Source organism: Podarcis tiliguerta (assembly GCF_965153285.1).
Source record: "Podarcis tiliguerta genome assembly, chromosome: Z".
Classification (NCBI taxonomy): domain Eukaryota; kingdom Metazoa; phylum Chordata; class Lepidosauria; order Squamata; family Lacertidae; genus Podarcis; species Podarcis tiliguerta.
In genome coordinates, this window is record NC_139553.1 from 31,374,920 (window position 1) to 31,615,685 (window position 240,766).

The window sequence follows — 240,766 nt, forward strand, 5'->3', positions numbered from 1 at the left end:
GAAAAATTAACGAATAAACTGAAACTGACACAGGGACATATTGAAGAAGGCGCCTTCACCCAGGTATGGGTCCCCTTTCTCACATACATAGCCCAACAAGACAATGACAAAACTGACCTGTATATTTCAGGAAAATGTAACTTGAAAAAAAGAAACATTGCACATACTTTTGTAAACCAAGAAATCTTTAATAAAAAAGACATTAAAAAATATTTGGTAGGAGAAGAATTACCGAAGGATAAGATGTATGCGATGACAACGGCAAGAATACTACTTGCCCAGGGATGGAAAGAAGAAAGAGCCCCATCGAAAGGAGAATGGATAATGAAGATGATGGACTATGTGGAGATGGCAAGGCGGACCGGGAAAATCAGGCACCAAGAGTTTAACCAATTTACTAAAGAATGACATACTTCTAAAGAATATATTAAAGAACACTGTAATCATTTTAAATGATTACATTTAAAAATGTTGGCAGGATTGACATAGCACTTGTAATTTAAAATAACAAAGGATAAAAATGAAGTACCATAATTTGGATAAATGCAATTAGATGCAGCTTAAAAAGGAAGATAAATTTTGGAAGCCATGGGAGGGGTGGAGGTAAGTCCGGGGGTTCAGGGAACCCCATAAAGGTACTGATATGGACTGTGATGTGATGTAAGCATGTTTGTCTGTCTGTCTGTCTGTCTGTGTGTGTGTAAAAAATGTGTTTTTTTCTTTTTGAAACTTTGAAAATAAAAAATTGAAAAAAGAAAATAATTTTAAAGTGTTTTGAAAAATATATTGAATTTGACATAAGCTCACCCTCGCCATCTAGTGTCACATTTGTATAGTGCACTTAAAACATTGTATATGCATCTGTATAGCCAAGTCTTTAGTCTGTGGCTGTATTTTTGACACCGTTTCCTCTCTTTCCACCAATCAAGGGTGGACCACATGCTTAACATGAGTCAACAGTGTGATGCAGCAGCAGCAACAACAAAGCTAACACTGTTCCAGGCTGCATCAACAGAAGTATAGTGTCCAAATCAAGGGAAGGCATACAAGGGAAGACATACATCAAATTAAATATAACTAGGCAATCTCCTGGAACTTTTTTTGATTTTACTTGTTTAGACCTTATTTTTATTCTAAAGGCGTTTTCGATCGTATAGGCAACCTCCTCTTCTTTCAGTTCTAACCATTTCGCTAGCTCTATTGTCATGTTTTCTTTTATATTCTCATTTGTTTCTTCTCCTACTCCTCTAAATTTTAAATTTAGCTGCTTCTGTTTTGTTTCAATCATCGCTAAATTATCTAAGACTTGGTCTTGATTTCTATTCAGTTCTCCTATTTCATCTTTTATCCTGTCTGTCTCCTTCCTTTGTTCTTTCATATCTTTTTGTATTTTTTTGTTTGTTTCTTCCATGGTCTTTGACCGAACTGTCAAGTCTTTAATTTTATTTGACAGTTCTCCTACTGCTCCCTCTATTTTCTTATCTATCAACTCATGCATCTCTCCTAGCTTTTTCTCCATATGTAATTCACTCTGTTTGAATTCTTCCTTTATTTTTAGCCATAGGATATCTAGGTCTTTAATTTCTTCTTGTTGGGATGCTTTCCTATCTGATGGTGTTCCTCCTATCTTTTTCCCGTTTTTCCCAGACATTTTCTCCTTCTCGACTTTTTTAATTGAGTTTCTTGTAATATTTGTTCTCTCCCCTACAGAGCGCACAATCTTAACCAGTTTTCATTAATTATCAGACAATATATTCAACAGCATTTTCATAAACAATCTAATCCCCCCCCAAAAAAATTTTACCCATAGAGATCAAAAAAGGAACATATAAGGTAGTTCTGTGAATATGACAAATCAAGTTGTTCTCAGTCCCTTTAGGTTCTTACAAAAACACAAAGATGCTATTCCTTCAATATTAGCTTGTAGAATTTCCAACTCCAAATCTAAAGTCCCAAATATCAATTAGTTTCCAAAAAAAAAAAATCAATTAGTTTCCCAAATCAAAATCCCAATTCATAAACTTACAATCTGTAAACTCCAAATTTAGGTAAAGTCCAAGGTAAATTCACAATTAATACAGGTTAATTCGAATTGATTCAGTAGTAATCTTATTAAGAAATTATTATGTATGCAATGAAAAGGGCCTTATATGAAGACCGTTAATAAAATATTAATCTTACAAGGAAGACTTTATGTAAAGTAACCATTAGGAAAATCATAAATTTAGCATATATCTGACTTTTGTTTTAGATAATGGCTTCCTGTTCTTTCTTTTACTTGATCTTCAGGCACTTGGTTAGCTTAATCCAATTCAAATGTTTTATCAAGAGAGGGAATCAATATTTGGAAATCGGTCTAAATAAACTTATTCTGTATCCAGAAAGGGACAAATAGCGCCAACACAGTCCGTAGAGAGAAAAAAATGGATGGGCAAAAATAAAAAATAAGCGTAGTCTTAATGTACGGTCTGGTAGGTTCCAAACAATTAGGCTTCCAAAAAAAGGAAGAGGTAGAGAAAAGAGGGTTGTTTATTTTAAGTTCTAAGTTCTATGCTCTTCAGCCACTTACTGGCTTAATCCAATATTGAGTTATGTTGAAAAGAGACGCAGAGATCCAAAATCAGTCTATCAAATGGAGGGGAGTATATACCCCAGTAATCTTAAATATACCCCTCTATGATTTAATCTGTATATAATTCCATTTCAAAAAGCTCCAACCTTTGAGAGTCTGGGGTATTCAGAGTTTAATCCCATTAGTCAAAGAGAAAAGATAAGTATCCAAACAAAGATATGTATATAGCTCTATAAGTTCAGTTCATGTAGGGTTCCAAGTGACTCAGAAAAAGAAAATGAAGAAGAAGTCAAAAATCTAAGTTCTTTGGGGGGGAGGTTAAAATCCAGAGTTGAAGTTTGAAAAAAAGAGGCAAAAATTTACACTCCTGTTTATCAATTACCAAGCTGTAATATTTAAAGCAAAAAAAACAAAAGGATTTAAAGCAAAAAAAACAAAAAAACAATATGTGAAGATTATTATTTAATATCTATTTTAAAGCCTTTGTGTTTTATTTCGTCTTCTCTCTTCTCCCCTCCTTCCCCCTTATGTTTCGGTATTAAGGATTAAGGCTTCGAAGTATTTCACTCTCTGTAACTACTCTGTTCAGTTCTTTCTCTTATCTTTTAAAGCTCTCCCCAGAAAGAATACAAAGTCTCTAAAGGTCTTCTTCGTTACTTTTATATTATTTAGTTTCCTTTGCCTCACTTACAAGTTGCTGAGGACTTTCACTTTTCTGTTTCTACAGCGGGTGACTAATCACTTCCTTTCTTCACTCTTACGGCTATATATCCTGCGCCATTTTCACTCCGAAAAACGGGTCGGGCTCCTCAATTAAATCCTTTTACATCCAGAGTTCACTTAGTGTATAGTCCAAATTTTTAGCCAAGAATTATTCCAAAAACACTAAGGGTTCTGTTCTTAAAGTTACGGAGGTTTGTCGCTTTTCCAGTGGGAGCTAGAGGCATCGCAACACGGGGTCCACAGAGCTTACCATTCGCGTTTCTCAGTCCCGTTGCTCTCGAGTCCTTTTTTTAAAAAAAAAAAAACCCGAAAAAACGTCGGAACTACTCCAATGCTGCTGGACAGCTTGTCCCTCAAGGGTGCCCCCCTTGAGATTTTGGGGGTCGCAGTGCCCTTGCGTTGCCCCCAAGCCCCTGTGAGGCTCGGAAAAGCCCTTCAGCAGCTTCTCCGCGCTCCCTGCTGCTTGCGATCCAAACTGGAAGTCGCCTTAGGCTAACCGCCTAGAAATTTTCCTACACAAATTAATAGCCCCAGACCAGACTGGATTTGTCCCTGGTCGCAATATAACAGACCCCATCAGGAAACTACTGAACATGATTGCACACAGTGCATGATTGCAACTAAATGTCCACTGACAATTATGTCCATAAACATCCTCAATGCTTTGGACTGCTTAGAGTGGGAATACCTATTAGCAGTACTAACATGAAATTTGGCCCCAATTTCCTGCAAATCCTCAATCAAATATACTCCCAAGCCTCAGCAATATGGAGGACTAACAATTGGTACTCCAATACCATAGCATTCCAAAAAGGCACAAAACAAGGATTCCCACAGTCTCTCTTCTTATTCATCCTGGCTCTGGAACCTTTAGCAATCTGAATCTGAGCAACCACACACATGAAGGGAGTGGAAATAAAAAGTGAAACCTACAAATTAGGACTCTTTGCAGATGACAGCACCAGACCCCATAAACACTTACACCACAAAGAACTCATAACCCAACTACTCTCAGCAGCCAGAAACGTCATAACCAGACACTGGAGAGACCTGTCAGGAGTAAACATGGACCAATGGTACCAAAAACTATGGGAAAATAGTCCTATGTTTTTCTAGCCCTGCTAGAAAAATTAACCAATAAACTGAAACTGATATGGGAACAAGTAGAAGAAGACACTTTCACCCCGGTATGGCTCCCCTTTATCACATACATAGCCCAACAAGACAATGACAAAAATCCACCAAAAGAATACAAATCAATATGGCTAACCTGATCCAAAACACCCACCCACCCCACGAAAACAAAGACCGCCACAGCCAACCACAAATGAACAGCCACACTCTAGGCCAACCTCAACCTCTCTCACCACTAAAGGAAGACAAGCAAACAGCAAAGAACCTGCACAAGCAACGCTGACACAAAACCCCACATATGTTAAGTAAAATAGAATCACCCCACCTCACCCCCACTCATCTTTCCCCTCCTCCACCTCTTTCCCCCTATTCTTCCTAATGTATCAACAAATAGGGGGGGGGGAATGTGTTACGTTGGGGGGGGAATACAAGACAGAGACATTGGACATACCTTTGTAAATCAAGAAAATCTTTACAAAAATACATTTTTTTAAAAAATGAAACTGACCTGTAGAAAATGTAACTTGAAAAAAGAAACATTGCACATACTTTTTTAAACCAAGAAATCGTTAATAAAACAGACATTAAAAAATATTAATAGTTTCGCCACATTTCAGAAACTCAGGAAGAAGGATGGGCGTGTGTGTACTTCCTGACCCTCTGAAGATACCCAGCCTCATGTGCCCAACCCCAGCTGGAAGGCCGGCCTGTCTTAGGACTTCTCAGCCTGGAAGAAGACCCAAAATGCCACCTACCTGGGAGGACCACTGCATTCTGGGTGGCGAAGAATGTCAACTCCATACCGGCCTATGGGAAGAGCAGCTTCATGATGGAACAGGCCATGGCTTGGGAGTTCCCCTCCATCTTCCAGAAGCACTGCATCAGGCGTCTTGGGATACATCCCTGCAAATACAGTCCTGTGAGAAGAACGCCAGGAAACGTTTGGCTAGCACAGAGCCTGTCCTCTAAAGGGAGAGGCAGAACCTAGGGTGCTCAGAGGGTTGGGGCACTTTGGCAAAGTAAAAGAGGAATATTGGAAAAGCTCTAAGGTGGAATCTAGATACACATAAAAAAACCCACTAATAAAACACATACAGTGGTGCCTCGCAAGACGAAAAGAATCCGTTCCGCGAGTCTCTTCGTCTAGCGTTTTTTTTGTCTTGCGAAGCAACCCTATTAGCGGATTAGCGCTATTAGCGGTTTAGCGGCTATTAAAGGCTATTAAAGGCTTAAGGGATTAGCGGATTAGCTGCTAAAAGGCTATTAGCAGCTTAGTGCCTTAGAAAAAGGGGGTGGGGAGCGGGAAAAAATTGCAGCAACTCGCAAGACATTTTCGTCTTGCAAAGCAAGCCCATAGGAAATTTGTTTTCCGAAGCACCTCCAAAAACGGAAAACCCTTCGTCTAGCGGGTTTTCCGTCTTGCGAGGCATTCGTCTTGCGGGGCACCACTGTATTTAAAAAATACCAGAGGCCTTTTTAGGAGAAGAATTACCGAAGGATAAGAAAGTACTGTTTATGTATGCGATGACAATGGCAAGAATACTACTTGCCCAGGGATGGAAAGAAGAAAGGAGAATGGATGAAGATGATGGACTATGCGGAGATGGCAAGGCTGACCGGGAAAATCAGGCACTAAGAGTTTAACAAATTTACTAAAGAATGACATACCTCTAAAGAATATATTAAAGAACACTGTAAACATTTTAAAATGTTGACAGGATTGACAGAGCACTTGTAGTTTAAAATAACAAAGGATAAAAATGAAGTACCATAATTTGGATAAATGCAATTAGATACAGTTTAAAACGGAAGATAAATTTTAGAAGCCAAGGGAGGGGTGCAGGGAAGTCCGGGGGTTCAGGGAACCCCATAAAGGTACTGATATGGACTGTGGTTTAATGTAGGCGTAGGCGTGTGTGTGTGTGTGTGTAAAAAAAAAGTGAAAAAAGAAAAATATATTGAATTTGACATAAGCTCACCCTCGCCATCTACTGTCCCATTTGTATAGTGCACTTAAAACATTGTATATGCATCTGTATAGCCAAGTCTTTAGTCTGTGGCTGTATTTTTGACACCGTTTCCTCTCTTTCCACCAATCAAGGGTGGACCACATGCTTAACACGAGTCAACAGTGTGATGCAGCAACAACAACAACAAAGCTAACACTGTTCTAGGCTGCCTCAACAGAAGTATAGTATCCAGATCAAGGGAAGGAATAGTTTCTTGCTATTCTGCCTTGGTCAGACCACATCTGGAATACTGTGCAATTCTGGCCACCACAATTTAAGAAGGATGTTGACAAGCTGGAACCTGTGCCAAGGAGGCAACCAAGATGATCAAGGGTCTAGAAACCAAGTCTTAGGAGGAACGGTTGAAGCAGCTGGGTATGTCTAGCCTGGAAAAGAGGAGATTTAGAAGAGATATGATAGCCATCTTCAAATAACTCAAGGGCTGTCACATGGAAGATGGCGCGAGGACTCAAACCAATGGCTTCAAGGTACATGAAAGGAGATTAGAACAAAACATCAGGAAGAATTTGCTGAGAGTAAGAGCTCTTTAGACAGTGGGACAGCCTGCTTTGGGAGGTATGTGGGCTCTCCTTGCTTGGAGGTTTGTCAGTAGAGGTTGGGTGGCCGTCTGTCATGGCTGCTTTAGTTGGGATTCCTGCATTGCAGGGGTTGGACTAGATGACCCTTCAGGTTCCTTATAATTCTATGAAATCCCCATCCCCATCTGATGGGTCTGTTGGTATTCACAATCTGCTTTTAACAGTCCTATTCTTAACAAAATGAATAACAGAAAGGGCTTATAGGAGAACCAGGGTGAATATGTCACTCTTCATATGTTTTAAACAACTCCCAGCAGCTCCAGTCAACATGATGGGCCTTGTGGGAGTTGCAGTCTGAAACACTTGGAAGACACAAATTTGGTGAAAGCTGCTGCACAGTGAGGCCTCTGCTCAAAAGAGCATCCCTTCTCTGTCAGAGCCAAGGTGTATCTCATCCAGCACCCTGCTTCCATTAAGGACTAACCTGATCCCCCTGGATGTTCTTAAGTGGCTCCCCAGCAGTTGGTATTCAGAGGTAGACTGCTCCTTCAACAGGAAGTTCTATTTGGCTATTCAAACCACTGACCATTGATAGACTCAACCACACCCAGGTTCTAGAGAAGGCTTCGCCAACCTGGTATAGCCCAAAACATCTCGGGGAGGGGGGTGGCACTATCTTGGCAAAAGTCCAACACAGGGTGTATGTGAAAAAAATGGCATTGTTGCACTTTGAATGGAAAAAATCTAGGAGAAAAGAGGGGAATTATTTTCAAATGGCACCTTTAACCCAACAGAGCAAAACGCTTGCTTTGCCACCAGGTACATAAGGGAATGCAAGCAGGACGTTTTCGTAAGATCAGCCGTATCAATGGAACAACTTGCCTAGGAGGAAAATATGTAGCTTTCAGAACTTTGAAGTTTAGAGGAAAAGAAAGTTAGAGGCAATGGGACCAGAGGTTCTAAAATCCTGCAAGACTTGCAGAAAGTGGGTAGGGAAAGTGGTTTTTCTCCCTCTCTCATAACACCAGAACTCATGCAGGAACCAATGCAGGAAGATTCAGAGCAGATAAGAAGAGTCTACTGGATCTGGCCACTGGCCCCTCTACTCCATCATCCTGTTCACAGTGGCCACCCGGGTGCTCCTTAAGGGAAACCCACAAACAGGACAGGAGCACAAGAGCAACACTCCCCTCCTGCGGTTTGCAGCAGCTGGGATTGAGAAGCACTCCTATCCTGCCCATGCAAGCAGTGCAGCCCTTAAGATTTCTAAAGACTTGCCCCCCTAGTGACAAAGGTTCCTGCTCCTCTGCAGCTGCTCTGGGTTAGCAGTTGGGCTCCAGAAAATAAAGATTTCGAGGAAAACCAAGAACACAACATAAAGAGGAGCTGCGCTGTACCAAATCTGACCACAGGTGCATCCAGAGTTTGGTACTGACTGTGAGGAGCCCACCATAGCATCAGACAAGGGGACATTCCCAACCCTACCCAAGGATTATCCTGTTGAACTTCTGCCTGCACCTCACCTACCCCACAGAAGCTAAAGGCACCAAGGAGGAGGGGATGGGACGTGGGGTGCTCAAGCCAAAAAATGGGGGGGAGCGACCAAGACGCAGCGGCTTTGCGACCTTTTTTTGCGCTGGAGTGCGCGCGGCGCCTGCCGGGCCAACACAACCCACCAACACAACCCACCGCGCCAGGCGCTGCCCTCGCCAACAACGTGCCCAGGGTGCGAAGGGTTCCGCGCGTCAACTCAGCCTGGCCACCAGAGCCAAGCGGGGCTGCGCTTCGCCCCTGCCTGCCCTTGCCAGGAGAAGCTTGGTCGGCAGGCAAATCCCGCTCCCCCACGCTGGCCTGGGACGCGCGGCGGCTAGTCCAAGCCGGGACCTGGCGGCACTCAGGGCGGGACGGGGTTCCCTGCGTGGGGGCGCCCGGCTCCCGCCCCCTAAAAGTTGCGCGCTTCGGACTACCAACCGCCGGCCCAACCGCACACGTCACTGCCCACGTCTATACACACGTGCTCTTCCCATTTTCAGACCCGACTCTTTCCCCAGCCCTGCCTGGAAATACTGCGGGTAGAGTAACCCTGGCCTCACCTCTCACCCCCCGCAAAGCTCTATATCCGCGCAGCAGCCCTGCCTCCTGAAACCAAGGACCCAAGGTCGAGGGCCAACCGGACACATTCCCAAAGCCACAACGAAGTTGCTTGGCTGAGCGAGGCGGCTACCCAACCCCACCACCCGAAATGCCCCCCCCCCCCCGCCCCTATCGCCAGCCAGAATCCTACCTACCCCAGGACTCTCCGGCGTCCCGCAGCACTTGGAAAGGGCAGGGATGCGCTCCGCCCGGATGCTGAGCGGAGCCGCGGCCAGGAGCGCACCCTTCGCCAAGGAGGAGGAGGAGGAGGTGCAGCAGCGAGCGCGCTCCAAGCACCCATTGCCACCCTCCCTCCCGCAGCGCCAGGCAGATGGAAGTAGAGAAGACGCCGAGGACGCCCCAGCTGATAGAAACAGAGATCCGCAGCCCCGCCCCCTGGCCAGTTTAAACTCCAGCGAGTTAAAGGGACTCTGCTTCCCCATTTCACCCCACGGGGACCACACACCCTCCAATAAAGTAAACCCCCTATATCTTGCGAATACACGTGTATTCAAGCTTATAGCCTGGTTCCCCAAGGAAATCCAAAAGTCCCCATGGCCGCCAACTTTTCAGCCTCCTCCAGACCCTGCCTTGAGAGTCGGCTCCCTAACAGGCTCCATTGTTTCCCTTTCTGTCCCTGGAATTGTCACCTGCAGATTTCTTTCTAGCCCTGCGTTTCCCTTAAAGGCACAGGCACACCTGGCAGGCTGAAAGACAGCACGTTAGCGAAGGCTGACTTAAGCATGCAGGTGGGAGCCACAGGCACAGGAAGATACAGGAGCTTTGGCAAAAATCTATAATCTAATATCCAAAGAACATCCAGCGTTTAGGGTGGCGATTCTAGGAAAGACCAGCTGTCCGTCTGGGTCTTCTAACCAGCAGTCACACAAACAAGAATTAAGCCCGTAAAACGTTTCTGTTTCTTATTCACCTCTCTGCCCCCAATCTCAGCTAAATAGGAGCTGACACTACACAGGTGGGAGAAGGTGGCACTCTGCACATTCTCGTAGTCATTGGGACTTTGGGACCCTGGCTGAAATTGGCTTTCAGCACACAATTACAGTGGTCCCTCAGGTTACATACGCTTCAGGTTACAGACTCCACCAACCCAGAAATAGTACCTCGGGTTAAGAACTTTGCTTCAGGATGAGAATAGAAATCGTGCTCTGGCGGCAGCAGGAGGCCTCATTAGCTAAAGTGGTGCTTCAGGTTAAGTACAGCTTCAGGTTAAGAACGGACCTCTGGAATGAATTAAGTACTTAACCGGAGGTACCACTGTACTTGGGAGTAAGTCCCATTGGACTCAACAATAGTAACTGTGGTTTTAGAAAAACTACAGTGTTTAGAGGAGTGGCTGGTTTAGCAGACTTGGCTGCCACTGAGTGCTACAATGTTCCTGGTTTGTTTTCATTGTTGCATTGGTGACCAGCTCAAAGTGAAGAAGCCTCCAAGCCTTGACAGAAACATGCTAGGAGAACCAATGAACTTTGGACACATTACCCACGTTGGAACAAAAGAGGGCAAATTCAGGAACAAATGAATTCCAAAGGAGGCTACAACAACAATAATCCTTCAACTGCAAAGGTGTCAGATGTTTGAATGAGAGAATGAAATGCCAGTTTGGGGATGTGATGCTTTGAAAGCAGCTGGCTGTAAGGAAGAAAACGGCCCGATTTTATTTTATACATTGTTATATTGAGACTCTTAATGTGCTAGTAAGGCTGTGAAATGCTAAATTTAATGCCACCTCTTGTTTCTGTGGAAGCCTATTCATGTTGGAGATTGAATCTTGACATAACCATTTAGCTATAGCATCATGACCACAATTTGTTGTCTAAAAGCAGCATTTAAGATGGTAGCTACATTTTAATGAACAACTCCACTAAAGATGCCTCAGGTTTTGTAGTTCTGCTGGGGGATGGGAGAGATTAGGTTACACTGCTTTAAATTAAGAAATTAAGTGATTCACAAACTTTGGCTCCCATAAAATAAAAACCTTCCAGTAAGAATCTTGAATTAAAAATCAAAAACACAAAACAATAGTAATTGTGAAGCACCAACACTTTCTGAACCCAGGTAAAGGTAAAGGGACTCCTGACCATTAGTCGTGGCTGACTGTGGGGTTGCGGCGCTCATCTCGCTTTATTTGCCGAGGGAGCCGACTATCCACTATCTACTTGCACTATTTATCTACTTGCACTTTGATGTGCTATCAAACTGCTAGGTTGGCAGCAGCAGGGACCGAACAGTGGGAGCTCACCCCCTCATCATGGGGATTAGAACCACCGACCTTCTGATCGGCAAGTTCTAGGCTCTGTGGTTTAACCCACAGAGCCACCTGTGTCCCGTCTCAACCCAGGAAGGGCACTTAAATTCTAAGAATTAACAAAACTGCAATGTTTAAAGTGCCCACTGTTTCCTTGCAAAAGTGGAGGATAGGGAGAGAATCAGAACAGGTAAGGGCCACACTACTTTTCACTCTTTTAATTAATCTGAAGAAGCACAAACTTGAGGAACATCCACTATATAAAATCATGCTTGTCTTCTGAACTTTTGAGAGCTGAACTAAGACATTTTGCTGAGGGAAAAGGAGCGGCCAGTTTCTTCTAGCACACAAGGCAGAAAGCAACAAAGCGCATGGGTAGGCAAACTAAGGCCCGGGGGCCGCATCCGGCCCAATCGCCTTCTAAATCCGGCCTGCGGACAGTCCGGGAATCTCTGCATTTTAACATGAGAACAATGTGTCCTTTTATTAAAAATGCATCTCCGGGTTATTTGTGGGGCATAGGAATTCGTTCCCCACAAAAAATATCGTCCGGCCCCGCACACGGTCTGAGGAACAGTGCTCTCCTGCTCCTTGTCCATAAAACATCTGATAATAAATTAAAATCAGGAACAACCTGTTGCCCCTCTCAGGGCATCTAAAATCAGCTCCCTGAGGCAGCCCTCCTATTCTGATGATCAGGAACCCGCAGGTAATACTCCTGAGCACCTCTATGCCAATAAAACACTCCTCCCCTTCCAGTTCTGCTGCACAGCCATTTAAAGCACCGCTTTCCCCTGAAAAGTAGCAACTTTGCTATTCCTTTTCCTGCAGCATCCCATGCTCCCATTTCTAGGAAGGCCACTTCAACTTCATCTAGCATTCAGTCGCTTTCTTCACTGTCTTCCAAGTGCTCCTGGGCAAGCTCTACAGGCTCGCTGACATCCCTGAGGTCCATAGACTATTTCTGCAAGCTGAACAAGGAGAGGGAATTCCACTACTCTGTCATCCAGTTCAAGCTGAATCACATGGTTTCCATGCTGCCTAGGAGGGGCAAAGTGGCAGAAAACTACCGTATTTTTCGCTCTATAGGACACACTTTTTCCCCTCCAAAAATTAAGGGGGAATGTTTGTACATCCTATGGAGCGAATGCAGCCTCCTTGTGTTTAGCGAAAGCATCGCAAAGCCTCCAAAGCACAGAGGGAGCGCTCCCTCCGCGCTCCGGAGGCTACGCATTGCTTTCACTGAAGCCTGGAGGGACTCCTGGCTTCAGCGAAAGGAACACGAAGCCTTTAGAGCACAGCGGGAACTCGCGCTGCACTCCAAAGGCTTCAGGCCTTCATCCAGCTGCCCTCCGGAGGCTTTGTAGACTGTCCCAGAAGCCTCCTCAGGGCACGGGGATGAAGGCTCCCCGTGCCCTGCGGAGGCTTCGCACGAAGCTAGAACAGCTAGAGGAAGTGCTGCACAGCGCTCCCTCTAGCTATTCTGGCTTTTGAATAGCCCCACGAAGCCTCCGCAGGGCACGGGTATCCCAGCGGCTACCCCAGAAGTCAGAACAGCAAAAGGCTATCCCAGAAGCCAGATCCCTCTTGCTGTTCTGGCTTCTGCGATTCAATTTTTTTTTTAATCTTGTTTCATCTCCCCAAACTAAGTGCGTCCTATTGTCTGGTGCGTCCTATAGAGCGAAGAATACGGTACATAGGCTGCCTCCCAGTGAAGTGCAACTTAAAGCCTAGACAGCAGATCAGCACAAGCCTCATAAACCTCAGAGACTTTACACTGTATTCAACAAATGATTGCTTCTCAGAAATGGGATTGTGAGAGCTGGCACACATACTTGCCATACAGGGGGTGCTGCTGGCTTGATGGTGGTTTTTTTAACTTGGCCGTGCCATGGAGAAGAATGGTTTGGAATGGCAAGCCAATATGCACATTATACCTTGTGGCGCAAAGGTAGCCATCGCATGGAAACACCTTCACGTTGCTCTTTGTGGCTTACATTTTGTGTGCGTCACTTGTAAGTGCTCCAGCCTTCACACTTGGTCAATTCTGTACTGCCCTTACAAATGTTGCTTTCTAGTGCTCTTTTGGTCTAAGAAATCATGGGCTAACTTGATTTCATCAAGGGACTATAATATTAGATGTTTAGAAAGTGGGGGGGGGGAGTGTTTGCAACTGTGATTGTAGTATTCATCTTTTTAAAATATAAACTTTGCAAGTTTTTTCACAGTTTCTGTATGCACATCAGCTATATGTAATAAATAAATCATCATCATCATCTTTATACCCCCCCATTTCGCTGGCTTTCCCAAGGGACTCTGGGGGGCTTACAGCATATCTAAAAACATCCAGCATTAAAGATCTCCTGATTCACGGCTCAGGAGATCGAGAGGGAGAAGAAAGAGAAGGCAGGAAGGGTAACCATGTCAGACCACTAACTCCTCAAAATACAAATGTCTTCCGGATAGATTGCCCATAAACTCCACCTCTTGGTCCAACATGGTTACCTCTTCCATGCTTAGCTAATCTGTTCCTCCTTCTCTCTCTGAATAATACAATGTTACCTTGGGTTAAGAACTTAATTCGTTCTGGAGGTCCGTTCTTAACCTGAAAATGCTCTTAACCTGAGGTACCACTTTAGCTAATGGGGCCTCCTGCGGCGGCTGTGCCGCCACCGCACCATTTCTGTTCTCACTCTGAAGCAAAGTTCTTAACCCAAGGAACTATTTCTGGGTTAGCGGAGTCTGTAACCTGAGGTACTACTGTACTATATGATTTCCATTCAAATGTTTAACTTTAACATTATATATATGTGTGTGTGTGTGTGTGTGTGTGTGTTTAACTTATAACATATAACATACACACTAATATAAGCATCATCAAAATACCAAATAGAAGTATAATCACAGGGTGCCAAGGCAATTTTAAATGTTGGTCATGGTAGTGTTCTATCCTGAAAATATGTCCCACCAATGGATCTACAAAAGAGTTACTCCAGAGATGGAAAAGAAGTATCCTGACGGTACTGGGATACTGGAGCAGAACCTAGCCCCCTGACACACATCGAAGGTGGTGAAGAAATTCATGACAGAGCAGCAAATAGAGGTACTTGATTGGCCAGGGAATTCCCCGGATGTAAATCCTATTGAGAATTTGTGGGCTATATGGAAAAGTCGCCTCTGTGCTGTAGACTGTACGACTATGGAGAAACTCATTCAGGCACTGATTCAAGTGTGGTACAGGGATCCAAAACTCAACAGTAACTGTTCGAAACTAGTAGACTCCATGCCAAACCATGTTCAAATGCTGCTTAAAAATAGCGGAGGTCATATCCATTACTAATGTACGTTTGTGTGAGTTTTGTACAATAAACTACTGTACTAAAGTCATTGTTTCAGTTAATTTGTACACCACATTGTTATGTGTTTAGTAAGACATGGACACACACTAGAACTGTTCACATTATTGAACCTGAAACAGGTCAAACCGCCCTTAATTCAGAGGGCACACATTGTGAGTTCCTGCACTAAAACAGCAGTGTTTGCTGTGATAACCAGATAAATAAATCAAATTGACTTTCAGGTAATACTGACTAGTATAGCCCCTAGGACATTGCTTCTAGCTTTAGGATATTCTACTGATTTTGACCTAGATTGAATATTATTTTTCAAATCAGTACATATTAAATGTTTGGGGGGAATTGAAAGGAAACCCACATCCCGCCCACCTTAGAAGTCCACATTTGGTTAAAAGACAAAGGCCAGGTTAAAAAGGAATTACTCATTTTGCTAAGCTCTCATATTAACAGCTTCACCAAATTTCAGAAACTCAGGAAGAAGGATGGGTGTGTGTGTGTACTTCCTGTCCCTCTGAAGATACCCAGCCTCCTGTGCCTAACCCCATCTGGAAGGCCTTAGGACTTCTCAGCAGAAGCTCCACCTGCCTGGAAGAAGACCCACAATGCCACCTACCTTGGAGGGCCACTGCATTCTGGGTGGCAAGGACAGTGGCGTAGCGTGGGGGGTGCAGGGGGGGCGGCCGCACCGGGCACAACATCTGGGGGGGTAGGGTTAGGGGGCGCAAATCCATGGGGTAGGGGGTGCAAATTACTTGCCTTGCCCCGGGTGCTGACAGCGCACGCTACGCCACTGGGCAAGGAACTTCAACTCCATACTGGCCGATGGGAAGAGCAGCTCTATGATGGAACAGTAATAAGTAGAGTTATTGATGAAGAAAAAGAAATTATTGACCCAAAACAAATCAAAGAAAGATTTATAAAGTACTACAAAAATTTATATAAAGTAGAATTGAAAGAGGAAAAGAAAATCCAAAAATACCTATTAGAAAATAGATTACCAGATAAAGAAGAAGAAGAATATGCTATTTTAAATTCAAATATTGAACATGAATAGATCAAAAAAGTGATTAAAAAAATGAACAATGGGAAATCGCCGGGACCAGACAGAATTTCAGTAACATATTATAAAAAATTAGAGGAAATAATAACACCCAAATTTAAATTAATTATGAATGAAATTTTAGACAAAGGAGAAATACCCAATTTGTGGCAAGAAGCATTGATAACCCTTATCCCAAAGCAAGGTACGGATTTGAGACTTATAAAAAACTACAGGCCAATATCTTTATTAAATATAGATTATGAAATATTTACTGGAGTTCTTGCAAATAGAATGAAAACTCTGCTAAAAAGGATAATTAAAAAAGATCAGGCAGGATTTTTGCCAGCCAGACAAACAAATAAAGGAATATGCTGAAATGAATCCAAGAAATTTCAGTGCTTTTGTTAGACGCTGAAAAGGCATTTGACAGTGTCTCTTGGAAATTTATGATTAAAACCTGCAAAAGTTTAAATTTAGGTAAAAGAATTATGAATGGAATTCAAGCAATTTACAAAAAACAAAGAGCCAAATTAATCCTAAACAACAAAATTACAGAATAATTTGACATTGAGAGAGGGACACGACAGGGATGTCCTCTATTCCCACTCCTATTTATAACAATATTAGAAACTATTAATAGCCCTGAGAAAGGACGAAGAAATAAAGGGCATATCTTGGTACACAGTGTTAAAAAGTAAGAGCATTTGCAGCCGATGTGATTATTACAATTGAAACACCAAAAGAAAGTATAAAAAAGCATTAGAAAGATTGAAAGAATTTGGCGAAGTAGCAGGATTCAAATTGAACAAAGATAAATAAAAATTGATTACAAAAAATATAGGCAAGAAAGGGAAAAAGGAATTAGAGGAAACAACAGCACTAAAAATAGAAAATAAAGTGAACTACTTAGGGATATGGATTACAAATAAAAATATGAATTTATTTAAGGATAAGTATATCAAAAAAATGGAAAGAAATAAAAGGGAGTATGGATAAACGGGGGAAACTAAAATTATCATTCGGAGGAAGAATATCTATGATTAAAATGATGATACTCCCCAAAATTCTATTTTTATTTCAAATGATTCCAATTGTAATAGGAACTAAATATTTTATAAGCTGGCAAAGAGATCTTGCAAATTTTATATGACGGGGGGAAAGGCAAGGATAAAATTAGAAGTAATGACAGGCCCAAAGGAAAGTGGAGGATTCGCAGTGCCAGATTTAAGAAAGTATTTTGAGGCAGTGTGTTGGTGTTGGGTAAAAAAATAATGAAGATAATGAAGTCCTAACACTAGAGGGTAGGGACAAAATATACGGCTGGCATGGCTAATTATTTTATGACAAAAAAGAACCAAAAAAAATATAAATCACATAGTAAGAAAGGCTCTATTGGATGTCTGGGAAAGAACAAAAGGAAAAATTATTGAGAAAACTCCCCAATGGGTTTCACCAGTGGAGGCAACCACAACATTAAAGAGTAATGCAAAAGAGACTTGGCCAACATATAGAGAAATATTAGAAGATGCAGACAGAAATATTAAATTAAAAACTTACGAACAATTACAAACATTTGGAATAAATTGGTTGCAATATTATCAATTAAAAGCAACATATGAAAAAGACATAAGAAAGGGGGGATTTGGAAATAAAACTTCAAAATTAGAAAAGGAAAAATTGCAAAGTGATCAAAAATACTTGCAAAAATGTATAGATTAATAATGAAAACCACCTTAGAACAAGAGACGAAAGGGGAAAACATGTTAAAATGGGAGCATGATTTGGGATATGAGACATACCATATGTGGAAAGATTGAAAACTTTTTGGGAGAAAAACATAAATTTTACTGCGTGTGATTTATTAAGGGAGAATTTCAGAAAAATTCACCACAGATGGTACCTAACCCCTGACAGATTGTCAAAATTAAATAAAAGGAACAACAACAAATGTTGGAAATGTAACAGAACAAAAGGTACGTTATACCACATGTGGTGGACTTGCCCAAAGATTAAAACCTTTTGGGACATGATCCACGACAAAATAAAAAAATTGATAAGGACATTAAGGGGGGGGGGAGGCAGAGGCATATCTATTAGGAATTCTAGATAAAGATATCCCAAAAGATAAAACTAACATTTCTATACGCGACAGCAGCAGCAGGAATTTTGATTGCTAGCTATTGGAAAGAAGACAGCATCCCAACAAAAAGAGAATGGTTGGGGAAACTTTGCAAGTACCTGGAACTAGCAAAACTGATGATGGATATAATAAGGAGAAAACCCAAAGCTATGGTTATGAACCAATGGGAGTTCTTAAATGATTATTTACAAAAACAGGGCTCGACTAAAAAAATCTGGTTGTGCTTAGAATAATCTTGTGGATAATATAAAAAATACAAAGTGAGACATTAAGGAAAGCCAAAGGGAAAATATGAAGAACAGAGGATCTGACAAACGGATTATTAAAAAGGCATGAGGCAAACGGTGGAAGTCTTTTAAAAAAAAACACTTTACTTAAGGTAGATAAGGACAAGATGAAATTATACAATTAAATATAAATATAGATGGGAAACGGCTATGTAAAGTGAATACTTATCTACTTTAAAACATTTTCACCTATGATCTTTTTCTTTTACTTCTTTATTTTTTCTTTGGTTTTTTTTCTGATATCTTATCTTTCATTTCACTCCTTTATTGTGAATAGCATTTTATAGAGGTATATATAACTGTAAATATGAAAAGAGACAAAGTATTCTCTAATTTTTTTTCCTTGGTTATATGTATTTTCTTTTTCTTTTGTATTTTCTTTTGTTGTAAATATGTATGTTTCCTAATTTGTACTTAATAAAATTAAAAATTTAAAAAAAAGAAATTGAAAGCAATGGCAGGCGGAAGGGAGGACACCTGAGAACACCTGTGAAAACATGACCCTCCATGCCAGCTGAGACCAAGGACCAAGAAACTAAACACAAGATAGCCCAATAAAAACCTGCAATTTCTGCAATCTACCCCCCCCCCACTCTTTAACCTTAATCTAATTCTACTGCCTTACTCCACCCACCACCACATTCTAGTTCAGCACAACAATACAAGGTGAGAGACACAGGGCACCAGGACGGGTTGGCAGGGAATCACCCTATATTGTAGATAAGCAAGATGGCTAGCTTAGAAGCAATCACATTAAATGTGAGGGGGTTGGGAAAACCCATCAGAAGACAATGCATCACTTCATATATAAACACCAAAACTGACCATGCCTACCTTAACGGATGAGGAACAGTAATTCAATTTTTTAATTTTTATTCCAGTGGTACCTTTGGTTACATATGCTTCAGGTTACATACGCTTCAGGTTACAGACTCCACTAAACCAGAAATAGTACCTCAGGTTAAGACCTTTGCTTCAGGATCAGAACAGAAATCGTGCTCTGGCAGCAGCAGGGGGCCCCATTAGCTAAAGTGGTGCTTCAGGTTAAGAACAGTTTCAGGTTAAGAACAGACCTCCAGAATGAATTAAGTATTTAACTTGAGGTACCACTGTAAGTACAGATTAGAAAACATACATACTTACAACAAAAGAAAATACAAAAGAAAAAGAAAATACATATAACCAAGGAAAAAAATTAGTGAATACTTTGTCTCTTTTCATATTTACAACTGTTCTTCTGTTCTTCATATTTTCCCTTTGGGTTTCCTTAATGTCTCACTTTGTATTTTTTGTATTACACACAAGATTACTCTAAACACAACCAGATTTTTATACTTGAGCCCTGGTTTTGTAAATAATCATTTAAGAACTCCCATTGCTTCATAACCATAGTTTTGGATTTTCTCCTTATTATATCCATCAGTTATTATTATATCCATCCATATTATTATATCCTTATTATATCCATCAGTTTTGCTAGTTCCAGGTACTTGCAAAGTTTCCCCAACCATTCTCTTTTTGTTGGGATGCTGCCTTTCGTCTCTTGTTCTAAGACGGTTTTCATTCATAATCTATACATTTTTGATAGCATTTTTTGATCGCTTTGCAATATTTCCTTTTCTAATTCAAATCCCCCCTTTTTATGTCTTTTTCATATGTTGCCTTTAATTGATAATATTGTAACCAATTTATTCCAAATGTTTGCAATTGTTCGTAAGTTTTTAATTTAATATTTCCGTCTACATCTTCTAATATTTCCCTATATGTTGGCCGAGTCTCTTTTGCATTACTCTTTAATGTTGTGGTTGCCTCCACTGGTGAAACCCATTGGGGAGTTTTCTCAATAATTTTTCCTTTTGTTCTTTCGCAGACATCCAATAGAGCCTTTCTTACTATGTGATTTGTAAATTTTTTATGTTGTTCTTTTTTGCCATAAAATAAACAGCCATGCCAGCCGTATATTTTGTCCCACCCTCTAGTGTTAGGACTTCATTATCTTTTAATAATATCCATTTTTTTACCCAACATAGGAACAGGAATTGATGGACAGTCCTATCACCCCAGAGGAAATAGATATGGTCCTCAAAAACCTCAACCTACACAAAGCTCCAAGCCCAAATGGCTTTACAGCAGAATTCTATAGGAAATTCAAAGAACCCCTGATGCCCTACATGACCCATCTATTCAATGATATCATAAAAGGGGGGCCCATCCCCAAAACCTGGACCTACTCCAAAATAGTCTCCTTCCCAAAACCACTGAAAGACAGCTCAAAGTAGAATCATACCGCCCAATCTCATTAATAAACCAAGACGACTAGATATTCACATCAAACTTTACGTCCCTAAACATCCTGAGTGCTTTTGATTGCTTAGAGTGGAAATACCCATTAGCAGTACTAACATGAAATTTGGCCCCAATATCCTGCAAATCCCCCAACAAATATACTCCCAAGCCTCAGCAATATGGAAGACTAACAATAGGGATCTAATACTATAGCAATCCAAAAAGGCACAAAACAAGGTTTCCCACTATCTCTCTTCTAATTCATCCTGGCTCTGGAACCTTTAGCAATCTGAATCCGAGCAACCGCAGACATCAAGGGAGTGGAAATAAAAGGCAAAACCTACAAATTTGGACTCTTTGCAGATGACAGCATCAGACTCCATAAACACAGCAGCCTCCTTAATAAGAGAACTCAACACATTTGCAATGGTGTTGGGCCTACAGGTAAATGTGCTTCCCACACCCAAAAAGAACTTGCTAACGTCACCAAGATAAAACGTTGCCACACCAGGTTCAGATACCATGGGGGGAAAGAACCAAAAACCTCAATAAAGTACAGTGGTGCCTCGCAAGACGAAATTAATGCGTTCCGCGAGTCTCTTCGTCTTGCGGTTTTTTCGTCTTACGAAGCATGGCTATTAGCGGCTTAGTGACTTAGCAGCTATTAACGGCTTAGCGGCTTTAAGAAGAAGGAAACAAACTCGCAAGAACTCACAGGACGTTTCATCTTGCGAAGCAAGCCCATAGGGAAATTCGTCTTGCGGAACGACAAAAAACGGAAAACTCTTTTGTCTAGCGAGTTTTTCGTCTTGCGAGGCATTCGTCTTGCGGGGCACCACTGTATACCTCCACAACTACAACCCCTTATTGGCGGCAGATTAACCAAGACCTAAAGAGATGGAACAACATCTACTTCACTCTCTCAGACAAAATAGCCATGATCAAAATGATCACCCTCCCAAAACTAACCTACCTATTCCAAACAAAAAACCAAGAATAAGTCCCAAATACCTGCACCTCCCCTCCTCAAAGGGAGGATGGGGAATCCCTAACACAGAAGCATATTACATTATGCTACATAATCCCATATATAGTAGAAGATGAAACAAAACAGCGGGTACACCTGAAGAGGGACACAATTGAAAATACCGGCACCACAGCATACCCAATTCCAAACAAACTAAGGAAAATTCCCACAATACTTGACAGGTACACACAGACCATGCTTAAAGCATGGAAAGCAGAAATAGGCAAACTGTCCCCAACCCCACTAATTCCCCTGCCACACCACCCATTATTCCATCACACAGCACAAAACCTCCAGATAAAAACCTGTCAAACAAAAGGTTTATATCGCCTAATCAACCTCTATAAAAATAGCAAACCCTTGCCAACACAAGAAATACAAGACAAACTAGAAGACGCCCAAATGCCCTGGTTAACACACCACCAATTACATGCCCTCTTGAATAATCCAGTAGTAAACTCAGCAGCAACCAGGCCCCTGACAACCTTCAAAAACCTCCCCCAAAGCTTCTTATGAGATTAACCCCACTCAGTGGACCAGAACATGGTCTAAACCGTGCTTTCAATCCATATCAAAGAAAAGGAAAGCACTCACTCTGAAACTCACCTACAGGTGGTACCTAACACCAAGAAAATTAGCGCTAATAAGCCCAGGTGATTCACCAAAATGCTGGAGAGGGTGCACCTCCCCAGGCACATACCTCCACATGTGGTGGGAATGCCCCCAAATCCAACTCTTCTGTACGAAAATCATATGAGAAACATGTAAAATAACTAAGCAAGTATTAGAAATCACCCCAGAACTGACCCTACTAAACATCTTCCAAGACAATAATACCCACTTACACCACAAAGAACTCATAACCCACCTACTCTCAGAAGCCAGAAGTATCATAACCAGACACTGGAGAGACCTGTCAGGAATAAGTATGGACCAATGGTACCAAATACTATGGGAAACAGCCTTACTAGAAAAATTAACCAATAAACTGAAACTGACACAGGGACATATTGAAGAAGGCGCCTTCACCCAGGTATGGGTCCCCTTTCTCACATACATAGCCCAACAAGACAATGACAAAACTGACCTGTATATTTCAGGAAAATGTAACTTGAAAAAAGAAACATTGCACATACTTTTGTAAACCAAGAAATCTTTAATAAAAAAGACATTAAAAAATATTTGGTAGGAGAAGAATTACCGAAGGATAAGATGTATGCGATGACAACGGCAAGAATACTACTTGCCCAGGGATGGAAAGAAGAAAGAGCCCCATCGAAAGGAGAATGGATAATGAAGATGATGGACTATGTGGAGATGGCAAGGCTGACCGGGAAAATCAGGCACCAAGAGTTTAACCAATTTACTAAAGAATGACATACTTCTAAAGAATATATTAAAGAACACTGTAATCATTTTAAATGATTACATTTAAAAATGTTGGCAGGATTGACATAGCACTTGTAATTTAAAATAACAAAGGATAAAAATGAAGTACCATAATTTGGATAAATGCAATTAGATGCAGTTTAAAGAGGAAGATAAATTTTGGAAGCCATGGGAGGGATGGAGGTAAGTCCGGGGGTTCAGGGAACCCCATAAAGGTACTGATATGGACTGTGATGTGATGTAAGCATGTTTGTCTGTGTGTGTGTGTGTGTGTGTGTGTGTGTGTGTGAAAAATGTGTTTTTTTCTTTTTGAAACTTTGAAAATAAAAAATTGAAAAAAGAAAATAATTTTAAAGTGTTTTGAAAAATATATTGAATTTGACATAAGCTCACCCTCGCCATCTAGTGTCACATTTGTATAGTGCACTTAAAACATTGTATATGCATCTGTATAGCCAAGTCTTTAGTCTGTGGCTGTATTTTTGACACCGTTTCCTCTCTTTCCACCAATCAAGGGTGGACCACATGCTTAACATGAGTCAACAGTGTGATGCAGCAGCAGCAACAACAAAGCTAACACTGTTCCAGGCTGCATCAACAGAAGTATAGTGTCCAAATCAAGGGAAGGCATACAAGGGAAGACATACATCAAATTAAATATAACTAGGCAATCTCCTGGAACTTTTTTTGATTTTACTTGTTTAGACCTTATTTTTATTCTAAAGGCATTTTCGATCGTATAGGCAACCTCCTCTTCTTTCAGTTCTAACCATTTCGCTAGCTCTTTTGTCATGTTTTCTTTTATATTCTCATTTGTTTCTTCTCCTACTCCTCTAAATTTTAAATTTAGCTGCTTCTGTTTTGTTTCAATCATCGCTAAATTATCTAAGACTTGGTCTTGATTTCTATTCAGTTCTCCTATTTCATCTTTTATCCTGTCTGTCTCCTTCCTTTGTTCTTTCATATCTTTTTGTATTTTTTTGTTTGTTTCTTCCATGGTCTTTGACCGAACTGTCAAGTCTTTAATTTTATTTGACAGTTCTCCTACTGCTCCCTCTATTTTCTTATCTATCAACTCATGCATCTCTCCTAGCTTTTTCTCCATATGTAATTCACTCTGTTTGAATTCTTCCTTTATTTTTAGCCATAGGATATCTAGGTCTTTAATTTCTTCTTGTCGGGATGCTTTCCTATCTGATGGTGTTCCTCCTATCTTTTTCCCGTTTTTCCCAGACATTTTCTCCTTCTCGACTTTTTTAATTGAGTTTCTTGTAATATTTGTTCTCTCCCCTACAGAGCGCACAATCTTAACCAGTTTTCATTAATTATCAGACAATATATTCAACAGCATTTTCATAAACAATCTAATTCCCCCCCAAAAAATTTTACCCATAGAGATAAAAAAAGGAACATATAAGGTAGTTCTGTGAATATGACAAATCAAGTTGTTCTCAGTCCCTTTAGGTTCTTACAAAAACACAAAGATGCTATTCCTTCAATATTAGCTTGTAGAATTTCCGATTCCAAATCTAAAGTCCCAAATATCAATTAGTTTCCCAAAAAAAAATCAATTAGTTTCCCAAATCAAAATCCCAATTCATAAACTTACAATCTGCAAACTCCAAATTTAGGTAAAGTCCAAGGTAAATTCACAATTAATACAGGTTAATTCGAATTGATTCAGTAGTAATCTTATTAAGAAATTATTATTTATGCAATGAAAAGGGCCTTATATGAAGACCGTTAATAAAATATTAATCTTACAAGGAAGACTTTATGTAAAGTAACCATTAGGAAAATCATAAATTTAGCATATATCTGACTTTTGTTTTAGATAATGGCTTCCTGTTCTTTCTTTTACTTGATCTTCAGGCACTTGGTTAGCTTAATCCAATTCAAATGTTTTGTCAAGAGAGGGAATCAATATTTGGAAATCGGTCTAAATAAACTTATTCTGTATCCAGAAAGGGACAAATAGCGCCAACACAGTCCATAGAGGGGGGGAAAATGGATGGGTAAAAATAAAAAATAAAAACTAAAAAATAAGTGTAGTCTCTAATGTATGGTCTGGTAGGTTCCAAACAGTTAGGCCTCCAAAAAAAGGAAGAGGTAGAGAAAAGAGGGTTGTTTATTTTAAGTTCTAAGTTCTATGCTCTTCAGCCACTTACTGGCTTAATCCAATATTGAGTTATGTTGAAAAGAGACGCAGAGATCCAAAATCAGTCTACCAAATGGAGGGGAGTATATACCCCAGTAATCTTAAATATACCCCTCTATGATTTAATCTGTATATAATTCCATTTCAAAAAGCTCCAACCTTTGAGAGTCTGGGGTATTCAGAGTTTAATCCCATCAGTCAAAGAGAAAAGATAAGTATCCAAATAAAGATATGTATATAGCTCTGTAAGTTCAGTTCATGTAGGGTTCCAAGTGACTCAGAAAAAGAAAGTGAAGAAGAAGTCAAAAATCTAAGTTCTTTTGGGGGGGAGGTTAAAATCCAGAGTTGAAGTTTGAAAAAAAGAGGCAAAAATTTACAGTCCTGTTTATCAATTACCAAGCTGTAATACAGGGGATCAGGATTTAAAGCAAAAAAAAAGAAAGAAAGTGAAGATTATTATTTAATATCTATTTTAAAGCCTTTGTGTTTTATTTCGTCTTCTCTCTTCTCCCCTCCTTCCCCCTTATGTTTTGGTATTAAGGATGTGTATGTGAAGCCGGTCTTTGGGTGGGTGTTTGATTTTCGTTGTTGTGTATACTGTGTATATACGGACAATGACAAATAAATTTCTATTAAGGCTTCGAAGTATTTCACTCTTTGTAACCACTCTGTTCAGTTCTTTCTCTTATCTTTTAAAGCTCTCCCCAGAAAGAATACAAAGTCTCTAAAGGTCTTCTTCGTTACTTTTATATTATTTAGTTTCCTTTGCCTCGCTTACAAGTTGCTGAGGACTTTCACTTTTCTGTTTCTACAGCAGGTGACTAATCACTTCCTTTCTTCATTCTTACGGCTATATATCCTGCGCCATTTTCACTCCCAAAAACGGGTCGGGCTCCTCAATTAAATCCTTTTACATACAGAGTTCACTTAGTGTATAGTCCAAATTTTTAGCCAAGAATTATTCCAAAAACACTAAGGGTTCTGTTCTTAAAGTTACGGAGGTATGTCGCTTTTCCAGTGGGAGCTAGAGGCATCGCAACACGGGGTCCGCAGAGCTTACCATTCGCGTTTCTCAGTCCCGTCGCTCTTGAGTCCTTTTTTTAAAAAAACAAAACGAAACGAAAAAACGTCGGAACTACTCCAACACTGCTGGACAGCTTGTCCCTCAAGGGTGCCCCCATTGAGATTTTGGGGGTCGCAGTGCCCTTGCGTTCCCCCCAAGCCCCCATGAGGCTCGGAAAAGCCCTTCAGCGGCTTCTCCGCGCTCCCTGCTGCTTGCGATCCAAACTGGAAGTCGCCTTAGGCTAACCGCCTAGAAATTTTCCTACACAAATTAATAGCCCCAGACCAGACTGGATTTGTCCCTGGTCGCAATATAACAGACCCCATCAGGAAACTACTGAACATGATTGCACACAGTGCATGATTGCAACTAAATGCCCACTGACAATTATGTCCATAAACATCCTCAATGCTTTGGACTGCTTAGAGTGGAAATACCTATTAGCAGTACTAACATGAAATTTGGCCCCAATTTCCTGCAAATCCTCAAACAAATATACTTCCAAGCCTCAGCAATATGGAGGATTAACAGTAGGGACTCCAATACCATAGCATTCCAAAAAGGCACAAAACAAGGATTCCCACTGTCTCTCTTCTTATTCATCCTGGCTCTGGAACCTTTAGAAATCTGAATCTGAGCAGCCACAGACATCAAGGGAGTGGAAATAAAAAGCAAAACCTACAAATTAGGACTCTTTGCAGATGACAGCACCAGACCCCATAAAAACTTACACCACAAAGAAGTCATAACCCAACAACTAAAGTGTTTTGAAAAAATATATTGAATTTACCATAAGCTCACCCTCGCCATCTAGTGTCACATTTGTATAGTGCACTTAAAACATTGTATATGCATCTGTACAGCCAAGTCTTTAGTCTGTGGCTGTATTTTTGACACCGTTTCCTCTCTTTCCACCAATCAAGGGTGGACCACATGCTTAACACGAGTCAACAGTGTGATGCAGCAGCAGCAACAGAAAAGCAAACGCTGTTCTAAGCTGCCTCAACAGACGTATAGTGTCCAGATCAAGGGAAGGAATAGTTCCTTGCTATTCTGCCTTGGTCAGACCACATCTGGAATACTGTGCAATTCTGGCCACCACAATTTAAGAAGGATGTTGACAAGCTGGAACCTGTGCCAAGGAGGCAACCAAGATGATCAAGGGTCTAGAAACCAAGTCTTAGGAGGAACGGTTGAAGCAGCTGGGTATGTCTAGCCTGGAAAAGAGGAGATTTAGAAGAGATATGATAGCCATCTTCAAATAACTCAAGGGCTGTCACATGGAAGATGGAGCGAGCTTGTTTTCTCCTGTTCTGCAGGGTAGGACTCAAACCAATGGCTTCAAGGTACATGAAAGGAGATTCAAACTAAACATCAGGAAGAATTTGCTGGCAGTAAGAGCTGTTTAGACAGTGGGACAGCCTGCTTTGGGAGGTATGTGGGCTCTCCTTGCTTGGAGGTTTTCTCAGTAGAGGTTGGATGGCCGTCTGTCATGGATGCTTTAGTTGGGATTCCTGCATTGCAGGGGGTTGGACTAGATGACCCTTCAGGTCCCTTCTAATTCTATGAAATCCCCATCCCCATCTGATGGGTCTGTTGGTATTCAAAATCTGCTTTTAACAGTCCTATTCTTAACAAAATGAATAACAGAAAGGGCTTATAGGAGAAACATGGTGAATATGGCACTCTTCATATGTTTTGAACAACTCCCAGCAGGTCCAGTCAACATGATGGGCCTTGTGGGAGTTGCAATCTGAAACATCTAAAGGACACAAACTTGGTGAAAGCTGCTGCACAGTGAGGCCTCTGCTCAAAAGAGCATGTCCTCTCTGTCAGAGCCAAGGTGTATCTAGTCCAGCACCCTGCTTCCATCAAGGACTAACCTGATCCCCCTGGATGTTCTTAAGTGGCTCCCCAGCAGTTGGTATTCAGAGGTAGACTGCTCCTTCAACAGGAAGTTCTATTTGGCTATTCAAAGCACTGACCATTGATAGACTCAGCCAAACCCAGGTTCTAGAGAAGGCTTCGCCAACCTGGTATAGCCCAAAACATCTCAGGGGGGGTGGCACTATGTTGGCAAAGGTCCAACACAGGGTGTATGTGAAAAAAATGGCCTTGTTGCACTTTGAATGGAAAAATCTAGGAGAAAAGAGGGGAAATGTTTTCAAATAGCACCTTTAACCCAACAGAGCAAAACGCTTGCTTTGCCGCCAGGTACATAAGGGAATGCAAGCAGGACATTTTCGTAAGATCAGCCGTATCGATGGAACAACTCCCCTAGGAGGAAAATATGCAGCTTTCAGAACTTTGAAGTTTAGAGAAAAAGCAAGTTAGAGGCAATGGAACCAGAGGTTCTAAAATCCTGCAAGACTTGCAGAAAGTGGATAGGAAAAATATTTTTCTCCCTCTCTCATAACACCAGAACTCATGCAGAAACCAATGCAGGAAGATTCAGAGCAGATAAGAAGAGTCTACTGGATCTGGCCACTGGCCCCTCTACTCCATCATCCTGTTCACAGTGGCCACCCGGATGCTCCTTAAAGGAAACCCACAAACAGGACAGGAGCACAAGAGCAACTCTCCCCTCCTGCGGTTTGCAGCAGCTGGGATTGAGAAGCAATCTCGTCCTGCCCATGCAAGCAGTGCAGCCCTTAAGATTTCTAAAGACTTGCGCCCCCTAGTGACAAAGGTTCCTGCTCCTCTGCAGCTGCTCTGGGTCAGCAGTTGGGCTCCAGAAAACAAACATTTCGAGGAAAACCAAGAACACAACATAAAGAGGAGCTGCGCTGTACCAAATCTGACCACAGGTGCATCCAGAGTTCTGTACTGACTGTGAGGAGCCCACCATAGCATCAGACAAGGGGACATTCCCAACCCTACCCAAAGTGGCCAAGGATTATCCTGTGAAACTTCTGCCTGCACCTCACCTTCCCCACAGAAGCTAAAGGCACCAAGGAGGAGGGGATGGGACGTGGGGCGCTCAAGCCAAAAAATGGGGGGGGGGGGGCAAGACAAGCAGCGGCTTTGCGACCTTTTTTTGCGCTTGAGTGCGCGCGACACGGCGCGTGCCAGGCCAACACAATCCACCAACACAACCCACCGCGCCAGGCGCTGCCCTCGCCACCAACGTACCCAGGGCGCGAAGTCTTCCGCGCCTCAACTCAGCCTGGCCGCCAGAGCCAAGCGGGGCTGCGCTTCGCCCCTGCCTGCCCTTGCCAGGAGAAGCTTGGTCGGCAGGCAAATCCCGCTCCCCCACGCTGGCCTGGGACGCGCGGCGGCTAGTCCAAGCCGGGTCCTGGCGGCACTCGGGGCGGGACGGGGTTCCCTGCGTGGGGGCGCCCGGCTCCCGCCCCCTAAAAATCGCGCGCTTGGGACTACCGTCTCCCTGGCCCATGTCCATACACACGTGCTCTCCGCATCTTCAGACCCGACTCTTTCCCCAGCCCTGCCTGGAAATACTGCGGGTAGAGTAACCCTGGCCTCACCCCCCCCCCCCCGGAAAGCTCTATATCCGCGCAGCAGCCCTTCCTTCTAAAACCAAGGACCCAAGATCGAGGGCCAACCAGACACATCCCCAAAGCGACAACGAAGTTGCTTGGCTGAGCGAGGCGGCTCCCCAACCCCACCACCCGCCCCTATGTCCCGCCAGACCCCTACCTACCCCAGGACTCTCCGCCGTCCCGCAGCACTTGGAAAGGGCAGGGATGCGCTCCGCCCGGATGCTGAGCGGAGCCGCGGCCAGGAGCGCACCCTTCGCCAAGGAGGAGGAGGAGGAGGTGCAGCAGCGAGCGCGCTCCAAGCACCCATTGCCACCCTCCCTCCCGCAGCGCCAGGCAGATGGAAGTAGAGAAGACGCCGAGGACGCCCCAGCTGATGGAAACAGAGATCCGCAGCCCCGCCCCCTGGCCAGTTTAAACTCCAGCGAGTTAAAGGGACTCTGCTTCCCCATTTCACCCCCCACAGGGACCACATACCCTCCAATAAAGTAAACCCCCTATATCTTGCGAATACACGTGTATTCAAGCTTATAGCCTGGTTCCCCAAGGAAATCCAAAAGACCCCATGGCCGCCAACTTTTCAGCCTCCTTCAGACCCTGCCTTGAGAGTTGGCTCCCTAACAGGCTCCATTCTTTCCCTTTCTGTCCCTGGAATTGTCACCTGCAGATTTCTTTCTAGCCCTGCATTTCGCTTAAAGGCACAGGCACACCTGGCAGGCTGAAAGACAGCAGGTTAGCGAAGGCTGACTTAAGCATGCAGGTGGGAGCCACAGGCACAGCAGAAAGATACAGGAGCTTTGGCAAAAATCTATAATCTAATTTCCAAAGAACATCCAGCATTTAGGGTGGTGATTCTAGGAAAGACCAGCTGTCCCTCTGGGTCTTCTAACCAGCAGTCAAACAAACAAGAATTAAGCCCGTAAAACTTTCCCGTTTCTTATTCACCTCTCTGCCCCCAATCTCAGCTAAATAGGAGCTGACACTACACAGGTGGGAGAAGGTGGCACTCTGCACATTCTCGTAGTCATTGGGACTTTGGGACCCTGGCTGAAATTGGCTTTCAGCACACAATTACAGTGGTCCCTCAGGTTACATACGCTTCAGGTTACAGACTCCGCTAACCCAGAAATAGTACCTGGGGTTAAGAACTTTGCTTCCGGATGAGAATAGAAATCATGCTCCGGCGGCAGCAGGAGGCCCCATTAGGTAAAGTGGTGCTTCAGGTTAAGAACAGTTTCAGGTTAAGAACGGACCTCTGGAATGAATTAAGTACTTAACCGGAGGTACCACTGTACTTGGGAGTAAGTCCCATTGGACTCAACAATAGTAACTGTGGTTTTAGAAAAACTACAGTGTTTAGAGGAGTGGCTGGTTTAGCAGACTTGGCTGCCACTGAGTGCTACAATGTTCCTGGTTTGTTTTCATTGTTGCATTGGTGACCAGCTCAAAGTGAAGAAGCCTCCAAGCATTGACAGAAACATGCTAGGAGATCAAATGAACTTTGGACACATTACCCATGTTGAAACAAGAGAGGGCAAATTCAGGAACAAATGAATTCCAAAGGAGGCTACAACAACAATAATCCTTCAACTGCAAAGGTGTCAGATGTCTGAATGAGAGAATGAAATGCCAGTTTGGGGATGTGATGCTTTGAAAGCAGCTGGCTGTAAGGAGGAAAACGGCCCGATTTTATTTCATACATTGTTATATTGAGACTACTGATCTGCTAGTAAGGCTGTGAAATGCTAAATTTAATGCCACCTCTTGTTTCTGTGGAAGCCTGTTCATGTTGGAGATTGAATCTTGACATAACCATTCAGCTATAGCATCATGACCACAATTTGTTGTCTAAAAGCAGCATTTAAGATGGTAGCTACATTTTAATGAACAACTCCACTAAAGATGCCTCAGGTTTTGTAGTTCTGCTGGGGGATGGGAGAGACTAGGTTACACTGCTTTGAATTTAGAAAATTGTAGAGTGATTCACAAACTTTGGCTCCCACAAAATAAAAACCTTCCAGTAAGAAACTTCAATTAAAAATCAAAAACAAAAAACAATAGTAATTGTGAAGCTCCAACACTTTCTGAACAAAGGTAAAGGTAAAGGGACCCCTGACCATTAGTCGTGGCCGACTGTGGGGTTGCAGCGCTCATCTCGCTTTATTGGCCGAGGGAGCCGACTTTCCACTATCTACTTGCACTATTTATCTACTTGCACTTTGATGTGCTTTCGAACTGCTAGGTTGGCAGCAGCAGGGACCGAGCAATGGGAGCTCACCCCATCGTGGGGGTTTGAACCACCGACCTTCTGATCTGACTACTCTACACTGCTTTGAATTTAGAAAATTGCAGAGTGATTCACAAACTTTGGCTCCCATAAAATAAAAACCTTCCAGTAAGAATCTTCAATTAAAAATCAAAAGCAAAAAACAATAGTAATTGTGAAGCTCCAACACCTTCTGAACCCAGGAAGGGCACTTAAATTCTAAGAATTAACAAAACTGCAATGTTTAAAGTGTCCACTGTTTCTTTGCAAAAGTGGAGGATAGGGAGAGAATCAGAACAGGTAAGGGCCACACTACTTTTCACTCTTTTAATTAATCTGAAGAAGCACAAACTTGAGGAACATCCACTATTTAAAATCATGCTTGTCTTCTGAACTTTTGAGAGCTGATCTAAGACATTTTGCTGAGGGAAAAGGAGCGGCCAGTTTCTTCTAGCACACAAGGCAGAAAGGAACAAAGCGCATGGGTAGGCAAACTAAGGCCTGGGGGCCGGATCCAGCCCAATCGCCTTCTAAATCCGGCCTGCGGACGGTCCAGAAATCTCTGCATTTTTACATGAGCAGAATGTGTCATTTTATTACAAATGCCTCTCTAGGTTATTTGTGGGGCATAGGAATTCCTTCCCCCCAAAAAAATTTAGTCCAGCCCCCCACAAGGTCTGAGGGACAGTGCTCTCCTGCTCCTTGTCCATAAAACATACAATAATAATAAATTTAAATCACGAACAACCTGTTGCCCCTCTCAGGGCATCTAAAATCAGCTGCCTGAGGCAGCCATCCTATTCTGATGACCAGGAACCCACAGGTAATACTCCTCAGCACCTCTATGCAAATAAAACACTCCTCCCCTTCCACTTCTGCTGCACAGGTGTTTAAAGCACCGCTTTCCCCTGAAAAGTAGCAACCTTGCTATTCCTTTTCCTGCAGCATCCCATGCTCCCATTTCTAGGAAGGCCACTTCAACTTCATCTAGCACTCAGTCACTTTCTTCACTGTCTTCCCAGGGCTCCTGGGCAAGCTCTATGGGCTCGCTGACATCCCTGAGGTCCATAGACTATTCTGCCAACTACAAGGCAGACTATTTCCGCAAGCTGAACAAGGAGAGGGAATTCCACTACTCTGTCATCCAGTTCATGCTGAATCACATGGTTTCCATGCTGCCTAGGAGGGGCCAAGTGGCAGAAAACTACCGTATTTTTCGCTCTATAGGACACACTTTTTCCCCTCCAAAAATTAAGGGGGAATGTTTGTGCGTCCTATGGAGCAAATGTAGGCTTCAGCGAAAGCATTGCAAAGCCTCCAAAGCACAGAGGGAGCGCTCCCTCTAGCTATTCTGGCTTTTGAATATCCCCACGAAGCCTCCGCAGGGCACGGGTATCCCAGCGGCTACCCCAGAACTCAGAACAGCAAAAGGCTATCCCAGAAGCCAGGTCCCTCTTGCTGTTCTGGCTTCTGGGATTCAATTTTTTTTTTTTTATCTTGTTTCATCTCCCCAAACTAAATGCGTCCTATCGTCTGGTGCATCCTATAAAGCGAAGAATACGGTACATAGGCTGCCTCCCAGTGAAGTGCAACTTAAAGCCTAGACAGCAGATCAGCACAAGCCTCATAAACCTCAGAGACTTTACACTGTATTCAACAAATGATTGCTTCTCAGAAATGGGATTGTGAGAGCTGGCACACATAATTGCCATACTGGGGGTGCTGCTGGCTTGATGGTGGTTGTTTTAACTTGGCCGTGCCATGGAGAAGAATGGTTTGGAATGGCAAGCCAATATGCACATTATACCTTGCGGCACAAAGGTAGCCATCTCATGGAAACACCTTCACGTTGCTCTTTGTGGCTTACATTTTGTGTCCGTCACTTGTAAGTGCTCCAGCCTTCACACTTGGCCAATTTGTACTGCCCTTACAAATGTTGCTTTCTAGTGCTCTTTTGGTCTAAGAAATCATGGGCTAACTTGATTTCATCAAGGGACTATAATATTAGATGTTTAGAAAGTGGGGGGGGAGTGTTTGCAACTGTGATTGTAGTATTCATCTTTTAAAAATATGAACTTTGCAAGTTTTTGCACAGTTTCTGTATGCACATGAGCTATATGTAATAAATAAATCATCATCAACATCATCATCTTTATACCCCACCCATTCGGCTGGCTTTCCCAAGGGACTCTGGGGGGCTTACAGCATATCTAAAAACATAAAGCATTAAAAATCCCCTGATACACGGCTCAGGAGATCGAGAGGGAGAAGAAAGAGAAGGCAGGAAGGGTAACCATGTCAGACCACTAACTCCTCGAAATACAAATGTCTTCCGGATAGATTGCCCATAAACTCCACCCTTGGTCCAACTCCTCTTCCAGCAGCTCTTCCATGCTTAGCTAATCTGTTCTCCTTCTCCTTCTCCTTCTCCTTCTCCTTCTCCTTCTCCTTCTCCTTCTCCTTCTCCTTCTCCTTCTCTCTCTGAATAATACAATGTTACCTCGGGTTAAGAACTTAATTTGTTCTGGAGGTCCGTTCTTAAGCTGAAAATGTTCTTAACCTGAGGTACCACTTTAGCTAATGGGGCCTCCTGCGGCGGCTGCACCGCCACCGCACAATTTCTGTTCTCATTCTGAAGCAAAGTTCTTAACCCAAGGAACTATTTCTGGGTTAGCGGAGTCTGTAACCTGAGGAACTACTGTACTATATGATTTCCATTCAAATGTTTAACTTTAACATTATATATATATATATGTGTGTGTGTGTGTGTGTTTAACTTATAACATACACACTAATATAAGCATCATTAAAATACCAAATAGAAGTATAATCACAAGGTGCCAAGCCAATTTTAAATGTTGGTCATGGTAGGGTTCTATCCTGAAAATATGTCCCACCAATGGATCTACAAAAGAGTTACTCCAGAGATGGAAAAGAAGTATCCTGACAGTACTGGGACACTGGAGCAGAACCTAGCCCCCTGACACACATCGAAGGTGGTGAAGAAATTCATGACAGAGCAGCAAATAGAGGTACTTGATTGGCCAGGGAATTCCCCGGATGTAAATCCTATTGAGAATTTGTGGGCTATATGGAAAAATCACCTCTGTGCTGTAGACTGTACGACTATGGAGAAACTCATTCAGGCACTGATTCAAGTGTGGTACAGGGATCCAAAAAGCAACAGTAACTGTTCAAAAATAGTAGACTCCATGCCAAACCATGTTCAAATGCTGCTTAAAAATAGTGGAGGTCATATCCGTTACTAATGTACATCTACTGTACTAAAGTCATTATTTCAATTAATTTGTACACCACATTGTTATGTGTTTAGCAAGACATGGACACACACTAGAACTGTTCACATTACTGAACCATAAACAGGTCAAACCGCCCTTAATTCAGAGGGTGCACAATGTGAGTTCCTGCACTAAAACAGCAGTGTTTGCTGTGATAACCAGATAAATAAATCAAGTTGACTTTCAGGTAATACTGACTAGTATAGCCCCTAGGCCATTGCTTCTAGCTTTAGGATATGCTACTGATTTTGACCTAGATTGAATATTTTTCTTTCAAATGAGTATATAATAAATGTTTGGGGGGAATTGAAAGGAAATCCACATCCCGCCCACCTTAGAAGTCCACATTTGGTTAAAAGACAATGGCCAGGTTAAAAAGGAATTACTCATTTTGCTAAGCTCTCATATTAACAGCTTCACCAAATTTCAGAAACTCAGGAAGAAGGATGGGCATGTGTGTACTTCCTGACCCTCTGAAGATACTCAGCCTCGTGTGCCAACCCCAGCTGGAAGGCCTTAGGACTTCTCAGCAGAAGCTCCACCCTCCTGGAAGAAGACCCACAATGCCACCTACCTTGGAGGGCCACTGCATTCTGGGTGGCAAGGAACTTCAACTCCATACTGGCCGATGGGAAGAGCAGCTCTATGATGGAACAGTAATAAATAGAATTATTGACGAAGAAAAAGAAATTATTGACCCAAAACAAATCAAAGAAAGATTTATAAAGTATTACAAAAATTTATATAAAGTAGAATTGAAAGAGGAAAAGAAAATCCAAAAACACCTATTAGAAAATAGATTACCAGATAAAGAAGAAGAAGAATATGCAATTTTAAATTCAAATATTGAACTTGAATAGATCAAAAAAGTGATTAAAAATATGAAGGATGGGAAATCACCGCGACCAGACAGAATTTCAGTAACATATTATAAAAAATCAGAGGAAATAATAACACCCAAATTTAAATTAATTATGAATGAAATTTTAGACAAAGCAGAAATACCCAATTTGTGGCAAGAAGCATTGATAACCCTTATCCCAAAGCAAGGTACGGATTTGAGACTTATAAAAAACTACAGGCCAATATCTTTATTGAATATAGACTATAAAATATTTACTGGAGTTCTTGCAAATAGAATGAAAACTCTGCTAAAAAGGATAATTAAAAAAGATCAGGCAGGATTTTTGCCAGCCATACAAATAAAGGAATATGCCGAAATGAATCCAAGAAATTTCAATGCTTTTGTTAGACGCTGAAAAGGCATTTGACAGTGTCTCTTGGAAATTTATGATTAAAACCTGCAAAAGTTTAAATTTAGGCAAAAGAATTATGAATGCAATTCAAGCAACTTACAAAAAACAAAGAGCCAAATTAATCCTAAACAACGAAATTACAGAATAATTTGACATCGAGAGAGGGACACGACAGGGATGTCCTTTATCCCCACTCTTATATATAACAATAATAGAAACTCTATTAATAGCCCTGAGAAAGGATGAAGAAATAAAGGGCATATCTTGGTACACAGTGTTACAAAGTAAGAGCATTTGCAGACGATGTGCTTATTACAATCGAAACACCAAATAAAGTATAAAAAAGCATTAGAAAGAATGAAAGAATTTGGCGAATTAGCAGGATTCAAATTGAACAAAGATAAATAAAAATTGATAACAAAAAATATAGGCGAGAAAGGGAAAAGGGAATTAGAGGAAACAACAGCACTAAAAATAGAAAATAAAGTGAACTACTTAGGGATATGGATTACAAATAAAAATATGAATTTATTTAAGGATAATTATATCAAAAAATGGAAAGAAATTAAAGGGAGTATGGATAAATGGGGAAAACTAAAATTATCATTAGGAGGAAGAATATCTATGATTAAAATGATGATACTCCCCAAAATTCTATTTTTATTTCAAACGATTCCAATTGTAATAGGAACTAAATATTTTATAAGCTGGCAAAGACATCTTGCAAATTTTATATGACAGGGGAAAAGGCAAGGATAAAATTAGAAGTAATGACAGGCCCAAAGGAAAGTGGAGGATTCGAAGTGCCAGATTAAAGAAAGTATTTTGAGGCAGCGTGTTGGTGTTGGATAAAAAAATAATGAAGACAAAATATACGGCTGGCATGGCTATTTTATGACAAAAAAGAAGAACATAAAAAAATTATAAATCACATAGTAAGAAAGAAGATGCAGACAGAAATAGTAAATTAAAAAATTACGAACAATTACAAACATTTCGAATAAATTGGTTACAATATTATCAATTAAAAGCAACATATGAAAAAGACATAAGAAAGGGGGGATTTGGAAATAAAACTTCAAAATTAGAAAAGGAAAAATTGCAAAGTGATCAAAAATACTTGCAAAAATGTATAGATTAATAATGAAAACCACCTTAGAACAAGAGACAAAAGGGGAAAACATGTTAAAATGGGAGCACGATTTGGGATATGAGACATACCATATGTGGAAAGATTGAAAACTTTTTGGGAGAAAAACATAAATTTTACTGCGTGTGATTTATTAAGGGAGAATTTCAGAAAAATTCACCACAGATGGTACCTAACCCCTGACAGATTGTCAAAATTAAATAAAAGGAACAACGACAAATGTTGGAAATGTAACAGAACAAAAGGTACGTTATACCACATGTGGTGGACTTGCCCAAAGATTAAAACCTTTTGGGACATGATCCACGACGAAATAAAAAAAATGATAAGGACATCAAACAAACAAAAAGGCAGAGGCATATCTATTAGGAATTCTAGATAAAGATATCCCAAAAGATAAAACTAACAATTCTATACGCGACAGCAGCAGCAGGAATTTTGATTGCTAGCTATTGAAAAGAAGCCAGCATCCCAACAAAAAGAGAATGGTTGGGGAAACTTTGCAAGTACCTGGAACTAGCAAAACAGATGGATATAATAAGGAGAAAACCCAAAACTATGGTTATGAACCAATGGGAGTTCTTAAATGATTATTTACAAAAACAGGGCTCGACTACAAAAATCTGGTTGTGTTTAAAATAATCTTGTGCATAATATAAAAAATACAAAGTGAGACAATAAGGAAAGCCAAAGGGAAAATATGAAGAACAGAGGATCTGACAAACAGATTATTAAAAACGCATGAGGCAAACGGTGGAAGTCTTTTTAAAAAAAACACACTTTACTTAAGGTAGATAAGGACAAGATGAAATTATACAATTAAATATAAATATAGATGGGAAACGGCTATGTAAAGTGAATACTTATCTACTTTAAAACATTTTCACCTATGATCTTTTTCTTTTACTTCTTTATTTTTTCTTTGGTTTTTTTCTGATATCTTATATTTCATTTCACTCCTTTATTGTGAATAGCATTTTATAGAGATATATATAACTGTAAATATGAAAAGAGACAAAGTATTCTCTAATTTTTTTCCTTGGTTATATGTATTTTCTTTTTCTTTTGTATTTTCTTTTGTTGTAAATATGTATGTTTCCTAATTTGTACTTAATAAAATTTAAAATTTAAAAAAAAGAAATTGAAAGCAATGGCAGGCGGAAGGGAGGACACCTGAGGACACCTGTGAAAACATGGCCCTCCATGCCAGCTGAGACCAAGGACCAAGAAACTAAACATCAGATAGCCCAATAAAAACCTGCAATTTCTCCAATCTACCCCCCCCCCACTCTTTAACCTTAATCTAATTCTACTGCCTTACTCCACCCACCAACACATTCTAGTTCAGCGCAACTCCATTGGTTCAATAGACAATACAAGGTGAGAGACACAGGGCAACCCGGACAGGTTGGCAGGGAATCACCCTATATTGTAGATAAGCAAGATGGCTAGCTTAAAAGCAATTACATTAAATGTGAGGGGGTTGGGAAAACCCATCAGAAGACAATGCATCACTTCATATATAAACACCAAAACTGACCATGCCTACCTTAACGGATGAGGAACAGGAATTCATGGACAGTCCTATCACCCCAGAGGAAATAGATATACTCCTCAAAAACCTCAAGCCACACAAAGTTCCAGGCCCAGATGGCTTTACAGCAGAATTCTATTGGAAATTCAAAGAACCCCTGATGCCCTACATGACCTGCCTATTCAATGATATCATAAAATGGGGGCCCTTCCCCAAAACCTGGACCTACTCCAAAATAGTCTCCATCCCCAAAACACTTACAGACAGCCTCAAAGTAGAATCACATCGCCCAATCTCATTAATCAACCAAGACGACAAGATATTCACATCAAACTTGGCTAAACGCCTAAACATTTTCCTACATAAGTTAGTAGCCCCAGACCAGGCTGGCTTCATCCCTGGTAGCAATATAACATACCCCATCAGAAAACTACGGAACATGATTGAACACAGCACGGCAACTAAACGCTCACTGACAATTATGTCCCTAAACATCCTCAATGCTTTGGATTGCTTAGAGTGGAAATACCTATTAGCAGCACTAACATGAAATTTGGCCCCAATATCCTGCAAATCCTCCAACAAATATACTCCCAAGCCTCAGCAATATGGAAGACTAACAATAGGGACTCTAATACCATAGCAATCCAAAATGGCACAAAACAAGGATTCCCACGGTCTTTCTTCTTATTCATCCTGGCTCTGGAACCTTTAGCAATCTGAATCCGAGCAGCCACAGACATCAAGGGAGCGGAAATAAAAGGCAAAACCTACAAATTAGGACTCTTTGCAGATGACAGCACCAGACCCCAGAAACACAGCAACCTCCTTAATCAGAGAACTCAACACATTTGCAATGGTGTTGAGCCTACAGGTAAATTTTGCAAAGTCAGAAGCTATGTGCTTCCCACACCCAAAAAGAACTAGCTAACGTCACCAAGATAAAACTTTGCCACACCAAGTTCAGATACCATGGGGTACAAAGAATCAGAAACCTCAATGAAGTATACCTCCACAGCTACAACCGCTTGTTGGCGGCAAATCAACAACGACCTAAAGAGATGGAACAACATCAACTTCACTCTCTCAGACAAAATAGCCATGATCAAAATGATCACCCTCCCAAAACTAACCTACCTATTCCAAACAAAAAACCAAGAATAAGCCCCAAATACCTGCACCTCCCCTCCTCAGAGGGAGGATGGGGAATCCCCAACACAGAAGCATATTACATTATGCTACATAATCCCATATATAGTAGAAGATGAAACAAAACAGCGGGTACACCTGAAGAGGTACATAATTGAAAATACCGGCACCACAGCATACCCAATTCCAAACAAACTAAGGAAAATTCCCACAATACTTAACAGCTACACACAGACCATGCTTAAAGTATGGAAAGCAGAAATAGGCAAACTGTCCCCAACCCCATCCCCACTAATTCCCCTGGCACACCACCCATTATTCCATCACACAGCACAAAACCTCCAGATAAAAACCTGTCAAACAAAAGGCTTGTATCGCCTAATCAACCTCTATAAAAATAGCAAACCCTTGCCAACACAAGAAATACAAGACAAACTAGAAGACGCCCAAATGCCCTGGTTAACACACCACCAATTACATGCCCTCTTAAACAATCCAGTAGTAAAATCAGCTGCAACTAGGCCCCTGACAACCTTCAAAAACCTCCCCCAAAAACCTCTTATGAGATTAACCCCACTCAGCGGACCAGAACATGGTCTAAACCCTGCTTTAAATCCGTATCAAAGAAAAGGAAAGCACTCACTCTGAAACTCACATACAGGTGGTACCTAACACCAAGGAAATTAGTGCAAATAAGCCCAGGTAATTCACCAAAATGCTGGAGAGGGTGCACCTCCCCAGGCACATACCTCCACATGTGGTGGGAATGCCCCCAAATCCAACTCTTCTGTACGAAAACCATATGAGAAACATGTAAAATAACTAAGCAAGTATTAGAAATCACCCCAGAACTGACCCTACTAAACATCTTCCAAGACAATAATACCCACTTACACCACAAAGAACTCATAACCCACCTACTCTCAGAAGCCAGAAGCATCATAACCAGACACTGGAGAGACCTGTCAGGAATAAATATGGACCAATGGTACCAAATACTATGGGAAACAGCCTTACTAGAAAAATTAACCAATAAACTGAAACTGACACAGGGACATATAGAAGAAGGCGCCTTCACCCAGGTATGGGTCCCCTTTAGCACATACACAGCCCAACAAGACAATGACAAAAATCCACCAACAGAATACAAATCAATATGGCTAACCTGATCCAAAACGCCCACCCACCCCACTCACACATGAAAACAAAGACCACCAGAGTCAACTACAAATGAACAGTAACACCCTAGGCCAACCCCAACCTCTCTCACCACCAAAGGAACACAAGTGAACAGCGGAGAACCCGCACAAGCAACGCTGACACAAAACTCCACATATTTTAAGTAAAATAGAAACATCACCACCCAACCCCACCCCCCACTCATCTTTTTTTCCCCTCCACCTCTTTCCCCCTATTCTTCCAAATGTCTCAACAAAAGGGGGGAAATGTGTTACGTTGGGGGGGGGGGAATACGAGACAGAGACATTGCACATACCTTTGTAAATCAAGAAAATCTTTACTAAAAAAACATTTAAAAAATACAAATGAAACTGACCTGTATATTTCAAGAAAATGTAACTTGAAAAAAGAAACATACTTTTGTAAACCAAGAAATCTTTAATAAAAAAGAAATTAAAAAATATTTGGTAGGAGAAAAATTACCGAAGGATAAGAAAGTACTGTTTATGTATGCGATGACAACGCCAGAATACTACTTGCCCAGGGATGGAAAGAAGAAAGAGCCCCATCGAAAGGAGAATGGATAATGAAGATGATGGACTATGCGGAGATGGCAAGGCGGACCGGGAAAATCAGGCACCAAGAGTTTAACAAATTTACTAAAGAATGACATACCTCTAAAGAATATATTAAAGAACACTGTAATCATTTTAAATGATTACATTTTAAAATGTTGGCAGGATTGACATAGCACTTGTAATTTAAAATAACAAAGGATAAAAATGAAGTACCATAATTTGGATAAATGCAATTAGATGCAGTTTAAAAAGGAAGATAAATTTTGGAAGCCAAGGGAGGGGTGGAGGGAAGTCCGGGGGAACCCCATAAAGGTACTGATATGGACTGTGATGTAATGTAAGCATGTTTGTCTCTGTGTGTGTAAAAATGTGTTTTTTCTTTTTGTAACTTTGAAAATAAAAAATTGAAAAAAGAAAATAATTTTAAAGTGTTTTTAAAAATATATTGAATTTGACATAAGCTCACCCTCGCCATCTACTGTCACATTTGTATAGTGCACTTAAAACATTGTATACGCATCTGTATAGCCAAGTCTTTAGTCTGTGGCTGTATTTTTGACACCGTTTCCTCTCTTTCCACCAATCAAGGGTGGACCACATGCTTAACACGAGTCAACAGTGTGATGCAGCAACAACAACAACAAAGCTAACACTGTTCTAGGCTGCATCAACAGAAGTATAGTGTCCAGATCAAGGGAAGGAATTGTTGTTGTTTAGTCGTTCAGTCGTGTCCGACTCTTCGTGAACCCATGGACCAGAGCACGCCAGGCACTTCTGTCTTCCACTGCCTCCCGCAGTTTGGTCAGATTCATGTTTGTAGCTTCGAGAACACTGTCTAACCATCTCGTCCTCTGTCGTCCTCTTCTCCTTGTGCCCTCCATCTTTCCCAACATCAGGGTCTTTTTCAGGGAGTCTTCTCTTCTCATGAGGTGGCCAAAGTATTGGAGCCTCAGCTTCACGATCTGTCCTTCCAGTGAGCACTCAGGGCTGATTTCCTTAAGAATGGATGCGTTTGATCTTCTTGCAGTCCATGGGACTCTCAAGAGTCTCCTCCAGCACCATAATTCAAAAGCGTCAATTCTTCGGCGATCAACCTTCTTTATGGTCCAGCTCTCACTTCCATACATCACTACTGGGAAAACCATAGCTTTTACTATACGGAGCTTTGTTGGCAAGGTGATGTCTCTACTTTTTAAAATGCTATCTAGGTTTGCCATTGCTTTCCTCCCAAGAAGCAGGCGTCTCTTAATTTCGTGGCTGCTGTCACCATCTGCAGTGATCATGGAGCCCAAGAAAGTAAAATCTCTTACTGCCTCCATTTCCTCCCCTTCTATTTGCCAGGAGGTGATGGAACCAGTGGCCATGATCTTCGTTATTTTGATGTTGAGCTTCAGACCATATTTTGTGCTCTCCTCTTTCACCCTCAATAAAAGGTTTTTTAATTCCTCCTCACTTTCTGCCATCAAGGTTGTGTCATCTGCATATCTGAGGTTGTTGATATTTCTTCCAGCAATCTTAATTCCGGCTAGGGATTCATCCAGACCAGCCTTTCGCATGATGAATTCTGCATATAAGTTAAATAAGCAGGGAGACAAAATATAGCCTTGTCGTACTCCTTTCCCAATTTTGAACCAATCAGTTAAAAAAAAAAATAGTTCCTTGCTATTCTGCCTTGGTCAGACCACACCTGCAATACTGTGCAATTCTGGCCACCACAATTTAAGAAGGATGTTGACAAGCTGGAACCTGTGCCAAGGAGGGCAACCAAGATGATCAAGGGTCTAGAAACCAAGACTTAGGAGGAAGGGTTGAAGCAGCTGGGTATGTCTAGCCTGGAAAAGAGGAGATTTAGAAGAGATATCATAGCCATCTTCAAATATCTCAAGGGCTGTCACATAGAAGATGAAGCAAGCTTGTTTTCTCCTGTTCTGCGGGGTAGGACTCAAACCAATGGCTTCAAGGTACATGAAAGGAGATTCAAACTAAACATCAGGAAGAATTTGCTGACAGTAAGAGCTCTTTAGACCATGGGACAGTCTGCTTTGAGAGGTATGCGGGCTCTCCTTGCTTTTGAATTATGGTGCTGGAGGAGGGGGGCACTATGTTGGCAAAGGTCCAACAAAGGGTGTATGTGAAAAATATGGCATTATTGCACTTTGAATGGAAAAAATCTAGGAGGAAAGAGGGGAATAATTTTCAAATGGCACCTTTAACCCAAGACATTTTCGTCTTGCGAAGCAAGCCCATAGGGAAATTCGTCTTGCGAAGCGCCTCTGAAAACGGAAAACCCTCGCGAGGCATTCGTCTTGCGGGGCACCACTGTACTTAACGCCATGGTTTTCCCAGTAGAGATGTATGGAAGTGAGAGCTGGACCATAAAAAAGGCTGATCGCCGAAGAATTGATGCTTTTGAATTATGGTCCTGGAGGAGACTCTTGAGAGTCCCATGGACTGCAAGAAGATCAAACCTCCCCATTCTGAAGGAAATCAGCCCTGAATGCTCACTGGAAGGACAGATCCTGAAGCTGAGGCTCCAATACTTTGGCCATCTCATGAGAAGAGAAGACTCCCTGGAAAAGACCCTGATGTTGGGAAAGATGGAGGGAACAAGGAGAAGGGGACAACAGAGGATGAGATGGTGGGACAGTATTCTCAAAGCATGAGTTTGACCAAACTGCGGGAGGCAGTGGAAGATAGCAGGGCCTGGCGTGCTGTGGTCCATGGGGTCATGAAGAGTCAGACACAACTAAACAACTAAACAACAACAACCTCAGGTTAAGAACTTAATTCGTTCTGGAGGTCCATTCTTAACCTGAAACTATTCTTAACCTGAGGTACCACTTTAGCCATTGGGGCCTCCTGTTGCCGCTGCTCTGCCACCGTGAAATTTCTGATCTCATCCTGAAGCAAAGTTCTTAACCCAAGGTACTAATTCTGGGTTAGCGGAGTCTGTAACCTGAGGTACTACTGTGCTATATGATTTCCATTCAAACGTTAAACTTTACAATATAAAATACACATTAATATAAGCATCATCAAAATACCAAATAGAAGTAAAATCACAGGGTGCCAAGGCAATTTTAAATGTTGGTCATGGTAGGGCTCTATCCTGAAAATATGTCCCACCAATGGTTCTACGAAAGAGTTACTCCAGAGCTGAAAAAGAAGTATCCTGAGGGTACTGGGATACTGCAGCAGGACCTAGCCCCCTGTCACACATCGAAAGTGGTGAAGAAATTCATGACAGAGCAGCAAATAGAGGTACTTAACTGGCCAGGGAATTCCCCCGACGTAAATCCTATTGAGAGTTCGTGTGCTATATGAAAAAATCGCCTCTGTGCTGTAGACTGTACGACTATGGAGAAACTCATTCAGGCACTGATTCAAGTGTGGTACAGGGATCCAAAAATCAACAGTAACTGTTCAAAAAAAGTAGACTCCATGCCAAACCGTGTTCAAATGCTGCTTAAAAATAGTGGAGGTCATATCCGTTACTAATGTACGTCTATGTGAGTTTTGACATGTATGTGTGAGTTTTGTACAATGAACTACTGTACTAAAGTCATTGTTTCAATTAATTTGTACAGCACATTGTTATATGTTTAGTAAGACATGGACACAACTAGAACTGTTCACATTACTGAACCATAAACAGGTCAAACCCCCCCTTAATTCAGAGGGTGCACAATGTGAGTTCCTGCACTAAAACAGCGGTGTTTCTTGTGATAACAAGATAAATCAAATTGACTTTCAGGTAATACTGTCTAGAATGGCCCCTGGGCCATTGCTTCTACCTTTATGATGCTCTACCGATTTTGACCTAGATTGAGTATTGTTTCAAATCAGTATATATTAACTGTTTGGGGGGAATTGAAAGGAAACCCACATCCTATCATATGAAAATGCATCACTTCATATATAAACACCGACTGACCATGCCCACCTTAATGGATGAGGAATAGGAATTCATGGACAGTCCTATCACCCCAGAGGAAATAGATATGGTCCTCAAAAACCTCAACCCACACAAAGCTCAAAGCCCAGGAGGCTTCACAGCAGAATTCTATAGGAAATTCAAAGAACCCCTGATGCCCAACATGACCCACCTATTCAATGATATCATAAAAGGGGGGCCCTTCCCCAAAACCTGCAGCCACTCCAAAATAATCTCCATCCCAAAACTACTGAAAGACAGCCTCAAAGTAGAATCATACCGCCCAATCTCATTAATAAACCAAGACGACAAGATATTCACATAAAACTTTGCCAAACGCTTAAACATTTTCCTACACAAGTTAGTAGCCCCAGACCAGAATGGCTTCATCCCAGGTCACAATATAACAGACCCCATCAGGAAATTTCGGAACATGATTGAACACAGCACGGCAACTAAACGCCCACAGACAATTATGTCCCTAAATATCCTCAATGCTTTGGATTGCTTGGAGTGGAAATACCTATTAGCAGTACTAACATGAAATTTGGGCCCAATCTCTGTGAAAACAAGGCCCTCTACACCAGCTGAGACCGAGGACCAAGCAGCTAAACGCCAGATGGCTCATGATACCCCAAATAAAAACCTTTAGGACTACATATAGGATATTTTCTGCAATCTACCCCCCCCCCCTTTTTAACCCAAATCTAATTCTAACCCCTTACTCCCCCACCCACCACACTCTAGCTCAGCGCAATTCCATTGGTTTGATAGAGAATACAAGGTGAGAGACACAGGGCAACCCAGACGGGTTGGCAGGGAATCACCCTATATTGTAGATAAGCAAGATGGCTAGCTTAAAAGCAATTACATTAAATGTGAGGGGTTGGGAAACCCCATCAGAAGACAATGCATCACTTCATATATAAACACCAGGACTGACCATGCCTACCTTAACGGATGAGGAACAGGAATTCAATTTTTTAATTTTTATTACAGTGGTACCTTGGGTTACATATGCTTCAGGTTACATACGCTTCAGGTTACAGACTCCACTAGACCAGAAATAGTACCTCAGCTTAAGAACTTTGCTTCAGGATCAGAACAGAAATCGTGCTCTGGCGGCACGGTGGCAGCAGGAGGCTCCATTAGCTAAAGTGGTGCTTCAGGTTAAGAACAGTTTCAGGTTAAGAACAGACCTCCAGAATGAATTAAGTATTTAACCTGAGGTACCACTGTAAGTACAAATTAGAAAACATACATACTTACAACAAAAGAAAATATAAAAGAAAAAGAAAATACATATAACCAAGGAAAAAAATTAGAGAATACTTTGTCTCTTTTCATATTTACAGTTATATATACCTCTATAAAATACTATTCACAATAAAGGAGTGAAATGAAAGATAAGATATCAGAAAAAAACAAAGAAAAAATAAAGAAGAAAAGGATCATAGGTGAAAATTTTTAAAAGTAGATAAGTATTCACTATACATAGCTATTTCCCGTCTATATTTATATTCAATTGTATAATTTCATCTTGTCCTTATCTGCCTTAAAAAGTGGGGTTGTTGTTTTTTTTAAAAAAAGACTTCCACCGTTTGCTTCATGCGTTTTTAATAATCCGTTTATCAGCTCCTCTGTTCTTCATATTTTCCCTTTGGGTTTCCTTAATGTCTCACTTTGTATTTTTTATATTACACACAAGATTACTCTAAACACAACCAGATTTTTATACTTGAGCCCTGGTTTTGTAAATAATCATTTAAGCACTCCCATTGCTTCATAACCATAGTTTTGGGTATTCTCCTTATTATATCCATCAGTTTTGCTAGTTCCAGGTACTTGCAAAGTTTCCCCAACCATTCTCTTTTTGTTGGGATGCTGCCTTCTTTCCAATAGCTAGCAATCAAAATTCTTGCCACTGTTGTCGCATATAGAAATTAGTTAGTTTTATCTTTTGGGATATCTTTATCTAGGATTCCTCTGCCTTTTTTGTGTCTGATGTCTTTATCAATTTTTTTATTTCGCCGTGGATCATGTCCCAAAAGATTTTAATCGTTGGGCTAGTCCACCACCAGCATTTGTTGTTGTTACTTTTATTTATTTTTGACACTCTGTCAGGGGTCAGGTACCATCTGTGGTGAATTTTTCTGAAATTCTCCCTTAAATAAATCACACACAGTAAAATTTATGTTTTTCTCCCAAAAAGATTTCCATCTTTCCACATATGGTATGTCTCATATCCCAAATCATGCTCCCATTTTAACATGTTTTCCCCTTTCGTCTCTTGTTCTAAGGTGGTTTCATTAATAATCTATACATTTTTGCTAGCATTTTTTTATCGCTTTGCAGTATTTCCTTTTCTAATTTTAAAGTTTTATTTTCAAATCCCCCCTTTTTATGTCTTTTTCATATGTTGCCTTTAATTGATAATATTGTAACCAATTTATTCCAAATGTTTGCAATTGTTCGTAAGTTTTTAATTTAATATTTCCGTCTACATCTTCTAATATTTCCCTATATGTTTGCCAAGTCTCTTTTGCATTACTCTTTAATGTTGTGGTTGCCTCCACTGGTGAAACCTATTGGGGAGTTTCCTCAATAATTTTTCTTTTTGTTCTTTTGCAGACATCCAATAGAGCCTTTCTTACTATGTGATTTTTAAATTTTTTATGTTGTTCTTTTTTGTCATAAAATAAACATCCATGCCAGCCGTATATTTTGTCCCAACCCTCCAGTGTTAGGACTTCATTATCTTTTAATAATATCCATTTTTTTACCCAACATAGGAACAGGAATTGATGGACAGTCCTATCGCCCCAGAGGAAATAGATATGGTCCTCAAAAACCTCAACCCACACAAAGCTCCAATCCCAAATGGCTTTACAGCAGAATTCTATAGGAAATTCAAAGAACCCCTGATGCCCTACATGACCTGCCTATTCAATGATATCATAAAAGGGGGGCCCATCCCCAAAACCTGGACCTACTCCAAAATAGTCTCCATCCCAAAACCACTGAAAGACAGCCTCAAAGTAGAATCATACCGCCCAATCTCATTAATAAACCAAGACGACTAGATATTCACATCAAACTGCCAATTACGTCCCTAAACATCCTGAGTGCTTTTGATTGCTTAGAGTGGAAATACCCATTAGCAGTACTAACATGAAATTTGGCCCCAATATCCTGCAAATCCTCCAACAAATATACTCCCAAGCCTCAGCAATATGGAAGACTAACAATAGGGACTAATACTATAGCAATCCAAAAAGGCACAAAACAAGGATTCCCACGGTCTTTCTTCTTATTCATCCTGGCTCTGGAACCTTTAGCAATCTGAATCCGAGCAGCCACAGACATCAAGGGAGCGGAAATAAAAGGCAAAACCTACAAATTAGGACTCTTTGCAGATGACAGCACCAGACCCCATAAACACAGCAACCTCCTTAATCAGAGAACTCAACACATTTGCAATGGTGTTGAGCCTACAGGTAAATTTTGCAAAGTCAGAAGCTATGTGCTTCCCACACCCAAAAAGAACTAGCTAACGTCACCAAGATAAAACTTTGTCACACCAAGTTCAGATACCATGGGGTAAAACAACCAAAAACCTCAATAAGGAATACCTCCACAACTACAACCCCTTATTGGTGGCAGATTAACCAAGACCGAAAGAGATGGAACAACATCAACTTCACTCTCTCAGACAAAATAGCCATGATCAAAATGATCACCCTCCCAAAACTAACCTACCTATTCCAAACAAAAAACCAAGAATAAGCCCCAAATACCTGCACCTCCCCTCCTCAGAGGGAGGATGGGGAATCCCCAACACAGAAGCATATTACATTATGCTACATAATCCCATATATAGTAGAAGATGAAACAAAACAGCGGGTACACCTGAAGAGGGACACAATTTAAAATACTGGCACCACAGCATACCCAATTCCAAACAAACTAAGGAAAATTCCCACAATACTAAACAGCTACACACAGACCATGCTTAAAGCATGGAAAGCAGAAATAGGCAAACTGTCCCCAACCCCATCCCCACTAATTCCCCTGGCACACCACCCATTATTCCATCACACAGCACAAAACCTCCAGATAAAAACCTGTCAAACAAAAGGCTTATATCGCCTTATCAACCTCTATAAAAATAGCAAACCCTTGCCAACACAAGAAATACAAGACAAACTAGAAGACGCCCAAATGCCCTGGTTAACACACCATCCAATTACATGCCCTCTTAAACAATCCAGTAGTAAAATCAGCTGCAACTAGGCCCCTGACAACCTTCAAAAACCTCCCCCAAAGCTTCTTATGAGATTAACCCCACTCAGTGGACCAGAACATGGTCTAAACCGTGCTTTCAATCCATATCAAAGAAAAGGAAAGCACTCACTCTGAAACTCACCTACAGGTGGTACCTAACACCAAGAAAATTAGCGCTAATAAGCCCAGGTGATTCACCAAAATGCTGGAGAGGGTGCACCTCCCCAGGCACATACCTCCACATGTGGTGGGAATGCCCCCAAATCCAACTCTTCTGTACGAAAACCATATGAGAAACATGTAAAATAACTAAGCAAGTATTAGAAATCACCCCAGAACTGACCCTACTAAACATCTTCCAAGACAATAATACCCACTTACACCACAAAGAACTCATAACCCACCTACTCTCAGAAGCCAGAAGCATCATAACCAGACACTGGAGAGACCTGTCAGGAATAAATATGGAACAATGGTACCAAATAGTATGGGAAACAGCCTTACTAGAAAAATTAACCAATAAACTGAAACTGACACAGGGACATATAGAAGAAGGCGCCTTCACCCAGGTATGGGTCCCCTTTATCACATACATAGCCCAACAAGACAATGATAAAATCCACCAACAGAATACAAATCAATATGGCTAACCTGATCCAAAACACTCACCCACCCCACTCACACATGAAAACAAAGACCACCAGAGTCAACTACAAATGAACAGTAACACCCTAGGCCAACCCCAACCTCTCTCACCACCAAAGGAAGACAAGTGAACAGCAGAGAACCCGCACAAGCAACGGTGACACAAAACTCCACATATATTAAGTAAAATAGAAACATCACCACCCAACCCCACCCCCCACTCATCTTTCCCCTCCTCCACCTCTTTCCCCCTATTCTTCCTAATGTCTCAACAAAAGGGGGGGAATGTGTTACGTGGGGGGGGGGATACGAGACAGAGACATTGCACATACCTTTGTAAATCAAGAAAATCTTTACTAAAAAAAATTTAAAAAATACACATGAAACTGACCCGTATGTTTCAAGAAAATGTAACTTGAAAAAAGAAACATTGCACATACTTTTGTAAACCAAGAAATCTTTAATAAAAAAGACATTAAAAAAATTTTGGTAGGAGAAGAATTACTGAAGGCTAAGAAAGAGCCCCATCGAAAGGAGAATGGAGAATGAAGATGATGGACTATGCAGAGATGGCAAGGCAGACCGGGAAAATCAGGCACCAAGAGTTTAACCAATTTACTAAAGAATGACATACCTCTAAAGAATATATTAAAGAACACTGTGAACATTTTAAATGATTACATTTTAAAATGTTGGCAGGATTGACATAGCACTTGTAATTTAAAATAACAAAGGATAAAAATGAAGCACAATAATTTGGATAAATGCAATTAGATGCAGTTTAAAAAGGGAGATAAATTTTGGAAGCCAAGGGAGGGGTGGAGGGAAGTCCGGGGGAACACCATAAAGGTACTGATATGGAGTGTGATGTAATGTAAGCATGTTTGTCTGTGTGTGTGTGTGTGTGTGTGTGTGTGTGTGTAAAAAAATGTGTTTTTTCTTTTTGAAACTTTGAAAATAAAAAATTGAAAAAAAGAAAATAATTTTAAAGTGTTTTGAAAAATATATTGAATTTGACATAAGCTCACCCTCGCCATCTACTGTCACATTTGTATAGTGCACTTAAAACATTGTATACGCATCTGTATAGCCAAGTCTTTAGTCTGTGGCTGTATTTTTGACACCGTTTCCTCTCTTTCCACCAATCAAGGGTGGACCACATGCTTAACACGAGTCAACAGTGTGATGCAGCAACAACAACAAAAAAGCTAACACTGTTCTAAGCTGCCTCAACAGAAGTATAGTGTCCAGATCAAGGGAAGGAATAGTTCCTTGCTATTCTGCCTTGGTCAGACCACATCTGGAATACTGTGCAATTCTGGCCACCACAATTTAAGAAGGATGTTGACAAGCTGGAACCTGTGCCAAGGAGGGCAACCAAGATGATCAAGGGTCTAGAAACCAAGTCTTAGAAGGAACGGTTGATGCAGCTGGGTATGTCTAGCCTGGAAAAGAGGAGATTTAGAAGAGATATCATAGCCATCTTCAAATATCTCAAGGCCTGTCACATGGAAGATGGCGCGAGGACTCAAACCAATGGCTTCAAGGTACATGAAAGGAGATTCAAACTAAACATCAGGAAGAATTTGCTGAGAGTAAGAGCTCTTTAGACAGTGGGACAGCCTGCTTTGGGAGGTATATGGGCTCTCCTTGCTTGGAGGTTTTGTCAGTAGAGGTTGGGTGGCCATCTGTCATGGATGCTTTGATTGGGATTCCTGCATTGGATTCCTGCATTGGATTCCTGGTTGGACTAGATGACCCTTCAGGTCCCTTCTAATTCTATGAAGTCCCCATCTGATGGGTCTGTTGGTATTCAAAATCTGCTTTTAACAAAACGAGTAACAGAAAGGACTTATAGGAGAACCAGGGTGAATATGTCACTCTTCATATGTTTTAAACAACTCCCAGCAGGTCCAGTCAACATGATGGGCCTTGTGGGAATTGCAATCTGAAACATCTAAAGGACACAAACTTGGTGAAAGCTGCTGCACAGTGAGGCCTCTGCTCAAAAGAGCATCCCTTCTCTGTCAGAGCCAAGGTGTATCTAGTCCGGCACCCTGCTTCCATCAAGGACTAACCTGATCCCCTCTGGGTGTTCCTAAGTGGCTCCCCAGCAGTTGGTATTCAGAGGTAGACTGCTCCTTCAACAGGAAGTTCTATTTGGCTATTCAAGCCACTGACCACTGATAGACTCAGCCAAACCCAGGTTCTAGAGAAGGCTTCGCCAACCTGGTACAGCCCAAAACATCTCAGGGGGCACTATGTTGGCAAAGGTCCAACACAGGGTGTATGTGAAAAAAATGGCATTATTGCACTTTGAATGGAAAAAATCTAGGAGAAAAGAGGGGAAATGTTTTCAAATGGCACCTTTAACCCAACAGAGCAAAACGCTTGCTTTGCCGCCAGGTACATAAGGGAATGCAAGCAAGACGTTTTCGTAAGATCAGCCATATCAATGGAACAACTCCCCTAGGAGGAAAATATGCAGCTTTCAGAACTTTGAAGTTTAGAGAAAAAGCAAGTTGGAGGCAATGGAACCAGAGGTTCTAAAATCCTGCAAGACTTGCAGAAAGTGGGTAGGAAAAGTGTTTTTCTCCCTCTCTCATAACACCAGAACTCATGCAGGAACCAATACAGGAAGATTTAGATCGGATAAGAAAGTATTTACAGAAGACATATGAAAGACAACATTAGAAATGTTGGGGATATTTTGGAAAAGTTAGAAGCAATATTAATGTTTATTGTTGCAGAGAAAGCCTTTGACATTGTATCTTGGAGTTTTATGTTACATAATTTAGAGAGTATGGGGATAGGCCATGATTTTTTAAATGATATTAAACCGATCTATCTAGAACAAAGAGCTAAAATTATTGTAAATAATGTGGTTTCAGAGGAAATTAGAATTGAGAAGGGAACCAGGCAAGGGTAACCACTTTCCCCTCTGCTGTTTATTTCAGTCCTGGAGGTCTTGCCAAGTATGATTAGAAAGGATGAACAAGTCAAAGGTATTACAGTAGGTTTGAAACAATATAAATTAAAAGCCTTTGCTGATGATCTAGTCCTGACATTACAAGATCCAGACTCCAGTGCAGTCAAAGCACTGGAGCTGATACAAGAGTTTGGTCAGGTAGCAGGATTCAAATTATACAAGAGCAAGACAGTGGAAGACAGAAATGCCTGGCGTGCTCTGGTCCATGGGGTCACGAAGAGTCGGACACGACTGAACGACTAAACAACAACAAGACCAAAGTAATTGAGAAAAATCTGGATAATTAAGAAAGAAAACTATTACAAGAAAAAACGGGCCTAGATTTTGTGGAAAAAGTTAAATATTTGGCGGTGAACCTGACTGGGAAAAATTTGAATTTATATAAAGATAATTATGAGAAATTATGGAATAAAATTAAAAGAGATTTGGAGATATGGTCAAACCTAAAACTGTCATTAATGGACCGGATTTCCTTGATTAAGATGAATGTGCTGCCAAAGATCCTTTTTTTTGTTTCAAGCCCTCCCAATTATAGATAATGTGAAGTGTTTTAAAGAATGGCAGAAAGCACTATCCAGATTTATCTGGCAGGGGAAGAAATGCAGAATTAAATATAAATTACTTACAGACTTTAAAGAAAGAAGGGGATTTTCCTTGCCAGATTAAAAAAATTATTTTGAAGCTGCTGCACTTTGCTGGATTAAAGAATGGATGCAATTAGAAGACATAGATCTATTAGATTTGGAGGGATTTGACAATGTGTTTGGTTGGAATGCATATTTATGGTATGACAAGGTAAAGGCCCATAATGCATTTAAAAACCATGTAATTAGGAAATTGTTGTATAATGTTTGGACAAAATATAAAGATCTTTTAGAAAGAAAGATGCCCAGATGGCTTTCACCAAGGGAGGCAAAGACCCAGAAAAAACTAAATATGGATACCAAATGATTGAACTATTATGATTTGTTAATAGAAAAAAAAGGTTACAAATTAAAACCATTTGATCAAGTTAAAGATAAGTTAAATTGGTTACCAGATTAATGAATTGTATAAATTGGATAAGAAAAATGGTTTTGCTTTTGAAAAATCTAAGTTGGAGACGGAGTTGTTCGATACAAAAGGTAAAAAATTATATAAAATGTACAAGTTATTGTTGGAGTAGCATACAAAAGATGAACAAGTTAAATCTGTGGTGATAGATTGAGCAAGAGATGTAGGACATAATATAATGTTTGAGGATTGGGAAAGATTGTGGAAGAAAGGGGTCAAGTTCTCTGCATGTACTGTGTTAAAGGATGTACATGAAAATGATGTACAGATGGTATTTGACTCCTGTTAAATTAGCAAACGTATATCATAACTGTGACAATCTATGTTGGAAATGTAAAGAAAAGGAAGGAACCTTTTATCATATGTGGTGGACCTGTCCCAAGGAGAAAGAGTTCTGGGAAAAGATTTATAATGAATTGAAAAAAATGTTGAAATATACATTTATAAAGAAACCAGAGGCCTTCTTGGAATAACAGGTTTGGAATTGCCCAAGAAAGATGTTATTTTTGTATGCCACAACTGCTGCTCGTATTTTGTTAGCTAAAAAGTGGAAAACCCAAGAATTACCAATGATAGAAGAATGGCAGGTGAAGATGATGGATTTTTCGGAGCTAGGCGACCTAACCGGAAGAGTCCGTGACCAGAAGGAGGAGGAGTATCAGGAAGAGTGGATTAAATTTAATGATTACTAAGTTAAATGGGACGCGGGTGGCGCTGTGGGTAAAACCTCAGGGCCTAGGACTTGCCAATCGCAAGGTCGGCGGTTTGAATCCCCGCAGCGGGGTGTGCTCCCGTCGTTCGGTCCCAGCGCCTGCCAACCTAGCAGTTCGAAAGGACCTCCGGGTGCAAGTAGATAAATAGGGACCGCTTACCAGCGGGAAGGTAAATGGCGTTCCGTGTGCTGCGCTGGCTCACCAGATGCAGCTTGTCACGCTGGCCACGTGACCCGGAAGTGTCTGCGGACAGCGCTGGCTCCCGGCCTATAGAGTGAGATGAGCGCACAACCCTAGAGTCTGGCAAGACTGGCCCGAACGGGCAGGGGTACCTTTACCTTTACTAGGTTAAATATGTTAACTTAAATTAACTGAAAACAGCTTGCAGATACTCAGTTAGCTTAGGATTTTATTTATGTTAAGTGATGAATTAATATGTTTAATTTCATAATGTGAAGATCTAAGGATGTTAATGTTTAAGTTAAATTTTATAAGAACTGTGATTTGGAAAACCGTTAAAAGGATATGCAATGAAATCCAACCAAGGGGAAGCGAGGAAGTCACTTAACAATGTTAATAAGTGTAATTTCCAATAAGGCTATGATTTATGTTTCTTTGTCTTATGTGTTTATTTGTTTATAATGTTGTGAAAACCAATTTTAAAAATTTGAAAAAATGGAAAATAAAGTATTTACAGAAGAGAATAAGAAGAGTCTACTGGATCTGGCCACTGGCCCCTCTCCTCCATCATCCTGTTCACAGTGGCCACCCGGGTGCTCCTTAAGGGAAACCCACAAACAGGACAGGAGCACAAGAGCAACTCTCCCCTCCTGCGGTTTGCAGCAGCTGGGATTGAGAAGCACTCCTGTCCTGCCCATGCAAGCAGTGCTGACGGGCAGGGAGGCTTCTTCCCTGTGCATTAGCTCTGCCCATCCACAGAGCAGCCCTGTGTCTTTGGCTGACATCTTGGTGGTCACAGTGGGAACAGGATGCTCAACTAGATGGTCCCCCTTTGGCCTGGTGCAGAAGGCTCTATCTGACATTCCTATACACTGCTGGTGAAGACAAGTTGCACGTGTTGCCTCAGAACATGGTCACTCCAACCCTGCAAGGGAGGGAGAAATATAATGCCAGATGAAAACTCAAACCATCTTAATCAGCACAACAGAAAAGTCCAGGCAGAAAAGTTCTCTATTCCCAGTTCAGTCATAGAGAGCCCAGCAGCAGCCAGATATTGAGAGCCGTGCCACCCAGGAGCACATGCCAGCTTTCTTCCTGGGCACATTTGACAAGGCAGTACATCCCACTGAGCACTGCAGGACTCAATTCCAAGTAAGCATGGACAGGATATGGACAGCATAGCTGCACTGCAGAAAGTCTCTCTCCAGGGTCAGGCAGGCTGCTGCACTTCAAGGACTAAGGAGAACTAAGATGCTGGTGAAAGGCAGCCCTTAAGATTTCTAGAGACTTGTGCCCCCTAGTGGCAAAAGTTCCTGCTCCTCTGCAGCTGCTCTGGGTTAGCAGTTGGGCTCTAGAAAAAAACATTTCTAGGAAAACCAAGAACACAACAAAGAGGACTGTGCTGTACCAAATCTGACCACAGATGCATCCAGAGTTCTGTACTGACTGTGAGGAGCCCACCATCATATCAGACAAGGGGACATTCCCAACCCTACCCAAAGAGGCCAAGGATTATCCTGTGGAACTTCTGCCTGCACCTCACCTACCCCATAGAAGCTGCTATGGCTTCCAACCTTCCATGTGCAGTACCCAAAAACGTTTCCCCCTCTTAGTGTACAGAAAGGCGTGTTGTTTTTTAAAAGGAAAGAAACTATCATAGAGCAGCAGCATAATCCTACACATTTTTGCCAAGGAGTAAACTGCAGCGAGCGCAGCAGGCTTTGCTCCCAAATAAGAAGACATAGGATTCATCTAACATCCATCACAACCAAGGATAACGTAAAAGAACCTCCATGGCCAGAAGAGCTATACCCTACCCAAAGAGCCAGGGATTATCCTGTGGAACTTCTGCCTGCACCTCACCTCACCTACCCCACAGAAGCTAAAGGCACCAAGGAGGAAGGGATGGGACGTGGGGTGCTCAAGCAAAAATTGGGGGGTTGGTTGGGGGAAAACCAAGACGCTTTGCGCGGCTTTGCGTCCTTTTTTTGCGCTGGAGTGCGCGCGGCCAACACAACCCACCGCGCCAGGCGCTGCCCTCGCCACCAACGTGCCCAGGGCGCGAAGGGTTCCGCGCGTCAACTCAGCCTGGCCACCAGAGCCAAGCGGGGCTGCGCTTCGCCCCTGCCTGCCCTTGCCAGGAGAAGCTTGGTCGGCAGGCAAATCCCGCTCCCCCACGCTGGCCTGGGACGCGCGGCGGCTACTCCAAGCCGGGTCCTGGCGGCACTCAGGGCGGGACGGGATTCCCTGCGTGGGGGCGCCTGGCTCCCGCCACCTAAAAATCGCGCGCTTCGGACTACCCTCCCCCGGCCCAACCGCACACGTCACTGCCCACGTCCATACACATGTGCTCTTCGCATTTTCAGACCCGACTCTTTCCCCAGCCCTGCCTGGAAATACTGCGGGTAGAGTAACCCTGGCCTCACCTCTCGCCCCCCGCAAAGCTCTATTTCCGCGCAGCAGCCCTTCCTCCTGAAACCAAGGACCCAAGATCGAGGGCCAACCGGACACATTCCCAAAGCCACAACGAAGTTGCTTGGCTGAGCGAGGCCGCTACCCAACCCCACCACCCGAAATGCCCCCCCCACCTGCCCCTATCGCCAGCCAGAACCCTACCTAACCCAGGACTCTCCGCCGTCCCGCAGCACTTGGAAAAGGGCGCGGATCCTAAAAATCGCGCGCTTCGGACTACCAACCCCCGGGCCAACCCCACACACCACTGCCCATGTGCTTTCACAAGGGCTTTGCCAGGTATCAGCCCCAGGACATAGTAACCATGGGGTCAACAAGCGAATAAGTTCCTTTTCTAAGAAAGCAGACCCCGAGTTCAGCGGTGTTCATACACACGTGCTCTCCGCGGTTTCAGACTCTTTCCCAAGCCCTGTCTGGAAATACTGTGGCTAGAGTAACCCTGGCCCCACTTGTCTCCCGCCCCCCCCCCCCCCGCAAAGCAAATGCTCTATCGCACCCAAGGTTTGGGTGAAGAGCCAGAGGAGAATTTGGGGTCTCTGAAGTTGCGCAGGACTCCGGAGTTGCTCGGCGAAGCAAGGCGGCTGCCCCCCCCCCCTTATCCCCCGCCAGCACCCTACCTACCCCAGGACTCTCCGGCGTCCCGCAGCACTTGGAAAGGGCAGGGATGCGCTCCGCCCGGATGCTGAGCGGAGCCGCGGCCAGGAGCGCACCCTTCGCCAAGGAGGAGGAGGAGGAGGAGGTGCAGCAGCGAGCGCGCTCCAAGCACCCATTGCCACCCTCCCTCCCGCAGCGCCAGGCAGATGGAAGTAGAGAAGACGCCGAGGACGCCCCAGCTGATAGAAACAGAGATCCGCAGCCCCGCCCCCTGGCCAGTTTAAACTCCAGCGAGTTAAAGGGACTCTGCTTCCCCATTTCACCCCCACAGGGACCACACACCCGAATACACGTGTATTCAAGCTTATAGCCTGGTTCCCCAAGGAAATCCAAAAGACCCCATGGCCGCCAACTTTTCAGCCTCCTCCAGACCCTGCCTTGAGGGTCGGCTCCCTAACAGGCTCCACTGTTTCCCTTTCTGTCCCCGGACTTGTCACCTGCAGATTTCTTTCTAGCCCTGCGTTTCCCTTAAAGGCACAGGCACACCTGGCAGGCTGAAAGACAGCAGGTTAGCGAAGGCTGACTTAAGCATGCAGGTGGGAGCCACAGGCACAGAAAGATACAGGAGCTTTGGCAAAAATCTATAGTTAATTTCCAAAGAACATCTGGCGTTTAGGGTGGCAATTCGAGTAAAGACCAGCTGTCCGTCTGGGTCTTCTAACCAGCAGTCAAACAAACAAGAATTAAGCCCGCAAAACTTTTCTGTTTCTTATTCGCCTCTCTGCCCCCAATCTTAGCTAAGTAGGAGCTGACACTACACAGGTGGGAGAAGGTGGCACTCTGCACATTCTCGTAGTCATTGGGACTTTGGGATCCTGGCTGAAATTAGCTGTCAGCACACAATTACTTGGGACTCAACAACAGTAATTGTGCAGTACCAACACGTTCTGAACCCAGGAAGGGCACTTAAAAACTGCAGTGTTTAAAGTGTCCACTGTTTCTTTGCACTAACCTTCCACATCTGCCCGCTAGCCCTGCTTCTCCTCTCAGCTACCCTCTCAGGTAGAGGGCAATGGAGGGGAAGAAGCTGAGAAGTGGGGCCACAAGTGAGCGGAGAAATTTCCCTTCCCTCGGTCTTTCTCTCCAACAGTGCCTGGACGACTTGAACTGATGTGCCGCTTCAACCAGCCTGGAAGGGACCTCGAGAGCACCCGCGAAAAAGTGCCTCAGACAGACACACACAGGGGCTGCTTCGCTCTCCCACGAATAAAAGGTTTCCCGGGTTGTTTCTCCTCACTTTCCTTGACAGCCGGGCGCTGGCGGCCTCTCTTTGGGTCCCTGACTTTGCCCAAGGAAAGGGGGGGAAGTATCCCGTTTCCCCTCCCCACCTCCTCTCTCCCTTCCCCAGAATCAATAACAAGCTGCTCTGAGGTACACTAGTGGCGGGAGCGGGGCGGTGGAGGGAAGAGGAGGGAAGCGCGGTCCTGTTCTCAGATTGGGGACAGCCTCCCACCTCCTTCTCTCAAACCTGTGGAACAACCAGATTCAAATCCTCGCCTCAGCAAACCTTTTAGGCTGCATTTTAATGTTTTAATGTATTTTAATCTTGTTTTTTGAGTTTTATTTCAATCCATTTTTTTTATTGGTTGTTAGCCGCCCTGAGCCGGGCCTTGGATGGGGAGGGCGGGATATAAATAAAATTACGCCCTGAGCCGGGCCTTGGATGGGGAGGGCGGGGCATAAATAAAATTATTATTATTATTATTATTATTATTATTATTATTATTATTATTATTATTATTATTATTATTCCCCTCTTCTCTTCTCCCCTCCCCCCCAAGTTTTTTTTAGGCTAAGAGGCTTTTCCTCATGCCCAAGTCTGAAAATCACCCAGAGGGCTACTGAAATTTCATGTTGGTGTTGCTGAAAGAGGAAAGGTGATGGGGAGTTGTGTGAGGAAGGTGGGGGTGGGGAGAAGGAAGGAAGGAAGGGCCAGTGCCACCGCTGCAAGGACTTCCAGAGGGGGGGGGGTGCCCTTGACTAGGGGAGCGCAATCTGGATGGTTCTGCCAGGTGCACATGATCACATAGTGCTCCACCTGATGACTTGTTTTTCAGCAGTCATCCTGGTTTGCTTACACAGCAATTCGACTATGTCAAATATCTACTATTTGTTCTGATATGTTTGTAGGAGTTACATGACAACGACCTGCATTCATCCTGATTTGCTTGTGGGGTGTTTTCTCATTAGCCATTCATTCATCCCACACTTTCTAGTGAGATTTCCCATCACTTTTCTCACAGAAGAAAAAGACATGTGTATTTTTTGTTTTTTTAAAAACATGAGCTTGTTATTCACACTTTTGCTTGCCCTGTATTTTGACCCTATTTAGTTTATCAGTTTATCTGGGTCTGAGAGCTTTTTTCGTTGTTCCACAGCTGTCTTAGGGGAAAAAAACAATATTATCTGCTGAATCAGAAGGTTGACCAGCAAAATCTGTCTTCAGATTTTCTGCACATCTGATTAAGATCCAATTCAGCAAGTAAGTTCCTATTTTCACAAGGCACAGCCGTGGTGCAATGAGAAAAGGTCTTGGAGTTAATTGCTACACAACATAATCAAAATACAGGTCAAGCAAAAGTGTGGACAAACCCAGAGTGCTTTAATCAAATTCAATTATAGAAAGCTAAAGTTCTAGTACACTCTTAAATCTCTCCTGCATAATACTGACAGTTTGGAGAGACCCCCAGATTCCTGCATCAGTTTTCTATATGTAGAATCTCAGCCATTTGTCAACAGTATTGCGTTAAGGATAAACACAATTCAAATATAACAGAATTATCAGTTGTGAACACACACTCACAAATATAATGAGCCTGTTGCACCAGCCAAATGGCCCATCTAGACTCCATTCACATGGCAGTTCATTCTACTTCCCCAATGTTTCCCTAACAGTATTAGAAACAATGTGGTTAGAGTGTTGGATTTGGACCAGGGAGACCAGGGTTCAAATCCTCACTCAGCCATGATGTTCACTGAGTGACATTGGCCCAGCCATTTCCTCTCAGCCTAACCTACCTCACAGGGTTGTTGTGGGAATTAAATGAGGAGGTGGAGAACTATGTGTGCTATCTTGACCTCCTTGGAGAAAAAAGGTGGGATATAAATGAAATTAAGAAACAAACTACTAATTGTGGCATTCTCTTTGAACTTTAACACAAGGAGAAAGCCAGTTCCAGAAAATAGAAAATAGAGCATGTTTAGCACTCATTTCTGTGTTATTTGATTCTACACAAAAAATCTATTTGCAGCCCCCTTAACAAGGAAAAAAAAATCACATGTGTAAGGTGATGAGATTTGGAACAGTATGTCAGCATACCATTCTTAATTGTTTGCAGGGAGGCCCAACAGTTTTGGGAGAAGGTAGGTCTTGTTTATATATTTCTGGAATGAGAAAGTAAATCATATTTTTCCTTTTAATTTATTCACACTTTGAGTTTTTATTATGTTATTTATCTCTTCATATGCCATTTCCTTGTTTTTCCTTTCCATTTCTTCTCTCTTTTTTATTTTAGTTTGCATGAGAAGCAAGAACTTTTGATGCATAACGGTTTTGGTTACATATTGTCACAACATATTAATAAAAATTATTTTAAAATATATAGAGAAAATATAGATAACACAAAGAGAACATAAATTCAGACAGAAGTGCCAGTGTTGCAATCAGGAAAACTAACACAGCATCACCTACATGTCTGATTGCAACCTAAGAGGACCAGGCCACTTTATGGTGCCGCCACACTTCCACTTGTCCAGTGCTGAGAAAGAACGGGTCTCAGCATTTCCCCCTGATATAGAAAAAATAGGGGTGGTTGGCTTTTGCTGCCCAAATCCCCAAGGGACTGAGTCCCCTAAGTCCATGATCCGTCAGAGATGAATGGATGGTGGCAGGATGCAGTGAAAGCAAGGCAGATCTTTATTTTTCAGTTGCAACAGAGTTTCTTCCCCTCCTAGCAAGGAGGCAAGAGACCCAGAACCCAGAAGAAACATCTCTTTTAAGGGTTTGCATTTTGGCGTGGAGAAGGAGAACCTCCCTCTATAAACAGTCAGAAATTACATCTCACAGAAGGTGGGGTTCCTGTGGCTCAGGCAGGCTGAAGTGTGATATTCTTGAGGATTTAGCAAGTTTTACATAATTCCAGACACAGTTTGGGACGCGGGTGGCACTGTGGTGTAAACCAAACCAAGCTTTGGGCTTGCTGATCAGAAGATCGGCGGTGTGAGCTCCCGTTCTTCAGTCCCAGCTCCTGCCAACCTAGCAGTTCGAAAGCACATCAAAGTGCAAGTAGGTAAATAGGTACTACTCCGGCAGGAAAGTAAACGGCATTTCCATGCACTGCTGTGGTTTTGCCAGAAGCGGCTTAGTCATGCTGGCCACATGACCCGGAAAAACTATCTGCGGACAAATGTCAGCTCCCTTGGCCAGTAAAGCAAGATGAGCGCCGCAACCCCAGCGTCGTTGGAGACTGAGCTTAACTGTCAGGGGTCCTTTACTTTTCTGAGACACAGTTTAAACAAAACATTGGCATTTGATAAGACAGTCAGGATGCCCATCCCTCAATGCGGAGCATCTGGGCAGACAATGACAATACAAAGGAGGTTCATAGATGTAGGAGAGGAATCATTTCAGGAACTTCCCCTGATGTTCTCAGGCAAGGGGAATTAAGGAGGCAGAGGAAATATTTAGAGTCTTTAGGAGAGTCAAGATGGCTTTTGGAATGCTTTCCTGTACTATTTTAGACATGTGGTTCATATACTTATGTATGTGTGTTTACCTTGTGCAGTTATCAACGTTCATTCTATATTTGAAACCTTACAATTCCCATAACACCCCCTTGCCCTGCTCCTTTCCCACGGAAAACCCACTCCAAACAGGAGAAAACGGCTATCCCGCGGAAAACTCAACTGCTCCGACTGAGCGCTAAAGAGTCATTTTCCCCAGAAAGACACATCATTTTGTGCTGTGTTTCTAGGCGCAGGTTCCGTGATATAAAGTGCTGCGTCTGGTATGTTGTTGTTTGTTTTGCCCCAGCGTTTTCCCTGTGAAAACCTTCCCTTTTTGTTCCACCTGGATCTGCGCCTGGAAAGCAAAGTACAGGTAAGGAGTGCGCTGAGCCCAGAGATGGAGCCCAGAGATGGGAACGGCTGCCTCCGCGGTCGCCATGGTTACACGGCCCTTAGCAACGCCTTTTTTTCACTTCCTGTTCCGTCGCCCGGCAACCCTCTGTCGCCATTTCCTGCGGGGCCTAGCACAGGAGAGCTGTCGGTGAAGCCGAAGGAGCCGGGAAGATGCTGTCAGTCCCAGGTACCGGCGGTGGCGGCCTGTCGCCTGGTTTCAGCGGAGGGGAATCCGGGTCGGGATCGGGCGGCGGAGGCGACTTCCTGACCCGCTACCGGCTCGTGTCGGCCAAGCTCCGCCGGCGCTTCCTGCGCAAGCCGAACGTGTCTGAGGCGGCCGAGCAGTTCGCGGCGCTGGCCAGGGAGCTGCGGGCCCAGGAAAGCCTCCCGTACGCGGCCTGGTGCCAGCTAGCGGTGGCGCGCTGCGCCCAGAGCCTCGGGCACGCGCCCGGAGAAGCGGCGGCGCTGGGCGAAGCGGCGCGCCTCTGGCTCAAGCACGAGCGGGAGCTCCGCCTGCGCCAAGGCCCCGGGCTGGGACTGTCTGAACACCTGCCGGCTGCCCAGAGCTGCGTGGCTTTCGGCTCCCGCCTGCGCCTCGACCTGGGCCAGCCCGCGCTGGCAGCCGGGCTTTGGCTCGAGCTGGGCAACGAGTTGCGCTCCGGCGGAGAGCCGGGCCAAGCCGTGCCGGCCCTTCTGCGCGCCGCAGACCTCCTGGCGGTCGCCCAGCTGCCCCTGGAGGCTCTGCGCTGCCTACGCGACGTGGCCTCCTGCCTGCTGCTTTGCCGCGACCACGATGGTGCTTTGGCTGTGCTCACCCAGGCGCAGCTGATGGCTCAGGCCGGCACAGGAACCTCTGCCGGTGGATCGACATCTTCGGCTGCCGCAGCCGCTTCTTCATCCGTTCCGGTCAGCCCGCCGCCGGGAGCCTTCCTCGACGAGCTGCTGCACTGCGAGGTGGCCCGCGTCCTTCTCCTCCTGCTGCTCCAGCCGCCGCCTTCCAAGCTGATGCCCGAGCACGCCAAGACCCTCGAGAAGTACTCCTGGGAGGCCCTGGATGCCTCGCCGGGCTACGTCCCCTCAGAGCTCTTCCTGCTGCTGCAGTCCGCTGTCATGGCTTGCCAAGAGAAAGACCTGGAGGCGCTCAAGGTGCTGCAGAAGGAACTCTGGCCGCTGCTCACTCCCGAGCAGAATCACCTCCTCCATCTGGTGGTACAGGAAATGATCAGTCCCTCAGGTCAGGGGATATGACCAAGGGTACTTTGGTATAGCGTACGGTTCTTAGACGACTCTTTTTCGTTTTTTCACAGAAGTGTTGCAAAGAAGGTTTGCTTTGCTGATGGAAGTGACACTTCAGTCTCTGTCCTCCTAGCTTCCAGCCTGCATTTCCATTAAGTCTACTTCACCTTTCCTCTGCATGAAGGAAACACGGTGGCAAAGCACTGCCTTTCATTCTATTGGGGCTTACTTTCTTCCTACCCACATCTATTCTTTCCTAACATTACTTAGACTTCACTAAGGACTTGAGAGAAAAGCACGAGGTGTCCCACATTTCCCCCCGCTGTTGGGCTGATTTTATCATATTGGACTTTATAAAACACTTTCTTCATCGTTGGTACCAGAAATTACACTTAATTTATAACACATTGTAAACTTGAAAGTAATGTTGCGGAATTTTAAATGTTTATACTTATTTATATTTTACATTTTAAAGTGTAAGTACACATGTGAGAGGTAGCTGTGTTCTTTTGCACAGGGCTTTGTGTTGAACTGCTGGATTGTTGCTTGAAAACTATGCTGCCAGTTTTCTTCTTACGTTATTGGAACCGTCCACAACCAAGTGTCCTCTAGATTGCTTTGGACTCCAACTTGCCTCAGCCCCAGCCAGCATGGCTTGATGGAAACTGTAGTGTAGTCTAAAACATCTGGAGAATACCAAATTGGGGAAGGCTTTTTTAGTGTTTGAATACAAAATTCATTACAGTAAGCCCACAACATATGCAGGAGTTACATTCCGGGCTTCACACCTGGTTCAATGGCAGATGGGACTGCCAGTGTCATTTCCCCCATATATACACAAATTGCTGCGCACGTAAAGCTGAATGCACAAAAGTTAAATGCACTTAAGTTGCAGGCTTACTGTAATCATTATTAAAGAATCAAAAAAATCCTGTCCGTTTAAAATCAGATTTAAGAGACTTTCATGTAGGCCTAGACTGCATAAAGCCAGCAAATTGAAAACCAAGGCTGATGCTTTAATGTGTGCTTGTGCCCCAGGCAGATCACTTTGGTGGTGAAAACTGAGCAAAATAAAAATGATACTGTGCAGTGTCACAAGTTGCTGATTTGAAACTTAGCCTTAGTGCACCACACATTTCCTTTGCCTTCCAGCCTTAAATCCAGATGAGAGTAAAAATGCCTTGGACTTGCATAAATGTCTCATACAGTCCTGGTCTTGTATTGCCTTATGAAGCTTTGTTAGAGAGCAAGCCTATTTGTTACTTATATCAGTAAGTAATGGGTAGGAGGGGGAGGTCTTCTCTGCTGCAGAAAAGGATGAGGGTGGTACTGGTAATGCTTGAGGTGTGTGCAGTCTTATTTCCTAGTACAGTCGTACCTTGAATCCTGAACACCTTACAAATCGATCGTTGTGGCTCCTGAATGCCACAAACTTGGAAGTGAGTGTTCCGGGTTGCAAACGTTCTTTGGAACCCACCTTCCAATTGGCTGCAGGAGCTTCCAGCAGCCAATCAGAAGCCACACCTTGGTTTCCGAATGTTTCGGAAGTTGAACAGACTTCTGGAACAGATTCCATTCAACTTCCGAGGTATTACTGTACTGTTGTAATCGCTGATGATGCTAATGATAATATATGTAGTAACTTTTGAAAATAATCCCTTTATAGATATCATACTTTAAAGAGGCAACAGCAAAAGATGCATCTGGGAAGTGGTTAAAGTACAGATTTTGAGCAGGAATAGGTTGCTTAATTATTTATGCAGGCAACCCCTTACTTATGCATGTTCAATAGGTGTGCAATTGTACATACAGTGGTACCTCTGGTTACGTACTTAATTCGTTCCAGAGGTCCGTTCTTAACCTGAAACTGTTCTTAACCTGAAGCACCACTTTAGCTAATGGGGCCTCCCGCCACCACCGCGCAATTTCTGTTCTCATCCGGAAGCAAAGTTCTTAACCCGAGGTACTATTTCTGGGTTAGCGGAGTCTAACATGAAGTGTATGTAACCTGAAGTGTATGTAACCTGAAGTGTAGGTACCACTGTACGTGCATCACATCGAACCCAGAAGTGACTTTAAAACATTCCAAAAAAGGGGTGGAATGGGTGTGTGTGTGTGCACAGGCTTTTTCAATGGTCTTTCAAATACAGTGGTGCCCTGCAAGACGAATGCCTCGCATAAACTTCATTTATGTTGTGAGTTTACAGTCTGAAGAAAAGAAGTGTTGGAAGAGCATAAGAGCCAGCTTCTTGGGGCTGAGGTCCGTTTGGGCCCTCTAATAAAATATTTGAGGGGTCCACCCCCCACCCCACCCCCGTTGATGGACTTTGCCATTCAAATAGTGTATGTGTGCTGTGTCATGTGTTTGGTTATGCATGGTGGGGCTTACCTGCTCCCACCCCAATATTTTATTTAAGCTGGTATCCCTGTGGAAGAGGGTGCTTCTACTCACTTCTTTATACCACCCAGACTGCTTTATCACCACCAAACAACTCTGGTGCCAAAGCAATCTCAGGTATCTTGGCAGCATATATGTGATGGAAGTAATAAATAAATGTTTCTTATTCATATTGCGGTTCCAATCCAGAATGAAAAACTTTTTCATTCTTAGTGTTGTGCCACACAAAAGATCAGTTTGAAATTTGGCATATTCATAGACCACAATGGGTAGATCACGTAGGACAGACAATGTGGTGCTCCTCAGATATTCTATAGAATGTTGGGGCTTATAATGATGGGATTTCCTTTGTCTTTTTTTTCCTACCCTTCTTAACTAAAGGGAATTCCTGTTTCTTTTTTATTGTAAAAATAACTTGCTTTGTTTGGAATTAACAGAGAGTAAGGTAAGCATTTTGTGCCTTTACCACTGAGTCCTAAACCAGTTAACTCAAATGTCAGCCTTGTTTTATTATTGGGACACAGCTTCAGTCATATGCATACTAGATGGTAGAGATGTCAGGCGCCAAAAAAACCCCCCAAAAAGATGTCAGGCGCCATCCTGGCACCTAGGCATCTTCACTTGGTTGCAAGTGGCTGATAGCCAGATGCAAAATGAGATGCATTTAAGCAAATCTGTTTATTATATTACAGGTGCACTAGCATCTACTTCTATGTGTAAATGCCTAGCTATCACTAGATTGTAGTGAGCAGTGTTAGAAACTCAGATATATAAGCTAGGCACAAAATGGCTCCTTAAGCCAAGGTTACAGTTGCCCAAATGGAATATCTGGTTGCCATTTTTGGGCAAGATGGCTCTAAAAAGTCTTATTTTTCAAAAGATGGACAGACTGATTGATTCTCAGTTAAACATCTGGCTAGTTCAGATGACAACCTTGAATTAGGTTAAGAACTTTGAGAACATAAAAGGGGAAAAATCACTTTATTCATAGACAGTCCACATTGGCCTATTCCTACCTCTTTTTCTTAATGGTGACACAGACAGTTCGTAGCGTAGGAATATTCTTCACAGTTGTGAGCAGGGCGGTGGGGTGGGGTAAATGAAGACAAGTGACAACCATTAACTATAACGTTGTCCACTGCTCCAGCTTAGGCTGCACAGAAAAAGCATTTTGGTTTCTGAAATCTATTCTGATTGTGCAGATAAAATATAACTGATGGAATTATACAGGATGTGGTATTAGTATGTGAAAACAGTCAAGATCCAGGCATGCACCTCCAGATAGTGGAGATGTCAGGCACCACCCTGGTGTCCAGGTATCTTCAGTTGGTTGCAAGTGGTTGATAGTCAGGTGCAAAATGCACCTGGTGCCTGGCTAATTTTGAACACTAGTGGTGAGATGCATTTAAGCAAATCACTGTTTATTATATTACAGTTGCACTAGCTCGGTTTGGCGGAAAGATTGTCTTGAGTTTCAAGTTTTGAGGAATTACATTATTCCCTGTTTACTTGGACTCAAAGTGAATTCACCAATTCATCAATAGCATAATAGTTGGGGAAGCATCTGTGTGGAGGGAGGGTAGCCTCCCTCGCCCACCTGCCCACATCTCCCCCCCCCCCCGGCCCTCCGCTCCCTCGCCCAGCGCCTCAGTTCCCAACTGGATTGTGAAACATTCAGCTTCTTGTTTCCGTGGGAGGAAGGTGGGAGGGCCCAGAGTTACAGTGAGTAACAGTCCCACTGATCTCCCCTCCAGGCTCTGGCATGAAAGCTCCCGCGGGAACCTCGCCAGAATGCCAGGTGAGCGGCAGGTACAGGAGAAGGTGCTCCAGTGCGAAGCTGTCGTCGGTGAAGTTCTGCAGAGGGGTCTCCAGAGGGTTCTGGAGCAGCAAGATCAGGTCTATGAAAATGTGGCTCAGTAACTTCAGCTCAAGAATATTACTGAGTGATTGCAGGAGATAGGAAGCCAGGAGCTGATGACTCAAGTGGATCTAGGCTACAATTTCTATGTCAATGTAGAAGTGCCTGGTGTCTCCACCATATTTGTAGCACTGGGTTATGGGTTATTTGTGGAGTTGACTCTTTCTGAGGTGCTTGCCTTCATTGAGAAGAACAAGAAGCTACTAACAGAGCTCAGTGAAGCCCTTACCAAAGACTCTGTCAAGATCAAAGCCAATATTCAGATGGTTTTAGAGGGCTTGCATGAACTCCAAGGTCTCCAAGATTTGCCTGAGGAGACCAGAAGGGACATCTTCCTTTAGGCACCTGCCCTTCCTAGAGGGGGCGTTTTCAATGTGATATGCTGGAAGAAGAGTTAGTCTCTTGGGCATTTTGGTGGTGGCAGCAGGAACTGTGTTTGTAACTGAGGAAACCCTTATGAGTTGGGTAGGGTGAATGTGCTTACAGGGATAGCAGATCAGAGAGTTTGAGAGAGAATAGTTTCTCTTGGGGTGGTTGATTTCACTGCCTCAGATATTCAACCCTTCTCTGCCTCTGTTTCCCCAGAAACTGTGTCCTTATTTCTTATAGTTCTTATTTCTGTGTTCTTGGTTCTTAGTTCTGTATCTTATAAGTTCATATCAGTTTGTGAAAGTAATAAATAAAGATGGTTATTTTAAAAAAACAACAACCCAAAACAGCAGTTATTGATTTTTACCAGCCATGACTTTGGCAACCCACTACACAACTACGCAGAGCTGATCATGTATGCCAATGCTTCACCCTTTGAATACTGCAAAGGATCATTTTAAGCTTTGTCTCTGGTACCTCTCTCACAGCCATGCTCAATGCTGTGATGTGAAGCATGGAAGTTCTAGGTTGCAGTGAGGTCTCTACAGCCATGATGAATACATCAGCTCCAAGATCTAAAAATGAGGGGGTCCAAGCCCCATACAATGAAAATTCTGTTCAGTGGTAGTGAACACATTGCCCTCCCCAAAACTTTTTTCTTCTATTTTACTCCAACTCCCATCAGCCCCAGCCAGCATGGCCAATTCTCAGAGATGCTTAGATTTGTATTCCAGCAACATCTGAATAGCCCTATATTGGACCTATTGGCTACTCCTGCCTTAGGTCCATATACATTACTAAAAATAAAGGGGAAAGCACTTCATTTACCTATTGTTTTATTATATATACACATAACGTGACACTTCAGAAAACTTTCTATGCAGCTCACTATGAGTACAAAATCATTAGAATATGAAATCAATCAACTCAAACACTCATGTAATAAAACAACAGAGGGGTTTTTTAATAGTGTAAAAGTGAAATGAGAACCCAAGAGATTAATCATTCAAGAGACTTTTCCAATACTTTACCCTCAAAGAATAGTTAAGCCCCTGGCATCAATAACAACTTTTTAGAAGCCTACACCTTCTGTCCGGCTCAAATAAACCAGTTTTTTAAAAAAACAAAACAAAAAAACAGGCCTAAGTTATAAGAAAATTAAAATAGACCAGGAAAAAAAGATTGAAGAATGGTACCATTCCTCAATCTTATTTTTTCCTAACAAGAACAATGATTAGACAAACAGGATATGACTTATTAGAAAACAATCATGACAACAATGTCACATACTCAAGGACGAAGTCTCAGATTAATGATCAACAGTTTCTTGATTATACATTGGCTGTGAGTCTGGCATTTGCACATTGGATTTGAGGCACACACCATTGGCTTTTTTTATTGGAAACCTCTAACTGCCAATGCAACGTATAAAGGAAGGAATACTTCTTTGGCGATCACTCACAGCCGAGTAAGAATGTCTTCCATAAACACGGTTTTAACAATGAGTCCGTAAGTGACTGTGGAGGCCAATTCTGGAACCACACGGCCTTCCACAGTAGGGACATTGGTTTCCAGACGGGAGTTGATCACAGTATGGATTTGCCAAGCATGCCTTCCTCTTAGAACATTTCTCCCTTACATCCTGAGTTCGAGTGTCTTCAAAGCCCATGACACCTTTGGTAAAGGCTGTTCTCCAATTGAAGCACTTGCAGGCAAGTGTTTCCCAATTGTTGGTGTTTATACTACATTTTTAAAGATTTGCCTAGAGAAGGAAGGAATACAATTGCAATGGGATAAAGCAACACTACTGCACCAATAGAAAAAGAGTATGTTTTAATTTATTAATCCCCTTTTACATTGTTACAGGGATTTTTTACAATGATTGGGGGGGGTTGTTCCTCCAGCACACAGTGTTCACCCCCTCTTTATTCACACACACAATGTCTCCTCAAAGCACCACATAATGCACGACACCACACAATTTCCAATGTTCTGTTCAGGAAGGAAATGGCTACCATGGAGGGAGCTTGGGACATGGGTGAGGACAGCCATAACCCATAAAGTGTGAGCTCAGGTACTCAGCAGCCCCTCTGCCTGAGTGATAATCTCTGGCATCCTGATATCTGAGTGCCAGACAGGTAGTAGTAGTAGTAGTAGTAGTAGTAATAATAATAATAATAATAATAATATTTTTTTATTTATACCCTGTCCTCCCCACGGCTAACACCAAATATAAATTACAATAAAACATAATAGAAAACAAAGAGTTAATCAAATGGGCACAAGATGTTGGACATAATATAATGATGGCTGACTGGGAACAGTTATGGACCACAGGTATGAAATTTACCGCATGTAATGCCTTAAGAGAAAACATAATGAAAATGATTTATGGGTGGTACATGACACCAGTCAAGCTTGAAAAAAATTATCATTTGCCCGACAATAAATGTTGGAAATGCAAAGAGATTGAAGGTACATTCTTTCACCTTTGGTGGACATGCCCAAGGATTAAGACATTCTGGGAGATGATCTATAATGAAATGAAAAAGGTATTTAAATATACCTTTCTGAAGAAACCAGAGGCCTTTCTCCTGGGCATGGTCGGCCAATTGGTGTTAAAGAAGGACAGAACTTTATGTATGCAACAACAGCAGCAAGAATATTTATTGCGAAGTATTGGAAGACACAAGATCTACCTACCCGGGAAGAATGGCAGATGAAGTTGATGGACTACATGGAACTGGCGGAAATGACTGGCAGAATCCGAGACCAGGGAGAGGAGTCGGTGGAAGAAGACTGGAAAAAGTTTAAATATTATTTACAGAAATACTGCAAAATTAATGAATGTTAAAATGTTGGAATGAAGTTATATGGCTTTAGTAGAAAGGTTATAAGGATTTAAGTATAAATAGATTAATGGAATTTTAAAAGTAAAATAAGGTTAGAATGTGTTAAGATAATTATTTGACAGATAACAGAGGAAGATGGAAAAAGGAATTGCTGAAACATTTGACAGAAGTGGAATACAAAAAGGGAGGTGTGAGGAGGTCGGTGAAACAAGTGAATGAAAGATATTGAAATTGTTTGAGTGTTTTAAATTGTTTTGTTTTGTTTAATGTATTTAGTGTTATGTAGTGTCTTCTTATTGTATTGTAATGGTTTTTATTTTTCTGTTTTTGTTTGGTTTTGCAATGTTTAAATTGTTCAAAAAGCAATAAATATTATTTAAAAAAAGAAAAGAAAAAGAAAACAAAGAGTTAATCAAAATACAACTTAAAATACAGCCTCATTTTAGTGTAGCCCATAAATCAAGACCATAAAGGGAGGAAACATCAGATATTCACCCGAGCCAGCTATTCATGCTGGTCCTACATGGGCCAGCAAAAAAGCCAAGTGGAAATTTACATGCGAAATCCCATATACAGGATCAGAGTGAGTCCATGCCAAAGGCCAGGTGAAACAGCTCCATCTTGCAGGTAAGCCATTCCAGAAACAATAGCAAACCCAGATCAAGACAAAAGGCTGTGATTAACTTACCTGGGAAAAAGGGACATCTCTTGTGTATGGTGGAGGTCAAGCGAAGGGTAGGGGCAAGCCCTGATGCTCAGGTTTTTGTCGCCAGACCCTTCCAACGTGTGATGTATTTGTGATATATGCATGATTTAATTTTAGGGGTGTTGTGGGCATCTTTGTAAAACTGATAAAAGTGGGAGCCACTCTTTGTTCTCTGCTTCCAGTGGCGTAGCGTGGGGGTGCAGGGGGGGCTGGCCGCACCGGGCGCAACATCTGGGGGTTAGGGTTAAGGGGCGCAAATCCACGGGTTAGGGGGCGCAAATTTCTTGCCTTGCCCCGGGTGCTGACAACCCACGCTACACCACTGTCTGCTTCTTCCCGATTCTCCCATGTGGTGGGTGGAAGTCCTGTTGCAACAGTTATTTGAATGAAGACCAGGACTACTGGCTGCTGTTTTTTTCCTATATTCCTGGCTGGTGTCTTTGTTTGTTTCCTATAACAAACATGTGCATCAAGGCAACTTACAAACATTTAAAACAGCTAGAAATAGTTTTTAAAAGCAGTACAAGTAAAAGGTAATGGCAAAGGACCCCTGGACGGTTAAGTTCAGTCAAAGGCGACTATGGGGTGCAGCACTCATCTTCCTTTTCAGGCCACTTTCTGGGTCATGTGGCCAGCATGACTGGAGGATTTTTGATTTTATAGTAGACAAATATTTTTAAAAATTATGTGCAATTTAAGCCTTATGGTGTGCAAGTGGTGTTAAAACGTAGTGTAATTCATAGCTGTCAACTTTTCCCTTTTCTTGCGAGGAATCCTATTCGGAATAAGGGAATTTCCTTTAGAAAAAGGGAAACATTGACAGCTATGGTGTGGTTACTTTGTTTCTCCACAACTGACGGGTTCAAAAGTTTTGAAAATAACTTAGTTTACTCCTACTGCGCTCTCCCCCAAGAAACTCAGAACAAAATACTTTATAGACTGAATAACCTCCGTTCTTGTCTGACAAATCTGACGAAGGACCAACCGGGACCACACAACCAAAACATATCTGATTATGTCCCAGATCAGGCTTCATACCTCTATCATCACGAGCTGGATCTGTGGGTCGGGAAACCCTCCATTACCCCAGGCCAATTGGTTGCTGCGGAGATGAATCCATCCTCTCTGATCTTGGAGCCGAAACGCCTCTCCTATAAACCAGCCCGCATGCAATCCATCCCAGAGGCAAACCTGGTCACTACATTAGCATGGGATAAAATGAGAGAACTAAATGAGACTGAATTGGGCTCCCCAAATAAAGTGCCCAGCATGGGTGCGCCAGGTTGCAACCCTAGCATTCCACCTTCCTCCAATGTGAGCATACTGAATACATCTTTAAACATCATTGAATTAGCATCTGAACTATCTGAACCCGCTGAAAGGGCTAATAGTAAGAACCAGAGGAACTTGGGGTGACATCCGGAATGTACCACGTATACCTTACTAGCACCCTTAAATCAAAGATCTCTCCAAACTCTATCTATTATGTCCTGGAATGTAGCTGAACTCTCATGTAAATTAGCTGATTCTGATTTTATAAATTTTCTTGAGTCTTATGATATAATACTTCTGCAGGAAACCTGGTCTCTTAAACTTTTAAATATTCCTAATTTTATTACTTATAATTTACCCGCTACTAAAATGTCATCAAAAGGTCGACCTAAAGCCGGTTTGATCTGTGGTATTAAACAGTCTGCTAACCTTAAAATTAACTATACCAGAAATATTGGACAGTATGCACAATTGTTATCATTTTCCATTGCTTACAGGGAAATTCTTCTTTTAAATATATATTTTCCTCCCATAGAGTTGGAAATTAGACCAGATGATGGTTGGAATATAGTCTCTGAAGAGTTGTATTTAATACGTAGTAAATCTCCAAATATCCCCCTGATTGTAATGGGAGACACCAATGCTCGAATTGGATCAGATAATACAGCTCTCTAAAAACGCTATGTCTCAAATCTAGCTGAAGATGCCCCACTTCCATTGAGAATAGGGAGGAATTCAAAGGACATCATTATTAATAAAGCGGGAGGAAAACTTTTACAATTGGTTTTAGAATTTAATCTCTAATTTTTGAATGGCTCAATGTGGCTGGATATTCTAGGAAATTTTACCTTCAGCTCCAAAAGGGGTAGTAGCGTAATCGACTATTCTCTAGTTTCAGTTGAAATGTTAAATGAAGTTGCCTCTTTTACAGTTGTACCTCGCTCAGAGAGTGACCACTTCCCAATAGTTTTAGAGATGTACAGGAATCCTAGAAATATTGATATTTGTCCTCTTATTAGTATTGATAAGACTATTTATGCCAAAAGAATTTATATAAGTGATAAAAATAGGGAGGATCTATTAGCAGTATTTGAAAATAACCCAGTTACTCTCGAACCTGTGGCTAACCAAAATTTGATGCCCTTAGAGGACAATGATTGTTATTATAAGACTATCCAGGAATTATTCTCTTCTTTTTTAGACCCTCAGTTCAGCAACAAACCTTCAAATAAGTATAACTGGTTTGATATCAACTATAAGAAAGAACTTAGAACTTGTCTAAAAGAAGCCTATATTACCAACTCTCAAGATCTCTGGAAGACTTATTTTGAAATGAAAAATGCTTTTAAGAACATGCTCCTGGAAAAAAAATCTGAGTTCGCACTAGCCAAATGGTCTAAAATTGTTACTGCATTAGAAACTAAAGATACCAAAACTTTTTGGTCACTTCTCTCAATAAAAGATATCACTGATTTCCCTAATATAAGCGATGAGGCTTGGATTTCACATTTTACTGCTGTTTTTTATGATCACCAAGTTTGTAAAAAGGAAAATTTTATATTTTCTCTGGTAAAAACTACACAATTTCAAATTACTGCTGAGGAGATGAAAAGGATAATTTTCTCGTTTAAGCAAGGGAAATCACCTGGTATGGATGGCATTCCAATAGACCTGTTGAGATTAGATGTAGAATGGTGGGCCTCTAAACTTGTGCCACTTTTTAATTCTATCTATCACTCAGCCCTTGTACCTAAGTCGTGGAACAACTCAATAGTGGTACCGATCTTTAAAAAAGGTGATAGGAATTGCCAAGAGAATTACAGGCCTATAAGTTTGTTACCATGCATAAATAAAATCTATGCCAAATCTCTGCTTATTAAATTGGAAGAATGGATGCTGACAAAAGGTCTACCTGGTAAAGAGCAGGCTGGTTTTAAGGCAGGCTCGTCAACTCTTGACCAGTGTCTAGTGTTAAGCCCTCTTGTGGACAAATATGTCATGAGAAATAAACGAAAACTCTTTGTGGCATTTGTGGATTTAAAAAGTGCCTTTGATTCAGTCAACAAACTATGGACTAAACTAGAACACCTTGGTATCGACCCATATCTACTTACATTGATTCAAAGTTTACATTCTAATAACCAAATATATGTTAAAGTATCAAAAGATGGTAGACTTGCAGGTCCTATTCTGAATAATCGAGGAGTTAGGCAAGGCTGTATCTTGGCCCCTACCCTATTTAATCTATTTTTATCTGACCTACCATTATTTCTTCAAAACGCAACAACTCATACTCCTTATTTAAACAATAGCCCATTCTTTTTATTACTTTATGCAGATGATGCTGTAATTATTTCACTCTCTGTTTTGGGTTTAAAAAAATTATTTAAGAGCTTCTCAAACTACTGCTCTCTCAATAATCTCAAAATTAATTATGAAAAGACAAAGATTATGCAATTCAGAAAGAGAGGGAACCCAAAAGGCTGTATAATTAATGGACATCTAATACAGGAAGTTAAGCACTTCAATTATCTGGGAATCACATTCAAAAATAATATGAATTGGAATACACATATATGTGCTGCAATAGCTAAGGCCAAAGTGACAGCCCAATATATTAAATCCTATTTTTTTTCTCCAGTAGGAAACAGATTTATTCCAGCTGTATTGCAAGTGATTGACATGAAACTCTGTGCCCAACTTCTATACGGCACACCAGTGTGGATTTCAGGTGACCTCAAGAGGTTGGATAAATTTCACGCATCCCTTCTGAGGTCATTATTAGGACTTGCAAACTCTGTAAAATATGAAACAATATGTTGTGAGCTGGGAATATTGCCTTTATCAGTAAGAGCATGGCTGAGGACCTTGAAATATTGGATCTTCCTCCATTATAGAGCCCTATCCCCAAATTCTCTACTTTACGATCTTTTAAGTGATAGTGTAATCTACAATCTATCATCGATTTGTAGGAGAAAACTGGAGTCGATAGGGCTCACTCTAACTGACTTTGAAATCTCTGATCCAAAAGATACATGGGAAACTATCAGGAAGACTCTTACAGAAAAAAGTGTTCTCACCATGCTTGAGGTTGCAAAGCACAGCATCTGCTCTCCCATCCATTTAAATCTCCCTTTGTGCAGAGATTTCCAAAAGGGATACATGACAAATCTGAAGAAACATGAATTGTGTAGGCTGTTTATATTGGCCAGATTTGACATGTTTCCCTCGGTGGTAGTGAGAGGAAGATACTTAGCTATCCCAGAATCAGAGCGTCTCTGCAAATGCAGAAAAGAGGAACCCGATACTCTAGAGCATATATTTTTTTTCCTGTGATTTTGGCAGTTATGCCAGAGGACAATTATTCGAGGCCCTAAAATTTAATAGGCAGATTTTTACACAACCACCTGTTCAGGACCTGCTGGCGGACAGCGATGATCAGGTCACTTTGGTACTGGCTGAGTTTTTGAGTGCTGTCCATGAGGAAAGAGTGGCCCATGATAAAGAGACTTAGTGGTTTTTAATGGTAGGTGTTGTTGTTGTGTTGTATTATACTATCACAACTGATTATTATATGTTGCTGGATGGTTTGGATTTCCAGGCTGCAATGGGAGAATGCTCAGTTGGAAGAAGTCTCTTGATTTGCTGTTTCTTTTTCACACAGATGTCCCACCCTAATATGTTGGTCTATCATTTGCAAAATCAAACATCTTTATTAGGACACCTTTATGAGGACTGGCCGAAATACCATAAAAAATGTGTGGAAGCGTGAGAGATTTCCAGAAATTTTCATAATACTAGATACGCCTGGCAGGTGTAATTTGCCCACGTTTCTCTACCATAAAAGAACGTGCTCCACACACAATCCTGGTTACAGACCTAGGATCACCCCACATTATCCACTTCGACAAACCGCCTGAGCCTTGTTTCCACACGATCCCCGCTTTCTGTACAGCCCTGCACCTCCCTCAGCGGCGTTTTATTGCCATCTGGCTCGTGCAAAACCTGGGTAATTTACAAAAAAAACCGCCTCTGCCTCTTCGACTACAGCTCCCATCTTCCATGGTTCTCTGACTGTACTGGCTGGGGGCTGCTGGGAGTTGGAGTCCCTTCGTACCCTGAACTCCCGCGCTGTTTAAAAACCCGCCTCTCGGAGGGGAGGGGAGACTGACGGCACCTTGCCTCTCTAGGGCTTTCCTGCCCTCTATGGTGCACCCGCCCGCCCCGCCCACCAGCTCCCTGCTCACCCAATCGCCGCTCCGTCCCTCTTTTCCCGCGCGCCGCGCCGCGCTGCTTGTCGGGACAGGGAGCGGAAGTGGGCGAGGGGATCCCTTTTTCGCTGGCGGGAGGCGAGGTGCGCGCGTGTCTCAGAGGCAGCGCGTGGCGAGGGCAAGATGGCGGACGGTCCAGGTGGGTGCGCGGCGTGCGCTCGGGGTCAGGGCTGTCTTCTCCGGACCTGAGGCGAGCTTCGGGCGTGGATCTGACCTTTTCGGGTGCCCTCCATGCGGGCGCAGTGGGGCCTTCTGTAACCTGAGGAGGGATCGCGCTTCTCTCGGGTCGCGGAGAGGATCGCCTCCGGGGAAGAACGGGAATTAAATGCTTAGTTTTTAAGGGGGGGAATGGGGGCGTTGGAAGAGTTGCTGAAGTTCACAGATTTAGCGGAGGGTAGCGTGTAGCTTTCTCAGCCCTGTCCTGAGTCCGATCGTGCACGTGGCTACTTGTACAGTGTTTGGAAGACGCTCTGTGCATGCTCGGATGTAGTGGGTTTTTGGGGGGGTGGGGGGTGAGCGATTCCACAAATTGGCCCTCGCCTCCGTCTTTCTTTTTGAGGAGGAGGGTGTTGGGGAAACTTGGCCGCCGGGTAAGGGTGCATGGGGCAAAAACCATTTTTACTCCATGGTGCAGCCAAGTCTGAACATGCTCCTTTAAGTCCTCATATTCCTTCTATTTCCACTTCCCTTCTTGTTATGTTAATAAATCTCTGTATGTTGGCCAACCTCCTTAAGTGATGATGCCTCAATAGGGGATAGCCACCATGGGGTTTTGGGTTCTAAAAAATCTTTATATTTTCCCCACACTTTCATTTTTTAATTATGTGATTATAGAACCCTTTATGTACTTTACCTTTTCCATACCAAAGATATGCATGCCAACCAAATCTGTTATGTCCCTCCAACTCTGTTGTTTCCTCCACCTCTAACTCCTGTCTCCGCTCGTGCGCCTCGGTCTTTCTTTTGGGGGAGGAGGGTGTTGGGGAAACTTTGCCGCTGGGTAAGGGTGCATGGGGCAAAAACCGCATTTACGGGGGATGTTGGCTTCTCAGCACTGGTGTGTTGGGGGGAGAGGTTGCTGTTCTCCCACCTTGGAGCCGATTGTAACGTGTTCAATGTTTCACAGCATGTTTGTTTCCTGGGGGGGGGGCAGATTCGCAGGAACTATCGATATTCCGCGGCTGCAGGGAAAAAATGCATTTCGAGGAAACGGGCTATTGCTTTCCAGTTTGCCCACTTAAGGCACTAAGGCGCTTGCCCACGTGGGTGGCTTGCATGAGCATTGACTGCAGCCAATTTATCCCATGCAACTGTTTCCTCCAGTACCTCTCTTGCAGGTTTCTTTGGTCACCCACAGCACGCTCTTGGTTTCTCATAGGTTGGAGTGCTTGTTATTTGCAGCGCCTGGCAACAATTCTCTTGCAAACCTAGAATAATGGTGTTAATTGTAATAGCGCCATATATAAGGAATCTTGTACTGTAAACGCTTACAACCGTTTTCATGCCAAGGGCCCTATTCCTTTCTAGGTGCCATGTGCCAGTGGTAGGTGGGGCCAGAGGCAAAAGGAGGCAAAGGATTAAATGCAAATTTGTACAGTAAGCTAGTTTCTTCACACTCTGCTCTATGCAGTGCAAGAAAGAAGCATGAGCCAAGTTCAAGAATGGGTTCCAGACAGGCAAAAAGCACAAAGCAAGGCTTTGGGTTGGGGAGTATGTATGGCCTGGGAAGAGTTCAGAGGGCTAGATGGAGAGACTGGAGGGTTGCATTTGGACTCCAGGTCATAAGTTTCCTATCTGATCTAAAATTTGAAATCAGATTTCTAATTTTAGGTTTGATTTTAGGTGGGTGAACGATGCCAAGTTTACTTCTAGTTCCATTTATTTGTAGTATTGTTTTTATTTTTTGTCTTTCTGTAGGTTCTGTCTCTAAGAAGCACAAGAAAAAGAAAGAACAGAAATATCTGGTAGAGGAAGATGTTGCTGTGAGTTGCTTTGTGATATTGCTTAATTTCCATACTAGAATTCTATTTAGAGCAAGAACTTTTACACCTCTCTGCACCCTGGTGCTTGGAAGATGTTGCTGGACTACAGTTCACACCATCTACTTCCTGGGAATATGCTGTTCCCAGGGGTGTGCAAACATTCCCTCTCCTTTTCAGCACTGTACAGTGGTGCCTCGCAAGACGAAAAGGTCTCTTCAAGCAACCCTATTAGCGCTATTAGCGGCTATTAAAGGCTTAAGGGATTAGCGGATTAGCTGCTAAAAGGCTATTAGCAGCTTAGTGCCTTAGAAAAAGGGGGTGGGGAGCAGAAAAAAATCGCAGGAACTCGCAATACATTTTCGTCTTGCGAAGCAAGCCCATAGGAAATTCGTTTTGCGAAGCACCTCCAAAACGGAAAACCCTTTCGTCTAGCGGGTTTTCCGTCTTGCGAGGCATTCGTCTTGCGGGGCACCACTGTAGTTATAACTTTGGCTGATAATTAATGAAGGCAATTGATTGTCTAGAGGCATGCATTCTGGGCAGGAGCTAATAGTGATAGCATTTCTCTCTTTGTAGAAGTCCCCTTATAGATAAAAATTGTTGCATGATGAAGAAAAACAGCAGCATGAAGAATGCAGTTCTAGTTATTTGCTCTTTATGTCTAGACTAGAGAATATTCTTGATGAGTAAAGGAACATGGTGGCCAGCATTCTTCATTGGTGGTTATAGTTGCTAATTTGCCTATTTGATTGTTCCTAGGATATACAGTATTCTGAAGAATTCTTTATCAAGCCTGAATCCAGAGTGGCTCAACTGGACACATCACAATGGCCTTTACTTCTCAAGGTAAACAGAATTGTGCAAATGAACTACATATTTAATTATTAAATTTAACTAGAGCAACTAATTTACAGTATAATTAACTCTCAAAATTCCATTTAATTTACTGGCAAAAAGAAATGTTGTGAAATTTTTGTGGCTGAGGGTTTTTTTATCTTTTATATTTATCTTTATAAATATTAAGATTTTTAATTGATAACCATATTCCTAAATATTTCACCTTTTTATGAATCTCTATGTTTATGGATTGGGATAAGTCATTCTTCTCTGATTCTTTTAAGTTCTTAACTAATAATTTGGTCTTATTTTTATTAAGTTTAAATCCTGCCACCTTTTCTATAACTTTAAGGAGAGAATTATTGGGTCTTCTACTCTAATTACTAAATCATCAGCAAATGCTTTCAGTTTAAATTCATTTTTACCTGTTTTTATTCCTACAACATCTTTATTAGCTCTTATATCCCTTGCTAATACCTCTGGGACCATAACGAACAGAAGCGGTGATAGGGGGCAACCATGTCTGGTTCCCTTTTGTATTGTATATTGATTTGTTATCACCTGATTAAAAATCAACAGTATTATGGTCTGAGTAAGCAGCTTGGACTCTCTTTATCAGTTTTTCTCCAAAATTCATTTCTTCAAGAATTTTTTTCATGAAATCCCATGAGACATTATCAAATGCTTTTTCCACATTTATAAACATTAAGGCAGTTTGTTTTCATTTCTTACTTCAAGATATTCTATTATATTTAAGATACTCCTGATGTTATCTTTAATTTGTCTGTCTGGTAAAAACCCTGTTTGATCTTGATGAATATATTCTTGAAAGACTTTTTTCATTTTATTAGCTAATATGTATGCAAATAATTTATAATCATTGTTTAATAATGAAATAGGTCTATAATTTTTTACTAGGGTTAAATCCAAATCTTGCTTTGGAATTAATGTTATATATGTTTCTTTCCATGTCTCTGGGATTTCACCTGATCTTAAGATCTCATTCATAGTGTCTTTCATGGGAATCACAAGCTGTTCACCCAATTTTTTATAATACTTTGCTGAGAGTACACTCAGTCCTGGAGATTTACTTGTTTGTGCTTAGTTTATTGATTCTGACATTTCCTGCACTGTTATTTGGTTTTGTAAAAGTCTGAGTTTTTCTTCTTTTATTTTTGGTAAGTTATTGTTTTTTAAATACAGTGGTACCTCGGAAGACGAAAAACTCGCAAGACAAAAGAGTTTTTCGTTTTCTGAGTTGCTTCGCAAGACGGATTTCCCTATGGGCTTGCTTCGCAAGACGAAAACGTCTTGCGCCTTTTTTTTAAAACCGCCAATGCATTCCTATGGGAAACCGTCAATACACATTGGTGCTTCGCAAGACGAAAAAATTAACAAGACGAAAAAACTCGCAGAATGAATTAATTTCGTCTTGCGAGGCACCACTGTATTGATTTTGCTCTCATATCCTTTCTTATATAAGTAGGTAAAATATGTAACAAAGGCTTCTCTTATTTCCTTTTTGTCTGTAAATTTTCCATTCAACTTTAATAATAATAATAATAATAATAATAATAATAATAATAATAATAATAACTTATTATTTATACCCCGCCCATCTGGCTGGGCTTCCCCAGCCACTCTGGGCGGCTTCCAAAAGAATATTAAAATACTGTGATACATCAAACATTAAAAGCTTCCCTATTTATATATATTTTTGTTCATTTTTCCTCATTTGCCATGCCAGCAGTTTTCCTGACTTATTGGCATATTCAAAATATTTCTGTTTCACTCTCTTAATTTTCCACACTATTTCTTCATTAATAATAATTGAATATTGTATTTGTAATAATTTGATTGCTTTTTTAACTGATTCTTTCTTTGGTTTTTTAACTAATACTTTTTCTAATATTGCACCCAAAATTTCTCTTTTCCTTTTTTTCCTTTTAATTTCTTTTGAGTTGTGTTTTGTTGGACAAACAGTCCCCTCATCATTGCCTTACTAGCATCCCACACTACATGCTGCCTGGTAACCAGATTCATATCAAAATTAGTCTCCCAGAACCTTTTTTGCTTTTTCCAAAAACATTTTATCATCTAATATGTCTTCATTCAATCTCCATCTAAAGGAGGATTGATTTTCCTTTTTGAGAGCAAATCTTAACCAGTTATATGATTTTTAATCGGCCGAGCAACTTGTTCTATATCAAATAGTTTCAGTGAGTTTTAAGACATTGAGATTTGGCTCCAACCTAAGAACTCCACGGCATTAATTGTTCATTAATTCTTGCTTGCTTTGGATTTTTGTAGAACTTTGACAAGCTGAATGTGAGGACAGCACACTACACACCCCTTCCTTCTGGTTGTAATCCCTTAAAAAGAGAGATTGCCGAATATGTAAGGTAAGGCGAGATAGAGCTTAAGATTTCCCCCACATGGTGTTCCTTCTGTAATCTGGGGGAGGTGGGTTAGTTATTAAACACTAGGGAAAGGCACAAATGAAGCTTAGATGAACACAAGTTTTGAATGGGGCTCCACTGCCCACTTTAACTCTTCCAGGATTTTCTCTAGAGGTGACAACCATTACCGTCCTCCATGCACGTCGGCCGAGTGCACATAGGTGCAACTTGTTTTGACCCCGTTCTTCCCTTTTCCAGGTTCAAAAGGATCTGCATGTTGGCAATTGCACACCATTTGGGCGCACCTGAAATGATTGCCACCTGTATAGTGACTTGCATACATTGGCCCTTACATATTGCTTTGTATCACAGCTGCAGAGTTTGGGGTGCTGGATATTCTGTTGACCCTGCTATATGTTTTGGAGGGTTTTTTATTCTTACTTAATACCTGCCAGTTACCCTAGTTTCTTTGTTCTATCCATGAATGCTTTTGTTTGGCACAATGTCTCTTAACTTTTACTGTGCCATGTAATTTATAATCTAAAAATTGTTAGTCACAAACTGTTAGCAAACTGGGAGGAGGGTAGGTAAAAAAGAGTTGAGGCTGTGTTACTACAACTGTATGCCAAAAAAATGTGACATAAATATCAAGCACAAAATTAGCACAATTCAGTATTGCCATGGACACTGTATCCTGCTTGAAATCCCTAGTTGCTGGTAATGCTAATCTCAAAATTTAGGTTATTTATATGTCTTGTTTTAAGGTAATTCAGGTTTGTTCTTTGAAGAGCAAGCAGAGTCCACACCTATATAGATTATTTTTAACAGTCCCTGTGGTTCTCTTCCAGGACAGGCTTCATCAATCTGGACAAACCTTCTAACCCTTCTTCCCATGAAGTGGTTGCCTGGATCCGCCGCATCCTACGTGTTGAGAAGACAGGGCATAGTGGCACATTGGACCCCAAAGTGACTGGGTGCCTGATTGTATGCATTGAGCGAGCAACACGCTTGGTCAAGTCTCAACAGAGTGCAGGTATACCATCTGCTTTGTCTCTTTATCAAGCCTAGAAGTGTATTGCTAGACACAGAAACAGCACAATCACCGGTATGGTGAAAAAAGTAAATTAAAGTGGCCTCTCCTGACTACTCTTCTGTCGTCTTCCAGGCAAAGAGTATGTGGGAATCGTTCGGCTGCACAATGCAATCGAGAGTGAGGTTCAGCTGTCAAGGGTAAGTCTCTGCTAGGCAGGAAAATTTGAGGTGTGTGTGTGTGTGTGTAGGTAGGTAGTCATGAACATCAGTGTGAATGATGGCAGTAGAAACTTTTCCCAAATTAAATTTAGCTGTAGGGGTTGTGATGAGAGCAACTATTTCTTCACATGGATATCTGGGTAGCATGCAACAGGCATGAATGTTGTTTAAAATGCCACAATAAATCACTGTTAAAATAATCACAAACAAAAATTAGATGCAAAAACAAATCAGAGTAAGTTTCAGTTTTCAAGAGCAATTGACTGTTTCTTCAGACCAAAAGTGGCAGCACAAAGCAAATTGCCGCTTGTTTCACTTTCTGCTGGGTACATTTCTAGGAACCACAGGTATGCTGTTCTGTGTTCCATGATGGAAAAAAGGCAGGATATAAATATTTAAAAATGAACACACACTTTTTTGGCTTATAATCTTTGGAATGTTTCTCTTTGTTGTGAATCAGCTCAAATTGCCAGTCTCAATCTATCCTGTTTGTTATGGGAAGTATACTTTGGACTGTAGTTCTGTGTCCCTTGAAAACTGTTAATATGTATGGGAAGGGCAGAGTGATGATGCTGGTTTATCCATTCTCTGAGTGGTGCTGTTCTATCCTTCCTGCAACATCAGGATTCCTGTTCTAGGTTCTTGGTGCTGTGCAGCTTCCAGCTGCCTGCAGCGTAGACATAGAGCAAGCAGAACTGAGGCTCCTTTTATTTGGGCCTTGGTTTTCTAAGATTAATGACAGCTCTGACTGCCTATAGCCGCATGGTATTGAAGCTACCCTTGTCATTGCTAGAGATGCCTGGGGGCGGGCGGCAACAATAACAAATATTGATTTAGTGGTCTCTGTGATCTGGGAGCAGGTTCATAGCCACTTTAAAGAAGTTGAGCTGCCTGCATGGTGGTGGTTTCTTCAAAAATCAATTGGAATTTCCCAGGAACATTCTGTGCATACTTGTGAAGCAGAGTGTGCACCATTGCTCAGCACTTCAGGTAGCAATTGCAGTTCATTTTGTTCTTTGGTATCCTTGGTGATTAATGATCAAGCTAGTTGATGAGTACAGCCCTGTGCTTGCCTTGATTTAGCCCGATGTTTTGCCAACTCATGGTTTTGCATTGCCATAGCTGTTTTAACTGCATTAAGCTTCTTAAGACCACATCGTACCAAACCAAAGTTAAATTTACTTGGTGAATGCAGTTGATAAAATGGAGCTTGGTGTGTTTGGGGAAAACATCTGAAATTTCATCCTTCCTTGCATGTGTCAATCATGTATTACCACAAGGGTGCGAGCATTTTAAAGTGGTATCTGATCTGCTTCCTTCTGCAGGCAATAGAAACACTGACTGGTGCCCTCTTCCAGCGGCCCCCACTCATTGCTGCAGTGAAGAGGCAGCTGAGAGTCCGAACAATCTATGAGAGCAAATTGGTAGAATATGATCCAGAAAGAAGATTGGGTAATGAAACTGTTTTATGTGAGGTCTGCAAAGGAAGGAGGGAGCGCACCGCCCCTGGCAGTGTGATCCCAGTGGGGTGCCATCGCCCCCACCTGCTTTCCACCCCCCCGGTACCGGAACATGAAGCTCCGCCACTGTGCAGTATTAGTGGTTTTCCTATAATGCACTCTTTGAAGAGCTGTGGTTGGGAACCAGGGACACTCCAGATACTGTTGAACTATGGTTCTCTTCATCCCCCACCATTAGCCATGCTAGCTGCAGCTGATTGAAGAGTGCGCCAGCATCTGAAGGGCCACAAGTTAATGTGCCTTAAATCATGAGCTTATGCTCAAATCACATCTGCAAAGCAGAAGCTGAGGTTTGAGAAATTGGGGGGGGGGGAGATTCCCCCCCTACTGAAACCCTTTCTAGGTTACTTCCTAAGCCTCTCCAGCTTTTCTTCTCCAATTTTTTAATACACTGTTCTGGGTGACTAGATCACTTCCTTGACCGGTTTGAAGTTTTCTTAGGATGTTTAAAGCATGGGTGGCTAACTTGTGGTCCTCCAGTTGTTCTTGAACTATAGTTCCCAATAGCTCCAGCCATCATGGTTGATGTTCAGGTACAATGGGAATTGTAACTCGGCAACATCTGGAAGGCCATAGGTTAGCAACCCCTGGCTGGAGGCGTTTTCTGAGCCAAATGATGTAAAACAGATCACATAGCACACAGTGCAAAGATGACTTACATCTATCACCCAATACTGATGGCTCATGGATGCTTTCTGTTCGAACTCTTTAAGTCAACAGAACTCCATAACTCACACATCTGCTGTGACTCTGCCCTGTTCTCAGGTATCTTCTGGGTGAGCTGTGAAGCTGGGACCTATATCCGGACATTGTGCGTGCACCTGGGCTTGTTGCTGGGAGTTGGAGGTCAGATGCAGGAGCTCCGGCGAGTGCGATCTGGGGTCATGGGAGAGAAGGTACGTTGCAGGGTATACGTCAGAGCACATGATTGTCACTACCCAAAGTGTTGAGTTCAGTACAGGGCTAACTCCCCTGTTCTGGTAATTAAACTTTGGGACAGTGAATAGTTGGGAGATGTCAAAGGCAGAAAGCTTTGTTTCTGCCAGTTCTCTACCCCAACCCACAAAAATTACCCATGACCCCTATGAGACTAATTGCACAGAATCCATTATTGACTGTTCATTACAGGTGAATAAAACTAGTGTTTCTGGAACTTTGATAACTTGATGTTTGCTGCGCCCATGTCAGCTCCGCAGAAACTTTGCTTCCAACTCATATTCAGTCCTCTTGTGTAGTTCTGGGGAACAAACAACCGCTCAGTACTCCTGCATGTGATTTAAGCAAAGTTCTGCAGAGCAGGCTAGCGTTGCTGGTGACATCTTCCACATGGGGAAAGAGCTTTAGGCTATGTGAAGAAAATGCTGTAGAATTTATGAATAGTCAAATTTAAATAGCTGTATGGAATTGCAAAGGAGAGGCATTAATGCTGTCTTTCCCAATCTGGTGTCTTCAATTCATATATTAGACTGCAGCGCTCATCATCCCTGACCATTCCTTGTTGGCTGGGGCTGGTGAGAATTGTAGCCAAAAGCAGGAAGAGCACCAAGATGAGGGGGTTGCTTTACCTTGTGGCTCTTCACTATTCACTCTTTTGTTTTTGTCTGTGCTAACACTTGCCTTTCTGTGTGTACCCCAATTCCCAGTGTGTTCAGGACATGAAGCTTGTACATGGAACTATCTTCTTTTCTCCCAGCCCTTTTGCCATGGACAGTGGCCTGCAGGCTGTGAGGGGTTATGGCTCAGTGATGCAGTACATGGCTTTGGATGTAGACAGTTCTAAATCAAATGCTTGGCATCTCCAGCTAGTGCAGGATCAGATTGCAGTGATGGAAACTAAGAGACTAAAAGTTGCTGCCCGTCAGAGTAGCAGTAGTTGGGATGGATGGTAAAAAAACACCCTGGCTTTTGTGTCAGGCTGCCTTCCGTATTCCCAGTTATATAATATATTGGGTTGGTTTCTGCTTCTAGGACCACATGGTGACTATGCATGATGTGCTGGATGCCCAGTGGCAGTATGACAACAACAAGGACGAGACGTACCTCAGGAGGGTGATCTTCCCCCTGGAGAAGCTGCTGACATCCCACAAGCGACTGGTTATGAAGGACAGTGCGGTGAGTTCCCGGGACTTATAGCCAAGGCACCACAGTCCATCGCTTCTGCTTAACAATGTCACTTTTTTGTTGGACCTTCTATTAGAAGAGGCATTCCTTGTTTTCTTACATTTCTGCCTTCTAAGAAGATGTTAAGAATCTTCAGAAAATGATGCAGCCTGACTGCTTTAGTCCTAATTTCTGCTTCTGGGGCTGTTTAAAGGTGGGAGGGATGGGAGCAGGTACCTTAAGGGAGCGAATGCCACTGTTGGTGGTTACAGTATTGATGGTACAGGACAGCATCCAGTATGGAGCTTTTCTTACCACCATGCCATGCATGGTGAGGAGGTATAATTTTCATGGGCGTAACTCCAAAGATTTAGGAGTACATGGATTGAAAGCAGCTAAAAACAGAATTTTACAGTGATAGCTGTTGGTTGAAGCATGATCATTTTTACTTTTATTTTCTGCTCAGGTGAACGCCATTTGTTATGGTGCAAAGATCATGCTTCCTGGCCTGCTGCGGTATGAAGATGGCATCGAACTCAATCAGGAAATAGTTGTTATCACCACAAAAGGAGAGGCCATCTGCACAGGTGAGAACTGGCAGCTAGGCACTTGCCTTCTTAAAAGGTACCCCTGCCTGTATGGGCCAGTCTTGACAGACTCTAGGGTTGTGCGCCCATCTCACTCAAGAGGCCGGGGGCCAGCGCTGTCCGAAGACACTTCCGGGTCACGTGGCCAGCGTGACAAGCTGCATCTGGCGAGCCAGAGCCGCACACGGAAACGCCGTTTACCTTCCCGCTAGTAAGCGGTCCCTATTTATCTACTTGCACCCGAGAGTGCTTTCGAACTGCTAGGTTGGCAGGCGCTGGGACCGAACAACGGGAGCGCATCCCGCCACGGGGATTCGAACCACGACCTTTCGATCAGCAAGCCCTAGGCGCTGAGGCTTTAACCCACAGCGCCACCCAAGTCCCTGACACTTGCCTTCTTAGGTTGTTTTAATTGAGATATTGCAAACATTGGTGCTGACTCTCTGGGTGCCCAGGCACCTACAGAATTCCCCATGAAGGGCCGGACACCCAATAATTTCTGTTCCAGGGCCATGCATTCTGCGTGGCACCCATGGCTCCTGGGCATCCATGATTGTGGGGCCAATATGGCACTCCTGATTACACATGTTTTGTGCTTGTGTGTAAAGGAAGTGGGTTGTAGGAGGAGGCATCAGACCTTGGCTGCCTAGCCCAGTAATGTTTGTTCCAGCTAGCAACACAGATTCCAGCATATCCAGCCCTGCTGCCCTTTTATCAAGCACCATTGGCGGGTGATTATGGATCAACACTTCATTATGGAGTGCATGCAGTTTCCTTCTTCCAGTACTGGAATGGGTGGCAGTGACAATATGCCTATTTGACATGAGACTACAGTGCCATCTAGTGGCAAATCAAACCATAGTTTTCTTACTGTACTTTTTTCGATCTATTACGTCTCCTACTATGCACTGCTTTGGGCTCGGTACTTTCAGTAGGAAAGTACTTGTGAAATGAAATAAAAATGGAATGGGTGGCATTACATATTTTGTTGGGAGAGAAGATGTGTGTTCAACTCCACACTCCAGTTTTGAAAAATGGTCCTGCAAGTGTGACCTCAGATTATGGACACCTGCCTTGGCTGGGCAAAAGCAAAGTGTCTTGGTGAGTGAGACTGTGAAACAGTGGGAACAACTATGCAGCTTAGCTCTCTCCCACTGAGAAATGAGACCCATCATTCCTGCTGACTCCCCAAGTGTGTTTGGAACTACATAGTAATCTTGCAAATTGCCTTCCCCTTTTAAACAGCTTTCTTCAACTTCCCCACCTGCCTGCACTTGCTCAGGGCCACATGTGAAGTGATGATGAAGTTTATCCATTCTCTGAGTGTTGCTGCTCTGCCCTTCCTGCCACATCTTGATTCCTGTTCTTGGGTCTTGGTGTTCAGTGGCCTCCAGGCACCTTTAAGCCTTCCAGTGTTCTACTGGGGGGCATGGGGATGCTTGGCTGGCTGCTGGCAGGGCCCGGGTGGAACAAGCAGGGTCAGAGGCCTTTATGGGGCTCTGACTCAACCAGGAAGAATGAAACTGTCTGATCACATATTGCTCTGGTGTGCCTTTTCCAAACATAAAAAATCTGAGTGCAAGAATATGGGCAAATGGCATTAAAATACCCTTGTGGGTGGGTGTTAACCTGTGTCCTGCTTACACACTTCATGTGCATGTGTTTTTCGCACCAAAAACATACATTCTGCTTTCTAGAGGGAGAACCTCCTTAAGTAGTAAATAGGGATGCTACAGGGGATGTTGTTGTAAGTCTTACTCCGGTGGGTTACAGAAAGAGCATGTGTTGGGCAATGCCAGGTTCTGTACTGTGTCATTCCTTAGGGTGCTCAACCTGTACTCTTCTTCCTGCAGCCATTGCCTTGATGACAACTGCAGTGATCTCTACTTGCGACCATGGAGTTGTAGCAAAAATCAAGCGTGTGATCATGGAAAGAGACACATACCCTCGCAAATGGGGCCTTGGCCCAAAAGTGAGTACAGTGGTACCTCAGGTTTCATATGCTTCAGGTTACAGACTTCGCTAACCCAGAAATAGTGCTTCAGGTTAAGAACTTTGCTTCAGGATGAGAACAGAAATCGTGCTTTGGCTGCACGGCAGCAGCCGGAGGCCCCATTAGCTAAAGTGGTTCTTCAGGTTAAGAACAGTTTCAGGTTCAGTACGGACCTCCGGAACGAATTAACAAGGTACCACTGTATTGAGAAGGCTCTGTGCCATTTGGCTGTACAGGGGAGCAGATTCAGAAGAGCAGCTTGATACTTGCTCTTGGAGCAACAGAATTTTCAGGGAACTGGGTGCATCATCCCACTGGGCGTATGTTTGAACTGTTTGCTTGGTGCCTCAGCTTTGTATCAAATTGTACATGCTTGGCTGCACTTTGATCTTGGCCGCACCTTGCTACCACAGAAATGGGTAGAATCTCTGGTCACTTGAAATGGTTGCTTTTGCTGTTGGTGAGCCAAATGATGTTAAAGTAGACGTCAAGAGCACTCTGTGCAAAGATGACCCAGATCTATCACCCAAGACTGATGGCTCTGTTAGGGGCTGGACATAAGGGGTGTTGGGTCCTCAAGTCCCATAAGAGCAAGAGAGATTTGTTTTATTGCTGCTTGTGGACCTTGAGGGTTATGGAAATGGCAGCAATAAGAAAGCATATGCCCTTGCCTTGTGGCATGTGTCTCCTCTGCTTATTTCCCCATAGGCTTCTCAGAAGAAGATGATGATCAAGCAAGGCCTGTTGGACACACATGGCAAGCCCAATGAGAAAACTCCCCAGGCCTGGAAGACAGATTATGTGGATTATAATAGGTAATGTTTGCAGCTCCCATTGCCTTAAGTGGGGGGGGGGGGTAAGGTGTGCTGGTTTGGGGTGTACAAAGTGCATTGTGCTAGAAAAGGCAGGGCAGGGGTTGCTATTTCCTTGGGGTGGGGGAAGCAGGCAGTTATCCCTTTCTAGCCTCCTTTCTATGGCTCTAGAGGGAGTCAGCCTGCTAAATGAAATAAGGAAAACTGCAGCTTGCCCCCCATGCATTTTGGGTGTGTTTACCAGCTTTCCGAACATCACCAGCACCAATGTTCCAATTCTAGTATAAAAGATTAGGCGGAACAGGGTAGAATTGTACATAATGCACCAGGTGGCTGAAAGATGCAAATAAAGCTCCTGTTTTCCTCCCAGGGTTGCTGGAAAGGAAAAGGTAAAAGAGGAAGTCGCCCAAGAGGAGCCAGAAAGACCACCAAAGGTTGGTTTGCTGCAGGACTGCATTCCAGCATTTTATTTTTATTTGGGCAGTGTATGTTAGAGCCTACATTTTAGTATTGTTTTGAATGTGTAGGGGTTTTTTGGAGGGTGGCATTGAGAAGACAGCAGGTAAAGATATCCAGAATAGCTGTGGGTGTGATCATTAAAAGTTTGTTGCCACCTGTAGCTGCCAGCAGTACTGGTGACCGTCATTCACATTGAAGCTTGGTCAAATTCAAACTGTTTTGTGTGGCAAGGGAGGCTTGAAAAACCTGCCAAGACTCTTGGAGGGTGGGTGCAAATATTCTTGCCACCTCTCTTCCTTTCTACTTGACCATATAAATAGGTAACAGGCTGATCTCTAGTCTTATTAAAAGTTTGCCCAGCACCCCTCCAGTTCTGCCCAGGTTACCACCTAGTCTTTGTCAAGGGAGGAGATGTTGTCTCCTGGTGCTGGGTGAGCAGCCTTATTTCATCCTCTCACAGCTAACAGTACAATCAAAACCCTAAAGTAGTGCACTTTGCTCCTTGCTCTGCATGTGAATGGCTTGAAATCCCTGACTTTATCTCTTGTTGACACATGCAGGTGCCAAACATGAGCTCCTTTGCAAGATCTGTCTTAAAATGCTCCCATAGAGCAGCCTGTATAGTAGTACCCTGTCCTTAGCTGAAGCCTGTGTCTTGTTTCCCACTCAGCGGAAGCGGGAGATTGAAAGTGATGGGGAACCCGGTGCAGCAGCCTCCTCTCCCCCAGCCTCTCCAGAGCTGCAAGCAGAAATCAAGAAAGCGAAGAAGAAAAAGAAAGAGAAGAGGAAGTCGGAGCTTTCTGAGAGTGGCAGGGAGCTAAGCGAAATGGTAGGTAGGCCTTGTGTAACCCACTGTGCTTGTGTGCCAAGGAATCAGGTGGTATATGCACACTTAAAAGAAAAATCAATTTGTACACATATATGCATGACAATTGCTGTGAACAGCTCAGCGTTTATCTTGCATTTAGGAAGAATCTCACTTTCAGTTGTGGCTTTCTGATAACTCATGGATGCAGTAGCTTCTAGTTATGTAATTTGCATGTGTCTCTTGATTCCTTTGGGGTGAGGGACAAGGATAGGTTGAATGATAGAAGGAGAAAGTGAGGGGGAGCCCTCTGCAAGCAATGAATTCAGTTTCTTGCAACCCATTGTGTGGGGTGACAAGGGAGACAAAGGCAATGATTCTTTTCACTTTTGACCCGTGGCCATTCTTACAGTTGCCCAACTCCTGCGCGACCTACTCCCAGCAGGAAAAAAACACTCATCCCCAATACCAGAGAGGTAGCCAAAAAACAGAGTGGCTCTTCTGAACTCTCGTTGTTTCTCCTCTCAGGGCAGTAACACAAGTGTGAAGAAGAAAAAGAAGAAAAAGAAGCAAGAAGAAACTGAGAGCTCAGAGTAACCAGCAAGAACCATCCAGAGCAGGCAGCCTGGGCCAGCATAAGAGTCTGAAGGCCTTAATGAAAGTGCAGACTGGATCATTGAGCAGAGACTTGACCTGATTGCTGTGCAAATTAATGTACTTTTGTGGGGGGGCCAGCATGACAAGCTCCCTCTGTCCTGTTCTAAGGATAGCTGGAGGAATTGGAGGCCACAAACCCACCCAGGCCTTGGTGACTGTGAGGAGTTGCCCTGAGCTTGTGAGACTCCTTTTCTGGGGGTAACACAAGGCAGCCCTTGATTTTGGCACTAGTAGCAGAGTCTTCCTTTGCCCCTCCTGCCTTCTTCGTTTTTCCCTCTGCTTGAATGTGCAGGAGCTGCTGAATGGTAGCACCAGCTTGTCTATGGGTGGGGGTGAAAAGGGGTTTTGTTGTGAGTGATCAGATGCTTCACTTTAAAAATAATGCTTTTGTATTAACCTCCTTGTGCTTACTTTGACTCTCTTAATGAGCCAGAATCCAAACGTTTTCCCTCAGGGTACATACCGCCTCCTGTTGCTTTTTAAAGCAGATACTGATTTGGGGGGGGGGGGGGAGATCACACCTAGAAGTCTTGGAAGACTTGCTTCTGGTCCTTGCAGCTCACATTCTCCTTGGTCCCAGATGTCTTTCATTCAGCAAAATTGTCTTGCTTCCTAATCTGTTTGGGGCTAGTTGAAAAGTGATGCTGAAGCAGAGCAATAGTCCAGCAGTGTTTTATCCCACATGCAGTTTTTATAGGGGATCAAGCCTTCCGTCCAGCTTTTTTGACTGGGCTGAGAAAGTGATTGGAAGTCTGTACCCCTGTCCCTGTGCTCACATGCACATGAGGTCAAAGGACCTCTGCATGTGGCTGTCGCATTTGGGGGCAGATGCTGTGGTCTATTCCCACCCCTGTTTTCCTTTTATTTCCCCCCACACCCATTTTTAGCCAGAGTACCAAAGTTGATTTTAAAAGGAGGGATGGTTCTTAATTTTTTATTAAATTACAAAACTTCCAACTCTTACTTTTTGTTTCTTGTGGTGGTGGTGGAAGCTTCTACAGAAGGTGGGAGGAGAGTCGGGCCAGTTTCTAGCTTGACTGCTTTGTTATGCTTTCGGTTAACTGCTCCAGCCATTCTTTATGTTGGTTTTTCACAAGCGGTGGGGGTTCCACGCACAGTGCAACCATTTAAAAGAAATTATATGTTGACGGACTTTGTCGCAGGCCAATGGTGAAGTGACATAGGCAAAACCTTGAAGGAGAAGCAGTAGTGATGTGTTAAAAGGGTAAAGGACCCCTGGACAGTGAAAGGCGACAATGGGGTGCGGCGCTCATCCCTTGGCTTTCAGGCCAAGGGAGCCGGCATTTGTCTGCAGACAGCTTTCCATGTCAGGGCCAGTGTGACTTAACTGCTTCTGGCACAACGGAGCATCATGACAGAAACCAGAGCGCACAGAAACGCCGTTTACCTTACCGCCGCAGCAGTGCCTATTTAATTTACTTGCACTGGCGTGCTTTCAAACTGCTAGGGATAGAGCAATGGGAGCTCACCCCGTCACAGGCATTCAAACTGCCGAGCTTCTGATTGGCAAGCCCAAGAGGATGGCGCCGTGATCTAGTATTGTATTAGGCAGGTGTTTTTTCATCCCAAGGGTGGTATTCTGTTGTGGAAAACCTGGGGGGGGGGGAGCACAAGTTGGTGGTGGGTGGAGCCAGATGCCAACATGAATAGAACAATTGCCTTCTGCTGCTTACCTTTTGGGGCAGTGGGTTACATTCCGACTATTCAGAAACCACACACTACCCTCCTTCCAAACAAGCCACAGGCATTAGTCCACTTCAGTGACACATTCATTGAGCATTCAAGAAGGGTGTGCCTGGGAAGTCTTCAGAACCAAATAAGAGGCCTTGAAGGACTATGTGATGGTCCTGAGATTCTCCAACTGTTGTAGAAGGCTGGGGCTTAGCAGGTGCAGCATGTGGAGTTGGGGGGTGCACTTTTGAAAATGGAATATGCCTTCTCCAAATTTTACGCTACTACCATGATGGCCACTACAAAGTTCCCAAGGCAGGATTTCCCAGGCTTGCTTTGAGGTCCTGCTGCCTAACTATTTGGATGCCAGCTCATGCCACCACATCTTTGGATCTGAGTCGGGGTGGTCTAGAAAGAGCTTGATGCTAAGGGAAATTGCTGTATTGTTTTGTTTGGGCCACGGTGCCACACCTCAAACTATAACCACCAGAGAATATGCCACATAAACAAGCTTTGGGCATAGTGTTTCTGCTGCTGCTTCTGCCAGCTTAACCTTCCATAAGTTGTCTTTGTGCCCTCATCTTGCACCAACAGTTTACACAGGCAGCGATCAAAGAACCTGCTAAAAATATTCACTCAGAAGAGAGGAAGAAACAGCCTAGCAAATCAACTGGCAAATAATAGGCCTTTTCTAGGTCCCAGGAATAGCAGCCTAGTGTACCTTGCCCTTCTGATGAAAAGAGCTTAATGTTGGTAGAGGATAATGCTCTGCAGGACATTCCTCAAAGGAGTGATGCAGGCTCTCCAAATCTGCTTAACCGCTGCAACCAAAGCTAATGCAGATGCCTCTGCGTCCAACATTGGAGGAGGGGAAGTAGAGTTTAGGAATCACTGAGCCCCAAACTTATAGGTATGTCTGCCAGAGAAGCCCATTTTCCCCAAGTATATTTCACAATGTGGTAGAAAGAGTAAAAAGGGAGCTAGCATGGTTCAGTGGACAGGCTATAAGGTCCCACTTGTGGCTGCTTTAATTGCTGGCACAATTGCTCCAAGGGAGATTTAATGCATCGAAAGCTGGCTCTCAAGCCTACCTCGGCAACCATTCATTTGTCTCCTAGGAGCAATGGTGCTTTGCTGTTGTGAGTGCCCATGCCGGTCCAATGGGGGATACTGCCAGCTGCAGGTGGGCAGCTTTTAAATTGGCACGTTTTTTGGTCCTCGTGGGTAAGCGTCGTCTTCTGCCATCTGGGGAGTAGTGGGGGTAATAATAAACACAAGTCCTGCAATATTTCAACACTTTATTGCTGCTTGATTTCCCTGTAATGGACTCAACCAAAGGTCCCTATTGCACATCTTTTGGGTCTTTTTGGTATCCTCAAAGGTATGAGGTTTCAATGCAGGTCAAGCTTACACCCCTACACCCTTAACCGCTAGTTACATATCTCAATCTTGTTTTAGACATGGACAGTTAGTTGAATAACAACCTCCCACAAAGGTTGTGCTTGCAGGTGGAGGTGGAATGAACTTGCTCTGTTAATCGTTTTTGATAAGGCAAATATGGGAGGGAGGGCAGTTATTTTGCATATAACAAGTGAGCCACCCTAATATGTGAGAAATGTGCCATGAGCAATTTCTTTACACAGCACAACATGCAGGTGCTGAGAGTCTTGAGTTATTTCCTGTTCCCTCCTTGTGTCATGAGCTGCCAGTTAAAACTTAATAGCATCTACTCTGGCTCCCAAGAGTGTGTTATTCACAACTGTACTGATTCTGAGCATGAACAGTTGGACAAGTACAAGTCTGTAGACAGACAATGGTCACATGTCTGGGGAAGGAGATACTGATCACTAGCTGCCTGATCACCCTACAGTGGGTGACAGCAGATGTGTAAAATTCAAAGAAGCATCCACTCAGAAGATTAGTGTGCAATATGTGGGGAGCTTGAAGGAGCAGTGGTGTATTACAGTAAGGAAATCTCACTTGACAAGATCTAAAGAAATTAGAGTTCTAAAACAGGTGGCACTGTTCAGTTTAAAACACAGCTCAGCCTGCATCTTGGCATTCACAGCATATGGCTTTCACACCAGAAGGTGCTCTTAATATCACTCCTGAAGACATCTTAATGGTTTTGGATAGGGGTTTTCCTCCTCATGTGCCAACATTTGTATGTGTGGGCTACCCTGTGCTAAGCACAAGCCATGCACATACTCTTCTGAGGGTGTTTGCAGCTGGAAGGACGGGGCTCTTGCCCTGGCAGTAACAGAGCAACAGCTGCCCTGAGGAATGGGGACAGGACGAGGGGGTTGTGCATTGGACAAAGCACAGAGCAGGCAAATGGGTGACCCTCTTTATCCTCAACTTGCTGTAATGAGGGCAGGCAGAGGGGATCTGGGAGCTACCAGGCTAGCTCAGTACACCCAAGACACAGGAACCCACTGGGGAGAGTTGCAAGCACGCTCAAAGGCCGCCTGGAGTTGCTCAAGGCTCTCGTCAACACCATTGTTCACCAGCGACAGGTCGAAGTAGTGAGCATATCTGCTCCGGATGGCCTCTGAATCTTTCTGAAGCTGCAGCAAAGTATCCGACTGCAAAGGAAGAGGAATTGTTCGCAGTTAGTGACATCAGGTAGACAATCTAGCTGAAGCTGCTCTGTACACTTTGCGGGGTTTCTCAGTTCAGCATACCTAGAACTTTGCTAAACTCCTTGCAAAATGGCTAGGTTGCATGTACGTGGTGGTGGTTCTTGAAATGTGCCGATTAGTCCTGGGTGGCCTTAGTGATATAATTCCCATAGTTCACTCATTACCTCTATGAATTTTAATTCATGCGTACAAACACCAGACCTCTCAACACTTAGGATCTTTTAATACTAATCAGTTAGCCCCCTCCCCTCGAGTGCATTCTTTGCTGGGTCAAATCACAGGCACCTAATCCCCCTCTGCAAGAATCCAAGCAGGCACTAGATTAGGAGTGGGCAACCTGTAACTTTCTAGGTAATTGAGTCCAACCCCACCCACAGTATAGCCTGTGGACAGGAATAAGATGAGCTGTAATTAACAAGAGCTGGAGGGCACCAAGCTGGCTGCTAGGTTATCTGGTGATCCCTAATGATTTTGGTGGTGTAAGCTCTAAATCAAAGGAGTTGCATGGCAGAATGGGTGGATAAAGCCAGATTAAACCCACTCTACCGAAAGTTGCGTCTTAAGGGGAAAGAGATATTTGCTTCATTAAACTGCTCTCTGGCAAGAGGTACAGAAGAAAGGTTAAGGCAGTGGTCATCAGCCCCCGCCCCCTTGTTTGGTCCAATGGGCCCATTTGGGGGGAAGCTGTCATTGTCGTTTTGGGGAAAAGTTGTCATCTGAAGGAGCGTCTCCACCCCCATCGTCCTACCCGGACACTGAGGTCCAGCGCCGAGGGCCTTCTAGCGGTTCCCCCACTGCGAGAAGCCAAGTTATAGGGAACCAGGCAGAGGGCCTTCTCAGTAGTGGCACCCGCCCTGTGGAACTCCCTCCCACCAGATGTCAAAGAGAACAACAACTACCAGACTTTTAGAAGACATCTAAAGGCAGCCCGGTTTAGGGAAGCTTTTAATGTTCAATGCATTACTGTATTTTAATATTTTGTTGGAAGCCGCCCAGAGTGGCTGGGGAAGCCCAGCCAGATGGGCGGGATATAAATAGTAAATTATTATTATTATTAATTGAATGATTGTGTTCTGCTAAGGAACCATGCCCCAGAATCTACTGCTACATGCTGGTACTCTATAGTAGAGGCTTAGGTGTGACTTATCTAAAGGCACACAGTTGTACCTTGGAAGTCAAACAGAATCCATTCCGGAAATCCGTTCAATTTCCAAAATGTTCAGAAACCAAAGCATGGCTTCTGAGTGGCTGCAGGAATCTCCCGCAGACAATTGGAAGCCCCGTCGGATGTTTGACTTCCAAAAACAGTTCGCAAACTAGAACAGTCACTTCTGGGTTTGCGGCGTTCAGGAACCAAAACGCTCAAGAGCGAAGCTGTTCAAAAACCAAGGTACAACTACTACGAGGGTGGAGCATAAGGAGAGGTCATGCATCTAATGTAACACTGATACCTCTTACCTGATCTGCCTTGTCCGTGGGAGCGATGAACACAATGAAAGGAGAGAACTCAGCTGTGTGGATGATCTTCAGTGTCTGGGGGAAAAGAAAAGAGCCATTGGGGCATAGTTCCTACAAAGTTAAAAGGTTGCATACCCACACGCCTGCCTGCCTGCCTGAATGACAAGCCTGTCCAAGATGCTGCAGACTTGCGTTACCTCATTTTAGGGCAAGATGCTCCTGCAGCATCTTTTCCTTTCAGTTTTGTTCTTCAAGAAAAAGGGGAACACACTCTCACTAAAGCATCTAAAATGCAACTACAGTTCCCATCTGAGTTAGAGACAAAGCTAGCACAGTACCCCCCCCCCCCCAGTTTCAAGTCACTCTGAATACACAGTGCGAATGTGTCCAAATAAAGCGAGGCAAGGAAATCAGCAGTCCTTGCACTTCAGTAAACATGTGCACAACTCTGACTTTTGCATTGTTCATTTGCCCATGCCAGGTTCTCAAGGAGTTTAAATACACCTGTCTCTTTAGCATTTTCTCCTGGGCTCAGCAGGGCAGACTAGAGGCTAAAACAAGTTGCTGTTCACTTACCAATCCCCTTCCCTTTGATCCTACTCGCACTCCCTTCCTGCGCACCTTCAGCATGGAACATTTTGTGGCTAATATTGCCCTCTCCTCCACCTCTGGCTCCTAAGCTCTTGTCCCTTTACAAAGGTTTACAAAGCTAAACTGTGGAGCAGGGACAGCAGGGCTAAGTAGCTGTGGATGTTGAGAGATGGAGGGGGTCCAACAACACCTGGAGGACCACACGCTCCCCATCCCAAAGCTAAAGGTGCTCCCAGAACGCTTCATATATTTTTTCCAAGCAGCAGGCTGCACTTTCCTACCTGTGGTTCAATGTCCAGAATAGCAATTTTGTCCTGCTCGTGAATCTTCTGCACAGTCTCAAATTTGGTGCCGAACATATTGCCCTGGTAACTCCCAAACTCCAGGAACTTGTTGGCAGAGATGTCTTTTGTCATCTCCTCCGTGGTGACAAAGTGGTAGTCTTTCCCATCCACCTCGTTCTTCTTCTGAGGGCGGGTGGTGTCTGCAGAAGAAGGGGAACAGAGAGACATGGGAGCTGGGCTGCTGCAAGGAGATAGCAAATCTGCCTACAGGTCCAGTTTGGGTTATTTGGGAGCTTGGGGAAGGAAGAACACAACTGGAATTCTTTACAATCTCAAGTTGTGGAGGAAGAACAGAGTGCATTAGTCACCAGAGGACCTTCTCCACATGTTGGAAAGTGCTGACATGAGAACCAGCCTTCTCAGTGGTAGCCCCAGTTTTTGGAATGCTCTCCCCAGGGAAGCACACTGGGCATCAGACTAAAACACTTTTATTCACCCAGGCCTTTCACTGTTAATTTAGAGAGTTGTGTGTTATGGGTGTGGGGGGGGGGATGTTTTAATGCTCATATTTCATTGGGGTGGACAGAGGTCCTTTAAAAAATATTATTGGATGAGCATGTTTAGGCGTAGTGTTTTATTAAATCTGCTCTGGAGAGTCCTCTAATGCTTTGAAGCATGTTTGGACAGAGAAGAGAAGAGGGGAAAGTTACATTATGCAAGAGGAGGTCTGCTACATTAGCAGCACAGCAGCATTGGATACGGCCCAAAGTCTTCTATACCATATGCTACTTTGGTGACACACTGCAACCGAAAGAAACATGCAATGAAGCCAGTCTGGTGTTGTAGTTCAAGTGCTGGACATAAGCCTGAGAGACCAGGGTTCAAATTCCCACTCCGCCACAATGCTCACTGGGTGACTTGGCCAGTCCTAAATTCTCAGCCTAACCTGCCTCACAGAGCTGTTGTGACGATAATATGGAGAGGGGAAAGGAGCACATATGCTAACTTACAACTCTAGGAAAAAGCTGGGACAGAGGCTAAACAATGCTAAATAAATTCCACAGCAGAAAATTTTGGGTTCTGGGTGACTTACATGGAATGGGGTATCCAAACTTCTCCGGGTTCTTGCTGAGCAGGGTGTTCTTAATGTGGCTTCGGCCAACTCCGCTGGCCCCTGTCCCAAGAAAGGGAGAAAAACAACAAAAGGAAAATGATGCTCCAGCTCCATTTTCTCATAACCGAAGAACTTCCACTTACGTCAGGGAAAGGACACATCACAATGTAACGTCAAAGTCAGCCTCTTTTTCCCTCTCTCTAAGGATGAATAATTTTGTTTGGTCTGCATATTTTTAAGTGAGCTGGATCAGAATGCTATTATCCTTCATATTTTGTGATACCCCACCCCAAAATACTACCAAAGTGTGTAATTTTGTGTTTGTGCACATGTGCATGTGCGTAATGGGTTAAGGAATGTGTACATTGAGATAATTCTTAATTATGAGTAATCACAAAATACACAGTTAAATGAACATTTTCATACACTTCTTTATGTCAAGATCATTTACAGAAATGGGACAGAACAATTATAGGTGCACTCATTAAAAACTGACAGTGAGGAAACATAGACCAGACACAGACCAATTCATCCATTCCCTACGCTTATCTGACCATCTTAAACCTACACCACTGACCAGCTTTAACCAGAATATAAATGACCTTATCTAGCCTCTGATTTCTGCACTCCACAATCCTTTTTTGTCCATTCACTTTACCACCTCTACTCAGAGTAGAACTAGCATTGGGTTGAAATCCATTGGCTGCTGGAGTGGGGCTGGCTATAAAAAGCCACAGCACATATAGCTGTGATTACATGCTGCATATTTCATTTATTCCTTTATCATTTAGAGACAAGTCAGTACTCTGTGGGTTGCACTGTGTCATACCTATAAGCACCAGTGTCTTCCGCTTGAAAGCTGGCAGCCTCACCACCTCCTCATAGGACACCACATCCAACTGATCAAAAACTAGGAGAGAGAGAGACAGAAAATAAGATCCTTCACTGAGCCCCAAAGGTCCCCACACCCTGTCAATCACCTGACATCACAATGACACCAGGAGATGAACGCCAGGACTTCAAATCACCATGCAGGGCCTGCAAAAATCTTTGAAGCACCACAGCTCAACGGGCTTGAACAATGGGTGGTGACTTGAAGCCTGCCTTCTGCATGGATCTTCCCCCTGAGGAACTCTTGACAAACAACTGCATCACTCCCTGCCCTGCACCAGACATCTCATATGGTGCATGTGGTTTGGGGGAAACAGCCTCCCAGGCTGAATTAACACCTGTGCTGGGCCAAATCTGACCCACCGACTAGAAGCTCCCAACCCCTGGTTTCACCCTGAAGGCAGGGGAAAAAGGAATGTGGGACAACAGTGGAGGGGGGAGGACAAGGAGGTGCTCACTTGAGCTGTGCTTTGCCAGGTACTTGTCTTTGCATTTCTTCTTCTTTCCGAAAGGGCTACAGCTTTGGGTTCCGCTGGAGTTGCCCTGGGGCATGCTTGCAACGCGCCTGCAGGAAAGGGGAAAAGGTATATTGTAGTAAGAAGAAAGTGGCAATAAAATCAGGTCTCCTCTTTTCCTTTCCCTGACCAAAGCCTGGGAGCAGTGCTTCAAACTGATGGCTTAACCTGTCCTTCAAAGTGGGGGGGGGGGGGAGGAACAACAAGTCTGAGGACTTTCTATGGCAGATGTGGGGAAACTTTGGCACTTCAGATGCTGCTGAATGACGGTGAGGTTGATTACCTCATTTAATTTCTATACTGCCCTTCATCCAAAGATCACAGGGTAGTTCACAACATAAAGATACAAATTCCATAATAAAATTAAAACAAAAGAAACCAATAATCACCATGCCACAAACACATTTAAAAGACCACGGAATGTTTAATCAGCTGAAGGCCTGGTTACAGAAAAATGTTTTCACCTGATGCCTAAACATATGGAATGAAGGCGCCAGGCAAGCTTCCCCAGGGAAAGCATTTGACAAACAGGAAGAACTACAACTCCCATTAGTCCAAGCAAGCAAAGGCCAAGGGTGATGAGAGCTGAAGCTCAGCAACATCTGGAGGGCATGGATCTGTATAACTGAGGCATGGATCTTCAGGAACATCAAAAGGCAAGTGTAATGATTCATAGGTCAAAATGAGGACGCACTGGTTGCCTCAAACATTTGAGGTTTTGTTTTGGCCTTTGGAGCACCTTAGCTCTTCTGAAGCCAACAAATCTATAGCATTATTTCTGTCTCTGAGAATCTGTGGTTTGCAGCACACTCTGCTAAATCGAAGACAGGCTCTAGGGCTGATGCAAAACCAACAACTGGGTTTTTAATACTCATGAAAAGAGAAGGCAAGGAACACAAATGCCAATATGAAGATGCTGCAGGCCACTTGTCTTCGTATAGTGGGTCACAACAGGAGCACTACCACCAAGCAAAAAATATGGAAAAATAAATAGGTCTCCCAATGCATGTTTGGGTTAAAAGTGGGTCCTGGGTCAGAAAAGGTTGAAGATACCTGCTGTAGGCAACACCAGAAATCCTATCACAAGATGGGAGGAGCCTAAAGAGATGTAGCTGGGAACCTGGAAGGGAGGGGCACTAGGTAGGCAGGGGCCTCATCCAAAAGACATACCACTCCTGTAGCTCCAGGGAAGGGATGAGTCCTGCGGATCCATTGGAGGAGCCCTCCACCCGGCCCTGCCACCAATTGCTGTCATCCTTGTTAATGATCTCAATGATGTCTCCTGTTTGGAACTTCAGCCCAGCTTCTTTGCAAGGAATCAGGCTGTCCTTCTGGGGGTCATAGTCAAACTGGGCTTTCATGAACATCTGTAGGAGAGAGAGAACCAGAGCTCAAGATTAAAGTCAGGAAATACCCTTCAAGTTGCAGGAGGTAGCACTGCTTAGGAAGGCAAGGGGTTAAACAATGCAGGAAGGACTGGAATGTAGGGCAGCCAACATTTTAATAATTGTTTATAAGTCTGCCTACAGTAAATGATGATGATGATGATGATGTTACTGATCTGCAATACAGTCATTGCTTATCCCATTGTAAAGATAAAGCTGCTGCCAAATAGATGGACAGCTTATTATCTGAAGTTAGCAGGATACACAGCTGACCTCTTAAGTCTTAAGACTTCCCTTGTGAAACATGAAATACATGCTGGGGTGAACAAGGACTATTGTGTTTAACTGCTTAGCCAGAACAGAAAAAAACCTGAGTATTAAAGCCTCCCTATATGGGCTAAAATTGTAAAACAAAAAACAAGAACATCAGCATTTGCCGAGAGCAATTTGTCATTTCAGAAGCACAACATGAGTCCACTTGGCCAAAATGCCTATTCTTGGATACCTTCAAAATTAGAGACAAGGTTTTGTTTTTATTTTTCGCTTGAAAGGACATACTTCATGGGCTACATCGTTGCAGGTTTTTCAGGAACTTCTTTAATACAGCTAAACTCTGAATTAAACACAAATCCCACAACTATAGGCTCAATCGCTGAAAGTTCAGTCCAATTAATATCGATGGCAATCGCTCTTTGCGCATCATCATGATCTCACATTGCATGTACACCAGCACATGCCACAGTTAACAAAAGCCACATTCCCTCAAAACCCTGGTTTGCAAACCCACCATAAACTATAGTTTTCAATGGCGGTGGTTCCGTTAGGGCAAACATTGTGGCTTGTCAGACAGAACAACCCTCTTCTAGTCCCCCTGGGCACTGTTCAGGATTTCAGGGGTTGGGTTTGGCGGAGGGCAGGGCTCCATGGAAGGAGAAGAGGGAAGGAAGCCTCATTGCACAAGTTCAATCCTGTGCATAGTACCTGGTTCACATGGTAACCTCTGTTTGAGTGGGCCAAGGCTTGCAGCATTAACAGGTGTAACATAAACTGTGGTTGGTACTGGAAAGCGAGGGAGGAAACTCCTCCAGAAAAGGGAGGAGGAAAAGTAAAAGAATGATTATGCAAGCTTATGCCCCACTCCTGAATGTATTTAAGCAAGGTTGGGAGATTTGCAATGTCAGGACTGCACTTGGGAGCCTTGTCTCTGAAAAATGTATCATCTGAACACAGCTTTAGTTGTGCCAATATGTGCCTTCTCTATTCCAGCACCCAGGACCCTTTTCCAGCCAGAACTCACTCAGTTCCAACACCTCTCAGGTAGGTGCCATTGCCATTATAAGAGAACAAGGGAGGCATACATGCTGAGTTCTGGCACCTCTTTTCCTAGAAAAACAGCACTGCCAGGACCGGAATTCCATTCTCTTTCAAACTCTTCCCCGCCCCCCTTCTCATGTTACCTTTACACTTTAGGAAACATAGAAAGCTGCCAGGTTAGACACTTTGTCCATCTGTGTTTCTTTCAAGGGACTGCAGAAAGGGATGGAGTGATCCAGGTTGGGACTGTGGCCAGGGCGTTTCCAGGTAAAAATTGCTCACTGTAATCAGCTACCTAGCACATCTTTTAAAACTGAGATGCCAGGGATAAAGCCTGGGAAAGTAGTATATGCTTACAGAGCTACAGTTCCTCCTCAGGCTTCCTTCAGTGCATGGGTTGGTGAAGAACCCTTGGACCTCACAGTGCAGAGGGGACCCAGGCTGCAATCTCCACACCAGCCCAGCACCTCTCTTTACTCTCTAGTCTCATTTGCTGCTTTGGCCTCTTCCCCACCATCCTTTGTCCTGGCCATCTCATGTAGAGTGAAGGTTGCCAACTGCACCTCTTAACAGCTACAGAGCAAGAGGACATTAAGGAAGGAGCATTTCTCTCAGCACTGGGTCACCAAGCCTAAGGAAAAGCATCCCCTACAGAGTTTCTGCTTTCCAGGCAATGGTTAAATAGGCCAGGAAGGGCGGAGGGAAGTGTGAGAGAAAATGCATTTTGTGAGTTTGGGAGTGGATGGGAAACATATTGTGAAATCCCAGAAATCAGCATCATCGCCGCAGAAGGTTCAGCAGTGGTTAGAGGGTGGGGCTTTAGCTGCTTGAGTACTAACTTCCCCTTCCCTAGGAGTAGGAAGGGTAGAATTGCACAAGTGACTCCAGAGTCATCTTTCTGCATGTGACCCTGCTGCCCAAAAACTCTGCTAGCCTTCTAGAGCCTTGCTTTGGGCCTCCTTGTCAGAAGAGATATGGAAAGTGGGCATCCAAACAGGGTATTTTCAGCGGTGCTGTCCGAGATTTGGAACAGCCTTCCAAGAGAAATCTGCCTGGCCCCATCACTGCTCACTGTAAGGTGGGCAGCAGAGTAAGTTTTATTCTGGTAGTCTTCCATTTCATGCAGAGACTTGTTCCTTGCTGGCTACATAAGGACCAGCACTCAAAGATCGGAGACCACAATAAGTATATATGTGGTCATATGTGATGACCGCTGCATGCATTTTTTCCTGGTGTAAACTACCTTTAATATTTTGAGAAGCACGGAACGGATTTTGATAATGAATAGATGAGCAAAAATATACAGATACAGCATATCTAATTTGTACAAATTATTTTCCCAGATGCAGAAATTCAGTTTGTTCTTTTCGTTTTCTTTTGCTTAAAATGTGGGTTCTATTGGTGCAGAATTTGACTATTATTTTTAAAGCAAAGAATACACCACTGTTGCCATATGGAAGTAATTAATGAGGAATGAGAACTAAAAATAGGACAGCAGTCTAATTGCCTCAGATTAGACAAACTCAGAAGGAGAGGAGAAAAGAGACTGGCTGGATGTTCTGCAGCTGGTAGAATTCACACGAGGCTACTCAAATAATTGTGCTGCATCATGTGGGCACAAAAATGGCAAAATAGCGACACATTCTTGAACCCACCCACCCCTCAAAAAACTGAAGTGGTGCAGAGAAAGAATTTCCTGGCATCTTATAACAGATTTATTGGAGAATTTAAAATGGCACAATAAAATACTATTATACTTTAAAGTGCCACAAGCCTCCTATTTTTGCCACTGGTTTTTGCTGTAACAAAGGAACGCAGCTATCCCGACCCTGGGAAATTAACAGCCCAGGGAGGAAAACAGCAGCCCAACAACTTCAGGCATCTGCATTGCCTTAGCAACAGAACCACAGCACAGGCCTCTACGTTGTCTTGGTAACAGCTGCACAGCCTCAACAGTACCACGAGTGGGCTGATTTCTTCAGGAAGATCTTGACCGATCCCACATCCCATACAGTGTCAGCGGGTGACAAAACAGCATGAAAGAGTGGAGAAGATCCTGCTTTGGAGGGCAACTGATACGCAACCATACCTGAGCACAAAGGTAACAGGCACCCAAACACACACTCTCTCACACACACATAAGCCTGCTATTTCCTGTTTGGCCCAGCAAAAGAGGATGACTTGGGAACTGTCTGGCTATCTATACTACCATGACAGGTGTTAACTTCTGCTCACTCACACGTCTGGCTAAAAGGACTACTAGGGAAATTATGGGTGACTATACCTTTCTGCAGCTTTGAGCCAGGGGTTGACAATGCGGTTTTTGGATTACAACTCCCATTACGGCCAATGGTCAGGGGATGATGGGAGATGAAATTCAGCAACATCTGGAAGGCGCCACCTTGGCTATCCAAAGCAGGTGTGGGGAACCTCAGGCCTAGAGGCCAAATCCGACCCTCCAACCTCTGTCTGCCCCTAGGGACTCTTCCCAGGCACACCTCTCATCAGCCTTGCTCCACACCTTGAGTGTTTTCGACTGGGTGAAAGAGGTCCATCAATAATGCCTCTTGCTTGCTTGTGTACAAAGCACCCTACTGTACACAGGGAATATGTACATCAGTTGCCTTGGCCGCTTTTGCCTCTTGCTGTACCCACCATGACATCAGGTGACACTTTCTGCTTTGCCTGCGCAGTTCAATATCAGGCAAAGGCACCGAGGTTTGTAGCCAACACCAACCAGTCGTTACCTGCCCTGCACCGGATGCAACAGATGACACCAGGATTAAGGCAGGTGGGTGCAGCTTGGGAGGAAATTGGGTGATAGATCAATTATTTTCCATACACATACCAAATTCCCCCTTTCAAGCAATCTTAGGCCCTACATTTAAAGCACTATTATTGCACTTTAAACAACCATGGCTTCCTCCCCGCACCCCAGGATCCTGGGAACTGTAGTTTGTTAAGAGCGTTGAGAGTTGTTAGGAGATCTCTATTCCCAGAGTTCCCAGAGTTCCTTGGGAAGAGGGATAGATTGTTAAACCACTCTGAGAATGTAGCTCTTTGAGAGGAACAGGGGTCTCCCAACAACTCTCAGCATTCTTAACACATTTTTGGACTCACAGCTGTCCATGGAGGTGCAGGTTAATTCTGTGTCCAGGGCAGCTGTCTACCAGCTCCATCTGGTATGCAGGCTGACATCTGGTATGCATGCAGACTTTCTCGCCAGTGGTGCATGCTCTGGTTATCTCCCGCTTGGACTACTGCAATGAGCTCTATGTGGAGCTAACTTTGAAGGTGACCTGGAAACTACAACTAATCCAGAATGCAGCAGCTAGACTGGTCATTGGGAGCAGCCGCTGAGGCTACATAACACCGGTCCTGAAAGATCTACATTGGCACCCAGTATGTTTCCGAGCACAATTCAAAGTGTTGGTGCTGACCTTTAAAGCCCTAAATCGCCTCGGCCCAGTACACCTGAAGGAGCGTCTCGACCCCCATCATTCGGCTCGGACACTGAGGTCCAGCGGCAAGGGCCTTCTGGTGGTTCCTTAATATGAGAAGCAAAGTTACAGGGAAACAGGCAGAGGGCCTTCTGGGTAGTGGCTCCCACCCTGTGGGAACGTCAAAGGAATAAACAACTATCTGATGTTTAGAAGACAGCTGAAGGCAGCCCTGTTTAGGGAAGTTTTTTTAATGATTGATGTTTTAATGTATTTTTAATTTCCTGTTAGAAGCCACCCAGAGTGGCTAGGGAAACCCAGCCAGATGGATGGCGTATAAGTAATAAATTATCATCATCATCATCATCACAGTACGGAGGATTCTTTAGGGGAAGCCATAAACTGTTTGAAGTGGCATCACAGAGCTTTGAATGTATGGTGTGAATGTGGCCCTAAGTGTGTGGTGATGATCAAAGGATTAGGATAAGGGTGGTGGAGATTGCATAGGATTCCCAATGGCCAGGCACAGATCCTGACACCACATCCTTCTTTCTCCCACTCCATGATTAGGCAAAAGCAGAATGAGGGGGGAAAACGTACGAATATGCACCTATTTTACATACCATCTGCGGAATTCATCTTTCTGCAATGCAGAGTTTTGGCTTAGAGGCACAGAATTTAAGCTCATGCAACCAACCTACTGCTTTGAAGGTGGAAGTACTACCACCTACCTGGAGGGCAGGAATGCGGCTTTGCTGGTTGGGAATGACCTTTAGGGAAATGGTTCCCTTAGTTTCTTTCTGATGGACAAAGGAAAAGGAGAGAATCAACCTCTGCTAAATCAACCACACAACGCAGATCACAACCTCTTCTTGCATAGCTCAGGGCTCCTGCAGTTGCAACCTGTCTCCTAAAACTGAGAAAAGCTGCACCAGCTAAAGTTCTCTCTTCAGTGCAACCGTGAAAAGCATAAGAGACAGAGAGATGGTGCTTCCTTGATAGTACTTCTAGTTTTCCCATCTTAAATTTCTATACTTAGCTTTCAGTGCAGAAATGTCTGAGCTCTCTGTGCCCACAGAGAAGAGGTGTACAACCTCTGACACTCCCCATGCTTGTTGGACTACAGCTACTTATATCAGCCCAGAGGTTTCTAATAAATAAATAAATCTAATAAATAAATAAATAAAACTTCCATAACCGTGATCATTATCATCAATTATGTACTGCCTGCTGCCAAACTAGGCTTCTAAGCAGTTTACAAAGTATAAAAACCAGTTACACAAACATTAAAAGATAAACATCCATAGGTACACAACAAAACAAAACAAATCCCATTAAAACAAGACAGCAATTAATCATCCGTGGTCACTGGCCACACTGGATGGGAGTTTCAAGTCCAATAACACCCAGAGGGCCACAAGCTGCCCATCTCTGCAGTAAATAATCAGGGCTACTGCCGGCTTTTGGTTTCTCCAGGATATTTCAATCGAGCCTGCTTCTGGCTCTCATATGAGCCCAGTCCTTTTCTACACCTTGCTGATTTCAAGGCAAAGTCAAGAGACGCTCCCAGCAAGAACACTTTAACTTCCTGCTGGTTTTTCCTGAGCTCGGAGAAATGATAAAACAAAGAGGTGTGGGGGTGGAACCTAAGGTCCACCGGCTCCTACAGATTGGAATAATTCATGCTCAATTATCTTTTAAAAGGTCATGAAGAATCACAGCAGGTTGCTGCTCCTGAAAGAGAAAACTCAGGTCCCTCCATCCCTGGTACCTACCAGTATCTTCTGCAGCTGGTCTACAGTATGGTTGGCGACACTCTTCCCATTGATCTCTAGGATCTCATCCCCCACATGAAGGGAGCCTGGCAGAGTAGGAGACATGAACCTCATGAAGCAAGGCAGTGCCAACAGCAACAGACAAGAGTCTTAATAGTAGCTAGAGAGGACAACAGCTACTGATAAACAGGCACCACACTGGCAACTCCTGGGACTAGGCAAAGGCTACACTTTTACCAGATTGTAGTAAAAATGAAAATGATTTTTTTTAAAAAGCACATCACTAGCAGCAGTTTAAACATGCTACTTGTGGGACTCGCATTACTGAACTGAAAAAAACTATGAATTCACATGAGTGAATAAGCCTGAAATGCTTCAGAATTGGGTTTGCTTTTATAAAAACACACTGTGAACACACTCCTTGAGCTATTGCTGCTATTCATGCAAAAGGAGCTCACTTCCTAAGTTCTTCCTTAGAGAGTTAACAGCTGTTTTGGACAGGAGGGAAGGGTGGCTCCTTTCAAGCAGGCACAGCCAGGGACTCAGAAGGCCTCATCACTGACTGGCCTCATCCTGCCAACCCATGCTGCTTCTAGCAGTCACTCACCTGGGTGCTAGCAAGACTTCTGAATGAGAGCCAAGCGCACCATCACAGGTGCCACCATCACAGAGAAGCCAATGTCACATGTGCAACATCAGTGAAGCTGAATTCGACAGCAGCACAGCTTCAATGGCCACTGCCTTCTCCTTCTGCTGCTGTCAATGGCAGGGGCTGCTTTGACCCTTCTGCCACTCCACAGCAGCAGCAGGAGGAGGAGCCAGTCACTGAAGCCACTCTGCACTTGGCACAGCGCTTGGCCGCCTCCACCCTCTGACTGGGGGCCCCAAAAGGGCTCGGCTCCCAGGAACTGGCGCCCCTGCCCACCATAAGCAAAATGCAATGCCTGACCTCGTAATCTAACATGGCGGGTGGCATATCAAAGCCAGGCACTGGCTTGGGTCCCATTCAAAACCACTGCCATTGCTCACCAGTGCAACACGACCAGAGGCCTGGCAGCTGAGAGACTGGTGATGGAGGGAGAAATGTCCAGCAATAAACAGCAGCACCAGGCAGAGGGCCCACCACTGGCCTAAGCTCCTTGCTCTCTGGTACAAGGAAGAGAGATCTACTCTGATCTCCATCTCTTCCCCCACCACTAAAACATCTCTATTCTAAAGGCGGAAGGGAAACTCTCCATTCCATCTAGTGGGGAAAGGAAGAATTTGCCTTTCCATGCAGTGTAAAATCTCATCATATTCTTGGACAGGGACAAAAAAAAAATCCAAGCGTCTATGGAAACCAGGAGCTGGAGGAGGAAATGACAGGACTGTCACCCAAGAAGTTATTGGGTGGTTGCTTTTATTTTGATTGTAGTCATATCTTGGAAGCCGAACGGAATCCATTCAGGAAGTCCGTTCGACTTCCATAACGTTCGAAAACCAAAGCACGGCTTCTGATTGGCTGCAGGAAGCTCCTGCAACCAATCGGAAGCAACGGAAGCCCCATTGGATGCTCAGCTTCCAAAAACAGTTTGCACACTGGAAAAGTCACTTCTGGGTTTGTGATGTTCAGGAGCCATTACGTTTGGGAACTAAGTTGTTCAACTTCCAAGGTACTACTATATACATTTTGTGGTTTTATTTTTGATTTTGTTCTGTGAACCATCCTGAGACCTCTGGGTATAGGGCAGTAGGTATATAAAATTCAATAAGTAAATAAAATAAATAAGTGGGCTTGGCCTGCAGAACTCAGGAAGTTAGGAGGAGAGATACAAAAAGTAGAACTGGTTGGCTCCAAAAGTAGAATTGGGCTCAGGCTCTGCCAACTGTTGGGTCTCCTTCCTTTCTGCCCAACAGACATCAGCTTCCATTGGCGCTGGTTCCTAGGGATTAAAAAATATATATTTCCAGGCCTGCTACTGCTCTTTACCTTGCCTGTGGATCATGCCTCCATGGAGGATTCTGGCCACCATACAGCTCTTCTTCTCATTCAGCTTCAGCGTGATACCCTGGAACAGAAAGTCTGTGACAATCTGGATCAAAGCTACAGTGTGAAGACTCTGCTTCTCTGCAGAGGCTCCTCCTGGCCTATCTCTGTACCAGAGGCAGCCCCAGGAGATGCATCCAGGAGGGGAGACTCCTAGCCAAACTCAATATCTGTTCATTTCCCTTGTACGTAACAGCTGCCAGCTAACACTTCGCTTTCCAGGTCAGAACTTGCACAAAGGGTTGGCAAGGATTGGGATCTGCCAAGGGCCCCACACCCCAGCAGGGGATCCATGCAGCTGACCAGAATACTCTGAGCCTGGCTCATCCTCTTCACCGCTGCAACCTGCTTACTCATCTGTCTTTCACAGAGAATGGGTCCCAGCTCAGTAGTAGAACATCTGTTTTGTATGCAAAAGGCCCCAGGTTCTATTCCTGGTATCTCTAGATAAGACTGGGAATGTCCCCTGCCTGAAAGCCTGGAGAGGTGCTGTAAGTCAGTGTAATTAGATGGACCAAGGGGCAGCCTCACTCTGGCCCAGACAGCAATGGAACAGATGACAAGAAGGGTCAGTTGATGCCACTGTCTGCTTGTTGATAGCTGCCATATAGGTCAGTTGCTAGTGTGAAACTCTTAATTTCCGTGGGTTTGAGCCCCAAGTTGGGCAAAAGAATCCTGCATTGCAGGGTGTTGGGTTAGATGAACCTCACGGTCCCTTCCAACTCTACAATTCTACAATTGGCTGGCAGTAGCAATAATAAGGTTAAAGGAGGAGGAGGAGCTGCAGATGGCAGCAACGAGGAACTAGACTCACTGGGGGTAATTCCGAAAAATGGGAACTGGAACTGCTTCTAGGACAAGAATGGGGAAACCTGTAGCCCCCCAAATGTTGCTGGACTCCAACTCCCAACAGCTCCAGCCAGTATGGCCAATAGTCAGGCACAATGGGAGTTGTAATCCAGCTACATCCAGAGGGCTACACGTTCCCCATGTCTTAGGTCTTGCTCCTGGAGGCTCCTTCCATGGCTACAAGAGAGTTAGCGAGAGGAAATCTCAACTTCAGCCAAGCTGCACACAGCCAGAAGCTTCAAGCTCATTAAAGCCTTCCACCTCTGTCCATCTAGGCCAGCCTTTCTCAACCTGTGGGTCCCCAGATATTGTTGAACTACAACTCCCATCACCCCTAGTTAGCAAGGCCAGAGCTCAGGGATGATGGGAGTTGTAGTCCAACAGCATCTGGGGACCCACAGGTTGAGAACCGCTGGTGTGGGCCCAGGAGTTTGCCCAGGAGAAGAGAAATATTCCACCACCACCACCCCACTGCCTACAACCACAAGGACTTGAAGCACTCTAGCTTCACCAGCTCACCATGGGCTCCTCCGCGACCTTTTCAAACTGGATGAACCTCATTTTCCGTATCTCCCGGCCATTTGTGTGGGCTGGGCTGCCCAGCATGGCTGAGCCATTGGAGTAAATATCCTCGGACACTGCATTCATTGAGGATGGAACTGCCTGTAAAGGCAAAACAAAACAAAACCCCAAGTTTAGGAGCAGTACCCAGGCCCTGCTGTATCCTGGTCTCCCAGAAGCCACACCAAACTGGAAACTTTAGCCCAAGAAGTATTAAACTCAGCCATCCATTCCCTGCTCCTATCCCTGAGTCAATATCGTGCTCGTGATGGCAGCTGCTGGGTCCTAACACAGCATGGATTTATGTTTTGGCTGCCTAGCTGCTACATGTTCTCTCTCTTCTAACCTTTAGTGATTGAAGACGGTCACCTTCAATGCACTCAGCTGTTTCTGAAAACATTGCAGCCATGGGATGACAAGTCAAATTGGCCACAATCATGGCTGTCATATACTCTTGGCTAACATGAATGAATAAGTCAAAATCTTGTACCAAGGAATGCTTATTTCCTCATCTTATATTCAGCAAAACTATCAGGAGTGCACTTTCTATGCATGACCAACTCTGCCAAGACAGAAGAGAGCCCAAATTTAAGACCAGTTCTTTTTAGAACAATCTATTTCAGCGGTTCTGAGACTCAGGTGGTTCAGAGAAACTGTCACAGAACAGGGTAGAATATCCATACTTGCCTTTACGCTTTTCTTTTCCTGCCAGAGATCGAGGTCTTTTTAGGGCCCGATTATCGAAAACACTAGCAAGTCCCTGGCTGGAGTCCATGATTTTAATAATATTGAGCTAGTTTTAACAATGAAGATCGTGCAGAAGAAACGTTTATTTTCTTCATACCTAATCCAGAAGCAAAACAGCTTTCCTTCCCACGAAATTGTTACTGCTCTAGTGGTTGTTCACATGTTACATTCAACCAGTCTACAACATGTGTACCTGCATACTAAAATAATTTAGCTGTACAGTTGTGTAGTTATTAACATGTAATGTTCTACAAGTGTACATAGCAGGCTGTGTACATAGCAGCTGAGCTGCAGAAACTGACAAGTGTGCACTCTTTCACACAAGCATTTGTACATGTGTGGAGACATCTTGTACCTGTGTCCAGTGCAGCATGGGAACAAGCTTACAACTGCATGGATGGTACTACCGTCCTAGCTGGGCTATCAGGCAGTCTGAGCAAACCAGCCAGCTCCAATATGCCCCAGCAATTTTCAAAGACTCTATGGACGAAAAAGTTGAGGAACGACTGATCCGTTTCATTTCATTTGCTTGATTTTATCTTTAAGTTGAATAAGAAGCCTTTGGGGAACCTGGGGTTCTGGTTCTCCAAGAACTATACACTCCTGTGCTCTTATACTTTGCTGGCGCGGGGCTGGGCGGAATTGTCAGCTAAAAGCTGAGGTGCACTTACAAAAGGGATTAAGTTTGACTTGTGTCCAGTTGCAACCAGTGCTTTGAAAACATAATGCACTTAAGCTCTACCCCCCACCCAACCCATATTAAATGTTGTTCTTTTACAGACGGGATGGGGGCTACTTGCAGATGGGCTGCTTATTAACAAAAAAACCCACAAAAAATGTAGTTGCTAACCTGCACTTTCTAGCACAATTATGCCTTCACATTTTCTAATTGCAAAAAGTCTGGTAAGAAAAGTGAAGGGAAATGGCACACTGGAAAGTGTGGAATAACAACCAGATGCTGGCAACATCATTCTAAGCCTCTGCATGAACCTACCAGGATGAACGCTCAACAAACAGGCAGCATTATATGACCTCTGTGCAAGTTTTGTACAAACACGTCAGCATTAATGTTCAACAACCAACCGTTCCAAAAGCTCCTACAGCTTTTGAGGCTTTGCCAGCAATTGCCCACACATCATCAAACCTATGATTGCAATTTACATACATAAGATAGAATCTTGTTGTGTGTAATGAAAGAAAAGGAGGAGGAGGAGGAAACCTCAGCTTCTCAGATGCTGAATTCTGGACTCCAATCACACTGCCTGAACTTGGATAGTACTGCAGATTGTGTACTGGTCTGGCACCGAACCTTCTCTCAGGAAAAACACGCCTGCACTTGAACCAGCTTTCAAACACTACACTCTCAGTTGTCACCAGAGTCTTTCAAGTCCTGGGAGAAGAAGAGTTAACACACACAAACCGCGAACCAAAGATCTGGTCAACCTCAGAATGGCTGTTTTTAGGGTAAAAAAAGCGACAACTTCAAAAGACTGGATGACAAACATATATTCTGCTTCATTCCAGTAACAGCAGCCCAAGCTCACCCATGCGCAAAGCCACATTTTGAAGGATACCCCCTAACCAGAGTCCTTTCACATAGTTTAGCCCTTGCTCTTGCTCTTATCTTCCAGAAGCAGACAAAGGACGCAGTGGATTGGTGATTAAAGCCTGTTAAAGAACAAAAGCACAACAAAAACATATTAACAGTCCCTGGAAAGGTCTTATCTCTTCTAGACTATAAGCCGGTTTCAAGAAACTGAGCATATATAAACAGCACTGACTGTTTTCCATCTCAGTGTCAGGGTGGAAAGGTGGATATGTTTAGTTCATTAGGCTGGTGCTAGACTGTTGGGGGAACTGGGGACAAAGTCTCCTCCTCCCCTACCCACTTCTGCTAAAATGGCACCATCCTCTCAAGAGATAAGAGTAAACCCATCTACACCAACCCGGGTCTCTAAAGCAAGGATGGGAAATCTTTTGGAGATATCAAGGGCCACATCCCTTGGAGGCAAATAGTTGGGGGCGGTGTTAGAAACTCAGATATATAAGCTAGGTGCCAAATGGCTCCTTAAACCAGGGTTAGTCACCAAAACGAAATGCTTAGTTGCACTTTTTGACCAGATGGCTCAAAAGTCATTTTTTTCAGTATGACTTTTTAGTTCCTGAAATTCATTCTGATGGTGCAGATGAAATATCATGGGTAGATTGTGTTTCTACATATTGGTGGGAGTGAGAAGGGTCGAAGCAAAATTGTGGACCACCCCTTCTTTCTCTCACCTTTATTCATTTGCCATCCATTCATATTCTCTCTTCCTCTCTCTGGGGTTGGAGGGTGACACAACAGATGGGGGCCTGGTAAGCAGGTTGCACATCTGTCCTCTAAGGGAGTGGTTCCCAATTAGCTAAGTACTGTGGACCCCTTGTCTTTCAAAAGCCAAGCCATGGGCCCCCTACTTTTGAAAATGTTGCTATTTCTATGGTAGTTTTTGTTATGTGAATGTTGCCAGAGACTCTGGGTGGGTTACATGGATCCCCTGGGGACCACTGCAATTGGGAACCACTGCTTTAAGAAACCAAAGTTATACTGCCTCGGAGAATGGAGGCTCCGTCTAATTATAACAGTTGCCACTGACAGTCCACCACTGGCTAAGGCTCATTAGAGTCTGCTGCAACCCTTACAATCACTGAACATTTAGCTCAGGGGTCGGCAACCTAAAGTCCATGGGCCACAAGCGGTGCACAGGGGTCGTTTAACTGGCCCACGAGCCGCCCGCTCAGCAAGTCCCCATATGCTGCACTAAACCAGTGCGGTGCATGGAATCACTTCCGGGGCACCAGAAATCACGTCTGCGCAGACGCAGACACCGGAAATCACGGGCACACACGCTCATATGAACGCACAATCCGGCCCACGGAGGGAACTCCGCTGGAGTGAACCGGCCCAGGCGAGGTAAACCTTGAAGACCCCAGATTTAGCTCAAACCAACTTCAGGTCTTATTCACATTAAAGAGTCAACTTCTTCAAATAACAAAGACAGATTTCCTACGTCCTGTCCAATTTGGATGAATACACACACACTCACTGACTTCTCTGACCAATACAATACTCTCACCCATTTACTATTTCTGAGCTAACCTCACCAGGTTCAGTCTGAAGCACACCTCATTAGCCCCCTTGGCCTACCCCTGCCAAGTGCTATTGGCATACATCTCACTGCGTGTTCAGCTCGTGTTTTCTACCATTCCTCCGGAGATAGCTGAAGAACCACGACCTTCCAATCTGAGCCTCTCCAAGCTAATGCAAACAAACCCAGATGTTCCTGGTTAGATATTAGCCTATGGGTTTTACCACTTCATTTAGCAGGCTCTGCCCATCCACACAGAAACCGTTGCTAGCCTAGGAAGGTGATTCTTAAGTGCTTCGGACTAGTAGTGTTTAAACATCTGCAAACATAGCCTAAAGCAGGGGTAAGTCAATGTGCTTCCTTCCAGCTGTTCTTGGACTCCAGCTCCCATCATTCCTGACTACTGGTCACGCTAGCTGGGGCTGATGGGAACTGGAGTCCAACATTATCTGGAGGACGTCACATTGGGTACCCCTGGCCTAAAGGAAACAACATTCATACCAAAACCACACCCATGGACAATTGTGCAGCAGTGGGCCTTTGGACTGATCTAGAAGGTAACAGAGATCCTTTGGGTATACAGTGCTGAAGAAGATGGGCTAGTTGGTTATGTGAGAACAGGGTGCTGGACTAGCTGGGTCTTTGGTCTGATCCAGCAGACTCTTCTTATATCCTTTCCCTTTGCCTCAGCGAAGTTGCTGGTGGCAACCCTGGCCTGGGTTCAAAGTGCCCGTCAGGGGAGCTGACTCAGCCTAGAGTCATCTCTTATCTGTTCTTCCTTCCTTGAAGCAGCCTGTCACACAGTTCAGTGCCAGACCTCTGGGCTCAGCAAAGATTTCCCCAGAGTGCAGCACATTCCAGGCCATTAGGCTCAAAGGTTGGCCTAGTCAAGATGTCCCCACCCCCTACACAGTCTTTCCCCCAACCATCGGCGCAGCCAGGATTTATGTTGGGGGGTGCAGGCTTTAGGCTAGGAAGGGGGCAGAACCTCAGTTAGTTAAGTATTTTGCATTGATTGGATAAGCTCATGTCCCCAACCTTTGCTTTTTGGCTAAACAGTGCCTTGTCCTGAAGATAATCCGGATGTAATCAGGAGAAATGAGAGCTAGAAGCAGGAACTTGGGGATTTGTGGACAACAAAGCTTATCCTTGAGGGTCAGCAACCTTAGGAGCAGCAGCAGAAACCCAAGCACCTTCCCAGAAGTGTATGTAGCAGCAGGGAAACCACCCTCCATTTTGGATTTCCCACAATGACCCAGAGGTGGTCGTGCAACAACACTGAGGGACTGTGGGAATGGTGGGCAGATTCTCAGACCTGACTGCTATTGCCAGGGAAATTAGGCACCTGTGTAGCAGCAGCCAGCGCTCATCAAGGGCTCCCACCAATATGGAGTGGGACTCACCTCAGAGCACTTTCTAACCAGGAGGAGGCCTCCATTGTCTGGGCAGAGAAGGGTTTCTGGGCTCTGAAGTGGCGCCACCCACCCTAGTCAGCCATCAGACTCCCCTGACATACTGTAGAAGCCTTCTGGGTCAGGCTAGGACTTTGCCTGAGCAATAAACAGTTCTAACTCCTTGGCTTGAAATTCTTGGGAAGCAATTCTAGGTTGTAACCTCCTGGCTCTTGATCAACAGCACGGACAAGCTTAAACTTTGCCTCACTTTTGAAGAATGAACGAATCCCTGGCATGTTTGCAGTAGATGCCTGGTGATCAGGGCATCAATACTCTAGTGTGTTTGCTGGGGTAACAGCTGCTCAGCATCACAAAAGAGCACACACAACCCGCCCACTCTAGGCAGTTTCTGGCATATTTTTTTTAAAAAAAACATTAAACTGTTTGTTTGTTTGTTTGTTTAAAAAAAACTTCCCTAAACTGGGCTGCCTTCAGATGTCTTCTAAAAGCCAAATAGTTGTTTATTTCCTTGGCATTTGATGGGAGGGTGTTCCACAGGGAGGGTGCCACTACCGAGAAGGCCAAAACAAACCAGGAATGGGGAGCCTGTGGTCTTTCAGTTGTTGTAGAACAACTCCCATCATTCCTGGCCATGCATGCTGGGGCTGATGGGAGTTGAAGTCCAATGACATCTGACAGGCCATAGGTTTTCCCACCAATGCACTGGTTCCCTGTAACTTCACTTCTCGCAGTGAGGGAACCGCCAGAAGACTCTCGGAACTGAACATCAATGTCCAGGCTAAATGATGAGGGTAGAGGCACTCCTTCAGGTTTATAGGGCCGTTTAAGGCTTTAAAGGTCAGCACCACCAACACTTTGAACTGTGCTCAGAAATGTACAGTGAAGATCCTTTAGGTGTTAAATGGTCCTGGCGGCCGTTCCCAGTCACCAGCCTAGCTGCTGCATTCTGGATTAGTTGTAGTTTCCGGGTCACTTTCGAAGGCAGCTCCACATACAGTGCAATGCAGTAGTCCAAGCAAGAGATAATTAGAGCATGTGCCACTCTGGCAAGTATAAGGATGAGTCTCTGTGGAACATACAAAGTGCTGTGCTTCGCCATCTAAATCAGAGGTGGAGAATCAGGTTCCAAATGCAGCTGTCTCTATCTGGTCCTCAAGAATCTTCCCAGGCTGCACACCCTTCCCAACACCAATCTCCTTGAGCATTTTTGGTAGTCTGGAACGTGCCCTTTAACTCTGAAAATGCCTGTTGTTTGCCAGTATATGTGTACAAATCAGCATATGTGTACAAATCAGCCTAATGTACAAAAGTGATATCTATTTATATATTTTATTTTAAAATCTGTATCTCACTTTTCACTTCTTCAAAGAGGCTTAGGGCAATCAGATACATAATGCACAAAATTGAAAAAAACAAAACAAATTTAAACTCCAAAACGTAAAGCCCCAAGAATTTAAAATGTAAAAAAAAAAGGGGGGGGATCTGAGAAGCATTCAAGGTACAAAGGCCTCCTGAAATAAAATGTTTTGAAACTCAGTAGAGATTTACATCCACTGCTCCACTATTTTTGCCTCTGGTCCCACTCACTATTGGTATCCGGCCCCTGAGAGGTTGCCCAGAATGAAATGTGGCCCTTGGACAGAAGACGATTCCCATCCGTGATCTAAATGCATTCCAAACCGGTTCACCACAATCCAGTCCATTTCCCCATTCATGACCTCCCCCCAAAACAGACCAGTTGTTTTTCTCCTGCACAGTTTAGTCTTTGATCTGACACTGTCCTTTTGGAAGTTGGACCTGAAGGGAATATGTTTTTCTGCCAAGAGACCGAGAAACGTGATGCTGATGCCGTAAGCACTTGGATTATCTTCCCAGGGCTTCCTGAAACTCAAGTATTGTAGACAATTGTGCCAGTGCCCAACCCACCCACCCCCAGCTTTCTTTTTCAAGGGAGGAAACAGCTGCATGAGGTTACAGCTGTCACAGACAACTCCCAGAACTTGCCAGATGCAACAAAGCATGTCAGAGACAGGCCAGCTCAGCAGAATTCAGCAGCAGCAGCAGCAAAATAGTAGCTACTGAGGAAGTGACCAAGGGTCCAGATGGTCTGAGATACCCTGCTATGTCTAGGATAGAGACGGGGCTTCTGTGACCCTCCAGATCTCATTAGACCCCCATTAGATCCAGTATGGCCCACTGGTTATGGGTGCTGGGAGTCATAGCCCACAATTTTTCTGGAGAGCCACAAGTTCCCTATCCCAGGGAAACCCTAGGGTAAGAATAGACGAGGAGGTCTCTATCAAAGCTTCTGGACAATCCGTGCCTTGGTGACTTACTACACAGGTACAGTGGAGAGGTGGAAAAGACTGAAATGGTGACATCCAATGGGCTATTGAACTGACCAGTCCCATTAGTGGAAGCCCACGTAAGGACTTTAGCTAGTGCAATGGAGCTTTCCCCCGACCTCCCTCAAGTTGGGGTTTGGAGAACCCCTAGAACAGCACGTGAGGGAAAGTCCCATTCCATCGGGCAAGCTGAAATGCTTGTGCCAACAGAACATTTAGGGAGGAGTGATGTTGAATTCTCCTCATATTTTTACTCACAGAGGTGAGTAGGCAAGACAAACTTTAGTATTTATACAGCACTTTCACAACATTATCACTGGGATTCACAGTAGGAGGAACTGCACAAAAGAAGTGGGACCTAGGGAAGGGGGATTTTTGCAGGAGTGCCCCGTTCAAGGTTCAAGCCAGCCATTCACTCCAAACAGGGCATTCCTCTCCCCAATGACTTCTCCATTTTCTTATTTTCTTTCCAACCACCAACCGGTACTCCGTAATAGATTAAAATGATCTATCTTCTCTGTGGTGTATTTTGAGGGTTTGGGACCGTCCACGTTTTTGTTTCATTCTGTTACTTTTCTGGAACTTCTGCAAATCTTGGCGTTTCCTTGACTTTGCTAATACCACCGCCTTATTTCTCATTTGGACCCCAGTTTCTAATGGCATTCACCATCCAAGTTTGCTGTAGGAAGGAATTATAACAGCAACAGCAGCAGCAGCCAGCTCTTGCTGCCTTTTTGCAAGCAAAACCCAAGGACTTTTGCTGTGTATCCAAAGCTGACAGCTGGTCTAGAGATTTCTTTTCATTGCACACATCTTAGCGGCAGTTTTAAAAAAACCAAACAACCCAAAAGCAGCCTTGGTGACTATTATGAGAGGAGGCACAGCAGCAAAAGATAGTGCTTTATTCTTTCTCTGTTGCCATTTACCACTCAAAAGGGCTACCCTAGTGCAGTTTCAGGTGGGTATTTAAACAAACAGCAGCTTTTTTTCAAGAAAGGAGAAATGAGCAAGGCTGCTTTTGATCTTTAAAGATGGTGCTTCATTCGCATTGCCATGTAAACACATAGTTCCCCCCCCCAAAAAAAAAGATTCAAGAAGCAAAGGCAATGGCTGCCATCTCTCCAGTATGTGAATGGTCAGGTCACCTGACTCAGGTGTAAATCCAACAAACAGATGCAGGTCTTGCTGCTGCCAGTTAGGAAATGCTCTGCAGCTCTGGCAAAACAGCAAAAGATGGAAACCTTGGAAAGGAACAAACAGCTTCTCCCATGATCAAGGGTTTCATTATAATACAAAGCAGTCAAATGCAAAGCAGTGCATTAAAATATTTAAACATTAACAAGACTATTCATTTCCAAGTCATTAAAAAGGTAAAGGTAAAGGGACCCTTGACCATTAGGTCCAGTCATGGACGACTCTGAGGTTGCAGAAAGAGTAAAGCATGGCTCAGGGTTGACAGCAATGCACCCTCTTGAAAGCACATGATACCTTGCTGAAGCTAAGCAGGTCTGGATCTGTTCATTGCCTGGATGAGAGACTGCCTGGGAATACTATGAATACTGCCTTGAGATTTATGGAATAAAATTGGAATATTAGCACAGCAGATAGATTAATGAACATGGCATAACATGAAATGTATCTAAAATGTGTGGGGGTGATGCCTGTGTACATATTGACATGCATTTCACATGATTTTAGATGTAACTTGCACAGTACGGCATCCATTCTAGCTCCCCAGTTTGACTAGAATTATGTTAGTTCATTGTATGACCTACACATTGTATGAAACAGAGCTGTTTTAACATATAGCAGAAAAATATGATAGTCTATTTCTCCCCCATCCTCAGTCACTGCCAAATGGAAATATAGAACTGCCGAGCCATGTTTTAATTCACCAAACGGTTGGATTCTATGGACAAATGGATCTTCAGATGGCTCCCACTGTCATGCAGCAACTGTTTTCGCAGCTAAGGCATCATAAGCAAACCATCCAAAGACATTCTCTGTGCACATCAGGCCAAACATGAAACATTATACAACAATGGTGCATTTAACAGGAGCATCACACAAAACCCCCAAGAAACAACAACTGGACTACTCTTCACAGCAAGGCGATTTCATTTGCAGCACCGTCTCCAGTTCTGCATCTGCCACACGGTTCAAAGAGGGTGCTGGCCAGTCAGAAGGTTTTCAGAGGAGAGTGACAAAAAAAATGAGTGTCTCCAGGATGCCAAGTCATGTGGTAGAAGATCGAAGAAGCTGGGTATCTTTAGCTCAAAGGGAAAAGGGTTGTACAGGGGCAAGTTGCCAAAAGGTAGACTACATAGATTTGATAAAACCAAATTCCCCCATTGCCAAGTCATAAAAGCTAGACATTATCCAAGCTAAACTACTTACTATGCAGGAGATCTGCAACTGGATCTCCCAACATATTTACGTTAACTTTAAAGCAGCTATAGGGCAGTGGGGAGGGAAGGAAAATTGGACAGAAGCAGCAGCACAAACAGAGGATGTGTTCAACCATTTCCTTCCATGCTACTTCCCTGGTCTAAATACTCCCCAAGTTGTTGTCTGTACCATGCCAGTATTTTTTTGGAACAACTTCAAGATAACACTTCTCTTACCATGAATTGGTGCCACATCAGTGAGCTATCAGAGAGGTATCTACCCCTCCCACTATTGTTCCACTGTGGTCATTGAGACCTGCTGGGGAAACTTGCTTTCCTTGACTGCCCCTAATCTGTATATCAACAGCATCAAAAGCAGGATAAAAAACACACACCAAGAAGCCTGTTAGGGCCTGAACCTTGTGAGAGTCCAGGAGCAATGCAAAATTGTTTTTTTGCTCAGACTTGTTTATAGCAGCAGCTGGTGATTAATGGAAGAAGAGATTTGTACTGCATTTTTAAAAAAGTGTTTATATATTTTTAATAATACTCTGTGTTACAAAGATGTCTGCAAACATGACAGGAAGGCTGGCAACTTCAACCCCGCTGTCTGCAAATCCCTTACAGACAACCAAGTTCCAGGAGATAGTCAGGTTGTGTATCCATAAGCAGTGACTAGAGGAGGAATGACTGCTGGGAGGAGCACAGAAGGAAGAAACACCATGGTGCACTTGTAGCAGCAAAACCGGATGCTTTCAACTGGTCCAGCTGCAACAAAACATGTCTCTCCCGTATCGGTCTCTACAGCCACAGCAGGCGCTGTAACCTTCCAACAGTTTGACTTCACTCCCCCAAACGCGCACTCCTCCACTGTCTCCCAAGGAAGACAGATGCCAACAAGTTCAAGTATCCAAAGCACTTCAGAAGTGTGAACTCAGTCATTCGCACAACAGCCCCATAAGGCAGACCAATCGTATTAAATAGCACAGGTCGGAGTGTGGAGGCAAGGAGAGAAAAAGCCGAAACAGTAGTGCATTGGTGGGAGAACCTGTGGCCTGTCAGATGTCATTGGACTTCAACTCCTATCAGGCCCAGCATGTATGGCCAGGAATGATGGAAGTTGTTCCACAGCAACTGAAAGGCCACAGGCTCCCCATTCCTAGAGTCCTGGCTTGTTTTGGACATGCTCGAAAGCACAAATGCTGGACCTGAGTACAACAGCATTCTCCGGACCTGTGAATCCCCCAACAGTAGAGGCATAGGCTAGCCATTATGTCTAGCAGACACTGATAGTCTTATCAATGGTGGGGAAGAGCCCTGCACGAGATTCTGAAGAGCCAATGTCAGAGATTGTGAAGGCATGGAAAAACAGAAAGGCAAAAAAATCCCAAAGAAGTTTTCCCTTATTTTCTTTATAGGCCTTCACATCTCTAGCCATTGCTAGCAAGTGCTGGGAGAGATGTACAAAGAAAACTGACCTAGTATATGACAGCTTATTATGTTCCTATCATCACTTCCCCCAAACTGGATAGCTCTGCAGCTAAATCAGCACAAGGCAATTGCCACTTCCAGTTCTGACCAGATGCAACTTTGCAGCAGAGAGAGAGAGAGAAAGAGAGAGAGAGAGAGAGAGAGAGAGAACTTCCTCTGAAGTAAAGCACTGAATCCTTCTCACATACACAATATACGCACAGGCTCTACTCAGAAGCAAAGGGACAAGATGACCAGCTGCAAGATGCAGCTGTGCCCCCAGACTCTTAATACTTGATACTTGTGATTAGCTTGCCAATAGGCAACAGGGGAGGAGGACACACAGGCAACAAGAGAAAAGCAAGCAAAAAACAAGCCCCCTCCCTTAAAAGGGTCAGTCTCCATGGTCTCCCTTAAAATGTACTTGCTGTAACAGTTCCAGAAAGAAAGAAAAGTGTGGATTGAGAGCCACATTTCCACCAACTACATTCAAATTGTCTGAATGATCTATGGACTTGGCAACAGTAATCCAGCACATCATGTTTTTCCAATGTGTGGAACACCTTGCACACCTGCACATGAACCTCTTTGATGGAGGTCTGTCCTCACACTTCTGTCCCCCACTGTGGTCTTTGCATAGGGAAAGCCACAAAAGAGATCCAACTTGCAAGAGGATTTTGCTGTTTGCAGCAGGATGCATGAGCTGCATAGCATATCCACCCCAATCTGTCCTGGGATTCTTGTTTACCTGGATGGCTCCACAGCTGGCTTTTCTGTTCTGAATAGCCATTCATGAACGTGTTCTGCAGATCTCAGCACCTTTGCGTCAAGGAATAGCTCTAGTCCACGGTTTCCCAAACTTGGGTCTCCAGTTGTTTTTTTGACTACAGTTCCTATCATCCCTGACCATTGGTCCTGCTAGCTAGGGATAATGGAAGTTGTAGTCTGAAACACCTGGAAAAGTTTGGGAAACACTGCTCTAGTCGAAAGTGTCCAGAGGTCAAATTTCCCAATGCGTCTTCTCCAACTGATTTCCAAAGTGCCACTCTAGAAAAAAAATGGGGTATCCTCCACAGCAGCTTTCAATCCAATGTATCAGAGCTATTGCTAGAAGAGAAATCTGGAAACCCCAGAGTACAGGCAGAAAAAACATTGGTTCCACGCAAGGATCTCAGCCAAAAAGCATGAAACTGAGAAGCACCCCAATAGACCATGTACTGTAACCCACTTAAAACAACTGTCCTCCGCCACTTGCAAGGAGTGTGGTGGTGTCCATCACTGGAGTTATTCGAAATGAAAGTGGAAGAGGGAAATCTATCATCACCTGGATCCCACAAACAATCGTGTCCCACCAGACTCTGCCACTTCCAAAGGGAAGGGAACTAGCCTAGTGACAGAGGACAGGAACATAGGAAACTTCTGTCTACAGAGTCAGACCACTGGTCCATCTAGCTCAATACTGCCTACACTGACTGGTAGCAGCTCTCCAGGATTTCAGAGAGGGGTCTCTCCCAGTCAGTGCTAGGCATTCAGCCTGGTGCCTTCTCCATGCAAGCAGTTGTTCTGCCACTAAGTTGCAGCTCTTCCCTGTTTTGCATACAGAAGGTCCCAAATTCAATCCCACGGAATCTCTAGCAAGGCTGGAAGAAGGACGCATGCCTGCCACTCTGCTTAGGTGATATCAAACTGCATGGGGTCAGTGGTCTGTCAACGCATCAGGCAGAAGCTCCCCACATTCCTTTTTTTAAAAAAAAGGTGGATTCAAAAGTACATCTCCCGCGTGCATCAGCTGGCCTAAGCTGGTCCATTCTGCTTCCTAGATAGCATTGCTGGTACCCAGGTAACGCAAATAGCAGATGCAGACCTTCGCATGCTTAACGGGACGTATACCCCCACTGCGTGCAACAGCGTTTAGTCTCTAGTCAATGGGTTTCAGAATTGCAGCCCGAAGTCTCACTTGCGAAGTCACATAAAACTCAAGACCGGTTGGGGACACCTAGTCCATGCCCAAATTTATCCACCCCAAAGGGATATGTGTTAAGTAACAGGCAAGCGATGCATTTGCATTGATCAACATATAGAGTAAGTGGACAACGTGGGTGGGTGGGGGCCTCCCGCCCAGCATCGGAAAGGTAACAACCCGCTCCTTGCTTTAAACATGAGCGGGAGGGAGGGGCTTGCACACCTCCAGCGCTACGGCGCGTTCAGCGGCCGTTGCCACGTCTTCCCACCGGCCACCCCCGCATGCCCCGATCTCCAGAAGCGCCTCTCACCTCGGCCTTAGGCCTGTTCTGCAGAAGGTGCTCCAGGTACAGGTCGGACAGCGCGGTCCTCATGCTGCTCACGCTGTCACTCCGGCTGGATTTGAGCGTCATGGTTGGTGGGCGCCAGGCGCGAGTAGCTAAGCACCCCGGGGTAGTGTGATGCTATGAGACTCGGAGTCGAACGGCGTCTCGTCAGCGGCCCGAGGGGCTCTGCTTCCACCCGCAAGGCGCGATCGCTGTCAAGCCGCCGCTGCTGCTGCTTTTGGAGCCGAGTAGACCCCGCGCGCGCACTACAGCCGGCCGGAGCGTCCTAAACCGAAAGGGTTGCAGAGTCACCGTGCGCCGGAGAAGGCAGCAGAGGGGAGGACCAGGCCCGCCCGCTGGGAGTGGCTAAATAGGGAGGGATCTCTCCACCCGGCCCACAGCGGCTGCCAAAGCAGTAGCCCTGCGTTCCCCTAGCCACTTAGCGCCGCCGAGCGCCGTGCACTGGGGACAGCGGTGCAAGCCCTAGCCAACCTCTCCAAGCCGCGCGCGCGCCCTCCTGCGCCCCCTCCTGCCAGAGCCGAGTGTCTTTCTGCTGCCTGCCAGAGCCACCGCTTCGCTTACGCAAAGCACGAGACTCTGTCTGCAATGTTAAACGAGCTGGGCCGTGCAAGCAGCAGTGATTGTTTTGGGGGCCGATAAGCGACGTCACCTCAAGAACAGAGGGGGCTGCCTTCGGGCGAGTAACACTCGCTGGCAGCAGCGGCTCTCCTGGTTCTCAGGCAGGGGTCTTCCTCGGCCTTCTATGGACAGTGTCCGTGACTGGACTTGGTCTCCACGTCTGCAGAACAGGCACTCTCCCATCATGCATAAATACGGTGCTTTTTGTGGTTGCGTGGCAATCGGCGATTCAACTGGTGATCGGCGATCTAGGAAGCTGACTTGTACAGAACCAGACCCTTGGTCATTCTAGCTCAATATTGTCTACACAAACTGGCAGCGGCACTCCCATTATTTCAAACCAGGGTCCTTCCCTGCCTTGCCTAGAGTTGTCAGAAATTGAACCTGGAGCCTTCTGCATGCAAAGGATGTGCACTACCAATAAGCCATGTACTGTACTGTACTTACTGGGAGTAAGTCCCATTCAATTCAGTGGGGCTGCAAGCAGAAACTGAGTGCATCAGCACTCAGTATTCTAAGACCTACTGCCTCCCACTGTGGAGGGAAGAGCATAGTCACCAGGATTAGTAGTCATTGGCTGGTCCATAAATCTGCCTAATATCTTTTAAAGTCATCCAAGTTGGTAGCATTGCTACCTCTTGTGGGAGTGAATCCCATAGTTTAACTATGCACTGTGTAAAGAACTTTTGTGTGCTGTGAATCTTCCAGCTTGTGCAAGTCATCACTTGATGTTGGACTGTTATCAGGTGCTAAGTATTGTATGCCTGTGGGAACAGGGCCCTTTTCCCAAGGAAATGTTGAAATGTTCCCCAGCTTGCTTTTGGTATAATATCCTTATTTGGTATAATGACCTTATTGAAACAAAGGGAAACTGAAATGTAAAACTGCTGAATTATAATTAAAGAGATTTAACACTATCACTTGTGGATTAAATAGGGACAATGGATCTTTATCAGCTTACATGTGTAAACTGGCTGACCAGCACCCTGCATGGATTATCCTTCCTGCATGTGATGAAGAGGGCTCTAGTGCCCCAAAATTTATGCTATAATAAATTAGTTTAGTCTTGAGGGACCCCCAAGGTTCTCTTCTTCTTGTTGTTGTTCATTTTGTAGTTCATTTTCCATCATTCCATAGTTCATTTGTAAAAGCTGCGCTGCAGAAAAAATTAGTTTTCGATCCATGGGGAAACCTCCATCTTTTTAAGCTATAGAAAAGTATGCATGCTTTCATAATCCTGAAATGGAAAGCTTGATCCTTTTTCATTCACCATTTCCATGTATTAATCTTCCTCCACCCCAAAAGCAGTGTAATAAGCATGCATAACAAGCCCAAATTGGTGTACAGTTGGTATATTTTGCACAGAGTACAACAGCCCCCAGCAAGGAACTGCAAGCCTGTGAAACCACTTTCTCCACACCTGGGAGCTGTTGCAACTGCGACAGTTGTGATACAGGTAACGGGAGAGCCACACAGCTTCCTGTTTGCCAGGTACTCTTGGGGTTTTGGCTGGGCCTCAAATGCCCAGTGGTGGTGCAGTTAGGTAATATTAATTACTAGGCTTATTGTTCTTATGGGAATGTATTTTTAGATGGCAATGTGCATTACTTCCCTTACTTCAAAATGCAGTAGACAGCCATTTGAGATCCTCCTCATCCCCCTAAGTAGGGGCTTGGTTTCTGCCCCAAAGGCCTCTCCTGATAACCATACAACAATTGCCATAATTGGTATGAATCACAGAATTGTAGAGTTGGAAGGGACCCTGAGGATCATCAAGGCCAACCCCTTGCAATGTGGGAATATGCAGCTATCCCATATGTATGAGGAGATTAACAGGAACAGTCACAACAGCATTCTAAAGCCCCAGTCCTTTTCAAAATATGCCTACAAAACATATACCGTATATTGATGACCTGATTTCCTGATTTCTTACCCTTTGTGATCAGCCTAACAACCACAGTTTATGCAAGCATTGCTGCATGTGAAATGACAACATTTATTCAAAAGGAGTAACAACAGTAGTTTGTTTGGTTTCCCACCCCCACCCCCCTCTGAATAATCAGATCAGGTAATGTGACCATCCAGGATTTTGCTGAGATTAGTGATGGGGCTGAGTTTTCAAACCTGGTGAAGGATCACAAAGATATTCAAATGGATGGCTGAAATATGCTGATCGCACCTCCGGCAGCACCTCCTTAATCCATAAGGACTCTGGAAAACACACACAAAAGGCCACACTGATGAAAAATGCATTTGTGTATGCGTAAATGGACTATAAAAAGAATAGAAACTGATTGCCTAAGAAAAAGCAGGAACCCCCAGAATTGTGGAAATACACAGAAGAGTGAAGGCAGTGTTCTTTATTTTACCAACTCCTTCCAAACTACACAGTCAGTGCCAGATTTATGTATAAGTTAAACAAGCTATAGCTTAGGGCCCCACTCTCTTGGGGCACCCCAAAAAAATGAAAGGAAAAAAAAACCTGGATGTACATTTCCAAAATATAAGATAAGTTCAACAAATACTTTGATAAAATACATATTTTGTTATGTGCAATTGGCTATAGATACCTATTAGGTCCATAAATTACCATATAGCATATACAGTGGTACATTGGGTTAAGAACTTAATTCATTCTAGAGGTCCGTCCTTAACCTGAAACTGTTCTCAACCTGAGGTACCACTTTAGTTAATGGGGCCTCCCACCCCCACCGCCACCCCGCCGCACGATTTCTGTTCTCATCCAAAGTTCTTAATCCAAGGTACTATTTCTCAGTTAGCGGAGTCTTTAACCTGAAGCGTCTGTAACCTGAAGCATCTGTAACCCAAGGTATCACTGTATTCAACACAAAAAAACAGTGACAATTTGTTGACAAAGGACAGCTGGACATATAAAGGGCCCCATTACCTTCAGTAGCTTAGGGCCTCATGAAACCTAAATCTGGCCCTGCACACAGTACTGAAAACTGGCAGAACTTAGAATGCAGCTGTCCCCTATCTTATACTGGTGCTGCTCGTTTTTTCCTGCTTAAATGCAGAACCTTGCATTTCTCCATACTGAAATTCATTTTGTTAGTTGGGGCCTGGTTCTTCAATCTGTCAAGGTCATCTTGAACCCTAATTATTTCTTCTTCAGTATTTCCTACCCCTCCCGGTTTTGTGTCATCTGCAAATTGAATGAGCAGTACCCCCTCAATTCCTTCACTTAAGCCGTTTATAAAGACGTTGAACAACTATGGGCCCAGGACAGAACCCTGTGGCACCCCACTTGTCACTTTTCCCCAGGATGACGAGGAGCAATTAGCGAGCACTCTTCGGTCAACCAGGTACAAATTCACCTTATAATTACCTCGTTTAACCTGCATTTTACCAGCTTCCTCGCAAGAATACAATATCATGGGGGACTTTGTCAGAAGTCTTACTGAAATCAAAATTCACTGTGTTCACAGCATCCCCCAGCGTTATTCAGCTAAAAGCAAAATAAGACCCCCTCCCTTGTACTCTGAGAAAACAAAAGCCTTTTGCTGTTTTGAATTTCTTTTTTTAAAATGTTTCACGTACTCTATGTATCCAATTTAATACCCTGAAGTGGTTAACATTAAAAATAAAGAAAAATTTTAAAAAATTGTGTGTGTGTTCAAGTTTCAAATCCAATACAATTTCAACCCTATTCCCAGTGCTTTTTCTCTAGAAAAATAGGTGCCGGTACTCACCGTGAAGTTGTTACAGTACATGCCACACTTTTCTCCAACATACCCCTGAGTACCCCCTGAGGGAGAGAAAAGCACTGCCTATTCCTGAAACTAATTTGTTGAAACTGATTTTCGTTTCTGAATATTAAATTGGGACCTGCTGGTGAAGGCAGGGTAATAAACGTAAGGATCATGACAACAGGAACAACAATCTGCACTTAGAGGGCTCATTGAAAAAGTAAAGTCTTCACAAGGTACCAAAAATATAATAGAAATGGGGCCCAACTCCAATGGACTAGGGAAAAGTTCTAAAGGGTAGGGGACACCACATTACAGTAAAAGCCTAATTTCTACATTGCATGGGCAGATGATTTGATGTGATGATATCTGCAGGAGACTCTCTGAGCATGAGTGCAAGGATAGGTAGAGTACATAAAGGCTGAGAAAATATTTCCTAAGAACACAGGGAGCTTCCTTATACGGAGCCAGACCATATACTGAGCACTGACTGGCAGTGGGTCTCCTGTGTTTTTGCCTCACTACCACCTTAGGGTCTTTTTCAGTTATATTTCAATATTCCCCACCACCATCTGCCTCTGTGAGCCTCCCTCTCTCTGAAGGTGAGTGCTATTTAAAGCTGGTCACCAGAAAGGCAGCATTGACTGGTTGCCTCTGACTACAGACATCTGACAGAATTGCGCAAGAAGACAGTCTAATTGAGGAAGTTCAAGCCAGGGCAACCTTTGGACAAAGTTACTGCAGGTCATTCAGAGGAAAACAAGTTTCATATCTCAGGCCCATCTGCACTTACATTTAAATAAATATGATACCACTTTATACAATCATAGTTTCCTTCCACTCCCGAAAAAAAAAGAATTATGGGAGCTGTAGTTTATTAAGGATGCTGTGAATTGGTCCCTATTCCTCTCATAGAGCTACAATTCGCAGAATTTCCTGGGAAGAGGGATTGGCTGCTAAACCGCTCGGGGAACTGGACTGGACTGGACTCCCAATTCCCACCAGCTCCATCTGATCAGAGATTATGGGAGTAGTAATCCAGTGATGGTTGGAGGGTCTACAAGGCCCTCATCCCTACCTTAGTTCAGACATTGGGAGGTGGAATAAATCCCTTGCTATGACACTTACGTGGCACAGCAGAGAAGGAACAGGATCCCCAGAGCAGCCGGGAAGGCGTACAGAGCCGATCTTGGAAAAGAGTGGAAGACATGAGTCCAGACATCATCCAGGTAATCTGACAGCCAGGACCGGCGAACACCTGCGGGGGAGACAGCAAAGGCACAAAAAATAAAACTGACATTGTGAGCAGACACAGGTCTCAGTGGCTCCCTGTGTGACCACTTCTGGTGGCTGGAAGAACTCACCTGAAGAATTCACCCTCCAGAGCTAGCTGGGAGGGAAATTTGATTCTGCATCTCTTGGTGATTCTAGAGCCTTTCTACCTAAATTTTATAGAAATTTATTCATGTATACAGCAGCAGCAAGAATGTTACTTGCCCAAAAATGGAAAGAAGAAGTCCCAGCAAAGAGTATGGATACAAAAACTTACAGAATATGGAGAAATGGTGAAACTTACTGGAAGAATAAGAAATCAAGATAACAAAATTTTTATAAAAGAATGGAAATGGTTTATCAAATATTTGCAGATAAATTGTAAACAGAGAAAAACACTGGCAGGATTATTGTAACAACCTGCAGCTACATAAGAGTGTATATATATATAAAGAAGATAAGTAAAAGTAATTTGGATATGCAGAAGATATTAAAAATAAATTTAAGGAACCGCAGAAAGAGGGGGAAGGAAATCAAGTTTTAAAATGTCAAAATGATTGTAAAATCAGTGAAATGTATGTATCTGAAAAGTATATAAAAAAGAAAAATAAAAATTTGTAGGTGATTCTATCAAATTCGGGGTTTTTTAAAAAAATCTTCTCGTGAATTCTGATACAAAAGCTCTATGAGTGATCTAACATGGTGTTATTGTTTTGTTTTGTTTTGTTTTGTTCTGTTCTTTTCTTCTTCTTGGTGGTCTGTTTGTTACTTTTTGGTTATGGTATACCGTTTACTGAAAACAATAGATGTTTGTTTGATTGATTTTTAACAAATTCTTTAATCCAAATTCTTCAGATTTCCTTGCCCTGCTCCACTCTCCATGCCCCATTCCATTCTTTTCCAGAGGTTTCTCAACCCATAGGAGTGGCTTTTGGCCTGGCGCAAAGCAAAATAAGTGCACATTGCACAAGCAGAGTTCCACTAGCTCTTCTCTGGATTCAAACCATTGTTGTTGTGGTTTTTTTTCTCTAGAACAGGCAAAAGGAGCATAGCAGCAGAAGTATCATAGCAGCACCAGGGGATGGGTTGTGTATGTTCCTAATTATACATTTTCCCCAGAGAGATGTATTAATTCAGAGGTAGCCGTGGTGCCCTTCACATCTTTGTTGGGACCCCAGTTCCCATCAGTCCCAGTCAGTGAGGCCAATTGATGGGGGTTTGGGGAGTTGTAGCCCGACAGCATTTGAAATGCACCATGTTGGCTGCCCTTGCGTTATTGGCTGAAGATAGCTGCTGACTAGGGAAAGACACAAATACATCACTTGTGATTGCAGAATCCTGGACATCCTCTTGTTCCTGGGGCTTTTATTTATTAGTTCTATTATTATTATTATTATTATTATTATTAATAAAGTATAAACTGCCCACCATAAAATATATTGTGGCACTGGACAGAAGAAATAAACAAACACAAGAAAACAAAGGTAAAAACACGAAAGATAGTTTAAATCAATTATGCTCAGGAAGAATTTTGGCCAACCTAAGCTTGGAACAGCCAGGGGCTCAAAACTCACTGAGTCGTTCCAATTGACAAGCTAAAAAGAAATTTTATGGTGTGTGTTTTTTCAGTATGAAAGTCAAAGTCTGGAAGAACTTTGACCCCTTATTAGTATCAGCATCTCAAAGAGGCAAAGGTATTTCCCAGAAGCGGTGCCTGAGATCCTTGATCTCATTTGCTGAGCCTTCAGATGTATTTATATAAAGTGTAGGCTTTAATTCTGAGCTCATATTCTTTGCACGTTCTTTACCAATATGGAACCCGAAGGCATAGCTGACCAGCCTCAGGCAGTAGATCCACCTGCCAGTGGTGGGCCTACCCTCTGCCTGTTTGCCACCACCACCACCTGCCTCCTTGAACTGCCTCAGGTGGCGTGCAAGTGAGCAGCTCTGTGTGGGTGTGTAGCAGCAGGTGAGTGGATGGGCAGAGGCATTTTCAGTTTTGCTTAGGGCAGCAAAATGTCCTGGGCTGGCTGTGCACCTAATGATAGCACACTGGAACTAGATTTCATTACAGGGGTGGGGGACCTGCAGTCTTCCAGATGTTGCTGGAATACACTGCCCATCATCCCGGACTATTGCACACTCTGGCTGGGGCTGATCCAAGCTGCGGAGTTCAGCAGCATCTGGAGAGTCAAAGGTTCCCCACCATCGCCTTGCGAAACTTCCTGGTCTAATTGTTTTACCTCCTCTCTTAATAGTTATGCTGTTTAATTGGCTTGCTTTGAGGCACATTTTGTTTTCAGTGCTTTATTTTGTATTTTAATGATGCGTTGCCTTTTCAACTGATTTATAAAATCTAAACTGGAGAAAGACCATAGCTTAGTGGCAAAGTATTTGCTTTGCATGAAGGTTTCAAGTAGGCATGAAGAAGGTTTGATCCCCACACCGCCAGATAGAGCTGTGAATGTTCTTTGCCTAAAACCCTGGAGAGCAACTACCAGTCAGTATAGACCAGTGTTCTTCAAACTTAGGTGCCCATATATTATTGCATTACAACATCCAGTGGTCTTAGCCAGTGGTCAGGTAATGTGGGAGTTGCACCTGAGGTTGAAGAACACTGCAACAGTCAGTGAAATTGCAGATAATTGAAACACATTGAAAAAGCCTGCAAGCACCCCAGTCTGCCCCCGTTCCGCCCTTTCGGTGATGTTTCCATGACATCTTTATGATGTCTCTGGGTCACTTCTGGGTTCAGCATGATGCATGTGATCACTCACATATCGGGTGCGAGTAAACTTTAGGCTGCTTCTATAGAAAATACTAAGCTAGATGGGCCAATGGGTCTGACTCAGTATAAAAGGTAAAGGTAAAGGACCCCTGGACGGTTAAGTCCAGTCAAAGGCGACTATGAGGTTGCGGTGCTCATCTCGCTTTCAGGCCAAGGGAACTGGCAATTGTCCGCAGACAGCTTTCTGGGTCACATGGCCAGCATGACTAAACCACTTCTGGTGCAATGGAACACCGTGACGGAAGCCAGAGCGCATGGAAACACCATCTACCTTCCCACCACAGAGGTACCTATTTATCTACTTGCACTGGCATGCTTTCAAACTGCTAGGTTGGCAGGAGCAAGGACAGAGCAACGGGAGCTCATCCTGGGGATTTGAACTGCCAACCTTCTGACTGGCAAGCCCAAGAGGCTCAATGTGGTTTAGACTACAGTGGCACCCACATCCCATCAGTATAAAGCCTACGGCCCTGTGGTTTTATACCTGTAAACCACTTGGAAGTGGTTGCTCCATCTTGGGCATGAAAGCAGCATCTAAATTAATAAACAATGAAAAAAATAATAAGACAACTATGCAATTTCCTCACTAATTATTATGTAGCTGTTCTTCAAATAAAATTTAAAAACTTACGGTGGATTTCAAGGCCCGGATCCATTTTCTTTGTGTTCACCTGCAGAGACAGAGGAGGCCTCCTGATTTGTCTTGAAGCGGTGCGCCTTCTAAACCCATTGAGAGTGACAAATGCACGGGAAATCCTTGCAGGGGAGGAGATGCCCTGGATGCAGGAGGTACAAACTGCCAGGCACAGCATGTGGGCATGCACTGTTTTGTGCCGTGTCAAATCCATGGCTTTCGCAGGCTGCAGGGATTCTGTCAAGCCTAGTGATTTCTCCGGACTGTCCACACAAAACATAAACACACATACAGCCGTCTTGGCTGGGCAAACCCCCGTCTTTGAGGCCAGAAGAATCTAAAAAACCCAAACACATGGGGGGTAGGAGGAGATGAGGGAAAGGACAAATGATAAGATGGAGCAACTGCCACATGGTAGACACAGCCATATTCTCTTCTGCTCTTCTGGAGGGTAGGACTCCAATTAATAGATTCAAGTTACAAGAAAGGAGGCTCCTACTAAACATTAGGAAGGCAGACCCTCCAAGTGTCCCTGATTTAGAGAAGACATCCCAGTTTCTTACTGGATCCTGGAAAATCCCGCTTTTTCCTTAGGATGTCCCTATTTTCATTGTAGAAATTTTGGAGGGTATGGATTTATTCGACTCCCGAGCTGTCTGAAGGCAATCCTGTATAGGGAAGGTTTTTTTTTTAAAAAAATGGGCAGCTTCCAGCACATATAAAAACATAGTAAAACATCAAATCTTAAAAAGCTTCCCTATACAGAGCTGCTTTCAGATGTCTCCTAAAGGTCTGCCTGCTGAAGGCCTGAAGGGCCCTGCCCCTTGCCTCTTTCCACCAGGCTTAGGGTGGGGTTTGACAGGCCTCACAAGGACTGAGGCTGCTGAGCAAAGAGGGATCCTCTTTTAAATTGTTTCTAATTTTTATCTGTGTTGTTTTAAATGAGACCATCTTGGCTGTGAGCCCTGGAAGACCTGCACCCTGCCTTGCTGGCCTTTCCCCATGTGGCCTGGGAAAGTGGAGTGCTGACTGACTCCAGCTACAAAAGCTGAGGCATATTTGGATTCTTAGGCTGGCGTATTGTTTACAGCGGGGTTGAGAGAGCTGTTGCTGTTATTGATATTATTGCTGTATCTTTAGTTTTAGATCTTATGATTTATGTGGAAATTGTTTCCATTTGGTTATGTACTTTTTGATGTTTTTTATGACTTCTGTTATGTTTGTAATTATGTAAATCTTGCCATGTTGTAAGCCGCCTTGAGCATAGTTTCAACTATGGAAAGGCAGCATACAAATAATAATAATAAAAATGATGATGATAATTACTCATCTCCTTGAAATCTGATGTAAAGGCATTCAACATGGTGGGTGCCACTACCGAGAAGGTCCTGTGCCTAGTCCCCCTGGTCCACTGACCACATGCCACAGGGCCATGACTAGGATTGCCAAACCGCCAGGTCTGACCTGGAATCTCCAGGCTTGCCTGGCCCCCTCCAAGTGGCAGGCCTGAATCTCCAGGTGGGTGAGAGTGCCTTTAATAAAATAAAATAAAATTTATTAAGAAGGCTGTGCATGCAGTTTGTAAGCTTCAGCTCTGCAGGAACCAGCTACAAATTCTAGCACAAATACTGGGGTGGCTCTGCCCTCCCCTCTCCCAATTAACCTCCATCTCTAGGGCCTGCTCCCATGACATCAGCAGGGGGGCATCCCCATGACATCACCAAGGGCAGCCCCTAAGTCTCAGGTTTGGCCCCTAATATATCAGGGTGTAGGACTCTCCTGGCCCAGCAACCCTTGCACTCTGTCGTCCAGTTCTAGGTCACCAGCACACTTGCCCATGATGGTTAAAGTATGGTTACCAGATTTTTTCCCCAATGAATCCAGGGACACTTTTTTTTTTTGAAGCTGGGTAGCAACAAGGAGTCAGTAGTGGGGATGGTGAGGCAAAAGACCCTGGGCCCAAGCACAAAAGCATATTGTATAAAGGTGCAAAGCCCTTCTTTCGCACCCTGTGAAATATAAATGCAGAGGTTTTTTTTTAACTGAGCAACGGCACTCCGCATGCCCATGACTCCCGAACCTTCCCTGATCTCCTTCCCCCTTCCCCCTTTGTTTTGACAGATCAGGGGAGGCTCGGGAGTCACAGGTGGGCAGCCATTGCCCAGGAGGGGCCAGCCTGGTAGTGCAGTTGGCTCTGGCTGGCTTCAGGAGCTGCTCACTGCCATGGCGCAGAAAAATGGCGGGCGCCATGGCAGTGAGCAGCTTCTGAAGCCAGCCAGAGCCAACTCTGCTACCAGGCTGGCTCTGGGCTGCTGCCACTGCTGCTGCCACATTTCCCGGGGACAGATTTGCAAATCTGGGGACATTCCAGGGACGGAATTTGTCCGGGGACAGATTTTCAAATCCGGGGACTGTCCCCAGGAACCGGGGACGCCTGGCAACCCTAGGTTAAAGCAGCAGGGGGGAGTCATTTCAGATGTATTCCCACCCCCACCCCACTTTAATTGTGGATCTAGCTGGAATGTTGAGGAGGTTCGGGTGGCAACATGTCTAATTTCTTTTTGTTTCAGGCTTCAGCAGTAGACAGACAGCACCCAGGCTAGCTCTCTGGCCAGTTTTCTATCAGTTTTGTCAACAAGCACCCCATGTTGCCAAGGCCCAACTGGCCTCTGCTAGGATTCTGGCATTTAGTACCCCCGGGCATTTAGTGTCCCATGCTGTAAAACATTCTTCCAGCAGAGATAATGATGATGATGATGATGATGATGATGATGATAATAATAATAATAATAATAATAATAATAATAATAATAATTTATTTATACAACATCCATCTGGCTGGGCTTCCCCAGGAACATTCTCTTCTGACTTCCAGGCATCTTTGCATGCTGATAGGCCTTTGCAAGCACTTTTTGTGGTTATCTGCAGCGTTTATAATGGTGTTTCATGTTGTATTGTTGTCCTGATACCTTTACGATATGAATCATAATAATAATATTCTATGCAGGAATATGAAGCTGTCCCATATGGGGATCGAACCTGCAACCTTGGTATTATCAGCACCATGCTCTAACCAACTGAGCTATCCAGTCCTTAAAATAACCTGAGCCTCCCATGTGACAGGTGGGATACTAACCACTATTTTAAGAAATAAATATTTTCTCCTCCCAATCCTGCAAGCTTTAAACACCAGCAAATAATTTCTTTTTAAAGTATTTCTGCACATTTATAGGCCTGTTGCTGTGCGGTATTAGGAAAAACCTGCTCACCCAGAAATCAGAACCGTATCCATTTTTAAAACGATGGTTTGACAGGGCAATGTTCCTTTAATCCAGAGCAGCTCACAGGCAATCAACAATTTCCTTTCCATTGTCTTTCCATTGCCCTTATTTTACTGAGCAGATCATGCTGCAGATATACATCATTTGTCATAGCAGAGGCAGGCACTTCACACCCCATTAATCGCTCAGTGGTGCAGAATGCAATTTGTTCCTCCTGAGACAGGCTTGATTTGAAGCCGTATTTGGCCTTGGAACATTTGGGCATGTCTTGGAACCTGTCCAGTTACATACCTTGGAGATGTTTTGCATCCCCCCCCCCTTTTTTTTAAAAAGCCCAGCTTATCACAATACACATATATGAACACACTAAGATGCACACTAATTATACACTTGTACTGTCACAATCACAGATTCCACGCGCAGCTCTTGGGGCTACCAATAGCAGCTTTAAAACCACCTTTAATATGTTATTGATTTTGTAATAAGTGCTGGGCACTGAGCTGACACTTCCATTATCAGATATAGCAGAGTCAGCCCTGGTTAAAAGGCACATAAGTAAACCCATGTTTTTAGGACTATGCTCAACATACCGTGATGCAGATGCCAGTGGAAAAACCCACAACCAGTGTCCAGCCTTGCAGAAGCCCTGCCTGATTTCCACAATATCCACACGGAACCAGACAACCTTTATGACATCACAGCTCCCAACTATATGGGAATACTGGAGCATGACCTCGAAAGGAACCCCTGTATCTTTAACAGCAACATTCCTGGGTACAGCAGAATCCTATAAATGTCCACTTAGAAACATGGGTACTTTTAGGGGATAGTCCAGAGCACCTGAGCCCTGGGTCTTCTGCAATGGATCTCAGATCTATTGCAGCTTTCGCTCCATAGGAACCAACTCCCAGAGGCCATAGGGGCTTCGTCCCCCACCGTAAAATATTTGATGGACACAAAGTTGATGGGCATTCCCATTCAAATAGTATGCATGCACTGTGTCATGTGATCAATTATGTGGGGTGGGGCTTACCTGGGTACCCACAATATTTTATTTAAATTGGCACCCCTGTTTCCCTCCTTTCTTCTTCCCCCCTCCCCCCAGAGTTTACTTTGCTTTATAGGGAAGTTAGGCTCACTCTAATAAACAGTGCTGGCAAGAGCACAGCCATACCCAGTCTTACTTTCCCACATCCAGGCATGAAAATACACACAACTTTTATTTAAATTTATGTCATGGGCATAAATTCAGGTATTTTGCAAAGTCCTGCTGAGTTTGATGGCACTAACTCCCAGGAAAGTGGGGGCAGTTCTGTAGCCTTATTTATTGAGTCACTATATTAATAAAATTGTATTTCAGCTATAATGGCTCTCAGAAGCAGTTTACATTAAATACACCCACTAAAACAATTCACAATAAATAAATAGTGTTGGGCTGTGTCTAGGGAACCTTGTGCTCAGCCAGGAAATTCACTACGGGGCCTTGGGTCACTCACTCTTAGCTAACCTACCTCGGTGTTGCTTAATTTACTTGTTGGAATGCAGAGTCATGTTCTTTAAAAAATGTCATTATCTTTAATTTGGTAGCAGCTAGGATAGCATTGACAAATTGTCAGCCTGTGCTCTGTTCCATTATGCAATGTTGTACAGTCAGATATTTCACCAGGTAGCAGCCAAGGCTCCAGCGGGGGCTTTAGCACTCATAAAACCTAGATGTCATGGATGCAAGATATCCCTGTGGCCACAATCTGCTGTTTCTTCTCAAATGCCCAAGGACCACTTGTGTCCTAATGATAGTACTGTGGCCCTAAAGTCAACTTCAGAGGCCCTATTCTCTGCCCTATGACCTGTTATGATCTGACTGGCTGGTAACAAGAGCAGGGCCTTTTCAGTGCTGGCACAATGGTTGTAGAACTCCTTTCCTAGGGAAATCTGTCAAGCCACCTTTTACACATGCTGCGAAAACCATTTTAAGCTTAAGCCTTATCGCCTCTATGCCAGCTCTTAGATTCTCTTTTAAAAAATTTTATGCAGGTATACTTGATGGTCACATCCACACCATACAGTTATAGCAAACAATCATGGGAACTGTAGTTTGCCCCCTCATGGAGCTAGAATTCCCAGCACCCTGAACAAACTACAATTCCCAGGGGGCAAACTACTTTGTGGGAAACCATGTGCTTTAAATGACTGGTGTGTGTATATGACCAAAGTTGTTCCTTTTCTGACTGCTTTTCTTGCTAGTACAACACACAACGTTGGACAGGTCTTTTGAAAGGTGCTGTGCAAATCAAGAAAAAAAATCAAATAATAAATCAAACATGTTTTGCCTCTCCAGTTATTTGAGATCCCAGGAGTTTACAGAAAATAACTATAAACTGCAGAAGGAAGCCTCCCTCCCTAATTAATTATTACCTGCTATTAATGCTGACTGTGCTTGCAGCTAGGACTTTTAATGCTGGGAAAGCTCAGGAATCAGTCAAGGGAGGAAAACAAGAGGAGAAAGTACAGATCTTAACAAGACAAGTGGTCTTTAATCATGAGGTACTGATCTCTGACTACAGATACGCACAGGTAGAAATCTGAAAACAAAAAGGCATAAAAATGCTTGACACACTCACATTCTGTAACAATATCCAAAAGGATCTGAAATGTATGTATTCTCCTGATGGAAAACAATGGTTAAGATTGTGGAATTGGCTCTTACACAGCACAAAGAAGGAAGTGACTTGATAGGTTTATCAACTGTCCACCTTCATGTGATGGATGGTTTGAAACGGAATTAAGCAAATAATTGGAGACATCTGATTGCACAACAGTGGACTAGACTGACCTTTGGTATAATCCAGCAGGGCTCTTCTTATATTCTTATGTAACAAATTCTAATTCAGGGGTGGAGAACCTGCGGCCCTCCAGATGTTGCTGGACTACAACTCCCATCATTCCTGACCATTAGCTGGGACTGATATGAATTAAAGCAGTGTTTTTCAACCACTGTTCCGCGGCACACTAGTGTGCTGCGAGATGTTGCCTGGTGTGCCGTGGGAAAAATTCAAAAATTTGAAAGATTAAAAAAAATAAATCAATTTTTCGCCCACTAGACTGTGTCCTGGGTATGGGGGTGGGGTGGGGTTTTTGACCCCACCCTCAGCCAGCAGGGGCGCCGATTGGCGCTCCTCAGGGGGACACCCTCCACTTTTCTGATGTCCGGGCTGTGATTGGTCCAGACTCCAGCCTGGACCTATCACAGTGGGACATCATCTTCCGACTTCCTTCCCGTCCGAGCACAGTGTGCGCAGCAGTGGAGAGAAGAAGACGTCGCGACTTGAGTCACCAGGAGGACTGGAGAAGTTGTCATTTTATTTCTCTTCAGTCTCCACTGAATGCCTTGACTGAGTTAGGGACCCTTATAGCTCAGCATCAGTTGGTGGAAAGGACATGACTTTACAGGAGCAGGAGGAACTAACTGAACTGAGACAAAATCGTGGTTTCAAGCTAAGATTTGCTGATCTACCTTTGGACAGTTTTTGGTTGAATACTGCCAAGGAGTTCCCCCTTCTGGCAAACAAAGCTATTTTGACATTGCTCCCATTTTCCACTACATATCTGTGTGAGATGAGCTTTTCAAGCATGATTGCTATAAAAACTAAATACAGAGAGAGACTGAGAGCTGTTGACGAAGAGCTACGTGTGTGTCTTTCTTCGATTCCAGCCAGAATATCAGCTTTGTGTTCAGCCAAACAGGCCCAGGTTGCACACTGAATAAAGTATTTTATAATTTTTCATATTTCTGTTTACTTACTATTTCATAATAAAGTAATTATAAAATACTTTGTGTTTATTTGATTCCTATTCAAGAGAATTACTTTATATATAGTCAATATAGGCACAGAGTTAATTTTTTTAACATCTAATGGTGGTGTGCCTCGTGATTTTTTTCATGAAACAAGTGTGCCTTTGCTCAAAAAAGGTTGAAAAACACTGAATTAAAGTACAACAGCATCAGGGGTTGGGCGGGGGTGGGGGGCTATCCCTGTTCGACTGACTATATCTATTTCTGTCTATTTAGGACTCATTCACATTTTATATTTCAATGGGTTTTTATATTTTTCTCATAACACTGATGCTAGAAAATATTTCCTTACTTTACTCACCTTAATTCCATGCATGTGTGGACCAAAATAGGATGCACATACTTCTGTGGGCCTTACTTCCAAGTAACTGTGATTAAAATTACAGCAAGCAAACCAAATAATATGGCATTGATTACATGATTTAAATTCACATGTCTAGTTTTTTAAAATTTCAAAAGCAGCCATGGGGCCCCCAGTGAAGACCATGCTCATTATGGGACATCTCACTCTCTCAGAATCGCCATTCATTCCAGGTGAGAAGTTGCCACTGGCATCATAAGAAGCTTTCATCATTGGGTGAATAAGAGCTCTTTTTTGAGGGCTGCAGCACTGCAGCATGGAAAACCATCATTTTACCTCCTCCTCGTGTGCCATAGATCCAATCCTGATCTTCCGGCCCACACTCATAAACAACTGCTTTTTTTAAAAAAACCAACAACAACTAGACACATTAATTGCAAACACATAGTTAATATTACCCCTAGTTTAGCCCTAAGAACCACGATGCAGGTACGTATTGCAAGAAACAATATGTTTCCAGTAATCGGTGCAGAAGCATGAGCCTTACAATGATTTTTGTTTCTTACGTTACAAAAACATTATCAAAAATATATGGGTGACAGAAATCACTTTGCTCAAATGTCACTGATATAAGCTTGTTCCAGCTGGCATGGCGTGGGTGGCTTGCACAAGGGCTGCTGAAAGTTCGCTGCATTGGCAAAAGTGCAGGTGCATCCAGGCTAGGCCATCTGCTGGGTGTCGCAGCCCAAAAACTCCATTCTCAGTGCAATGTGGTTATTCCAGCGGACAGGGTGTATCCTCAAATATTGAGCAAATAGTGGAGGGTCTAGGAGGTTCACCACTGGGCTGAAATGATCTTGGTTTCCCTGGAAAATCTAAAAAGAAGGTGGGTGGGATAATTAATTCTTCCTTTGACCTCTAAAGCTGCTTGAAAAAGACAGTAAGTTTACAGGGGCTGGGTCAGGCCTTTATTGCCACATAGCAGCCTTGGACCCTTGTGGGACCCATTAGGGAAAGGTAAAGGACCCTGGATGGTTAAGTCCAGTCAAAAGCAACTATGGGGTTGCGGCACACATCTCACTTTTCAGGCTGAGAGAGCCGGCATTTGTCTACAGACAGCTTTCCAGGTCATGTGGCCAGCATGACTAAACCGCTTCTGGTGCAACGGAACACCGTGACGGAAACCAGAGCGCATGGAAACGCCAATTACCTTTCCACCGCAGCGGTACCTATCTACTTGCATTGGCATGCTTTCAAACTGCTAGGTTGGCAGGAGCTGGGACAGAGCAATAGGAGCTCACCTTGTCATGGGGATTCAAACTGCCAACCTTCCGATCGGCAAGCCCAAGAGGCTCAGTGGTTTAGACCACAGTACCACCCACCCATTAATGACACCTGCCCAGGCTTCTCCTTCTAAAAAACTTTGGATGTCCAGGAACTACCCACATATATTGTTGGCTTACACTGGAGAGACAGCCATCTTAATTTTCCACAATGCTTTTCCCCCCTTTTCCTCAAAGCATGTTTAGAGTGCCATATAGTTTGAGTTAAACAAGGAAATAAAATTGCCTCCCTGCCACCTACCCACCTGGAAGACATATAACATTCAAGTGAAAAAAACAAGGGAGCCGTCACTGGTTAGAATAAAGAGGCACCAGTGACACCCCAGAAGTGTAGGCCTTATTTACCTTCTCTTTCCCGCCTTGTAGGACAGAGGCCCAGTGCTTGCCATCCAGGCTGCTCGAAAGAGAAAATTCCTTCACAAACATTTTGGTGAAGGCAGACTTTGCACCTTGAGTCATCAACCCAGTCACCCGCATGGTCTTACGAAAGTTCACCTGAAGCCACTCCGCTGAGCTGTCAACCTGTGGAAAAGACAGTGAGGCCTTCAAGTGCCTGCTCTTATGGCTGCTCTGGGACACTTCTTTAAACCTCTCTGGTTTTTCCCATTTTAACTTCAGTGCTCTTCAGCGCATTGCCCAACAAAAGATAGTAGGGTCAAAGGCCTGTGTCAAAGTGGTGCGTCTTCAAGCATACAAAATACTGTACAATGTAAGTACAACACATCTTTGTGGGGAAGGAATTCAACAACTTAGGGGGCTGCCACAGAGAAGGCCCACTCCCAGGCCATGAGCCCATGAACCTTTTGAGGGTGGTGGAGCTAACTAAAGGGCTCCCTCTGCTGAGTTTAAAACTAAAGAGAATCTGCAGAGAAGGAGGAGTCTTTCAGTATTGGTGACCTAAGTTATTTAAACATGAGTGTAAGCACCTAAAATTGGACCCGAAAATTAACCGGCAACCTGTTCAGCTATTTTGAAACAGGGGTCATATGAGTTCTATAGGAAACCTCCGTCGGTAATCTGGTCACTGCATTTTGGATGCTATATTCAAGGGAAAGACCCACATAGGGTGCATTGCAGTAATCCAGTTGGGAAGTAACCAGAGCATGGAATACCACAGCAAATTTGTTTCTGTCCAAAAGGTGTCATAGCTGGCAAACCAGCCAAAGCTGGAAAAAGACATTCCTAGTCACATGAGCCTCCAGTGACAGTGCTGAATCCAGGAGCACCCCCAAGCTACAGACCTGCCCCTTCCAGGGGAGTGCTGCCCTGTCCAAGGCAAGACATCTCCCTGCCTCCTGGACTCACAACACCTCTTTCTTTTCAGGGTTCAGCTTCAATTTACTGGCCCACATCGAGTCCAATATTGCCTCCAGGTACTAGTCTAATACCTCAGCCACCTCCAGACTCTTTTGGGAGGTAGTGGACGCTCCTTCATTGGAGGTTTTTAAGCAGAGGTTGGCTGGCTATCTGTCATGGATGCTTTAGTTGAGATTCATGCATTGCAGGGAGTTGGACAAGATGACACTCAGGATCCCTTCCAACTCTATGATTCTATGATTCTCCTGATTCAGATCGAAAAGAGAGGCAGAGCTGGGTGTTATCTACATATTGGTGACACCTCACTCCAAATATCCTGATGACAGCTCCTAGCAGCTTTATATAAATGTTAAATAGCAAGGGGGACATTAAAAAAAAAAAAAAGCCCTCCACAGCTTGTGGTCACAGCTTCTGCAGGACCACCTTCTCCCATATGTATATACCCTGAGAGATGGGCAAATATGCCCATTTTGATTTCCATATTTCCAGTCTTCACTTCTCCAAGTTTCCACATCAGTTTATGGTTCTTTAAAATCGAAATGTCCCCTAGAAATCAATTTCTCCTAATATACCCTTTTGTATGCACTTTGGCTAATGTACACATTTTTGCAAGAAAAATTCCCTATTATATTACATTTTGATATGCCATCATATTTATTTTTAGGCAAACTTTCCTCTAAAATAAGCATTTATGTATGCATTGTTTGGCTGGAGAACCGCATCACAAAATTCGGAAAAATGTGACTTTAGAAGGATAGCTGTGTTTCAGTAAGTGTATTGGTTAACAGAGTGTGAATCAGGTAGGTTTTTGTTTAAATGCAAGCAAAATCAAATTTCTCTCCCACCTCTGGTTTCTACACACACACACACACACACACACACACGTTCAGGGACACCTTCCAGGCACTCAAGGAGGGCACAGAGCACAGCTGGGAAGGGAAGGAGCCGGGAGGTAGGATTTAAACAGGACTGCACTGCACATAGTCCACCACAGATAATGCAACAGTCAGTTCACCCATTCACCTGCTAATCATACAATGCTGAGTAACAATCTAGAGCAGGAATGAGGAACTTGTGGCCCTCCAGATGTTGTTGGACTACAACTCCTACCATCCCTGACCATTGGTCATGCTGGCTGGAGCTGGTATGACACCAGGAGAGCCACAGGTTCACCAGCTCTGCCTTAGATCCTTCCTGCCCAACAACAAAATTACCTTTGGTCTCCAAGCATTGACTCTCCCATTCAAGTTAAGCCGGGCCAGAAAGGGGGACCAAGTGTAAAGCACATTGCTGATGTAGGAAGAAGCTGAGACCTGCTCATTGGAGATAGCATTGCTTTCCATTCCTAGTGGCATTGAGCAGCCTAGGAGAGAAAAGTGAAGAAACAACATGACCCTCACTTGCCCTCAAGAGCCCTCTCCTTCCCACCCTGCCAAGGGAGGCCCTCAGTTCCTGAAGTGGCCCTGGTCACACCTTCAAGTTTACATATACCGTGACAGATGTAAATGCTCTTTGACCATTTGCCATGCATTGACATGGTTGTCAGAAACCTTATGTTGATTTCTATCACTTCTAGCGGGTTAGAAACCGAGTTCTATGATTAATGGTTGAAAGACCTGGGCATGTTAACCCTGGGCAAGAAATAATTAAGGGGAGGCATGACAGATGGAGCAGACCCGTTCTCTGATGCTCCAGAGGACAGAAGGAAAACAAATGGATGGAAAGGGAAGAGAAACAGATTTCAGGTAAACATTAAGAGAAAGGGAAAGAGCTGTACAACAGTGGAACAGACCACCTCAGGAGGTGGTGAGCTCTCCTTCACTGGGGATATTTAAGCAGAGGTTGGACAGCCATCTCTCAGGGATGCTAGAGTTGCATCTTATATGGCAGATTCTTCACTAGGCAAGGGGTGTGTGTGTGAAATAGAGGACCTCCAAGGTCCCTTCCACCTCTGCAATCCTATGGATTCTATGAATGTGAAGGATGAGAGGGCCTCACTGCCATACTGTTCAGGTCGCATCCGATGAGCTCCATGCGCAATGTGTTGCGGATGCTGAAGTGTGTCGGGTGGAGACGGATATAGCGGGCTACAATGGGAGGGTTGAAGCTGTTGTCTCTCACGCCTGCTGCATCCACGTTCCCAAAGAATATCTGCAGGCAAGGAGAGAAAAACACAGAGGTGGGAATGGAAGTTGTGGTCAGGGGCTATGCAAAGCCTGCATGGAATCCATACTCTGGCACTGAAGGCAAGCTTTCCAAACAAAAACAAAGAGAAGTTTTAGGAAGTCATGAGGTCAATGACACACACCCTTTAAAAATATTAATTTAACTTGAATAGAAGGGAAGGGCCACAGTTCAGCAGCAGAGCACAAGCTTTTCATACAAAAGGTCCTAAACTTAATATCTGGCATTGCTAAATATGTCTGAGAAAGACCCCAAGAGAGTGGCTGCCAGTCAGTGTAGACAATATTGAGATAAATGGACTAATGCTCTGACTCAGTGTAAGGCAGCTCTCTATATTTCACCTTTTTACTCTCTATACCTAGTTTTGAGGCATCTTACATAGGTGGTGTGTGCTAAAAAAAATAAAATTATATGCCAAGATAATCCAAATTATTTGCTAAGAAAAGCTGAATTCCTTCCAAAAATATGCCTGTTCAGTACAATTTAATATTTCCCGTTTGGCTCAACTTATTCCAATTTTGCTAGTTGTAGAGAGGGGCAAAAAGCACTGATGCCCTGCTCCTGGTCACAGGTTTCTGAGAGAGTTCACTAGGAATTCCCTGCACATTTAAACATAGCCTATCACTATAGTCTTAAGGACTACAAACTTGGTGAGGAGTTTTGCTTTGCGTTTAAGTTAAAGCTGAGGTTCTAAGGATGCTGAATCCTTCATAATAATACCACTGATGTTTGCACTTGTCTGGTACAAAGTGTGACCTGTGGAGTCTATCAAGCTCTGAGCATGGTCAAAAATACCTGGGTGCATGACAATAACTGCAGTACCCTCTACACGTCTTCTCAGAAGTAAGTTTTGCTCAGCTTAAGAGGGCTTACTCCCAGAAAAGTGACTATGAAATTGCAGTCTAAAATTGTACATTTTTAAACTGCCCAAAGGAGAGTATGCATTAACAAAATAAAAAAGTTAATATTCAATAGCTTTCTGGCATATGACTAGTCTTCACAAGTAAGTTCTGCAACTTCACATGAATTCTTGAATGTATGAGGTGACAATCCTAAATCTAAATCCTTTTACTGGGAGTAAGTCTACTTGACCTCAATGAGACTGACTGCTGAGTAAACATTAGATTGCACCACACATAGTGTGGGATAAGCAGCTTCATTTAATAAACATGCATAAGTCTAATTAATACATGAACAATACCACAGAGTAAGATGTCCTGCCAGGCTTAACCAATTTTGTAACCGTAGTTTACACGAGAAACTCAGCGTGTGAGGAGGCTAACCTCTAATCTAGGAACTTTCACTACTTTGTAAATAAGCCAAGTTTTACTGCCTATGCATTTTTTTCTTAATGCTGTATGGGAAAGCACATGCATCTTGGGAGAGTTTGTAAGTAAACCAATTTTAACTTACCCAACATATTGCCTTTTTCTACGATGAGGAAGAGGGAAACTTTGGAAATAAACTTTTTTAAGTGGACAATTTTGGAATTCACTTTGAAGGGCATATTTTAAAGGTCTAGCAGCCTTTAATTTCTGCACTTTACTTTGTTGCACATTTTATGACTTTAAATCTCTGCTGGGATTCTCTCACCAAAGAGCACTTGCCCCAAACTTGGGTTTTGGAATCCAGGAACTCTCCTTTCTGTTATACCTATTTTTTCCTTGAACCAACACTACAACTCGTTACCCTCAACTCAAAGCTTTGCAAGTCAGCTCACCCATTCTTCTGTTAATTATAAAATATTAAGGAATTTACTAGACTACAGCAGGACTAGTGAATGTGCAGCCCTTCAGATGTTGCTGGACTACAATTCCCTTCATCCCTGACCATTGGCCATGCTGGCTGGGAGTTGGAATCTAACACCTGAAGGGCTACCAGGTCCCCTCTCTTATCAATAAGAACCTGTACTTAACTTTAGTAATAATTTGGGAAGGTCATGTACATTCACATCATTCTATGTTTTGCATTGGGTGGAGATTCCCAGGGTCAAAGGGCTTGTATTTTTTTTTACTGATCGTTTCTCTTCATGGTTTCTGACAGTGCAATCCTGCATATGTCTATTCAGAAGTAAGACACACTGAATTCAATGAAGTTTACTTCCAAATAATTGAAGTAAGGATTACAGCATAAGTTCTGCTTCTGCTTCTATTGTTCCAAAGTCCTAAATGTTAGCAAAGGCACTTAAGTAAGGCAGTTGGAGTTCAGAGAGAAAAATCCTGATAACACTTTACTAAGGAAATGGAGTAAAACTGCATATAATTTGAGGAGAAAGGTGAAACACGAGTTGTTTTGTCTTTCTTATTTCAGGCCTTGTACATCACAGAGGCACATTCACCTAAACATACAGAAGAGAAATCCTTGAGGACTATACAGCAAATCAGGGCACATGATACCTTAGTAAAGTTCATGCCGCTCTGACTGGTTGCTAAGCAACACAAACACCACCCCTTAGGTAGCTTATACCAAAAACTGAACAAACCTGCGAGCTACATACTGAATAATCTCTGCTGTTGCACTTCCAATCCAAAGTGCAAAAATACATGTTTGCTATTTTATGTGCAAAGTCTGCATATCCGGGGGGGGGGGGGGGTGAAATTTTGCTTTCCTTTGTGCCTTCTTCCTTTCCACTTCCTTTGCTCTCTACCTTCTGGTTAGAGAAAGATGAGGGAGAAAAGGCACTCACCATCTTGGAGCTGGTGGCATTGCCTTTGTAACACTTCCATTTCTCTCCATCACTACTGTAGAATATCTCAAACTGGGAGATGTAGAGGCTGGAGAACTTCTGCCGGGCTCCTTGTGTCTTTATCCCATGGATGATCTGTTGTCGTAGCAGGTCTACCTGGATGATAGAAAGCAGGAATTCACACCAAGTGAGACAATTGATTTTTGGAAGCTATGAGGGCCAGAGATAACAGAGGGAGAGGGAGAGAGGTTGCTTCTCAGGGCAAATGATACTAAGCTTGAGAAAGCAAAAGTTTTGCATTCAGAAAGTTCCAGGTTCAATCCTTTACCAATGGAGACTTGTCCATTAGGGAAAATAAGGCACTACACCACCAACTTCAGTCTCAATTCAATAAAGACTTTCTGATAGATCAGACACAAACAGTGAGGATTGGACATGTAACATCTAATTCCTTAAAAATCAGCACTGCCACACCACAGGGATGTGTGCTAAGTCCCTACCTGTATTCATTGTATACATACGATTGTGTATCATCTGACCTGTCTACTGCAATTATTAAGTTTGCAGATGACACCACCATAATGAGTTTAATAACAGGTGGAGACAAATCAGCATATAGAGAGGAGGTCCAAAAAATATCTGCATGGTGCCTAAGGAACAACTTGCACCTTAATATCAGCAAGACAAAGGAGATGGTTTTGGACTTTTGGAGGAAGAGAGGAGAACTAGCCCCGCTGTACATCGGTGAGGGCTGTGTGGAGAGAGTCTCTTCCTTTAAATTCCTAGGAGTTTATCTCAGTGAAAACCTTACTTGGAAAATAAATACAACCCAGGTGGTTAAGAAAGCCCAACAGAGACTCCATCTCCTCAGAGTATTGTGGAAGAACGATGTCAATCAACATTTGATGATCTCTTTCTATTGGTTAACAATAGAAAGCATCCTTTCATACTGCATCACGGTGTGGTACGCTGGTTTGACATCATCTGATAGGAAGTGCCTACAGAGGGTGGTGAATACAGCACAATATATTATGGACTGTCCCATGAATCCGCCGGATGCAATAGCAGAAGAACATTGCCTCAGGAGAATGAGGGAAATTCCCAGGGATGATTCACACCCTGGCCGGCACTTTCTTGATCTCCTGCCCTCAGGCAGAAGATATAGAAGCATGATTAGTCGCACCAACAGGGTAAAGAACAGCTTCTATCTGTGGGTTGTTAGGCTGCTGAATGAAAAGATAACAACAGGGCAACTGACTTTTGGGTTTGGTGGGTGTGCTTGGGGAATGAAGACTAAGAGAGCTGAGTGGGGGGTGCTCGTGTAATCTCACTGTATACAAGTTGTACAAGTGACAATAAAGTATTTCAATTTCAGCTCCTCCTACACCTACCTTCTTAGTTATGACTACCCAGCGGGTGGCCCTGCCCATCTGCTTCCTTCTCAGTCTCAGTGTTGCCCCTTGTAAAACTCAAGAGGGCAAACATTAGAATTATCTGGCTCTACTGTCATTGGCTCAAGCACTGCCTAATGTTGGTCTTCCTGCTTTCTTCCCCACCAGCCCCAGAGAGCACCAGCCACCACAGTCCTTGGTATCTTCGGATAGGGCTAGGAAATATCCATTTCCAGGAAGAGAAGGCTGCCATGAATGTATATGTATGTATATGGATATGGATATTTGTCTGTGTGTGTGTGTATCCTGCCTCTCCTTTTAAGGGGCACAGGGCAGGAAATTTCTGGGATTAAAAAAATCTATCTATCTATCTACACACACACACACACACACACATACACACACACACTAAAAGCAAACTGCTTCACCCTGCCTATCCACAGGCAGCTCTTGTTCCTGTGGAGACATGAAGGGCTCACTACCTCATGACTGCTCATAGCCCATGGTTGTTCTTTCCTAGCCAGCGCATTGGGACTGGAAGGGCAGGAGGCAGGTTGCCCCACAGTAGCTGGACCCAGAAAGCCAATGACAGGTAGAGCCAACTAATACTAGTTCTGTCCTTCTCCTCCTCCTCCCTACTGAGTTCTACACAGGCAGCCCTGAGACTGAGGCAGAGGCAGTGCCCTTTTTGCTGTAATGTACCTGCCTCCACTGCCAGCCACGATAAGCGGTTAAAAACACGGAAGGAGGCACAGTAGGCCTCCCTCCTGAGGCAATTGTGGCAAGGGCAGAAGAGCTGCTTCTTTACACTTGCCCTCTCCAGGCATTTAGACTTACAGTTTCAGTTGCAGGGGCAAGTCACGCTGAGCATACAGAGCAAAAGGTCTGAAGGGAGAGAGGGAGGCTTCACATCTATATAGGCTCCGTGCGATCTGGAACCCTGAGCAACTGGGGTATCAGTTTTCTTGGAAGCTTTGGCATGCAAAGGCTACATCCAGGCATTTGCTCTGAATGTGCCAATGCCAGAGGAAAGGCTCGGAGGGCAGCCCCAGTCTCTTTGCTCACGCATTCTCCAGAGAGCTGTCTGTGAGTGAGTAGAATGCATGAAGATAGATAAGCTCACTAAGTCCACTCTCCCCCCGCTGCTGCTGCCACCACCACCACTATCCCCCTTCCAGTTAGTAAGCAACCATCACCATGAAGGAGTCTCCTGTACACATGCAGGCTCCCTGTGTGATGCAGAACCCTGGGAAACCAGAGTTCCATCTCACCTAGGAGCATCCACAAGCATGGCTGGCTCTTCATTGCAAATGTTCACCCTCCAACTTGTGGAGGCTGGTTAGGGTGTTGGTGGAGTTATGGCACTTGCCCCCACTCATATGTTCTGCTAATTTGTGAGACTATAGCTCCTGAGTAGGGTTAGGCAGTAGTCTTAATCAAGTGTTAACACTTCTGTAGAAGGCTTGAGAAAGGAGCCTGAATACGGCTCCTCTCTGGAATTAAAAACCTTTACTGTCACCGTTGCCTGAGGCAGAGGCTAGTTTGAGGATTCTGTACCCCTCTGAGACTGGTGTTAGTGCTATTCACCTGCAAGATCCACACACACCCTTCCTGATCCTACCTGGATCCAAGCATTCTTTTCTGCAGTACTCCAGGCATTGATTGAACCAGATTTGTCAAGCCTAGCCAGGTTGGGGACCCATTGACCTTGGACAGAAAAAGTGGAGGAAGGAGGAATAGGACTAGATTAGAAAACGGGCATTGTTGGGAAGAGAGCAACAGTATCTCTCACAATAACAGGCTTTTTCCAGTTGCCCTAGAAGCAATACTTCAGAGATGTCCAACTTCCAAGACACTGTGATCTAAACCCACTATAAAAACACTGGCATTGATCCCCCCCATTGGATTGACCAAAGCTGTTGAGCTTTTTTGGGGAGAAACACCAATACAGTGGTGCCTCGCAAGACGAAAAGAATCCGTTCCGTGAGTCTCTTCGTCTAGCGGTTTTTTCGTCTTGCGAAGCAAGCCCATTAGCGGATTAGCGCTATTAGCGGTTTAGCGGCTATTAAAGGCTTAAGGGATTAGCGGATTAGCTGCTAAAAGGCTATTAGCAGCTTAGTGCCTTAGAAAAAGGGGTTGGGGAGCGGAAAAAAAACCCCAGGAATCGCAAGACATTTTCGTCTTGCGAAGCAAGCCCATAGAGGAATTCGTCCTGCGAAGCACCTCCAAAACGGAAAACCCTTTCGTCTAGCGGGTTTTCCGTCTTGCGAGGCATTCGTCTTGCGGGGCACCACTGTATTTGTTCAGCTTCTTCGGAAGAGGCTTCAGCAAAGTTGTTGAGCTTTTTGTTCAGCATGGTTTGGCTGAAATAGTTTTGTGAACCAAATTAGGCCTGGAGCCCAGTTGTTACCTACCAATGACTGAGGCCCATCTGAACTATACAAGTAAAGCAGTTATCATACCACTTTGAACAGCCATGGCTTCCCCCAAAGAATCTTGGGAAGTGCAGCTTGTTAAGGGTGTTGAGAGTTGTTAGGAGACCCCTATTACCCTCACAGAAAGTTCCCAGGATTCTTTGGGGGAAGCCTTTACTGCTTAAAGTGGGGTAATATTGCTTTAAATGTATAGTGCAAATGGTATCTGAAAAGCTTCATCTTGTCCACTGGATATGTCATCCTCCATCCCTCTGGTCTCTGGGTGTCTTTCCCAACCTTTTTTTTTTTTTAAGAAACACTACTCATTTGCTGAATACTCAGATGAAAGTAACATTTCCATGGACCCAATAAGAATGAGTAGAAAGCTAAAGTCACACATAAGACACAAATAACAGCAACTTCCACATGGAAAACATGGCACTTCAAGAGTGCACATAGATGCATAAGTAAACAGGAGTCTGCATGTCTCTGTTTTGTCTCTGAGGACTGAGCCCATCTAGGCCTTGTGCCAGAAGCCAGCATGGGCAGGTCAGTTGCCAAAGCCAGCAGGAGGAGGGGCTCTCTGTGGCTGACACTGGTCTCCTTTTGAAAAAATAAACATTTGTTTGAAGTCACCCAGCTCTGTAGGGAAGCAGTGGGCGAGGTAGCTAGAGCTGCTACCACCACGCACATCTTCTACACCTCTGGGTCCCACATCCATCTTTGGAGGAACCACTGCTTGTGCTACTGGAGACAGGTCGGAACAGCAGAAATGTCAGTGAATGACATTTCTGCTGCCTGTGCTACTCTGGACCCCCCAATCGCTTAAAAAATATCAAGGACTCATGGTGCTACCAGTCAACCTGTTTATCGATCACCTGGCCTTGGTCCAGTATATCTGAAGGAGCGTCTCCATCCCTATTGTTCTACCGGGACAGAGGTCCAGCACTGAGGGCCTTCTGGTGGTTCCCTCACTGCGAGAAGCCAAGTTACAGGGAACCAGGCAGAGGGCCTTCTCGGTAGTGGCGCCCTCCCTGTGGAACACCCTCCCACCAGATGTCAAAGAGAACAACAACTACCAGACTTTTAGAAGACATATGAAGGCAGCCTGTTTAGGGAAGCTTTTAATGTTTGATGTATTACAGTATTTTAATATTTTTTTGGAAGCCTCCCAGAGTGGCTGGGGAAGCCCAGCCAGATGGGTGGGTATAAATAAATTATTATTATTATTATTATTATTATTATTATTATTATTATTATTATTTTGCAGGGAGATGCTGGCCATTTAATAAGCATTAATTCTGATTTATTTTCAGGGAGGTGAGATGAGACTGCATCAGAACAAGCATTTCCTCCATACTTGCCAGGGTGTTTTACTATCACTTTCCTCATCACAAAAAGTCTGATCTCCATTGTGGAAGCAGGTTTCTCACACAAGACCCCATAATAATTATAGTTGCACAACCTTAATTTGCAGGTAGTATGTGACTGACTCCCACCTGAAAACAGTGAGAGTCTGGAAGCACCCTCAGTGGAGGGCCAGGGGACATGGGAAGCTACCTTATGCCAAGCCAGGCCATTAATTCATCTATTCACCATTGACCACTGACTGGCCTCTCCATTCCTCAGCTTCATGTGGGTTGTGAGTCCTTTAATTCCCCCTCCTTCACATGACATTCTCCAGCTACTGTTATCCAACACTTTCTCCTCCCTAAATCTGGGTATTCCCTGTGCAATGGATGTAGCACTCCTATCTGAATTTACAGAGCATAGGGAAACTCTGGATTTAGACAGCAGAAAGTGTGATACAGCAGTAGCTGGAGGAGAATCCCTCATGGAGGAAGGGGAATTAAAAGGGATTCACAATCTACACTAAGCTAAGGTATGCACCAGCCTTGACTGGATTCCCAGAGTTTCAGACAGGAGCCTCTCCGAGCCCTATTTGGAGAGTCTGGAAATTGAAACTGGGGCATTTTGCATGTGAAAGAGTAGCCATCATATAGCATTTGTGCAAGCAAATCACAATGAATGCACAATAAACAGGTTGTCTGGATGAGCTCCCTGGATGAGCCTGGAAGCACCTGGAGCCAGGAGTCATGGTGTGGAGGTTCTGATTTCAAAATATGAGACACTCACAGAGCTCTGTGGAGCTGTAATGTTCTGGTAAATGCCTCATTCCTCCTAAATGGGATGGCAAGAATCTGTAGCAGAAACAAGTGTTCCATCAATTAATAAACCAAGATTCAAGTGCTTACCATAGTGTTCTGAAGCTGTGATCTGTGAATCTGCAATGTAGCCAGAAGCTAGGCCCAGAGGAATTTGACACCCTGAAATGAAAAGTTTGAGAAAATATAAAGGTATTTTAATAAAGACTTATAAATAATGTTTTCTAAATTCTGGGCTTTGAGCTGTCCTGGGAATGCAACAGACCATGAAATATATTTCAAATTCCAGCTTAATATTTAGAATGCCTGATGGCTCGCTCTTGTAGGGCAGGACTAAAGTTGCAGAGATCTCAATCCTGCCTACGTTTTTGGGGTGTCATGGCATCCATAGAAGCAATAAGGACTCTACCTTATACACTGAACCTTAGACATTGGTCTATCCAATTCAAAATTGTCTGCACTGACTAGCAACAACTCTCCAGGGTTTCAGCCAGGGGTTCTGTCCCAGCCCTACCTAAAGACACCAGGGATTGAAAATGGGACATTCTGCATGCAAAGCAGATACTCCATCAATAAGCAACAGCCAATTCCCCATTACCTGCTGTAAAATGCAACAGAACAGCATTCTCCCTTTCATCTCTTCACCCATTACAAATGTTCTTTTAAGTGTATCCTGACCTGCTCTTTGCCTGATTGCCACAAGGAACAAATGTGAGCTTTATGTTGAAAGCAGCTTTCAGTCCAACTTGCAGATGTCTGAGGGTTGATCAACAGCTAGAGCTAAGTGGTAAAAATCTGGATCTTAGAAATGTATTGTCACTCCTTTTATGTCTTTTTCAGAAACATAACACAGAGAAACTGAGATCTGAGCCTGTTCCTATCAGTGAACCAAAGTGCCAGGAAGAAGAATGTCATGCTTTGCTACTCACGCTGGTCGTACACTAGGAAGAAGGCACTCATCCCAGCCTGCTCATGCTCAGCAACCATACATTCCACCTGCCAAATCCCAGGATGGGATGGGCTCATTTCCACTGTCTCAAAGGCACCTGCAACCAGAAGGGGGAAAGAAGGTCAGCTGGTTATTCACTACTGTGTGCTGAACACTAGAAGAAGGAAATAAGAGTTTTGCATGTGAGTTAAAGTTGACCATTGGAGACTCTCTTTGGGAAGAGGGTGGTCCTTCAGAATGAAGTGATGTTACATACACATGCAAGTTCTTTGTCTAAAAGAAAGAGCTTTAAGAGGTGCTATAACAATCCTAAGGTCTCAAATATAAAATAAATGTTCATAGATGTGCAAGGCAAACACATACATAAGTTTATAAACCATGTGTCTGAAACAGTACAGGAGAGCAATCCTGAAGCCATTTTGACTCTCCCAGTGACCTCAAATATTCCTCTGCAGTAAGGGAGGAAAATGGGGAAAGCCTTCCCATTGTCTTTTTGCTTACAAATCCTGTTTGTGTGTAAGTTTGGAATAGAATAGTTATTTTCCGAACTTAAAAATGGAAAGCATAATGCTGGTGGTCAACAAAAGAGGTTTAAAGACTGTCTCAAGGCAAATCTAAAAAAATGTAGTATAAGCACCAACAATTGGAAAACACTTGCCTGTGAGCGCTCCAGTTGGGGAACAGCCTTTACCAAAGGCTTTGAAAACACTCAAACTCAGGACGCAAGGGAGAAACATGCTAAGAGGAAGGCACGCTTGGCAAATCCACACCGTGATCAACTCCCACCTGGAAACCAATGTTCCCACTGTGGAAGGACACGTGGATCCATAATTGGCCTCCACAGTTACTTACGGACTCATTGATAAAACCGTGTTTATGGAAGACAATCTTACTCAGCTACGAGTGATTGCCAAAGAAGAAGATTTGTGTATGAATAGGGTGATCCTGTGACTTGTATTCAGGAACTAAAGTATTAACCATCACAAAAAAAAAAATGGCCAGGCTGTCCAGGTAATGCAATCAGTGACCATTATCACGTATCCTGGCAAACAGGATTTCTGTTGTAGACAGACCTCCTCTGCTGTATACATCCTTCTGTGATGTATGTATGATGCTTCAGGGGGGTGGTCTTGGGCTACAGATTGGGCAGTTTCAAAAGTCTATATAAGGGTTTGTGTATCATTGTTCAGGGTTCTCTCTCCTCCCTCCTGTGTGTGGGGAGTGCGGACCCTGTTGCAACAGTACTTTTCTATTGCAATAGAGATCAGGCTTACTAGCCACTTTGCTTCTCAATATACTCTGGTTGGCCTCTGTTATTTTCTCCTACTGATAGGGAACCCTTGGATACCACAACTCTTGGATACCCCATAAGGGGAAAGGAGCAGTTTTTTCTTATAACAGATATTGAGGGGGGGGGGGGAGAGAAAGAGGGACTGCTCCACCCTTTCTCCTCCTGCCACTTTGCCAAGCAGCCTTGCTACACACTCCAGTGTTCAAAAAGAACATCTGCAGCATTTTGAGCTCTACAGTTAACAAGGAATCTGCAGAAGACAGGATTTAGCAGGGATGTAGCACTCCTTTCCCCAGACTACTCACAACTGCTGTTTCCTAAGGGGGGGGGGGCGTGTGTGGTAGAACTCCGGTAGAACTGGAGTTAAGATCACAGAAAGCTGTTTTATACAAAGTCAGTATTATCTGCACTGACTAGCAGCAACTCTCCATAATTTCAGATGCAGGGAATTCCCAGCTGTACCTGGCGAGGCTGGGGATTGAACATGGGACCTTCTGATTATTATTATTTTTTAAAAGATGCTCTACCACTGAGCTACACAGCCTTCCATGTAGCTACAGTCCATTCTGTCAGCTTCAGTTACAGTACATGTTGTGGGCAAGTTAGCCTTTGGGGGACTCTCCCTGGGATATGATAAAGAACGTTCAAAGTCGGTCCTGGAGGTTTTGTTAAATATGATTAGAAGGGACTAATTGGTAAAAGGTATTCAAGTGGGGGCAAAACAGTACAAATTGAAAGCATTTGCTGATGATTTGGTATTGACTTTACAGGAGCCAGAATCTAGTACTAAAAGAGTATTAGAACTAATTCAAGAATTTGGTCAGGTAGCAGGTTTTAAGTTGAATAAGATGAAAACTAAGGTTTTAGAGAAGAATTTAACTGAGATTGAGAGAGATAAGTTCCAGAAGGAGATGGGACTGACATTGGTTAAGAAAGTGAAATATTTAGGGGTTAATATGACTGCTAAGAATGCGAATTTATTTAAGGATAACTACGAAAAAAATGGGACGCGGGTGGCGCTGTGGGTAAAAGCCTCAGTGCCTAGGACTTGCTGATCAAAAGGTCGGCAGTTCGAATCCCTGTGGCGGGGTGTGCTCCCGTTGCTCGGTCCCAGCGCCTGCCAACCTAGCAGTTCGAAAGCACTCCCGGGTGCAAGTAGATAAATAGGGACCGCTTACTAGCGGGAAGGTAAACGGCGTTTCCGTGTGCGGCTCTGGCTCGCCAGAGCAGCGATGTCACGCTGGCCACGTGACCCGGAAGTGTCTTCGGACAGCGCTGGCCCCCGGCCTCTTGAGTGAGATGGGCGCACAACCCTAGAGTCTGTCGAGACTGGCCCGTATGGGCAGGGGTACCTTTACCTTTACTAACTATGAAAAATGTTGGTCTGAAGTGAAAAAGGATTTAGAAATATGGTCAAATTTGAAACTACCACTGTTAGGCCGAATTGCTGTCATAAAGATGAATGTACTGCCAAGGTTGCTGTTTTTGTTTCAAACATTGCAAATTGTGGATAAAATGGACTGTTGAAAGAAGTGGCAGAGAGATATCTCTAGATTTGTCTGGCAGGGCAAGAAGCCTTGAATAAAATTTAAGATATTAACAGATACAAAAAAGGGAGGTGTGAGGAGGTCGATGAAACAAGCTAATGAAAGGTAAAGATATGGAATATTGGATGTGTGTGTTTAGTGTTTTGTTTTGTTTTTGTTTTTGTTTTTCTCTATATTGTTGCCTTATGTTTCTATATTCCTTTTTCTTTTTTCTTTTTTCTTATGTATTGCAATTGTAATTGTAATGTATGTTTTGTTAAATTTTTTATTGTTTTTTTCTGTTTCTTTTTTCTTTTTTCTGTAATTTCTAAACTTCTAATAAATATCTTTAAAAATAAAAATAAAAATAAAGAACGTTCAAAGTATGTGTGAAAGCTGGAGAGAGCAGCCACCTAGTTTACATAGGTGCTGTTGGGGCTTCAGCATTGCCTATGTCTATCTATGTTTATTCTCCTAGTTAAAAAACCAGCAACAGATTCAAATGTGTAAAGTGGATGGTATTATACCTGTTGTTACCTGCCACCCCAATCTCCAAGTAGCGAGAGAGACTCCAGGGTACTTACCTAGAGTTCAGTTTCCTTGGAATGAAGATCAGCAGAGATTGTGGTGCCTTTAGCACATATGGTTTTATTTACGTGTGTGTGTGTGTGTGTGTGTGTGTGTGTACATATATATATGCAATCTGAGCATAGGACGGAGGGGCTCTAAAGCATTCATACTGCAACAGCTATTGCATCCCAATTAAAATTCCATGACAGCCCCAAAGTCTAGCACGCAGCAAGCATGTTTTCTAGCTTGCTTGCAGCTCTCTCCCACACGCAACTCTGGCTATTGTATTCCTATGTAGCAGCTAAGAGAAGGGGGTGAGGGAAAGGCCCATCCGTTTATTCTATGGCACAGAGCAACACTTTTGGTTATGCCAGATGATAGTGCTTAAGTAGCCAGCCAAAGCCATTACCTTGACAAAAGAACTGACTTGGAAAATTTCCCCTTATACATTCTACCCTCAGATACAGAATCCAGATACATGCAGACTGGATGTCCCCCCAACCAAAAAAACGCCCCACATAACATTATATTAGAGACTTGTCAAAAATGGGTGAGTCTAAATTCTCCCAGTCATTACTTGGAGTGAAGGAACTGAGGAATATGATCTACATTTCCAAATGTTACAACACAGTTCTTGGCTATCTTTAAGTGTGTTTTGAAAGAAAATAGTCTCCAATGTCCCTTCTAACTCTTAAGGGCTATATTAGAGTTGTTGCTCAGAGCAGTAACCACTGAAGTCAATGGAAATGACTAACCCAGGTCCATTAATTTCAATGGGCCAACTTAGGGTAGAGCAGAGTTGGATATGGCCCTAAAATTCTACAATGATGAATTTGAAGAACTGAGTTCTGCTAAGCCCTGGTTTAAGTTAAGCATGATGTAAGCTAAGCATGATTTAGCATGATTCTGTACATGGCTTCTACTTGGTTTATTGTTATCATTATTACATTTATATCCCACCTTTCCTACAAGGAGCTCAAGATGGCATACCTTGTTCTACCCCTCCTCCTCAGTTCTATCCTCACATCAAACCTGTGGGGTAGGTTAGGCTGAGAGGCAGTGACTGGGCCAGGTTCATCCAGTGAGCTACATGGTCCAGTTGGGATTTGAACTCTGGTTCCCCAGATCCAATCCAACATTCTAACTGCTGCACCACACTGGCTCTCTACTGCTCTATGTGTCCTCTATGCTATAAAAGAGGCACTGGCTGCTGAGCTCTTTCCCCCGAGGATATTCCATAGTATTCCACAGGCAGATATAAGCTGGCAAGAAGGTTATGTATAAAGACATCCATTTCATGGCTTACCAGGATAGAGGTTGTAGACTCCTAAGCGGTACTCCTGGGCCATTCGGATAGTAAAGACTTGCCCATGGAAGTGGACAGAGTGGATGTCTTTGGCACCACCCACATTCAACAGATACCACCGCACCCTCTGGTGCTGACCCATCACTAGTCCTGGTAGACTGTCTCTGACATAACCATTGATAGCTGGACAACAGAGAGAAGTAAAGAAGAAGGAAAATCAGAATGGGGAAAAGGAAGAGCAAAACCCTTATACAGTGGTGCCTCGCAAGACGAAAAGAATCCGTTCCAGGAGTCTCTTCATCTAGCGGTTTTTTCGTCTTGCGAAGCAACCCCATTAGCGGATTAGTGCTATTAGCGGTTTAGCGGCTATTAAAGGCTTAAGGGATTAGCGGATTAGCTGCTAAAAGGCTATTAGCAGCTTAGTGCCTTAGAAAAAGGGGGTGGGGAGCGAAAAAAAATCGCAGGAACTCGCAAGACATTTTCGTCTTGCGAAGCAAGCCGATAGGAAATTTGTTTTGCGAAGCACCTCCAAAACGGAAAACCCTTTCATCTAGCGGGTTTTCCGTCTTGCGAGGCATTCGTCTTGCGGGGCACCACTGTATATGCTGTTGTTTTCCATTGTTCTGATATATATACATTTGTTTTCATATGTAACAATTCTTATATAGTCAATTGTTTTCATATAAAACAAAACAAAGCGGTATATACAAAAACAGCAAATACCATATATCCCACACTAAAAAGCCCAATTCCCTATGTTCTGAAAATCCAAATAGGAGAGTTACATTGATTGCATAGGGAATCTCTGGATTCTGGGAGGAGAAAGTGCAGGGCAACAGCAGATGAAGGAAAACAGCACGCAGACAGGTAGAATTAAGGGATGCACAAGGGAATCACAATTCACATTAAGCGGGGGTATGGACAGGCCCTAAGAGCTCTGAATCAATTTTAATTGCACAACTTCCGAGTGGTGCAACAATAAAGCTGCTAGGACATTTGCAAAGCTAAGTAGTGTCTAGTATGGTTGCAGTGGGTTGGGCTAGATGACCCTGGGGGTCCCTCCAACTCTACGGTTCTATTATTTGTCTGCCCCAGCTGCAAGAAAACATGTCTGTCCCATATCGGTCCATATCAGTCCACCAAAGGCGCACTCTTCCATTCTCTTCCTAGACAGACAGATGCCAACACAATTCTATGAATCTGAATTTACTGGCATGTGATTGAAAATAGTGACAGTCAGGAAGAGCCATTAGGTGTTCCCCTCTGAAAAGGCTCCATCTTATACAGCCACCTTCTGCAGATCACACAGCAGAGGGACACAGAGCGGAGCTTCCATCAACGATTTGAGCAGATTTACCTGGGAGAAGGAAGGGATTTCCATCACATCTCTCCTTGCCCCAATGCCAATTATACTGGGAGCATGGAAAGAGATGAAGAGGTGGAAAGAAGGTTATTACCATAGAAAGAATTGCTTGCTTTAAAGGCAGGATCATCCGTCTGGATGTGGCAGGGATGCAGACAGTTCCTCTCAAGGTTCTCAGCAAAATACCAGCTCTTGGTCTCATCAAAGATGGTGAAGAGCAAGGAGAATTCCTGGACAGCCAGCTGCCTTCTGTATGCTGTGCTCAGTACTCCAGGCCGGCAGATAATCAGAGGTCCAACAAGACCAGAGTGTAGGTCTTTCTCCTAGAATTAAAAATTGAGGGCAGGTGGAAGTGAGGTATATCAGTTCCTGTACCCCAGCAGCACTGCAAATACGGAAATCACCAATATGGTGCTCTCCAAGACATTGCTGGACTACAATTCCCATCATCCCTGACCACTGGCTATGTTGGCTGGGGCTGATAGGGTGTTGGAGTCCAGCAATAACTGGATGGCATCATGTTGGCTACCCCCAGTTTAGAGTCATGTTCATGCCATGTCAACCTGGATTATGAGGCTAAGAAGCCTCACCTTTTAATGGGGATTAGACAGATTCCTGGAGAATAAAGCTTCCCCTCCTTTGTGACCAGTATACAGGGGATGTAAAAAAAAGAAAGAATTGCAAGCTAGCTACTTTTCTGTGGGCCTACTTACAAGCCTGGTATAAAAACTGAAAAAACTAAAGTCAGATCCAGTTATAACTATGCAAAGCTGATGTATATGAAGCTCTCATCCCTTCTCTTCCTTCCCTTTCTTTGCTCCCTTCCCTTTCTCTGCCACAATAGCACCTTCCATTTAATGGTTTCCCCAGATGGGCTGCAATCCTTACTATATATTAAGCAGGACAAGGCCACTTTCACATCAGATGTAATTTTCAAAGTCCTCCCTTTGCGCCCATGCCACTTAGAATGGGAGCATGGAAAGCAAAGGGGATGCTGATGGAAGTAACAAGGACATTTATGTCCTAGAGCCATCTGTGGCAAACTTCCTCAGATGTCTTAACTAAACAGATGAGGAGTTGCAGTTATGGAAAGGGAATCCCAAGGTGTCGCTCAGTGGGAGAGCACATGCTTTGCACACATGGCATTCCAGGTTCAAGCCAGGTAAGCCTGGGAAGGGCTTCTGCCTGAAATCTTGAAAAGCAACATTCTGTGACCTGACCAGGAATGGGGAAATCTGCTGGTTTTGATTTTCCCAGCCTTGAGTTTAGTTCTCTACATTTCCACATCAGTGTGTGTGTGTGTGTGTGTGTGCGCGCGCGAACTAAAATATATGCACTAAAATACTCATGAATATTATATAAAATGTCATCATGAATATTTATCAGTATTTTAGTGCAAATCTCCCCTAAAAAAACACATTTTGTTTGTAATTTTTGCCTAATACTGTATACACATTTTTGCAAAGCAATCTCCCCTGATATGATGCAGTTGTGCATGCTATTTTCACTAATATATGCATTTATATTTATGCTGGTATATGCATTTTTGCACACGTTACTTGGCTTGGCATTGCAAGATTTGGAGAAGTGCAAATTTGAAAAGTTGGCTGTGTTTCAGTTTGGATATTGTTTCAGAAAGTGCAATTTAAATTTGCATTTAAATCCATCTTTAAATGCAAACTGAATCTAATTTTTCCATCCCTAGCCATGACTAACCTCCTCTCTTGACAAGAGCACATGCAGACCTTCCCTCTGAGAGAACTTGGGGAACAAGAAAAAAAAAAAGCCTTTTCAAGTGTGGCCCCCTGCCTGCGGAATGCTCTTCCAAGTGAGGCCTGTGGCAGCCATTGACATCCTTTGGTGTTGCATTAAGACATTCCCCTTCAACTATGCATTGGATGGAATTTGATCCAGCTGAGTTTAATGCTGTTCTTGGTAAGTTCACCCCATCCCATAGAAGCTAGTGTTTTAATGTATTAATTTGGTTGCTTATATTTTGTTGGAGTTTTTTTTTTATGATGGTAGCTGTTTTTAACAATTTTGTATGTTTTCAAACTTGATCTAAGTTGCCTTGAGACAGCCATGTGTTAAATGACAATCAAATCAAATCATCAGTATGCAGATATAATTTGCTTGTTTTGCACATTAAGTTTCATCAGCTTGCAAGAAGAGACTTTGCTTTTTAATCTTTGCAAGGTGCCCGCTGTTAGGTCTGGCCAGCCCTCTTGTCATGGCCCATGAAATGCCCTGATACAAACAGCAGGAGAGCATGCATTACCCACTTACCAGGCTAATACTGGAGAAATATGCCCATGCCTTGCAGTCAAACTCATTGGCTGTAGGAACCATGTGTGACAACACCTTGATGGAATAATCTCGGACCTCGCCAGGCTGCACAGAGTCCTGGATGGGCTGCTCTACTTCCTCCCCATTTCCTTCATAGGGCAGCAGGTTAGAATGGAATGAATACGGGCGGGAAGCCAGATTCTTGAAAGTCACCTGGGTGAAGGGAGGGAAGAACAGGCGCAAAGAGGAGAGTTAACTTTTGGGAAGGGGGATAAAGAACAAAGACAACGCAAGCTGTTCTTTACTCTATTGGGGTCACCTTTTAAGCTGGAAGACAATACACCCAGTGCTGGCTTGGATTGGTGGGAGTTGTAGCCCAAAATGCCTGGAGGCCACCAGCTTGAGGAAGGCTGATCTGAGCCAAAACTACCAAGGTAACCCTGGGGGCCTAGCCCAGTTGGGCATATTACTGCCCCCCTCCCTAAATGGTCAGCTTTTTAAAAAAGTACCTTGCCCTTTTACATATGGATATATTGATGCACAAAGGCAGAAATCTGCCCAATCACTCACCAAGAAGAATTGTAATTAAATATCTTTTTTTAAAAAAAAGAAGTAATCTTACACAGGTAACTGTAATGATGCCCTGCCCCCCACCGCATCCATAGACCTTCTTCCTATACATGACCAGCCCAAGACTTTTTGCTGCTTTGGATGAAAGACAAGGTGATGTGTTTCCCCCCATCTCCCATTCCATATAGAAAAGCCAACTGAACTGGCAGCTGACACTGGAGATGAAAAAGTGTCCTGTTGGGCACCTGACAGTAGGCTAGCCTAGTGGCACGGGGCAGTTCATGTGGCACATATAGTTCTGCCATCCAAAGTTTTGTCTGCTGCCTCATTTTGCCTAATGGGTAGAGCTGACCCTGACTCCTTAACACAAAGTGTGCGGCTACTAACCTGTTATGGACAATCAAACTGGCTCGAGGTCTGAAGGAGCCCTGGGCTGTGTCCTTGTCTCTATCAGTGCAAAACTGCCAAGCGTCTCAGAAAAAAACGGGACATCCTGGTTTTTGGAGTGAGATTGTGGTGACCATTTTGGGTACTGCGCTCTCACCCTGGAAAAAGCACTTTTTCCAGGGCAAGATTGTGGCATGGTGTCATGTGACTCGACGTGGAGCACATCCTGGAAGTCATGCATCCCTGTTTTTAAAATGAAAATGTTGGACAGTATGTCAGTGGGATGCTGATCAGTGCCAAGTGGCTGGGTCTAGTTGCCATTTCAATTCTTCACAGAGCCCCAGAGCAAAGTTCTGCCAAGGGCATTGTAGGGAATTTAAGTGGCAAGCACTGGGCCCTTACTAGGTGGCTGGGGTCCTTGCAGTTGCCTAAGAATTCCAAGTGCTGACATCAGGCTTTTCTTACAATGATATATGAGCTGGACGTGATATGTAAGGTAAAATACAGACCTAAACAAATGGATTATGTAGAGGGGGGATAGACTATTTTTGTTTTTATAATCCCACTTTAAGTATGAGAGATGAGACCCTTAAGCTCTTCCCGTATTTCACATCAAGTGTCTCACCATGATGACATCATCAACCTGTGCTCGGATGTATGGTCCCAAGATGCCCAAGTGTTCTTCCAATTCTCCACGGACCTGTGGCTGAGTGAAAGAGCTGTCTAGGTACTCTCGGTAAACTACTTTCTTGTACTGCCTGGATGGCTTCTTCCAGCTGTTCTTCAGATCCCTGTGAAAACATAAGAGGGTGGTGTGATCAAGTACAGACTTTTTTTTGGAAGCGGCTGCAGATTAGCATTTCTATATGTAACTGCCTTGCAATCCAGCACCATCTAGGGCAGAGAAAGGGTGTTCTGCAACATTTATCCACCCTGTCACCTAATATTTCTTAAGTAGACCTTTATCTAGTCACTACCAGTCAGCTCCTCTTGTGATTTTTTTAAGGCACATATCATGGTTGCAACTTTCTGCTGTCCCAAAATCCAACAGACAGGTCACCATTTCACATATGTGCCCATGCACTGTGCAGCTCTAAGAAACACTGAGACAATATTTATACATACAGTAGGTCCCAGTTCAGGTCTTTAATCTGCTGTAAGGCTCAGGATGCGATCTTGGGTCATCACCATCTCTCAGCTTAACGGACCTTACAAAGCGGTTGTGAAAATTAACAAGTTGGGGAGGCGCTATGTATGCTGCCCTGTGCTGCTTGGTGGAAGGGTGGGATACAAATGTAATATTCAACTTTTTTTAAATTAAATGTTTTTAAAGCAGTACAAGGATGATTATGCGGAAACTACATCACCATTTCAGAAAGTTTCAATACAGCATCAGCCAAAAGCCTTTCCCTCTTCCTCCTCACATCACCTCTGATCTTTGGAGGTAAATGTTTGGAGGTAAAATCTCAGGAGCATCTCAAATAAGCTCACTGGTCTAGATCAGCCTTCCTCAGCCTTGGGACTCCAGATGTCATTGGACTACATCTCCCACCATCTCCAACCACTGGAACATACTGGCTAGGGATGATGGGAACTTATTCTAAGGTCAGCACAATCCTGGGACCCAACATGGGAAATGGCTGCTCTAGAGAGCATTGCGGCTTATGAATTTCTAGCCCCACAGTCCCCAAAAGCTGGGCAGAACTTACTTGTCTCTTAGATATGGTGAAGATGTATGGTTCCCATAATCCCACATCACCTCCACTGCAGCAATGAAGTACTGTCGGACTCTGCCATTGAAAGTACGTGGATCCTGGTCATCTTCCCCATATATATCAAATTCTTGCTTGTCCTCAGAATTGCTGTAATCATCATAGTCAGATGCTCGATTCAGAGTCTTTGAGGAGTTTGTCACCATAGATCCTTTGAGGTTGGTCGGTGCCATGGAGATATCCATATGGACCTTGGCTCCTGAGGTCCTACTCTCACCTTTGCTGAATCCATGCGCTGGGGCTCCAATTTCTTCTACTCTTTTCCTCCTTTCAAATTTTTGAATATTGCCACTTATGGAATGAACGTCCCCTCCTTCACTATGGATTTCCTTTTGTCTATCTGCTTCCTCCCACAGCTGCTCTTGAAAGGGAAGATTGACAGCTAGGTGACCTTGAGAGTCCAGATTGTTTTCTGCTGAGGCCCATCTTTCGGAATTTTCAGTCTTCTCCCTTTTTATTTCTGGATCACTGTGAGTCATAACAGGAACCTCTGGAGTTGCAGGAAGTCCAGCCTCATTTGTCTGACTGGTGGTCTTATGGAGAACAGAGCCAGCACCTTTGAGTTGTCCTCCTGCAAAGACGGTGGGGGCCAATCCAGGTTTGGCTTCCATACTACTGTGCCCAAGAGTTCTAGGATAACCAGAAATTGTGTCAGCTGCACCCCCTACATCCTCTACTTCATGAGACAAACTGGCTCCTCTCCAAGTCTGTTGGGAATAAGGAAGGTTCAGGGAGTGCGGGACTGGACTGGACTGGACTGAGGTGAAGAGAGAAGATGAAGCAGTTGTCTTGCCAAGTGTGGTTGCTTGTTGGTTTCTTGTAGCCACATCTGCCAAAGGTGCCTTTATTAAAGAAGCCTTGGCCTTATTGTTTAACTTGAAGAAGTTACCATTGAGCAAAGCCTGAGCTCTTTCTTCAGCTTTTCCAGAACTCTTCATTTCCCTTGCTGGTACAGCATGTCTTTCTTCCAACGTGGCCTGGTGTGATTTCAGAGACCTCTTTTCCAAGTGACCACCACATCCATGAGGACCCAGATGACAGGGCTGCAACCTCATCCCATCTGATGACTTTTCATGGCTCTGAATTTCTGGTTCTGGTTGTAGCTTTATCTCCCCCTTTCTTACAAACTCTTTAGAATTTGTGTCATTTCCCAGGTCAACTAGCTGTGATGGAGGTGACTCCCCTTGATGAAAAGCATCCTCTTTTTCTGATAAACTTGTTTTAGGAAGCAACAAACTACCCAGCAATCCATGGGAATTTGGGTTCCAGATTCTGTTTGCGGTGGCATCAACAATGAGCAAAGCTTTATTCTCTTTCCCCCCAAAATCCTTATTTTGGCTAGTTTCTTGGAAACCTTCTTGGAGTGCTGAGCTGTCTGGTCTTTGACTAGTGTGAAATGGATGTGTAGAGAATCTATCATTACTCTCCAGAATGTCATTAGTATAGTCAGAGGTCTCTAGAATATTTGGGTTGTTAGTCAATCTGTTTGGAGCCACTTGCTCACCATTCTGTGCAAATAAAGAAGCATGTTCCTTCAAATTACCTGGGCCTCTAGTAGCTGTGTCAACCATCTCTGTCTCATGACCCTGAAAACGCTTTGCTGGAGATGTTGTCTCATGTACTTTGTCATGAGAGGCTGTATGTGCACTATTTTTGCCATGAAGGAAGTCTTCACTTACAGATGTAAAAGGGCCTTGACTTCCTATAGTTGCAGTAGATATTTGCAGTCCTACTTTCTCATTCAATGTTGTATCTAGCATCAATGATACAGCATTATGCCCTTCAACTGTGTTAACTGTGTTTACATCTTCAAGCGAAGCTCTTTCAGAAAATCTGGAATCTGGATATACGTCATTTTGTTGTGTTAAATTACTGTCAGTTTTAAGAGGGAGTCTTTTCACATTCAAGGTCAGTCTTTCTGCAAGGCCCATCCCATCCTGCAACCCCTTTGACTGAATGCTGGTAACAGGGTCTTCAGGAATTGCCTCCACCTTTTCCGATGGAGGGGCTGAATGAGGCTTCATGATCTCCACTGCCTCCTGTTTATCTGATTTCTCTCGGACCATCCCAGCTCCTTCAAGTGGGCTGAATGTCCCAAAGGGAAGAGTCTCGTTACCCAGACTGGTTGCAGTTTCTAACACACTCTTATTAAGATGAAACTCTTTCCATGAGAGAGAAGAGTTTCCTGTGAAAGAATGCTGTTGGAAACTTTGCTTGAGCATAGTTGATGGTTCTTCTTCTGCTGGAAAGGCACCAGTGGGCTTAACAAGGTCATCTTGGGAAGAAGGTAAAGAAATGTTATCTTGATATAAGGACTCTCCAGGAGGCGATGGCAAGTCAGTAGGATTCTTTTTCTTGTTTAATTTAAAAAGCTTATTGGTTTCACGACAAGGAGCCAAATGGTGGTTGGTCTTCTGCATTTCATTTTCTGCATCTCCATGCTTCTTTAGGCAAGGCTGGACAGGCCTGTTTTTCCTGGGGAAGCCTCTTGGTTGCAAGACATTGGCTTCATTTAGTTCACCTTCTGGTATTAATTCATAAGAGTAATCATATTCCATTTCATTGGGGCATTTGGAAACAGTGAACGTGGCTCTCATTCCTTGCCTCCTGAAGTCTGGGTTCAAGCATCCCAATATCCATGTGCCTGTCTCAGGTAAAAGGATTGAAGGAAAAAATGAGATCATTATTGGCAATAAAGCACAGGGGCTTTCTCTCTTTCTGCTCGGTTAGGGGTACAACAACCAGAAGGGGTAAGACCAATAACACTCTCTCTCAAAATTCAAAATGTGTCGATGAATTCCAGGAGGCTGACTGCTGGGTTACCAGATCCCAACAGACAATGTGTAAACCTCTTTTACTGAGAACAGAGGCAGCCTGGGAAGGGACAGAGCAGACCCCACTATCCTACTGTATGCGTGAGACAATGGATAATAGGTAACATACCCAATGCCCTGCAGATGGAGTCTGACTTCCATCAGCTCCAGCCACACAGAGCCGGCCCACCCATGAGGCAGGGTGAAGCGCCCACCTCAGGTGGCAAAAGTGTAATAGGCAGTGCTCAGCCCACCTTATCACTTCCAGCAGAAGTGGCCAGAGGGAGGTGTTTCAGCGCCCACAGGTGGAGAAGCTTGAGTGGCAATGATTTATGGAATGCCCTAGCTGCTGCCAAGTTTGGTGAGAACTGGGGTGTTCCTATATGCCACATTACTGCTTGGCTCCCCTGCTCCCTGGGGTGGAGAAGCTGAGCAGCAATGCTTTGAGCAGTGCTCTGGCTCCCTCCAAATTTGGCTAGAGCCAGGGCATTCCTGCATGCTATATTGTTGCTTGGCCACTCAGCAGAGAAGCTGAGTGACAATGCTTTGTGGAATACCCCAGCTCTTGTCACGTTTGGCAAGAGCCAGGATGTTCTGGCAACAGAACTGGTGGTGAAATAGGACAGGATGCCTCTGTCAACCAGTATGGCCATTGGTCAGGAGTAGTGCGTACCTCTGAGTACCCCTTTAAAAATGCACTGGTCAGGAGATGATGTGAGATGTAGTCTAACAATGTCTGGAGGGTACAACGTTAGCTACGACTGCAATAGATCAAGAGAAGGAACTCTTAAGCCTCTTTAAATGAGTCCATCCTGCTTAGTCATCCTCACTTTAACTCTTCTTTCAAGGAAAACAAAGCAGGACAGACATTAAATAATGTTAAAGGTTAGAGAAGCTGAGTCACTTTTTCATGTCAAATGACTTCTGGTGCTTAGGAAGGGATCAGATTTGGCATACTGTCTTAAGTAGCACGGGATGCGGGTGGCGCTGTGGTCTAAACCACTGAGCCTAGGGCTTGCCGATCGGAAGGTTGGCAGTTTGAATCCCCACGATGGGGTGAGCTCCCATTGCTCGGTCCCAGCTCCTGCCAACCTAGCAGTTTGAAAGCACATCAAAGTGCAAGTAGACAAATAGGTACCACTCCAGCGGGAAGATATACAGTGTTTCAGTGTGCTGCTCTGGTTTCGCCAGAAGCGGCTTAGTCATGCTGGCCACATGATCCAGAAAAACTGTCTGCGGACAAACAGCTCCCTCAGCCAGTAAAGCGAGATGAGCACCGCAACCCCAGAGTCGTTCATGACTGGACTTAACTGTCAGGCGTCCCTTTACCTTTACCTTAAGTAGCACATCTAACTCACCTGGTTTCTCCATGGACATGAAGACAGTCTCTCCAGAGAGGGGAAAGAGTGTGAGGGTCTCTTCAAAGACTGTGTTGTGCTGAAAAGTATTCCCGGAGAAGAAGACGGACAGAAACTCAGTCTGGGAACCTACACTGAGGATGTACCAATACACAACTTTGTTTTGGCAAATCTTGAAGTGCAGATTATCAAAAACATAGCCATTTATACCTGTAAGAGAAGTGAGATGGGGAAAATGCCATGGACATCCAGGTCACAGGGTGGACTGAGGCCAAAAAAAGAGTTTCAAAAACAAACAGATGAGGATTAAAATAATAGAGTCCTGGAATCCCTAAAGACTATTTTAAAAGTAGCTGCTAGTTTTTGGAAAGCACATGGGTGGAGTAAGAGTGCTCAGTGCCTCCCTGCAACGCAACAATAGTGCATTAGTGGTGATTTTTTTTTCCTGCTTTATTAGATCTGCAAAACTTCCCCAATGAAATACTGCTGTTTGGAGGGGCCCATGTGCCACAAAAGTGGACAAAAAGAACAACGCAGAACATTTGCTGAATAAAAAGTAATGCAGAAAGTTACAGGATATTCACTGATTATAACTGAAGTAGTATGAGCACCCCAAAACTTCTAAAGGCACAGACAGGTACTGAAAGCGGGATTGTGTAAGGCTGCCGCAAATAGTATCATGAGCACAAATGATTATGAATGCACAATAAAAGAACTTCTGAAAGGGCCTGTGCTGAATGAAATTTAAGTGATGTAAATAGATCTCTCACAGCATGCTTAAGCTTGTATGTAGCTCTGTGTGTGTGTGTGTGTGTGTGTGTGTGTGTGTGTGTGTAGCTTTTCTGGGATAGGGATGCACCCTTCCCCCCCCTTTCCTCCCCCACCCCACACAGCTTTACTTCTGGGGCTACTTACTGTGCATAACGTTGGAAGCATAGAACTCAGGATCCTGGGGGTTGACATTGGCTGCATCAGAACAGGACTGGTTGATATTCTCCTCCAAGTACCAGCTGAGGTTTTCATCGAAGACAGAAAACAGAACAAATCTTGCTTCATCTGACATCATCTGGAAGAGCCACAAATGAAAGGGTTGAGGAGAGACAACAAGCATCACTGCTCAAGGTTTTTTGGATATGGAGATGAGATAGCAGGAGGGGAATATTCTTTCCACCTTGCTTCTTTGTTATCCGGTTCTAGCTTTCTTGCTAAAATGTGTGCCTTTGGGTGCCCAATTCTGAAGTGCTCCCCATGCAGACCTTTAAATCATTTCTCTGCAAACACCTCAGAGTTAAGCTGGAGTATCAGTAATTACAGCAATCAGCCAACTCTTTGGTTCCCATGTCAACTTGTCACCTCTACTATATCTAACAGTAAGCTGATACTGCTAAGCATGGCCTGGGTTGCCATTAAAAAAAAATGAATTGGGAAGAGATCTGGAGATCATCCAGTTCAAACACCCACTCACAAGTGGACAACCATGCAGAGCCTTGCCACAGTTATCCATGCCCTGGTAACATTCCATGTTAGTTTATTACATTATTAATTTGAAAATTATGCAGCTAGTCCATGACATAAGGGCCAGGTTGTTGGCCAGGGTTCATCTTACAGAACTCATTATTCTGCTATTTTGTAAAGTCTTCACTGACCTCTTGCTTTTTTTGGTTACAATTCAGAGGGATGGTCACCCATGGCTGCCTGTAAAGTACCTTTGCATGGTCTAATAGACACATAAGGCAGCAGCAACATCCCAGAAGCAAAGCCAGTTTGGGCTTGGCAGTGTCTGGTTGAAAGTCTCTGAGTAGATGAGGACCATCTCCTTTCCCCACTGGCATCGTCAGCTGCAATGCTAAGTCAAATTGTGGCTTTGCATGAACACTGTGAAGCTTCCCAGATGGGATATCACAGCCACAGAGTGATACTCCCCAGTCCTGCTGCTGCTATGCTAACCAAAGTCAGGCTTTGGTTTAGCATTACATATGATACTAGGCTTGTGGTTTGCCTCCCCCAGGAAAAACCATGACTAGTAAACCAAGAACAAACTTTAGTTTCAGCTTGTGGTTTGTCTCACAAACCATGAGTTCCAGGTTCAGGCAATATGCTAAGCCATGCCAAGAAATATCTTAGCCCCAAATAGCAATAACAGGACTGGAATAGGTGTGCTGCAGCAGCCTTAGTCTTTGCTCTGGGAACCTGCAAGTTTGCACATTCACGCTAAGCATAGTTTGCACTGAATCCAAACCAGATCACTGTAGCTCCCGCTTACTGGGTTTCACATGCTCTTACTCTCTCAAGCACATGGCTAAAACTCCCTTGGGAGGATAGGTGAAGGGAGGGGGGAATTTTAGGGGAAAGAAGTGAGCATGGAAAGAGTTACACACACACACACACAAATACACACACACAACTTCTTTACTCATAGCTAATACATTTGGGCTCTAATACACACAGTTACACATAACATGAAGTTGACCTCATGCTATTTTGTGAAGCTTTCTCCTAAGATACAAGGACCAACCTGATTCCCTCTCCGATCCATGGTCTCTTTGAAGCAGATCAGCAATGGTCCAATTAGCCCAGAGGCTAAATCCCGAGCAGGCTTGATAGAGCTGTAATAGTAGCGAGTCAGGCAGCGGGGATCTGAGTTGGTTGGGCCATCCTCAGGCATTATCTTCCACCTGTAGGTGAACACCTGGTTAGGTCGAATGGGCAAGAGCTTCATAACGTGATCTGGGAGGAAACAAACCGTAAGACCATTGTGTTACTGTATTTGCCACCAGCTTTTAAAAATCAAAAACTGGCTAAAGATGTACAGGGCAATCCTAACTGTGGTCAGCTCAGAAGTGATTCAATGGGGCTTACTACCATTATACCTGTCAATTTCAATTTCTCCCAGTTTTTCATTGTTCAGTCTTCTCCACAGTTCCACGTCATTTTGCAGGATTGTTTTCCTAATGTCCTCACACAAATCCATCAGCGTTTTAGTACTACTTTCTCCTGGCCTACACATTTTTGACTGCAATTTTACCTAATGCTTTGCAAAAACAATTTCCTCTCATATATGCATACAGCACTGTTTCTATTCCACCAAATAGACTGTTTCATCCACTGTTTCATCTTCCACCAAAAATGACATTATTTCTTTTGCTGTCTGTTGTGGCAAAATTACATACAAAATTCACGTAATTAATTGCGTAAGTCACAAAAATTATGTTATCATTACACGTTCTACCCCATTCATTTCAATGCAAAGGAAACAGAGGCAATTCCTGGTTTAGGCGTGTCTGAATGATGGGCGATCACACATACATGCCAAACCTGGAAGTAGCCCCAAAACACACTCCGCTGAAAGGCGTGGGGGACCAGAACGGAACCCTCATGCAAAAGGAGGATTGCCTGTACAAGGCAAATGAGAACATAATCAATGATGTATTATTTGCGGACTGAAAAGTGAATACTGATCCATTCTGGACATGGGACAAATAAGCAAGCACTAGCAATTTCCGCTCCCATTTTTGCTGTTAATAAAATCCTCTGACATCCCTACTGTTCTTTAAACAGGAGCTATACAGTGGTACCTCGGGTCAAGAACTTAATTCGTTCCGGAGGTCTGTTCTTAACCTGAAACTGTTCTTAACCTGAGGTACCACTTTAGCTAATGGGGCTTCCCACTGCCGCCATGCCGCTGCAGCATGATTTCTGTTCTCATCCTGAAGCAAAGTTCTTAACCCCAGGTACTATTTCTGGATTAGAAGTCTGTAACCTGAAGTGTCTGTAACCCGAGGTACCACCGTACTTAAGATTTGTTCTTGGCTATAGCTCGTGTTTAAGAAGGAGACAGCTTAGCCACAATCTCAAGTTCGGATGACACTCTAAGCTGCCATGTCCACTGACCTAAAAGGACTGGAGCGCCAGCACATTTGCATGGTCCTGGTAAGCTACAGTTTGGCTTACCGTGACACGCAAACCAGATTGGTACACCTCAGTCTCTTGCAGAAGAGGGCAAGCAGTAGCCTTTAGAAAGCCACATGGCAGCCTAGCAAAAGGAAAAAGGAAAGGAAACAAAAAGTGGGGCATTGGAAGGTAAAATACAGTGGAAAAGTCCTGCTAAGAATGGAGCATGACTAACAGCAGACAATGGTAAGCAGCAGCACTGAAGGCAGGCAGATTTCTAAAAGCAAGGTGGTGCATATTCTATGATGCTACACACGTACCAAAGTTAGGATTTCGTACCCTGCCAATCTTGTTTTTCAAAGACATGTCTACTCCTTAAGTGGAATACAAAGTAGGGCTTGAAAGCTGATGAGGAAACACCTGGTGATCTCTCAATTGAAAAGCAACTTGCATGAATTGTTTAAGATTGCTCCCCACCCCCATGATTAGCTGAAGCAGGATAAATAATTGACAAATATGCAAATATATGCATGGTTATTTTAATGTGTGTATGCTCATAGAGAACAAATAATTTCAGTTTTTCCTGGTGCTGTACGGCACAGTACTTTCCACAATAGTTTCATTAAAAAGAAAAAAAATACAGTATGCATGGCCATACCCCGCCCACTCTAAGAAATCTACTCCCATCTGCTGAACGAGTCTTACTTTTGCTGCTTCTCATGGGGTAAAAGGAAGTGACACTGGTGATGCCATGGGGGTAAATGTTGTACGGCCGGCTGGCTAGATTCTTGAACATAATCTGAAATGACAGTTTTCACATTTTAACCAGGATTTGTAGCCCTGCTGGAGCCCAAATGTCAGGTGTAACAATATATTTTATCAGAGCCTGTACACTGTTTAGAAGACTGGCAAGCTGGGAGAAAAGAACCACCCCAAATGTTTTGCTCTACATCCAGACTGATGAGTGAGTGTACTTAGCAGATAGCACTGGATGTCTTTGACACAAATCAATTCAGCCTCTGCCAATTTCTGTAAAAACTACCACAGACTACTGAAATGGTTGTGTCAACGAGCCCTGAATCTTCCCTGAGAATCCTGGGTTACATCTCAGGTTGAGACCAACTACATTTGTTCTGGGTATAAGCTTTCGTGTCTATGCGCCCATCCTGCATTTTTATAGTAGTTTCCAGAAAATGTATTTCTTACATAGATTGGTTCATTGTTAGGTTGATGGTGGGGTGAAAGTCACAAAATGTCTGGTGGAAGGTGTCCAGGGTCTGCTGACCATGTGTCCAGAAAATAAAAATACTGTCAGTGTATAGCAGGTACAAGAGAGGTTTGAAAGGGTAGGAGTTTAGGAAGCATTGTTCCAAATCTGCCATGAAGATGTTGGCATACTGTGGGGCCATGCGTGTGCCTATTGCTGTGCCGCTGATCTGAGAAAAACAACACCCCACCCTCCCACTATATATAAGGGTCTGGTGACTTCTCTTTCAGTGTATCTGAAGAAGTGTGCATGCACACGAAAGCTTATACCCAGAACAAACTTAGTTGGTTTCTAAGGTGCTACTGGACAATTTATTTAAAAAAAAAATATTTATTTCGACTGCGTCAGACCAACACTGCTACCTACCTGAATCTCAGATTGAGAACATGATTAGTAGAAATACAAAACAAATAGGGCAGTTACAATTTACAAATTAGCAAAAGATTCAAGAAGGAAAATGAATACTGAGCTACAACCCTCAAACAGTTTCCCAAGACAGAATAGATATACAGTGGTGCCTCGCAAGACGAAATTAATTCGTTCCGCGAGTTTTTTCGTTGTGCGAGTTTTTTCGTCTTGCGAAGCACCACTGCATTTAAACACTAACAACGGCGGGGAGGGGCGGGGAGAAGCAGGACAGCTGCCGCAGCCGGTACCTCAGACTCACCCGTGCGTTGTGGCCACCGCGCGACGCAGCTGCTGGAGGGCGGCGGGGCTCAGGAGCGCAACTCTGGCTGCAACGCTGGCTGCTGGCGGCAACGGCTCTCTGAGGGGAGCGTGAGAGGGGGGTGGGCAGCGGCACGAGGCAGCTGGAAGGTCGGCCGTCAGCTGGAAGGTCGGAGGGAGCCAGAGGAGCCGTCAGCCGGAAGGTGGGAGGGAGCTGGAGGAGTGGGGAAGCGAGCGTGCGTGCATGCAGTTACCGTCGCCATGACACGAGAGGCAGGGCCGTTTCGTCTAGCGAAGCAAGCCCTTAGGAAAATCCGTCTTGCAAAGCACCTCAGAAAACGAAAAACCCTTTCGTCTGGCTAGTTTTTCGTCTTCCGAGGCATTCGTCTTGCGGGGTACCACTGTATAAATAGTTAAGCCTTGAAACCTCGGGGCAGAATTGTCTTCAGCAGCACTGTTTTAAAATAATGAGTGTAGACCGTATGAGTTCATTCAGATGATCATTTAAAACTTGGTTTAGGTGATTGTAAAGAAGCTGCAGCAAGCCTCAGGCTTGTGTACTCCTACTCATCTCCTTGCTTCATATGTAAGATGAGGAGAGTGAAAGCTGTTGTTTTCGCATTAGAAAACAAGCCACGGTTCCACATCACATGTGAACTCAGGGAACTGTGGTTTGTTAGCCAAAGTTACTTACACAAGGTTACTCACACAAACCTTACTTTTCCTTTAGACCGCACCACAGGGTCTCCCATTTCTGCCCTATACATTTTTTAATTTCTAAAAGTTCTTACATAGTTCTTACACAGAATAACAGAATTGTAACATGAAACTGTGGTTTGGTCTAAAGGAAAAGTAAAAACTTTCACTCCCCTCGCAGATAAAGGAGGAGGAAAACAGAAGGAAAGTGTGTGAGCGTAAGACTTGCTGCAACTCACTGACAATCACCTAAGTCATAGTTAGGACTTAGGATGGTATGGGGGCAGGAGAAGGGTGTGGATGTGTGTGTGGGTGAATGACTGAGAAAGAAGGTGGGGCGAGAGAAAAAGAGACAAAGAGTGTGGGGTGGTATACTGATGATCACAAAGGGGTAGCTCTGACCTTTCTTATCTCTTACCATAAACTCATCACCAGTTTCTCCTTTAAGGACCGGCCCTAGAATCCCCATGTGGTCCGGTTTCGATGCCTTCCGCCTCTTGAAATTCGCATCCTCGTACTCCACGAACACGACTTTCTTATACTTGGAGCCAATTCTCTGAGGACCTTGTTCCAGAAACTGTTTGGCGTAAGCACTGCAGAAGAGAAGGGAGAAACATTCTGGGATGAGCTGGTGTTAGATCTGGAGAGGGCTATCATACTTTGGCCATCACATCTCAGGCACCTGAGACATGCACCTAGCCAGATAAGTATTCATCACAGACTTCAGGGAAGAGGTCCTGGAGTATTGGCAGTGTCACTGTCAGTGGTCATCATTGTGGGATACCTGTCAATGTAGACTGAGTAGCAAGTTGTTGAGCAGGAACACAAATTGTCTTGCCTAGCTTGACCCACTATCCAACCATCAACTTCTCTGTGACTACATTTCCTTTCTTAGGTGTTTGTTTTGTTCTGCTTAGAAAACTACAGCTGCTTTTATGATATGACTGTAAATTGCCTTAAGACATATTTGTAAAAGGCAATTCCTAAATTAAATAACTACTACTACCACCATCACTGGGGGCTGGCTGACACTGACCTATGAACAGAACCTTTCCAGTGGTGGCTCCCAGATTGTGGAATGCCCTCCCTGGTGACCTACAGGTGGAATTCTAAAACAATCCTGTCTACCCAGGTATTTCAAGACTGAAACATCACTTGTTTTGAGAATATTTTAAAGTATTTTTAGAATGGTTTTTAAAATGTATTTTTAGTATTGATGTGTTTGCCACCTTCGGCTCCATCAGGAAGGAGGGAGGCAGGGAGGGAGGGAGGGATAGAAACTGAACAACAATGATAATGATAATAGTACTGTGCCAGATTCTGCTGCAGCCTGCCACAAACTTAGACCCTACGCTTACAGAAACACAGCTGACACTGTTACCTGGATAAATAAGTGGAGTTATCTGAAGCATAGTCCCAAACAACCTCTTCTGCTGCTATATAATGTTTCCAGGTCATAGGCTGCCTCTTGGCACGAGAACGGCCTGTAATCCTGGGTGGAAAATCACCCATTTGGATCACTGTGCTTTCCATATCGGCCTCACTGTATTCCAAGTAGTCCTCTTCGTCCACGTAGTCCCCTTCCGCCACCCTCATCTTCTTTATGGGTAGGTTTGGACAGACTTCTACCGTAACTAAGATTTCCATGCCAGCTGGAAGTAAAGGTCAGAAATAGGTGTTATCTCCTATGTGCCTACTTGTCTTCCTTGGGCTTAGAGCCCACTAAGGTGGTCAACCTGTGTCTGGCTTGCACCCCTTCACAATTCAGGTGGGAAATCTGTTGACGTCTGACTCCTCCTCTACAGACAACATTCCCTGCACAAATAACGCTGTTGTTCTCGGAATCTTTGATCCTTAGTATGTTGGTGAGCTGCAACTCCTATCATCCTTGGATACTGGCAATTCTGGCTGCGGCTGGTGAGGGTTGTAGCTCACCAACATATTGAGGGTCACAGGTTCCTCAACTCTGCCCTGCACAATTTAAAATTAAGCAGCTCACAAATTCATGAGGCTGATGGCATCTGTAGTCTATCAGCATCTGGAGGGCCACAGGGTCTCCCATTTCTGCCCTATACAGTTTTAAATTAAGCAAGTAACAGTACACTGGAACCTTAAGAGAAGCCAGGGTGCAGAAGCTAGTGGAACCTCTCTGTATCCTAGCCTGTTACTATGCATCTTATATCAACTCAAATACCATTTTTCAATAAAGGGTGGCGGGAGGTTCACCCATTGGTTTTCCATATCTGATCCTTCATTAGCACCTCCTCTTTCCTATAGCTGTTACCTTGCTGGTGTGATGGGATCTGGCAGAACATCTGAAAGATGCCGATGGTTGTGGGCATTGTCTCGGCAGTGAGAAAAGTAGCTGGGGAGAGGTCCAGAGTAGTATGCCGATGGTGTCTCACAAGGAAAGTGTGGCCCTCAAAGAAAATGGAGTGGACTTCAGGTTTGGTGCCCAAACTAATGACATACCAGTAGACCAGTCTGTTCTGGCACACCTTGAAATCTACAAGAGATATAGAAAATATACAAGTGAGGAAACTGTTCAGTGATGCTCAAGACATCCCAATGGGTGCTACCACAGGCTGGATCTGGCCCTGAAGATTTTATTTTGCCCCTGGCAGCCAAGCCAAACTTCACTTGTAAGGTAAAGAAAATTTGTCTTCCACTTTATAGAAACAAAAATGTTCCATGCTTTAATGTTGGATTTTTATTTTTTTTTAAATCATTTTGTATGTATCTCATCTGTATATACTTACGTTAAATGCCATGTTAGAGTCTATGGTGAATCTCTTACTGCTGGAAGCACTAGCTTTGTTTATGAAACCTGATCACTCAAGAATGAATTGGTTTTGATGCTATCAAACTGGGACTTGGGGTCAGGACAAAGAAGCAGAGGGAGGAATCTTGAGCCAGAAGTTGCAGCCAAGAATCTTGAGCCAGGAGTCAAAAGAGCAGTTGCTATTGTTATTGCCCTTTATAGTCCTTCCAGACAAGGAGGAGAAACCAATGACTAACCTGGATCAATGGAGTCCCTCCACAGCCGAAAAACCCTTTAATAGCAATGCATGTTTCTCCCCATAGCTCTGATAGCTATGGAACAGCAATATACAGATCTGTGAATTATATTTTCTAGCTCAGGCATAGGCGAACCCAGCCCTCCAGATGTTTTGGGACTACAACTCCCCTCATCCCTAGCTAACAGGACCAGTGGTCAGGGATGATGGGAGTTGTAGTCTCAAAACATCTGGAGGGCCAAGCTTGCCTATGCCTGTTTTAACTCCATCAGCTTCTAACAGTGGCAAAAATACTAAGGCTAGTCCTTCTGTACAGCATGGTGAAACAGAGTGCTTCAAGCCACAGAATTTAGCTAGGTCATCTCCACACCAGACTTTTAAAGCACTATTAATTATACCACTTCAACGGCCATGAAGAAACTGTAATTCCCGCTGAAGTGGTATAACAGTGATTTAAATGTCTGGTGTGGAATACGACCTTAGCTGAAGGCAGAAATTGGTGCCAGGATGGTAAAGTAAGACTTGGTTGGCAAAATGGGATATCTGTCTAGCAAAGTCGGTGCTGCTTGGTGTTCTACTTCAACTCACAAAACAGCTTGGACCAACCCTGAAAAATGCCCCTCCTAGGCCACCATACAAAGTGGCTCCTGAGAAAATAGAAGCTATATAGAATATAGAAATTTAAAACATCCCTCTGCTTTTCCATTGTGCTTCTGTTCAGCCTCACTCGTGGTGTTTACATTCACCACCATCACCTTCGGTCAATCATTCACTTCTTTTTTTCTTGAGGGGAAAGATATAGGTGGCACTTACCAGGCTGGGATAGATTCATGAATCCATTGATAGTGTGCAGCTCAAGGGACAAAGCATTTCCTAAGGTGTTGGATTCAGAGTACCAGCTTTTGCCTGATGGGAGACATTTGAAAGACAGAGGAAGATTGCATGACTCTTCTCAAGATCCACAAGAATTTCTGCTTCAAATATACAGAATAGGCAGAGGCAGCTGCTGCGAAAGAACTTGCAAGTCATTATTGAAAAAAGAACAAGAAACATGGCAAAAAAAAAAAAAAGAGTGCTTGGACATGGAGTTTTAAAACATGTACCTGTGCCAGGAAAGAGTGAGGCAAAAGGTAAGTGTGGATAAGTCCTTTGTTGGATGTCCATTAGTTCTAATGTTAGAACACATGGAGAGAAACATCTCCCAATCCACTTTTTCCACACTGTGCATTATTTTACATACCTCTACTGTGCCTCCTCTTTTTTGCCTTTCCCCTGCTATACTAAAACCACAAAGGCATTTTCTCATAGGAGAGTTCCTCCAACCCTTTAATTGTTTTGTCTGCCCTTTTCTGGATCCTACTAACCATGGGTGTAGCCAGGATTTTTGTTAGGAGGGGACCAAAAAGTTGTTTAGCTTTTGGGGGGAGATCACAGGTAAAATTCCCCCCTAAAAGAGGACACTATGGGGGCAGGCTTTTGTTTGAGGGGCAGGAGTCTGCTATGGGGGGACAGAAACTTAGTTAACTGAGGGTTTTTAATGTATTTCAATACTTTTTGGGCTATGCCCAAACTATTAACCCATAATCTCAATATCATGCCAATAAAAACTAACAGGCTCACTCACTTGGCAGCAACTCTGGTGTCATTTTCAGGTGGAGCGTTTTTTATTTGCTTGGGTTGCTTACCAGGAAAGCTGGCTGTAGGTCTTGCTTTATCAGTTCTGTTGAATTTTATGGATTTTTAAAATGCCTACTTTCTTCTTTTCTATCTATTTAGCTGTTGTTGGCTTTTAATTAGTGTGTGTGTGTGTGTGTGTGTGTGTGTGTGTGTGTGTAAACTTCTACCCTGGAAGTTTATTGAAGAGTGCCATAAAATGTTTTGTGGGTGGTATTCAACAAAGTTTTACTCACAGTGTGAATGGTAGACCCACTGAAAGTAAAGAACAGGACAAAGTTAGGTTCAGTAATTTCAGTTGGTCTACTCTGAGTAAAACTCAGTTGAATAAAGCCCAGCAAAATAAGTCAGCAGTCTTGTACATACTGACCTGGGAGTAAGTTCCAAAGACTAATGAAGCTTACTTTTGAGAAGACAGGCATAGGATTTTCACTTAAAAATGGGGGTAAATCCTGAGACTATAAACAAATTAAGTTTATTTTTTCCTATACTCTTTTACTCATTCTCCTGCTGTAATTGAATTAATTCCTGTTTCGTAACTGGCCCTTCGAAGTCTGACTGACTCTTGGGATTGCTTTGAGATGCTCCAGTCCAACCTGAGCAGCTTCTCATCAATATTATAAAAGGGCTATGGAAATGATGCCGAACCCGTGGTCTTCAATATGTTGCTAGACTCCAGTTCCCATCAACCCTGACTCTGACCATGTTGGCTAGGGCTGAGGGGCGTTAAGAGTCTGACAATGTCCTGAGCTTTCCTCAACCTTAGTCTAAGGCAATATCACTCTGGATCAGACCTGATCTAACACATGTAGCAGAATTAGATAGGTGAAATATTCATCTGGCAGACTGGACTATACCAATCTAGTCTACCAGGTAAGGGATTATATTGGTTATGATTCTCCTGAGGACCAAGTTTCTTGCAATCAAAAAACAAAGTAATGAATCAGGAAGAAACGTAGCCAGCTTCCTGCTGGGCTAATTTTATACTTGAAATTATTTTACAGTGTTGCTGCAATAAAAAGTGTAAGACCCACCAACCAATAATCTGAAATGATACAGTCTACTCTATTGCTTTAGGACTATTCTACCTTATTGCTATCACATGCTGAAGCATGATAACATCTCAGTGGCAAATCACTTCGCCAGTCCTTGAAACTCTTAAGGAGCCTTTTGGCACCCTGAAGACACACCAATTTATTGTGTTATTAGCTTATGTGGCCCAGACCCAACCTAGTCCATAACATAGCTCTTGAAATACGTTTATCTGAAGCTTTGTCCAGGGTCACCACCAGTTTTAGCATCATCCTTAGGAAGAGAAAGGAAATTGCTCTTAGCTACAGAAGATTTTTTCTCCCTGCAGGGATATGGAAAAACATACAAAAGATGGAACATGGGAAGCTGCCTTACACTCACTCAGGGTCCTTCTAGGTCAGTATTTTTTACACTGAGTGGCAGCAGCTCTCCAAGGTTAAAGAAAGAGGGTTCTCTCCCAGCCCCACCTGGAGATGCCAGGGATTCAACCTGGAATCTTCCACATGCAAGACAAATGTTCTACCCTCTTCTCCCCTTCCTCCCCACACCATTCTTACCTTCATCAAACACTGCAAAGAGTAGCACAAATTCTTGCACTATGCTTTGAATTCCTTCACTCATCAGGGTCCCTGCATACAAGATTTTTGAAAATGGAATCATTAAAAAAGAAAAAGAAAACCTCCAGTACCCAGTCCTGTAATGCAGCAGGGCTGGGCAGAGATAAAGAGCCACCACTTACACCACAGCAGGGACAATTATATAATCTCTGGGGTGCTCTTTGCCAAACCTCTCCATGCCTCTCTTTTGCAGCAACAAACCCACAAAATAAGCTCAGCAGAAGAAGAGGTGGGTAATGCTAGCAAGCAAAACCAAAACTAGAACTTTAATTTTGAATAATTCTTTTATTATGATTGACCAAAATATCAACAAAGGGTGATCCAGCTTTTGAGTTATAGAATCATGGAATTGTAGTTAGAGGGGACCCTTAGGGTCATCTAGTTCCTGCAATGCATGAACTCAACTAAAGCATCCATGACAGATGAGTATCAAACCTCTGCTTAAAAACCTCCAAGGAAGGAGAGTCCACTTTCCAAGAGAGTCCATTTCACTGTCAAACAGTTCTTACCCTCAAAAAGTTCTTCCTGGTGTCGGAATCTCCTTCCTTGTAATTTGAATCTGTTGGTTTGGGTTCTACCCTCTGAAGTATGAGAAAACATCTTCATGTGACAGCTTTTGATATTTGAATATTGCTATCATATCTCCTCTCAGTCTCCTCTTTTCCAGGCTGAACATACCAAACTCCCATAACCATTCCTGATAAGGCTTGGTTTCCAGACCCTTAATCATTTTGGTTGCCCTCCTCTGCACACATTCCACATTTTCAATATCCTTCTAAATTGTGACCCGCCTAACCTTTCCCCTGCAACTGTTTCCCTTCTACTTGTGTATACTCTTCCTTCATGATTTCCCCTTTCTTCCATTTTTTTATAAATGCCCTTTATCAGTTCATCTGTAAGCTCCTTATGCAGCCACACTGCTTTCTTTAGATACCTCTAACTTTTTTTACTTGTTGGAATTGTCTGCATTTGTGCCTTCAATGGTTCACCTTTAACAAATTCCCATCCACCTTGTACTTCCTTCTCATGGATTTCTTCACAAGTGTGCACTGCTCCTCCCTTCTTGTTTTGTCTATTCCTCTATACCCTTTAATTTCTACATTCCAGTCATGAGCCTTATCCCACTAGCTATCAGTAAAGTCTATTGGGTCATATTTTCCATCCTATATTATCGTCTTGCTTGTTTCACATACTCTGCACATTAGTACAGAGACAACTGAAATCATTAGCCATTCCCTCCAGCTGCTTCCTTCTTGTAGTTTCCTGCCCTTTAGCAGAATTCTGGAGCATCACCTCAATTTCCTGTGCATCAATGAAGCTATTATCCCTCGTAATATGTGCTCCCCTGTATTTTGTCCCCCTGCCCTCAGGATTTAGTTTAAAGATCTGATCAGGTTTGCAAGACTCTTAACAAACACATTCTTGCCAACCGCTGTGAGGTGCTACCTATCTCTAGCCAGAAGCCCATCTTCAAGGAAGCAGAGACCATGGTCCAAGAAGCCAAACATTTCCTAGCAACACCTGTGCTGCCAGCGATTACTTCCAGCATTTTCCTCTCTCTTCCTGTGCCACAACCTTCAACAGGAAGGAGTGACGAGAAAACCACCTGTGCTCCAAGGCCCGTCAACTTCCTTCCCAGAGTCTCATAATCCCTTGCTGTACATCAAAGGCTGTGTGTGGCACTATTGTTTGTACACCCATGAATCAGAAGGAAGTGGTTGTGGTCAGATGGCTTTATAAGACTTGGCAACTTCTCTGTCACATTGTGAATCTTTGCACCTGGAAGACAGCACACTTCCTGGGACATCCTGTTTCCTCTGTAGGGAGTCACCTACCACCACTTCCTCTTGGGAGTGGCAAGGATTGTTCTGTATATTGCACCTTCCAAAGCCACTTTGGTCTGAGGTCTGCAACTGCTGTCCTTGCTCCTTTGGGCCAGAATTGGTGTCAGAAGTGGGGGCATGCAATCCATTTTGCAGCTCCACTGACACAGCATGGCTCCTGACAGTCCTGCTTCTGTGTGTCATGTTCCTCCAGAGGTTTGTCTCCTGCAATCTGCAATCTTCCTCCACTGCTGTTCTAGGACAGTACACTCTACTCTGTCAATAAATTCCTCATCTTTCCCAGTAGCTCAAAGGATAGGTGGATAGGTGGGCCTCAAATTGCTATAGTGTCTCTCCCAGCAAGGCATTTGCTGCAGGTGTAGTTTTGCACATCCTCAGGCAGGAAGAAAAGCATGGCACAGGTATTGGAAGGTCACTGCAGCACATCCCTCTCTGACCATGTCTCTTGGTCCTATGTATACCTGAGCCTCTCCCTCAAACACCCCTGCTAAATGCCATACAAACGCCCCTGTTTACAAGTCCTGTTCACAAGCCCCCAGAGACTGCAATCAGCTAAATAGAACTGTGGCTGGCTGCTAGTCAACAGAACTCTTCAACTGGCTGGAGTTTAAGCAAAGTACTGGGGTGCGAGTTATTTTATTTATTTTTTTAAAACTTGCATGGTACTGAAGTCATAATGCCTGCACTGGTCAAAAACATACTTTTGTAGCATAGCTTTAGAAATGGTTTGGCAAAGGTTGGTTATCATGAAAAGCATTTGCACTTCAGAAACTTCCACTGCTGGCACCTCCCAAGAGCTCCCGTGTTCTACTCACAGCTGGCCAATAAAAATAATTCCCTTCCTTGTGTTATAGGAAATGAGTAGCTTCCAGAATGGAACAAAACAGGAGTCTTGAAATGTTGCTTTAACTCTCTGCATTGTCTCAGATATTTTCTTCTCCCTCCCCCTCCTTCCCGTCTTCCAGATAGCACAGTTGTTTAGCACATGGAGCGATGAGTTGGACAATGTTGGGTACTAATCTCATCCCAGCCACGAACTTATTGGTTGGCATGAAGCAAACCACTATTTCCCAGCTTCGTTGCCCTGTACCTAATTCTGAACAATATAGATAATAATATTGGCCTATGTTTTAGGGGTGTTGTAAAGGCTGCAGAGACAAGGGCTAATAAGACCCTTTACAACATGAGTCCAAGATATCTGAAAGACCACCTGATCCCTTATATCCTGACCTGATCACTGAGATATTTTGGGGAGTCTCAGCTGGTGTGGTCCTCCATGGCTCAGATGCACAGCTTGTAGCTACTAGAAGCCATGCACTCAGTGTAGTAGCCCAAGCCTGTGGAACTCCCTCCCACCTGAGATTAGACAAACACCTTCCTGGTTGAACTTTAGGCACACGACTAAGACATTTTTGTTCCAGCAAGCATTTTAAGGAAGTGTTTGGTTTATTATACATATTTAGTGTTTGATTGTCCCAGTTTCTGTAAGTTGTTTTTAAGTATGCTACTTAGAAATGTGAATAATTAAGTGCTATAGAAATGTGTTGAATAAACGTCTGTGAAATGTCTGCAAGTATTTCAGAAAAAGTGATACAAATGGGAAGGTCTCTTCCATCTCCTGGTCTTACCTGGCTGACAAACCAGCAGGGCTCCAATCAAGCCAGAGTTGACGTCCTTGACACTGTCCACACGAGAGGAGTAGGAATAAGTCAAACACTGTGGGTCAGACCCGGTTGGACCTTGCTCTTTTAAGATGTCCCACACGTAAGTCTGAGTCTGGCCAGGCTCCACAGCATCATCTTCTTTCTCTGGCCTGCTGCTTGCATCATCATAACCTGCCCCTGAAAACACATAAGCAACCTTTCAGTTAACATTACAGTTGCTGGAGCCAATCCTTTCCTTTAAGGGTAGGAATGGGTGAATCTTTTAATTTTGGTTTCTCATTTTCCCAATCTTAAGTTTACATTCCCCCATCAGTTTGAAATTTTAAAAAAGTCCCCATTAAAATCAACAGGACTTTAGTGTGATTCTGCCCACCCCACCCCCCGCAATATACACATATGTGCATGTGATTTTGCCTAGTGTACTTATTTTTGCAAAGCAATTTCCCATATTATAATACATTTTTAAAAATTTATTTCACTGACATGTTAAAGCACACTTTGGTATATGCATTACTTGGGTGGAAAACTGCATTGCAAAATTTGGTGAAGAGTGAATTTCAGAGGGCTTCTTTGTTTCAGTTCGTGTATAGCATGGATTAAGTAGGTTCGCTTTAACATATAAACTGAACTGAATTTATCCCCCTTCCCTATTTATGACAGCCTTTTACTGAGGTCTAATTTTCACACTACAGGAGTCAGCACACTGGATCTGAACATGACATAGGGACTGTCCAGACGTCCTTTGTATTGTGTATTCATGATGATTTGTGCTCATTATGGTACTGGGGCAATTATATCCGAACCTACTTCCAATTCTGTTACAGGATTGGTTTGGGATGCCACAGAGACAACTGGGTGGCAATGCTCTTCTAGGAGAGGGCCGCCCCTTTCACCTTGCCGTGATATACTGTAGGCAGGAGGACAACAGCCCAAGAGCTAGTCTTTATTTCATCCGCTCTGGAAGACAGAGAGACTTGGCTTGCTCTCTGTGCTGAATGCAAAGTTATGGCTTTGGGTATCCACCTGGAAACCTAATGGGAGAGCAAGATCTGTTGTGAGCTCCTCCATCCTATGCTCGGGTTGTATAGATGCATAAATATAACCAGATATCCTAAGGACATCACAGTCTCTAATGACCAAGGAAAACAAAGCTTGGATAAGTACTGGAACCCCCTGGAGTCTGTCACTCTTCAAATACTGGAGTGCCTGCCACAACACTGACTGCAACTGCAAAAGTTTTGAGACAGTCACACTGCTTTGTTTTCAGCTGGTGAGCCTCCTGTAACTTCCAGCTGAAATCCTGTAGCTTTTTACACAACAAATGTTCCAGGATGGTGGTGGGGAGTTATCCCACTTTTGTTGTGATTTAGGTCAAGAATCCTCCCCATTACAATAATGTAGTAACACTGGGGAAGCATTGCAGATCAGCCAATAGTGGAATGATGTTTGGATGGTCCAGTATCAATGCACCACTAATGAATCAATCATTGCATCAATGCCATGTTGCAGAATACATCTGTAAAAAAACAAACCCCCAACCAATCTGGATATGGCTGTAGAAACACAGGTTTGAATCCCTCATCAGCCACAAAGCTAATTGGGCAGCCTTGGATCAGGTGTTAGAATGTGTGGGTCATACCAAATTCTGTTAAAGGGGTGTGCAATATGAATGGACATGGTGGTCTGTGTGTATCAAACTCACCCTCTGAAGCTTTCCAGTAGGACACCCCTATGGCGTGGATGCTGAAAGGACGGGAAGCCAGATTCTTAAAGGTTACGACCACCTTGTCGTGAACTTCTGCTCGGATGGTAGGGCCCAGAAGACCTGTAGGGGAGAAGGAGGATGGGAACCTTAATATCTTGGATCCCATTTGATTAAGAATTTGAACTTGGGTTGCAGTTTTTACCAAAATGTTCAATGCTCAGATCAATGTGATACATAGGCAAAATGCTGCTCAAAGGCACAGCAGGTGCTCTATATACAGCTGCACAAGTAAAGATGTCAATCCAACAATGATAGCCCCCCACCCCACCCCTCCAAGCCTGTAATAAGCGAAAGGGGCAGGCACAACTAGTGCAGCAAGCAGCTTTGATTCTTAGACTGGGTAAGCAGTCTAGCACTTCTCTGACAAGGTTGAACCATCCCTGTCTGTTCATGCCTGTGTTGGCATCTCCATGATTTGGGTGGTGGAGGAGGTGGACAGGAAAGCTAAGGTAACAGCCAACAACACCCAGAGAGGTGAGACTGGACAGTTTTCTTAGGGTTGCCATATTTCAAAAAGTGAAAATTCGGATACAAAAGTTGTTGTAGAGCTTTTTTGTTTAGTTTTGCCCAAAGTTGAGGTTTTTTTGTTTTGCTTTTTTTGCAAATTCACTAAACTATAGACTTCCAATATGCCATATATCCAGGTTTTCCCAGGCATGTCAGCTATTTCCATCTGGACACTATTTCTGACTGCTATATTCCAGCTATGTCCGACAAATTCCAGGCATATGGCAACCCTATGCTTTCTGATAACTCCAGAGGCAGAGTTGGCAGAGCAATAAGAACTAGCCTCTGTCAGCTTTGAAGATGGAGCCAGGTCATGCTTTCTTTTTTCCAGCCAGAACTTGCCAGAACTCAGTTCTGGCACCTCTCATGTGGGCACCATTGCCATTATAAGAGAACATGGGAGGCGCTCATGGTGAGTTCCGGCACCTCTTTTCCTAGAAAAACAGCACTGCTGGTGCCCATTGGAACTTGTGAGACAGAAGGCAGGGCACCCAAACAGTAGGTGAAGCCAGAGCCAATGATGGGCAGAGCCAACTGAAGGCTCGTACACACTTCCACTTGTGTAGTGCCTGGAAAACAGAGGTTCGAGTGGTTTTCTGCTGGACCTGCTAGGCACGAGTGTCCAAGTGAGTTTCGCCTTGCCCTGCTGCTTACCATTGAAAGCCCTCTTTTTAGCAGTAGATCGGAACAAATGGGGAAAACCTGAATTAACAAATGAAGCTGATAAGCAGTGTTACCCCACCTCCACCCCCCCGGACTGGTTTAAGTCAGAAAAGGCGAGCTAAGCGCAGACTGCGGTTGGTGAAGCAGTGCCCCATTTGCACTTACACTGCTTAGAATGAAACAGCCCTGAATACTTTTGACATTTCTGTATTTGCAAATATGTGGGTAGCAGAGCTGACGTAGTGGGAAGAGATACTCCTACAAGGGAACAGATAACAAGCTCCAAGAGAGGGCACATTCTCTACAGCCAGCTCACAGATCTCAATCTCACTCACAGATACATTCCACTGCCTGTCTTGTAATCAGTAGCTCCCTTTGGGGATACCTAAGCCAACCATTCTATGCTAAATTAGCAAGCAATCTACTTAATAAAGACATGGAGCTATAACATAAATATCCCATGTCTTCACCAAATGATCTACAAAGTAGCTTGCAAGAAAACGAATGTGTCAAAAACCACCATAATACAAGTAACACTTAACTTGTATGAATTCAGCGTTAATGTGCTTGGTAAAATAATAATAATAATTGGAGGCAGAAAGGGTGTGGGTGTCCAGGGGAAAAAAGCCTTTGGCAATTCCACCCACCATTGAACTCAATGCCTCCAACTGGAGAATGTAGAAGAGATTCCTCATATGTTAATTTTATGTGCTTTATTTAAATTGGGGAATTAATAATTGATTCCAATTTATGCACTGTCCGGCCCCATCTGCACTGTACATTTAAAATGTATTATATCAGTTTAAAAAGTCATGGTTTTCCCCAAAGAAGCCTGGGAGCTGTAGTTTATTAAGGATGCTTAGAGTTGTTAGAAGACCCCTATTATCCTACGACTCCCAGAGTGGTTTAACAAGCAGTCCCTCTCTCTACAAAAAAGATCCTTTTGCTTACCCATCCAAGCAGGCTTGGGTTTTTTTTGTGTGAAGGTAGAATCTGTGTATTCCAGATATATGGCTTTCTTGTACCGAGTGGTTGGCGTGGGGGAGAATACCCTGGAAAAGGAAAGGGGCATGGTTAAATTGAACAGCTATAAAATATACTGTCTGCTTTGAGTTCTGAGTTACTAGATTATATAATTTATATTTATGCCCAACTCTCCCACCAATAAGTATTACCCAGAGCTACTTACAAAAAAGAAAAACAATAATTAGTAAATAAACACTCAACAGTAACCCACTCCCCCGCAATAATGAAAAAGTAATTGTGAAAAACAGTGATTAGAATAATTAAAAACAGCATAATTAAATAATTATAATTAAATAATTATAATTAAAATATTAAAACCTGCTAGAATTGGGAAAAAAGTTCTCAGTTTCTATCTGTGGCCACATCTGGCTTCTTTTAAAGCAATATCATACCACTTTAACAATCATGTATTTCCTCAAATAACCCTGTAAACTGCAGTTTGTTATGGGTGCTGAGAGTTATTAAAAGACCTCACAGTGTTATCATTCCCAGAGTTCCTGGGAAGACGGGTTGATTGTTAAATCACTCTGAAAAAACTCCATAAGGCGAATAAGGAGTCTCCTAACAACTCTCAGTACCCTTAACATACAATAGTTTCTCAGATTCCTTTGGGGGAAGCTATGACTGCCTAACATGGAACGATGCTTCATGTCCTCTTTTTCCAGGACACACCCTCTTTTACAGGATTAAAATTTTTGTCCTGGTGGATTTTTTAAATTTGGCAAAACGTCCAGGTCTTTTATTGTTTGGTTTTTGTTTTGTTTTGTTTTGTTTACACAGTAACCCAAGAATTTTTTAAAATAAATAAAGACAATATAAAAAGCCCTACACTGACCAACATCTTCCACTGTAAAGAATTCTACAAAGAATTAAATCAGTTTCTCTGCAACTTTCCCAGTCCTCCCCACAGTGACCATGTTAGAAAGCTGTTAAACTGGCTGTTTCATGGTTGTGACAGAAAGATTAAAAAGAGTTTGGTGATGCAGTGCAGTGGAATTCCACCAGGGTGCTGAGTTGTAAAAAAATGGTAAAAAGGGTTTTTCATTCTGAAAATCGGTGACTAGTGTCTTTGTAACAGTATATGGACATTTCAGTCAGAGGGGGAGCGATCTTGTGGAAAGAGAAGAATCCCATAAAGAGAAATTAGGAAGCTGAATTGGAGACAGGAGAAGTTTAACTTCCACTGAATTTACCCTATTTATACTTTATTGTTTCCTGAAAGAATTCTATCTCTTGATACATCATTTTTTCTTCTTACCAGCTTTGTTCTGTAAAATAAACTCCTTTTCCTGTTTTAACTTCCCTGGGTCTCCGGGTTTTCTTTTCAAAAAAGCAAAACTTGGCCCGTAGTTAAGGGGGTTCACCACCATTGGTGGTAACCTCATGATACGAAATGAAAAAAACCGCAAGTAGAATAAAGTGTTTTATATTTCTATGAGGGAAAAACCCTGTCAGAAAATGGCACCCCCTCATAAAATTCTGGAAGTGAAAGGGGACGGTCAGGAGAAGCTCAGTCTGAAGGAGCAGCTTCTGAGGAAGTTCTAGTCAGGATTTAGAATTTAGGAAAACAAAACTTGAAATTGCCAAAATTCAAACAGAAGCAGAAAAAGGAAAAGGAAAAGTCAAGCTTCAAGCAGAACAAGCCAGGCTTCAAGGAGAACAGCAGATTCAGTTTGCCAAAATACAGACAGAGAAAGAAATGTCACTATAGCAGGATAAAGAGAAACATGAAAAAGGAATGTACAATCTTAAAATGCAAGAGAGGCACCTGAAGGGTAGAGTTACCAGTACCACAGAGAAGCAGGGAAGTTACCTTAGTGGAACAAAATAAATTTCCACAATATCAGAAAAGAGATGACGTGGAAGGTTTTTTTGTTTAGTTCTAAGAGAACTTGTAAAGATTTGGAGGTTCTAGATGAAGCCAGGACAATATATTTGCATCCACTGATATGTGGCAGTCTTAGTGAGGTTTACTCAGAGACAAGAAATAAAGAAACCTCAGCTTGTTTACTCTTTAAGGAAAGAGTGAGGATATGATTTGGGCTCATTGTTGAACAGAGCAGAAAAACAATTAGAGATATTAAAAGGAAACTGGTGAAATGTAAGCCCAGTTAGGTTGCCTCCTAGAGCGAGCCTTAAATAGATAGGTTGAGGGATGTACAGTTCAGACATTTGAATAACTGAAGCAGTTCTTTAAACATGTTCCCTCAAACTTTATTTGGTTTTTGAGGGATAAAAAGCTGCAAACAGTGATGGAAGCAGCAGATTTCCTGGACGAGATAAAAGGGGACATGGGAGAGTTGTTATTCTCATGAACCTTCAGGAAAAGAAAGGTTTGAGACACCAAAAACCAAACAAAATAAAATGGGAAAGTTAATTTGTTTTCACTGCCAGGAAAAGAGACACACAAGAAATCACTGTGCAAAATTAGAGAAAGCTAAAATATCAACTTCTGTCAAAAATGTTGAGTTTATTAGAAAGGCAGAGCCTGTCACAAATCAGCCCACAAACTCTGCTCACAGCTAAGCCAGCCTGAGAAACCAGCCAATGTTTTACAGATCTAGAGAGTTTAAAAATATATAAACAGGGATTATATGGAATTCCTAGCAGCAGTGCAGGCGTAAAACTGTTAGAGAGTGCAAAACTGCAACACCAGGTGCTCCCTCAATAAAGCTGTGTGCTCCTGTCCCTGGACTCTGTTGAAAAAAAACCCAGCTTTGCCATGCAAACCAGGAAGTGACTTCACCAGGCAACTATTTTTTCTTATCTCTGTGGCTGCAATCTCCTAGGTGACATGGACGCCTTTGGCAACTGAATGTGCATGCGTACTGCTTCCATTTCCCATCCAGCCACCCACTCCAGGAGGAACAATGTAACTGTGGAGGCTCCCTGCATACTTGAAATTATTGAACACAGATTGTACCGGGTGTCTAGGAAGAGGAAGTGTACTGCCCTCTGGGAAACAAGAAAATAGTTAGTGATTCCCAGAAAGTACAGGCTGCAAATACACCAGCTAGCCCATGAGACACCAATGTCTGGACCCCTTGGATTTAAGAAAAATAGGGAAAGGACATCAGAGCCTTCAGTAAGTCTTGTGCAGCATATCAGCTTGCAGGTCCTTCCCTCCATCCCAAAGCTGGGCAACCACTTACTAGGCTTCCAGTATTTGTTACCCCGAAATTGATCTTCTCAGTTTTGGGGTACTTCAGGCTTGGCGCCATGTGCAGGAAAACTGCAGGCATCGCTCTGGCAGGAAGTATGGGACTCTCCTCAAGTGGATCTTCTCAATTTTGTGCCACCTCTGCTCCGCACGCTGCTCCAGCTCTGTAAGGAAATTCCGGGTCTCTGCCCCCAAACGGATCTTCTCGATTTTCTGCCACCCCAGGCTTGGTGCCCTGTGCAAGAAAACTGCTGGCATGCTAAACTGCTGGCACTGCTCTGGATCTCGGAAGGAATATCCAGGGCTCTGGCAGGTCCTAGAGCCCTTCCCTCCTTCCCAATGTTGGGAAAGCACTTACCAGCTTTGGGAAGGTGGTACCAGGACTCCCAGAGCCCTAGCTCCGCCCTCTCAAAGCTAGACAAAATGGGCAGACTTTGTAATCTTTCATAAAATAGCACAAACCTGTGCGAGGCCAATATTTGGCATCTCCAAGTGGATCTTCTCAATTATGAATCTTTTCATTTCATACTACCTCAGCTCGGGTGCCCTGTGCAGGAAAACTGCCAGATCCTGCACTGCAGCTAAGCAAGGCGCCTGGCTCTAGGAAGGAAACTCCATGGCTCTGCAGGGTCCTAGAGCCCTTTCTGTCCATCCCAAAGCTGGACAAACATTTATGGGGCTTTGGGAAAGGGGGGCAGAGGGCTTTGGGACGCTGCTGGAACCCTCACCTGCCTTCCCAAAGTGGGGTACGCAGTCCTCTATCTTGCTGGGGAACCAGTTGGGGGGGGGTTTACAGGCATTATGTGTTCCCCCCCAGGGTTCCAACCGCTAGAGGCGCATTTAGGATTTCTGAGTGACTGTAATAACACAGCTCTGTGTAACAATGAGAATTGCAATAATGGACTAGAAACAGCATTAAGTACGCCAGGAAGAATACCACATACCCCAAGAAAAGTGGGTCATACATGCAATGAGGTTCATAAATGAGGTCCTGCTCCTTGAAAAGGCATGGAAGTTGACAGAATGAAGTGGCCACCCTACATAAACGTAGAGCTGGGAGATTTCCGGAGATTTCACTTGCTAAATATCCATGCTGTGCAGGAAAACTGCAGGCTCTGGGAAAGAAGATCCAGGGCCCGTCCCTCCTTCCCAAAGATGGGCAAGCACTTACTAGGCTTCCGGCTTGGAGAAGGCAGTTCCAGGCTCTGGCATCATTTCAAGGAACTTGCACCGCCCCCTCCAAAGGCACACAAAATGGACGGCACTTGGAAATTGTTTACAAAATGGCGCCCTGTGCAAAGTCCAATTTTGGGCATCGTGATATGTCAACATCGCGATGTATAGCGTGATGTCTGAAATAAGGATAGAACTATGTAGAGGTGAATGGGGTAATGTCCGGGCAACTGCTACTGCTTAGAAGTCTGAAAGTGTTATTTATTAGAGTACAGATCATTTTTTAAATTAGCACACTTCCTCTAAAATTCAAGCTGCAGAAATAATTAGTAGCATAGATATCAAAGGAAAGGTGAGAGAATGATCCCTAATAGACAAGTGGGAGACACAGATACAGAACTGCACATATGAACACAGACGGGGACAAGGAAGGAACACATCTTGAATAACGCTACAAGGTTTATTATTGTCATTTTTAACTTAGAAGCCCCGGGCAGCTTCTAAGGGGGCTGGCTGAGAACAGGGCGGGGCAGAAAAAATTGGGGCTTTGGAGACATAGGTGTAGTCAGGATTTATGTTGAGGCAGCAGGCTTCACTTTGGGAGGGGGCAGAACCTCAGTTAAGTATTTTTATTGATTTACTTGATGGGGAGAACTGCCCTCCCCAGGCTATGCCCATGTTTGGGGAGGCAAGGCAGAATGGGCTTAAGTAATAGATAAATGAAGAGTGGAGGTAACCAACTCTCCTTTTATTTATTCCTGGCACAGAGACACCTGCACAAAGTTGCAATCATATAAGGTTTCCGTCGTCCCCAAATGGATCTTCAATATTAGGGGCACTGTGCAGGAGAACTGCCAGAACTCTGGCTCTGGCAACAGGGTCCTAGAGCCCTTCACTTCTTCCGAAAGACGGGCAAGCAGTACTAGGTTTCCAGCTTGGAGAAGGTGGTGCCAGGGCTCTGACAGCACCTGAGCCTTCGCTCTGCCCTCTCCAAAGGCACACAAAATGGACGGCACTTTGAAATTGTTTACAAAATGGTGCCCTATATGAGACAACTTGGCGCCCCCAGGTGGATTTTCTCAATTTTGCACCACCTCAGACTTTTGGATGAATTAAATACCATGGCTCTACATAAAAATGAGAATAGTACTAATGGACTTGAAACAGCGTTAAGTACCCCAAGAAGCAAAAAAAACCTGCATACAATTTATTATATCATAAATGAGATTCTGCGCTCATGGGAGCTGGCAGACTGAAATAAGCATCCTAAATAAACATAGGTCAGAAAGGAAAGGGGCGGCAACAGGGCTGGACGATGTCTGGTTAGCAAGATTGTGATTTGTCACCAGCTAAACATCGTGATATACCAATATAGAACCATGTCTGAAATAAGGATGGAATTATGTAGAGGCAAACGGGTTATGTCCTGACAACGGCTACTACTTAGAGGTCTGACACTTATGTTTACTTGCCTTTAACGTATTGTTACCACTGTTATTTTATAGTAGAGATCATTTCAAAATTAAACCCCTTCTCTAACATTAAAACAGCAGAAGTAATCAGTAACATAGATATCAACGGAAAGGTGTGAAAATGGTCCCTAATAGATACATGGGAGACACAGGGAAGAAAGAGTCTTAAACAACAGGGCAGTATTTATTACCTTCAACTCAGAAATAAATAACCCCAGGGCAGTTTCTAAGCGGGGGGGCGGTTTGCTGGCTATAGGCAGGATTGGTCAGAAACATGTGGGGCTTTGCAGAGGTGAGGCAGAAAAAGCTTACAGTGCCAAGCGCTGTGCTTTCCCAGCACAGAGACAGACATAGAGACACTTGTTCAAAGATGCAATCATGTGGGGTTTTTCCGGCTGCGGGTGTGTGTGTGTGTGAAAACTGCGCATGCTCTAGGCAAGGTTTTAGAGCCCGTCCCTCCTTCCCAAAGATGGGCAAGCACTTACTAGGCTTCCGGCTTGGGGAAGGCAGTTCCAGGTTCTGGCATCATTTCAAGGAACTTGCACCGCCCTCTCCAAAGGCACACAAAATGGACGGCACTTGGAAATTGTTTACAAAATGGCTTCCTGTGCAAAGTCCGATTTTGAGCCACCTCGACATCGTGATATGTCACCGGCTAAACACCACGATGTAGCATGATGTCTGAAATAAGGATGCAACTGTGTATAGGCGGTCTGGGTAATGTCCAGGCAACTGCTATTATTTAGAGGTCCTAAACTTATAAATATTTACTTACCTGTAACATATTGTTACCACTCTTATTTTAAAGTACAGATTTTTTTATTTTTAATTAGCACACGTTCTCTAAAATTCAAGCTGTATAAGTAATTAGTAGCATAGATATCAAATGAAAGAGAATGTTCCCTATTAGACACGTGGAAGACACAGACACAGAAATGCGTACACAGAAACGCAGAAGAGGAAAAGGGAGGAACAAGGTTTAAATAACTGGGCAATGTTTATTATTATTTTTAATTCAGAAGTAAATAATCAGTCTTTTTTTCCATGGGATAAGCAGCAGCTTTGTGGCACAGGGAAGTAAATAAATAAATGCAGAGTGAAGGAAAGCCATTCTCCATTTATTCATTCCTGCACAAGACAGCTAATATGGATGGACTTTGGAAATCATTTGAGGCCAATGATTTGTCACTCACAAATGGATCTTCTCAGTTACGGATCTTGTCTGGGAAGGAAGATCCAGGGCTCTAGCCTTCCCTCTTTTCCAAAGATGGGCAAGCACTTACTAGGTTTCGGGGAAGGCAGTGCTAGGGCTCTGGCATCATCCCAGAGCCTTCTCTCCACCCTCCTGAAGCCAGTTCTGGACACACACTGTAATCTTTCACAAAATGGACTCCTCTGTGAGAACAATTTGGCGCACCCAAATGAATCTTATCAATTTTGCACCACATCAGCTCTGGCACCATGTGCAGAGAAACAGCCAGCACCGCTCTCAATCCCATGCTGTATCTAAGCGAGGCATCTGCTTCTGGAAAGGAAGCTCCAGGACTCTTGACAGGCTCCTAGAACCCTTTTGTCCTTCCCAAATTCGGGCAAGCTGTGGTCCTGATTCTGGGGTCAGCAGCGAAGCTGCGCTGGGGGGGGGGGTAGGAGAGCAACTGAACCTGGACAGCACAGTTGGATTTTGTGTGGACCAAGGGTAAATGACAAGAACACGGAGATTTGCCTTGAATTGCTGGTGTTAATAATGGAAACTGATATTGTAATGTGTGATTTTTGAAATAACTGTAATTTTGAAAATGTGCAAAATGGTATGGTACCTGTATGCTCACCCATTGCTCAGGAGAGGTTTGAGATAACCTCCCATTTTGCAATGATCTTGAAGGGTGGGACATGTGGCAAAAAACTAGAGTTTGGTGATACAGTGCGCCAATGTGCTGAGCTTTAGTTTCACTCCGATTGGCTACACGTACAGCTAGCCAGAGTAGAGGGTGGAGACAGCAAATTGGGAGTGGAAAAGAGAAAAGAGTTGAAAGTTTTAGTTCTGGTGTTCAGCTGCTGTTCAGCAGAGTGTATGCGCAAAATCCACTCTGAGGAAAATATCTGTAGCCAGAGAAGGAAGTCTCTGAGCTTAGTTTGAAAGACAGTGATTAGTGTCTTTGTAAAAGTATACAGACAAGAGAAAACCCTACTTGGGTCTCATTTCAGCCAGAAGGGAAGTGATCTTCTGGAAAGAAAATCATCCCAAACAGTTGGAGGAATGTGGTGACCCCCTGGCTCTGTAATACTACTAGGGGAGCCTCATGAGCCTCATTTATGGAAGGCTGGGAAACTGACAGAAAGTACCACCTTGTTTAAGAACCAAAGTATTAAGCGGTAACAACTATGCAATTAAGTTTAATGGACTGAAGTGAAGTAACTGAAAATAAGCTGTGCATTTACCACCTTGTTTAGGCACCTGTAACATCAAGTGAATTCACCATTTTTATAGTTTACTGTTTTCTGAAAGTATTCTTTCTCCTGAAACATCTTTTGTTTTACCAACTTTGTTCTGTTAAATAAATTATTATTTTTCCTATTTAACTTCCCTAAGTCTCCAGAGTTTTCTTCTCAAAAAAAGCAAAAATTAGCCAGTAGTTAAGAGGGGGTTCACCGCACATGGCTTAGTGGGCATTTGAAACCTGATCTTATTTTTCCAATCTTAAATTCAGTGCTCCACATTTCCACATCAGTTTGCTTTTTTAAAAAGTCTCATTAACATATATTTCATTTTAGTGTGAATTTATCCTAAAGCACACAATATTAGGCAATTTTGCCTAATATATACTTTTCTGTAAAAATAAAATAAAATTACCTAATACATTTTTGTATGTCATTTCCTACTAATATATATGCAACTTTACCCTCGTATGTGTGTTGGGTGTATGTGTAATGTGCACATTACTAGGTTAGGAAATTACATTTCAAAATGTGTTTGGATTGCATATTGTTTTGTTTTTGTTTAAATAAATGTTATTAGATTTCATAAAGAGATACAAATATCATTATTTATCCCAACTAAAATTAAATCCAGAGAAAAATAAGGGAGAAGAGAGAGTCAGAAAGAGAGAGAGAAATATAGAATTAAAACAGAGAGAAATAAGAAACTAAAGAACTTCTTATTCTTCATTTGTCAGCTATTGAAAAACATTATTCAAGTCATCTACTCCAATATAGCACACAGCACAACTACTCTCTATAAACCAACATTATCTTTAGCTTTCAAAGCCAAATGTCATTATTTCTTTTTCTTTTTCACACAAAATGTCTAAGAGAGATTTTCAATCTTTTGTAAATGTTAACAGTGACTGTTCTCTGATTCAGCACATCAATTTCATTAAGTCTAATAATTATAATACAGTGGTACTTCGGGTTACCTACGCTTCAGGTTACAGACTCCGCTAACTCAGAAATAGCACTTCAGGTTAAGAACTTTGCTTCAGGATGAGAACAGAAATTGTGCTCCAGTGGCGCGGCAGCAGAAGGTCCCATTAGCTAAAGTGGTGCTACAGGTTAAGAACAGTTTCAGGTTAAGTACGGACCTCCGGAACAAATTAAGTACAGTGGTGCCTCGCAAGACGAAAAGAATCTGTTCCGCAAGTCTTTTCGTCTTGCCGTTTTTTCGTCTTGCAAAGCAAGCCCATTAGCGGATTAGCGCTATTAGCGCTATTGGCAGTTTAAGGGCTATTAGCGCCTATTAAAGGCTTAAGGGATTAGCGGTTTAGCTGCTAAAAGGCTTTTAGCAGCTTAGCGCTTCAGAAAAAGGGGTTGGGGAGCGGAAAAAACCCTCAAAAAATTTCGTCAATTTTCGTCTTGCGAAGCAAGCCCATAGGGAAATTCATCTTGCGAAGCGCCTCTGCAAACGGAAAACCCTTTTGTCTTGCGGGTTTTCCGTCTTGCGAGGCATTCGTCTTGCGGGGCACCACTGTACTTAACCTGAGGTACCACTGTAACCATTCCTCCACTGTTGGTAACAGTGAGTTTTTCTATATTTGTGCTTATAAAAGTATTGCTGCTGTAATTATATATTGGAACAAAATGTCATAGTCATTTTCTAACTGTATATCCATAAGTCCCAGCAGGAAGAATTCTGGTTTCAGTTGAAAGTTCATCTTCAAAATTCTCCATATCAAAATATATTTGTATCCATTTTTCTGCTTTTTTTTATATGTCCACTAAGCATGGTGAAATGTCCCTTCATGTGCCTTACATTTCCAACAAGTATTTTGGATATTTTTGCATTCTAAATAGCTTCTCAGGAGTTAAATACAGTGGTACCTTGGTTCTCAAACACCTTGATTCCCAAACGCCGAAAAGTGTTCCGGTTTTTGAACGTTTTTTTTAAGTTTAACGTCTAATGCAGCTGTTGGCTATTCTTTCCAGGGCACCTCCACCAATCAGAAGTTTTCAAACATTTTGGAAGTCAAACGGACTTCCAGAACGGATTAAGTTTGGTGATTTTTATTTTGTGTTTTTGAAGCTTTTTCAGTTAATTTGTTTTTGTGACTGTGTGAAACCCAGTTCAGCTATTGATTGATTGATTGATTGATTGTGTGGCTGTGGAAATGGATAAAAGCCCCCCATCCAAACAATGACTATCATAAGTGCAGATAAGGAAAAATAATAATTTTAAATTTTATCATCTACAATGCTGTCTTATTTATTTTATAGTACAGTACATTGTTTATTGCTTTCATTTTATGGATCAAGGGTCTTGTTAGATAGTAAAATTCATGCTAAATTGCTGTTTTAAGGGTTGTTTTTAAAAGTCTGGAACAGATAAATCCGTTTTGCATTGCTTTCTATGGGAAAGCATGCCTAGGTTTTGGAACGCTTTGTTTTTGGAACGGACTTCCAAAACAGATTAAGTTTGAGAACCAAGACACCACTGTACCAACAGTACATCATTTTATTTTTAAAAATGCATATTGCTTTAGAACGTGTGAATTAGGCATATTCACTGTTATGTACTGAGTTGAATAGGATCGAAACTGCAGCAGTCTGATTGGTCCTAGAACAATAGGATCCAAATCGCAGCAGTCTGATTGGTCCTAGAACAATAGGATTCAGAATGCATCAGTCTGATTGGTCCTAGAACAATGCAGCAGTCTGATTGGTTGGCAGGAACCACCCAATCATGCTCCAGATATAAGTGAATCCACAACCTGATTGGCTTACAGTAGAATTCCAGAATTAGCCAATCATGTGCAGCCCATTGTGTAAATAATGTATATAAAGCAGATACTTTGAGGGGACTTTTATTCATTCCTCCTCACCACTATGAGCTGAATAAAGAGCATGAAATCACTTTGCGACTCTGAGTATATTTCACTGGCGACGAAGGTGGGATCCCGCTGAGCTGACTGCCACACACCGCACCGCAGCACCGCCACCTGCCGCACCGCTGCCTCGCACCGTGTATCTAGGCTTCAGCTCCGGGACACAAGGAACTCAGAATGGCAACCAACAGCAGCTTCTCGCCGTTCAACCCAGCATCTGGAGACTGGGAAGCGTACGCCTCTCGTTTCACCTTCCTCCTAGAAGCCAAAGGGGTCACCGATGAAGAAGACGCCAAGAAGAGGGCAATATTCTTCAGCGTCTGCGGAGAGGAGACGTTTGAAATCGCCCGGGCTCTCCTTGCGCCTGAAGACGTCGCTACAGTTCCATACAAAACAATAATGGAACAGCTGAAGGGGCACTTTTCGCCACAGCCCTCAGTGGTGGCTCGTCGAAATGCCTTCTACGCAAAGCGGCAAGCCCCTGGGGAAACCATAACTGGGTTTGTGACCTCTCTCCGCCAAGCCGCCCGGTTCTGCAACTTCTCAGAGCTGGAGAACATGCTTCGTGACCGCCTTGTCGGTGGCCTGAGGGATGAGAAGCTGCAACGACGCCTCTACGCTAAGAAGAACCTAACGTTCCAGGTCGCTCTGGAGGAGGCCCTGGCAACGGAAGCTGCTGAGAAGTCGACGCAAGAGGCACGGCCGAGCCAGCTGTCCCAACCGAGGGTCCACCACGAAGACCTCACCGACGACTCAGGATCCAACAGGGAGGAGGTGCACCGAGTACAGCAGCGCACTCAAGCAGCCCACATACCACAGCTGCCTCGACGAGAAGGAGGGAACTGCGCAAGCTGTGGAGAAAGTCACGAGAGGAGGACCTGCCGTTTCCGCAACGCAGAGTGCAGGCAGTGCAGAAAATCGGGACACATCGCCCGGGTGTGTCGGGCTCGGCCCACCCGACGCCAGGCATCAGATGACCAATCCAAGAGCCCCAGGTCCCGGGGCCCAACGCACCAAGGCAACTCAACGGAGCTCACAGACTTCCAGGTATACCAGTTGCCCCACCCCAACATAGAGAAAATTTATGTAGAGGTACAGATAGAGGGGGCCCCATGCCGCATGGAGCTTGACACGGGTTCAAATCTGTCCATAATCTCGGCAAGGACCTTAAGGAAACTGTGTCCTACTGGGGGTCCCAAACTCAGGCCGGCCCCATTCACCCTCCGGGACTTCCAGAAACGTAAGGTCCCCACAATGGGGGTGGGGACCTTCAGGGTGCAATACCGAGGGCGGACGCGGCAACTGGACTTGCTTGTGGTCAAGGGCCCCTACATTAGCTTACTGGGATTGGCATGGTTTGGACCACTGGGGCTAGCCGTCACCGGGGTGAACAACACTAGCTTACAAGTGGACGTGGACGCCATATGCAAGGAATTTCCGGGGGTTTTTGATGGGAAATTGGGACAGTATACGGGCCCCCCCACTGCTCTACAGCTTGACCCTGCAGTACGACCAGTCAGGCTCAAGGCCCGCCGGGTCCCATTCGCCCTGAAACCCCGTATAGACGAGGAATTGGACCGGCTCGTGGAGCAAGGAGTGCTGGAGCCGGTGCCTAATGCCCCCTGGGAAACCCCAATCGTCACACCCGTCAAGCCTAATGGTTCGGTCCGCATCTGCGCAGACTACAAATGTACCATAAACAAGGCCCTCACGGCCCATGCATACCCAGTGCCAGTGGTCAGCCATGTCCTTGCCACCCTGGCTGGGTCGAAAATTTTTGGCAAGCTGGACTTGGCCCAAGCATATCAACAGCTACCAGTAGATGAGGCCACAGCAGAGGCACAGACGATTGTGACGCACAGAGGAGCGTTCAGGGTAAAGCGGCTGCAATTCGGCGTCAGCGTGGCACCAGGCATATTCCAGAACCTAATGGACTCTCTCCTTAAAGGAATTCCTGGCGTCACCCCCTTCTTCGATGATGTGTTGATTGCCGGGCCCACGCCAGAGGAGTTTGAGGACCGCCTCCGCACCGTTCTGCACCGTTTCCAGACGGCGGGTCTCAAGGTGAAGCGGGAAAAATGTCTACTAGGAGTGCCTCAGGTGGACTTTCTGGGATTTATGGTGGACGCAGAAGGGGTCCACCCGACTGGGGACAAGGTACGGGCCATTTGTGATGCCCCAGCGCCCAAGAACAAGACGGAACTTCAGGCCTTCTTGGGACTATTGAACTTTTACCATTCCTTCCTTCCCCACAAAGCGGCGGTAGCAGAGCCCCTACACAGACTTCTGGACAAGCGGGCCCCTTGGGGGTGGGGCCAGCGCCAGGAGGCTGCATTCCAGGCAGTCAAGGACTTGCTTGTCTCAAACTCGGTCTTGGCACACTTCGACGAGAGGCTGCCGGTGGTGCTAGCATGCGACGCCTCACCCTATGGCATTGGCGCTGTCCTGGGACACCAACTCCCGGATGGAAGAGAGGTACCAGTAGCATACTTTTCCCAGACACTCAGCGCAACCGAACGGAACTACTCACAAATAGACAAGGAGGGGCTGGCAATTGTGAAGGGAGTAAAAAAATTCCATGATTTCTTGTACGGGCGGCCCTTCACCGTGGTGACTGACCACAAGCCGTTGCTTGGCTTGTTTGCCCCCGAAAAGCAGACCCCCCAAGTGCTGTCTCCTCGCGTCCTCAGGTGGTCAATTTTCCTTGCCAGCTACCAGTATGCACTGATTCACCGACCTGGGAAGGCGATGGGCCATGCGGACGCCCTCAGCAGGCTACCACTACCGGAAACAGGCCCCGACCCAGCACCTGCACAAGAGGTTATGAGCCTGGAGCTGCTTCCCGACCGCCCCATTCAGGCACAAGAAGTTGCACACCATTCCAAGAAAGACAGGGTCATCTCCCGGGTCCTGGACTGGGTGTGGAGGGGATGGCCCAGCAACAGCCCTGGGCCAGAATTCGCTGGCTACACAACCCGCAAACATGAACTGTCGGCCCACAAGGGGTGCCTGTTATGGGGAAGCAGGGTCGTTGTTCCCCAGCCCCTCCGCAAAAGGGTCCTCACAGCCCTACACGAGACACACCCAGGGGTAGTAAGAATGAAGGCCCTGGCCAGGAGTTATGTGTGGTGGCCGGGGATCGACGGAGAGATAGAGGCCTGGGTCAAACACTGCCAGGCCTGCCAAGAATCCCGCCCAGATCCCCCAAGGGCCCCAGTCCAGTCCTGGGAGTCCGCCCGAGCACCATGGTCACGCCTGCATGTGGACTTCGCTGGCCCCTTTCAGGGGAAAACATTCTTCATAGTGGTGGACTCCTACACCAAATGGCTGGAAGTCGCACTGGTACCGTCCACTTCTACATCCGCAGCCATCCGGGTACTACGCAGGCTGTTTGCAACCCACGGGCTCCCTGACACTCTCGTCTCAGACAACGGGACTGCATTCACGTCAGGAGAATTCCAAACCTTCACAGCGCAGAACGCCATCCGCCACATCCGTTCGGCGCCATTCCACCCTGCCACCAATGGCCAAGCAGAACGCATGGTGCGGACCACCAAGGACACCCTTCGCCGCATGACGCAAGGGGATTGGGAGTACCGCCTTGCCACATTCCTCCTAGCACAGCACAGCACCCCCAGCTCAACGACTGGCCGGAGCCCCGCTGAACTACTAATGGGTCGGCGCCTTGCAATCAGATTGGACCGCCTTCACCCCGATAGAGCTCAGGATGAGGTAGTGGTGGGGGAAGGCAGGAACCCCCGGACCTTCGAGGCGCAGGACCCAGTGTACGCAAAGAATTTTGGGGCAGGCCCAGCATGGGTACCCGCCACAGTCACCAGGGTCACTGGCCCCGTGTCATACGAGGTGCTAACGGATGGGGGGCAATGCTGGCGCCGCCACTGCGACCAGATACGGCGACGATTCCCGGGAGAAAACCAGGAGGAGGAAAGGTCAGAGGAGTCCCAAGGGAACAGAGCGGCAGTGAGGCCCATAGAGCAGGAGGGGCCAGCAGGAGAGGCAGAATCAGTAAATACAGAGAGGACCCGCGAGGCCGAAAGGACACCGGAACCAGAACCACGACTGAGCGAGCCGGTTGCGCCAGACCAAACAGGCCCATCACAGCCAGCATCCTTGGAACACGAGCCAGAACCTGAACCCCGGACCAGGGAACACCACAGGCCGCAACGCACACGTAGGCCGCCGGCGTACCTCGAGGACTATGAATGTGACCTCCCGGGCAGGACTGGAACTTAGAGGGGAGGGGTGTTATGTACTGAGTTGAATAGGATCGAAACTGCAGCAGTCTGATTGGTCCTAGAACAATAGGATCCAAATCGCAGCAGTCTGATTGGTCCTAGAACAATAGGATTCAGAATGCATCAGTCTGATTGGTCCTAGAACAATGCAGCAGTCTGATTGGTTGGCAGGAACCACCCAATCATGCTCCAGATATAAGTGAATCCACAACCTGATTGGCTTACAGTAGAATTCCAGAATTAGCCAATCATGTGCAGCCCATTGTGTAAATAATGTATATAAAGCAGATACTTTGAGGGGACTTTTATTCATTCCTCCTCACCACTATGAGCTGAATAAAGAGCATGAAATCACTTTGCGACTCTGAGTATATTTCATTCACCTTTAGATGCAAACTTAATCAGATTTTCCCTCCTTCCTTACTGGTTGTGGCTGTGCTTTGTTGTCTTTGAAGTCAAAGACAACAACATCTATGCAAGTATCTTTGTCCAATTAATTTTTTTAATTTTTTAAGTTTCTCTGTTGATGGAAAAGGATCATCATTGGCATATGCTTTTCCCACAGAGCCAACATGTTTATGTAAGGAAAAAAAGAGTCGCATTATAAGGGAAACAGATAATGAAACCCTGTTATTACTGTCTTATCACCAGTGTTATCTGCAATGTTTGGAGGCTCACACTGAGCATCCACTAGAGGACAAGAAGTGTTGACCTGCGGAGAATGGACTTGGCAGGCCAGAAAGGTCGCTGACCATATTCCTTTGGGGTGACTCAGACTGGCCAAGGAAATCCGGAATTTAGGAGCAACTGGGAAAACAAGCAAGTGGAACTGTGGATATCAAGTCTAATTTTGCATGGTACAAACAGTGCTGCTCCCACCAAAGCAGAGCTCTAACCAAACTGAGAGTCCAGCCCTTCAGGGAAAACTGACTTACTTGAAAATCTACAAATGATCTCGGTTCAGCTGTGATGCCATCAGCAAACACAAAAGACAAAGCAGAAGGGAAGGCGATGAGAGTTCTCAGAATCAAACACCAAAAAGATGCTTGGATCAAGGGAGGAAAAAACCCCAAAGCTGTTTCATCGAGAGTTTTTCTACTTCCCGGGGTCAGCCCTAGCTTTTTGGGTGGGGACTCTTAGCTACGGCACAGAGATAACATGACAAATTCTTTGCCTGGAACACTCAGAGTCATTAGGCACATTTGGTCTGTAAAGTTTCTCTTGAGATGCCAAAATAAACAGGCCCTGCCATTGTATTGAAGTTTCCCATCACAGCCTGGCCCTCCTTGCCTAGGAAGTAGGAGCTGGAACTTTCAAGCTCAATGACAAAGCAGTTCATTCCCCTCCCTCTTCTCATAAGCACAAGGAGCAACTGTACCATGCACATAGGAGCCAACTCTTAGGGGCCAAGGGGTCTTCAGGCTTCATCCCCCCCCCCAAATAAAGTATTTGAGGGGACTGGGTCCCTCCAAAGTTGATGAGCATTGCCATTCAAATGTGTGCCACATCATGTTTGTGTGCCACAACATGTGATTGATGTGGGGTGGCGCTTACCCCCCCCCCCATATTTTATTCAAGTTGGCACCCCTGGCTGCACATGAGGAGGCCTTTGAGCAGTGCAAGTCAATGTGGTAGGGAAGGGATAGAACAAGTGTGAGCAAAGCTGTCCATATCCATTTCTCATTTTTCCAGTCTTCAGTTCTCCACATTTCCACGTCAGTTTGAAACAACTTAAAAGCCCTCACAAAAATTCACCAGCATTTTAGTGTACATTTCTTCTAATGCACACATTTGTTTGCAATTTTGCCTAGTATGCTCATTTTTCACAAAGCATGCAATGCGGTTTTGTATGTCGTTTTTCCTAATAATTTTTGTTATGCAGACCTTAGCCGCAATATATGCATTTTTCTACACGTTGCTTGGCTGAAGAACTGCACTGCAAAATTTGGAAAAGTTTTGAAAATTTGGGAAATTTTGAAAGATGGCTGTGCTTTGGTTCTCATATTGCTTAGGTGGGCTTGTCTTTAAATGTGAACTGAATCCAATTCTTCCCTCATACCTTGCGTAGACTCTATACCATCTGGCTGCAGTGCAGAGAGAGAAAAACAAAGCTGGGCTGTTTTTGTACCTGTAGAGAAACCAGGTGCCTTTTGCAGCCCCTAAATTACCAAAATGCCTAGCGACAGCTATTCCAGCAGTCTATCTGATCTCTCTGTCACAAATCCATCTGGCCTTTACAGTGGTACCTTGGGTTACATATGCTTCAGGTTACATACGCTTCAGGTTACAGACTCCGCTAACCCAGAAATAGTGCTTCAGGTTAAGAACTTTGTTTCAGGATAAGAACAGAAATCGTGGTCCGGCGGCGCGGCGGCAGCAGGAGGCCCCATTAGCTAAAGTGGTCTTCAGGTTAAGAACAGTTTCAGGTTAAGAACAGACCTCCGGAACGAATTAAGTACTTAACCCGAGGTACCACTGTATATGAATTGTAGCTTTAAAGAACTTGTGTATTAAGCATTCATCCTGATTTGCACAAAGCTTACACAGAGGTTAAATTATGCCCTACTTTTACTGAGTGTGTACTGTATTCTGCTTTAAGGGTCAGTTATACAATGGTGAGCATTCATCCTGCTTTGCTTGCAGGGTGTCGTTCACACATCTTTCTGTTAGTCATTTGTTCGTCCCACACTGAAATGAACTTCCAGGGTGACTGTTCCCCCCCCCCCCCCAGAAAATAAAGGGTTTGTCGTGCAAGGGTTACAAAGTGCTTCACTTCACTTAAAATGCACAAATCTAAAGTTCTGCCATGCACTTGAACTGCTCACACAAAACTGTGACTATCTGGAAGCACCTTGACCTTGCTCTTCCTTGCCCCCCTCCCAATCACTTTTCCTTCTGTGTCATGTATTTTTAATAAACATATTTTTTATTAAAGACTTCTTGGTTTACAACTGTATGTGCAATGTCATTTTCCCCCAAGTTTCATTTTCTACAGATCAGTTTCATTTGTTGAGACATTAGTGTTACATTCGGAATACAGTGGTACCTTGGGTGAAGAACTTAATTCGTTCTGGAGGTCTGTTCTTAACCTGAAACTGTTCTTAACCTGAAGCACCACTTTAGCCAATGGGGCCTCCTGCTGCCGCCACTGCACGATTTCTGTTCTCATCCTGAAGCAAAGTTCTTAACCCGAGGTACTATTTCTGGGTTAGCGGAGTCTGTAACCTGAAGCATCTGTAACCCGAGGTACCACTGTAAAAGGGGGAAAGAGGTGGAGGGGGGAATGGTGAGTGGGGTGGGGTCAGGTGGCAATGCTTCTATTCTACTTAGTGTATGTGTGGGGTTTTGTGTCAGTGTCACTTGTGTGGGTTCCCTTCACTATTCACTTGTGTTTCTTTGGTGGTGAGAGAGGTTGGGGTTGGCCTAGGGTGTGGTTGTTTGTTTGTGATTGGCTGTGGTGAACTTAATTTTCATGTGTGAGTAGGGTGGGTGGGTGCTTATTAATCAGGTTAGCCATATTGATTCATATGCTGTTGGTGGATTCTTGTTGCTGTCTTCTTGGGCTGTGTATGTGATAAAAGGGAACCGTACACGCCATATATTTGAATTGCATTTAAAGCACATGACTGCTCCCAAAGAATCCTGGGGAACTGTAGCTTATGCATCACTGAGTGACAATTTCCAGCACCTTTAGTCCCCCAGGACAGCACTACAGTTCCCAGGATTCTTTGGGGGAAGTCATGTGCTTTAAATGAATACTGTAAGTGTCGTGAGTCCTGCAGCCCTGCCAGTTTCAGACCTGAGGCAGTAGCTGCTGCAAGATGCGAAAGAATAGTAGGATATGGAAGGAGTAGCCCAAGAGGGATGACAGAGACCCTGTTATTTTGCCTTTAGAGGTTGGGGATGGAGAGGCAGTCACACTGGCTCTCTGAACTCCATCTCATTGCTGAGAACCCAATACCACCTCAGCTACTGGGAACAGGCCCACACCTCTCAGAGAAACGTGAGCCTCCAGATGCATCAGACTTGCAGTAAGAAAGAGTTCCATGAGTAAACAAGCCATGTCTCGTCTTTTTAATGCCGGGAGTGTTGTGATTGTTTGTCGAGATATCTTAGAAGCTCTTAATACATTTAAGCACCTGACGAGAGACACAAAATGGTACCACCTCCCCACCAGGGAAGAAAGGGTGACATCAGGATCTGCTGCCCCTGCGGATTCTGCCACCTGAGGCGGTCACCTCAACTTCCTTAATGGGTGGGCTGGCCTTGCTCACATCTCTGACACCTGATGCTGTTTCTGAACTCTCTAGTCATGCCTTAGGAAATCTCTGCCTATAGGCTTATCTGTAATATTGCAAGCTTTCTTTCTTATTCACACTTAAGAGTCTCTGTGGTAGCATTTGGGATAAGAGCCAAGACAGTAAGCCTGAGGGCATGGATTTTCTTACTACTGATCTGTATAAGCCTCTGAAAGCCTTTCCAGCAGCACAAAATGTGTTAAATAAATATATGTCTATGTTCTGTGCCAAAAACAGCAACATTCTGAGACCTGTATGAATCAAAGCGCTTCCAGACTATGGTACAAGCACCCCCAATTAACCATACTGTTCATTTTAATGTCACTGTGGTTTTTAAACATGAATGCAGTAGGCTGGGTTACAACTTAAGCTGGGTTATGTTCTTAGGATCACACCTAAAGACAAAATCACACATAGGACTCAGCTGTACAGCTGCAAATACATTTTTAAAATGTGTTGTAAAGTGCAATATAAAAATGTGACACTAGAGGACGACAGTGAACTATGCAAAATTCAATGTATTTTTCAAAACTTTTTTAAAGAAGGCATTTTCACAGCATTTTTAATATGTGTGTAGATTCCACCATAGACAAAGCCCATAGGGTTCAACAGTGGGTGGGATTGCCAAGGTATTTTTTTCCAGACCCTGCCCCTTTCCGACCCCATTCCTTTTTTTAATTGTTAAGCTTAATGCACACAAGTTAAATGCGCACAAGCTGCAGACTTACTGAATGTAAGAAATGAGTATGTTTATAAAGTTTAAAAAGCCAGTGTGGTGTAATAATTAGAGTGTTGAGCTAGGACCTGGGAGACCAGGATTCAAAACCCCATTTAGCCATGAAGCTCACTGGGTGACTTTGAACTAGTTACTTTGCCTCAGCTGAACCTACCTCACAGGGTTGTTGTGAGGAAAATAATGGGGAGGCAGGAGAACCTTATATGCCACTTTGTGCTTCACGGAGGAAAGGTGGGATATAAATTAACTAAATTTCAGATATTGGGTATCACCTTAGAAGAAGCATTGTCCCTTCATTTTCATTTCGGAGGAGGAAATGCTTTATTCTGACCATGCCTACTGCAATGGTACAAGCACCGCCCAAGTAAGTTTTTCTCTCTCTTCAAAACTATTGTTTTGGTATAAAATAAGCAGTCTGAAACCCACTTAGTTGCTTGACTAACAGTACACACCTAACCATTTCTACTGAGAAGCAAGTCCTGTTGAATTGAACCTATTTCTAGGTAAGTGAAATTATACTCACTCACTTACTGTACCTACAAGAAAGTCTCATTGAACACACTGAGTAGTCCCACTGAACTCTTCTGAGTAGACATGTATAGGATGCATTTCTTTAATGGGATGATAATCCCATAAATTATGCAAATAGAATCAAATTTGTATATGTTTGCTTCTTTTCTGTCATTTCTTTTACTGGTAATTGTGAGCACCAGAGAGCCTACTTTTCTTCTCCCCCAGCTTCGCCCAGTGTTGCTCTCACACTTCCCTGCTTATCTCCACACCTGTGAGAGCTAGAAACTTTCTTCTTTTTCTTTTTCAAAAAAGAAAACTAAGATTCTCACGGTGCTGAATTCTCATCACAATGTAATACAGTCATGCCTCAGGTTACAGATGCTTCAGTTTGTGCGTTTTTGGGTCGTACACCACGCCAAAACCGGAAGTACCGGAATGGGTTACTTCCAGGTTTCGGCACTCGTGCATGTGCACAAGCGCCGAATTGCGACCCACACGTGTGCAGACACGGCGCTGCGGGTTGCGAACGCTGCAGGTTACGAATGTGCCTCCCGCACAGATCACGTTCTCAACCCAAGCGTCCACTGTAGCACAATATATACATTCCCCAACTTATGGGTTCCAGAGCTGAACCCTTTGATTATCCAGTTTAGTTCTTCTTCAAATTCCCCCCCCCCCCCCGTGCCCGGTCTGCCCCCCAGCCAGTCTTGCATATACCATTGGTCCTCAAAGGCACTGCATGAACTACCTTACAGGATTCACAGACTACAGGATTGCCAAAAAATTTTGCTGACACCACTCCTGTACTTTGAACAGCATCCTGACAAACAGACATTGCATGCAACCATTCATTGCATGGGGGGAAATAATGGGGGGATGCTAACATTATGTGTGTTAAGCTGCTCTTAAAGGTCACTTAAAGGCCAAGCCACTTAAGAAATGTGGCAACCCAAGGCTAAAAATTAATACCTGACAGGCTGAAATGGCGGGAACTGGAATCCAGCAACACCTGGAAGACCACAGGTTCCGCTTGACCGTTTTAACGAGTGATGCCAGGGACTGCCTGCCAGAATGAGGCTTCACTACTTGTCAGGCCAGCAAAATGCTACCAGCAGAATCATAGGAAAACTGAGCTGGCAAACTTAGATACAGACAGAGACCCTGCACATCTACCCTGTTGGTGCCATCAGAGCAGAGCTCTGGGGCAGAGGTCCAGGGTCCCATGCAGCTGAATGAACAAAAGCACACACACCCTCCATGCAGCAGGGATGGCTTCTCACATTTTGAAGGGGACAGACATTGCCATCTAAAGAGCACCTACACCAGAACTTTCCAACCTGTGTGTCGCGACATGCTTTGTGTCGGCTGCAGTGTGTAATGGTGTCATGCGAATGCTCCTCATGCTCCTCCCAGGAATGGAAAGGGGTTAGTTTAACCTCCGGTTTGCTAGTAAAACTGAACTATTGTGTCGCGAAATGATGCACATCCAAAACGTGTGTCACCAGCATGCAAAATGTGGAAAGCTCTGCACTGCACAGTAAGGCCACTAAGCCCAGAGTCTAAAATCCCTTTGCAATAGCTAGATAAGACCATACCTTTAAAAGACATTCAAAGCACCCACAGAATCCTGGGAACTGTAGTTTAAGGGCATTGAGAATTGTAGTTCTGGGAAAGGTCAGTTCCCAGGATTCTTTTTTTGTGCATATGGGGGGGGGGGGTGCTGAATGTGCTCTGAAGGTATGGTACATACATAGCCAACATCACCACAGCATATAAGCATAGAGAAACAGGGAAGCAACTACGGATGACAAATGGACTATCTTTACCCCTTCTGGCTGCCAGGCACATAGTCCCAGTCTGTCTCCACTGCTCCGATGTAATATCTTCTGGTGATGCCAATGCTCTGCTCAAAGAGGCACCACAGGATGACGATGCAGCTGCACAAGGGCAGCCTCAGCATGGTCTAGTGTGTGTCGAAGAGACTCCAGAGGCAAAGGCAGTTCCGATTCAAGGAGAAATCTAGGAGGAGGTAGGTGATGGTTGCCTGACCTATTTAGCAAGTGCCATCCTCAACGAGGTAAGTGAAGGCAGGCCACGGAGCAACTACAGGTTTGGGCGAAGCTCTAACAAGTTTTCAATATGCGACCGGATAGGGAATCACGGTCACGCACACAGACTTTCAGTGTGCTGGGATGTGTGAGTGAGCAACACTGGGTGGAGAGCAACAGGATGGAGAGGGGAAAAGCCAAAGGGGGGGAAAGGTTGAGCAAAGTTTAACCTCTTATTCGCTGTCGGGACACCAGATCCACGATTAGGTTAAGAATTGGCTCTGACAGACAAGGCCAAGACTCATCTAATGCATCTTTCTCCAACAGCAGCCAGCCCTTGTAAGTCTGCAAGGATGAACCAGCCATCCTTCTTCTTTCTTCTCCTTGCATCTGATATGCAGAAGTATACTATCACGACAGACAGGAGTTCTGCTAGCCAATAGCCATGGACAGATCTGTCCTCCACAATTTTATCTTATCCCTTTACAAACAAACAAAATCATAAGAACATTTCTCAATGTGTTCTGAAGGTTCCACATGATCCAGTCTGAGGGGCAAGCTGTGACAGCCTGGCTAAGGTCAAGTATGATTGGGGGTGAAGACTCTCTCAGAGGAACCTGATCTGCCATTGCCAGACTCTGTTTGCCTATGAAATTCATTGTCTCCTCCACTGAACAATCTGGCTGACTGCTGCAACTTGAAAGTAGGTTACAGAACCTCTCTCTCAATAACTTTAATTATAAAAACTTTAAAAGGAAAACATCACGTGCAAATCATATTACAACAACACGAAACATATAAAAGAAAAACAATCAAGAACAATCACCAAAATGGCTTCCTTGAAAACTGAGGGTAGTACCAAGCAAAGCAGGCAACATAACGTTATAAAAGAAAGAAGAGGAACATCACCTTGTTAAACTGGCTTGGGTGAAGGTAGCCTGATTTCGACCAATCAGTCAAGTGAAATCATCTGTCATAGGGGTTGCCAAATAAGTCATGCTTCTCTGGGATAAGTAGCATCATACAGTGGTACCTCGGGTTAAGAACTTAATTCGTTCCGGAGGTCCGTTCTTAACCTGAAACTGTTCTTAACCTGAAGCACCACTTTAGCTAATGGGGCCTCCTGCTGCTGCCGCGCCACCACCACACAATTTCTGTTCTCATCCTGAAGCAAAGTTCTTAACCCGAGGTACTATTTCTGGGTTAGCGGAGTCTGTAACCTGCAGAGTATGTAACCTTAAGCATATGTAACCCAAGGTACCACTGTACATTGTTTGTTCATCTGCTTCACAAAAGACATCAAAGTGGTAACAAAGTCCACACTGAACCTCTTTGAAAGCCATAGTCAGGTGCAAAAGAGAAGAGTGGGGCAATCTTCTCTTAGAACCAAGGAACATGGTGCAAATGCCCAGGCCTGGTTTTCGTTTTCAGCACCATAACTGAGCTCACAGTTGCACAAAAAACCACAAAAAACACACGTTTTCTACATCTCAGCAGCATAATTAGGGCTGAGGTTGGGGGAGGCCTTACCTTTAAAACAATTGGAACTCTTTTCCCCTAGTGCAGGGGTGGGGAACCTGTGGCATCCCATATGCTACTGGACTACAACTCCCATTATCTCTCACCATTGACTTTTGCTGGCTGGGGCTGATGGGAGCTGGAGTCCAACAACATCTGGAGGCCCACAGGTTCCCCACTACAGCAGTGGCATGGACATCCGCATTCTTATGAAGCTTCTGTCACCACCTCAAGAATTTTTTTTACCCTTCCAGTCTTACGGCATGTCTACGCTGACTTATGGGATTATTATACTGTTGATCCAGTTCAAAAGTTCAGCAGGGTTAAAGCTTCCTAATCTCCTCAGGGTCCCAGTCCCAGTCCAGCTCTCCCCCTCACCTGCATTCAAAAGCTATTTGTGTTTTTAAAAGCCATGTCATCCCCTTTACTTTGACCTTTATCCACACTGTACACCTAAAGCTCATTAAAAGCACATGGCTTCCCGCAAAGAATCCTGGGAACCGTAGTTTACTCCTCACAGAGCTACCATTTCTAGCACCCTAAACAAGTTCGTCACATCCACACCATAAATTTAAAGTGCATGTATAGCACATAGCTTCCTCCATAGAAAACATCTGTGGTGAGCCTGGAATTAACAGGTTTTTCTGAGTCAGTTTTCTAACAAAGAGAGATGAGAATGGAGGAATTTCCCCCAGAAATGTCTACTAACTTTTTTCATGGTCAAAACAAGTCCTCTTCCTCCCTTCCTCCAGCCTAGGAAAGGGCTCATGCGAGATGATTCACCAAAATGTTTTATACAAATCCTCTTTATATATTTTTATATTAAAATGACTGTTTAAAAAAACACAGTTGCTTGTCTCAAAGTATTTTTGGAGTACTATGAAGCATAACAGGCAGGAAAATGATGGCTAGGGTCTTGGCTTCTCAAGCAAAGGAGAAACACAGGGCAAGGTCAGTGTGGGGGGATGAAAGACCTATTTATCGTTCATTTCAGATACAATATTATACTGCCTGCCCCAATTTAAGAAAAAAAACCCCCTCTTTTAAGGTGCTTTTCAATCTTGCCCACTATGTCAAAAAGGTTCCCTACCCCTGGACTACATAAATAAATATATCTGTCCTAAATCTTCTGCCAGTCAGATTTATTGGATAAGCTCAAGTATTTTGAGAGAGGGCAAAGAACTTCTCTCTCTCTCTCTCTCTGACCCCTTTCCACACACCACGCATAATTTTATAAACCTCAGTGATTCCTCTCCTCTCCTGAGTCACCTCCCTCACCCCAAATTCAAAAGCCCCAAATGCTGTAGCTTTTCCCTCACAGGGAGGATGCTAGCCGTTACATCATGTTTCTCCAACAATCCTGTAATAAATATAGCTGCATCCATTGATGGCTGATACATTTTCAGAGAAAGGAAAAGTCGTTCTTATTTAGAAGTCAGCACATGGCAGAGGAAACTGATATGACTAAAACATAAGACAGAGAAGACTTCAGCAATGACTAACTCCTGAGTGGTGGTTGCCCCAGACACTGATTCTTTAAATTTGAAACGAATGAGTCACGGGCAGGCATCTGCACCCATCCTTGTGGACCTGGGAGAGTTGATTAGCACCAATACCTGTCTTGGCACCTGCGCTATGGGCAACTACAAGCCTACCATGTTAAATTTCCCCAAATGCCCTGGATAACCCACCATGGTGGCGCTTCAGAGCACTGTGGGAAATTTAACATGACAGCTACCTGGTGCTGTTCAAAGGGCAGCTACACAGCTCTAATTGAAGGGGTGATTCAACTATTGCTGGGCAAAACCACTTTGGAGTTTCCCTACTGGGCCAGGGGGATGGTAACAAACAATGATGGGATAATGAGGGGTCCTTCTGAGCGGCTGCTTCAGCCGCTTTGGCCAGTGCCTGACCTGGCTGAGTACTGCCACTGGACCTTTCTGGGGAAACTCACTGCTTCGCACTATGGAAAGAGCTTCTTCCAGCCTGCAACACCTGCATAAGGTGTTGCAGTCTATATATATAAAAAACTCAATTTGTGAAACTTTAGAGGGTATGCATTTGAGCTGTGTGGGTTTCCTTTGCTAAAAGCAAGAAAACTGGTGGCTGAGGTAGGCAGTGGCTTTTACCACTTTGCTTCCCATAACTCTATCTGTACATGGGTGAAGGATACTTGGAAAGCATGGGGGAAATTGCTCAAGGCAATGAGCTAATCTTACAGGGCTCCTGAAAATGGGCCCCAATTCTTTTTCTAGGGACTCTCCCATCTGAGTAAGTCAGAAGTGAGTCAGAAAGTTCACATCTCACAAGCCACCTACACCTTCCTTCTGGTTATCTGGGGGAAATGGCCTTGGTAGCAATTGTCATTCATCACTCAGGGAATGGAGCCTATGAGGGGGATAACATGTTATTGTCCTGAATGAGGCAGAAAAAACCACCCACCAAAAAGGATGAATAAAACATGGAATTTCCCAACAACCATATCAAAATGCGGACTGGGGGGAACCTCATTCTGTTCAAATTTTTGTCCTTGTTTTGGTTTTGGGTTGGTTGGTTTTCATTATTTGCAGTAACCCATCAAGTTTAAGTGAAGAAGGAAATTGTTTAATGGAAGGGTGTGTGGCTCTAGCAAGGTAGAGTAAAATCAAATTGCAGAATATAACCTTCATATTAGACTCTGGAGAAGGAAGTTCCTGAGGTACACACCATTCGTTTAAAGCACATTTCATGCACATTCACACATAGAATCCTGGGAACTGTAGCTTAGCCTTCACTGAGCTACAATTCTCTATTACCTGAGTCAGGGAGGCTGTGGAGCACCCTTGCTTGGATGTAGTGGAGGGCTGGATGAGGAGCAATAAGCTGAGTCCCTGTAACTGAGAGCAGCGCTGGCCCAAGGCATTTTGGCACCTGAGGAGAATTCCAAAATGGTGCTTCCTCTCCGTCAGGGAAGAAGGGCTCAGGGAAGATCTACATCAGGAACAAGGGCAGGGGAGGGAGAGAGAGAGAGAGAGAAAGATTGACATCAGGATTTGCAGTCCTGGTGGACCCTGCCACCTGAGGCGGTCACCTCACCTTGTTTCATGGATGAGTTGGCCCTGGCTGGGAGCCTCCCAAATCTGGGAATTAGATGTTCTACCTATTGTGCTGGATTGCATGGCATTCACTTTGAAGTTGCAAGTGCATAATTTGGCGGGGTGCTCATAGATCCAGCCCTGTCACTAGAAGTTCAAGTGGCCTCAAGTGGTAAGGAGCACCTGCTGCCAGCATTGGGTGGTTCACCACCTACAGATGTTCCTGAACAGGGAAAGCCTGACTACAGTGTCCTGTATATTGGTAACCTCAAGTTTGGATTTCTGTAGCACACACTGTGTGGGGCTGCCTTTAAAGCTGGCCTAGAAGCTGCAATTAGTGCAAAATATAGCAGTGAGTCTGCTCTGTGATACAGCCAGCGGAGAACATACAACACCCCATCTGAAAATATTGCAATGGCTGCCTTATTATGTGTTGAACTGAGCAAGGTGGCAGCATAACTATGGAAATCCTGAGATATGGCTTGTGTTGACTTATATGAATTTTTGGAGCTGCCTAAAAGAATGTCTTTTTGACCATGTATTATATGCTCAGCATTAGTGCCTGAGGTGATTTGTGTGTGTGTGTGTTGCTTTCCTAGTTGCTAAGAAGTGATACAATTTTATTTTTATTTTGTATTTGATATTTTTATGGTCCCAGTTCTGGGACTGCAACTGTAGCAAAGAGCAGGCTGCAGATTACATGAATGAATGAATGAATGAATGAATGAATGCATTCTCCCATACTGCCTCAGTGTCCAGGGAGAGCCAATGGTTTGAGCCATCTGAACTGGTAGTGCAGTCATTTTTGCAAGCAATTCTATGAACTCCTTTTGTAAAAGGATGTAAAAGGTACTTAAGCAGCATTTTATCCACAGAGCAATGAAGATCCTTAGGAAGCACAAAGAGGCTATGTAAACATTACCAGCTTAAATTGAGCTAGATCATTCTTTTTTCTTAATTCAGATTGAAGCTAGTTTTGGGGGAGAGTGCATCAAAAAGAAGTATTTCATAAGAAATAATGGGATAAAGATAAATATGGGTTGTGGCTAGTATAAGGTCCATGTACACCGTTTCCCAAATGGGAAACAGCTTCTCAAATGGAAATGCACCAGATTCAGAGTAAATGGGACTGTACACAAAGCCAGTAATTGAACAAAACATGCCTTATTTCCAGAAAATGACAGGCGTAAGAGAAAGGGAGAAAAAGAGAGAAATAAACCCAGGTGGTTTCTCTTTCTTCTACAAATTTCAGTTTCAAATGCTCTGTGAGTAGCTGTGGAGTAGGGACTGTCCCTACTGGGGTGAGTAAGACAGTCAGAAATCGCCCAACCAAGAAAGGGGAATTCACTAACTCTTGGCAAAGCTACTAATAGCAGGACCAGCAGCAGCATCCTCATCACAGAGACCAGAAAGCTGCCAAGGTGGGAGGGCCAAGAAGGGGCCCTCAGGCTACAACTACAACATAGGCTCCTTATCCCTGCATCTACAAGGCTGACCTATGATTACTCTTCTCCGTACAACCCGAGGAAGCAACCTGAAGCACTAAGCAAGAAAAGGACACACTCCAAGGATGACTCCATATACATATATATTATTTTCTCTCTTTTTCCTATTTTGACTTCTTGGAATGGAGTACTGCTGGTAACATGTTTATATTCCTCCCTCCTCTAGCTCACAGCCTGAAAGGCAGACTAAAGACAAACTGTGTGCGTTATTCTTGAGCATCAGTTCATACTGCTGTGGTGGAGTGCTCTAGTCTTGATTTGTAAAGGAAAGTAGTAAAAATGGTCCCATGAACTGTGACCGGGTGCATATTTTAAGAACCAGGCTGCTGGCCTCTTCCTCTCCCCGGCAGAGGAAACTCCATGCAGGCTGGCATATCGTCTGATCATCATCACAGATGTTTATCTGTCTTGTGTTTCTTGTTGCAGCAGGAAGGAAGGCACAACCTCAGTCACTCAAGAGGATCTGCAGTGGGGAGCACTCAGGCAAGCAGGTGCACTAATGCTTTTTCTCCGAGCTGTCAAGAACCCATCATACCAAGCAGGGCTGAGGACAGAGGGATTGTGTGCAATCTTCTTTTCAGCTGAAGGGTTCTAATTGTATATTCTGTTGCACTCTGGCAGATTGATATTAATATTTACAGAATGTGACCCTTTCCCTCATTATTTATTTATTTTTGCAACATGTTGCCTCTTTCTCATTATGCTGTGTCTAACAGGAAACTGACCTCCCTTAATCTAGCCTGATCCTTTTTCTTCTCAAGGAGATTAGGAAAAGCACTCTATATCCGGTGTAAACAGGATGCTCAGTAGTTGGTGTAGGATCTGTCAGATGATAACAACAGCTACATCTGATTACTGGGTTTCCTGTGGCATCAGGTTCTGCAGCTGCTAAGACCTCCTACCAGTGATGATTGGAATTGCAACTAGCCTAAGCGTATACAGCTCCAACATGGGAGCTCTCCCACAAGCTAAGTGCCCAGGACTGTTGGTGAGACTAGGATAGCTGGATATGTGGGGGGTGGGGGGTGGTGCTGTTTCTGAGAGCTTGTTGGAGAAACTCTTCGGTGAAACTCAATTACAGTGGTGCCCCGCAAGACGAATGCCTCGCAAGACGGAAAACCCACTAGACAAAGGGTTTTCCGTTTTCAGAGGTGCTTCGCAGGACGAATTTCTCTATGGGCTTGCTTCGCAAGACGAAAATGTCTTGCGATTCTTGAGGGTTTTTTTCGCTCCCCACCCCCTTTTTCTAAGGCGCTAAGCTGCTAATAGCCTTTTAGCAGCTAATCCGCTAATCCCTTAAGCCTTTAATAGCCGCTAATAGCCGCTAAACCGCTAAAAGCGCTAATAGCGCTAATCCGCTAATAGGGTTGCTTCGCAAGACGAAAAAACCGCTAGACGAAGAGACTCGCGGAACGGATTAGAATTTTGACTGTTTGTTTTTGTTTTTTTAAAAAAGAGCAACATTTAAATCCTGTGTGCAATGCTTAGATCTTTTGTTGAGCACAGGTCAGAAAAACACAAAAAGCATATCATTCTTCAATAAATTGCTTTTTAAGATGACACTTGCCTTCCTTCTTTTTTTCTGGTATTTATTTAAACTACTCATATACTGCTGTTGTGGACAACCTCCTTGCATAAAACTGTAAAAAGGGTAATATTTTCAATACGAATGACACAATTTAAAAAAAAACCTGTTTGCTTGCCTTGAAGGTTACAGTGTTACATGGCAATTCATTTAGGATTCCTTACTTCCATAACACAATCCTATACATGTCTACTCAGAAGAAAGTCACACCGAGTTCAGTGAGGCATATTCCCATAATATGTGTGTATAGAATCGCAACCTTAGGTCTAGGTGGGGTTCACCTTCTTAACAAGAAGCTGGTTCCTTTAGGAAAGTTATAACTCTGCTCATGTTCACAGTCTGTGTTCTTTAAAAGGTTTTAAAAATAATAATAATAACAAACTCTGCATTTGTTCAGGTGCATTACACCCTTAAGGTTTTAAAAAACAAACAAACCTCTCCACATGCTCAGAAGCTATGTGTCACTGAACAGCAGCTGTGTAACTAATTGTGCGCCATTCCAGGATCTTAAAAAGTAAAAGGGTAAAGGGACCCCTGACCGTTAGCTCCAGTCGTGGACAACTCTGGGGTTGCGGCGCTCATCTCGCATTACTGGCCGAGGGAACCAGCATACAGCTTCTGGGTCATGTGGCTAGCATGACTTAAGTCGCTCCTGGAGAAACCAGAGAAGCGCACGGAAACGCCGTTTACCTTCCCGCCGGAGCGGTACCTATTTATCTACTTGCACTTTGACGTGCTTTCAAACTGCTAGGTTAGCAGGAGCAGGGACCGAGCAACGGGAGCTCACCCCGTCGCGGGGATTCGAACTGCCGACGTTCTGATCGGCAAGCCCTAGGCTCTGTGGTTTAACCCACAGCGCCACCCGCGTAAGCGTTTACAATTGCTTAAAGGCCCACATACATTACCTGTGTTCTTAAACTCTCTCTGCACATGTTTATGGGCACTGTAGCTCTTTTGGGGTGGTAGAACGTCTGTACATGCTCAGAGGACCTCTCTCGGCCAGAATGATAAGTGTACTAGCAGCCTGATCCACGGGAGGGCGCATAATAAGGACCGCGCTCTAGTAACAGGAGGCCGCACCACTCAGAAACCCGCTACGCCCTTTGCTCCTCCCCTCAGCATGACGAACTGGATCCTACACCAATAACGAGGGGGAGGAAAGTCGGAGGAGGCGGTAACTGTCTGAGACGTTCCCGCCTCTAACCTCCGGTGGTTACCTAGGTGATCAAACAATCAGGCTCCGCCTCCTCACGTGTCCCACAGGCGTTTAGTGGTGGTGGCGGTGGAGAAGGAGGAGGAACACATCGCGGCGCGGCTTAACCCACGCCTCTCCTCTGAGAACGCGCATGCGCGCGGCGGCGAAGGCCGGGGGCGGGGCCTGCTAACCCCTTGGAGGAGGAGATGGAGGAGGAGCTGGGGTTGGAGCTGGGCGTGTCTCCGTCGCCGTCACGCATCGGCAGCGCCCACTCCTGCTCCTCCCTCCTCCGCCTTGAACAGGAGGCCAAGCGCAAGAAGCGGGCGCAGCAGCAGCGCAAGGCCGCCGACATCATGCCGGGTGAGAGGCGCTAACGTTCGCCGCGCGGGAACCTTTGGAGTGACGTCACTTCGCTTGGCTGGGGGGTGAGGGAGAGAGGAGAGAGAACCTTACCGTTAGTTATCTCCTCCCCGGGGAAACCTCCATCTCCACCGCCCTAGTGAGTTGCTATTATTAACATGCCACTTGGTGCCCCGCCATTGTTCCAGTGATCTCGGGATAATCCCGTCCCCGTCCATGTTATCACCATCACCACAACAATCCTGCAGGGTAGGGCAGATGGAATGGCTGGCTCACTGAGTGACCTTGATGGCTGGGCGACGTACCCGTGGGTCGTTTTACTAAACTTTTACCTATGTTAATCTGTTGTGACCCGTGGACAGCCTGAAAGGGCAAGCAAGGGCTGTGGGATGGAGACCCCGAAGCCTTTGAAAGACTCCTCACAAATTCCCCTCATGGAAATGATTCCTACTACTAATCGGACCCCCCAAGTGTCCCCATTTTCCACGGACAGTCAGTCCAGGATTTGCAGAAGGAGTTGCAGTTTCTGATTTGATTCTGAAATGTCCCTTTGGACATCCCTATTTCATCAGAGGGTATGGTCAGTGATCTGACCCCTGAGCCATCTGAAGGCAGCCCTGTACAGTATAGGCAAGTTTTTTTTAATGTTTGATGCTTTATGTTTTTATGTATGTTGGAAGCCACCCAGAGTGACTGGGGCAACCCAGTCAGATGGGTGGGGTATAAATAGTAAAATAATAATAATAATAATAATAATAATAATGGAATTAGGACATCCCTATTCTCATTGGAGAAATGTGGGAGGGTATGCTATGTGCTACAGGCAACCAGATGGAAAGCTGTTTATCAGTTACCTGCCAGCTGCATGTTGTTGAGCCTGGTACTATGCCATGCCTTTCGTATCGTGTGTTGTGGTTCTTATAGATTGAGCCTCCTTAAGATGAAACATAGGAAATTGCCTGATACTGTCTGTCCATCCAGCTAAGTGCTACCCTTACTGATTGGCAGCGGCTGTCCAGGATTTCAGGCAGGGAGAATTTTCCCAGCCGTACCTTGAGATGCCAAGGATTGAACCTGGGACTTTCTGCCTGCATAGTAGATGCTCTGCTACTGAGCTATAGCTCTTCCCTTGAGGATCTTCAAACAGACATCATTTGACAAGGGTGCAAGCCATTGCACAGTGCTAAAGCATAGACTTTTCCACGCAGAAGGCCCCATGTTTAATCCCCAGCATCTGTAGTGAAAAAGAACTTGAATAATGGCTTTTGGAAAGGCCTTCAGCTGAAGTCTTAGAAAGTTTCTGTTAAGAGTGGAAACTACTAGGCTAGGCAGAATAGTGGACTGGCTCAGGATAAGGCAGCTTCAGGTGGCATCTTTATGGATAAATCATAATGTGAAGCAGAGACATCCCACTGTATCAGTATAAGATGAACCTGGTGTTTTAAAGATTGAATGTGCTATAATTCCTCTTGTTGACGGTGTGGATAGAGGGCAAATTTCTATGTTATCTCTTATTTTAAAAACCCAGCAATTTAGCCGCCCCACCCCCCGCAAATATAAAAATATTTCAAGTTTAAGGTTCTACTAGCGTTTTGCTGTGTTATTTAGGATTGCTGCCTTGCAGGGGTGAGGAACCTGTAGCCTTCCAGATGTTGTAAGACTCCAACTGCTATAAATTCTGGTCACTATCTGTCCTGGCTGGGGCTGATGGGCGTTGGTGTCCAGCAACATCTGGAGGGCCCTTATTCCCCAGCCCTACTTGTATTGCTAAAATAACAGGTGAAAGCTTCCTTCTGCTCCTCTGTCTACAGTAGGCAACAATTGGGCAGCAGTTGGGCCTTGCTCAAATAGGATAGAAGTTCAGCAATGGGCTTTATCTTCTTCCTTGCTCATGTCTTTTTTCTTGATTTTGCAGTAGGGCGAAGCAGTGATGACGTGCTGGATCTGACCAAGTACACAAAAAACCAGCCATGGTGGCGCAAGCTCTTTGCACCCAACTCAGGGTCCAGTGCAGAGAAGTACAACGTAGCAACCCAGCTGGCAATCGGAGGCGCCACTGGATGGTGAGGCAGTGCTGTACATTGGCTGCATTTGTGGTAGATGGCAGGGGAAGGGGACAGCAAATTCACCCAACTCTTGTAGTAACACAGTCTCTGTGCTACAGATTATCATTTTTACTTACTGCAGATGGAGCTGCCTTGTCAGTTATTCTGTATAGTTGATGCAATTTTCCTGAATTATCCCCGTTTTTGATTTGCAGGTGCACTGGCTTCATCTTCCAGAAAGTTGGGAAACTGGCGGCGACTGCTGTGGGAGGTGGCTTCTTCCTGCTTCAGGTTGGTGGTTGCCTACCTTGGATTTGGGAGTAGTAGAGTGGGGTATCTTGGCTGCCTTAACTGCAGAAAACTGCATGCAGCTGTGACTCATCTTTTTCACATGAGTGGTTTAATGGGATGTCTAGGCAGCATCCACAACCCAGCCCTAGTTGGGGCCTCTTGTTCACTGGCTTGCCTGTGCAGGAGATTCAAGTTGGAACACTTTGGTAGTTCCTTTTATAGCTGTGCCAAATGGCCTCTTGATATTTTCCACCCTGTTTGTGGGCAGATAAATTTTGAGTGATGGTGGTTGATTTCACCATATTCTCCAGGATAGAGCCCACCATTAGCGGTGGCTTTCTTTTCTGCTAATGTATTTTTCTCAGCTGACAATCCCTGAAAGTGGCAGCAACAACTATTTGTGTTGGGCAGCTTAAGCACCATTTTGCATACTTAGCAGGACTCCAGATTTCTTCTGATGGTGGTGAACAGTATCCACTACAAAAAAAAACAGGGAAATTTCTGCACTGTGACGAGTCTTTGCTTGTAGGGGAAGAGGGGGGGAAATGGATAAACATCACTTGCAGCATTTTGGCTCAGCTGTAGTTTCTTCATCATTCCCTGGCAGAGCTTTAAAATATTCCTGGCAGTGGCAGCATCTAGTTCGCAGTTGCTGCAGCTGCATATTGCTGAATCTGGTGCTATGCCATGCCTTGCAAATAATGTGTGTTGCTGTTCTTATAGAGACTCTGGGCATTTCAGCAGCCTACAGACAGGTTGTTGCACTTAATGGAGTGCCAGCACAGTATAGTAGCTAGGGTGTTGAACTGGGACCTGGTAGGCTAGGGTTCAAATCCCAGCTCAGCCATGAACCCATCTTGCTCTCAGATGAATCCATTTTGCAGGATTGTTGTGAGAATAAACAGGGAGGTGGGAGAACCATGTATGCTGCCCTGAAGTCTTTGGACTGATTGAAATATCTGGCTGAAATGCTACAAGTGAAGTTTTCTGTCTAGAGACATAGTGGCTTGTATACAATGTTAGTCCTACTCAGAGTAGACTCATTAAAATTAATGGGCATAGCTAACTTGAGCCCATTCATTTCAATGGGTCTACTCTGGCTAAAACCTAGATTCAACCCAGTGTGTGTGTTGTGGGGTAATGCATCATATCTTGATATCTGCCTATCATAGATCTGTTAAAGCAGGTGTGAGGAAATTTCGGCCCTGCAGATATTACTGAACTCCAATTCCTACCACTGGCCATGCTAACTAGGTCTGATGGGAGTTGTAGTTCAGCAGCATCTGGAAGGTCAAAGGTTCCCCACTCCTGTGCTAAAGATATAGGGCCTCTGTAAATATTAATATAAAAAGAGAAGATGATAGCAAGCCTTTTTGTCTTTCAGCTGGATTATCAAAGGATCTCTGATTTTTCTTTTCTTTTCTAAAACATTGGTTTGTGCAATATAGAGTTTTGGTTGCCACTGGAGAAGATTCTGATAGCATCAACAGCAACACATGATCACTTGCAGCAAAGCCAATCCACTGCTAATTTTAAACATCAGCATCAGTGGAACAGCTCCTCTATTTTAAGCTTGGTGCTCACACAAAAAAATGATCTTCCTTTGAACCATACTTGCTTCTGTGCCTTCTATTCCAGCTTCCATGCAGGTCTTCCATGTGATAGAAGAACAACTGCTAGAGTGTACTGGGGAATGCACTGGCTCAGTGGGCTCTTCAGTCATCCATGGACTCCCCCAAAATTGCTCAGTCTTACCGAGTACTGGCATTGGTTATATTTGTTTGAATCATCCAGGCTTTTCTTAAAACATCCATTCCAGGGTTTGTGTGGGCAACAGAGCCCTGCAGTCCTGATTCTTTGTGTTAGATTACCAGTCTTCCTGCTGGACAGCGAATTGCATTCTGTACACATTAAGCAGTAATTCTTAACTTTTTCAGACCTGGGATGCATCTGTAACTTGTTCATGCATTTCTTGACTGACTGGGCTTAAAAAACAAAAACAAAACACCATATACTTATATAGTGGTAAGTGCTGCTGTTGTGATCTACCTTAGATCAAGCTGTGATCCAGTAGTGACTCCCAATTCACCGGTTGAAGGCCAGTGCATTAAAGCAGGTGTGTCAAACTTTTGGCCTTCAATATGCTGCTCAACTACAGATTGTATCATAACTGGCCATTGACTGTGCTTCCTGAGGTTGATGGGAGTTGTAGTTCAGCAACATCTAGAGGGTCAATGGTTCCACACACCTGCACTAAAGAAGGCTAGGTTCCTGCTGTCCTTGACTCCAAATGCTGTTTTGTTCACTGCTTTTCTCAATAGCTGCAACTCATTGGAAGGGCAGTTCTCCTGGGGCTACTGCTTTGAGCTGCTATGTAGCAATGTGGATGGGGTACAAGAAATGGGCAATGCTGTCCATAAATACTTATCCAGCTAGACGTGTAGTGTTTTGCTTCAGGAAACATTTTCTCTACTGCAGCTTGCAAACCACACAGGCTACATCAAAGTGGACTGGCAAATGGTTGAGCGGGATGTGAGCAAAGCCAAAGAACAGTTGAAGTTTCGTGGGAGCACCACCAATCAGCTGACACCAGAAGTGAAGAGCAAAATGGATGAGGTGAGACTGGTGGGCAAGTTGGAGAGATATGGGAGGCTAGCAGCAAAGCCTTGAGTAGGAAAAAGTGATGTGATAACTGTGCAGTAAAGAGGAGATGGGCACAAATTATTAAATATGTTATGGGGGACCTGCAGATATTATTAGACACCCAACTCCCATCGCTCCTGTTCTGGACTACTGGCCCAAAGGAGGGATTCTGGGACTGGTTGGGTGCAGGTGTATCATCATCATCATTTTATTTGTATGCTGCCTTTCCATAGTTGAAACTATGCTCCAGGCGGCTTACAACATGACAAGATTGACATAATTACAAACATAACAGAAGTCATAAACAATCAATAAAAAACATCAAAAAGTACATAACCAAATGGAAACAATTTCCACGTAAATCATAAGATCTAAAACTAAAGATACAGCAATAATATCAATAACAGCAACAAGCTCTCTCAACCTCCTGTGAACATTACTCCAGCCGAAGAATCTGTTGGTTGCCTAAAATGCCAGAGTTGTAAGTTCTGGTGCCTTACTAAAGAAGGGGTAGACTTACAGCAAATCAGCCTGACAGTTCTCCTAGCCTTTGCAGATGTGGGAAAAGAGATAAGAGATGACTTATCCACACTCAAGCAAATGTTTATACATTCTTTATACAGCAAAGCAGCACACATCATTTCACCTGGCTAGATGAGGGCATAGGTGGCAAATACCTTACAGATAGTTCTCCTTTCTGGGCTCAGAGCCCAGCACTCCAAGACCACAGATAAGGATCACATCAAAGCAAGCCAATTACCGTATTTTCCGCCCTATAGGACGCACTTTTTCCCCTCCAAAAATGAAGGGGAAATGTGTGTGCGTCCTATGGGGCAAATGCAGGCTTTCACTGAAGCCTGGAGAGCCCCAGCACCAGCCCCACAAGGTCGGGGGACAGCGGGGAGGCAGAACGCTGCCATCCCGCTGTCTCCCAATGTGGCTTGGAGGCTGATGGCGGGGAGGCGCGTGCTTCTCCCTGCCGCCAGCCCCGCAAGCTCCGGGGACAGCGGGGAGGCGCAGCGCGTCTTCCCGCTGTCCCCGGACCTGGTCTGAAGGCGGGCGGCGGGGAGAAGAGCGCTTCTCCCCGCTGCCGCCCCGCAAGCGCCTGGGGGGGAAATAATTCCCCCCCCCTTTATTTCCCCCCAAAAAAACTTGGTGCGTCCTATGCGCCGGTGCGTCCTATGGGGCGAAAAATACGGTAACATATATCAAAACAAGTGAATATAAACATATATATGAGCTCATTGTTACAGCAGCTACCAATTAATTATGGGATTATCTTGACTACCAGTATGGCGTTAGCAAAGCTTCTGAAACAGTTAGCCTTTGGTTCAATACAACTCTAAGGCAGGATAGAGATGCACAGGTTCCCCATCTTTGCATTAAATTGAGAGGGAGGTGTGAGAGCAGACAGTGTTTGCTTACCGAGTATGGCTGTAACAAAATCAAGATGGTACACTGAAGGGAGAGCCAGTTTGTCAGCAGCAGATTTCAGATTTCAAGTACAGTTGATAGCTTCTAGGCAGAATCCAGAGAGAGTTCTCACTTCTGAAGACTCTGGTCTGAGTAGGCCTGCACAACCAGTGGCCCACAGAGTCGGGGCTCTTATGCTTGCTGCCACCTTATAATTGCAAATGTGGGGGTGTCTTTTTGTCAGGCACTTGAGCAGCCACAAAGCATGTCCAGGAGGCAACATGTAGCTTCTGAAAATCAAATAGGGACCAATATAAGATTTGTCTTTTCTCTTTTTCAGGTGATCTCCTTCCTGAAGAAGAATGTTCTCCTGACCGGAGGGTTCGTTGGAGGGTTTCTGCTTGGCATGGCTTCTTAGGAGCCTCCTCTGATCTGGCTCCTGTGCTGCTGCTGTTGCTGCCACCGCCATCTCCTACTCAGTAATCGTTCGTTTTCTCCATTGCTGAACTTGTCCGCTGGAACATTCTGACATCTCTCTGTATGCACCTTATGGCCTCCAGAAACACTGCCACAAGCTCCTTTTGCTCCTCTCCTTTTTTCATTTGATTGATTGGTCAGTGGTTGAGAGGTAGCATTAGGCTGAAGGCTGTTTGCTGTGAGGCTGATTCCCACCCCTGCCTGATATGTCAGGTTTTGTATAATCATCCCCAAATTCTTTTCCAGTGGGAAAACGTGCACAAAATGTTATGATAGTACCCTGCAGGGGAGCACTCAACTCCCTTGTAGGCACCTTCTCATTGTGTTGTACCCCCTGGGTGGCAAAGAGTACAGCCTGTGCTTTGGAGAGCACAGAAGCTCAGCAGCCTAAGGAGAGGGTGTGCCAGGCCATGTCCCAAAATAACCTGCATCTAGTTTTGGCTTATTCTTCCCTGGACAGGCTCTGAATACTGCTTCCTAGAAATGCCCGCAGAAGAGAGAAACAGGTCTTCCTGACACCTCCCAAACTTTTATTTTTACCTCTTGCTGAAGCCACAGAGCTGGAATGATCTGTGGAAACTCTGACTGCTGCGTGGGATTTCTGCCATCCTCTCTTGCTGAAGGAGGCCTGAAAAGCTTGTAGTGGGTGGGGTGAACCATCTTCCCAGAATATGTATTTTGAACACTCACTTGATTATGGTTCAACTAAACTTTGCTCTTGGTGGTAGAACGGCTAAAATAATGACAGGAGTTGGAAAGCTTTCTACATGACGCACGCCGTTGGTAGCAAAAGTTACTGGATTATGGGGATGGAATGCTGTGTTTTGCTGCTGGAGCCTCCTGCCCTGTCTTTTATGGACCTCCAGCTCCCTGAAATGTATGGAGGAAGAGCTAGGCATGGTCTGCTGTTGCTGTAAACCAGCCTTCTCCAACCTTGTGCCCTCCAGATATTTTGGTCTTAGCAGCCCCAGCCAGCATAGCCAAGGGGGAGTTGTAGTCCAAAATATCTGCATGCCACCACTCTGGGGAAAGTTTTTCTAGATCATGAGTGCTGCATGAGAGATGTGACTCTTGCCCCCCAAACTGAAGATGGAGAAGTAATGGTTGGATTATATTGACAGAAGTTGGTTTATCTCTGCATGAGTTGCATTCTGGACAGAAGCCTGCACTTTTCATATCTGCTCCAGAAGCACTTAAAGCTGATTTTTTAATACGTGTTTCCCCCCCCCCTCCTGCAGCCCCTACCTGTCTGTTACAATATACATGTAAAAATTAAAATGATATCCTGAGCTACGTTTATAAATGAACAGATTTATTATAGCAGAAGCTTTAATGGTTCGGAGCAGGGATAGGAACCCATGGCTCTCCAGGTGGAGCTGCACTGCAACTCTCATCATGCCATCAACTATGCTGGGTGACTGATAGAAGTTGGAGTCTGGCAACTTCTGAAGGGCTTCCCCAGCCCTGGCTTTTAAAAATACTACTCTTGTTAGTTCATTCTTGCAAAAGGCTGCTCTGCAAATTTATTATTTATTTATTTATTAAATGTATATACCATCCTTCATCCAGAGATTACAGGGTGGTTTGCGGCATAAAAATAAAAAATGGAAACACTATATATAACATATTAACAACAAAAAAACCCCCACCAATAATCCCTTGTCCCCCAAACACATTTAAAAGGCCATAAATTGTTTAATCAGCCAAAGGTGCTTTCACCTAACACCTAAAGATATGTAACGAAGCTGCCAGGGCAGCCTCCCTGAGAGAGCATTCGACAGATGGGGAGCCACTGCAGAAAAGGCCCATTCTCGTGTTGCCACCCTCCAGACCTCTTGAGAAGGGGCCACATGAAGAAGGGCCTCAGATGACGCTTTCAGAGTCTGGGTCAGTTCATACGGGGAGAGGTGATCCTTGAGGTATTGCGCTCCTGAGCCGTTTAAGGCTTTATAGGTCAAACCCAGGACTTTGAATTGGGCCTGGAAACTAATTGGTAGCCAGTGCAGTCAGGCCAGGATTAGTGTTATATCCTCGAACCGTCTTGCTCAGGTGAGCAACCTGGCTGCTGAATTTCGCAGCAGCTGAAGCTTCCAAATTCCAAAGGCAGCTCCATGCATAATGTGTTACAGTAATCTAACCTAGAGGTTACCAGAGCATAGACAACAGAAACTAGGTTATCCCTGTCCAGATAGGGTCACAGATGGGCCACCAGCTGAAGCTGGTAGAAGGCACTCTATGCCACCAAGGCCACTTGAGCCTCAAGCAACAGCAGTGGGTCCAGGAGTACCCTCCACAGCTACGTTCCTGCTCCTTCAGAGGGCAGGAAACCTCCCATCCTGGTCTAGTGAACCACCCACTAACAGCGCCTGAGTCTTATCTGGATTGAGCTTCATTTTGTTGGCTCTCATCCAGTCCATTCCCAAGGCAAGACAATGATCCAGCATATCCACTGCCACATTTGCAGATGTAAAGGAGAAGTAGAGTTTTGTATGAGTAGCATATTGCTGACAGTACTCCAAAACTCCACATGACCCCACTCAGCAGTTTCATGTAGATGTTAAACAACATGGAGGATGAAATCAAACTCTCTGGAACGCATGGGGCTGAACAGCATACCCCAAGCATCACAGTCTGAAAACGTCCATCCAAGTAGGACCAGAACCACTTCAAAGCAGTGCTTCCCATCCTTAACTCAGACAGCCGCTCCAGAAGGATACCATGCCTGATGCTATAAAAAGCCACTGAGAAGTCAAGGAAAATTCACAAAGACATATTTCCCCTGTCTCTCTCCTAACAAAAGTCATCATACAGGGCGAGTAAAACGGTTTCTGTGCTAAAGGTGGGCCTAAACACTGATTGAAATGGATCTAGAAAATCAGTTTCCTCCAAGAAAATGGATCTGGTCTGTGACCACCCACTCAGTAACTCTGTCTAAGAAGGGGGACAAGGATATTGGCAAGCTAAAACATGTAGAGCAGGGCAAGCAAGATGATCAAGGGTCTTGAAACCAAGCCTTATCAGGAACAGTTGAGAGTTGGGTATATTTTGCCTGGAAAAGAGACAGAGAAGATTTGATAGCTGTCTTCAAATACCTAAAGGGCTTGTTTTCTTCTGCTCTGGAGGCTAGGACTGAAACAATGGTTTCAAGAGATGAGAAAGTAGATGACGACTAAATATCTGGAGCTTTCTTATGGCAGGAGCTGTTCAACGGTGAAAAGGACTTCCTCAGAAGGCGGGGGGGGGGGGCTCTCTTTCATTGGAGGTCTTTAAGCAGAGTTTTGATGGCCATCAGTCAGATGCTTTAGTTGAGATTCTTGCACTGCAGGGGGTTAGACTAGATGAGCCTTGGGGCGCTTTACAACTCTGTGATTCTATGACCCCAGTTCCCATCAATCCTATCCACCAGTGAACGATGACGAATGATGGGAGTTAGATTTCAACAACATCTGGAGTGCCACAGATCTGAGGAATAAACAGTATATTTGGGTGCTGCTTTTTTGCCAATCTCATTTATTTTTTGACTTTATCAGGATTTCATTGCCTCTCGAGCAATGATTGAAAGAGCCAATCTGTTAAGTGGCCACCAGAGGGTGCTAAAAGAATTGAGCTGGCCTCCAATTTGGAAACAAGGGCATAAATTAGGAAGAGCTATGTTGATGAGAGAGAGAGACCACCAATGAAGGTGGGGTGTTGTTTTTTTGTTAAAAAACAAACCCAAAGCAGCCACCCACAAAAACTCCAGTAGCTACCGACACTTGAGTCTAGAAAATGCTAAAAGTTTCAAAATGTTTTTATATTATATTTAAATGTTTGAGGTGAGAGTTTAAAATAAACTGGTTTTGCTGTATTTTGTTATTTGATGTTTGTTTTTTCCTAGTACCTACTGTACTGAAGTGAATGCTGAAGGGAGATATGACTTTAAGGCAGGGGTCAATAATTGTTTGGGCCAAATGGCTGCATTCCCTCATGCAGTTCGGGAATTGCATGCTGGAGTTACCTGCAAACACACACACACACACACACCTTTGTACACAAGGTTATGCTTGGAGGATAGCTACATGCCTATGGGATGTCCTTATTCTGCACACTGCGTCTACAACTTAACTGAGCTATCCACAGTGATGCCAAGGTCCTCTTTCTGGTCAGTTACTGCCAGTTCAGATTCTGTTAAGCCTATATGTGAAATTAGGATCCCTCCACCTTATACATCACTTAACACCTGCTTGCATTGAATTACATGTCATTTCGATGCCCATTTGCCCAGGTTTTTAAGGCTAGTTTGGTGTTCTTTGCAGTCCTTTTGCTTTAATGACAATTTGATGTCTTCAACAAAACTGGCTGCCCCACTATATAGTTTTTGAGCAAGTTTAAAAGCAGATCCCAGTACAGATCCTTGGGGGACTCCACTTTCTACATCCCTCCAGTGAGAGAACTGCCCATTTGTTCTTACTTCCTGTTCATTAACCAGGTGCTGATCCACAAGAGATCCTCTCCTCTTATCTCCAGTTGTGACACCCGCACCCACCAATTTGGCTTCAGTTAAGGTGACCGGAAAACCTAGTGACTTCGTACAAGTGGCTTGCAGACTGTGCCGCCTCCCACTTTTAACTAAAGCAATAACATCCTTACACAAATCCTTGCCTGGGATTAAGTCATTTGAATTCAGTGAGGCTTGCTTCTGAACAGACAGGCTTAGAATTGTGCTGTATGTTTCTGGGTTAACATTAACCAGCTCCCTGAACTGAACAGTACCTGTGAAAAACTACTTTCTCTCAAGTCAGAATTATGGTCTATCATGCACAGGATGTCTTTCCAAGGGTTCAGATAGCTGTCTGTCATTTGCTTCCTTTAATGAAATGCCATGGATTTAATCTAGGACCTTGTGCATGCAAAGCAGATCTCACCAGTGAACTATAGCCCCTCCACAAGCAATCTTCAGTATTTACCCTCTATACCTTATTTGTGAAATAAACATGTAATCACTACTGTAGTGGCTGCATGCGTGGTACAGGTGAAATCTGAACCAAGGCATTTCCTTATTCAGAGATTCGGCTGTTGACTACTGTGGCGATAATAATCCTCTGATCCTTGCTCACTACAGAATTTCTCACTACAGACTGAGTTAGTTAAAATGTAAGTTTGACATCATACCTACCCGTTTTGTAGTGAGCAAGGATCATGAAGGTCTATTCCATGGTCTGATCACTACGCTCTGAAAGCCAAGATTGACTTCCCGCTCCTCCCTGGCTCGGGTGGAGAACCTATTTGGGCTCATCCGCGAAAACTGATGGATCCTGATAGATTCCGACAAGCCTTGCGGAACCCTGCTCCTCCTGGCGACTCATTAGATGACCTTGTTGAGGACTGGAATAACCGGCTCTTGGCAGCCATTGATGAGATTGCGCCTAAATGCCCTCTGCGACCCCGTCGAAACCGGGCACCTTGGTTTACTGAGGAGCTCCGGAAAATGAAGCGGGATCTCAGACGGCTAGAGCGAGTATGGCGACGGACTCGTGACGGAGCCTCAAGAACATCTTATAGGACGCTTATGAAAGCCTATGAGATGGCTATGAAAGCTGCTAAGAAATCTTACTTTGCAGCTTCCGTTGCATCCGCTAGCTCTCGCCCGGCACAACTTTTTAGAATAATTAGGTCAATAACGTCCTTAGGAAGACAACCAAATTTAAGCACAAATTCGACCCACAGCTTTTGCGGAGAAAGTCCTGTTGCTCCGCCGTGACCTCCCTGCCAATTTAGATACAGTGACTGAACTGGAGGCCCCTCGACTGACTTCAGGTCCAGTGTTGGACCATTTCGATTGGATACTCCCTACTGATGTGGATAGATTCCTCCAAGTTAGTAGGCCCACCACCTGCCTCCTTGATCCGTGCCCGTCTTGGCTGATTCCCTAATCAGATGTTGCGCGGACCCCCCTGGTTGAAATTATCAATTTGTCCCTTGACACGGGGACATTCCCAGGGGAACTGAAGGAAGCAGTGGTGTGTCCACTCTTAAAGAAAACTTCATTAGATCCCTTAGACCTATCCAATTACTGCCCAGTTTCAAATCTTCCATACCTGGGTAAGGTAATTGAGAGAGCGGTTGCTGAACAGCTTGGTAGGTTTCTGGAGGAAACATCGGCATTAGATCCATTTCAGTCCGGTTTTCGTCCTGGTTTTGGGACGGAGACAGCTCTGGTTCCCCTAACAGATGATCTCCATAGACAACTAGATCGAGCCGGGTCAGGACTGCTGATCCTTTTAGATTTGTCAGCAGCCTTTGACATGGTCGATCATGATCTTCTGGACCACCGCCTCGCAGACATGGGGATACAGGGCATAGCCCGTAACTGGTTGTGCTCTTTTATCTCTGGCCGGGG

The 240,766-nt window shown here is 44.1% G+C and overlaps 5 protein-coding genes across 10 annotated transcripts; 3 read left to right on the forward strand and 2 right to left on the reverse strand.

Moving 5' to 3' along the window:
* The first annotated feature begins 61,311 nt into the window (after positions 1 to 61,311).
* On the forward strand, positions 61,312 to 70,329 carry LOC310669832 (40-kDa huntingtin-associated protein-like). Its single transcript, XM_083424248.1, has 2 exons — positions 61,312 to 65,308; positions 69,463 to 70,329. The coding sequence occupies exons 1-2, from the start codon at positions 64,246 to 64,248 to the stop codon at positions 69,666 to 69,668; spliced, it is 1,269 nt and encodes a 422-aa protein (XP_083280374.1). The 5' UTR covers positions 61,312 to 64,245; the 3' UTR covers positions 69,669 to 70,329.
* Positions 70,330 to 79,144: 8,815 nt separating this feature from the next.
* Positions 79,145 to 95,455, forward strand: DKC1 (dyskerin pseudouridine synthase 1). The gene is made up of 15 exons (XM_083424259.1): positions 79,145 to 79,235; positions 81,014 to 81,078; positions 81,838 to 81,924; positions 84,226 to 84,317; positions 85,163 to 85,347; positions 85,480 to 85,544; positions 86,891 to 87,017; positions 87,851 to 87,981; positions 89,054 to 89,197; positions 89,652 to 89,772; positions 91,626 to 91,744; positions 92,474 to 92,580; positions 92,948 to 93,011; positions 93,707 to 93,865; positions 94,370 to 95,455. The coding sequence occupies exons 1-15, from the start codon at positions 79,220 to 79,222 to the stop codon at positions 94,436 to 94,438; spliced, it is 1,551 nt and encodes a 516-aa protein (XP_083280385.1). The 5' UTR covers positions 79,145 to 79,219; the 3' UTR covers positions 94,439 to 95,455.
* Positions 95,456 to 97,471: 2,016 nt separating this feature from the next.
* On the reverse strand, positions 97,472 to 141,853 carry MPP1 (MAGUK p55 scaffold protein 1). Its single transcript, XM_083424244.1, has 15 exons — positions 141,727 to 141,853; positions 137,853 to 138,192; positions 134,290 to 134,419; positions 128,798 to 131,662; positions 114,994 to 115,137; positions 113,569 to 113,647; positions 111,600 to 111,685; positions 110,556 to 110,624; positions 104,856 to 105,052; positions 103,629 to 103,735; positions 103,109 to 103,189; positions 102,259 to 102,339; positions 101,163 to 101,365; positions 100,291 to 100,365; positions 97,472 to 98,775 (listed from the first exon to the last, which is right to left on the reverse strand). The coding sequence occupies exons 4-15, from the start codon at positions 128,897 to 128,899 to the stop codon at positions 98,599 to 98,601; spliced, it is 1,401 nt and encodes a 466-aa protein (XP_083280370.1). The 5' UTR covers positions 128,900 to 131,662; positions 134,290 to 134,419; positions 137,853 to 138,192; positions 141,727 to 141,853; the 3' UTR covers positions 97,472 to 98,598.
* A 3,428-nt stretch (positions 141,854 to 145,281) lies between these two features.
* F8 (coagulation factor VIII) lies at positions 145,282 to 227,119 on the reverse strand. 6 transcript variants are annotated; one of them, XM_083424187.1, is made up of 27 exons: positions 226,869 to 227,119; positions 222,595 to 222,769; positions 195,236 to 195,336; positions 193,052 to 193,174; positions 191,314 to 191,526; positions 187,782 to 187,853; positions 185,332 to 185,424; positions 183,786 to 184,007; positions 182,883 to 183,153; positions 181,920 to 182,094; positions 179,578 to 179,671; positions 177,497 to 177,708; positions 175,897 to 176,047; positions 174,982 to 175,191; positions 170,748 to 173,454; positions 169,664 to 169,829; positions 168,082 to 168,294; positions 165,890 to 166,118; positions 164,433 to 164,615; positions 159,720 to 159,836; positions 158,881 to 158,952; positions 155,833 to 155,918; positions 152,821 to 152,976; positions 149,957 to 150,101; positions 149,165 to 149,313; positions 146,979 to 147,155; positions 145,282 to 146,165 (listed from the first exon to the last, which is right to left on the reverse strand). In XM_083424187.1, the coding sequence occupies exons 3-27, from the start codon at positions 195,237 to 195,239 to the stop codon at positions 146,010 to 146,012; spliced, it is 6,396 nt and encodes a 2,131-aa protein (XP_083280313.1). In that variant the 5' UTR covers positions 195,240 to 195,336; positions 222,595 to 222,769; positions 226,869 to 227,119; the 3' UTR covers positions 145,282 to 146,009. The 6 variants fall into 6 exon arrangements, with proteins under 6 accessions (XP_083280313.1, XP_083280314.1, XP_083280312.1 ...); XM_083424188.1 differs by lacking the exon at positions 226,869 to 227,119 and adding an exon at positions 226,399 to 226,656; XM_083424186.1 differs by lacking the exons at positions 222,595 to 222,769; positions 226,869 to 227,119 and adding an exon at positions 218,060 to 218,444.
* A 221-nt stretch (positions 227,120 to 227,340) lies between these two features.
* Positions 227,341 to 238,234, forward strand: FUNDC2 (FUN14 domain containing 2). Its single transcript, XM_083424285.1, has 5 exons — positions 227,341 to 227,518; positions 229,434 to 229,581; positions 229,779 to 229,854; positions 232,333 to 232,470; positions 234,251 to 238,234. The coding sequence occupies exons 1-5, from the start codon at positions 227,365 to 227,367 to the stop codon at positions 234,326 to 234,328; spliced, it is 594 nt and encodes a 197-aa protein (XP_083280411.1). The 5' UTR covers positions 227,341 to 227,364; the 3' UTR covers positions 234,329 to 238,234.
* Positions 238,235 to 240,766: the final 2,532 nt, after the last annotated feature.

Coding starts and splice junctions, on each gene's coding strand:
- MPP1 (XM_083424244.1), bottom strand. CDS start 128,899: ATGACGCTCAAATCCAGCCGGAGTGACAGCGTGAGCAGCATGAGGACC. Junction 115,138..128,797: donor AGAACAGGCCTAAGGCCGAG/GTGAGAGGCGCT, acceptor TTGCCTTTACAG/GCAGTTCCATCCTCAATGAA. Junction 100,366..101,162: donor TTCTGGACATTGAACCACAG/GTAGGAAAGTGC, acceptor CTTTTCCCCCAG/ACACTGAAGATCATCCACAC.
- FUNDC2 (XM_083424285.1), top strand. CDS start 227,365: ATGGAGGAGGAGCTGGGGTTGGAGCTGGGCGTGTCTCCGTCGCCGTCA. Junction 229,855..232,332: donor GTGGCTTCTTCCTGCTTCAG/GTTGGTGGTTGC, acceptor TCTCTACTGCAG/CTTGCAAACCACACAGGCTA. Junction 232,471..234,250: donor TGAAGAGCAAAATGGATGAG/GTGAGACTGGTG, acceptor TCTCTTTTTCAG/GTGATCTCCTTCCTGAAGAA.
- DKC1 (XM_083424259.1), top strand. Junction 81,079..81,837: donor TGGTAGAGGAAGATGTTGCT/GTGAGTTGCTTT, acceptor GATTGTTCCTAG/GATATACAGTATTCTGAAGA. Junction 92,581..92,947: donor GATTATGTGGATTATAATAG/GTAATGTTTGCA, acceptor TTTTCCTCCCAG/GGTTGCTGGAAAGGAAAAGG.
- LOC310669832 (XM_083424248.1), top strand. CDS start 64,246: ATGCTGTCAGTCCCAGGTACCGGCGGTGGCGGCCTGTCGCCTGGTTTC. Junction 65,309..69,462: donor GGAAATGATCAGTCCCTCAG/GTCAGGGGATAT, acceptor TCTCCCCTCCAG/GCTCTGGCATGAAAGCTCCC.
- F8 (XM_083424186.1), bottom strand. CDS start 218,193: ATGCTGAGGCTGCCCTTGTGCAGCTGCATCGTCATCCTGTGGTGCCTC. Junction 179,672..181,919: donor AAACTGGTGATGAGTTTATG/GTAAGAGATAAG, acceptor CTGTCATTTCAG/ATTATGTTCAAGAATCTAGC. Junction 155,919..158,880: donor CACAGCTTCAGAACACTATG/GTAAGCACTTGA, acceptor TTTCTGTCCAAG/GTCAATGGGTCCCCAACCTG.